This window comes from Somniosus microcephalus, chromosome 1 (assembly GCF_052327205.1).
Source record: "Somniosus microcephalus isolate GS21.2 chromosome 1, FLI_Smic_1.0, whole genome shotgun sequence".
In the NCBI taxonomy this organism is placed as follows: domain Eukaryota; kingdom Metazoa; phylum Chordata; class Chondrichthyes; order Squaliformes; family Somniosidae; genus Somniosus; species Somniosus microcephalus.
The window spans coordinates 260,084,580-260,372,937 of NC_140987.1; the positions used below are offsets into that span (position 1 = coordinate 260,084,580).

The following is a 288,358-nucleotide window of genomic DNA, read 5'->3' on the forward strand; positions in this document are numbered from 1 at the left end:
CAGACATGGACCCTTCAGTTGGCCTAATACATCCTTCTGGAGGCCAAACTTCTACCACCCTTTGTGTGTAGAAGTGTTTCCTAATTTCACTCCTGAAAGGTCTGGCTCTAATTTTTAGACTATGCCCCCTAGTCCTAGAATCCCCAACCAGCAGAAAAAGTTTCTCTCTATCTGCCCTATCAGTTCCCCATAATGTCTTGAAAACATCGATCAAATCACCCCTTAATCTTCTAAATTCCAGGGGATATAACCCTAGTTTGTATAATCTCTCCTCGTAATTTAACTCTTGAAGTCCAGGGATCAATCTGGTAAACCTACGCTGCACTCCCTCCAAGGCCAATATATCCTACCTAAGGTGTGGTGCCCAGAACTGCTCACAGTACTCCAGGTGTGGTCTAACCAGGGCTTTGTATAGCTGCAGCATAACTTCTACCCCCTTGTATTCTAGTCCTCTAGATATAAAGGCCAACATTCCATTAGCCTTTTTGTTTATATTCTGTACCTGTCCAAGACATTTTAATGATCTATGTACCTGGACCTCCAAGTCTCTTTGGACCTCCAAGTCTCTTTGGACCTCCACTGTTTCTAACTTTTCACACAACAGGAATCGAAAGGAAACGTATGCGTTGAGATGCCAACAGTTTGCTCTGTTCCCAATGCCCCTAGTTCACAACAGGAGTGAGCTCCATATTGCAGGCAAAGCAAAGCAAAGGCTCTCATTGTGCACATCAGCCAACAGATTAGCCTACGTGCGAAATGCAAACCAGCACTGATGGTGCAAATGCCTAGCATACGATATATGAGTCGCATTTACATTAGGCTAAAGCCAAGAGTGTGAAACGTGCCCCTTTTATATCACAGTTAAAGTAGGCCATTAGCTTCAGTTTATTTAGTACATCATCGATACATTATGGTGTTCACAGTTCTGATAGTGAATAGAGTAGGGGGTCAAAGAGCATGATGCCAGACTGGCATTATAATAGCTTAAAATACACTGGGGGAGAAATTCGGTGGGCTGCGCCACCAGTTAGCGCCTAAAGAGGGCACTCAGTGGCTTTAGCGCCACTGGCCACGCCTCCCCCGATATTTAGCTGGGGCGCTAATGGCGGCGTTAGCCTGTTGCGCTGCGCCACCACCGATGACGTCATCGGTGTGCGCAGCGCCCCGCTACCGCCCCGATCGCGATATTTGGCAGCGACCGCCTCTGTAGCGCCGCTCGCTAATCGCGCCCGGTTCATGGGGCCTACCTGTGGCGGCAGTGGCGCAAATTAAGGTGGAGGTGCGCGGTGGCCATTTTTTTCAGCGGCCGCCTGCCAGCACCTCCGTCCCTGGCCTCCTGTTCTCCCCCTGCGGCAGTGCTGGCTGTTTTCCGAGAGCCCGGCACTTCTCCTCGGTGCCGGGCTCTTTTGCCGGCACTCGCGATCGCTCATCGCGCTGGTGCAGGCCCCTCCCCCTTAAGAATGGGAGGAAGGCCTGCAGTACCGCAGCGCACCGTGTGGCGCTGCGGCACGTTGCGCTGCGATATTCCATTTCAGCGCCCTAAGAGGGACGCGGAGCGCCTTGAGCCTCGCCCCGTGTCCCTCTTGGGGCACTCAAGCTGAATTTCCGGCGATCGCTGCTGCTCCGATCGCAGAGCAAAATCTGGCGCCCAGGCGAGCTTGGCGCCCCGTTTGCAGCTCCACCCAATTTCTCCCCCACTCTTTTACCAGGTGGTAATACCTCTGCATATATTATAATTCGCAAGTGTGCATATTCACTCATATCTGCTCACAACAAAAATGCTTAATAATCTTCAAAACCTTATTAATTTTATGTTAACGCAGAGATAGCTGGAATCTGGGTTGATTTGCATTTTCTTTGCTTGGTGTTAATGGGACGTTAGCAGCCTCAAATTTGGGGTCCGTATCCTGACACTCCAGTGCGGTACTGAGGGAGTGCTGCACATTGCCATCTTTCGGATGAGACGTTAAACCGAGGCCCCGTCTGCGCTCTCAGGTGGACGTAAAAGATCTGATGTCACTATTTCAAAGAAGAGCAGGGGAGTTCTTCCCGATGTCCTGGCCAATATTTCTCCCCCAATCAACGTCACTAAAACAGATGATCTGGTCATTATTGTAGTGTATGTAACCTGTACCACCTTAAGAGACTACCTTAAGGTGATGAACTACTTTCTGATGGCTCCTGTATATTGTAGTACCGGTGGTGACCACACCGGTATATAAACCCTGTGGAGCAGTTTGTATTTCAGTTCAGCCCTGACCCTCAATTACTAAAGACCTGTTTAAGTATTCTGTTGTCTGTGTCCAGTTATTCAGCATAACTACATTTGGAAAACACAGACTCAACAGTGGCGACGAGTCTGATCGTACCTAGCGGCAGTTTTGCATCCAAGGAAGCTTCGTCCTCAGAACGGGCGTCGAAAAGGGGCATCCGCCCGCATCATCCTGCTGAGCACCGCATCGCACGGGAGGCATCGAGAACCCGGTTTGGATTTGCTGGCCACGAAGTCCACCATCAGCAACAGGCAGTGATCATCCCTTCTACGACAGCGGCGGGTAAGCCCGATCTAGCGACACGGAGAGAAAGTTGGCCGAGTTGTCAGTGGGAGAAGGGGAGGGAAACCGAAGAAAAGGGCGGAGAACACGACCGTAGCCGATGAAAAGGGCCGGACTGCAATCGGGCAGAGACGCGCAGCAGCCAGAAAAGCGTTAATGTCCACGAGGACCGCGGGAGCGGCGGGGAACAAGAGCAGCAGCGTCGGGGGAAATAAGGACCGCTGGGAGGCGAGAACGGCAACAGCGCGGTAATCGCCATTTTAGTCGGCGGGGGAAGAAGATAAGCGCGGGAAAAGCCGCCAAGCGCGGGAAGCCGCCATTTTGGAAAAATAAATAAAATAAAGGAAACTCAACAAGATGCCAAAAACAGGCAACATCACTGCTTTTGATAGCGATGTAGAAGATTGGGCCACTTATGTGGAACGCATTGAAGTTTACTGTACAGCGAATGAGGTACCGGCGGATAAGAAAGCACTAACCATATTAAACTCGATGGGTGCGAAGACGTACGGGTTATTAAGGCACCTTGTAACACCAGATAAACCGGTAGGAAAGAGTTTCGCTGAGATTGTTACTATCCTGCAAGAGCATTTAAACCCCATGCCGCTGCTGATAGCGGAACGATTTAAATTTTACAAAAGAATTCAGCTTAAAGAGGAAAGCAACGCTGAATTCTTAATCGAACTGCGCAAGTTATCAAAGTACTGTCAGTTCGGTACAGGACTAGCAGACGCTCTGAGAGATAAGTTCGTGTGTGGGCTACTAAAGGAAGGAACCCAGAAGCGACTGCTAGAGGAAAAGGATCTTACGCTGGACAAAGCTTTCAGCATTGCAGCATCGCACGAGGCAGCAGCACGAGGCACTGCGGAAATGCAGCAAAGGCCATCGGAATTCAGCACCAATGAAATGGCATTGGGTGCAGTAAAGTGTTATCGTTGCGGAAGGACAACGCATGATCAGAACCAGTGCTGGTTCAAAGATAAAGAATGCAGGAAATGTGGCAGACTTGGTCACATAGCGAAAGTATGCCGGTCAGGAAAGAAGACCAGCAACAAAAAGTCGCCGCAGGAGAAGTACAAAAAAGTACACAAGGTGACAGAGAACAGTTCGGATGAACAAAAGACGGATTCAGACTCCAGCAGTAAGGAACTGGGTTGTCTAAAAATACATAATGTGGGTAACACAGCAGACCACCAAACTATCTGGGTCATGCTTCGGATAGCAGGAGTCCAAGTGAAGATGGAATTGGACACTGGATCGGCATTGACGGTCATGAATAAGCAAGAGTACAAAAGGTTATTCTCACACATTCCCCTGAGGGATACGGAGATTGTATTGAAAACATACACGGGGCAAAGAGTATACCCCATCGGAAAGATAAAGGTAAAGGTGGTCTACAATGGTAAAGGAGGTCAGGGAATGGACTTGTATGTGTTACCTGAGGGAGGCCCACCACGACTGGGATGGGAATGGATCAGGAGAATAAATATGGACTGGCATTCCTTACAAACACTAACTGTAGATTCCTGTAAAGAGGACGATGTCAAACCTAAACGACTGTCCAAAATATTGGACGATGCTAAGGAGGTGTTCCAACAGGGACTGGGAACACTGAAAGGAATTACGGCAAACATCAAGGTTGAAGAACATGCAAACCCAAAATTTTTCAAAGCCAGACTGGTACCTTATGCGATACGACCTGCTGTGGAAGCAGAGCTGGAAGGGCTAGAACATTCAGGAGTACTGTCAAAGGTGGACTGGAGCAAATGGGCCACGCCCATTGTTCCCGTCATGAAGCGTTCGTTGAGCAACAAGCCGGGGGAACCTGGGAAGGTTCGCATCCGTGGCGATTTCAAGATCACTGTTAATCCGGTTCTTCACACGGTGCAATATCCGTTTCCGCGGATTGAGGATATCTTCGCTTCGCTGTCTGGCGGGAAACACTTCACCAAGATAGACCTGGCGCAGGCGTACTTACAGATGGAAGTTGATGAAGCGTCACGCCAGTATCTCACGATCAACACACATAAGGACTTATATCGGTATAATAGACTGGTTTTTGGAGTGGCATCGGCTCCAGCGATTTGGCAAAGGGCCATGGAGCAGGTATTACAGGGAATTCCAGGCACACAATGCTACCTGGACGACATTCTGATTACAGGAGATGATGATAAGGAACACCTCGCGAATTTGGAGCAGGTGCTCACCAGATTGAAAGAATATGGACTCAGAGTTAATCGCCAGAAATGTGAGTTCTTTCAGAAGCGAATCTCGTACTGCGGTCACGTCATTGACCAGGAGGGGCTTCATAAGTCACCTGACAAGATCGAAGCTGTTGTGAAAGCTCCCGCTCTGGAAAATGTATCCCAGTTGAGGTCGTTCCTTGGGTTGATTAACTATTACCACAAGTTTCTTCCAAATTTATCCACGGTGTTACACCCGCTGAACACTCTTTTGCAAATGGGAGTACCATGGAAGTGGAGCGAGGACTGTAAGCGGGCTTTTCAAAAAAGCAAGGCACTGATCACCTCTAAGGAAGTGTTGGCTCACTTTAACCCAACGCTGCCTATTCGTTTAGCTTGTGATGCTTCTCCATATGGTATCGGGGCAGTGCTCTCACATAAGTTGCCAAATGGCTTGGAAAGGCCAGTCGCGTTCGCATCCAGATCATTGACCTCCGCTGAGCGCAACTATGCTCAGATAGATAGGGAGGCTCTCAGCCTCGTGTGGGGAGTTAAGAAATTTAACCATTACCTGCAAGGCCAAAGGTTTACGCTGCTGACAGATCACCAGCCGTTGGTTTCCATCTTTAACCCTAAGAAGGGTGTTCCAGTTATGACGGCGCAGAGGCTTCAGAGATGGTCCCTTTTCCTAGGGGCACATCAATATGATATCGAATTCAAAGGTACAAAGCAACATGGTAATGCTGATGGGCTGTCGCGCCTGCCACTACCTACAGCGGAAGAGGCACCGGCAATTGACCCTGTCGAGATATTTCACTCGACCATCATCGAATGCTTACCAGTCACCAACGCGAGTATTGAGAGAGAGACCAGAAATGACCCGACACTGTCTCGGGTCTACGATTTGACAGTGAAGGGATGGCCAACACATGGCGAACCACTGTTACCGGCATTCTCAGCCAGACGAGAACAGCTGTCCGTCTGTCAAGGAACATTGATGTATGGAACAAGGGTGATTATTCCTCCTAAATTAAGGGAGAGAGTTCTGAAGGAACTGCATGAAGGTCATCTGGGGGGAGTCAAGATGAAAGGCCTTGCTAGGGCTTATGTGTGGTGGCCAGGTATCGACAAACAAATAGAGGATCTGACTAAAAGCTGCTCAGGGTGCCAAAAAGTTCAAAATGCACCTCCAATTGCACCGCTGCATCCGTGGGAATGGCCTTCAACCCCATGGCAACGTGTGCATATCGACTTTGCAGGTCCATTCATGGATTCCATGTTTTTGATTGCGGTAGACGCACATTCTAAATGGCCAGAAGTGATTAAGATGTCAACCACTACCTCTGAAAAGACAATCGCAGTTCTAAGAACCATATTTGCAAGGAATGGGCTGCCGGAACAAATATGTTCAGACAACGGACCACAGTTCGTGTCAGAAGAATTCCAGAAATTCATGAAGAAGAATGGGGTGAAACACTATGGGCTGGATTTTGCTACGGGGGCGGGTTGGAGGTGGGAAACCCACATTCGGGCTTGTTGTCCCGCCTCCATGGAGATGTGGCCAACCCACTGGATTTTCCTCTGATTGACCTTGTTGAGCCCGCCCTGTGGGCTCAGCAGGCCAATTAAGGGCCACCCGGCAACAGGCGACGTCAGAGATTGACATTTCATCTGTCAAAAGCTTTTGGCACATGAAATATCAGTGTTTAACAGCTGTTTGAAGCTGTCAAGCACTGAAAAACTGCTAATTCAGCCTCAGTCCTTTCTCAGGATAACTTTAAAATCATTTTGCTGTAGAAACAAAGAAGCAGATTTTTTTTTAAAAATCGGAGCTTCTGTGGTTCTTGCAGCCGACTCCCGACACTGGAATGCAGGACTCCTGTAAAGGTAAGTAAAAGTAAGTTAAACTTATTTAAACACTTGCAAAACACTTACCTTTGCACTCCTGCACCCCTCACTCACCTGAACACTGGGCATCTCGACCCCTCCAAGACCTCAGACCCACGTCCCGCCTCGAAAACTTTTTGTGGTTTGGAGCTGTCGGGAAGCCCACAAACCTGCAATAAAAATCGCGAATCGGCAAAAAACTACCTGTTAACTACCTGTTAACAGGCAGTTTAATTGCCTTTAATCCCTTCCCGCCTCTGGGAGTCGGGTTCCAGCACTTGTCGGGAACCCGACTCCTATGAAATTGACATGGAGGCGGGTTGGGGTCGGGACCCCCGGATCTCCGATTTTTATCGCCCGCACGCCTCCAACCCGACTCCAGGGGCTTAGGAAAATCCAGCCCTATACATCTGCCCCATATCATCCGGCTACAAATGGGTTGGCCGAGAGATTTGTACAAACGTTCAAAAAGGCGATAAAGGCCATGAGCGAAGACCATATTCCACTACAACACAAGGTGGACAATTTCCTGATGGCATATCGAAACGCCACGCATGCAGTGACAAATCAAAGCCCTGCCATAATGTTCTATAACAGGAGGTTGCGGTCCCGATTGGATTTGTTAAAACCCAATGTGCGTAGGGAAGTCGAAAACAAACTATTCCAGCATGTAAATAACAAGGGCACTCGGAGTTTCGAAATAGGACAACCAGTGTTGGCCAGGGACTATAGGAATGATAAATGGCAATCCGGAACAATTCGTGCCCGACAAGGACCCTTGATGTACACGGTAGACGTTGGTGAGAACGTAATACGACGTCATGCTGACCAACTTGTGGAATCGAGAACAAGGGTCGACCCCATGTCTACGGCAGAGACACCAGTTGAAGAAGTTATTGAGCCTGTAGCATCTACCTCAGACTTGTACGTACATGATGATGTTCAATCCATAAGAGATCAAATGGATTAGTCACCCCAGCAACGAGAACCAGAGACCCCTGAAAGGCGTTATCCGGCCCGGATCAGGAGGCCTCCTCAGAGACTGAATCTTTGAACAGTTTTGTATGAAAGTTGTATATATGTTATCCATGTTATGTTTAAATTGGGGTGTACACTGTTAAGCTAAAAGGGGAGGAATTGTAGTGTATGTAACCTGTACCACCTTAAGAGACTACCTTAAGGTGATGAACTACTTTCTGATGGCTCCTGTATATTGTAGTACCGGTGGTGACCACACCGGTATATAAACCCTGTGGCGCAGTTTGTATTTCAGTTCAGCCCTGACCCTCAATTACTAAAGACCTGTTTAAGTATTCTGTTGTCTGTGTCCAGTTATTCAGCATAACTACATTTGGAAAACACAGACTCAACAATTATCACATTGCTGTTTGTGGAATCTTGCTGTGCGCACATTGGCTGCCGCATTTCCTACATTACAACAGTGACCACACTTCAAAAGTACTTCATGGGCTGTAAAGCACTCTGGGTTTGCGAAAGGCTCTGTATAAATACAAGTCTTTCTTTTTTTAAACAAAAACCTCACTGGTTCAACTATTGCCTTTTCCTATCAAGAATAATTGTATTTTCAATTAAACCAACATCAAATCATTTATTGAGCTCCTGTCGAATGCTTTGTTCGTGTTTATTTTGGTTCAATGCATCACCTTCCGCGTTCAGCTAAAATGGCAAATGTTGATTTAACACGTGACGTACTCACGATCTTTCGCAGCTCTGTCAAAAAATATTCCCGGCACTGTCAGCTAATTCTCAGTAAAATAGATTAGTGGCCATTAAAATTTGGAAGCGACGAGATTGAACCTTTGATCTCTAAGAATGGATAACTAGTACAAAAACATAAACACGTAACTCAATAGCTGCAGAAGAATCCAAATTAGGTCTTTATGTCAACATTTTAATACTGTACAGCAAAATATAACTCGCTATTTAATGAACCACAGCAGTGACTAACATTCAATTGTGTTGGGAAACAAAGTTATCACCCCCTAGCAAGACTGGTAATCTAACATTCCCAACTTAAAATAAATCTATACACACCATTAATCAGGGAACAGGTGGAACTCCACACAAAGGCTCTTGGGTCCAGTGAAGAACATATTTCAAACTCAAGTCAAGGCTACAGTGACCAAACTCATTTAATGTTGTCACTTAACTCTTTTTGAACCGAATGTTGTTATTTGAAAATTGGAAGCTTGTAATTGCTGAAGGATGATGACTTAATTTATTGGCGATTTTAGCAAAAGACTATTGTTGTGCCTAATCCATAGCTGTCTATAAGAGAGATGCACTTACTCTTGTTACGAGAGGCAGTAAGCTTACATACCAGCAGATGGCTGGATAGGATAGAGACCATCTGCTCACGTCCATCAGTTCCCAGTTCCAGTCTTTTGAAAATTCCTATTTATACTTGGATCCACTAGGGCCTCTTTTGGGATCTGTGAGAGAGTCCTGAGAAGTTAACATCTATAAACTCTGGTTTTGACACAGAATTCAAGGGAATACCGGCCTATTTGGCTGAAAAAGTTTTGAACGCCACTCATCATGACCTTTAGCCCAGTCGACATTCCACTCCTGGCGATCTTCCTTATGACAACCGGGGGCTCAGTTGACGGGACACTTCCCAAAGGTTTGCTTCAATCGTTGAATTGTTTTGGTTAACGAATTGCTCTGTATTTGGAGCGGATTTCCGCGTATTGTTTCTCGACTAGCTTTTTGAAACCACCAGAAGTGGTCATGTAACTACTGATTAGTAACGAGTTTAATTTAAATGAAACAAAATGCAATGATTAGTTAAAATAGCTCTCGGCCGCCAACCAGCAAGGCAATCTGTGAAGCAGTATATCATATGGTCATATTTACAGCTCAGGTTTTGCTTTGATAGAAGTTTGTCGACATTCATTTATTAACGCCGTGTGTATGAATTATTTATGCGATGGGGTATCATGCCGTTTTTGTAAGTAACAATGATTGGCGATCCATATAATACTTTTGGTCAATTAATTAATTAAAAAATTACATTAAACTAAATATATTCGGTTTGGTTAAGCACTGGTTGGATCTGGAAATGCCAGGAGACCGGTGCCAGTAGAAATACCCATGGAACGATTCAAATAAAAAGCTGGCTGTTTACAGCTGCTGGTCTTGTGCGATTTGATGTAGTAGACTCAGTGAACACTGAGCTATTGCTGGGGTGATAAGGATGGGATCTAAAGGAGCCATGTGGACTCCTGGGCCTCAATATTAAACCCCCCCCCCCCCACCACCACAATGGGCGAGAGAGGGTCGAGGGTGGTTGGAGGAAGGGAGTTAAAAAGTGAAATATGCAGAAAGCGTTTTGAATCTGCCGCACATACACTGCCGTCATTTTTTCAGCGATGGATATCTGGAGCGTCAGAGTGGCTCGCTGTGGAGCGGCAAGATGCTTATTAACATATTTAAAATGGGCTCCGACAGTGCAATTGGGAGCCTGGTTTGAAATTCACTGTTGCTGCACTTGTTTTCTCAGGGGTCGGGAATACTTGGCAGTGATAGGGAGTCGGGAACTGCCAGCTCCACAAGGTAAGTGGCTGTTACAGCGCTCCTTATAGGCCAGGAGGAGCAGGAGTGCTCTACCCCACCTCCCTCCCCCGGGGCCCCATCAAGGAAGCCTTCGGCCTACCCCAGCCCTCCCGATCGCCAATCTGTCTCCAAGAGTCCTCGGCTGCAGCCTCCTGCTGCTGGTCTCCCCTCCCCCCTGCCCACCAGGCTGTCCATTCGGCCGGCTGGCAGGCGGGAGGCGGAGCTACAAGATGTTAACCAGGCCCTGCCATTAAGATCGGCAGAACTTCCGCGTCCCCGGCCTTTTTGTGTTCCTCTGCCTTTTTCAGCCTCACCCGCACCCTCCCCGCACCCCCACCATAGTTATTGGGGCCCTGGTGGAGTTAATGGCCTGGATTTTGCTCTCAGCGGCAAAGGAACAGCACTTGCCGTTCACCTCACTGACAGTTGATGACAGTTTTGCGGGCTTGTCACCGGAGATTTCCCCCAATCAGTGCGGCGCCCTCTACAGTGGCCTGTGGCGTCTGTGAGCAGGTGAAGCCACAGGCCGAGGCTCTTCAACCAATCACATCGAAGAATCATCACTGAGACACAGGGGGGGGTAGTTAAAGTGTTAAAAATCTGAACCCCAACCCGAACCCACCTGCAACCTGCCCACTTTCGGTTTCAACGGAGGCAGGACGGGGCAGCCAATCCATTGCCAGGAGGCCGTTGGTCTATTTAAATATCATAATGAGGCTGGAAGCCTCTGCTTTAACCTCCATTTTGAATTTAACATTGGCTGGTCAGGTTTTGCAGGCCTCGTGAAACCCGCCAGCTAATTCAAGGTGAGGACTGCTGGATCCAGGAGGTAAGTGCCATTATATTTACCTCCTGGATCCAGGGTCCCTGCCTAACCCACCTCCGCAATCGGAGACACCCCCAACGAGACCTCCGAACCCCCCCCCCCAGGCCTCGGATCCCCCCCCAGGCCTACGATCCACAAACCGCCGCCCGCCTCCCCACCGTGCTGCTCCCCCCGCTCCTCTGGACATGGCTGTGCTGCTCCCGGCCTCTGATCCTCCTCACACCCCCCCCCCCCACCGATCCTTAGCGACCCCCCCCCCCACCCCGTGCTGGTCTTTACCCACCCTGTGCTCCTCCAGCCGCACACCGGCCCCCAAGCAATCCCTTCCTCCCTCCTCTGTGTGGTCTACTGCCACCGGGCTACCCGCCCGGAGCCAGCCAGCCTCTCAATCTGGCTCCCCATTAAAATTCAGCCCACGCAGAGTCCAAACCGGGAAGTAAAAAGCAGGAAACATAAATTCGATTCAAATGATGTACAAATCAAAATAAAGATAGAGAAATGCAGTTGGGATTTAGAGAGACAGATAAAAGAGGCAGACAGACAAACTGAAAGAAAATTTTTTCAATTGTTTTTAAATCTCCAACATTGATTTTCTTTTGAGGGAATGAGACTCCACATTGGTAAGATTAATCTTTCAGAGCCAGAGAGGGTGTTAGCAGTAATTATCACTTATTACACTGTTAAAAACTCACTTGCTCCAGAATTAAACAGCCCTAACTTTTTCAGCCATTTTTAGTATTACAGCAAAATCTGGGTCATTGTTTTTAGACGTTGGCTCACGGGTAAGAGGTCCCACATTATGATGCCATTGAGGAAGGTTTGGAACTGTAGAGCACTGGGTGGCTCAACTGCGGTCAATGAGGGGAAACGTGCAGTGTTTGGGGCTCCCCATGTTTATGACCCAATTAAAAAAACTTATGGTGTACTTTGTAAGGCTTCGCTCCCACTGTGGGGCCTCACTAGCTGGGCGTGCAGGTCAGAGATAGAGCTATAACACTGTAGGGCTGATCGTGCGACCTGGACTTCCATCCAGCAAGGATACATGCTAGGGGTTGCCAACTCTGGTTGGACGTGTTCCTGGCAATTTCATCACATGAGCTCCCACCTCCAAACATCTGGAAAAATCTTCTGTCCAGCTGATGCGGATTCTGGTGTTGCGCTGCAAGTCGAAAGCACTCACGCTTGTGGAACCGCTCCGAATTCACAAACGAAATGCAGGGAAACTGTGTTCCTATTTATCTTGTTGTGTTAGCACACCTAACTGCTTATTGCAAGTTTGGCCCTTTTCTTTTTAAAACTGTGCTCTGTTGAAATCATTTTATTTGTGGTCTGAGGAGTGACTCCATTCAAGAGATGCTCCTATCAGAAGAAGATTTGACTTTACAGACTGCTTGCGAAATTGTGAAATTGTCCTAGTTATGGCAAATAATGAGACACAGGAACTGTCTGGAATCGCAAGCTCGCCAGCCAATTGCATAAGTAAAATAAACTGCTGTACAAGGAGACAAATGAGTACAAGGTGCAACTATCTTCAGCTGCTTCATCAATGGCCTTCCCTCCATCATTAGGTCAGAAGTCGGGATGTTCGCTGATGACTGTACAGTGTTCAGTTCCATTCACAATTCCTTAGAAAATGAAGCAATCCACGCCCACATACAGCAAGGCCTGGACAGCACCCAGGCTTGGGCTGATAAGTGACAATTAACATTTGTGCCACACAAGTGCCAGACAATGACCATATCCAACAAGAGTCTAACCACCTCTCTTTGACATTCAATGGTATTACCATCATCGAATCCCACACCATCAACATCCTGTGGGTCACCATTGACCAGAAACTCAATTGGACCAGCCACATAAATGCCGTGGCTACTAGAGCAGGTCAGAGGCTGGGTAGCGTTGAGTGTCTCATCTTATGACTCCCCAAAGCCTGTCTACCACCTACAAGGCACAAGTCAGGAGTGTGTTGGAATACTCTCCACTTGCCTGGATGGGTGCAGCTCCAACAGCACTCAAGAAGCTCGAGGACGAAGCAGCCCATCTGATCGGCAACCTATCCACTGTCTGAAACATCCACGCCCTCCACCATCGGTGCACCATGGCTGCAGTGTGTACTATCTGCAGGATGGACAGTAGCAACTCACCAAGGCTTCTTCGGTAGCACTTCCCAAACCTGTGACCTCGACCACATGGAAAGACGGGAAGCAATTTTTCACACAAAGAGTAGCAGAAATTTGGAACTCTCTCTCCCAAAAGGCTATGGATTCTGGGGGACAATTGGAGCTTTCAAGACTGAGATCGATAGATTTTTGTTAGGTGAGAGTATCAAGGGGTATGGAGCCAAGGTGGGAAAACGGAGTTGAGGTGCAGATCAGCCATCTAATTGAATGGTAGAGCAGACCTGAGGGGCTAAATGGCCTACTCCTGTTTCTAATGTTACTATGACAATGGCAGCATGGGAACACCACCACCTCCAAGTTTCCCTCCAAGCCACACACCATCCTGACTTGGAAATATATCGCCGCTTGATCATCGTCACTGGGTCAAAATCCTGGAACTCCCTCCCTAACAGCACTGTGGGCAAACCTTCACCACACGGACTGCAGCGGTTCAAGAAGGCGGCTCACCACCACCTTCTCAAGGGCAATAAATGCTGCCCTTGCCAGCGACGCCCCATCCTGAGAATAAATATAAAGAAAAGGTATCCTCAGATGCAACTTTCATTAAACAATCAGATTTGAAAAGTGCGCAAAGGGGAAGAACACGTGAATGAAATGGAACAAAACTGTTACTATTGTGGGGGGAAAAATACCTCCCTCATTTGGTGAGAATTTACAGACATAAAGGGGGGTCATTTTTATCTAACTCACCGGGTGAGAATCCCACGGGATCGGGTGGAACGCTGACTTCAATAGAGGATAAAAATCGGGCGGGGTGTAAAAAGAGCGTTGTACCCGATCTCGTCAGTTTCCCAACGAGCAGGTTAGTTAAAGTTGCCCCCCAAAGTGTCACACATCCTCAAAAGTTGGACATACGCGCACTGCAGAAACTGTAGTGTTTGGCACAGAATTGAGTGTCCAGCAGAGGAAGGTTTTCTACAAGTCCATAATGTACATCTGGCCGTGGGGGTCGAAGGGAGGTCATTAACAGCGAACGACATGGAATACTGCTAGAGCTGCTATTACACACGAGGACAACTGTATCTATTTTGACGGAATCCATTTATAGACATTGTTTATCATAAGTGTCATTTATCATACAGTTATCATTAGACGATACCACCAGAACGTATCTGCACTTCTCTCCTTTTGGCAGCATTGTGGCAGAGTAGGACACTGCCGCAGCCACGATCCATTTACTGTACCTGGTTATTTAACCTGTAGGGTAGGATTTTCACCACTAGAGGGAGACAGTCACTGGAGAGAAAGAAGAAAAAAAGAAAGAACTTGCCTTTCTGTAGCGCCTTTCACGACCTCAGGACGTCCCAAAGCCCTTTACAGCCAATGAAGTACTTTTGAAGTGTAGTCACTGTTGTAATGTAGGAAATGAAGCAGCCAATTTATACACAGCAAGCTCCCACAAACAGTTAATCTGTTTTTAGTGATGTTAGAATCAGAATCATAGAATGGTTACAGCACAGAAGGAGGCCATTCGGCCTGTCGAGCCCATGCGGGTAAAAGCAGGAATAAATGGTCACAAAACATATTTAAAAGTTCTTTATCTGAATGCATGCAGCATTCGTAACAAAATAGACGAGTTGACGGTACAAATAACTACACATAGGTATGATCTGGTGGCCATTACAGAAACATGGCTGCAAGGTGACCATGACTGGGAACTAAACATCCAGGGGTATTTGACTATTAGGAAGAACAGACAGGAAGGAAAGGGAGGTGGGGTGGCTATGTTAATAAAGGATGAAATCACTGCAATAGTGAGAAATGATATTGGGTCAAAGGATCAGGATAGTGAAACAGTTTGGGTGGAGATAAGGAATAATAAGGGGAAAAAGTCACTAGTGGGTGTAGTCTATAGGCCTCCTAACAGTTGCAACTCTATTGGTCGGAGTATAAATCAGGAAATAGTTGGGGCTTGTAATAAGGGAGCAGCTATAATCGTGGGAGATTTTAACTTTCATATTGACTGGACAAATCAAATTGGGCAGGGCAGCCTTGAGGAAGAGTTCATAGAGGGCATTAGGGACGGGTTCCTTGAGCAGTATGTTACTGAACCAAACAGGGGGCAGGCAAGCTTAGACCTGGTCCTGTGTAATGAGACAGGATAAATAAAAAATGTCCTAGTAAAGGATCCCCTTGGAATGAGTGACCATAACATGGTTGAATTCCAAATTCAGTTGGAGGGTGGGAGAGTTGGATCTCAAACTAGCATACTAAGCTTAAATAAAGGAGACTATGAAGGTATGAGAGCAGAGTTGACTAAAGTGGACTGGGAAAATAGATTAAGGTGTAAGACGGTACATGAGCAGTGGTGTACATTCAAGGAGATATTTCACAACCTTCAAGAAAAATATATTCCACTGAGGAAAAAGGGGCGTAAAAGAAAAGACAGCCATCCGTGGCTAAGTAAAGTAATAAAGGATAGTATCCGATTGAAAACAAGGGCATATAAAGTAGCCAAATCTAATGGGAGGATAGAAGATTGGGAAGCAATTAAAAGCCAGCAAAGAATAACTAAAAGATTAATTAAGAAAGGGAAGATAGATTATGAAAGTAAACTAGCAAAAAATATAAAAACAGATAGCAAGAGTTTCTGCAGTTATATAAAAAGAAAAAGGGTGGCTAAAGTGAATGTTGGTCCCTTAGAGGACGAGGCCGGGAAATTAGTAGTGGGGAACATGGAGATGGCAAAAACGCTGAACAAATATTTTGTATCAGTCTTTACAGTAGAGGACACTAAAAATATCCCAACACTGGACAAACAGGAGGTTATAGGGGGGAGGAGCTAAACACGATTAAAATCACTAAGGAGATGGTACTCGGTAAGATAATGGGACTTAAGGCGGATAAATCCCCTGGACCTGATGGCTTACATCCTAGGGTCTTGAGAGAAGTAACGGTAGGGATTGCGGATGCATTGGTGGTAATTTTCCAAAAAACCCTGGATTCAGGAAAGGTCCCAGCAGATTGGAAAACTGCTAATGTAACACCCTTATTTAAAAAGGGAGGTAGACAAAAGGCTGCAAACTATAGACCAGTTAGCCTAACATCTGTGGTTGGTAAAATGTTGGAGTCCATTATTAAGGAAGCAGTAACAGGACATTTGGATAAGCATAATTTAATCGGACAGAGTCAGCATGGTTTTATGAAGGGGAAGTCATGTTTGACAAATTTGCTCGAATTCTTTGAGGATGTAACAAACAGGGTGGATAAAGGGGAACCAGTGGATGTGGTGTATTTGGACTTCCAAAAGGCATTTGACAAGGTGCCACACAAAAGATTACTGCACAAGATAAAAAATCACGGGATTGGGGGTAACATACTGGCATGGGTGGAAGATTGGCTATCTAACAGAAAACAGAGAGTTGGGATAAATGGTTCATTCTCGGGTTGGCAATCAGTAACTAGTGGTGTTCCGCAGGGGTCAGTGCTGGGACCCCAACTCTTTACAATCTATATTAACGATTTGGAGGAAGGGACCGAGTGCAACATATCCAAGTTTGCCGACGATACAAAGATGGGAGGGAAAGCAGTGAGTGAGGAGGACATAAAAAACCTGCAAAAGGACATAGACAGGCTAAGTGAGTGGGCAGAGATTTGGCAGATGCAATATAATGTTGGAAAGTGTGAGGTTATGCACTTTGGCAGAAAAAATCAAAGAGCAAGTTATTATCTAAATGGAGAGAAACTACAAAGTGCTACAGTACAAAGGGATCTGGGGATCCTGGTGCATGAAACACAAAAAGTTAGTATGCAGGTGCAGCGGGTGATCAGGAAGGCCAATGGAATCTTGGCTTTTATTGCAAGGGGGATGGAGTATAAAAGCAGGGAAGTCTTGCTTCAGTTATACAGGGTACTGGTGAGGCCACACCTGGAATACTGCGTGCAGTTTTGGTTTCCATATTTAAGAAAAGATATACTTGCTCTCGAGGCAGTTCAGAGAAGGTTCACTCGGTTGATTCCGGAGATGAGGGGGTTGACTTATGAGGAAAGGTTGAGTAGGTTGGGCCTCTACTCATTGGAATTCAGAAGAATGAGAGCCGATCTTATCGAAACATATAAGATTGTGAGGGGGCTTGATCGGGTGGATGCGGTGAGGATGTTTCCACTGATGGGTGAGACTAGAACTAGGGGGCATAATCTTAGAATAAGGGGCTGCCCTTTCAAAACTGAGATGAGGAGAAACTTCTTCACTCAGAGGGTAGTAAATCTATGGAATTTGCTACCTCAGAGAGCTGTGGAAGCTGCGACATTAAATAAATTTAAAACGGAGATAAACAGTTTCCTAGCTGATAAGGGAATTAGGGGTTACGGGGAGAGGGCAGGGAAGTGGACGTGAGTCTAGGTTCGGATCAGCCATGATCCTATTGAATGGCGGAGCAGGCCCGAGGGGCCGTATGGCCTACTCCTGCTCCTACTTCTTATGTTCTGCAAGAGTACCTCAGCTAGTCCCACTCCCCCGCCCTTTCCCCGTAGCCCTGCAAATTATTTTCCTTCAGATACTTATCCAATTCCCTTTTGAAAGCCACGACTGAGTCTGCCTCCACCACCTTTTCAGGCAGTGCATTCCAGATCTTAACCACTCGCTGCGTAAATTTTTTTTTTCTTACTTCGCCTTTGGTTCTTCTGCCAATCACCTTAAATCTGTGTCCTCTGGTTCGCGACCCTTCCGCCAATGGGAACAGTTTCTCTCTACTCTGTCTAGACCCCTCATGATTTTGAACACCTCTCTCAAATCTCTTCTCAATCTTCTCTGCTCAAAGGAGAACAACCCTAGCTTCTCCAGTCTAGCCATGCTACTGAAGTCCCTCATCCCTGGAATCATTCTCGTAAATCTTTTCTGCACCCTCTCTAAGGCCTTCACATCTTTCCTAAAGTGCGGTGCCCAGAATTGGATACAATACTCCAGTTGAGGCTGAACCAGGTTCCTCATAACTTCCTTGCTTTTGTACTCTATGCCTCTATTTATAAAGCCCAGGATCCCGTATGCTTTTTTAACCGTTTTCTCAACGTGCCCTGCCACCTTCAGCAATTTGTGCACATGTACCCCAGGTGTCTCTGCTCCTGCATCCACTTTAGGATTGTACCCTTTAGTTTATATTGCCTCTCCTCGTTCTTCCTATCAAAATGTATCACTTCGCACCTTTCTGCGTTAAATTCCATCTGCCACCTGTCTGCCCATTCCACCAGCCTGTCTATGTCTTCTTGAAGCCTATCACTCTCCCCCTCACTGTTCACTATACTTCCAAGTTTTGTGTCATCTGCAAATTTTGAAATTGTGCCCTGTACTCCCAATTCCAAGTCATTAATATATATCAAGAAAAGCAGTGGTCCTCCAGTCTGAAAAACAACCGTTCACCACTACTGTCTGTTTCCTGTCACTTAACCAATTTCGTATCCATGATGCCACTGTCCCTTTTATTCCATGGGCTTCAACTTTGCTGGCAAGCCTATTACATGGCACTTTATCAAACGCCTTTTGGAAGTCCATGTACACCACATCAACCGCATTGCCCTCATCAATCCTCTCTGCTAACTCATCAGAAAAAACTTAACAAATCCATGCTGACTTTCCTTAATTAATCCACACTTGTCCAAATGACTGTTAATTTTGTCCAGATTATCGTTTCTAAAAGCTTCCCCACTACCGAGGTTAAACTGACTGGTCTATAGTTTCTGGGTTTATCCTTACACCCTTTTTTGAATAAGGGTGTAATATTTGCAAATCTCAAGTCCTCTGGCACCACCCCTGTATCTAAGGAAGATTGGAAGATTATGGCCAGTACCTCCGTAATTTCAACCCTTACCTCCCTCAGCATCCTAGGATGCATCCCATCCGCTCCTGGTGACTTGTCTACTTTAAGTACAGCCAGCATTTCTAGTCCCTCCTCTTTATCAATTTTTATCTCATCCAGTATCTCAACTAACTCGTTTTTCACTATGACTTTGGCAGCATCTTCTTCCTTGGTAAAGACAGAGGCAAAGTATTCATTTAGTACCTCAACCATGACCTCTGCCTTCATGCGTGGGTCTCCTTTTTGGTCCCTAATCGGCCCCACTACTCCTTTTTTTTATCGTTTATGGGATGTGGGTGTCGCTGGCAAGGCCAGCATTTATTGCCCATCCCTAATGGCCCTTGAGAACGTGGTGGTGAGCCGCCTTCTTGAACCGCTGCAGTCCATGTGGTGAAGATACACCCACAGTGCTGTTAGGGAGGGAGTGCCAAGATTTTGAAGGGTCGGCGATATACTTCTAAGTCAGGATGGTGTGTGTCTTGGAGGGGAACTTGGAGGTGGTGGCGTTCCCATGCGTCTGCTGCCCTTGTCCTAGGTGGAAGAGGTCGCGGGTTTGGGAGGTGCTGCTGAAGAAGCCTTGGCGAGTTGCTGCAGTGCATCTTGTAGATGGTACACACTGCAGCCTCGGTACACCGGGGGTGGAGGGAGTGAATGTTTAAGGTGGTGGATGGGGTGACAATCAAGCTGGCTGCTTTGTCCTGGATGGTGTCGAGCTTCTTGAGTGTTGTTCCAGCTGCAACCATCCAGGCAATGGAGTGTATTCCATCACACTACTGACTTGTGCCTTGTAGGTGGTGGAAAGGCCTTGGGGAGTCAGGAGGTGAGACACTCGTAGCAGAATACCTAGCCTCTGACCTGCTCTTGTTGCCACAGTATTTATGTGGCTGGTCCAGTTAAGTTTCTGGTCAATGGTGACCCCCAGGATGTTGATGGTGGGGGATTTGGTGATAGTAATGCCATTGAATGTCAAGGGGCGGTGGTTAGACTCTCACTTGTTGCAGATAGTCATTGCCTGGCACTTCTGTGGCACCAATGTTACCTGCCACTTATCAGCCCAAGCCTGAACATCATCCAGGTCTTGTTGCATGCGGGCATGGACTGCTTCATTATCTGAGGAGTTATGAATGGCACTGAACACTGTGTAGTCATCAGTGAACATCCCCATTTCTGACCTTATGTTGAAGGGAAGGTCATTGATGAAGCAGCTGAAGATGGTTGGGCCTAGGACACTGCCCTGAGGAACTCCTGCATAGAAACATAGAAGATAGGAGCAGGAGTAGGCCATTCGGCCCTTCGAGCCTGCTCCGCCATTCAATGAGATCATGGCTGATCATCCAAATTCAGTACCCTGTCCCTGCCTTCTCCCCATATCCCTTGATCCCTTTAGCCTTAAGAAATATATCCAACTCTTTCTTGAATATATTTAATGAACTGGCCTCCACTGCCCTCTGTGGCAGAGAATTCCACAGGTTCACCACTCTCTGGGTGAAGAAATTCCTCCTCATTTCAGTCCTAAATGGCTTACCCCTTATCCTTAGACTATGACCCCTGGTTCTGGACTCCCCGGCCATCAGAAACATCCTTCCTGCATCTAGTCTGTCCAGGCCTGACAGAATTTTATAGGTTTCGATGAGATCCCCTCTCAATCTTCTAAACTCCAGTGAGTATAAGCCCAGTCGACACAATCTCTCCTCATACGTCATTCCTGCCATCCCAGGTATCAGCCTGGTGAATCTTCGCTGCACTCCTTCCATGGCAAGAACGTCCTTCCTCAGGTAAGGCGACCAAAACTGCACACAATACTCAAGGTGTGGTCTCACCAAGGCCCTGTACAACTGTAGCAAGACATCCTTGTTCCTGTACTCAAACCCTCTTGCTACGAAGGCCAACATACCATTTGCCTTCTTAACCGCCTGCTGCACCTGCATGCTTACCTTCAGCGACTGGTGCACAAGAACACCCAGGCCTCTTTGCACTTCCCCTTCTCCCAATCTATTGCCATTCAAATAATAATCTGCCTTCCTGTTTCTGCCACCAAAGTGGATAACTTCACATTTATCCACATTATAGTGCATTTGCCATGTTTCTGCCCAGTCACCCAACCTGTCCAAATCGTACTGGAGTTTCACGACATCCTCCTCACAGCATACCCTCCCACCCAGCTTTGTGTCATCTGCAAATTTGGAGATATTACATCCAATTCCCTCATCCAGATCATTAATATATATTGTGAACAGCTGGGGTCCTAGGACCGATCCTTGCGGTACCCCACTAGTCACTGCCTGCCACTCGGAAAACGACCCGCGATGTCCTGGGGCTGTGATGATTGACCTTCAACCACCACAACCATCTTCCTTTGTGTTAGGTATGACTCCAGCCAGTTGACAGTTTTCCCCCCGATTTCCATTGACTTCAGTTTTACTAGGGCTCCTTAATGCCACACTCGGTCAAATGCTGCCCTGATGTCAAGAGCAGTCACTCTCACCTCACCTTACTATCTCTTACTACCCGTTTACTATTTATCTGCCTATAGAAGACTCTTGGATTCCCTTTTATGTTAGCTGCCAGTCTATTCTCATCCTCTCTCTTTGCCCCTCTTATTTCCTTTCTCACTTCCCCGCTGAACTTTCTATATTCAGCCTAGTTCTCACATGTATTCTCAACCTGACATCTGTCATACACCCCCTTTTTCTGCTTCATCTTACTCTCTATCTCTTTCGTCATCCAGGGAGTTCTGGCTTTAGTTGCCCTACCTTTCCCCCCTCATGGGAATGTACCTCGACTGCACCCGAACCACCTCCTCTTTAAAGACAGCCCATTGTTCTATTACAGTTTTGCCTGCCAATCTTTGATTCCAATTTACCCGAGCCAGATCCGTTCTCAACCCACTGAAATTAGCCCTCCTCCAATTAAGCTTTTTTACTCTACATTGCTCCTTGTCCCTTTCCATAGCTAATCTAAACCTCATATGATCACTGTTCCCTAAATGTTCCCCAGTGACACTTATTCTACTTGACCCACCTCATTCCCCAGAACCAGATCCAACAATGCCTCCTTCCCCGTTGGGCTGGAAACGTATAAATCAAGAAAGTTCTACTGAACACACTTCAGAAATTCTTCCCCCTCTCTGCCCTTTACACTATTACTATCCCAGTCTATATTACGATAATTGAAGTCCTCCATTATCACTACTCTGTAGTTCTTGCACCTGGTTGAGGGATAAATATTGGCCCAGGACACCGGGGAGAACTCCCTTGCTCTTCTTCAAAATAGTTCCATGGGATCTTTTATGTCCACCTGAGGGAAAATCTCAGTTTAACATCACATCTGAAAGATGGCACCTCAGACAGTGCAGCACTCCCTCAGTACTTCACTGGAGTGTTAGCCTAGATTATGTGCTCAAGTCCGCTGGAGTGCGACTTGAACCCACGACCTTCTGACTCGGAGGTGAGAGTGTTACCCACTGAGCCACGGCTGACACCCAATGGTGCTGAAGCTAGACCTGTGTGGCAGCACCAGAGCAGGCAGCCGGTGAATTAAAGGGGCGGAAAAGCCCTGGAGTTGAATAGGGAAAACTCATCTTAGGCCTCAGCTGAGATCAAAACCTAAAAAGTTAAGTCCCATTAGGCCTAAATGGAGGGAGACGAGGCCTCTCCTTGGACCTCTTCCTCCATCTGAGCTTTTACCATCAGTACTCCGGGCCTACCACCACCTTCCAGTAGACAGTCCTGGGGACTGGCAGTAAGAGGGGTGGACAGCAGGAACATCTGCTGAGACCCCAGGGCCCACCTCCCCACCCGCATTTAGCTGCAGCAGGCAGGGAGGGCACAGCAGATTCTTATTTGCTCTCCTCAGTGCAAATACTAGCTTTCCCGAATGTCAATGATATCTTCTCCCTTAGGACAAGGGAAAGTAGGACCTGTCTGTGCTTCCTTCAGTATCAGCTGTAAACTGATTCCTATCTACCATGGTCCCAACTTGTATCTACTTCAACTCCATAGCTCCCATCACTTCAGTCGCTCCACGCTATTCCATCACGTCTTCTTCAGGTCCGTGTCAGCCGTGGCTCAGTGGTAGCCCTCTAGAGAGAAAAACAGTCCACTGAAGTCCCCATGAGGGTTTCCCTCCCTTCCATCCCGAATGTGACCCCCCTCCCACAGTAAAAATCAAGGCCAATCAAAGACTCCCAGGTCAGATACACCATGGGATGCACGAAAAGAAAGAAGAAATAATGACTTGCATTTATATAGCGCCTTTCACAACGTCGGGATGTCCCAAAGCGATTTACAGCCAATGAAGTACTTTTTGAAGTGTTGTAATGTGGGAAACGCGGCAGCCAATTTGCAGTCAGCTCCCACAAACAGCAAAGTGATAATGACCAGATAATCTGTTTTTTTTTAGTGATGTTGGTTGAGGGATAAATATTGGCCAGGACACCGGGGAGAACTCCCCTGCTCTTCCCAGCTGTTGAAGCTGTAGTTCGATAGAAAAATTCCAAACTGAGTTTGATAGATTTTTGTTAGGCAAGGGTATTAAGGCGTATGGAACCAAGCTGGTTAGATTGTGTTAAGATACAGATCAGCAATGAGCTAATTGAATGGCGGAACAAACTCGAGGTGCTGAATGACCTATCGTGTTCCTATGAAATAAGATGCAAACAAGTACATGCCAGGTTAGCGTTAGGTTGCGGTGTCTCTGTCAGTTACCAGTTGCTGCGGGAATAAAAAGAAAGAAAGACGGATTTGCATTTCTATAGCGCCTTTCACGACCACCGGACGTCTCAAAGCGCTTTACAGCCAATGAAGCACTTTTGGAGTGGAGTCATTGTTGTAATGTGGGAAACGCGGCAGCCAATTTGAGCACAGCAAGCTCCCACAAACAGCAATGTGATAATGACCAGATCATCTGTTTTTGTTATGTTGGTTGAGGGATAAATATTGGCCAGGACACCGGGGATAACTCCCCTGTCAGAACTATGGTGTAACTCATGGCACATCTCTATTCTGTGCTCCCTGCAAACACAGATTAAGAAACTGCAATTTCTGAATACCCTGTTTATTCCACCAGTGAAGGAGACAGTATGAGTGATGATTGTAGGGGCAGAGAGGAAGGCAGATTGGATACACTTGAACAAATGTGATTTTCAATGTTGACCAGACACGGAACCTTGTATATGAAATAAGTAGGGTGTTTAAGATCAGATAAGAACTTTTCAGGGAATTGGGAAGTTGCAGTTGCAGTACACAAGTTCTTCATATCAGTTTTCATGAGCAAAGAATGTGAATAAATTCCACACCCATTCAAAGTGGCATATAGCATATAGAGAGGTTACTAGAACATAGCATAGATGCATTTAAGAGGAAGCTAGATAAACACATGAGGGAGAAAGGAATATGTTGATGGGGTTAGGTGAAGAGGGGTGCGGTGAGACTCGTGTGGAGCATGAACACTGGCACAGACCAGTTGGGCCGAATGGCCTGTTTCTGTGCTGTAAAATTCTATGTAATTCCATGTAACACAAGCTGTGAAAAACATTATATCCTGGAAACTAAGGTGTGCAATGTTATTGTACGAACATTTAACACACATTCTGGAATTTTCAAAGAAATGAGCAAGAAAATATTTTCGAGGGACTGGAGGATATGTTCTCCTGATATTTAAAAAGAAAAGTAAGACATCTACCAGAAACTGTGTCAATGGAAGCAGGAAGTTACAAAGGGAGATAGACTGAATAAGTGAGTGGACTAATCTTTAGGCAGATGGAGTTCAATGTGGGGAAGTGTGAGGTCATCTACTTTGTATCCAAGATAAACAAATTGGAATATTTTCTTAATGGCGAGAGTCTAGGAGCTGTGGAGGAGCAAAGTGTCCAGGTACACCAATCACTAAAATCTAGTGCACAAGCACAAAAAGTAATCAGAGAGGCTATTGTTCCAGGATTTCTGCATAACTTTAAAGGTTTAGGAGGGAGAAAAAAAACAGGGAACTACAGGCCAGTTAGCCTGACATCAGTCGTCGGGAAAATGCTGGAATCCATTGTTAAGGGAGTGGTATCAAGTCACTTAGTAAATCATAACATGATTAGGCAGAGTCAACATGGTTTTATGAAAGGGAAATCATGTTTGACCAATTTATTAGAATTTTTTGAGGATGTAACTAATGGGGTAGATAAAGGGGAACCAGTGGATGTAGTATATTTGGATTTCCAAAAGGCATTCGATAAGGTGCCACATAAAAGATTATTACACAAGATTAGGGCTCATGGGGTTGGGGATAATATAATAGCATGGATAGAGGATTGGTTAACGGACAGAAAACAGAGAGTCGGGATAAACGGGTCTTTTTCAGGTTGGCAGGCTGTAACTAGTGGGGTGCCACAAGGATCAGTGTTGGGGCCTCAGCTATTTACAATCTATACTAATGACCTAGATGAAGGGACCGAGTGTAATGTAGCCAAGTTTGCTGATGATACAAAGATAGGTGGGACAGTAAGCTGTGAGGAGAAGAGGCCGTAATTTTGCCGGTGCTCAGGGGGCGGGTTTGGAGGCAGGACATCTGGCAAAATCGCAAAGATTGACAGCGGGTCAGAAACCTGCTGTCAACCTGCCTCCAATCAATCTTCCCAAGAGTCGGGTCCCTGATTTGCGCATGGACCAGACACCTAGCAGCAGGAAGAGGATTATAGCCACTTAACTGCCTGTTAAAGGTTGTTAACAGGCAGTTAATAGGCTCTTTATCAATTTTGACACTTCTACTTCGGGCTTTCCGACATCCGGACTCCATGCCAGGTAAGTGTTGTGAGTCTGCTGTAATGTTCCTGCATTGATGACAGCTGCAGAAGTGGTGTGAAGGATCCAATGGTGCACTGGTGAGTTTCAGAGGTAAGAAAATGTTGGGAAATTCATTTTTAATGCATTTAGACTTTTCTGTAGGTAACAAGTTTTCAATTGTATGTGTAGTCCCACCTCATTGGGAAAACCTCTCTCACTAGTGACAGATCGCTTCTGTAACCTCACCTGCAACTGCCATCTGTTCTAGCCTAAGGAGGGAGTCACTGGAGAGCTTGGGTGCAAGAACTCACCTTTGTACAGTGATTGTCAGTGTTTGCAGCACCTCAATGCTGTCAAACACTGAGAAATCAGCTGTCAAAAAAAGATTGTGTGTGGTCCCTTTAGGAAAACCAGCAGATGACACGTCATCAAATGACGTCATCTGACCGGCTTCATCTTAATTGGCCAGCAAGCCCGCAGAGCGGGCTTAACAAGCCAGATGTAGTTGGGGGCGAGATGTGGAACCCGGAAGCCACCTGACCCGCTCCCAAGCCTCATCGGTTGAGAAAATCGTGGCCAAAGAGTGAGGAGAACACAAAGAGTCTGCAAAGGGATATAGATAGACTAAGTGAGTGGGCAGTAAGGTGGCAGATGGAGTATAATGTAGGGAAATATGAGGTTATTCACTTTGGTAGGAAGAATAGAAAAACTGAATATTTTTTAAATGGTGAGAAACTTTCAAATGTTGGTGTTCAAAGAGATTTGGGTGTCCTCGTGCAAGAAACACAAAGCTAGCATGCAGGTACAGCAAGCGATAAGGAAGGCAAATGGCATGTTGGCCTTTATTGCAAGGGGGTTGGAGTTTCAGAGTAAGGAAGTCTTATTACAATTGTACAGGGCCTTGGTGAGACCACACCTGGAGTACTGTGCACAGTTCTGGTCACCTTATCTAAGGAAGGATATACTTGCCTTGGAGGCAGTGCAACGAAGGTTCACTAGATTGATTCGTGGGATGAGAGGGCTATCCTATGATGAGAGATTGTGTACAATGGGCCTTTACTCTCTGGAGTTTAAGAATGAGAGGTGATCTCATTGAAACATACAAGATTCTGAGGGGGATTGACAGGGTAGATGCTGAGAGGTTGTTTCCCCTGGCTGGAATGTCTAGAACTAGGGGGCATAGTCTCAGGATAAGGGGTAGGCCATTTAAGACTGAGATGAGGAGGAATTTCTTCACTCAGAGGGTTGTGAATCCTTGGAATTCTCTGCCCCAGAGGGCTGTGAATGCTGAGTCTTTGAGTATATTCAAGGCTGAGATAGATAGATATTTGGACTCTAGGGGAATCAAGGGATATGGAGATCGGGCGGGAAAGTGGAGTTGAGGTCGATGATCAGCCATGATCTTATTGAATGGCGGAGCAGGCTCGAGGGGCCGTATGGCCTACTCCTGCTCTTACTTCTTATGTTCTTATGTACGTTAAAGGTGCTATGTAAATGTAAGTAGTTGTTGTTGTAATTGCCAAGCAGTCAGCACTAATTGCACTCCCTATAGAAAGAAAACGCAGAAAGAATTGCATTTATATAGTGCCCTTCAGGACCCCAGGACTTCACAAAGCATTTCACAGGCAATGAAGTACTTTAGAACTGTAGCCACTGTTGTAGGAAAAGTTGGCAGCAAAGTTGCACACAGCAATATCCCACAAAGAGCAATGTGATAATGATATTTTAGTGATAAATATTAACCAGGTCACAGGGGAGAACTCCTGTACTCTTCTCCAAAATAGTGACATGGGATCTTTAACATCCAGCTGAAAGGGCAGGTAGAGCCTTGGTTTAACGTCTTATCCGAAAGACGGCACCTCCGACAGTACAGCGCTCCCTCAGTTATACACTGGGAGTGTCGGCCTGGAATACATGCTGAAGTCTCTGGCGTGGGACTTGGACCCATGACTTTCTGACTGAGGGGTGAGAGTGGCTACCCACTGAGCCACAGCTGGCATAGGCAGCTTGCTGGTTGGAAGGGCTGGAAATCTGGCAGAACGGACTCTACTTAAAGGCAACCTGCAGCCCTTTAAAGGGGCAATGCGCTTTTCAATGGCCGTTAGGGGAAAGTGATTATCTGATGATGTCCAGGGACCCCCAGATTCCCTAATGCAGTCATGGATTTGCTCCTAGAGCAGGTTAAAGATAGCGAGGAGTTCTGCCTCCTCTTGCCAGAGTGAACTTGCAAGAAGGAACCCCATGCCTGAAGCCCATTGAGAGTTCAGTAGGAGTGGGGCAACGAAGGGAGAGGGCAGAGCGATGAAGGGAAATTGAGGGAGGTGCTAGCAGGGCCTCGGATGTGCTGGTAGGACTTTTGCTCAATTTCCCTTTGATTTTCTACCACTTTATTGCACAATTTCAAGGAGTATAGTGGAAGTTAAACCAGCCCCAAACCTTCCTTCTTTACTCAGAGAGAGTGTGAAAGTGTGAAGTCTGCTGCCACATGGAGTGGTTGAGGTGAATAGGTGCATTTAAAGGGGAAGCTAGATAAGTACATGAGGGAGAAAGGAATAGAAGGATTTGTTGATAGGGTGAGATGAAGCAGGGTGGGAGGAGGCTCGTGTGGAGCATAAACACCAACATGGACCAGTTGGGCCAAATGGCCTGTTTCTGTGCCATAAAATTCTATGTAATTGTATGTACCTCCTCCAGCCCTTAACCCTCCGAGATCTCTGCGCTCCTCCAATTCTGGCCTCTTGCGCATCCCCAATTTTCATCGCTCCACCATTGGTGGCCATGCCTTTAGCTGCCTGGGTCCTAAGCTCTAGAATTCACTCCCTAAACCTCTTCATCTCTCTACTCCCCTCGCCTTCTTTAAGATGCTCCTTAAAAACGACCTCACCTGTCCTAATATCTCTTTATGTAATTCTATGTAATTCCTGGGTCTTTGTTGGTCCCAAGTGGTGCAGTTACCAATCAATCCACTGGGGGAGCTCTGACCCTCTGAACCCAATGAAGGATCCAAAAATTCCTTTCGCAGTTTTGCTTCAGACTGCCTGTATTTCTTTCAAAACCAAACAGTTCATGGATTTACCTAAAACAATCTTTTAATAGGAAGCAAGAGGTCAGCCTAACAAAAAAACTTGTTTCATATATAGAGATATACATAACTATAGAGATTAACTGTCTCATTTTTGGCTGCTGTTGGAAGATTTTCTTGAATCACTAAAGCTACTCATCCCTACCCTGAATATATTTTACAGTAACGTTAAACCGATTTCAAAAGTAAAGAATTAGTTACATAACTGTTTCCCTCCCACTGTAACAGTGTAAAATCACTGCTTTTTTGAGCTGTCAAAATAACACACTATATGGTAATATAGAACTGGTTATCCCAAAACTGACAGACTCAGGAACAGACTGTGACTTGGTATTAACCTGTAATATATATATAGGGTATACTATTCCCTGTAATCCTAATGGGCTAGAATCACCGCTGTTTAAATAACACAATCCTACACCTCTTCAGTTTGAATCACTTGATTCAATTTCAGGAGCTTGGTACCCAATAGTGTTCAGCATGACACCAACTAGAGGCAGGAATAAAATGTAGTGAAAACCAAGCATCCTCTTCCCTCCACTACCTCATTCCCACTGGCTATAAAGGCATTAAGTGAAATAAGTCCGTCACCTCCTCCAGTCCTCCAACCCTCCGAGATCTCTGCGCTCCTCCAATTCTGGCTTCTTGCTTCCCGACTTCCTTCGCTCCACCATTGGTGGCCATGCCTTCAGCTACCTGGGTCCTAAGCTCTGGAATTCCCTCCCTAAACCTCTCTTCCGCTCTCTCCTCCTTCAAGACGCCCCTTAAAACCTACCTCTTTGACCAAGCTTTTGGTCACCTGTCCTAATAACTCTTTATGTGTCAATTTTTTTCTGATAACACTCCCGTGAAGTGCCTTGGGACGTCTTTCTACGTTGAAGGTGCTATATAAAATCAAGTTGTTGTTGTTGCCTGATAGACTTTGAATAACATGTATGCTATCAGAATTTTGATTGTATCGGACTCTTTCATACCATGAATTTAAGTGCAATCAATTGTCTGCTATCTGAAGAACAGCTTAGAAGAATGAAAGGTGATCTCATCGAAACATATAAAATTCTTCGAGGGCTTGAAAGAGTAGATGCTGAGAGGCTGCTTCCCCTGGCTGGGGAGTCTAGAACTAGGGGGGTCACAGTCTCAGGATAAGGGGTCGGCCATTTAGGACTGAGATGAGGAGAAATTTCTTCACTCAGATGATTGTGAATCTTTGGAATTCTCTACCCCAGAGTGCTCAGTCATTGAGTGTATTCAAGGCTGAGATCGATAGATTTTTCGGCACTAAGGGAATCAAGGGATATGAGGATAGGGCGGGAAAGTGGAGTTGATGTAGAAGATCAGCCATGATCTTATTGAATGGTGGAGCAGACTCGAAAGGCCGAAGGGCCAACTCCTGCTCCTATTTCTTATGTACTTATGGCGTCAGCGGGTCCAACCTACTTTGTGGTGTCTCCAAGATAATGTTACGAGTTATGGATGTAAGCGGATGCCATGTTGGGTTTTATAACATCAGTATTTGATGTTTGCTGTGCATGGTGTCCCATGATTAGATTCACTTAAGCCACATTTTTACTGAATGCTTTCCTCGACTTGCAGAAGAAAAAAAAATGTTTAAATGAAGAAATGCAGAATCGCGAATCACGAAGTTTGAGATTTGCTGTAGCTTTTGCCAAATGATTATTACTGTAATTCCTGAATCTGTATCGAATTTCCCAGCTCCTCAGATCACCAGTCCCTTGGAGACAGTGGATGCACTAGTCGAAGAAGAAGCTTCTTTCCTGTGTGCAGTGGATTCATATCCAGCAGCAGAGATAACCTGGACTCGTAATAACATTCCTATAAGGTGAGAACACACTGAAGTTGAAAGAAGCAGATTACGGCGTCAATCACAGGACAGAGTCAGAAATAGGACAAAGCGATACAGTATATCAGAGCCAATCTCTGGCTGGTAGGATTCTCACCTTGGATGAGATTGGGTTGTGAACCAGTAGTGTTCTGACAAAAGTACTCATAAGACCATAAGAACATAAGAAATAGGAGCAAAAGTAGGCCATACAGCCCCTCGAGCCTACTCCGCCATTCAATAAGATCATAGCTGAACTTCTACTCAACACTTTCCTGCCCCACCCCCATATCCCTTAGTGTCCAAAAATCTATCAATCTCTGTCTTGAATATACTCAACGACTGAGCCTCCACAGCCCTCTGGGGTAGAGAATTCCAAAGATTCACAACCCTCTGAGTGAACAAATTTCTCCTCATCTCAGTCCTAAATGGATGACCCCTTATCCTGAGATGATGACTCCTAGTTCTAGACTCTCCAACCAGGGGAAACAGCCTCTCAGCATCTACCCTGTCAAGCCCTCTACGAATTTTATGTTTCAATAACATCAGCTCTCATTTTTTTAAACTCCAGAGAGTATAGCCCCAAGCTACTCAACCTCTCCTCATAGGACAACCCTCTCATCCCAGTTCTGGTCATGCAATGACAAGACTATGGTGTTTTTAAAACCACAAATTTTCTCTTATGCATTTTCTTCCCCTTGTTAGGCCTCTCCAAGTTACTCACCTACTCCTCAGGAAAGGGGATGTTTACAGGCTGCAATTGCACACCAGTGATTCCCCAATAAGAAATGGAGGCAAGAAATAGGCAAATGAAGAAAGTGAGAAGCAAGCAAACAATTAGAAAGTGAGGAGCAAAGAAGAGATCGTAGAACCATAGAAACTTACAGCACAGAAGGAGGCCATTCGGCCCGTCGTGCCTGTGCCGGCTCTTTGAAAGAGCAGTCGTGTTTAGTCCCACATCCCCGCTTTTTGTCCGTAACCCTGTAAGTTCCTCATCTTCAAGTACCAGACAACCCCCCTTTAAAATTATTTAGGGAATCAGCTTCCACCACATTTTCAGGGAAAGCGTTCCAGATCCCGACAACTCTCTGAGTGGAAACACTTCTCCTCATCTCCCCTCTGGATCTTTTGCCAATGATTTTAAATCTATGACCGCTGGTTATTGACCCACTCACCAGAGGGAATAGTATTTCTCTATCTACTCTAGCAAAACCCCTCATCTTCTTGAAAACCTCTACGCTGGAGGAGGTAGGGAGGGGCGAGGCCATAGAAGGATTTGAAAAGTTTTGCTGGACCGGGAGCCAATGTAGGTCAGTGAGCACAGAGGTGATGGGTGATGACTATGATGAGAATTTTAAATTAAAGGTCTTGTTACACAATTTTCTCCCCTCCCATCCCAGAGGGGGTGACTCCTGGGTTGCAGCCTCCATCCAGTAGCTCACCTGAATGGATTCTAGCAGGCTATTCAACCGGAGGAAAGATTATCTACACTCGAAGTAACATTCCTCTAAGGTGAGAACATGCAATACTTCAGGTCACTGTATAACAATCAAGAGTGGGAATTCTAGCCAATTTTCCCTTTCTCAATCCAGAGGGGCGGCAATTAGATAACTCAGCACAGACTGGGTCAACACTTTCATTGTGATTTTTGCATTCGAGTATTACCCATGAATGAAAAACTCCTTGGGGAAAAATTGGGTGGCGCCCTCTTTGGAGCGATAACTTCGCTGGGGCGCTACTTTTAGCACCCCAAAAAAGTTAGCACCCTCACGCCGTAAATTGAATGGTAGCGCCCTAAGCAGGAGGCGGGGCACTACTGGAAGCGCTCCCCTTTGTTCTTGGGGTGTTACCATTCAATATCGCGGCACTACATGAAACAGTGTCATGCGCGTCGGCATGTAGCGCCGCAGTATTACATGTCGCCCTGCCCTGATTAAAGGGGAGGGGCCTAGCGCAGCACACACCGGGGTCCTGCTGGACCACCAGGGAGCGGGGTGCCGGTAAAAGAGCCCGGCACTCAAGAGGAGTGCCGGGCTGACCGATCACGGCCGGCACCCCGCAGGAGGAGGCGAAAGGGGGCAGGTGCTGGCAGGCGGCCCCCCAAAAGAATTACCGCCTGGCACCTGCGCCGCCGCGACTGCATACACGGCATCCTGACCCTTTCGGACATATCGTCCGGCGGTAGGTCAGGGGGCTCGAGCGAAGTTTGTGGCCGGAGCGCGAGCAGGGCGCTGTGCACGGTGATGACGTCATCGCCAGAGGCTCAGCGCCACGGGGCACTACCGCTGCCGCTAACCTCCCGCTGAATTTCGCAGAAGGCGTTAGCGGCGCCGTGCCCAGGCGCTAGGTGCATAGCAACCCAATTTTTCCCCCCTTTACTTTTATCGTTTTTAATTCTTTTTTTTCTAAATTCATTTTTAAGTGTCTTTTTTAAATTTTCTCTACTTCTTAGTGCCACACAAATCAGAAAAGTTTCAGGTTTTGATTCCTTGTTTGCACTGAATTAGCTGAGCAGTGCTGGGGCCTCTCCGATTGTCCTCAGCAGCTGGGGCTTAAGGACAGGATAAGTCAGCCAAAGATCTCACCACTGCTCGCCACCCAGAGAATCCAGCTGGAAAGTGCACATCCTGGGCATGTCAGTCATCAGGTGAAGACAGGATCAGGTCTGGCTGTAATGACCCCCAAGGTTAATTAGTCTGCCGGCATCCACTTGGGTGAGCTACTGGAAGGAGGCTGGTGGTGCCCATGAGTCAACCTCTTTGGGATAGAAAGGGAGAAAGTTGTGTAACAAAAGAGTGCTTAAGGGATACTTTTCCCTAATCACTTTAGAAGTGCCGTTCTCCTTTTGAAGTGCCATATTGTCTTGCGTTACTTATAATCCACAAACAAAAAAATCAGAAAGAAATGCTTATATCACACCTCTGGAAATAATTACCATTTATAATGTAACGTGTCAAACAAAACTGTCTGTCAAACAGGGTACATGTTCTGTAAAGTATGAGAAGGTGCAAAACAGATTTACAAGAATGATACCAGAACTGAGAGGTTATAACTATCAGGAAAGTCTGACCAGGCTGGGGCTCTTTTCTCTGGAGAGGTGACCTGATAGAGGTCTTTAAAATTATAAAAGCTTCTGATAGGGTAGACATAGAGAAGATGTATCCTCTTGAGGGAGGAGTCCGAAACTAGAGGCCACAAATATAAGATAGTCAGTAATAAATCCAATAGGGAATTCAGGAGAAACTTCTTTACCCAGAGAGTGGTGAGAATGTGGAACTCACTACCACAGGGAGTGGTTGAGGCGAACAGCATAGCTGCATTTAAGGGGAAGCTAGATAAACACATGAGGGAGAAAGGAGAAGGGTATGCTGATAGGGTGAGATGAAGTAAAGTGGGAGGAGGCTCGTGTGGAGCATAAACACTAGTTGGGCCGAATGGCCTGTTTCTGTGCTATAAATTCTAAGTAATATGTAACTCTACAGGCTTTCTTAAGCTCAATTTTAAGCTAAGGATTTCTGTTAACACGTTAATAATTTGACAAATAAATTGCCGTGGCTTTTCTTGTTATAATTTACAGACCATTTGACACCCGCTACAGTTCAAAAGAAAATGGTCAGATATTAACCATTCTCAGTGTTGAAGATACAGATAATGGTGTGTACTGTTGTACTGCTAACAACGGCGTGGGGAGCACTGTGCAAAGCTGTGGAGCTTTACAGGTTAAAATGAGTAAGTCTCACACTTTCTCATCTCAATAGAAGTTACTTGAAACACTAACTCAGTTTGCACAAAAAGACTTACATTTACATTTCTGTAGCGCCACTCATGACCTCAGGGTGTCCCAAAGCGCTTTACAGCCAATGAAGTACTTTTGAAGTGGAGTCACTGTTGTAATGTAGTGAAATATGGCAGCCAATTTGCGCACAGCAAGGCCCCACAAACAGCAACGTCATAATGACCAGATAATCTGTTTTTTAATGATGTTGATTGAGGGATAAATATTGGCCCAGGGCACGTGGGATAACTCCCCTGCTCTTCTTCAAAATAATGCCATGGTATCACTTATGTCCACCTGAGAGGGCAGACGGGGCCTCGGTTTAATGTCTCATCCAAAAGAGAGCATATCTGGATAGATGGATGGAAGGGAAGAAAGATAATACATTTATACAGTGCCTTTCACGAACTCAGGACATCCCAAAGCATTTTATAACCAATGAAATACTTTTGAAGTGTAGTCACTGTTGCAATGTAGGAAATGCAGCAGCCAATTTACACACAGCAAGATCCCACAAACAGCAATGAATTTTTATGACCAGATAATCTAATTCTTAAAGATGTTGGTTGAGGGATAAATATTGGCCCAGGACACCGGTGCCATGGGATCTTTTCATGTCCACCTGAGAGAGCAGACGGGGCCTCGGTTTAACAGCCCATCCAAAAGACGGCACCTCTGACAGTGCAGCACTCCCTCGGTACTGGCACTGGGAGTGTCAGCCTGGAATTTTGTGCGTAAGTCCCTGGAGGAGAGTGGAATGGTTTTGGGATGGTTGAGTTTGGGAATTCAGAATATAAGAAATGATGGGCTTGTTGGAATTCCAGTGATGCCAGAGCTTTGCTGAAATGTAATTAAAAATATGAGCTGTGAAATTACTGTATTCGATCTTAAAATGCCTAATGCATGGTTCAACGATGTCTGGAATTTTATCAGAGGCTTTAACCCACTTATTTTAAACTGGTCAACTGCTCCGTTAAAATAACACAAGAAGTGTCAATTGGACAAGTTAAAAAAACAACAACAACTTGTATTTATATAGCGCCTTTAACGTAGTAAAACATCCCAAGGCGCTTCACAGGAGTGTTATAAGACAAAAAATTTGACACTGAGCCACATAAGGATAAATTAGGGCAGGTGACCAAAAGCTTGGTCAAAGCGGTAGGTTTTAAGGAATGTCTTAAAGGAGGAAAGAGAGGTAGAGGGGTTCGCAGAATAGTTTTGCAAACAGTCTTCTCTAGGCTTCGATCCTTGGTCTGTGCTGAGGTAGCTGATCTCAGCTATGATGGATGGTCGAATTGGCAGTACAATTCCTTCAGCACTATAGGGTGCCAGGAATGGGGAAAAAGCAGCCAGAAGTCCCACTTCTGATTGCTATCCATTAATCCCAAAAGGAAAGCACACACATCTGGCTCTCAGATGAAACCAAACTGCGAGACTTCCACATTTGAATGAGCTGCCAAAATGCACTGTCTTGGTTTGCACATGAAGTATAACTAATTGGGCAAGGTATCGAATACTGCCTGATGCAAATGGAACCAATCCCCAGAAAGACTCAATACCTTCAGCAAAGGAGAGGAAATTGGAGGAATGAGTTTGTTATGGAATAGAATCATACAGCACAGAAGGAGGCCATTCAGCCCATTGTGCCTGTGCCAGCTCTTTGAAAGAGCTATCCAATTAGTCCCACTCCCCCCTGCTCTTTTCCCATAGCCCTGCAAAGTTTTCTTTTCAAGTATTTATCCAATTCCCTTTTGAAAGTTACTATTGAATCTGCTTCCACCGCCCTTTCAGGCAGCGCATTCCAGATCATAGCAACTCACTGTGTAAAAAAATTCTCCTCATCTCCCTCCTAGCATTTTTGCCAATTATCTTAACTCTGTATCCTCTGGTTACCGAACCTCCTGCCAGTGGAAACAGTTTTTCGCTATCTACTCTATCAAAACCCCTCATAATTTGAACACCTCTATTAAATCCCCTGGTTCCATTCTGGTAAATCTCCTCTGCACCAAGGCCTTGACATTCTTGAAAAAGGTTTTTTACTTTCCTGAAGATAGGTAAATGGTGTTTTACCTTCACTAAATTTAATAAGGCACAAACTATATTGACAAATAGATAGGTCACTTCTAACAAAAGATAAATATTTGTAGCAACTTTTGACTCTCTTGCCATTTTGTTTACTTCTTGTCCCTTCAGAACCAAAAATCACTCGACCACCCACTGATGTCAGAGTGTTGCTGGGATCAAAGGTCGTGCTACCTTGTAGTACGATGGGCAACCCAAAGCCAGCCATTTTGTGGATCAAAGATGAAACTGCGCTGAAAGTAAGCAAATGAACATTTTCTGGAGCTTTCAAAGTACGTAGTTACTCCACAGATTGGATTTTCTGCTCATTGATCGAGAATTGATGGAAAATCTAGCCAAAAGATTGTCTTGTTCAAAACCATTCTTGTATTGTTCCTGTTTCATAGTGGCTGTGACAGATTGGAGCACTATTCTGTTTAACATGGCTTTCTGGAATCTTCCGAAATTGGAAAAACTCCAGGAAGTTTTGAATTGAGTCACACTTGGGGATTCTGGAGCAGCTTGGATTGAGAAATGATTTTCAAGCTCACCACTTAAAAGAAAAAAAAGAAAGATTTGCATTTCTATAGCGCCTTTCATGACTTCAGGATGTCCCAAAGCGCTTTACAGCCGAATGAAGTGCTATTGAAGTGTAGTCACTGTTGTAATGTAGGAAACGCAGCAGCCAATTTGTGCACAGCAAGGTCCCACAAACAGCAATGTGATAATGGCCAGATAACTGTTTTAGTGATGTTGGTTGAGAGATAAATATTGTCCAGGATACCAGGGAGCACTCCAATGCTCTTCTTCAAAATAGTGCCATGGGATCTTTTACATCCACCTGAGAGAGCAGACAAGACCTCGGTTGAACGTCTCATCCGAAAGAGGGCACCTCTGACAGTGCAGCACTCCCTCAGTACTGGCACCGGGCGTGTCAACCTAGGTTCCCACTTAGCCATGGGAAACTTAAACTGAGAAAAAACAACCTGAATCGGAATTTTAGAAATGTTTCTTATTGAAACTGTTTGTTTTTGTGAGCAGAGACAAGCTAATAATGAAATGTATTCTGCCGTAGCAGGAGCACCCTCGAACTTCTGTCCTCGAGTCTGGGAACTTAAGAATCCGCAGTGTTCAAATTGAAGATGCAGGACAGTATCGCTGTCTGGCAAGAAATAGCCTGGGCTTGGAATATTCCAGATCTGTAACTTTGGAAGTGCAGGGTAAGTCTGGTACTTCAAGATTCAAACGACTGTACTTTGAGGAAGAAATATCCCCTGGAGTACACGCTTATTCCACATACTTCCGACTAATTTATAAATGTAATTTATTTGTTTCTATAAAATCACCTGTTAACAATTATGTAAGAAATTCGTCGGTCCCCTGTTTTAATGAAGATGCTAAACTATTTAAAATACTTGGGTTAACGCCTTTGTTAAAATGGATAGACAAAGGAATTTTAATGCACTTGTTACTAATGTGGTTCAGGGTCATTTCAGTGCGATTACGTTTGGATCATTAATACACACACACAGCTAGTTATCCTAACAAATTGTATCACTGCTCAAAGACTGTAACACACCGACAAGACCGTTTAAGTAGTCATCATTCACCCTTTAGAAAAAGAATGCACAGTTTGCCTCAAATAACTGGACTTCAATTCTAAATCCCATTAAATTCTAACAATCAAAATATAACACAAACATTAATATCTTTTCCTTTCAATTAAAATCTTCTGATCAGACATTCTCATGCAATCCAGTCTTGGTCTTAAAGTCCATCTGCAAGTGAATAGCCAACGAGGACTTCAACATTCATAAAACTTCCAAACCAATGCAGCACTTTTTTTCTGCTAATGTGGTTATTTTATTTGCATGACAAATCATTTTCCAACATTTATTTGCTTTTTTCCCCCGTTCATTGTGCAGATTTTAATATGACAAATGCAACTGAAAGAGGTATTTTGCCAATTAGATTAATGCACGTGTGCTGTGAGTGGTGCTGCTAATACAGTGATCACAACTTATTGGGAGACTTCTTAGTAGATATTTGTTTAAAGGGAACATTCATTCAAAGCTCCAGTTCATTCCTCTATGCAAATATGGTCAAAAGGATTGGATAAAAGAGGCATTTTTCTCACTATGTGGACGCCTCCCAATAAGAGGCTTTTGCTACACAACGAAGACTGCTACAGCTTCTATAAGCATTGTGTTTGCTGTCTCCTGCTGCTGTTGAATATTGTGTGATATTTGCAAGAAAGCTGTAAACATTGATGGGCTCTCGGTGGCTTCTGCATGCCCAGGTGTGTCTTGCTCATATTCTTGCGTATTCATTGTAAGCGGTGTCTTTATTTTAGACGTCCTTATCTTTCTTCCTCCGCCATCTTCTACATCCTCCGCCCATGAATTTCATGCGCCACTTCCCAAAAGTTAAAAAGCACAAAATAATTGTTCTAGCTGTGTAAGATCAGCTTAGTCATATCATATAGCTAGGAATGTCCAAAATCTTGTAATAGTTTTGTACCAACTACCTGACAGCACAAATTAAAGGAGTTACATAGAATTTAAGCACAGAAACAGGCCATTCGATCCAACCTCTCCATGTCGGTGTTTATGCTCCACACAAACCTCCTCCCACCCCTCTTCATCTCACCCTATCAGTATATCCTTCTATTTCATTTTACCTCATGTACTTAGCTAGCTTCCCCATAAATGCATCTATGCTATTCACCTCAACCACTGCATGTAGTAGTGAGTTCCATATTCTCACCACTCTCTGGGTAAAGAAGTTTCTCCTGAATTCTCTAGCTTATATTTATGGCACCTAGTTTTGGACTCCCCACAAGTGGAAACATCTTCTCTATGTCTACCCTATCAAACCCCTTCATAATTTTAAAGATCTCTCTTAGATGATGGGGGTGATTTTCTTAATGGGGAGCTTTTGGAGGCGGGACTCCCACCTGTCGGGTTTTAGTCCCGCCTCCATCAACTTCTGGCCAACCCACGCTATTTTCCCTTGATTGACCTTGTTAAGTCCGTCCAGCAGGCTTAGCAGGCCAATTAAGGGAAAGCCGGATGCACAGAATGTCAACGTATGACATTTCATCTGTCAAAAATTTTTGACAGATGAATTGTCATCGTTTGACAGCTCTGTGAAGCTGTCAAACACTGACATTCTCTGTTGTTTGATGAGGTCTTGAATTCAAGACCTCATCAAACCTCTTTCTTTTGCATAAATGAGATGGTTGTTGCATTGGAGAATACAATGGCCATCTGTCATCTCTGCCGCGGAGGTGCGAGACTCTCCGCATACCCACCGACTGAAGCCTGCAGGAAGAAACAAAGGTAAGTACACTTTTTCTAACACTTTGCACTTACCTCAGATACTCACCTCTCCACACTTGCACCCATCACTCACCTCCACAGCACACTTTTGGACCCCTCCAACCCCTACAGACCCCCTACTCGCCTTGGTGACCCTGGCGGGTTTTGGAGCCTTCGAGAAGCCCACACTTGTGTAGACAAAAAGGGGATAATCCTATTTTCTGGCTGTTAACTACCTGTTATCAGGCAGTTAAGTAGCTGTAATCCCTTCCCGCCTCCAAGGAGACGGAACCCGGTGCGGGACAGCTACCCGCCTCCTGGCAAGATGGCACAGAGGCGGGTTGGGCACCCGCCCCCAAATTCTGCCATTTCCTGGCAGTCCCGCCTCCAAACCCGCCTCCCCAGGGCTGGCAAGATCGCGCCCCAGCTCTCAGCCTTCTCTTTTCTGGAGAAACAGGACTCCGTAAAAGAGCACGGGGAGAATAGGTGAAGCCATGACTACCACAAGCATTTGACTGTTCCAATAACTGATTTACTCCAAACTGTTTAACACATGTTGCACCCCTTTAGAGTAACACCTTGTGATTATTGTGCACACCTCAAGGTTTTCTTAAATTTGTGTATGAAAAGAAAGCATTTAGGAAATGAATACTCAAAGTGGCTGAATACGCTAACCTGCTGCATTGAATCTGATGCATCTAACCATGTAACAGTGAATGGGTAATTAGCCCAGTGATGGAATAGCAGCCTTAATATGAAAAAGAACATTCTAAAGAAGGTAAAAATAGCAGAAAGGTGCATCAACGCACAGCATCATGGAATTGAAGGATACAGACTGAATATCAGGAAATACTTCCTCACATGAAGAGTGATCAATGTGGGAATAAACTTCCAGAAAGAATCGAGGCAAAAACCCTGGAATCATTTAAGAAACAATTGGATGCTACAATGGGGGAACGTTAGGATCTCTCTGGAGGGCTGAATTAAGATGGGCCAAATGGCCTTCCTCATCTGTAATTATCTTGTGATTGAAGTCCCCTATTAAAATAATCACTCTGTTTTGTTATTTGCTTCATAGAACAAATCCTTCTTACTCTGACATGGTTGGTTTAGCTTTGGGTTCTTTATGTTAAAATGACTAACCAGAATAGTTCATTGTATAAGTTCTCACCTCCCACAGGATGAACTTTAACCTCCCGATGTCCTTCACAACTCTGTTCCTTCCTATAGGAAAATAGGAACAGGAGTGGGCCATTTAGCCCCTCAAGCCTGTTCTGTCATTCAATGAGACCTAAATCCATGTACCCGCCTTTGGCCCATATCCCTTAATACCCTTTGTTAACAAAAATCTATCAATTTCAGATTTAAAATTAACAATTGACCCAGCATCAACTGCAGAAGAGAGTTCCAAACTTCTACCACCCTTTGCATGTAGAAGTGTTTCCTAATTTCACTCCTGAAAGGCCTGGCTCTAATTTTTAGACTATGCCCCCTAGTCCTAGACTCCCCAACCAGCAGAAATAGTTTATCTTAAGATCTTGTAGACTTCGATCAAATCACCCCTTATCGTTTTAAATTCCAAATCCTAATTTGTGTAATCTCTCCTCGTAATTTATCCCTTGGAGTCCAGGTATCATTCCGGCAAATCTATGCTGCACTCCCTCCAAGGCCAATGTATCCATCCTAAGGTCTGGTGCCCAGAATTGCTCACAGTACTCCAGGTGTGTTCTAACCAGGGTTTTGTATAGCTGCAGCATAACTTCTATCCCCTTGTATTCTAGTCCTCTAGATAAAAAAGCAAGGATTCCATTAGCCTTTTTGATTATTTTCTGTACTTGTCCATGACATTTTAAAGATCTATGTACATGGACCCCCAAGTTTCTTTCGACCTCCACTGTTTCTAGCATTCCTGAACACACATTACGAACATACGAACATACGAATTAGGAGCAGGAATAGGCTATTCAGCCCCTCGAGCCTGCTCCGCCATTCAATAAGATCATGGCTGATCTGATTACTCCACATTCCTGCCTACCCCGATAACCTTACACCCCCTTGCTTATCAAGAATCTATCTACCTCTGCCTTAAAAATATTCAAAGTCTCTGCTTCCACCGCCCTCTGAGGAAGAGAGTTCCAAAGACTTACGACCCTCTGTGAGAAAAAATTTCTCCTCATCTTTGTCTTAAATGGGTGACCCCTATTTTTAAACAGTGACCCCTAGTGCTAGATTCTCCCACAAGATAAAACATCCTCTCCACATCCACCCTGTCAAGACCCCTCAGGATCTTATATGTTTCAATCAAGCCACCTCTTACTCTTCTAAACTCCAGCGGATACAAGCCTAGCCTGTCCAACCTTTCCTCATTAAGACAACCCACCCATTCCAGGTATTGGTCTAGTAAACCTTCTCTGAACTGCTTCCAATGCATTTACATCCTTCCTTAAATAAGGAGACCAATACTGTACACAGTACTCCAGATGTGGTCTCACCAATGCCCTGTATAACTGAAGCATAATCTCCCTACTTTTGTATTCAATTCTCCTCGCAATAAACAATAACATTCTATTAGCTTTCCTAATTACTTGCTGTACCTGCATACTAACCTTTTGCGATTCATGCACGAGGACACCCAGATCCCTCTGCATCTGAGAGCTCTGCATTCTCTCACCATTTAGATAATATGCTTCTTTTTTATTCATCCTGCCAAAATGGACAATTTCACATTTTCCCACATTATACTCCATTTGCCAGATCATTGCCCATTCACTTAACCTATCTATATCCCTTTCCAGCCTCCTTATGTCCTCTTCACAATTTACTTTCCTACCTATCTTTGTGTCATCAGCAAATTTAGCAACCATACCTTCGGTCCCTTCATCCAAGTCATTTATATAAATTGTAAAAAGTTGAGGCCCCAGCACTGATCCCTGTGGCACACCACTCGTTATGTCTTGCCAAGCAGAAAATGACCCATTTATGCCTACTCTCTGTTTCCTATTAGCTAGCCAATCTTCTATCCATGCCAATATGTTAACCCCTACACCATGAGCTTTTATTTCCCTCAATAACCTTTGATGTGGCACCTTATCAAATGCCTTCTGGAAATCTAAGTACAGTACATCCACCGGTTCCCCTTTATCCACAGCACATGTTACATTACATCTGCATGTGTATTCATGGCCATCTCCTACAGTCAGCTATGCTTTTGATATTCCTACTACATCATAATTCCCTACTGCCACAGCAACCTCAAGTTCAGGCATTCTCATCTCTAAAGCTTCTACCACTCACATACATCTATCTTATTATACCAGCAGCTCAGTCTGTATGAAGGTGCCCACCCACCAGTGTCCTCACTTCCCTCTGCATCTGCAGACGGAAGTGAACATACCTCAGTTTGTCAGATGATTAGTGCATGTGGAAGCTCCTATTCCCAAAGGAAAAGATGGGACAGTAGACTCACTGGGGGTAATTTTAACCACAAAACACAGGTTGGTTTGGGTCGGCTGGGAAGTTAACATTTTAAAACTCTCAAACCCGACCCCAACCCGCCTACTTCCAGTTTTAATGGAGGCGGGACGGGGGGCGGGCAACCAACCCGCTCCCAGGAGGTGGATTGTCCATTTAAATATTGTAATGAGTGCCTTGGGAACCCCGACAGCTAAAGGGAGGGGAGGACTGCTTCGTGGAAGAGGTAAGTACATTGCTTGTGGGCCAGGAGGAGCAGGAGTGTTTCCTCCAGCCTACCTTCTTCCCTGCCCGCCATTGAACCCCTCCAATCCAAAGACCCAACTCTACCCCGGTAATGGATCCCTTGTGGGTTCAGGGATCCAACTTACCCTCCCCCCCCCCCAAGAGATCGGCGACCACACCTCCCCTGCCCCCCCCCCGGGATCCACCCCCGACCATGGATCGGCAAACCTCCCAAGCCCTGGGAAACCCTGCCGGCAACTGCTAAATTGAAATCAGGCTCCCAACCGCACTCTGGATGCCTGATTTAAGTATGTTAATGAAGTGTCCCGCCAAGACGGGACACAGACACACCACAAAACCCACCGCCGTAAAAATGGCAACGGGTGGCTAGGGATTGGGTAGGGGATGCATTCCCCGCTTTTTAGGGTTTAACCCCCCCACCTCCTCTCGCCCATCATCATGGGGGCGGGTGAAAGGGCGGGGCGGGTGAAGCCCGACGCCATTATTAATACACTGTCGCTAATATTGCCTTGTGAAAGTGATCATGAATAATTTGCTAGCTTGGCAAAGAGCTTGCTTGCTCTGCATCTGCTTTAAGCATCAGCATTGGCTGCTTGATTAAGTGCTAACTGGAGGTTACCTCACCATCAGCATCATAGCAGGTCTCCTTAAAACACTGAGTGGTCACCTATAATCGACTAGGCTGAGAATCATTATTGGTTATGTAGGTTCCTATGGATTATATCGACTTCCCCAACATCAGAGGCAGAAGGGTTTTAAGAGCTGTGCAACACACTAGCAGTCTCCCAGACGTCATTGACCCAGATCATCAGTCTCCCTCCCCCCCCGTACTGCACCTATCCCAAATCATCTGTGAGCATTGGCACTTTCAGGCATCAGCAGACTATAGACCGATCTTATTATTCTACAGTGCATTGTTGTTAAAGTGAATAAGTGTTAATATAGTAGATAAGAGTGTGAGAGCTAATGTTTCACTTACAGACTTGCATATTTTTCCTGTGGTTTGATTAACAACATTGATTCTGGTGTCCGCTGTTAACTTTATTTAGTCTGTCATACTGGGAGGTTTCCTCATTATAACGTGTTCTTGTTTCTTTATGGTGATAGAAGGAAATGAAACTCTGCAAGACATCAAAGGTATCCTCAACTCCTCCGCTACAAACGTGTTTTGTGGAACTAGAATGTTATGACGTGTGTAGCCCCTTTAATGAATTAGAATATTGTTCACCAGGGATGGTCATTCAAAGAAATTCCTAATTCTGTATCTAAACCAGAATTATCCAAAAACTAGGTGGTCCAAACAAATAAAAAAGGTAAAACAGGCAGGTGCTGGAGCAGAGAGACCCCTGTTGAGCTGAGTGATAGGAAACTATTACATACCTGGCACTGATACATTGAACATTTACCTATTATTGTATTTTGCACACACTTGCCAGCAAGGAAACTGATATATATGAATATAAGGAACAGGAGGAGGCCATTCAACCCCTCGAGCCTGTTATGCCATTCAATTAGATCATAGCTGATCTGTATCTTAACTCCATTTACCCGCCTTGGTTCTGTAACCCTTATTACCCTTGCCTAACCAAAATCTATCAATCTCGGTTTTGACATTTTCAATTGACCTCCAGCCTCAACAGCTTTTTGGGGGAGAGAGTTCCAGATTTCCACTACCCTTTGTGTGAAGAAGTGCTTCCTGACATCACCCCTAAACAGCCTAGCTCTAATTTTAAGGTTCTGCCCCCTTGTTGTTGACTCCCCCCCACAGAGGAAATAGTTTCTCTCTACCCTATCAACTCCTTTAATCATTTCAAACATCTCAATTAGATCACCCCTTAATCTTCAATACTCAAGGGAATTCAAGCCTAGTCTATGCAACCTGTCCCCTTTTAGCCCCAGTAACATTCTGGTGAATCTGCGCTGCACCCACTCCAAGGCCAATATATCCTTCCTGAGGTACGGTGCCCAGAACTGAACGCAGTGCTCCGGATATAGTCAACACTGGGTCATCAGACAATCAGACAGTCACTCACTATCACTGGACTGTCAGAGATCCTGATAATGGGGCAGAATCCGTAACAGCTTTTAATAGGAAAGTGGATAAATATTTGAAAAAGAATAATTAAAAGAAGGGTTTTGATAGTAAATGTTAAACACAGTTAATATCTATAGAGGATGCATGAGTGTGCACCAGGATGCTGGTTTATCGTAGAATCGTAGAATTGTAGAATCGTACAGCACAGAAGGAGGCCATTCGGTCCATTGTGCCTGTGCCGGCTCTTTGAAAGAGCTCTCCAATTAGTCCCACTCACCTGCTCTTTCCCCATAGCCCTGCAAATTTTTCCTTTTCAAGTATTTATCCAATTCCCTTTTGAAAGTTACTGTTGAATCTGCTTCCACCATCCTTTCAGACAGTGCATTCCAGCTCACAACAACTTGCTGCGTAAAAGAAATTCTCCTCATCTCCCCTCTGGTTACCGACCCTCCTGCCATTGGAAACAGTTTCTCCTTATTTACTCTATCAAAACCCTTCATGATTTTGAACACCTCTATTAAATCTCCCCTTACCTTCTCTGCTCTAAGGAGAACAACCCCAGCTTCTCCAGTCTCTCCACATAACTGAAGTCCCTCATCCCTGGTACCATTTTGGTAAATCTCCTCTGCACTCTCTCCAAGGCCTTGACATTCTTCCTAAAATGTGGTGCCCAGAATTAAACACACTACTCCAGCTGGGGCCTAACCAGTGATTTATAAAGGTTTAGCATAACGTCCTTGCTTTTTTACTCTGTGCCTCTGTTTAAAAAGCCAAGGATCTCGTGTGCTTTATTTAACAGCCTTCACAACCTGTCCTGCCACCTTCAAAGATCTGTGTGCATATAATCCCAGGTTTCTCTTTTCCTGAATCCCATTTAAAAATTATTCCACAGAACAATATTGTACCTCATTAATACTTGAAAAAGAAGCTGAATTAACTCCGATTATAGCTCCGATTTGCCACTACATGACTGGATATACACTTGAGAATTTTTAGGAGTGACGTGTGGGAGAGGATAATATCATATTTAAGACAATAGCTTGTTTCAGAGTTTAATCAGCTTCCATCTCAAAAGCTACAGGACACTGCGATAGAGTAACGCTTTATTGATATCGGCAGAATCTTTGCAGGAAAAGCAAACTCTAAATTGGCTGTTTTACATATAAGGAGCTGGGTAAACAGATTTGATAATGCAGGAATGGTCTTAGGGGGAGGCCAGAATTTAAATGCAGAACTAAGAAGAGTAGTTAAAGGCATTTAACTTGGGGCTCCTGCTACCGGAGGGTTTGACTTATTTTATGCATTTTGTCCCTGCCCCTATCGGACACACAGTGCAATTTTTTTAGTCTTCACAGAATCATATAGCACATAAGGAAGCTATTTGGCCCATTGTGCCTGTGCCGGCTCTTTGAAAAAGCTATCCAATTAGTCGCGCTCCCCTGCTCTTTCCCCATAACTATATATAATCTCACACCTGGAGTATTGTGTACAGTTTTGGTCTCCTTACCTAAGGAAGGATATATTTGCCTTAGAGGGAGTTCAACGAAGGTTCACTAGACTGATTTCTGGGATGGGGGGATTGCCCTATGAGGACAGATTGAGTAGACTAGGCCTATATTCTCTAGAGTTTAGAAGAATGAGAGGTGATCTCATTGAAACATAAAATTCTTAAGGGGCTTGACAGGGTAGATGCTGGGAGGATGTTTCCCCTGGTTGGAGAGTCTAGAACTAGGGATAATAGTCTCAGAATAAGGGGTCGGCCATTTAGGACTGAGCTGAAGAGAAATGTCTTCACCCAGAAGGTGAATCTTTGAAATTCTCTACCTCAGAGGGCTGTGGATGCTGAGTCGTTGAGTATATTCAAGACAGAGATCAATAGATTATTGGATGCTAAGGGAATCGAGGGATATGGGGATATTGCAGGAAGTTGGATTTGAGGTTGAAGATCAGCCATGATCTTATTGAATGGCAGAGCAGGCTCGAAGAAACAAAAGACCTCCTCCTGCTCCTATTTCTTATGTTCTTACGTTCAATATAAATTACTTTGGAAACTGAGAAACCGTTAAATTCGGCGTAGGGACAATTTAGTTACTGATTCCAAAGACACGCTTATTACTCGGGATATCTGGGTGTCCATCTTTGGAGTTACCTAAATATTTGCATCTGGTTAACAGCTCACCTCAGCTGCTTCTATCACTTCTGAAGATCCAGCAGTGAAACATTTGTCAGATTATTTTTGTTTACTTTACTTAAAAGTATGTCAACTATGAACGTTCCAAATTCTAGCCATGCAATGGATGTTTTTTCCCGTAGTATGGACAGACATATGAGGGTGTGTCGTGCTGCAACTCCCTAACCACCATTTCATCAGGACCTCAGTTTGGATCACTCGTATGAGCTTGGTTAGACATCACTGACATAGGGCAGGTCCCACCAAGTTACAGAGCTACACATGGATCGTGGCCAACTGAAATGATGCTTCTTTTTATAGCACAAAACAAATTACAAGTTCTACTGCTCAGACCGTAGCCTTGTGGAAATAATGGGCTTAGAGGGATCGTCAAAATTATGATGTTTTCGTTGACTTAATGATAGGTTGGGAACATTTAAAAGAGAAAAGGGTGCTAATTTTATCTTTCCAAGGAATAAAACATGCTAATCATGTCGAGTAGCTCCCACCTTCGCTATATCAGCTGCAGCACATATGTAGAGGGGGCAGCAGAAGAAACAACAACAACTTGCACTTGTGTAGAAAAATGTCCCGAGCTGCAGGAAAATGAATGCTGAGCCTAGGAGGAGGATTTAGGAGGGGTGACCACAAGCTTGGTCAAAGAGGTGGGTCTTAAAGGAAGGGGGGCAGGTGGAGGGGCGGTGGGGTTTGGGAGAGAATTCCAGAGAGTGGGACCTAGGCAATGGAAGACATGTCCACCAATGATGGAGCAAAGGGAGGAGGGGGTGGGCTACACAATAGACCGGAGTCGGGGAGGGGGGTTTGTAAGGCTGGAGGAGGCTAGAGAGATAGGGAGGGACATGGCCATGGAGGGGCTTAAATACAAGGATGAGAATTTTAAATTTGAGGTATTGGGGGGCCAATATAGGTCAGTGAGGATAGGAAGATGTGGGCAGCAGAGTTTTGGATCAAGTTTACAGAGGTTGATGGATGGGAGGCCAGCAGTAGAGCATTGGAGTAATCGAGTCTATCTGCGTCAAAGACAGGAATGAGGGTTTCAATGGCAGATGGACAGAGATAGCAACTGAAGCAGGCGATCTTAAGGAAATGGGAGTAAACCGTTTTTGTGATTGGAGAGGATATAGTTAGCAAGTTCAACTTAGGGTCAAACAAGATGCTGAGGTGGCAAACAGTTTGGTTCGGCCTGAGACAGTGGCCAAGGCAGGGGGATGGATTAGGTGACAAGAGTATGGAGTTTGTGGTGGGGAAGGGGGCCTACATAAATTAATGTTTTAAATGTATGAATAGTTCAGAAAGAACAGTTAAGGTTTGACGACAAGAACGTACACTGAACTGGATTCAAATCCGATATATTCCCGGTTGGGTTATTTTGGGTGTATTTCAATTTAAGCTCTTCCGTATTTTTGTTTTGCTTATGGGATGTGTGCGTCACTGGCAAGGCCAGCATTTATTGCCCATCCCTACTTGCCCTTGAGAAGGTGGTGGTGAGCCACCTTCTTGAACGGCTGCAGTCCGTGTGGTGAAGGTACTCCCACAGTGCTGTTAGGGAGGGAGTTCCAGGATTTTGACCCAGCGACTATGAAGGATCGGCGATATATTTCTAAGTCAGGATGTGTGACTTGGAGGGGAATGTGGAGGTGGTGGTGTTCCCATGCGCCTGCTGCCCTTGTCCTTCTAGGTGGAAGAGGTCGCGCGTTTGGGAGGTGCTGCCGAAGATGCCTTGGCGTGTTGCTGCAATGCATCTTGTAGATGGTACACACTGCAGCCATGGTACACCGGTGGTGGAGGGAGTGAATGTTTAAGGTAGTGGATGGGGTGCCAATCAAGCGGGCTGCTTTGTCCTGGATGGTGTCGAGCTTCTTGAGTGTTGTTGGAGCTGCACTCATCCAGGCAAATGGAGAGTATTCCATCACACTCCTTACTTGTGCCTTGTAGATGGTGGAAAGGCTTTGGGGAGTCAGGAGGTGAAACAGTCACCGCTGAATACCTAGCCTCTGACCTGCTCTTGTTGCCACAGTATTTATGTGGCTGGTCCAGTTAAGTTTCTGGTCAATGGTGACGCCCCAGGATGTTGATGGTAGGGGATTCGGTGATGGTAATACCGTTGAATGTCAAGGGGAGGTGGTTAGACTCTCGCTTGTTGGAGATAGTCATTGCCTGGCACTTCTGTGGCGCGAAAGTTACCTGCCACTTATCAGCCCAAGCCTGAAAGTCGTCCAGGTTTTGTTGCATGCGGGCATGGAATGCTTCATTATCTGAGGAGTTGTGAATGTCGCTGAACACTGTGCAGTCATCAGCGAACATCCCCATTTCTGACCTTATGTTGGAGGGAAGGTCATTGATGAAGCTGTTGAAGGTGGTTGGACCTAAGACACTGCCCTGAGGAATGCCTGCCGTGATGTTCTGGGGCTGTGATGATTGACCTTCAACCACCACAACCATCTTCCTTTGTGCTAGGTGATGTAAGAAAACTATTAGGCACTTGGTCTAAGCGTTTAACAAAGCTTTAATCAACTGTTCCACAACATGGAGGTCTAGTTGTGTCCTTCAGTAGTTCCTGTTAAGAATGTCCTGCGCAAGCTGGGTCCGTGCCCGAGTATTTATACTCTCCCTGGACAGCACCACCCGCAGGCCACTCAGTATTATTTCATAAATCTTTCTTTCATGAATGACTGATTCATGTCACTAGGTATTACTCCAGCCAGTGGAGAGTTTCCCCCCAGATTCCCATTGACTTCAGTTTTACTAGGGCTCCTTGATGCCACACTCGGTCAAATGCTACCTTGATGTCAAGGGTAGTCACTCTCACCTCACCCCTGGAATTCAGCTCTGTTGTCCATGTTTGAAACAAGGCTGTAATGAGGTCTGGAGCCGAGTGGTCTTGGCGGAACCCAAACTGGGCATCCATGAGCAGGTTTTTGGTGAGTAAGTGTCTCTTGATAGCACTGTTGATGACACCTTCCATCACTTTGCTGATGATTGAGAGTAGATGATTGAGGCGTGAGTTGGGTAGGATTGATTGGGGAATGTTACTCAAAGGGTTGACGGTGGATAGGCAATGGCAAACATTCAAAGACCGCATGGATGAACTACAGAATTTGTTCATCCCTGTTTGGCATAAAAATAAAACAAAAAAGGTGACTCAACCGTGGCTAACAAGGGAAATTAGGGATAGCATAAGATCCAAGGAGGGGACATATAAATTGGCCAGAAAAAGCAGTAAACCTGAGGATTGGGAGCAGTTTAGGATTCAGCAAAGGAGGACAAAGGGATTCATTAAGAGATAAAGAGGGGGGAAATAGAGTATGAGAGTAAGCTTGCAGGGAACATAAAAACTGACTGTAAAAGCCTTTATAGATATGTGAAGAGAAAAAGATTGATGAAGTCAAGCGTATGTCCCTTGCAGTCAGAATCAGGGGAATTTAGAACGGGGAACAAAAAAATGGCAGACCAATTAAATACATACTTTGGTTCTGTCTTCACAAAGGAGGACACAAATAACCTCCCACAGATGTCGGGGAACATAGGGTCTAATGAGAGGGAGGAACTGAATGTGTAGTGTATGTACCTTTAAGAGGAACTATGTTTTTGAAGCCCTTGTATACTGTAGTACCAGTAGTGACCACTCGGGTATATAAGCCTGTGTAGCGTCTTGTGTTGTTAGTTCACCTCCAGACTTTGTTCAGTAAACACTTGTTAAATCAACTCCTGCATTCCGTGTCTCCATTAACACACGGATCTAACAGTGGCGACGAGTTAGAAACGAACTTACCTGCAATTCGGCAGCACCTCAAGGGGATCGATTCCTCAGACGAAGGTCGAAGCCAGAAGCAAGAAAAAAAAATAACTCGAAGAAACTCGAAAACGAGGGCCAGGCTTGGTCTCCAGTCTGTGGTTTCCCCAGCTAAACGGGCTGGTGGCAGGTAGTGCACTGATCCTTCCTGGGCTGCGGCGGGCTAGAGCTCGATCGGGTGGCTCTGCAACGGAGCCGGGCAGCGAGTCGGGAAGCAGAAGCAAAGAGAGAGAGAGGGTGGAGCACTCGGGGCGCGGCCGGTGCTGCAAAGCAGGTCGGCGTTCAGACCGAGCAGAGGGAGGGGAAAGTCCCAGCGGGTCCGCTCCACGACGGGAACGGTTCTCCAAGTAACGGGGAAACTATTGAAGCGATATATAAAAAAAATAGAAATACCGCGAAAAGCTGCAGGTCGCAACGGGAACCGCGGAGAACAGCGTTGGCAGCAGCGGCAGCGGCGGGAAAGCGCGGGAGGCGCCATCTTACCTCGGCGGGGAAGAAAGAAAAGCGCGGGAAGCGCCATTTTAGATTTTCAAGATGCCGAAGACTGGCAATATTACTGCTTTCGATAGCGATATAGAAGATTGGACCACATATGTGGAAAGAGTGGAGGTATATTGCAAGGCGAATGAAGTAGCGGATGATAAAAAGGCATCGGTACTTCTAAATCTGATGGGCGCAAGGACATACGGGCTGTTACGAAACTTGATCACTCCAGCCAAACCGATGGACAAGAATTTTAAGGAGATTGTTGATACCTTACAGGAGCACTTAAACCCAACACCGCTGCTGATAGCGGAACGATTCAAATCCTTCAGGAGGAATCAGCACAAGAATGAAAGTAACGCTGATTACCTCACCGAATTACGAAAGCTGTCAAAGCACTGCCAATTCGGGGCAGGACTGGCAGATTCTCTACGAGACATTCGTCTGCGGTCTCCTAAGCGAAGGAACACAGAAAAGACTACTTTCTGAGAAAGATTTGACACTCGACAAGGCTTTCAGTGTGGCTGTATCATACGAAGCAGCAGCAAGAGGAGCTGCAGAGATACAGCAAAAGCCACAGGACTTCGGCACCCATAAAATGACACGGGGTTTCGAGAGATGTTATCGCTGTGGCAGATCCACCCATGACCAGAGGGACTGCTGGTTCAAGGACAAAGCATGCAGGCAATGTGGAAAGATGGGACACATTGCACGTGTATGCAGATCTGGAAAGAAATCCGTTGACAGTAAAAAGGTCAATAAGGAAAAGTACAGAAAGGTACAAATGACGACGGACAGTAGCTCCGAAGACCAGAAGAGCGATAGCGACTCCAGAAACAAGAGACTAAGCTGTCTCAAATTACATAATGTAATTGCCAAAGAAGATTACCAGACCATTTGGGTTACCCTCACGATAGCGGGGTCCCCAGTCAAAATGGAGCTAGATACAGGATCAGCTCTGACCGTCATGAGTCGACGGGATTACGAGCGGCTATTTCCGCATATACCTTTGAAAGACACATCCATTGTCTTGAAGACATATACGGGGCAGAAAGTATACCCCAGAGGGAAAATAAGGGTGCCTGTTGTATACAACGGCAAGGAAATACAGAAGTTGTATTTATACGTTCTGCAAGATGGTGGTCCACCGTTGTTGGGACGTGAATGGATCAGAAAGATACGTTTAGACTGGCACTCCATTCAGGCACTGACGGTGACCAGTAAGAAAAAAAAACGATGATGACGTCATACCTGGAGGATTAAAAGAAATCTTGGCTAACGCCAAAGAAGTGTTTCAACAGGAACTAGGAACTCTGAAAGGCGCCACCGCCTCAATAAAAGTGGAAGATGCGGCAATTCCCAAGTTTTTTAAGGCAAGGCCGGTGCCATACGCAATTCGTCCAGCCGTCGAGGCAGAGCTGGAGAATTTGGGAAAAGCAGGCGTATTATCCAAGGTAGGTTGGAGCGAGTGGGCAACCCCCATCATCCCGGTCATGAAGAAAACGTTGAATAATGATAAATCTGAAGAACAGAGAAAAGTTCGCATCTGTGGGGACTTCAAGGTGACTGTAAACCCGGTTCTTCACACGGTACAGTATCCTCTTCCGAGGATAGAAGATATTTTCGCCTCACTATCCGGAGGGAAACGTTTCACCAAAATTGACTTAGCACAGGCATATCTACAGATGGAGGTTGAGGAGGCCTCTAAAAAGTATCTCACGATAAACACACACAAAGGCCTGTACCAGTACAATCGACTGGTTTTCGGAGTGGCATCAGCTCCGGCTATCTGGCAAAGAGCTATAGAGCAAGTCCTGCAAGGGATTCCGGGGACTCAATGCTACCTAGACGACATCCTTGTAACAGGAGAAAACGACAACGAGCACCTTGCCAACTTGGAGCAGGTGCTCACGAGGCTGAGAGAACGGGGCCTACGAGCAAATCGCCCCAAATGCGAATTTTTCCAGAGACAAATATCATATTGTGGCCATGTCATTAACGAAGAAGGGTTGCATAAGTCACCTGAAAAAATTGAAGCGGTCGTAAAGGCCCCAGCGCCTGAAAATGTCTCACAATTAAGGTCGTTCCTGGGATTAGTAAATTACTATCATAAATTTTTACCAAACTTGTCGACGGTTCTGCACCCGCTTAACGTACTGCTACAAACGGGAGTGGTTTGGAAATGGAGCGAAGACTGTAAATGTGCCTTCCATAAATGCAAAGGCTTGATCACGTCCAGGGAAGTGTTGGCTCATTACAACCCATCACTGCCAATCAGACTGGCGTGCGATGCATCCCCTTACGGCGTGGGAGCGGTATTATCGCATAGATTCCCTGATGGCTCGGAGCGGCCGATAGCTTTTGCGTCACGCTCATTGAACTCAGCTGAGCGTAACTATGCCCAGATCGACAGGGAGGCACTCAGCCTGGTGTGGGGGGTGAAGAAATTCAACCATTACCTACACGGACAAAAGTTTACCTTGTTGACTGACCATCAACCCCTCGTCTCCATATTCAACCCTAAAAAGGGCGTTCCCATTATGACAGCGCAAAGGCTACAGAGGTGGTCCCTTTTCCTAGGGGCACACCAATATGACATAGAATACAAAGGAACAAAATAGCATGGGAATGCTGATGGGTTATCGCGCCTACCATTGCCAACGGTGGAAGAGGTGCCTACAGTGGACCCAGTGGAGATATTCCACTCGACCATAGTGGAATGTCTACCGGTGACAAATTCTACCATTGAAAGGGAAACGTGAAATGACCCGACTCTCTCACGAGTCTACGATTTAACGGTGAAGGGATGGCCAGCACATGGCGAACCACTGTTGCCAGCATTTTTGCAAAGAAGAGAACAGCTGTCAGTGTGCCGAGGAACCTTGATGTGTGGATCCAGAGTGGTGATTCCACCCAAACTCAAGGATAAAGTGTTAAAGGAGCTTCACGAGGGGCATCTGGGTGGAGTGAAAATGAAGAACTTAGCCAGAGCGTTTGTGTGGTGGCCAGGTATCGATGGAGACATCGAAGAAATGACCAAGAGCTGTCTAGGATGCCAGAAGGTCCAAAATGCCCCACCACAAGCCCCTCTACATCCATGGGAGTGGCCCTCATCTCCATGGCAAAGGGTACATATCGACTTTGCTGGTCCATTTATGGACTCAATGTTCTTAATCGCGGTGGATGCACACTCCAAGTGGCCGGAGGTAATAAAGATGTCCACCACCACGGAAAAAACCATCACAGTATTAAGGCCCATATTCGCCAGGAATGGGCTGCCTGAACAGATCTGTTCTGATAATGGACCGCAATTTGTATCCGAAGAATTCAGGAAGTTCTTAAAAAACAATGGGGTTAAGCACTACACGTCCGCCCCATACCATCCCGCCACCAATGGATTGGCTGAAAGGTTTGTCCAGACCTTCAAGAAGGCCATAAAGGCCATGGGTAATGAAGACATAAATCTACAACATAAAGTAGATAACTTCTTGTTTGCGTACAGGAATGCAACACATGTGGTTACAAACCAAACCCCCGCCATGATGATTTTCAATAGAAGACTAAGATGCCGGCTGGATTTGGTCAAGCCAAACGTCAGAAGGGACGTAGAGAACCGACAATTTCAAAGCATGAATGAAAGGCCAACTAGAACCTTCCAGATAGGTCAACCAGTTTTGGCCCGGGACTACCGTACCGAGAAATGGCAGCCTGGAACTATTTGCACACGACTAGGACCGCTGATGTATACTGTGGACATTGGAGAAAGCATAATAAGGCGCCATGCTGACCAGATCATAGAGTCATCCAAAAAAGGACAACCTACACCACAACTCTATACGCCTAGTGATGAAGCAGAGATACCCATAGTATCTACCTCCGATCCGGTGATACTGGAACCAGATGAACCCGACACTAGCATTGAAGCCGAATCGACCTTGCAAAAAGAACCTACTACACCACCGAGGCGTTATCCGGACCGAGTCAGGAAGCCTCCAGAGACACTGAATTTGTAATTGATTAACTTCAGCAAATGTGTATATTATTGATCTTGTAAAAATGTTATTTAATGATTACTTAAAATGTTATGTACTATTTATCTAAAAGGGGAGGAATTGTAGTGTATGTACCTTTAAGAGGAACTATGTTTTTGAAGCCCCTGTATACTGTAGTACCAGTAGTGACTACTCGGGTATATAAGCCTGTGTAGCGTCTTGTGTTGTTAGTTCACCTCCAGACTTTGTTCAGTAAACACTTGTTAAATCAATTCCTGCATTCCGTGTCTCCATTAACACACGGATCTAACAGAATGAAATCAGTAATTGTAGGGAAATGGCGTTAGGGAAATTGATGGGATTGAAGGCCGATAAATCCCCAGGGCCTGATAATCTACATCCCAGGGTACTTAAGGAAGTGGCCCTAGAAATAGTAGATGCATTGCTGGTCATCTTCCAGAATTCTATAGACTCTGGAACAGTTCCCATGGATTGGAGGGTAGCTAATGTTACCCCACTGTTCAAAAAAGGTGGTAGAGAGAAAACGGGGAATTATAGACCGGTAAGCCTGACATCGGTAGTGGGGAAAATGCTAGAGTCCATTATAAAAGATGTAATAGCAGAGCACTTGGAAAACAGTGACAGGATCGAACAAAGTCAACATGGATTTACAAAAGGTAAATCGTGCTTGACTAATCTACTCGAATTTTTTGAGGATGTAACTGGTAGACTAGATAAGGGAGAACCAGTGGCTGTGGTGTATTTGGACTTTCAGAAGGCTTTCGATAAGGTCCTGCATAAGAGATTAGCGTGTAAAGTTAAAACACATGGGATTGCGGGCAAGGTACTGATGTGGATAGAGACCTGGTTGGCAGACAGAAGCAAAGAGTTGGAATAAACGGGTCTTTTTCCGAGTGGCAGGCAGTAATTAGTGGGGTACCGCAGGGATCGGTCCTAGGACCCCAGCTATTCACAATATATATTAATCATCTAGATGAGGGAACTAGATGTAATATCTCCAAGTTTGCAGACGACATAAAGCTGGGTGGGCGTTTGTGCTGTGAGGAGGATGCCGAGAAACTCCAGTATGATTTGGACAGGTTGGGTGATTGGGCAGATGCATGGCAGATGCAGTATAATGTGGATAAATGCGAGGTTATCCACTTTGGTGGCAAAAACAGGAAGGCAGATTATTATCTGAACAGCAATAGATTGGGAGAAGGGGAAGTGCAACGAGACCTGGGTGTCCTTGTGCACCAGTCGCTGAAGGTAAGCATACACCTTTTGTAAATCCAGGTGCAGCAGGCGGTTAAGAAGGCAAATGGTATGTTGGCCTTTGTAGCGAGAGGGTTTGAGTACAGGAACAAGGATGTCTTGCTGCAGTTGTACAGGGCCTTGGTGAGACCACATCTTGAGTATTGTATACAGTTTTGGTCGCCTTATCTGATGAAGGATGTTCTTGCCATGGAGGGAGTGCAGTGAAGATTCACCAGACTGATACCTGGGATGGCAGGAATGACGTATGAGGAGAGATTGGGTCGATTGGGCTTACACTCGCTGGAGTTTAGAAGAATGAGAGGGGATCTCATTGAAACTTATAAAATTCTAACAGGACTAGACAGACTAGATGCAGGAAGGATGTTCCCGATGGCGTGGGAGTCCAGAACCAGGGGTCACAGTCTAAAGATAAGGGGTAAGCCATTTAGGACAGAGATGAGGAGGAATTTCTTCACCCAGAGAGTGGTGTACCTGTGGAATTCTCTACCACAGAAGGCAGTTGAGGCCAATTCATTAAATATATTCAAGAAGGAGTTAGATACATTTCTTAAGGTTAACGGGATCAAGGGTTATGGGGAGAAGGCAGGGACAGGGTACTGAGTTTGGATGATCAGCCATGATCTCATTGAATGGCGGAGCAGGCTTGAGGGGCCGAATGGCCTACTCCTGCTCCTATCTTCCATGTTTCTATGTTTCTATGTAGACTGATGGGGCAGTAATTGGCTGGGTTGGATTTGTCCTGTTTTTTGTGGACAGGACATACCTGGGCAGTTTTCCACATTGTCGGATCGATGCCAGTGTTGTAGCTATACTGAAACAGCTTGGCAAGGCACGGCTAGTTCTGGAGCAGAAGTCTTCAGCACGATAGCCGGGATGTTGTCGGGGCCCATAGCCTTTGCTGTATCCAGTGCGCTCAGCCATTTCTTGATATCACGTGGCGTGAATTGAATTTGCTGAAGACTGGCATCTGTGATGATGGGGACCTCAGGAGGAGGCCGAGATGGATCATCCACTCGACACTTCTGGTTGAAGATGTTTATGAACGCTTCAGCCTTGCCTTTTGCACTCACGTGCTGGGCTCCACCATCATTGAGGATGGGGATATTCATGGAGCCTCCTCCTCCCGTTAGTTGTTTAATGGCCCACCACCATTCACGACTGCATGTGGCAGGACTGCAGAGCTTTGATCTGATCCATCGATTGTGGGATCGTTGGCTCTGTCTATAGCATGCTGCATCTGCTTTTTAGCATGCATGTAGTCCTGTGTTGCAGCTTCCTCAGGTTGGCACCTCATTTTGAGCTATGCCTGGTGCTGCTCCTGGCATGCTCTTCGACACTCCTTATTGAACCAAGGTTGGTCCCCTGGCTTGATGGTAATGGTAGAGCGAGGGATATGCCAGGCCATGAGGTTACAGATTGTGGTGGAATACAATTCTGCTGCTACTGATGGCCCACAACGCCTCATGGATGCCAGGTTTGAGCTGTTAGATCTGTTCTGAATCTATTCCATTTAGCATGGTAGTAGTGCCACACAACACGATGGAGGGTGCCCTCAGTGTGAAGGTGGGACTTCGTCTCCACAATGACTGAGCGGTGGTCACTGCTACCAATACTGTCATGGACAGATGCATCTGTGACAGGTAGATTGGTGAGGATGAAGTCAAGTAGGTTTTTCCCTCGTGTTGGTTCTCTCACCACCTGTCGCAGGCCCAGACTGGCAGTTATGTCCTTCAGGACTTGGCCAGCTCGGTCAGTAGTGGTGCTACCAAGCCACTCTTGGTGATGGACATTGAAGTCCCCCACCCAGAGTACATTCTGCGCTCTTGCTACTCTCAGTGCTTCTTCCAAGTGGTGTTCAACATGGAGGAGTACTGATTCATCAGCTGAGGGAGGTAATCAGGAGATTTCCTTGCCCATGCTTGACCTGAAGCCATGAGACTTCATGGGGTCCGGAGTCAATGTTGAGGACTCCCAGGGCCACACCTTCCCGACTGTATACCACTGTGCTGCCAATTCTGTGATCAGCCCTGTACTAACAGAATGCAGGGTTGATCAATCGCGGCACAGGAAAAAGTTGAAAAAACAATCTAAGGGGTGAAAACAAATTTTTCATTAACACAAGCGGCCTTACCTTTCAATACCGCTCCCCAAGTGGCTGGCTTCCCTAACAATGCATCCTGCAGCCGTTGGTGTTATCGCCCGGCGATGCTGCAGGGGTTGGAACCGAAGTTCGGATCTGGGCGCTACCTCGGCGCTGTGCAGCTGGACGACGTCATGATCTCCGGGCGCAGGAGATCATGGCGCTAGTGGTTACCGCTGCGTGCAAACCTCCATGTCAATTTCGCGGGCATCGGTATTATTACCGCGCCCAGTCGCAAAGCCGGTAGCGCCCCGCTAATGCCCCCGGAGGCGCTAATGGGAGGCGCATAGGAGGCCAATTTCTCCTAAAAAAATTTAAAAAAAATGTTCAAAGGAAATGAAAAAAGTGCATAATATTTTGTTAATGCCCCACAATAGTGTCCAGGGGATTCATCTTTAATTGCTGGAGATCCCAGGACAATCCCAAAGTTTTGTCAACCCGAGTCTGCATCCAATACTTGGTACTACAAGTGGAATCTGCCAGTCCAAAGGCGAGTCCATATCAGCCGTGGCTCAGTGGGTAGCGCCCACTGAGTCAGAAGGTTGTGGGTTCACAGTCTCACTCCAGAGACTTGAGCCCAAAATCTAGGCCGGCACTCCAGTGCAGCACTAAGGGAGTGCTGCACTGTCGGAGGTGCCGTGGTTCGGATGAGATGTTAAACTGAGGCCCCGTCTGCTCTCTCAGGTGGACATTAAAGATCCCACGGCACTATTTGACAAATCTAATTAAATTTTTTGATGAAGTATCAGGGAGGATTGATGAAGGGAATGCAATGGATGTTGTCTACATGGAAGACGTTTGACAAAGTACCACATAAAAGGCTGGTTAACAAAATTGAGGCTCATGGAATAGGTGGGTCAGTGGCAGCTTGGATAAGGAATTGGCTTAAGGACAGAAAACTGCGAGTTGTGGTAAATGGCTGTTTTTCAGACTGGAGGATGGTAGACAGTGGTGTTCCCCAAGGGTCAGCGCTGGGGTCACTTTTTTTTATATATATATAAATGAGCTGGATATTGGAATACAGAGTAGAATTTCTAAATTTGCCGATGACATCAAACTTGGGGGTGTGGCAAACAGTGATGATGAAACCAATCGACTGCAACAGGACATAGAAAGGCTAGCAGAATGGGCAGACAAGTGGCAAATGGAATTTAATACAGAGAAGTGTGAGGTGATGCATTTTAGCAGAAAGAACAGGGAGAGGCAATATACACTTAAAGGCACAGTTTTAAAGAGTTTGCAGGAACAGTGGGACCTGAGAGTTAATGTGCATAGGTCCTTGAAGGTGGCAGGACATATTGAGAGAGTGGTTAGCAAAGCATATGGGATCTTGGGCATCATAAATAGAGGCATTGAGTACAAAAGTAGAGAGGTTATGCTGAACCTTTATAAAGCGCTGGTTAGGCCACAACTGGAGTATTGCATCCAGTTCTGGTCACCACACTTTAGGAAGGATGTGAAGGCTTTTGAGTGGATGCAGAGGAGATTTACCAGAATGGTTCCAGGGATGGGGGATCTTAGCTACAAGGACAGGTTGGAGAAGCTGGATTTGTTTTCATTAGAGCAAAGGAGGTTGAGGGGTGATTTGACAGAGGTGTACAAGATTATGATAGGTTTGGATAGGCTAGACAGGGAAAAGCTGTTCCCACTAGTTGATGGTACAAGGACTAGGGAACACAGATTTATGGTTTTGGGCAAGAGATACAGGGGGAATGTAAGGAAAAAATTTTTACGCAGCGAGTGGTGAGGACCTGGAACTCGCTGCCGACGGAAGTGGTGGAAGCGGAGTCACTCACTGTTTTCAAGGGGAGACTGGATAGGCACTTGAGGAAAATAAACTTGCAGGGCTACGGGGATAGAGCAGGGGAATGGGACTGTCTGGATTGCTCTACAGAGAGCCAGCATGGACTCGATGGGCCGAATGGCCTCTTTCTGTGCCGTTATGATTCTGACTCTATTTTGAAGAAGAGCAGGGGAGTTATCCCTGGAGTCCTGGCCAATATCCCTCAGTCAACATCACTAAAAAAAGCCAGATTATCTGGTCATTATCACATTGCTGCTTGTGGGATCTCGCTGTGCGTAAATTGGCTGCCACGTTTTCCTACCTAACAACAGTCACTAAACTTCAAAAGGTACTTCATTGGCTGTAAAGCACTTTGGGAGGGCTGCGGGACATGAAAACTAGCCTCAGTGCCCACAAACCAGGGACGGGACATAAATCTATCAGGGTTTTGCACTCTTGATCACTGCCAATGTGCATATGTTAACATCAGCTAAGAACAGGCTCAGGCTGTGATGCTCTCACCCATTGTTTAATAGGCTTACAGTATTGCCTGGGCTCACACAAGGACAATTTGAATAAAGAACCACAAAACAGCTGGAAATACATCCCAGCGTGAGTCAGTGCCTTCAGGAAATGGGTGGAGAAAATGGAATAGAAATCAACTGGATAAAGTTCATTCATTTAATTATAGAGGGCAACGGACAATCTTTTGGTATAATTCCCTCATGCTCTAATGCACTGTACCAGGGAATGGCCTGATTCTGGGATGCACAGCAGAAGCCAGTAAGTCCCCAAATTAAGGGCAAGTCCCTCAGTGCAGGATACCACCAAAGTTGGAAAGAGTAGGAGAGAAGATAGATAAATGAAGAAATCGAGGAAGAAATCAGCAGGAGAATCATCCAGGTCTCTCCTGGTGACTGGCCCCAAAGCAGCAATGGCAGGCGTCTGGGAGTGGGCTGGCTGCTTGTGCCCCTTCAGCTGGGGAATGGTGGAGGGGAAACGTTCAAGAGGGGAACGAAAAACAAAATAAACAAATAAATCTAGAGCGTGTCACTTATTTCCATGGCAGTGGTGCAGCAGTGTCATAGTATTTGGCCCATGGGATCGTGCAGTGAAGTTGTTGTAGATTGTTGGGACTGAAACAATGTTGTTGCTGTTCCAAAGTACAAAACAAAGGATGAACTTTAAAGAACTGTAACTTCAGCAGAAACAATATCTGATTTGTATGTAGAATGTTCATGATGTAATTCAAAGGGATGCCAAAAGATATTTTGTTTATTTCACTTTGATCGAATCTATTCCCCCGGCCCACCCACTCTCCCATTCCATCTTACTTATAGCAGCATCCACACCCTTGATAGCTGCTGGTTCAAAGTCAGTACCACAAGTTCAGGCCTTCGTGTCAGGTTGATCCCTGATTATTTGTGAAACCCAGATCTTTCAGTTGTTGGATTCTTTTTAATTTATTGAGAAACCCAGATTAAGGGCAAGTTCCTTAGCTCAGGATACCAGCAAAGCTGGAAAGAGCAGGAGAGAAGATAGATAAATGAAGAAATATTGGTTAGTTGATGTCAAACTTGGGATTTGAACCTGTGAAGATCGTAAGAGGAAGCAAAGACTGAGAGAAGTAATGAGTTGCACGGTTTGGAGACCCTGGGAAAGAATGAATGGTGTAGGAAACAGTGGAATGACTCTTGAGCCTTAATTTCCAGCAGCGAGTGACTTCTGACGTAATAAAGACTCACTATGCACTTGGTTGTACATAAAGCAAGGCTTTAATCGACTTGTAACAAAACATGGAGGTCTAGTTAGTAGTCACTAGCTTCCTGTTTCCAGACTGTCTCTGGCCAAGCTGGGCCCACGCCCGAGTATTTATACTCCTCGGGCGGCGCCCTCAGCTGGCCGTTCATTAGTACTTCCTTGTAGAAGTTTCGATTTATGACAACTTCTTAATGCAAATTTTAACAAAAATACAGAAAAACTTATCCCTCTGGCGAGTGGGTCAATAACCAGAGGTCATAGATTCAAAATCATTGGCAAAAGATCTAGAGGAGGGATGAGGAGAAATGTTTCCACTTGTCGGGATCTGGGACGCTCGACCTGAAAAGGTGGTGGAAGCTGATTCCATAAATAATTTTAAACGGGAGTTGTCCGGTACTTGAGGATGAGGAACTTACAGGGTTACGGACAAAAAGCGGGGATGTGGGACTAAACACGACTGCTCTTTCAAAGAGCCGGCACAGGCACAATGGGCCGAATGGCCTCCTTCTGTGCTGTAAGTTTCTATGATTTTATGAATATTAATATATTTAGCAAGTAAGAACATAAGAATTAGGAGCAGGAGTAGGCCATTTGGCCCCTCGAGCCTGCTCCACCATTCAATAAGATCATGGCTGATCTTCTACCTCATCTCCACTTTCCTGCACTATCCCCATATCCCTTGATTCCCTTAATATCCAAAAATCTAGCAATCTCTATCTTGAATATACTCAACGACTAATTGCTTGCTGTACCTGCATGTTAACTTTCAGTGATTCGTGTACAAGGACACCCAGGTCCCTCTGAACACCAACATTTCAACATTTAAAAAATACTCTGCTTTTCTATTTTTCCTACCAAAGTGGATAACCACATTTCTCCACATTATATTCCATTTGCCATGTTCTTGCCCACTCACTTAGCCTGTCTATATCCCCTTGAGGCCTCTTTGCATCCTCCTCACAACTTACATTCCCACACAGCTTTGTATCATCAGCAAACTTGGGTATATTGCATTTGGTCCCCTCATCCAAATCATTAATGTAGATTGTGAATAGCTGAGGCCCAAGCACTGGTCCTTGCGGTACCTCACTAGTTACAGCCTGCCAACCTGAAAATGACCTGACCTGCTTTTTCCCACTTTCTATTTTCTGTCCATTAACCAATCCTCAATCTACGCTAGTATATTACCCCCAATCCCATGAGCCCTAATTTTGTTTAATAACCTCTTGTGTGGCACCTTATCGAATGCCTTCTGAAAATCCAAATACACCACACCCACTGGTTCCCCCTTATCTATTCTACTGGTTACAACCTCAAAAAACTCTAACAGATTCGTCAAACACGATTTCCCTTTCATAAATCCATGTTGAATCTGCTCAATCATATTATTTTCTAAGTGCCCTGTTACCACATCCTTAATAATAGATTCTAGCATTTTCTCTAATACTGATGTCAGGCTAACTGGTCTGTAGTTCCCCGTTTTCGCTCTCCCTCCTTTCTTAAATAGTGGGATTACATTTGCTACCTTCCAATCCGCAGGAGCCGTTCTAGAATCTATGGAATTTTGGAAGATGACAACCAATGCATCCACTATCTCTATAGCCACCTTTTTCAAAACCCTAGGATGATTGAGTAAAGCGCCTTGGGATGTTTTACTATGTTAAAGCTGTTATATAAATGCAAGTTGTTGTTGTAAAGATCACTTTACACTACCTGGGCTCCAGCCTCATAATAAGCTCATCCACTGCAGCCTTTTTAGATGCTCAGCAAGGTGAGTGATGTTAGTGCATTTCAAACTCAGTTTTCACCTTCACCACTTTGATGGTAAACTAATGGAAGAGATCGTCCGTTACTGTTTGACCCGAGAGAGATTGTCAATCCGTGTTATATTAGGGACAGTATGGCGCTCTAGGCCCATGCCTCCTGGATTGAGACTGCCCAAATTCTTAACAAAGGGCCCTTTGAGCCAGCAGACAGGGGAGAGTTTCATCACATCAGTCTGACTGGATTTGAACTCAGAGGTGAAAAGTGTCTAGTCCACTGTGCCACCCAATCCCCCCCACTCCCACTCCCCTCAGTGTAGCATTATATTTTGTACTGCGCCCATTCATCTGACCTCTCTGAATGCCAGCCTAATTAATACCAATTAGCACCAACACTACCTGTTGTGCTCTATGCTTGTATATACCAGAAACTACCCAAGTTCACTACCACTCACTGTCATTAGGGATTCCCATTATCAAGTGGTTGGAGAACGGAAGAGCAGCGAGCGTGTTTCATGCATTTTTCGATTAGACGAGCATGCGATCGTTACACACTTGTGATTCTTAATCACATTAGCCCTTTAAAGAAGATAGTATCGTGTTCATACATCAGACATAATGAGAATGTTCCACTTTTTATTAATGCCGTACAGAAAGCCTTGGGCGTACACTTTTATTTTACACTGCCAGTCAAGGGTAAATATGCCTGCAGATCGAAGAGAAGAAAGGTCCATTTGTCCCAACTAATGAATCCCTTCTAATGTTTTCTGCAAGTGTTGGCACACAAGGGCAAACTTGCTATCAGCTGCAAGTGAAAAAATAGTTTAAAAAATAACTGTAATTTCAGAATGCTGGAGTTAAGGGATTGTTTGGAGTATGTTGACTCTAATACTCACTTACAAATGCCCGCCTACCCATGACACAAACTTGGGTTCCATATGATTAAAACCATTAATAAGCGATTAGACTGGGAAGCCTGATAGGTGGCTGAGAACCACTTTTGCTACTGCACCATAGAGGCCCCTAAAATATAACTGCACTTCCCAGAACAAAAAAAGTAGCCATGCAATGAAGGCTTGTGTTAGTAACGTCCAAACATTTAATTAGTGTCTTCATATGACATTACTCTGATCACTATTTTAATAAGCGAATCAATGTCTCCATTAAAAATGGAGAGAGGAATGTCATATGAATACATTACCCACTCATATCTCAAATAGTTACATCTGTAAGCAGTATGAGTTTACTGAAGGATATCAGCTGTGGCTCAGTTGGTAACACTGTCACGTCTAGGTCAGAAGATTATGGGTTCAAGTCTCGCTCCAGAGACTTAAGCACATAATCTAGGCTGACACTCCCAGTGCCAATACCAAGGGAGTGCTGCACTGTCAGAGGTGCCGTCTTTCAGATGAGACATTAAACTGAAGCCCCATCTGCTCTCTCAGGTAGACGTAAAAGATCCCACGGCACTATTACGATGAAGTGCGGAGGAGTGCTCCCTGGTACCCTGGCCAATAATTATCCCTCAAACAACATCACTTAAAAAAAAAAAAAAGCAGATATCCTGGTCATTATCACATTGCTGTTTGTGGGACCTTGCTGTGTGCAAATTAGCTGCCTTGTTTCCTACATTACAACAGTGACTACACTTCAAAAGTACTTCAAGACATCCTGAGGTCCTGAAAGGTGCTATATACATGCAAGTTCTTTCTAAATGTAATCAAATTAAGCACTCCCCAGGGGAATGAGGAGCTGAAAGTGACCAGTTGAGCTACAGATTTTTAATACCAGTGATATTCTTTATGTCTTTGTTGTTTATTCATAGTCCCTGCCAGAATTGTGAAGGCACCTACATCGCACAATGTCAGCTTTGGTTCTGAGGTGATTCTACAATGTAAAGCCACAGGATTCCCTATTCCCACTATCAAGTGGTTGGAGAACGGAAGAGCCGTGAGTGTGATTCATGCATTTTTCGATTAGACGAGCTGCGATTGTTAGACGTTTGAGATTCTTAATCGCGTTACCCCTTTAACGAAGATAGTATTATGTTCATGCATCAGACATAATGGGCTGGATATTAGCCCGGAGGCGGGGAGGGAGCGGGGGCTGCAGGGGAGGAGGGGGCGCTGTTTTGAGCTCAGGAAACCCGGAAGTATGGGTTTCCTGAACTGCAGGACGTCTTTAAATTCCTGGCCACAGCCAACCTTGATTGATAGGCTGACTACTTGTTGTGCAGGAAAGCCTGCAACCCAAGGCTGCAGCCAAGCTGTGCTGTGCAATGGAGCCTCAGTCGTTGAGCCTGCCCCACCATTCAGTAAGATCATGGCTGATCTTCTACCTCAGCTCCACTTTCCTGCCCTATCCCCATATCCCTTGATTCCCTTAATATCAAAATATCTATCGATCCCTGTCTTCAATATACTCAACGACAGAGCCTCCACAGCCTTCTGGGGTAGAGAATTCCAAAGCTTCACCACCCTCTGAGTGAAGAAATTTCTCCTCATCTCAGTCTTAAATGGCCGACCCCTTATTCTGAGACTGTGACCCCTGGTTCTAGACTCCCCAGCCAGGAGAAATGTCCTCCCTGCATCTACCCTGTCAAGCCCTGTAAGAATTTTGTATGATTCAATGAGATCACCTCTCATTCTTCTAAACTCTAGAGAATATAGGCCTAGTCTACTCAATCTCTCCTCATAGGACAATTCCCCCATCCCAGGAATCAGTCTGGTGAACCTACGTTGCACTTCCTCTCTGGCAAGTATATCCTTCCATAGTTAAGGCGACCAAAACTATACACAATATTCCAGGTGTGGTCTCACCAGGGCCCGATATAATTGCAGTAAGACATCTTTACTCTTGTACTCAAATCCTCTTGTAATAAAGGCCAACATACCATTTGCTTTCTTAATTGCTTGCTGTACCTGCATGTTAACTTTCAGTGATTCGAGTACAAGGACACCCAGGTCCCTCTGAACACCAACATTTCCCAATCTCTCAACATTTAAAAAATACTCTGCTTTTCTATTTTTCCTACCAAAGTGGATAACCACATTTCTCCACATTATATTCCATTTGCCATGTTCTTGCCCACTCACTTAGCCTGTCTATATCCCCTTGAGGCCTCTTTGCATCCTCCTCACAACTTACATTCCCACACAGCTTTGTATCATCAGCAAACTTGGGTATATTGCATTTGGTCCCCTCATCCAAATCATTGATATAGATTGTAAATAGCTGAGGCCCAAGCACTGATCCTTGTGGTACCCCACTAGTTACAACCTGAAAATGACCCGTTTATTCCTACTCTCTATTTTCTGTCCGTTAACCAATCCTCAATCCATGCTAGTATATTACCTCCAATCCCATGAGCCCTAATTTTGTTTAATAACCTCTTGTGTGGCAACTTATCGAATGCCTTCTGAAAATCCAAATACACTACATCCACTGGTTCCCCCTTATCTATTCTGCTAGCTACAACCTCAAAAAACTCCAACAGATTCGTCAAACACGATTTCCCTTTCATAAATCTGTGTTGAGTCTGCCCAATCCTATTATTATTTTCTAAGTGCCCTGTTACCACGTCATTAATAATAGATTCTAGCATTTTCCCTACTACTGATGTCAAGCCAACTTGTCTGTAGTTCCCTGTTTTCTCTCTCCCTCCTTTCTTAAATAGTGGGGTTACATTTGCTACCTTCCAATCCGTGGTAACCATTCTAGAATCTATGGAATTTTGGAAAATGACAACCAATGCATCCACTATTGAAGGGATAATTACTAGTCCTAGCCCTTTTCAGGCTACCCCAGATCAGGCGTATTCCCCAGACATTCAGCTTCAACTAAAGTTAAAGATAGCCGAATTCTATAAGATGCTTAATTGGGTCTAAAGGTTCAGACTATCTCTCCCTAAAGGAAAGGAACGACGTGAAGATGTTAACATCCTCCGGATAGCACTTTTAATAAGTTTAACTAGACTGAACCTTCCGGATATTATGAGGGTCCGGAATTTTGCAACTCCTTACAAAAGAGTGTACAGAAATTGAGTTTGCGAGTTTGATACAGAAATACTACTGTGAGATAATTCTAAAAATATATAGATTTATTTAAGAGCTGACATACAGTTAACAGCTTGTGAGTCAATCACAACTTTAACGGTTCAAAATACAAATAGCTTACATTTCTTTTTCTCAGAGATCCTTATTCTCAAATCTTAACTTTGTACATTTTTACATTTCTTATTCTTAATTCTAATCCAGAATATCCACCAAAATCAAATTAAAAGTACCTTTTTGATCCCCGAGACTCAAAGAATTAAAAACTTACAGAGATGCCTCTGAAGAGTGAGAGAATCGCTTTGCCCCTTTCCAGCGACTTCTGACTGTCTATCTGAAAAGCTCTATTTTTATACCTTTTTTTAGTGTTTTATCCTTTGAAGTTTTCTGCTGATGTAAGCTAATTATCTCTAGTCGTCATCTTGTTGACTTTTCTCTATACTTACTGCCAATTCAACTGTTAGCTTGCAGACTTCTGTCTGTTGTTTAGGTGTTTCAAAAACTTATCATAAAACACAATGGGGGAGAAATTCAGTTGTTAGCGCCAGCCGTTATCGCCTTAAGAGAGCGATAAGTGGGGCGCGAAGCGGCTAGCGCCCGGGCGCGGCGAGACCTGCGCTTCTCGCGAAATTGAGCGGACATTTAGCGACGGCGCAAAACTGCAATGCCCGCTCAGCTGCGCGCGCAGATCCATACGTCATTTCATGGTGCAACGCCCTTGGTGCGCCCCCAACCGGACCATCAGTGGCACCCCCCTTTTTTCCGCCTGGCGCTCCCAGCGACTGGTTGACTGGAACAGTTCCCAGTCGCTGTGGGGTTGGGGGGGTGCTATTTAAAGGGGGCTCTTCCTGGCTTCGTAGTGGTAGCCATTTTGGACCACTCCTTCTGTGTGAGAGAGAGAGAGATTTGCAGAGAGACAAAGGAGAGAGCTTTCTGCTTTGACTCAGCGCTCGCACAGGTACTTCTGGCTTCAGCCCAGAACTTTGCAGTTGGATTGATTTTTCAGTGCGATAGCCTTGAGTGGCCACATATTATGGGGGCTGCAATGGGTGGAAACGTTGGGTTTCTCCATTGCATTGAGAGGGCTCAGAGATGCCGAGAGAGAGTGCCAATCATGGCCAGACGGAGGAGGGCCAACAGGCGTCAGCACAGGAGACCTTACCCTCCCAGGGTATACCGCCAGCAGTTCTCCTACCTCAACATGTCTGCGGAGTAGTGTATTCGGAGGCTTCGATTCAGCAGGGAGGTGGTCACTGAGCTCTGCCACCTGCTTCAGACAGATCTGCAGCCTCAGCTGAGGAGCAGGACGTCTCTGTCGGTGGCAGTGAAGGTGACAGTGGCTCTCAACTTCTATGCCACTGGCTTCTTCCAATCCGCTACTGGGGACATTGCCAATGTCTCCCAGTTTGCGGTGCATTGCTGCATCCGCTAAGTCACGAATGCCCTCTTCAAAAGGAGACGTCAATACATTTCCTTCCCCATGACCCTGGACAAGCAGCAAGAGCGCGCAATGGGATTTGCAAGAATAGCGGACTTCCCCATGGTCCACGGCGCCATTGACTGTACGCATGTGGCTTTGCGGGCACCTCAAGAGAATGCCGAGGATTACCGCAACCGGAAGGGGTTCCATTCGTTGAACGTGCAGTTGGTGTGTGACCACAGACAGCTGATACTAGCTGTCAATGCCCGCTTTCCAGGCAGCAGCCACGACGCCTTCATCCTGCGCCAGACTTCTGTGGCAGACCTTTTCGAAGCCCCGGCTCACCCAGGAGGCTGGCTTCTCAGGGACAAGGGCTATCCTTTGTGCACCTGGCTGATGACCTCGCTCCATGCGCCCGGCACCCCTGCTGAAGAACGATACAATGACAGCCATCAAGCGACCAGGAACATCATTGAGCACACAATCGGCGTGCTAAAGCAATGGTTCCGCTGTCTGGACCATTCCGGGGGAGCCCTTCAGTACTCGCCTGAGCGAGTCTCCCATTTCGTTGTAGTGTGCTGCATGCTGCATAACCTGGCTATCCTCAGGACTCGGCCACTGCCAGCAGGTATTGGAGCACCAGCAGAGGAGGAGGAGGAGAAGGAGCACCAAGACGGGAGGGAGGCACAAAGTGCAAGGGCCGTCCGTCAGCGGCTTATTGCAAGTCGGTTCTAGGCCCCCTCTGAGGGAATGGCTTGTGCCATTGAAAGAACATGAATGGAACCGTTCCGCAACCCCTGAGCCAGTCAAGGCAACAAATAGTTCAAAGAGCAAACATGCACAATCCGAATAAAGACACTTCTATATTTAACAAACTGTGTGCCCTTCCCGCATGACAAAGTAATACAGAGAAACCCCAAAAAAACCAGTCAGACACATGACTGGCTCTCACAACCTGGAGACAATGAACAAAAGAGTTACCCAAAAATGACCATGATCCTCGGCCTTCACTAAAAAAATTTACAGCATTTTGCCAGACCTCCTACTTTTTGCCCTTCGAGGGTGATCTGCTTCGCTTGCGAAATTGGCCCCTTCCCACCCTGCAGCTCCTCCGCAATGGGACCCCAGTGGCTGCAGCAAGGCTGGGGGAAGACTGCTGAGTGTCAGAAACTGAGTTGGCAAATGCCCTTGAGGGATGGCCTGGACCAGCTCTGGGCCTGGAGGGCCCGGCTGCTGACTGCTCCAACTCTGCATGGGCGGCAGCAGTCTTTCCTACGGGTGGTGGCAGCTGCAGTGGAGGAGTGACAGTGTTGGCAGCAGGAATGCTGCCACCCTGACAGAGGACAGCCACTCCCTGGTCGGACGACACACTGGCACTCCCACGGGGCAGCACTGCAGCATGCGGAGCAATCTGCTGAAGCACAGACTGCTGGCCTTCTGCGGCGCAGCGAGGGCCCCGGCAATTTGTGCTCGATGCAGCGAGGGTGGCAGCAGTGAGTGCTCGTGTGGCCTTAATCTGTGTCTGCATCAGACCAGCCACTGACTGTATGGCACCACTAAGCACTTGCGTGGAAGCCACCTGTGCTGCCTGTGCTGCACCGAAGTCCTGCAGACTCCTTGCCTATGCTGCCCTGAAGTCCTGGACACTTCTTGCCAGTGACTCAATAGATTCGGGCATCCTTGCCACTGCAGCCATGAGCTCAGTGTGCCTCTGCTCCGCCTGGGCGCCCATTTCAGTGAGGAGCCGCACCTCTTCTGCGCTCACTGTAGCAGGACTGGAGGCCGCACTCACCCTCCGGGGAGAAGGCCACCGAGCTTCCCTACCCCTCCCGCGTTGCTGCAGCCCGCTGGGCCCTGGAGCTTCACCCTCCTCAGACCCTTCCCCCCTGCTCCCTTCCAGGGAAGACGTGTCCCCATTATGGCCATGGGCTGCCTCGGCTGAGGGTGGCACTGATGGTCCGGCTTCCTCTTCCTCCTCCTCGCCTTCAGAATCACTCACAGTGGCAGCTTGAGGGCCTGCCTCCTCACCTGGCGATTCACCATCTGAAAGCAGGGAGGTACAAGAGTTGCTTTAGAGTGAGGACAGGGTGGCAGCGAGGGAGGCATGAGTGCTGCAATGCACGGTATTGGTTCGATAGTGGCAAAGAATGCTGGTGTGAGGCACAAGTGGAAGGAGAGAGGTCAAAAAGGTGGTGACCTTACCATTGCTGTCCAGAACGGGGTCGGCATCTCCAGTGGTGACGGGGCCAATTACCCGGCCTGCCATAATGCGCTGGACTCACTGCTCCAGATCGCTGAGGTCTTTAAGGTGAGGCCGGCCTCCCCTGGTCCATAGCTGCTGCCTCCTATTGTGTGCCAGCTTGCCCTGCAAGAGAATGGACAGGCTCTGAGTACAGTGTGAAGCCCTGACCTTGGCTGCACTGCCTCCCATGATCGAGTAGCCCTTGCAGTGTGTAAAGTGGTGAATGTGCATGTGAGTTTCATGAAAGGCCCATAGGTGTTGGATGAGGGCTGGCCATTGGGGCTTTCAGGACCCTTTGCCCATAAAGTGAGGTGCACATGCAGAGATGAAGAGGATACTGAAAAGGGTACTCACCCTGACAACCCGAGTGAGGTCGTTGAACTTCTTCCTGCATTGCACAGGGGTCCTAGATACCATGCTGCTGGAGGTCACTCTGTGAGCCACCTCCCTCCAAGCTTTGCGTTAGTTGGTAGGTAGCAGCCTCCTGCCACTGTCCGGAAACAGGATAGATCACCTGCGCTCCACTGCGCCAACCAGAACCTGCAGGGCCCCCTCACTGAACCGCTGCGCTCGCTCCCTGGCCCCCTCCATGGTCCTAGGCATTAGAATGTGGCAGCAGGTCTGTCCAGGCCGAGAATCAGGGCTCCAATGTGCAGGGCGTGGCTGCAATCCAAATCGACCCTCTGTGGCGGTCCTACTGGTTGTCCTTTACATTGAGATATATACATAATTCCCTTTAACTTAACTTACTTATGTATGTATAACTTACCTAACTGTATGTATTTAATTTACTTATTTGTATAACTTACCAGTTAGGGCTGTTGCCCCTTTTAAGTTACCTGTTGGGCCGTTGCCCCTTTTAAGAGGCGACCTAACGCGCTAACGTCACGCATCACGTGACGCATGCGCACTGGCCGCCGGCCCGATTCGGGTTTCCAAGACGGCCGCCGGCATAGCCCGGCCTATCGCGACTTCGGCCGTATCGGCCAGCAGGCGGGAGCGAAGTGATTCTCCGCTACCGCGGCAAGTACTGGCACAGCCCGGCCTAGTAACCTCGGCCTTAAAGGCCAGCCTCCGTAACGGGGAGATGCACCAGTAGTAATGGCGCAGGTCACGTGACCGCCTAAGCGCACGCGAACGTGCTGACGTCACGACGCGGCCACGTGACGCCCAAAGTGCGGGAATATAGAGCGGAGCGTGATGAGGTCATCATCGCTCCCCACGGGACTGGGAACTCAGTCCTTGTGGAGTCCCCGCTGGGACAAGACCTACAACATGGTGCTCCTGCAGTTAGCCATCTTACTTGCTATCTTACCTGCCGTAAGACCTACAACATGGTGCTTCTGCAGTCAGCTATCTTACCTGCTACCTTACCTGCTGTAGGACCTACAACATGGTGCTCCTGCAGTCAGCCATCTTACCTGCTACCTTACCTGCTGTAATTATCCTGTTCTGGTAAATAAACAACTTATTTATAGTTCGTCGAAGTTAAACTCTTTCATTTAGTGGTGATTTACACGAACCGCTACATTGGTGACCCCACGACGTGAGTACGGGAGCTCATCAATTCCAACGCTACAATGGGTGAACCCGTATCCGTGAACGATATTCACGGTGGCAACGCACGCCTGAACTTTGTCTTCATTCAAGACGACCAACGCACAACCGACGAACAACACGGAACAGCAACCGCTTAACACCGATTCCACCAAAAGCGACCCTGTCTTTGCGAACGTCTTCGCACGGAAGCGCAGCTTGGAGGTGAGCCCGTTTTTCACGAACAATTTTATAGAAGTAGAGTACATCCAACAGCAACCGTCGTCCACCAGCGCTACAATTGGTGGGTTTGTGAACGTTTTTCACAAACGAAGCATGCAATGGAAGCATCAGCCGTTCTGCTGTCGCTACCGCAATACAGGGAGCCATAGTCTCCCTCGTGCTTTATGAAGGTAGAAGCCCTGTTCGCCGAGAACATCGATGCGGTACAGACCACGCAAGTGCACACGGTCTCCGTATTCGACTATTCTACCGCCTCACGGATCGTCCGCCTCTACGTCTATAGCAACAGCAAGTATACATCTCTCCAAGCGCGGGGTACAGCATGTTCGGGCCCACAAGATCGGATCGCACCCAGCGGGGATACCACGAGGACTCGCCCCCGCAAAATACGAGGACGTACACCTCGCCCATCGAGAACCCCTCCCTCGTGAACACCGATGACTCTTTTCCCGCCGCCAACGCACCAGCTTTTCAGCTTGCTGGTTGTGTTATTTACTACACGATTCGGCGTGAACAAAAGTGTGCCGCCCTTCCGGCTGTTTTTTTTTTCTTCTTAAATTTACAACCTGAACTGTTGCCGCCTTCCAGGTAGAGTTAACCTCTCCTGAATGCGACAACAATCTGGACTGTTGCCGCCCTTTCTCCAGTTTTCCCTTTAACAAACGCAAATGTCTATTGAAGCTGCACACATCGAGGACGGGTCCAACGGGCATCCTGCGGCCGCTATCAGCCACGTGAAAGTTGCTGGCCTTACTGATCACCGATCAACGCAGCAACTCTTCACCCTCCGTTCCGTTCACGTTGTAGCATTATGGCACGCACTGTTCCGTGCGTTCCAGCCTCCTGAAGGTTTCGCTCACCAGCCAACGGAGACATCGCCCGCGTCCGCCCAATCTGCCCGTCACTCTAACAAGGCCTGCTGTTTCGCACGTTTCTATGGTCCTTCGCCTGACGGATACGTTTTATTCGCCATGACGCGCGTAAGGATCCGCTTACGAGCAGTATCTTTATACCTCGTCTAGCAAGTCGAGACAGCATGACCGCTGTGACCATCAGCTCGTCAGACTATCTCATCCTTGGATTTTCGTTAAAGTGAATTCTGGGGGGGCCTGTGTGGCGGTCCTACTGGTTGTCCTTTACATTGAGATATATACATAATTCCCTTTAACTTAACTTACTTATGTATGTATAACTTACCTAACTGTATGTATTTAATTTACTTATTTGTATAACTTACCAGTTAGGGCTGTTGCCCCTTTAAGAGGCGACCTAACGCGCTGACGTCACGCATCACGTGACGCATGCGCACTGGCCGCCGGCCCGATTTGGGTTTCCAAGACGGCCGCCGGCATAGCCCGGCCTATCGCGACTTCGGCCGTATCGGCCAGCAGGCGGGAGCGAAGTGATTCTCCGCTACCGCGGCAAGTACTGGCACAGCCCGGCCTAGTAACCTCGGCCTTAAAGGCCAGCCTCCGTAACGGGGAGATGCACCAATAGTAATGGCGCAGGTCACGTGACCGCCTAAGCGCATGCGAACGTGCTGACGTCACGACGCGGCCACGTGACGCCCAAAGTGCGGGAATATAGAGCGGAGCGTGATGAGGTCATCATCGCTCCCCACGGGACTGGGAACTCAGTCCTTGTGGAGTCCCCGCTGGGACAAGACCTACAACATGGTGCTCCTGCAGTTAGCCATCTTACTTGCTATCTTACCTGCCGTAAGACCTACAACATGGTGCTTCTGCAGTCAGCTATCTTACCTGCTACCTTACCTGCTGTAGGACCTACAACATGGTGCTCCTGCAGTCAGCCATCTTACCTGCTACCTTACCTGCTGTAATTATCCTGTTCTGGTAAATAAACAACTTATTTATAGTTCGTCGAAGTTAAACTCTTTCATTTAGTGGCGATTTACACGAACCGCTACACCTCCCCCTTTAAGAGCTGACCAGCGCCAACGTGTCTCCCTGCAATCGCTAACTGGCCGCACATGCACTGCGCCCGCCCTCGGTGGTAGCGCCTCGCTTCTCTGGCTTAGTGCCTTAGGACAGTCGTGAAGCGCCTGCTTTAGCGCTCCAAGCACCTCTTGGGGTGAAGCAGGTCAATTTCGCTGAAGGTGGCGATAATTTGCGCCGGGCGCTAAATTTAGCGCCCGCTCGACTAACGCCCCAAACGTGCTGATACTGAATTTCTAGGCCAATATGACAGTAGTATTTATTTGATGCCATTCTTATCGAAGGACTTCCATTCAATTCTAAAACCACCTTAACTGGATACAACCACAGACTCCTGTATCTGTGGTGTTCCAAGTTCAATACAAACACCATGTGATTGCTTGGTGCATCTATTGAAGTCATATCTTCAAAGTTGGTATCATATTTACAACATGTAAATTAAAGACACGTCAACTAGGGTGTTTGTTTTCCTAGCCATCTTAGTTGGTTATATTATATCGTGTTTCCTGTTTCATTTGATGTTACTTTTACAAAGGCACATGGTTTTTAATATTCTGTGTTCCTGTTCGAAGTGTTAGTTTTTAACACTTTATTTGGGACATTCCATTGTGTTTCTCCTAAACTCCAGACCTTCTGGAAGCGCCAAACTGCTATTTCAATAGGGCCATTGTTTTAGTATTTTTAACCAATTCCCATTTCAAAAGCTTGTGGTGTTAACACTTCATCTTATCTCAGAAGCCTGTATTGACACAGCCTGTGTCGCTGAGACTTTAGATTTTTAAACGCAGTATATCATGTATTAATAAAATCAGAATGTTGTTCATATGATGGTGTATTTTTCTGAAATATGGCTTATTCCTTCACACCCCCTTCTTGACCAAAAGATGAGCTCATAACATCAGGGCAGAGTTTGGTCAATGATACTAATAAGATTACAATAGCATATTAATTTCACGAGATGCACAATCATGTGCTACATGAAAATTCCTTTTAAGTCATCCTAGGACAATGTTTTGTCTTATTTTAAATTGAACACAATTTAAAAGGATGATAAGTACATAGTCATGCAATGAGCGAAACAACGTGTACTTAGAATGTCCAATCGGCAGATGTACGTTCCGTAGAGATGAGCTATACATACGAGTCAAAGAGACGTCAGTTGAAACTAGTTGAAGCTTGACACGCTGTTCCTTCGATCCGGCGTGTGTACAGATGCATGTTGTCGTAAAGGCCTTGCCAGGCACTCAGTTGATTCCTTCTTTATCCGCGGTGTCTTCCTCCTTCGCTGAAGTAACTCGTTGATCTTTCCTTGTTTCGGTTGTTGTTTTTCGCAAATCCAATTCCTGATGCGTTGTCAAGCAACGTGTGGGAGAGCCGGCGACACCGTCTGACTGACCGTCATCAGTAATTCGATCGCATCCATTTCCTATGTCATGCTCCAAGCTGGGTCTTGAAAGACAGTGTACAACTGCACCTTGCATTGTTCCTCCTTTTCGGTATCCCACAGGACATCTTTTGACATTGTCTATGGAGACAGTTTTAAGAATATGTTTGCCATTCAGCTGGTTAATATGTATTTGAACTGTTCTTTCGTTAATAACAGAATGTATTTGAACAGGTTTTTTCCACTTCAGTCTTAAACCAGGTTTGTGCTCGAACTTCTTTTCCTGTACCCATTCTCCTACTATGGGTTGCCATACTTTATTTGTCAATTTTTTCTGTATATTTGCTTCCCTTATCCTCTGATCAATTCGATGAATCTCCTTTGTTACTTTAAAAAAAAAAATCTAACTGTCGCTGTCGGGTCAAGGACTCAGAGTGTGTAGAGGCAATAAAAGAACTATGGGTAAGCGGTGTATGCATCACAACCCCATACATCAGATAATAGGGAGTTTTAGGGGACATTGTCCCTGCTGCAGATGTGGGCACATTATTGAGTGATAGCTGTACTTCCAGAATGCTGGTGATCCACTTATTCCCCCTGATTCTCAACAGTTTGACCAATAGCTTTATTACTTCCCGATTTTTACATTCCACCAGCCCCGCTGATTGCGGATGACGTGGCATGCTGTGCTCTAACCCAATCCCCCTTTGTTCGCAGTAGTCTTTGAAGACCTTAGATACAAAGGCTCCGCCTTTATCGAAGTGTAAGATTTTGGGTGCACCAGCTACAGTAATTATCAGAAATAGCCCTGGCAAGTGCGTTTTCTGAAACAGTTTTTGTGGGAACCAGCCAGCAGAAGGAAGTGCATCCATCTACACAAATCTATATCCCAAAGACAGGGGAAGTGGTCCAATAAAGTCAATAAAGAATTTTCCCATTGGCTCATTAGCTTTCACAGGAGCCATTGGTGGTGGCTTAATTAGTGATGACTTATTGGTTAAATAGCATGGCTCACAATTTGCCATGTATGTTTTACAGGCTTTAAGCATGCCTGGCCACCAATATAAAGGGGTCAATTTGCAGAATGTTGTTCTGGTACCACAATGTGCTTGACTTATGCCCTCATGAGCTTTTTTTTTTTACAAGCTGTTCTCGTTTGTGCCTCAGGGGTACCTCTCGGTTTCCTTTGGGCAACTTAACTAGTACAATACCTGTAGGGATTTCCAAGTAAAAATACTTTGGTGGATATCCTGGTGGATTCTCTTTTGTTGGGTCTAATAGCTGAATCAGTTCCTCATCCTGATTAGCTGCCCGTTCTGCCCTAGTGATTACACTAACATTGGCAGGCCTCTCTCGAGGGGGTGTCATGCAGACCGAATGTTTCGCTTGTTCGTCTGCAAGGCTGTTTCCTTTTGAGGGTACTGTTCCAGTGGTATGCCCATTTACATGAATCACCTGACAATTCTTTTTCTCCATTCTCGAACGGTGAATATCTTCCCACAGTGTGGGTTTAATAAGGTCTGCTTTCTCTAAAGCATACCGTAATGCTGCGGCTTCAGCATATTGCGCTGTCTTATGGCCGAGGGGTATAAATAGTAATTCCTCTGGATAAAAAGAATAGGAATCTCAAGAAGTCCCTACTACTATCCCCATCCCAGCTGAGGATTGTTGGGATGTCTCTTTTTTAATCGTCTCAGGTGTTGAGCAATCCAATCTTGACAACAGGTTTCCAATTTATCAAGGTTAGTTAGAATCCAGCAGGTTTTTTCCTGGCTGGTGTTTCCCGGTTTACCACACATTGTGTAGATAGAGCTCAGGTTTACTTGACCTAGGGGCACATTTTGTGATTGCTGGGGTTGGTTTACTGGACCATTAATCATTGCGCCTCCAGCATTTAGATAAGAGTGAGCTAGTGTCTGTCGGCATTGATTATAATGGATTCTAAGCTGTCTATAGTTTTCTTGAAGATTGTTGTCATTTATTTCATCATGAGCTTGCCACCTTAACCGGAATCCATGGACCCCAGGAGCATAGGCTGCTCCGGGTCCTGCTATTCGGCCATGGTTGCCACCACCTTGTTGGGCACCATTCATTAGGCCTCCCAATTGTGCAGGTGTGCACCTTATCATTAAGGAATTTAATGGATTTGGAGTATATGTTTGATTATCCCACAGGATAGTCTGTATCCACTGGTTCTGGTGATCAACATTAATCATGCCATGAGTTCTAACAGCTCCTTCGGCATCAAAGCTTTCTATTTCAAAAATTATCACTTGGTTTTGTGGAGGTACAGGGATAGGATTATTTCCCCTAATAAAGCAATCGTTTGAATTTTCTAATAAAAAGACTTGGCCAATTCCGACAGGGTCTGCCATTTCTTCAGGACCTAACCTTGGTTAGGGTTTAATATTTCGTCAGGACCTAACCTTGGTTAGGGTTTAATATGAACTTTATAAGCAATTTCTAGACCTCAATGGTATATTGAGGGAGTTCTGATTTAAGTTCTACAAGGCCTGATCAGGGTCTTGTCATCTCTAGAGACTTAAATCTGGGTCTTAGAACCATTGTCAGTAAAACACTTAACAATCTACAAGATGGATATAGATATAAATATAAGTATAGGTTCTGTATCAACTCATTAACACACACGTTGGGTGCCAACTGAAGGGATAATTACTAGTCCTAGCCCTTTTCGGGCTACCCCAGATCAGGCGTATTCCCCAGACATTCACCTTCAACTAAAGTTAAAGATAGCCAAATTCTATAAGATGCTTAATTGGGTCTAAAGGTTCAGACTATCTCTCCCTAGAGGAAAGGAACAACGTGAAGATGTTACCGTCCTCCGGATAGCACTTTTAATAAGTTTAACTAGACTGTAACCTTCCGGATATTATGAGGGTCCAGAAACCCCCTCCCCCCCCCCCAGAATTCTGCAACTCCTTACAAAAGAGTGTACAGAAATTGAGTTCGCGAGTTTGATACAGAAATACTACTGTGAGACAATTCTAAAAATATATAGATTTATTTAAGAGCCGACATACAGTTAACAGCTTGTGAGTCAATCGCAACTTTAACAGTTCAAAATACAAATAGCTTACATTTCTTTTTCTCAGAGATCCTTATTCTCAAATCTTAACTTTGTACATTTTTACATTTCTTATTCTTAATTCTAATCCAGAATATCCACCAAAATCAAATTAAAAGTACCTTTTTGATCCCCGAGACTCAAAGAATTAAAAACTTACAGATGCCTCTGAAGAGTGAGAGAATCGCTTTGCCCCTTTCCAGCGACTTCTCACTGTCTATCTGAAAAGCTCTATTTATACCTTTTTTTAGTGTTTTATCCTTTGAAGCTTTCTGCTGATGTAAGCTGATTGGCCTAGAAATTCAGTCGCGTTTGCGCCCACTTATTGGCTACAGAGTGGTTTGCGCCGGAAGTTTTTTAGCGCCCGAAATTCAGTTGGTCCCTAACATCGGCGTTAGCCGGTAGCGCTGCGCCGGCACCGATGACGTCATCGGTGTGCGCAGCGCCCCGGTTCCAATGCTATTCCGTGCCGATGGCCAAATTCAGTTGCGGCCGCCTCGCCCGTAGCGGCCGCAAACAGCGTTTGAAAAACGGTGCCTTGCAGCTCCGAGAGGCCGGCGCATAAAGGTGGAGGGGCGGCCGGCCGCTTTCCCAGCGGCCGCCTGGCCACACCTCCCTCCCCGGACTCCTGCACCACCCCCCCCCCCCCGCGGCATTGGTGTCTGACTCCCGCGAGCCCGGCACTTCTCCGTGGTGCCGGGCTCATTTGCCGGGGGAATCCAGCGGCGATCTCACGGCTGCAGGCAGCTCCTCCTTAAGAGAAGGAGGAGGCCTGCAGTACCCCAGCCTGCCGCACCGCATCGGGTGCCGCAGCGGCAGCTGGACGCCTGAAACTGACTTTCATCGCCCCAAACGAGGTGGCCAAACCCTGCAATAGCGCCCGCCTCCGTCTTGGGGCGGCGCAACTGAATTTCAGGCGGGCGCTACGGGAATCCGGGCGAGCGCAAAATTTCAGGCACTAAAGACCTGGCGCGGCGATACCGAATTTTTAGCCCATTATCTCTAGTCATCTACCTGTTGACTTTTCTCTATACTTATTGCCAATTCAACTGTTAGCTTGCAGACTTCTGTCTGTTTAGGTGTTTCAAAAACTTATCATAAAACAGAATGGCCTAGAAATTGGGTATAGCCCCGCTTGAGGCATTAGAACTGGCGATGCGCAAAGTTTATAGCCAGACGAAACTTATCGCCACCTGGCGCGATATTGGGTTGCATCGCCCCCAAAGGGGATTGAGGCGCTAAATCAGCCGTTGCACGGTGCTCTTAAGGCGCAAAAGGTCAGGCGCTACTCAATATCGACGCGGACGGGCGCAGCGCAGGGGAACTCAATTACGGGAAAGCACGAGACCTACAGGCGCCAGCCAGCTCTTAAAGGGGCGGGTCAGTCAGACTGAGCTTAAACACCCAACGCCCTGAAGGCCTCAGATTCGGCGCTCGCCCTTGTCTGGCGTTAGAAACTTGTGCATTATGGAGAAGGTTAGGCAGAAAGCAGAGCGCTTCAGCACTGAGGCTCTGGACCACTTGGTGGCTGCAGTTGAACACCGTCGAGAGGTCCTGTATCCGGATAATGGCAAGAGGCCAAATCAGAAGGCTTACCGACGATCTTGGAGGGAGGTTGCTGTGAGGGTGAATTCCAGCAGCATGGCAACCAGGACCCCTGTTCAGTGCAGGAAGAAATTCAACGACCTCACACGGATCGTTAGGGTGAGTGATGGTTTACCAAACTTGTGCTTCCCTCCATCTGCAGCTGACTTCGGGCACCCTGCTATAATGGTGCGCCAATGGCCATCTGTCAGTATGCACCCATGGCCCTTTCTGGCCACACACATGGACAGATGTCTCAAGGCCTCATGTAAGGGCTCTTGCACCATGGGGGGCATGCGATGAGGTCTCAAGGCCTCATGTAACAGAACCTCCCCTTCTTTCCCCCGCAGTCCAAGATGGCACAGATTAGAAAGGAGCAGCGTCGAACCGGTGGCGGACCTGCACAAGTGGTCACTCTCACGGATCTGGAGGAGAGAGTGCACCAGATACTTGGAGGATGTCTGTCTGGTCCAGTGACCACTGCATCTGCCGACCCCATTACCAACAGCGAGGGTAAGACTCTCACCTTTTCCACCTGTTGCCTTCCACTTGGTCCCCCTGCCAGCATGCATCCTCAGTGTGCAGCCATGTCAGAGCCTTGCCACAATCTGGCATGCCTTTCAGCAAACCTGTCCTTTTGCTAAAGCCACTCTTCCACCTCCCACTTTCAGATGAAGCAGCACCAACTCGGGCTCAACGCGCTGAAGCTGCCAGTGCCAGTGCCACCGGAGGCGAGGACCAGGAGGAATCCGGACCAGCCGTTGCAGAATCCGGGGAGCGGAGACATCTGCAGACTGAGGATAGTAGTCCCCTGGAGGGGAGGGGGGTTGGCTCTGAGGATGAACCAGTTGCCGGACCAAGCGGCATGGAGCAACGCAGGGGGGATAGGCAAGTTCGGCCACCGTCTCCCCGCAGGGCAAGGCAGGTCATCATGACTGCTGCACAGAGTGCAGATGAGGTCTGTCGCCCTCCAAACAAGCTCCCATTCCAATGCCAGTTGGTCAAAAGGCTTTTAGGTGTAGTGGTGCAAGTGCTTCGGACAGGGTTGAAGGTACCAAGTACTGTAAAGCTCAAATCCCAGAACTCCGCTCCACATTAGCTCGCCAACTCTCTCTAGCAGCGAGCGCAATGAGCAGGCCAAGTGGCAGAAGATTCTGCAGTAGAGCTGTCCCCTTTAAATAGCGCCCCCCTACTCCGAGAAGGGCCTGTTAGCCCTCCCTCGAACTGTCACTAATAGCGCTGGGCGCTAAGGCTCCGGGCACCACCCAATATGCGCTCAGGCGCTCCTAAAAGGCGTTGCACACTGAAATGACGTCATGAGCTGCTTGCGCTCGCGGGCGCGCGCAAACACTTAGCGCAGGCACTAAATGTATAGTCAATATCTGAGTTGGCGCTATCTTCATAGCGTCCACCCCAACATAGCGCTTCGCCCCAATTCTAGGTCTCTTTAGGCGCTCAGCGCCGGCGCTACCAACCCAATTTCTAGGCCAATATGACAGTAGTATTTATTTGATGCCATTCTTATCGAAGGACTTCCATTCAATTCTAAAACCACCTTAACTGGATACAACCACAGACTCCTGTCTCCGTGGTGTTCCAAGTTCAATACAAACACCATGTGATTACTTGGTGCATCTATTGAAGTCATATCTTCAAAGTGTTCTGTTGGTATCATATTTACAACATGTAAATTAAAGACACTTCAACAAGGTGTTTGTTTTCCTAGCCATCATAGTTGGTTATATTATATCGTGTTTCCTGTTTCATTTGATGTTACTTTTACAAATGCACATGGTTTTTTAATATTCTGTGTTCCTGTTCGAAGTGTCAGTTTTTAACACTTTACTTGGGTCATTCCATTGTGTTTCTCCTAAACTCCAGACCTTCTGGAAGCGCCAAACTGCTATTTCAATAGGGCCATTGTTTTAGTATTTTTAACTAATTCCCATTTCAAAAGTGTAATGTATGTAATGTATATATACCTTAAGGGAGAGAACTACTTTTTACAGCTCCTGTATACTGTAGTACCGGCAGTGACCACACCTGTATATAAACCCTGAGTAGTGATCTGTACAGTTAGTTCTAGAATAACCCTCATTCAGTAAACACCTGTTGAATCGTTCCCTGCAGTCTGTTGTCTGATTATTGAAGGACACAACATTAAGATACATGGACATAACATTGACGACGAGGCAGATTCAAACCTACCTGTAACTCTGCATCACCTCCCAGGGATTCGCTCCTGGAGAACAGTGGAAGAAGGTCGAGTCCAGAAGCACGGGCATCAACCATGGGCCACCGCCCAGTCATCCAGCGGAGATTTGAGCATCGCAGGGGAGGCTGTCGAGAGCCAGGCTTGGTTTTCCAGTCATGGTGGTCCAGCGAAACGGGCTGGCAATAGGAACTGCGCGACGGGCTAGAGCCCGACCGAGCGGCACAGAAAAAGGCCGAGCAGCATCGACAGGGGAGAGAGAGAGGGCAGAGCGCACAGGGCGCAGCCGGTGTTCAGGACTGAGCGGCGTCAACGGGCGAGAGAGGTGAGAGAGAGCAGGGCGCAGCCAGTGTTCAAGGGCCGAGCAGCGTCAACGGGGGAGAGAGGCGCGCAGGAAAACGCGAGGCGCTGCCATTGCCATGAGGACTGCAGAGAGCGGCATTGGCAGCAGTGCAGGAGCAGCGCATGAAACCCACAGGGCGTCGCCATTTGCCACGAGGACCGCTGAGAGCGGCGTTGGCAGCAGCGCGGGAGACGCCATTTTAAGCCGCAGCGGGGAAGAAAGGAAAGCGCGGGAGACACCATTTTAAGCCAGTCTAACCACACCCAAAAATGCCGAAGAGTGGCAGTATCACAGCGTTCGACAATGAAGTCAAAGATTGGACGACATATGTCGAACGCATAGAAGTATACTGCAAGGCGAATGAAGTGCCAGATGACAAGAAAGCGCTGGTATTGTTGAATTCAATGGGTGCAAAAACGTATGGCTTACTACGAAACCTAGTAACCCCAGAGAAGCCAGTAGAAAAGAATTTTGAAAACATAGTGTCAATCCTACAGGACCACTTAAACCCCACACCGCTGCTGATAGCAGAAAGATTTAAGTTTCACAAAAGGAACCAGCATAAAGATGAAAGTAATGCTGAGTATTTAACGGAACTGCGCAAGCTATCGAAACACTGCCAGTTTGGAACGGGACTAGCAGATACTTTAAGGGACAAGTTTGTGTGTGGGCTTCAAAGTGAAGGAACCCAGAAACGGCTTCTATCAGAAAAGGATCTTACGCTGGACAAGGCTTTCAGCATTGCAGTATCACACGAAGCAGCAGCACGGGGCGCTGCAGAGATACAACGGAGACCGCAAGAATATGGCACAAATGAAATGTCATACGGAACAGTGAAGTGCTATCGCTGCGGCAGAACAACACACGACCATAATGATTGCTGGTTCAAGGACAAAGTGTGCAGACAGTGTGGAAAAGTCGGACACATAGCAAGAGTCTGCAGGTCGGGAAAGAAAACCAGCAGCAAGAAATCGCCACAGGAGAAGTACAAGAAGGTACATAAGGTGACGGAGAGTAGTTCAGACGAACAGAAGAGTGATACAGACTCCGGAAGCAAGTAGCTGGGTTGTCTGAAACTACATAATGTGATCAAAATGGAGGATCACCAAACTATCTGGGTCACGCTCAAGATAGCAGGAGTCCAAGTGAAAATGGAATTGGACACAGGATCAGCCCTGACAGTCATAAACCGAAGGGATTACAAGCGGCTATTCTCACATATACCCTTGAGAGATACAGAGATTGTCTTGAAGACATACACGGGGCAAAAAGTCTACCCCAAAGGAAAAATAAGGGTGAACGTTATATATAATGGCAAGGAAACACCAAAAATGGACCTATATGTATTGCCAAATGGAGGACCACCACTACTAGGATGTGAATGGATCCGGAAAATACAGCTAGATTGGCATTCCATACAAGCACTGACTGTAGATGCCAAAAAGGATGATGACGTCACACCTGGACGACTGTCAAAAATGCTAACTGACGCACAAGAAGTGTTCCAGCAGGGACTCAGAACACTAAAAGGCATAACAGCAATGATCAAAATAGAGGAAAATGCAAGCCCAAAGTTTTTAAGGCCAGACCGGTACCTTATGCGATCCGCCCAGCCGTCGAAGCAGAGCTGGAAGGCTTGGAACGTTCAGGAGTACTGTCCAAAGTGGACTGGAGCGAGTTGGCTACACCCATCATTCCTGTAATGAAGAGGTGGTTGAGTAATACGCCTGGGGAACCAAAGAAGGTTTGCATCTGTGGGGACTTTAAGGTGACAGTGAACCCAGTCCTTCACACTGTACAATATCCGCTTCCGCGGATTGAAGATATTTTTGCCTCGCTATCTGGAGGGAATCTCTTCACTAAGATTGATCTGGCCCAGGCGTACCTGCAAATGGAGGTAGAAGAAGCCTCGAAACAGTACCTCATGATCAACACTCATAAAGGTCTCTACCAATACAACCGTCTGGTGTTCGGGGTACCATCAGCTCCGGCTATTTGGCAAAGGGCAATGGAACAAGTCCTGCAAGGGATTCCAGGGACCCAGTGTTATTTGGACGACATCCTGGTCACGGGCGAAAATGACAGTGATCACCTCGCTAACCTAGAGCAGGTGCTCACTAGATTGAAGGAATATGGGCTCCGAGCTAATAGCCACAAATGCGAGTTTTTCCAGAAGCAGATCTCGTATTGTGGCCATGTTATTGATAAAGAGGGGTTACATAAGTCCCCTGAAAAGGTTGAGGCAGTAGTCAAGGCTCCAGCACCGGAAAATGTGTCACAACTGAGGTCGTTCCTCGGGCTGGTGAACTACTACCATAAGTTATTGCCGAATTTGTCTACCGTACTACACCCACTGAACACCCTACTACAAACAGGGGTACCACGGAAGTGGAGTGACGAATGTAAACGAGCTTTCCAGAAGAGCAAAGCATTGATCACATCAAAAGAGGTGTTGGCTTATTTCAACCCAGTACTACCAATTCGGTTGGCGTGTGATGCATCACCCTATGGCATTGGAGCGGTGCTGTCGTACAAATTCCCGGACGGCTCGGAGAGGCCAGTAGCCTTTGCGTCTCAGTCCTTAACCTCAGTCGAGCGTAACTATGCCCAGATTGACAGGGAGGCCCTCAACCTAGTGTGGGGAGTGAAAAAGTTCAATCGCTATCTGCACGGGCAGAAGTTCACCTTACTGACTGACCACCAACCACTTGTCTCCATCTTTAATCCAAAGAAGGGCGTTCCGGTTGTTAGATCCGTGATTCTGAGAGTATGATGTTTTCAAATAACTACACGGATGCTGTAACTTAACAATCAACAGGTGTTTATTGGAGTAGGGTAGTCTCAAGACTGGGGGTAGAGGCATGCTCAAGGCTTATATACAGGTGTGGTCACTGCCGGTACTACAGTATACAGGAGCTGTAAAAGTAGTTCTCTCTTAAAGGTACATACACAATTCCTCCCCTTTTAGATTAGCAGTACCCATAATATTCAAATAACAATTAACACTTTAACATGCACATTAAACAAAAATAGTCCATTTATAGATTCAGTCTTTGGGGCGGCTTCCTCATCCTTTCTGGATAGCGCCTTTCCTGAGGTTCTTGTTCTTGGTGCGGAGGCGATTCTGGCCCCTTTTCATCGGTTAGATCATCCGTTTCCACTGCTACTGGTTCTGAGGTAGATGCTACCGGTATGTCGGGTTCATCCCCAGGTACTTGAGACATGGGGTTGACTCGTTCCTGTGACGCTAAGATCTGATCGACGTGGCGTCTCACAATGTTCTCCCCGACATCCACTGTGTAAATTAATGGCCCCTGCCTTGTGCATATCGTTCCGGGTTGCCATTTCTCTGTTCGGTCGTCACAGGCCAAGACTGGTTCTCCTACATTGAAGCTCCTTGTCGGCTTCTCATTGATGTGCTGGAATTGTTTATCCTCAACATTTCTTCGCACATTTGGTCTGAGCAAATCCAGACGAGATCTCAACCTTCGGTTAAAGAACATCATGGCCGGGGTCTGGTTGGTAACTGCATGTGTCGCATTTCTGTAGGCCATTAGGAAATTGTCCACCTTATGCTGTCGTGGAATTTCATCATCGCACATGGCCTTTATCGCCTTTTTAAAGGTTTGTACGAACCTCTCAGCCAATCCATTTGTTGCTGGATGATACGGGGCGGATGTGTAATGCCTTACCCCATTCCTTCTCATAAATTTCCGAAACTCTTCGGACACAAACTGTGGTCCATTATCAGAGCAAATCTGCTCTGGCAAGCCGTTCCTGGCAAATATGGTCCGTAGGACTGCAATCGTTTTCTCTGTAGTGGTTGAGGACATTTTTATCACCTCAGGCCATTTCGACTGAGCATCCACTGCTATTAAGAACATTGAGTCCATGAATGGACCAGCAAAATCAATATGCACCCATTGCCATGGAGAGGAGTGCCACTCCCATGGGTGTAGACGGGCATGTGGTTGTGCATTTTGGACCTTCTGGCATCCTGAGCAGCTCTTGGTTAGGTCCTCGATTTGCTGATCGATCCCCGGCCACCACACAAGTCCTAGCAAGGCTTTTCATTTTCACCCCTCCCAGATGACGTTCATGAAGCTCATTGAGCACTCTCTCCCTTAACTTGGGTGGAATCACCACTCGGGATCCACACATCACTGTCCCCTGGCATACTGACAGCTGTTCTCTTCTGGATGAAAATGCTGGCAACAGTGAGTCGCCATGTGTTGGCCATCCCCTCACCGTCAAATCATATACCCGAGACAGTATCGGATCATTGCGGGTCTCCTTCTCTATATCCGTGTTAGTTACTGGCAATCGTTCAATTATTGACGAATAAAATATCTCGATAGGGTCCACTGCTGGTGCTTCCTCCACAGTAGCCTTTATATTCTATTTCGTATTGGTTCGCCCCTAGAAAAAGGGACCACCTTTGTAACCGTTGTGCAGTCATCACCGGAACGCCCTTCTTTGGATTAAAGATGGAGACAAGTGGTTGGTGGTCAGTCAGCAAGGTGAACTTCTGCCCATGCAGATAGTGGTTGAATTTTTTTACTCCCCATACTAGGCTGAGGGCCTCCCTGTCAATCTGGGCGTAGTTGCGCTCGGCTGAGGTTAGTGACCGAGACGCAAAGGCTACTGGCCTCTCCAACCCGTCTGGGAATTTGTGCGACAGCACCGCTCCAATACTGTAGGGGGATGCATCACATGCCAAACGAATTGGTAGTGCTGGGTTGAAATGGGCCAACACCTCTTTTGATGTGATCAATTCTTTGCACTTCTGGAAAGCTCGTTTACGTTCGTCATTCCACTTCCATGGTACCCCTGTTTGCAGTAGGGTGTTCAGTGGGTGTAATACCGTAGATAAATTTGGCAAGAACTTATGGTAGTAGTTTACCAGCCCGAGGAATGACCTCAGTTGTGACACATTTTCCGGTGCTGGAGCCTTGACTACTGCCTGAATCTTTTCAGGGGACTTATGTAACCCCTCTTCATCGATAACGTGGCCACAATACGAGCTCTGCTTCTGGAAAAACTCGCACTTGTAGCAATTAGCTCGTAGCCCATATTCCTTTAATCTAGTGAGCACCTTCTCCAGGTTGGTGAGGTGATCACTCTCATTTTCGCCTGTGACCAGGATATCGTCCAAATAACACTGGGTCCCTGGAATCCCTTGCAGGACTTGATCCATCGCCCTTTGCCAAATAGCCGGAGCTGATGCTACCCCGAACACCAGCCGGTTGTATTGGTAGAGACCTGTATGAGTGTTGATCGTGAGGTATTGTTTCGAGGCTTCTTCTACCTCCATTTGCAAGTACGCCTGGGCTAGATCAATTTTGGTGAAGCGTTTACCTCCAGATTGCGAGGCGAAAATATCCTCAATTTGTGGAAGCGGATATTGTACCGTGTGAAGGAGTGGGTTCACTGTCACCTTAAAATCCCCACAGATGCGGACCTTCTTTGGTTCCCCAGGCGTATTACTCAATGACCTCTTCATTACAGGAACGGTGGGTATAGCCCACTCGCTCCAGTCCACTTTGGACAGTACTCCTGAACGTTCCAACCCTTCCAGCTTTGCTTCGACGGCTGGTCTGGCCTTAAGAAACTTTGGGCTTGCATTTTCCTCTATTTTAATCGTTGCTGTTATGCCTTTTAGTGATCTGAGTCCCTCTTGGAACACTTCTTTTGCGTCAGTTAGCATTTTTGACAGTCGGGCAGGTGTGACGTCGTCATCCTTTTTGGCCTCAACCTTCAGTGCCTGTATGGAATGCCAATCTAATTGTATCTTCCGGATCCATTCACGTCCTAGTAGTGGTGGTCCTCCATCTGGCAATACATATAGGTCCATTTTAGGTATTTCCTGGCCTTTGTATATCACTTTCACCCTTATTTTTCCTTTGGGGTAGACTTTTTGCCCCGTGTACGTCTTCAAGACAATCTCTGTAGCTTTCAAGGGTATGTGTGAAAATAGCCGCTTGTAGTCCCTTTGGTTTATGACTGTTAGGGCTGATCCTGTGTCCAATTCCATTTTCACTTGGACTCCGTCTATCTTGAGTGTGACCCAGATAGTCTGGTGATCCTCCATTTTGGTTACCTTATGTAGTTTCAGACAACCCAGCTCCTTGCTTCCGGAGTCTGTATCACTTTTCTGTTCATCTGATCTACTGTCCATCACCTTATGTTCCTTTTTGGACTTCTCCTGTGGAGATTTCTTGCTGTTGGTTTTCTTCCCTGACCTGCAGACTCTTGCTATGTGTCCTGCTTTTCCACACTGTCTGCACACTTGGTCCTTGAACCAACAATCCTTCTGGTCGTGTGTTGTTCTGCCACAGCGATAACACTTCCCTGTTCCATATGATATTTCATTGGTGCCATATTCTTGTGGTCTCCGTTGTATCTCTGCAGCGCCCCTTGCGGCTGCTTCATGTGATACTGCCATGCTGAAAGCCTTGTCCAGCGTAAGATCCTTTTCTGATAGAAGCCGTTTCTGGGTTCCTTCACTTTGAAGCCCACACACAAACTTGTCCCTTAACGTATCTGCTAGTCCCACTCCAAACTGGCAGTGTTTCGATAGCTTGCGCAGTTCCGTTAAGTACTCAGCATTACTTTCGTCTTTATGCTGGTTCCTTTTATGGAACTTAAATCGTTCTGCTATCAGCAGCGGTGTGGGGTTTAAGTGGTCCTGTAGGATTTCTACTATGCTTTCGAAATTCTTATTCACGGGCATCTCTGGGGTTATTAGGTTTCGCAGTAAGCCATAAGTTTTTGCACCCATGGAATTTAACAAAACCAGTGCTTTCCTAGCATCTGGCACTTCATTCGCCCTGCAGTACACCTCAATACGTTCCACATATGTCGCCCATTCTTCGACTTCATTGTCGAACGTAGAGATACTGCCACTCTTCGGCATCCCTGGGTGTGATTTAACTGTCAAAAATGGCGTCTCCCGCGCTCTCCCTTCTTCTCCACTGGCACAAAATGGCGTCTCCCGCGCTTCCCTTTCCTCCCGCGCTCGCCCTTCTCCGCTGCGGCTTCTAAAAATGTCGTCTCCCGCGCTCGCCCTTCTCCGCTGCGGCTTCTAAAAATGGCGTCTCCCACGCTCTTCCTTCTTCTCCGCGGCTCAATGGCGTCTCCCGCGCTCTCCCTTCTTCTCCCCGCGGACACTGTTCAGCCCTTGAGCCCTGGCTGTGCTCTGCATGTTTTTTTTTGCGCGCCTTTCCCGTTTCCGCTGCTCGGTCCTGAACCCGGCTGCTGCTTTACCCTCTCTTTATCTCTGTTTTGTTTTTCCTCGACGCTGCTCGGTTTTCAACCCCCGGTTGCACCCTGTGCGCTTCACCCTCTCTCTTACCCCGTCGACGCTGCTCGGCTTTTTCTCTGCCGTCGGTCGGCTCCAGCCGCCGCTGTCCGGGAAGGGTCTGCGCTGTACCTGTTGTCAGTCTGTTGCTGGATCTTCGTGGATGGGGAACCAAGCCCGGCTCTCAACAGCCTCCCCTGCGATGTTCACTCTCTGCCGGACGACTGGGCGGTTGCTCGTGGTCGACGCCCGTGTTTCTGGCCTTGACTTTCTTCCACCGCCCTCCCGGAGCGAATCCTTGAAGGGAAATGCAGAGTTGCAGGTAGATTCGAATCGACACTTGTCGCCACTGTTAGATCCGTGATTCTGAGAGTATGCTGTTTTCAAATAACTACACGGATGCTGTAACTTAACAATCAACAGGTGTTTACTGGAGTAGGGTAGTCTCAAGACTGGGGGTACAGAGGCATGCTCAAGGCTTATATACAGGTGTGGTCACTGCCGGTACTACAGTATACAGGAGCTGTAAAAGTAGTTCTCTCTTAAAGGTACATACACTACACCGGTGATGACTGTGCAACGGCTACAAAGATTGTCCCTTTTTCTAGGAGCGCACCAATATGAAATTGAGTATAAGGGCATGAAACAGCATGGAAACGCTGATGGGCTATCACGCCTGCCACTGCCAACTGCGGAGGAAGCACCAGCAGTGGATCCTGTCGAAATATTTCTTTCGACTATAATTGAATGCTTGCCAGTAACTAACGCTGGTATAGAGAAGGAGACCCGAAATGACCCGACACTGTCTCGGGTATATGATTTGACGGTGAAGGGATGGCCAGCACATGGCGACTCACTGTTGCCAGCATTCTCGACAAGGAGAGAACAGCTGTCAGTATGCCAGGGGACAGTGATGTGTGGATCCCGAGTGGTAATTCCACCCAAGTTAAGGGAGAGAGTGCTCAATGAGCTTCACGAAGGTCATCTGGGAGGGGTGATAATGAAAAGTCTTGCTAGGGCTTATGTGTGGTGGCCGGGGATCGATCAGCAAATCGAGGACCTGACAAAGAGCTGCTCAGGATGCCAGAAGGTCCAAAATGCACCACCACATGCCCCTCTACACCCATGGGAGTGGCCCTCCTCTCCATGGCAACGGGTGCATATTGATTTTGCTGGTCCATTTATGGACTCAAAGTTTTTAATAGCCGTGGATGCGCACTCGAAATGGCCTGAGGTGATCAAAATGTCCTCCACCACCACGGAGAAAACTATTGCAGTCCTACGGACCATTTTTGCCAGGAACGGCTTGCCAGAGCAGATTTGCTCTGATAACGGACCACAGTTTGTGTCCGAAGATTTTCAAAGATTTATGAAAAGGAATGGGGTAAGGCATTACACATCCGCCCCGTATCATTCAGCCACAAATGGATTGGCTGAGAGGTTCGTACAAACCTTTAAAAAAGCAGTAAAGGCCATGTGCAATGACGACATTCCACTGCAGCATAAGGTGGACAATTTCCTGTTAGCCTACAGAAATGCGACACATGCAGTCACCAACCAGGCCCCGGCCATGATGTTCTTTAACCGAAGGTTGAGATCTCGTCTGGATTTGCTCAGACCAAATGTACGAAGAGATGTTGAGAGTAAGCAATTCCAGCACATCAATGAGAAGCCGACAAGGAGCTTCAATGTAGGGCAACCAGTCTTGGCCCACGACTACCGAACAGAGAAATGGCAACCAGGAACGATATGCACACGGCAGGGGCCACTAATGTACACAGTGGATGTTGGGGAGAACATTGTGAGACGCCATGCTGACCAGATCCTAGAGTCACAGGAACGAGTCAACCCCATGTCTCGGCCATACATACCTGGTGAGGAACCCGACGTACAGGTCGCATCTACCTCAGAAACAATAGCATTGGAAGCTGATGAATCAACTGACGACAGGATGCTAGAATCGCCTCCGCACCAAGAGCGAGACACTCGGGAAAGGCGTTATCCAGAAAGAATCAGGAAGCCTCCCCAGAGACTGAATATACGAATGGACTATTTTCATATAACATTGTATATTAAAAATGTTAATTGTTAAATGAGTATTATGGTACTGTTAATCTAAAAGGGGAGGAATTGTAATGTATGTAATGTGTATATATATATACCTTAAGGGAGAGAACTACTTTTTACAGCTCCTCTATTTTGTAGTACCGGCAGTGGCCACACCTGTATATTAACCCTGAGTAGTGATCTGTGTAGTTAGTTCTAGAGTAACCCTCATTCAGTAAACGCCTGTTGAATCGTTCCCTGCAGTCTGTTGTCTGATTATTGAAGGACACAACATTAAGATACACGGACATAACAAAAAGCTTGTGGTGTTAACACTTCATCTTATCTCAGAAGCCTGTATTGACACAGCCTGTGTCGCTGAGACTTTAGATTTTTAAACCCAGTATATCATACATTAATAAAATCAGAATGTTGTTCATATGATGGTGTATTTTTCTGAAATATGGCTTATTCCTTCATACTATCTCTATAGCCACCTCTTTCAAACCCTAGGATGTAGGCCATCAGATTCAGGGGATTTATTGGCTTGCAGTCCCATTAATTTCTTCAGTACTATTTTTTTACTAATACTATCAGTTCCCCTTAATATCTTGAAAACCGATCAAATCATCCCTTAATCTTCTAAATTCCAGGCAATACAACCCTAGTTTGTGTAATCTCTCTTCATAATTTTACACTTGGAGTCTGGGTATTGTTCTAGTAAATCTATGCTGTACTCCTTCCAAGGCCATATGTAACATAGTTGATCTCCCATGGTGTTGCATATGGTAAGTTGGAGAATTTGGTCATTCTCTTACCTTTCTCTGATGTCTGTGTGTTGCTGATTATTTTTGTCTCCTACTCTTCTGCCTCTCTATCACTGTCTTCCCTTAACTCTTTTTGCTTCTCTCTCTATCTTTTCCTTCTCTCCTTTCAGGTGGGAAGTGTTGGACCATATGCTCTGGTGGGCACAGGAGCCACCAACATAATTGGGTTGGGAGTTGTATGGGAAATGTGGCCTTCAGCATCTCCCTTCCCATTCCCGCCATCACTTGTACTTCCCCACCACCCGCTCGCTCCCCTTCCCCTCAGGCCATTGGTACCCCTACCTCTTCCCCTTTGAACAACCCCATATTCTCCTCTTCCTCTTGCTCCACTGTCGCTCAGCTCACTATTAACTGTCCATCTCCTCCCCGCAGTCCCACTGGCATCCCCCCAAGGTTGAGTACGGAGAGGCATCGTTATTCTCAACCAGTTTCCCCCTCCCCTCCCTCTCACTCTCTCACTCGCTCACACTCACTCTCTCACACTCACTCTCACTCTGCCACACTCACTCTCACTCTGCCACACTCACTCTCACTCGCTCACACTCACTTGCTCACACTCACTCTCACACTCACTTGCTCACACCCACTCTCTCACTCACACACTAACTCTCACTCGCTCACACTCACTTTCTCACTCGCTCACACTCACTTTCTCACTCGCTCACACTCACTCTCACTCGCTCACTCTCACTCTCGCTTTCTCACTCTCACATTAACTCTCTCTCTCACTCTCACTCACACACTAACTCTCTCACTCACTCTCTCACTCACACACTCTCTCTCTCTCTCTCTCTCTCACTCTCTCTCACTCTCTCACTCACCCTCACTCTCTCGCACTCACTCTCACTCGCTCACACTCACTTTCGCACTCTCTCACACTCGCTCTCTCACTCTCTCACTCTCTCATACTCTCTCATACTCACTCACTCTCACTCTCACTCTTTCACTCTCACTCTCACACTCGCTCTCTCTCTCATACTCTCTCTCACTCTCACTCTTTCACTCACTCGCACACTCTCACTCTCACTCACGCACTAACTCTCTCATGCACAATTTAATCCATTTTTAAAGTCTGTAGATCACAAAATAAAAGCTACAATAAGTAATCAGAGCAATGTAATTTTCTCTCTCCCGCACACACACACAAACACACTTTTGTTCTTTAAAAAAAAATCACTTAATATAAATTTTACTTTAGTTAAGTTTTTAAAATCTGTTGCCTTGTTTTTCAGGGAATGTCTCCATCAATAATTTTCATGCCTATTGCAAAACAGGTCTGCATCCAGTTTCTGAACCCAAAGGTTTTTGAACAAAATGTGGTGTATAAATCTAGATTTTATTTTGTGTTTTCTCCAGGTCCCCATGGTATCGATGCAGAATCGCATTAAGGGAGAAGTGATGGAGTCTAGACTGCGCGTGTATGTTACCAGGCCTTCTCTGTTCACTTGTCTGACCACTAACAAACACAGTGAAGGAAGTACTACAGCAAAAGCCACTGCTACACTTAGCATCACAGGTAGGTCAGGACGCAATAAACAGAGGAACAGTGGCCTTGCTGTTTTATTTTAACTATTTGCCTAGTACGATACATTGTGAGGGCCGATTTATAATGGGTTCCCCTGGCTGGGACCCTCACCCGGTGTGAGTGTATATTAGGAAATCGAAGCTGCACCCTCCATCATTTACCGTTCACAATAGAGAGCAAATCATGGGTCGTACGCTGGCCTGATCTGTCCTCCCGGTGGTGAGGGTCCATGACAGGAGCACGCAGTTGTAAACCGGCCCTTAGTATATGGTCCTTGAAGGGGGAAACACATTAAAGAATGAACAACAGAATAAGTGGAAGGTTTAAGCAGGGGCCTGGTGTAAGCACTGGCAAACATGGAAATCAGGTGGTTTCACTGCAAAGCACATTGGATAACACAGGAGGTGAGGCCCACCACTGCCCACATCGAGACCACATTGGGCTGCTCCGTCCCTGCCTGCCTCATAAGGATAGTATTCGACTAAAAACAAGGGCATATAAGGTAGCCAAATCTAGTGGGAGGATAGAGGATTGGGAAAACTTTAAAAGACAGCAAAAAATAACAAAAAGATTGATTAAGAAAGGGAAGATAGATTATGAAAGTAAATTAGCAAAAAATATAAAAACAGATAGTAAGAGTTTTTATAGTTATATAAAAAGAAAAAGGGTGGCTAAAGTAAATGTTGGTCCCTTAGAGGATGAGACCGGGAAATTAATGGTGGGAAATGTGGAGATGGCAAAAACACTGAATGAATATTTTGTATCAGTCTTTACAGTAGAAGACACTAAGAATATCCCAACACTGGACAAACAGGGGGTTATAGGGGGGAAGGAGCTAAACACGATCAAAATCACTAAGGAAGTGGTACTCGGTAAAATAATGGGACTCAAGGCGGATAAATCAACTGGACTTGATGGCTTACATCCTAGGGTCTTGAGGGAAGTGGCGGTAGGGATTGTGGATGCATTGGTAATAATTTTCCAAAACTCCCTGGAATCAGCAAAGGTCCCGGCAGACTGGAAAACTGCTAATGTAACGCCCTTATTTAAAAAGGGCAGTAGACAGAAGGCTGGAAACTAGACCGGTTAGCCTAACATCTGTGGTAGGTAAAATATTGGAGCCCATTATTAAGGAGACAGTAACAGGACATTTGGATAATCATAATTTAATAGGACAAAGTCAGCATGGTTTTATGAAGGGGAAGTCATGTTTGACAAATTTGCTGGAGTTCTTTGAGGAAGTAACCTATAGGGTGGATAAAGGGGAACCAGTGGACGTAGTGTATTTAGACTTCCAAAAGGCATTTGACAAGGTGCCACACAAAAGATTATTGCTTAAGATAAAAAATCACGGGATTGGGGGTAATATTCTGGCATGGATAGAGGATTGGCTATCTAACAGAAGGCAGAGAGTTGGGATAAATGGTTCATTCTCGGACTGGCAGTCAGTAACTAGTGGTGTTCCACAGGGGTCAGTGCTGGGTCCCCAACTCTTTACAATCTATATTAACAATTTGGAGGAGGGGACCGAGTGTAACATATCAAAGTTTGCAGATGATACTAAGATGGGAGGGAAAGTAGTGAGTGAGGAGGACATAAAAAACCTGCAAGGGGACATCGACAGGCTAAGTAAGTGGGCAGAGATTTGGCAGATGGAATACAATACTGGAAAGTGTGAGGTTATGCACTTTGGCAGGAAAAATCGTAGAGCAAGTTATTATCTTAATGGCAAGAAACTGGAAAGTACTGAAGTACAAAGGGATCTGGGGGTCCTGGTGCACGAAACTCAAAAGGTTAGTATGCAGGTGCAGCAAGTGATTAAGAAGGCCAATGGAATGTTGGCTTTCATTGCTAGGGGGATAGAATATAAAAATAGGGAGGTATTGCTTCAGTTGTACAAGGTATTGGTGAGACCACACCTGGAATACTGCATACAGTTTTGGTGTCCATACTTAAGAAAAGACATACTTGCTCTCGAGTCAGTACAAAGAAGGTTCACTCGGTTAATCCCGGGGATGGACATATGAGGAGAGGTTGAGTAGATTGGGACTCTACTCATTGGAGTTCAGAAGAATGAGAGGCGATCTTATTGAAACATATAAGATTGTGAAGGGGTTGGATCGGGTGGATGCGGGGAGGATGTTCCCGATGATGGGTGAAACTAGAACTAGGGGGCATAGTCTTAGAATAAGGGGCTGCTCTTTCAAAACTGAGATGAGGAGGAACTACTTCACTCAGAGGGTGGTAGGTCCATGGAATATGCTGCCCCAAAAAGCTGTAGAAGCTACATCATTACATAAATTTAAAACAGAAATAGACAGTTTCCTAGAAGTAAAGGGAATTAAGGGTTATGGGGAGCGGGCAGGAATTTGGACATGAGTCCAGGTTCGGATCGGTCATGGCCCTGTGGGTAGCGGAGCGGGCCCAGGGGCCATGTAGCCTGATCCTGCTCCTATTTCGTGTGTCTAATTCTGTTCGATTCTGGAGATGGTTCTGTGATAGTAGATTGGCGGTTAGGATCAGATCAGCCATGATCTTATTGAATGGCGGAGCAGGCTCGAGGGGCCGATTGGCCTACTCCTGCTCCTATTTCTTATGTTCTTATACAAATGACAGTTGGGGCGGGCAGGACGTCTTGGGGGCGGGGTGGGTGTGGACGCATGGGTGGTGAGCTACAACCCTGGCCGAATTTCTTTCTGCCCACCCAACATACCGGCACTTCCCAGGGCTATCACAGAGTCGGCGGAGGCACTCCCTCCGTTAGCAGCGTTGGGCTTTTGGCATCGGAAACAACAGCGAGCTCCCTCTCGGCAGCAGGAGTCCCACCAGGAACTCGCCATGCCTACTGAATGAACTCTGACCTAGCTCCCTGCCCGAACTCCACCACTGACTGGAGAGTCCTGGCACAGGTACTGTCCCATAGGGCTGGAAGGGTAGAGAGAGGAAGAGGTGTCAGTTGAAAAGCCGCATTGACAAAGACCTGCGAGGGGATTGCCCGAGTACCTTGTTGGCATTTAGCAATGGCTAAAACCTTAAGAATGATGTCAAAGAATAGGCTGCATATAATGACAACACCGGGGGAATTTTTACTTTCCGACCCACTGGGAGCATGGGTTCCAGTAATATGTAGGAACCCCCGCAGGACCAGGCCCATCCGAACCTGGGGGTTGGGGGGGGGGGGAGTCCAGTCCCTGACCCTGGCGGGGGGAGGTCCGATTATGAAGGGTTTGATAGGGTAGATGTAGGGAAGACGTTTCCACTTGTGGGGGAGACCAAAACTAGGGGCCATCAATATCAGATAGTCACTAATAAATCCAATAGGGAATTCAGGAGAAATGTCTTTAACTAGAGAGTGGTGAGAATGTAGAACTCACTACCACAGGGAGTGGTTGAGGCAAATAGCATGGATGCATTTAAGGGGAAGCTAGATAAACACATGAGGGAGAAAGGAATAGTAGGATATGCTGATTGGGTGAGATGAAGAGGGCTGGGAGGAGGCTCGTGTGGAGCATAAACACCGGCATAGACCAGTTGGGCCGAATGGCCTGTTTCTGTGCTTTAAATGCTATGTCGTTCTATGTAATGTTCTTGCCACGTAAATGCCAGATAATGACCATCTCAAACAAGAGAAACCTCCGCAATCTCCCACTAGCTTTCAACAGCACCAACATCACTAAGTCCCCCACCATCAACATCTTGTAGGGGTCATCATTGGCCAGAAGCTTAATGGTCCATGGATGCAAAAACATGGCATAGGCTGGATACTGCATGATGAGTGGTTCAACTCATGCACCCTCAAAGCCTCTCCGCCATATACAAGCCTCATCAAGGGTGTGATGGAATACTCACCACTCGCCTGGATGGGCGCAGCTGCGACTTCAGTCATCCAGGACAGAGCAGTTCACTTCATTTTGTGTTCCTGCTGCTAGCCTGAGTATCTATCTGCTCCATCACCGCTGCAGAATTTATGATCTACAAGATGCACTAAAGTTACTTCAAAAACACCTCGCTTACTTGCAACCTCTACCATTGAGAAGGATAAACACAACGATGTATTGGGAATGCCACCACTTCGGAGTTCCCCTCCAATGCACACGCCATCCTGACTTGGACATATATGGTTGTTCCTCCATCGCTACAGGTCAATATCTTGGAATTCCCTACCTAGCACCATTGTGGGAGCACCAACATGACCAAGGATTGAAGAGGGTCAAGGAGAAGGCCCACCACCACCTTTTCAGGGCAACTAGAGATGGGCAGTGCATGTGGCCTTCCCAATGGTGCCCACAACCTCAGGGGAGAAAAATCATGTGAAAGGAAATAGAATATGAAGTAATTTGGTCAGATTGAATGGATAGGTGAATGAAAATCCTGGCTTCCACAAGTGGGTCGAAGAGGAAATTTCCTGGTCACTATTGCTGGTAGTGCTGAAGCAGAATTGGCACTGGCAGGGTCGGAAAATTGAGTGGAGATCCATCTTGCTGAGTCTCCACCAATCTGCACCACATGCAAACTTCCAGTAAGGCCTTAAGACAGATGAGGCCTTCATGTTAATAGTACATTTGTATTGTAATGACATGCACAATATCAACACGAACAACTCGCATTTATATAACCCCTTTAACGTAGTAAAACGTCCCAAGGCGCTTCACAGGAGGTAGATTTTAAGCAGCATCTTTAAAGGAGGAGAGGGAGAGAGAGAGAGAGAGGCAGAGAGATTTAGGGAGGGAATTCCAGAGTTTAGGGACCAGGCAGCTGAAGGCACGGCCGCCAATGGTGGAGCGATGGAAATGGCGGATGCGCAAGAGGCCAGAATTGGAGGAGCACAGAGATTTCGGAGGGTTGTAGGGCTGGGAGGAGGTTACAGAGATAGAGAGGGGTCAGAATTAGAGCAGCTGCCATATTTCTTCAATGCCAAAGCGGGTAAACTCACCTTTGCTGCACTTTTTCTAAGGGAAACTCCAAATGTACATTCAGGGATGGAGCTGACCCGTTCCTTCCACCAGCCAGTTCTCCTTCACTGGTCAGAGCGTCAATTAATGTGTCCCTTTTAATAGCAGCTGCAGCTCTTAAAGGCTGGAGTTCCTTCCCATCCACAGCAAACCTCAACAGGCAGGCCCAGTCTGGGCCAGAACCATGCCAGGAATAGGCAATAAGAAAGAACTTGCATTGATATAGCACCTTTCACCACCTCAGGATGTCCCAAAGTGTTTCACAGTCAATAATGTATTCTTGAAATGTAGTCACTGTTGTAACGTAGGGAAAACACGGCAACCTATTGGCGCACAGAAAGCTCCCAGAAACAGCAAAGAGGTAATCTGTTTTTAATGATATTGGTGGAGGGGAAAATGTTGGGGCAGGACACCAGGGAGAATTCCCCTGCTCTACTTTGAATAGCACCATGGGATCCTTCAAATCCACCTGACAGGGCCTCAGTTTAACATCTCATCTGAAAGATGGCACCTCTGACAGTGTAGCACTCCATTGAAGAGTCAGCCGAGATTATGTGCTCAAGTCTCTGGAATGGGGCTTAAACCCTCCACCTTCTGCCTCAGAGGCGAGAGTGCTCCCCACTGAGCCATGGCTGACACCTAATGCAGATGATCTTGGAAAATCTTGCAAGGTTGGCCCAGAAGAATTTCGCTAAGCGCTGCCTCGTTGTTCCGAGGTTCCTTTTACTTCAGCACTGAGTCTGGAAAATTTCCCATCGGATGTGTCACATAACTCTGGAATTTCCTGGGTTAGAAGTTGGTCTTATCTCCATTATGATATCTGGAGTCACTTCCTCATCACACCCCTCGCCACGTACACTGCAAGCAAGTCTTGCAATCAGTATCAAAAGCTCTGCATTCTTGCACTTTGTGTAAAATTAAATAAATAAGCTGGCCCAATTTGCACCTGGGTGGGGAAGTAAAGGGGAAATTTGCAGGTAGGTAACATTTTTCCATTTAAAGGAAACAAATGAATACTTGCCTAAAACAAAGCTGCAAGCAGCTTAATTCTAACCACTCTCTGGGTAGCTCACTTGGTAGATATGTGGTCATGGTGTGGAGATATGTGGGGTCTGAAGTTCCTGGAGACCTGCTCTGCTGGTTAACAGTTGGCAGAGCAGATCATCCTGGGTTCCCATGGAGCCCACCATAGGTGCTAACCTAAACTGTGGGACGAGGTCATTAAATATTTGGGGTGAGCTACTATCATGTGTAAGGGTAAATCAACATTGCCCACCCTGCCCGAAGCCCGGAAATTCAGACTGGCACCATGCCACTTTGACGCAGTACAGGATGTCTGAGAAGGGCCTCCCAGGGCACAGAGTGGGCCGACCCCACAAATCCTACTGGAGCAGTTTGGGCCCTCCCTGGAAGGCAATCGTTCCCCTCCAGGGTCAATCACTGGCTCTCTCCTTCATTCTGGAGCTCTCAGCAGTTGTTAGTTCCATTGAGCCTGTCAGGAGGCAAAGACTGGGCCAAGATTCCTGAGCAAGTCCAAGAACTCCCCCAGCCACACGACCGCCCCCCCTCCCCCCCCGGACTTGATGTGTGGGGGAGGGGCAGAAGATCGCTCCAATGCCCACCCTAATGGAATTTCCCACTCCCCTGTGAACAGGGTTGCAGTGAAATTGGCAAGACACGAAAAAGTTTTGCAAAAATATTTTCCAAAAGTTTTTTTTTTGGTGAATTTCACCCGGAGTTGTGGCCTAAAGAGGGAGAACTTCAGTATCGCCCCGTTTGGGGCCAAACTTTTGAAATCTGGGAAACTTAGCGCCAGGTGCGAATGATGCTCAGCTTTTTCAACATTCGGTGTTTGCGCTCCAGGAAGAAAGTGGAGCGTTAAATCAAGCGTTCCACTTCCTTCCTGGGGCGCTAAAGAACGCAGGCGGGGCGGTAGTGGTGCAGCGCTGCACAATGTCCCGTGCAGTACTGTCGCGAGCTGAGGCTCCTTCCCTCCCTTAAAGGGAAAGGCCAGTGCTGCAGGCTCTGCATTGGGACCAGTTAGCTGGTTCCCGACGGCAGCCGCGACCCAGCCTGATCAGCCCCATGTACTCCAGCAGATTGCCAGGCTGATCGATCGCGGCCCAGGAGCAATCACAAAAAATCACTTACAACATTGTAACAATTTTTCTCCTACCCGCGCCAACATCCCCTTTTATTTGCGCCTCTGAAGCGCCCAGCCTCCCGAACAGTGACTCCTGTAATTGTCGGTGTTGTCACCCGGCGACGCTGCAGGGGACGGAACCGAAGTTCCTGTCCGGGGCGTAACTGGGGCTGTGCGCACAGCAATGATGTCACGATCTCCGGGTGCAGGAGATGGTGGCGCTAGTGGTCACCACCGCCGCAAACCTCCACGTCAATGTCACGGGCGTCGGTACTATCGCCGCGCCCGGTCGTAAAGCTGGTAGCTCCCAATTAATGCCCCAGGGAGGTGCTAACAGGAGGCACTAAGGTACCAAATTTCTCCCCCAATGTTTCTAGTTTCATTGTATTTTTTGGTGAAAACAAAGATTATTATTATTAATCGTATCACACCCCATTTTTCCTCCCCCCTCCCCCGCCCCTTCCTGGCACTTCCAGTGGAGATGAAACCAGTGCCAGATCTGAATATGGGACCTTTAAGTTTTTTTCTTGTGCTCGTATTTAAAATGAACTTGGGACAGTCCGAGATGTTTTCAGAGTCCAAATAAAAGCCACCTTTATCATTGTGTCTGCTGTGGCTCAGTTGGTAGCACACTCTCACCTCTGAGTCCACAGGTTGTGGTTACAAGCCCCACTGCAGAGACTTGAGCGCATGCTCCAAGTTGACACTCCAGCGCAGTGCTGAGGGAGCGCTACACTGTCGGAGTGCCATCTTTCAGATGAGATGTTAAACCGAGGCCCCGTCTGCCCTGTCAGGTGGACGTAAAAGACCCCATGGCACTATTTCAAAGAAGAGCAGGGGAGTTATCCCTGGTTTACTGGTCAATATTTATCCCCCAATCAACATCACTAAAACAGATTATTTGGTCATTATCACCTTGCTGTTTTTGGGTCCGTGCTGTGCGCAAAGTGACTGTCATTTTTTTAATTCATTCACGGGATGTGGGCAAGGCCAGCGTTTATTGCCCATCCCTAATTGCCCTTGAGAAGGTGGTGGTGAGCCGCCTTCTTGAACCGCTGCAGTCCATGTGGTAAAGGTATTCTCACAATGCTGTTAGGGACAGAGTTCCAGAATTTTGAACCAGCAACGATGAAGGAACTTGGATTCACTTCCAAGTCAGGATGGTGTGTGACTTGAAGATGTTCCCATGCGCCTGTGGCCTTGTCCTTCTAGGTGGAAGAGGTCACGGGTTTGGGAGGTGCTGCTGAAGAAGCCTTGGCGAGTTGCTGCAGTGCATCTTGTAGATGGTACACACTGCAGCCACAGTGCGCCGGTGGTGGAGGGAGTGAATGTTTAAGGTGGTGGATGGAGCACCAATCAAGCGGGCTGCTTTGTCCTGGATGGTGTTGAGCTTCTTCAGTGTTGTTGGAGCTGCTCTCATCTGGGCAAGTGGAGAGTATTCCATCACACTCCTGACTTGCGCCTTGTGGATGGTGGAAAGGCTTTGGGGAGTTAAGTGATAACATGATATTAGCGATTACACTTCAAAAGTACTTAATTGGCTGTAAAGTGCTTTGGATCATGAAAGGAGTTATAGAACTCCAAGTCTTTCTTTCTTCAATCACACTGCGCAGGGGCTCAACATTGACATAATTGCAACGTACTATTCAGTGTCAATTTTTTTTTAACTTGGTAGGCTGATAAACAGGTGGCATAGTTCAGTGGAAGCTGGTCAAACGATTCGTTTTCCAAAGTAAACAAGCTCGACTGGGTAGCAGAGATCCGCATGGAAATTCTGGAGGCTCTGGTATTGATTCTGCTCATGTTAAGGGGCCATCTGATGCCAGACATAACAAAGGTGTTTTTTTTTTCTTTCTCCGAATGTTTGATCTCTGTGCTTGTGCTAGTTCAGCCTTTGCAGCAGCTGAATCGCTCACAGCCCCATTGCAAACACATGCCGTGAAACATATTGCTCTGGCAGCTGTCAGCTCTGGTCAAGGGTTGTGTGCTTGAAAGATGGAGAACCAGAGGTGATTTTTGTTTCAATTTACCAACCCCCACAACGATCTTAACCAATGACATTGATATGGTCAGTTGGAAACATTGTAATGTTCCAATGCATTATGCTTTAAACTGTGCAGAGCTGTCTTAACCGCACAAAGATTTGTCTTAATTCCATTTTAAGTCATAACATGAGCATTAGTTAGTCGCGATAGCTCTGGCAATGAAAGTGCATTTATTGCTTTTTGTCCCAGTTCACAGAAACAGGCCATCCAACCCAACTGCTCCATGCCAGTTTTTATGCTCCACACTAGCCTCTCCCACCTTACTTCATCTCACTGTATCAGCGTATCGTCCTTACATGCATCTAGCTTCCCCTTAAATACATCTATGCTATTCACTTCAACCACTCCCTGTGGTAGCGAGTTCCACATTCTCACCACTCTCTGGGTAAAGAAGTTTCTCCTGAATTCCTTATTGGATTTATTAACAACTAACTTATACATGTGGCCTCTAGTTGTGGTCTCCCGCATAAGTGGAAACATCTCTACGTCTACCCTATCAAACCCTTTCATAATTATAAAGACCTCTATTAGGTCTTCCCTTCTCTTTTTTTAACATATATTTTACTTTCCCTCACTGTCTTTAAGTTTCGCTGCACACGGTGTTCTCCATCCAACAGGGCAGGAAGCCGAGCTGGACCCAAGAACTTCCTAATGCCTTTGATCTGCAGCAAACACATGGAGGGGTCTAACAGCAAGCTGTGCTGAACTTACAGCACGTGGTATTCTGTGATAGTTGTAGCGGAAACTAAGGAAGGAATTAAATACAGCTATAAATGGTGAATGAACAATGAAGGGAGGTTCAGTGTGGAACTGTTTGTGTGTGTGCTGGGTGTCAGGGTTTCTAGGGTAAATTAACATGTACATTGAAAGAACAAACAGCAATTCCAAGGCACCAGCAATGGGGATGACGTGCATATCCAACCTGAAAATGTTTGTACTCTGTCCAGAAATGTATAATGAAAACAGTCGCTCAGTGTTGCTGATACTCCAGCGTACTAACCAAGGCACAGAAGCATAGAGCACAGAAGGAGGCCATTCGGCCCATCGTGCCTATGCCAGCTCTTTGAAAGAGCTATCCAATTAGTCCCACTTACCTACTCTTTCCCCATAGCCCTGCAAATTCTTCCATTTCAAGTATTTATCCAACTCCCTTTTGAAAGTTACTATTGAATCTGCTTCCACCGTCCTTTCAGGCAGCGCATTCCAGATCACAACAACTGGCTGCGTAAAAAAATTCTCAACTTCCCCCCTGGCTTTTTTACCAATTATTTTAAATCTGTGTCTTTTGGTTACCGACTCTTCGACCTCAACTATACTTTCTCACCCTAGCCTCATATCCCTTTATTCCCCTAGAGTACAAAAATCTATCGATCTCGGCCTTGAATATACTCAAAGACTCAGCATCCACAGCCCTCTGGGACAGAGAATTCCAAAGATTCACAACCCTCTGAGTGAAGAAATTTCTCCTCATCTCAGTCTTAAATGGCCGACCCCTTATCCTGAGACTGTGACCACTTAGTTCTAGACTCTCCAGCCAGGGGAAACAGCCTCTCAGCATCTACCCTATCGATCCCCTTCAGAATTTTATATATTTCAATTACATTTAAGGAGAACAATGCCAGCGTCTCTGGGATAGGTTTGGTCAGCCAGTATAACTAGTGGGATGCGCACAACCTTGAGGTGAAAAAAAAACCTAACCACAATCTTATTCATGGCACTGTATCAGAAAGATGGAGTGATGTGTGGCTTGAGAGTTCAAAATTCCCAGCTGGGCAACAGATGCACTGTTGAACGAGGGGAGAGATCTGGGCAACAGATGCACTGTTGAGCGAGGGGAGAGATCTGGGCAACAGATGCACTGTTGAACGAGGGGAGAGATCTGGGCAACAGATGCACTGTTGAACGAGGGGAGAGATCTGGGCAACAGATGCACTGTTGAACGAGGGGAGAGATCTGGGCAACAGATGCACTGTTGAACGAGGGGAGAGATCTGGGCAACAGATGCACTGTTGAACGAGGGGAGAGATTAAAAAAACAGAAACTTTTAACAAAATCACAGAGGGCTGTGAGAACTGACTGAGAATCAGTTACACCTGGTTTTAAATCAGACCAGGATTCATACTTTGAATCAAAAACTGGAGCCAGATCCTTTGCGGTTAGTTGTAGCTGGAACTTCATTTTCACAGTTCCGTCTCCTCCCAGGACTGCAGTGCAATCACAGTGGGTGGGATCTCACTGACTTGAGTGTGATGTGTCAGGAATGACTGGACATATTAAAAAATAATCATAACTTGGCATTTCAACCAATGATTAATATTAACTTATCCTTTTTTCCAAAAGAAAAATGACAGCCTTCTCAATGATCCTATGGTCTGTACACATCCCGAAAAACTGCAAACTCCTTCTTAAATTATTGACCGTTCAAAGGCCATCCAGGGGGAGATATTGGAACTTTGAAAATTTAATTCAATCAGTATTTAACTTGTTTTCCTTTAAACATTCCCGAGCAGCTGGATGTTACTAAATCTGGTTTTCAGCTTTAACTGGGGCACTTGGCCTAGCATTTCTTAGACAAACAGAGGTGGGTAAATGATCTGTGGTCAGTAAGGTTTACCGATAACTATAATATACAGTGGTGCGGGGGAAGCCCCAGCTTCCGATTGCCTTGGCCAACGATAGGAAGAAAACCGCATAAAAATAAAGTTGCACAGTGACTGGTCAGAGACGTGAGCATTTAGTAAATCCTGTCGGAGATCGCCATTGAAAAATATATTCGATTAGTTTGCACTGAGGTGCGTGTTTTTAAAACTTTAATCTTGTGCCATCAAAATACTCTAATATCTATTTTTATTGAAGTCTTTATAGGAAAAACTTTCTGTCTGGCTTCAATATAACAACCAGCCTACAACGCGTTAAAATTCTGCAGCAGCTGATCAGAACTCTTAAACTTTAGTTCGCTGATTGCTGCTTTCCACCTTAAGCTTAAACTTATTCACCAAGCAGAGCCTTGCCTTGAGTTCTGTTTAAGCATTGCTTACAAGAACCCCCACCACCCTCAACCCCTCCACCCCCACTCCAAGTTTAAGGATTTGTTAAGATATTTCAAATCTGACACCCATTCCCCTCTTTCCAAGATCCCAGCAAATCTGACGCTTAGTTTCGGTGTCTGATTGCCTGCACACCTGTCAATCCAGAGCTAGGGCCCCTCAGACACGCGCACACACACACACATCTCAAAGGATCAGGGTGCAGTCTAACACAGCTCACACACACACGTACACACACACACAGATCTCAAAGGATCAGGGTGCAGTCTAACACAGCTCACACACGCGCGCACACACACACACAGATCTCAAAGGATCAGGGTGCAGTCTAATACAGCTCACACACACACACACACACACACACACACACACAGATCTCAAAGGATCAGGGTGCAGTCTAACAGCTCACACACACACACACACACACACACACACACACACACACAGATCTCAAAGGATCAGGGTGCAGTCTAATACAGCTCTCACACACACACACACACACACACACACACACAGATCTCAAAGGATCAGGGTGCAGTCTAACACAGCTCACACACACACTGCGTCTTACATTGATGGACAAAAGCCTAACTTTCCTCTTCTTTCTCTTTTTTTCTGCTTCACTACACCCGGTCTCCACTGGAACGTGCTACTTCCCCATAGAATGGAGGTAAGAGTTTTGATTTGCTCTTGGAGATCCCTGAGCCACTCTGCCCCCTTGTCTCTGCAGCAACATGGCTTGTGAAAGCTCTGCATTAATACAGATAATAACAAAAAGTCAAATGCCGTGTTTGCCAAAGGATTTTTTGGTAACAATTTAAATCTGTAAAGCGCTTGTGTTGCTTTTTTAAGTCACATGAACAAACTATAGGGAGATAAAAGTTTAACATGCCTGCATGCAGTCCAGAAAGGCCGAAGGTTTGCTATCTGTGGCTCTCACTGTCATCCACCCTAAAACCCCCACCCGATCAGATGGCTTCACTTTTGTGACAATTGCTTTTGTTGGCCACATGGGGCTTGTTGTGATCCAGGATTGGCCACAGTAAAATAAATAATACCTTGGGTTGAATTAAATCGGGGAGTTGAGCTATGAGCCAGCGGTCAGCTGTTTTTGTACATTATTTTTGATGTTGTTGCAGTTTTGTAATGAAGGTTACTGCCAGGGCAGGATGTAGCTGACACAATAAGAGAATGACGGCTTCAGCTTGTAATGATTGGCATGAATTCTTTATCTCCCATTTGCATAGCTGTGAGGTTACGAGCTCCTTAGTTTGCTCATTGGCGCTCAGGCCAAGATTGTTGACTATACGGGGGTAAACTTCAACTTGGGTGGGGTGGGGTGGGTGGAAAGTGGGCAGTAGTGGACCTACCATTCAATGGGAGGTGGGTGTATAAAGGAGACCCTACCACTTGTTTTTGTCCCACTCCGAACCAGGTTGAATTTTAACTCCCCACATCTTCAGTTAGAACACTATTTTATTTTTAAATGCCTTGAGGTGCATGAGGTCCTTCCACGGCCTCACCCCTCCCTATCTCTGTAACCTCCTCCAGTCCTACAACCCTCCGAGATCTCTGTGCTCCTCTAATTCTGGCCTCTTCCGCATCCCTGATTTTCTTTGCTCCACCATTGGCAGCCGTGTCTTCAGCTACCTAGGCCCAAAGCTCTGGAATTCACTCCCTAAACCTCTCCATCTCTCTCTCCTCAGTTAAGGCGCTCCTTAAGAAATCTACCTCTTTGGCCAATCTGTCCTAATATCTCCTTATGTGGCTCGGTGTCAAATTGTGTTTGATAACGCTCCTGTGAAGCTGCTTGGGATGTTTTACGACATTAAAGGCACTATATAAATACTAGTTGTTGTTTGTTTGTTATGGGGTAATTCTTAGGCTGCGATTTTTTCATTGGAGGCGGGTTGGGTGCGGGTCAGGTGGTTTCCGGCTTCCAGCCCCACCCCCAACTGCATCCGGCCCACAGACGTGATTTTACGTTGATTGACATTGTTAAGCCCACCCTGCAGGCTTGCCAGCCAATTAAGAGGAAGCCAGTCAGATGACTTCATTTGATGATGTGTCACCTGCCGGTTTTCTTAAAGGGACCACACACAATTTTTTTTTGACAGCTGATTTCTCAGTGTTTGACAGCATTGAGGTTCTACAAACACTGACAATCACTGTACAAAGGTGAGCACTTTCACCCGGGCTCTCTAGTGACTCCCACCACAGGCTGGAATAGATGGCAGCTGCAGGTGAGGTGACAGAAGCGATCTGCCACTGGTGAGAGAGGTTCTCCCAATGAAATGGCACTGGACATGGATTTCAAAACTTGTTACCTAAAGAAATGTGTAAATGTATTAAAAATGAATTTCCCAACATTTTCTTACCTCTGAGATTCACCAGTGCACTATTGGATCCTTCACACCACTTCTGCAGCTGTCATCTATCCAGAAACATTACAGCAGACTCACAACATGCCACACTTACCTGGCGTGGTGTCCAGACATCGGGAAACCCGAGGCAGAAGCGGCAAAATTAAAAAATAGCCTGTCAACTCTTATCAAATACCTGTTAACAGGCAGGTAATTGGCTTTAATCCTCTTCCCACCACTAGGTGTCGGGTCTATGCACAAATCGGGGACCTGACACTTGGGAAAATTGTTTGGAGGTGGGTTGACGGCGGGATCGCAACCCGCCATCAATCAAAACGATTTTACCCTTTGACCCGCCTCCAAACCCGCCCTCTGAGAGCCGGCAAAATCCAGCCCTTAGTGTTCATTGCCTGGGCAGTAACCCAACAGGTTTAAACGGAATGAAAATCGGGCAGGTTTCCGTAAAGGGTGGGTGATCCAAATTATACCCTCCACCCTGCCCAGATGGTAGAACCAGAAATCTATCTCCTTAAGTCATTCTTGATAAGATTACTTAAGCAGTTTAAGTAAAGGGGAAAAGTTAAGTATTTGGGATTCTGTTGGTTTAAGAAGAGTAAAACAAGGTTACACTGCAGTAGGAGTAAATTGGCACAGCAGGCAGTGAAAACCAGTTTTCTAACCAATCAGCAGGGGTGACTAATTTGGCTGTAAACAAACAAACAGTATAAAAAGACCATTGCTAGTGCGAGCAAGCACTGAGTGCGAGGTCAGCAGAGAGTGCTCTGAGTTTGGGTAAGTGTGAGAGTTCTTTAATTGTTATTTCTCCTTAAATCATTCTTGATAAGGTCTTTCTGGTGCAGAGTGACTGTTGGTAAACCATTTAACTGGTGTAATTAGAGGGATAGATTTAATTTAAATCCAATAAATTAAAGGGGATACTAGCATCTATAATCGGGCAGAGGGTGTCCATAACTAACAATAAAAAATTTAATTAATTACATAGAATGGAGCAGGTGATGTGTTACTGTTGCGAGATGTGGGAGCCAGTGAACCCCATTGAGGCTCACGGTGATTACGTCTGTGACAAGTGTCTGCTGCTACAGGAAGTCCAGCTCCGTGTTGATGAGCTGGAGTCTGAGCTTCAGACACAGCGACACATCAGGGAGGGGGAGAAGTTCCTGGACTCTGTGTTTCAGGAGATGGTCACACCTATGAAGTTAATTAATTCAGATATAGCCCATGGTCAGGGACAGGATGGTGTGACTACGAGTGAGGAGGTACGGGGATCCAGTAGGTAGTGTTGGAGGAGCCGCAGCCCTTGCTCTTGTCCAACAGGTTCGAGGTTCTTACTCCCTGTGGGGACAGGAGCAGGGACTACAGGGAGGATGAGCAACCTGGCCACAGCACCGTGGAACGGGGGGCCATTCAAGAGGGGGGAGTAAATAGAAATGTTGTAGTGGTAGGGGATAGTATTATTAGGGGGATAGATAGAGTTCTCTGCAGGCGAGAGCGAGAGTCCCGAAGGCTGTGTTGCCTACCCGGTGCCAGGGTTAAGGACATCTCCTCTGGGCTGGAAAGAAACTTGCAGTGGGAGGGGGTGGATCCAGTTGTCGTGGTCCATGTTGGTACAAACGACATAGATAGGACTAGGAAGCCGGTTCTGTTAAAGGAGTATGAGCAGCTAGGGGTCAAATTAAAAGACAGAACCTCAAGGGTAATAATCTCTGGATTATTAGCTGAGCCACGAGTGAATTTGGCTAGGACAAATAAAATTAGAGAGTTAAATGCGTGGCTCAAAGACTGGTGTGGGAGAAATGGGTTTTGCTTCCTGGGACACTGGCACCAGTACTGGGGCAGGAGGGAGCTGTTCCATTGGGACGGGCTTCACTTGGCCAGTGCTGGGGCTAGAGTCCTGGCGGATCATATAGCTAGGGCTGTAGAGAGGGCTTTAAACTAACTAGTGGGGGGGAGGTTCATAGAGAGCAAATAATAAAAATGACAACAGAGAAGGTCATAGACTTAGGTAGCAGTGGGGAAATTAAAAACCAGAGCGTGTCAGGAAGGGGCAGAAGGTATGGAGTAAAAGGTAAAGTAATAAAAAGGGCAAAAGCAGGAACTAAGTGTCACAAAACATATTTGAAAGTTCACTATCTGAATGCACGTAGCATTCGTAACAAAATAGACGAGTTAATGGCACAAATAACTACATATGGGTATGATCTTGTGGCCATTGCAGAAACATGGCTGCAGGGTGACAAGGCCTGGGAATTAAACATACCAGGTTATTTAACGATCAGGAAGGACAGGCAGGAAGGAAGGGGAGGTGGGGTGGCTATGTTAATAAAGGAAGGAATCACTAATACAGGGAAATGATATTGGGTCAAAAGATCAGGATAATGAAACAGTTTGGGTGGAGATAAGGAATAATAAGGGGAAAAAAACACTAGTGGGCGTAGTCTATAGGCCTCCGAACAGTTGCAACTCTGTTAGACGGAGTATCAATCAGGAAATAGTTGAGGCTTGTAATAAGGGAACATCTATAATTATGGGGGATTTTAACTATCATATTAATTGGACAAATCAAATTGGGCAGGGCTGCCTTGAGGATGAGTTCATTGAGTGTATTAGGGATGGTTTTCTTGAGCAGTATGTAACTGAACCGACCAGGGAGCAAGCAACCTTAGACCTGGTCCTGTGTAACGAGACAGGATTAATTTAAAATGTCCTAGTAAAGGATCCCCTTGGAATGAGTGACCATAACATGGTTGAATTCCATATTCAATTAGAGGATGAGAAGGTTGGATCTCAAACAAGCATGCTAATCTTGAATAAAGGAGACTATGAAGGTATGAGAGCAGAATTGAGTAGAGTGGATTGGGAAAATAGATTAATGGGTAAGACGATACATGATCAGTGGTGTACATTTAAGGAGTTATTTTACAACTTCCAAAAAAAATATATTCCACTGAGAAGAAAAGGGTGTAAAAGAAAAGACAGCCATCCGTGGCTAAGTAAAGAAATTAAGGATAGTATTCGACTAAAAACAAGGGCATATAAGGTAGCCAAATCTTGTGGGAGGATAGAGGATTGGGAAAACTTTAAAAGACAGTAAAAGATAACAAAAGGATTAATTAAGAAAGGGAAGATAGATTATGAAAGTAAATTAGCAAAAAATATAAAAACAGATAGTAAGAGTTTTTATAGTTATATAAAAAGAAAAAGGGTGGCTAAAGTAAATGTTGGTCCCTTAGAGGATGAGACCGGGAAATTAATGGTGGGAAATATGGAGATGGCAAAAACACTGAATGAATATTTTGTATCAGTCTTTACAGTAGAGGACACTAAGAATATCCTAACACTGGACAAACAGGGGGCTCTAGGGGGGGAGGAGCTAAACACGATCAAAATCACTAAGGAAGTGGTACTTGGTAAAATAATGGGACTCAAGGCGGATAAATCACCTGGACCTGATGGCTTACATCCTAGGGTCTTGAGGGAAGTGGCGGTAGGGATTGTGGATGCATTGGTAATAATTTTCCAAAACTCCCTGGACTCGGCAAAGGTCCCGGCAGACTGGAAAACTGCTAATGTAACACCCTTATTTAAAAAGGGCAGTAGACAGAAGGCTGGAAACTATAGACCGGTTAGCCTAACATCTGTGGTAGGTAAAATTTTGGAGTCCATTATTAAGGAGACAGTAACAGGACATTTAGATAATCATAATTTAATAGGACAAAGTCAGCATGGTTTTATGAAGGGGAAGTCATGTTTGACAAATTTGCTGGAGTTCTTTGAGGAAGTAACATATAGGGTGGATAAAGGGGAACCAGTGGACGTAGTGTATTTAGACTTCCAAAAGGCATTTGACAAGGTGCCACACAAAAGATTATTGCTTAAGATAAAAAATCACGGGATTGGGGGTAATATTCTGGCATGGATAGAGGATTGGCTATCTAACAGAAGGCAGAGAGTTGGGATAAATGGTTCATTCTCAGACTGGCAATCAGTAACTAGTGGTGTTCCGCAGGGGTCAGTGCTGGGTCCCCAACTCTTTACAATCTATATTAACGATTTGGAGGAGGGGACCGAGTGTAACATATCAAAGTTTGCAGATGATACTAAGATGGGAGGGAAAGTAGTGAGTGAGGAGGACATAAAAAACCTGCAAGGGGACATAGACAGGCTAAGTAAGTGGGCAGAGATTTGGCAGATGGAATACAATACTGGAAAGTGTGAGGTTATGCACTTTGGCAGGAAAAATCGTAGAGCAAGTTATTATCTTAATGGCAAGAAACTGGAAAGTACTGAAGTACAAAGGGATCTGGGGGTCCTGGTGCACGAAACTCAAAAGTTAGTATGCAGGTGCAGCAAGTGATTAAGAAGGCCAATGGAATGCTGGCTTTCATTGCTAGGGGGATAGAATATAAAAATAGGGAGGTATTGCTTCAGTTGTACAAGGTATTGGTGAGACCGCACCTGGAATACTGCGTGCAGTTTTGGTGTCCACACTTAAGAAAAGACATACTTGCTCTCGAGTCAGTACAAAGAAGGTTCACTCGGTTAATCCCGGGGATGAGGGGATGTACATATGAGGAAAGGTTGAGTAGATTGGGACTCTACTCATTGGAGTTCAGAAGAATGAGAGGCGATCTTATTGAAACATTTAAGATTGTGAAGGGGTTGGATCGGGTGGATGCGGGGAGGATGTTCCTGATGATGGGTGAAACTAGAACTAGGGGGCATAGTCTTAGAATAAGGGGCCGCTCTTTCAAAACTGAGAAGAGGAGGAACTATTTCACTCAGAGGGTGGTAGGCCCATGGAATATGCTGCCCCAAAAAGCTGTAGAAGCTACATCATTACATAAATTTAAAACAGAAATAGACAGTTTCTTAGAAGTAAAGGGAATTAAGGGTTACGGGGAGCGGGCAGGAATTTGGACATGAGTCTATGTTCGGATCGGTCATGGCCCTGTGGGTAGCGGAGCGGGCCCAGGGGCTGTGTAGCCTGATCCTGCTCCTATTTCGTGTGTCTAATTCTGTTAGATTCAGGAGATGGTTCTGTGATAGTAGATTGGCGGTTAGGATCAGATCAGCCATGATCTTATTGAATGGCGGAGCAGGCTCGAGGGGCCGATTGGCCTACTCCTGCTCCTATTTCTTATGTTCTTATGTATCTTACCGAATCTTACATAACAAACAAGCGTTAAATAAAAAGAGCGTTCCATCAGCATCTGAAAAGAGGGGGGAAAAACCTGGAATTTTCCGCTGGGATTTTTCCGTTAAGGAGATTGTTGGAACCCCTGGCGTAAATGGCAAAAATCAGCTGTTTACGGCACTTCTCCAGTGTTTCCTCTGATCTTCTGCCGACCTTACGGTGGAAAATTGCAAAAAACGCACAGGAATTCGGAGCCAGGTTGTTTATGTTTTTTTTTAACGAAGGGTCTACTCCCAAAATAGGGACATGCATAGAAACAGGAGGAGGCCATTCAGCCCCTCAAGCCTTTCCGCCATTCAATTAGATCCTGGCTGATCTGTATCTTAGCTCCATCTACCCGCCTTGGTTCCGTAACCTTTAATACCCTTGCTTTTTGGGGAGAGAGTTCCAGATTTCCACTAGCCTTTGTGTGAAGCAGTGCTTCCTGACATCACCCCTGAATGGCCCAGCTCTAATGTTAAGGTTCTGCCCCCTTGTTCTGGATTCCCCTCACCTGAGGGAATAGTTTCTCTCTCTGTACCCCATCAAATCCTTTAACCATCTCAAACACCTCAATTTGGACAATAAGGGAATCAAGGGATATGAGGATAGGGCGGGAAAGTGGAGTTGAGGTAGAAGATCAGACATGATCTTATTGAATGGCGGAGCAAGCTCGATGGGCTGAATACTCCTGCTTCTATTTCTTATGTTAATTAGATTAAATGTCAACCTCTCTTTTGTCTTTTCTGATGCTGAGCATTTCCTGTTGATATTTCAGAGTTGTATTAAATATTTTCCAGTCTTTCCTTTTACTAAAATCCACTTGACCCAACGCATCCAATGGTCATTCTGAGGCACACACAGAAAGCAGGCCCAAAAACGTGCAGGTGGGCACTCCTCACCCCCACCAAAGTTCAAAGGGTCAGAAAAGCTTGATCACAAAAAGCAGGCCTTTGGCACATGGGTGCATCTGGGACATGCCCCCCCTCCTCCCTCAGAAGAAGAGACTGTACTGGGCAGCCCAGGTGGCCAGCTGGGGGGTAGGGGCAGCTGGGCCTCATCTACCGCTTATCTGCTGTAACGTTATACCGAGTTACATCGGGTCTACAGCACAGAAACAGGCCATTCGGACCAATTGGTCCACGCCGGCGTTTATGTCCACACGAGCCTCCTCCCACACTACTACATCTCACCCTATCAGCACGTCCTTCTATTCCTTTCTCCCTCATGTGCTTATCTTGTGTCCCCTTTTTTTTCATTCGTTTATGGGATGTGGGCGTCGCTGGCAAGTCCAGCATTTATTGCCCCTCCCTAATTGCCCTTGAGAAGGTGGTGGTGAGCTGCCACCTTAAACTGCTCCAGTCCATGTGGTGAAGGTACTTCCCATAATGCTGTTAGGGAGGGAGTTCCAGGATTTTGACCCAGTGATGATGAAGGATCGGCAATATATTCCCAAGTCAGGATGGTGTGTGTGACTTGGGGGCGGGGGGGGGGGGAACTTGCAGGTGATGGTGTCCCCATGCGCCAGTTGCTCTTGTGCTTCTAGGTGGTAGAGGCCATGGATTTGGGAGGTGCTGCTGAAGAAGCCTTGGCGAGTTGCTGCAGTGCATCTTGTAGATGGTACACACTGCAGCCACGGTTCGCCGGTGGTGGAGGGAGTGAATGTTTAAGGTGGTGGATGAGGTGCCAATCAAGCGGGCTGCCAAATCCTGGATGGTGTCGAGCTTCTTGAGTGTTGTTGGAGCAGTACTCATCCAGGCAAGTGGAGAGTATTCCATCACACTCCTGGCTTGTACCTTGTAGATGGTGGAAAGGCTTTGGGGCGTCCTGCATCTATGCACCTTAAATACATCCATGCTATTCGCCTCAACCACTCCATGTGGTAGCAAGTTCCATATTCTAACCACTATCTGGGTAAAGAAGATTCTCCTTAATTGCCTACTAGATTTATTAGTGTCTATCTTATATTTATGGCCTCTAGTTTTGATCTCCCCCACAAGTGGAAACATTTTCCCCTTCTACGCTATCAAACCCTTTCATAATCTTAAAGCCCTCTAACAGGTCACCCCTCAGCCTTCTCTTTCTTGAGAAAAGAGCCCCAGCCTGTTCAGTCTTTCCTGAACCTTTCAGTTCTCAGATTAGAGAATCATAGAATCTTACCACACAAAAGGAGGCCATTCGGCCCATCGTGCCCATCTTTGAAAGAGCTATCCAATTAGTCCCACTCCTCTGCTCTTTCCCCATAGCCCTGCATATTTTTCTTTTTTAAGTATTCCAATGCTCTCTTGGCCGGCCTCCCACCTACTACCCTTCGTAAACTTGAGTACATCCAAAACCTCTGCTGACCAAATCCTAACTCGCACCCATCACCACTGTGATCGCTGACTTAAATTGGCTCCAGTCCAGCAACTCTTCAATTTAAAAATTCTCATCCTTGTGTTCTAATCCCTCCATCACCTCATCCCTCCCTATCTCTGTAAGCTCCTCCAGCCCTACAACCCTCCGCAATCTCTGCGTTCCTCCAATTCTGGCCTCTTGAGCATCCCCGATTTTCATTGCTCCACCATTGGCAGCCTAGGTCCTAAGCTCTGGAATTCCCTCTCTAAACCTCTCCACCTCTGTCTCCTCCTTTAAGACGCACCTTAAAACCCACCCCTTTGGCCAAGCTTTCGGTCACCTGTCCTAATATCTCCTTATGTGGCTTGGCGTTAAATTGTGTTTGATAATCACTCCTATGAAATGCCTTGGGACGTTTTACTACATTAAAGGCACTATATAAATATAAGTTGTTGCTCTTGTTGTTATATATCCAATTCCTTTTTGAAAGTTACTATTGAATCTACTTCCACCACCCTTTCAGGTAGTGCATTCCAGATCATAACAACTCTGGTTCTTTTGCTAATTCCCTTAAATCTGTGTCCTCTGGTTACTGACCAACCCTGGTTGTCTCTGCTTTATTAATCTTTTAGTCTGGATTTACATATTTACATTCACTGATGGTATTAAGGCAGATATATCTGTACATTATTAAAATCAGTATGTTCTGTCATCTTTCCATTCACAAGTCCTATCTGATCCTTTGGCTTTGATGCAGTGATAGTTGTGATGCTCTGTGCCAGCTGTAGTCGCAGGCTCTGGCCATCAGATGGCATCCTATCTGAAATACTTTCAGAAAGCATTTTTCATTGCCATTTAATTCTCGGGAACTAAAATATCTAGGCCTAGAAATTCAGTTGTTTGCACCAGCCGCTAGCGCCTTAGGAGGAGGAGAAGTGGGGCGCTAAGCGGCTAGCGCCCGGTCGCAGCGTGATCTGCGCCTCCCGCGAAATTCAGTTAAGATTTAGCGGCGGCGCAAAACCTTTGCGCGCGCTCAGCTGCACGCGCAGATCCTGACGTCATTTCATGGTGCAATGCCCTTTGTGCGCCCCGAACCGGAAATTCAGTGGTGCCGGCCTATTGTGCGCCTGGCGCCCCCCGCGACTGGTAGAGGGGAACGGTTCCCAGTTGCTGCGGGGCACGGGGGGGCACGAATTAAAGGGGACTCCTCCTGCAGTATAAATGGCAGCCATTTTGCACCACTCCTTCTTTGTGAGAGACGGATATTTGGAGAGAGACAAAGGTAGAGAGCTTTCTGGTTTGGCTGAACTCTCGCTCAGGTACTTGTGGCTTCAGGCCAGAGCTTTGCACTTGTATTTAACTTTCAGTGCCATAGCATTGATTCGAAACATATAATGGGGGCTGCAATGGGTGGAAACGTTGGCTTACTGCATTGCATTCAAAGGGCTCAGAGACGCCATGAGAGAGTGCCAGTCATGGCCAGACGGAGAAGGGCCAACAGGCGTCGGCACAGGAGGCCTTACCCACCCAGGGTATACCGCCAGCAGTTCTCATATCTGAACATGTCTGAGGAGCAGTGTGTTTGGAGGCTGCAATTCAGAAGGGAGGTGGTCACTGAGATCTGCCACCTGCTTCGCAGAGATCTGGAGCCACAGCTCAGGAGCAGGACGTCTCTGTCAGTGGCAGTGAAGGTGACGGTGGCGCTCAACTTCTATGCCACCGGCTCCTTCCAATCCGCTACTGGGGACATTTCCAACATCTCCCAGTTCGCGGTACATTGCTGCATCCGCCAGGTGACCAATGCCCTTTTCAGAAGGAGAGGTCAGTTCATCTCCTTCCCCATGACTGTGGACAAGCAGCAAGAGTGTGCAATGGGATTTGCAGCATTAGCGGGCTTCCCCATGGTGCAGGGCGCCATTGACTGCACGCATGTGGCTTTGCGGGCACCTCTAGAGAATGCCGAGGATTACCGCAACCGGAAGGGCTACCATTCGCTCAACGTGCAGTTGGTGTGTGACCACAGGCAGCTCATGCTAGCTGTCAATGCCCGCTTTCCAGGCAGCAGCCACGATGCCTTCATCCTGCGCCAGACTTCTGTGACAGACATTTTCGAGGCCCAGCCTCACCCACGAGGATGGCTTCTCGGGGACAAAGGCTATCCTTTGTGCACCTGGCTGATGACCCCGCTCCGTGCGCCCAGCACCCCTGCTGAAGAGCGATACAATGACAGCCATCAAGCAACCAGGAACATCATTGAGCACACAATCAGTGTGCTGAAGCAACGGTTCCGCTGTCTGGATCGTTCCGGGGGAGCCCTACAGTACTCACCTGAGCGAGTCTCCCATTTCGTTGTCGTGTGCTGCATGCTGCGCAACCTGGCTATCCGCAGGACTCAGCCACTGCCAGCAGACATTGGAGGACCACCGGAGGAGGAGGAGGAGGAGGAGGAGCACCAGCACGGGAGGGAGGCAGAAAGTGCAAGGGCCGCCCGTCGGCGGTTTATTGCAACTCGGTTCTAGGCCCCCTCTCAGGGAATGGCTTGTGCCAATGACAGAAGATAAATGTAGCCGCTCCACAAGCCCTCAGCCAATCAAGGCAACCAAGACTTCCAAAAGCAAACATGGACAGTGCGATTAAAGAAAATTTTTTACTGTGATACCTCCGTGCCCTTCCCGCATGACAAACTAATTCAGAGAAACCCCCCAAAAAAACACAAATACACCAGTCTCGGCCTTTATATATAAAACACAAATACACCAGTCTCGGCCTCTACATATAAAACACATAGGCCTAGGAATTCAGTTGCGTTCGCCAGCCGTTAGCGCCATAAGAGGAGTAGATCTCGAGCGCTAGGCACTTAGCGGCCGGGCGCAGAACGATCTGCGCCTACGCCCAACTTCAGTAGACATTTAGCGCCAGCGCAAAGTGTTTGCGCGCGCTCAGCTGCGCGCGCAACTTACGCCGTCATTTCGTCGTGCAACGCCGTTTGTGCGCCCCAAACCGGAACTTCAGTGGCGCCCGCCCAATGTGGGCGTGGCGCTGTTAAGAACTGTGAAGTGGAACGCAGCAGAGGCCCTGCGGGCCTCGGGGAGCGCTAATTAAAGGGCACTTAGACTGAACTATAAAGGCCAGCCATTTTGCTGCAATGACTTTAGTGCAACGGATTTCTGGACAGAGACCAAGGAAGAGACCTTACTGATTTGGGCCAACATAGGAGAGGTATTTTTGGCTTCTGGCCAGAGTTTGGAAATTTGACTCATTGTGATTTCACTGTTTGCAAGTATATTATGGGGGCTGCATGGGGTTCCAACCCTCAGTTCCAGCATTATGTGCGAAGGGCTCGCAGACGCTGTGTGAGAGGGGCAGCCATGCCGAGACGCAGAGGGGCCATCAGGCGTCGGCAACGTAGGCCTTACCCACTCAGGGAATACCGCCAGCAGGTGTCCTATCTCACCATGACTGCCGCGCAGTGTGTTAAGAGGCTGCGCTTCAGAAGGGAGGTGGTTGCAGAGATCTGCCAGCTGCTTCACAGAGATCTGCGTCCACAGCTGATGTCCAGGACGTCTCTGTCGGTGGAAGTGAAGGTCACGGTGGCTCTGAACTTTTATGCAAGCGGCTCCTTCCAAGCCGCTGCTGGGGACATAGCGAACATATCCCAGTTCGCCGTGCATCGCTGCATCCGGCAGGTCACCGATGCCCTTTTCACAAGGAGACACCAATTCATCTCCTTCCCCATGACCCTAGAGAGGCAGGAGCAGCGTGCAGTCGGATTTGCGAGAACAGCGGGCTCCCCCATGGTGCAGGGCGCCATTGACTGCACACATGTGGCTTTGCGGGCACCTATCGACAATGCCGAGGATTACCGCAACCGGAAGGGCTACCATTCCCTCAATGTACAGCTGGTGTGTGACCACAGGCAGCGCATCCTAGCTGTCAATGCCCGCTTTCCAGGCAGCAGCCACGATGCATTTATCCTGCGCCAGACTACTGTGGCTGACATGTTCCAGGCACAGCCTCCCCCAAGGGGATGGCTTATCGGGGACAAAGGCTATCCTTTGTGTACATGGCTCATGACCCCGCTCCGCGCGCCCAGGACCCCTGCTGAGGAGGCATACAACGAAAGCCATCAAGCCACAAGGAACATCATAGAGCAAACGATTGGCGTCCTCAAGCAACGGTTCCGCTGCCTGGATCGCTCCGGCGGATCTCTGCAGTATTCGCCGGATAGAGTCTCCCAGTTCGTCGTCGTTTGCTGCATGCTGCACAACCTGGCTATCCGCAGGACTCAGGCACTGCCACCTCACGTTGGACCACCACCTCAGGAGGATGAGCAGGAGGACCATGAGGAGGAGGAGGAGGAGGAGGAGGAGGAGTACCAGCCCAGGAGGGAGCCACAAGGTCCAAGGGCCGTCCGTCGGCGGCTTATTGAACGACACTTCTAGGCCCCCTGTCAGGGAATGGCTTGTGGCAATGAAGGCACATGAATGCAGCCGCTCCGCAAGCCCTCAGCCGGTTAACGCAACAACCACTTGAAACATCACACATGGACAAGCTGAATAAAGAAAAAGCTTTATTGAACAAACTCAGGGCCCTTCCCACATGAAACCCAAAAACACACAACACCCCCAAAAAACAGTCAAAAACATATCTCACTCCCACAACCTGGGGAGGAATAAGAAAACTTGTCCATCCAAATGGCCTTCATCCTCGGCCTTACCAAAAGAACCCCCCCCATAGACAGCACAAGCACCCCCATATAAAAAAACATTTGCCAACACACTCTACTTTGTGTGCCGAGAGGGCGAGTCCTTGTCCAGCCTTTTCCGGCCCCTGGACGACCTGCTGCTCCGCCTCAACCTGGGCCCTGTGGGTGTTGCAAGGCTGGGGGAAGGCTCCTGAGGGGCACATGGCGTGACGGCAGATGCCCTTGGGGGTCGGCCTAGACGAGCTCTGGCCCTCGAGGGGCTGGCTGCTGACTGCTGCAGCTGTGGCTGGGCAGCATCAGTCTCTCCAGCAGCTCGTCGCAGCTTTGCTGGGGGAGTGGCAGTGGCGGCTGCAGCAATGGGGGCAAGCTGGCTGATGCCAGGCGCTCGCTGGTCGCCAGAGACACTGGCACTCGGCCGGGCTGGCACTGCAGCAAGCGCAGCAATCTGGTGAAGGCCAGACCGCTGTGCTGCAGCAGCGCGGCGGGTGCCCTGGCGATGCATGCGTGACACAGCGAGTGTGGCAGCAGTGAGTGCCCGTACTGCCCTGGTCTGTGCCCGCATCAGACCAGCCAGTGACTGCACGGCACCACTGATCAACTGTCCACTCGCTGCCTGTGCTGCCCTGAAGTCGTCCCGACTCGCGTCCTGTGCTGCCCTGAATTCGGCCCGACTCGCGTCCTGTGATGCCCCGAATTCGGCCCGACTCGCGTCCTGTGATGCCCCGAATTCGGCCCGACTCGCGTCCTGTGATGCCCCGAATTGTGCCCGACTCGCGTCCTGTGATGCCCCGAATTGTTCGAGACCCCTGACCTGTGCTGCCGCGAGTTGTTCGAAACCCCTGGCCTGTGAGGTCCCGAAATCGGACACACTATGAGCCAGGGACTCAATGGCCTCAGGCAACCGTGCCACAACCCCCATGAACTCGGTGTGCCAACGATCCGAGTCCGCGGACATTTGATCAAGGAGGCGCACCTCCTGGGCGAGGACCGTCTCCGGACTGGAGGCCGGACTCGCCCTCTGGGGAGAAGGCCGCCGAGCTGCCCGACCCTTCCCGCGTGGCTGCACGCCACTGGGCCCAGCAACTACACTCCCCTGCAACACTTCCCCCCTCTGGGGAGAAGGCAGCCGAGCTGGCCGACCCTTCCCGCGTGGCTGGACGCCACTGGGCACAGGAGCTACACTCCCCTGCAACACTTCCCCCCTCTGGGGAGAAGGCAGCCGAGCTGGCCGACCCTTCTCGCTTGGCTGGACGCCACTGGGCACAGGAGCTACACTCCCCTGCAACACTTCCCCCTGGCTCTCCTCCAGGGAACACGTGTCCCCTCCATTGCCATCCCCTGGCGCGGATGAGGGTTCCCTCGATGTGCCGCCTTCCTCTTGCTCCTCCTCGTCCTCCTCTTCCGAGGGACTGACACTCGCAGCTTCAGGGACCTCCTCCTCACCAGCTGAAAGCAGGAAGGCACAAGAGTAGCTTTAGAGTGAGGACAGGGCGTCAGCGAGGGAGGCATGAGTGGTGGCATTCTGCGCATTGGTCGGACAGTGGCAAAGGATGTAGATCTGAAGCGCAAGGGGAACGAGAGAGGTCCAAACGGTCATGTCCTTACCATTGGGGCCCAGCACAGGGTCGGCATCTCCAATTGCAACGGGGCCAATCACCCGGGCACCCATGACTCGACCCACGCGCTCCTCCAGGCCACTGAGCTGCTGGAACTGGGCACGGCCTCCTCCGGTGACAGTCCGGCTCTTCAGATTCTGGGCCAGCTTGGCCTGCAAGAGAAAGGACGGCCTCTAAGTACAGTGTGGTGCCCTGTTGTTGTGTGCACTGCCTCCCATGGTCGAATACGTTGGCCAGTGTGGTGCCCTGTTGCTGTATGCACTGCCTCCCATGGTCGAATAGCTTGGCCAGTGTGTAAAGTGCAGAAAGTGCAATTGATGTTCATGCCAGTGCCATAGCTGCTGGATGAGGGCTGGCCATTAGGGCTTTGAGGTCCCTTTGCCCATAATGTGAGGTGCACATGCAAGGATGAGAAGGACACTGGAAAGGGTACTCACCCTGACAATCCGAGTGAGGTCGTTAAACTTTTTCCGGCATTGGACACCAGTCCTGGGGACATCGCTGTTGGCTGTGACCCTCTGGGCGATTTCCCTCCAGGCTCTCCTGTACACCCTCTTGGGAGGCTTCTTGCCACTGTCTGGGAACAAGATATGGCTTCTCTTCTCCAAAGCCCTAACCAGCACCTTTAAATCATGGGCAGAGAAGCGCTGCGCTCGCTCACGGGCCCTCTGCATCCTTCCTGGCGCTATTTCTCTCCAGCAGCAGTGTTTAGGCCTAGCTGGAGGGCTGCAGTATCCAGGGCGTGGCAGCAGACCAAGTCGACCCTTCCCCCTTTAAGAGCTGGCCGGCGCCAGGATGTCTGCTGTCAATCAAAACATGACCGCACCTGCGCTGCGCCCGGCCTCGGCGGTATCAGTCTGCACCGCCGGCTTAGCGCCTAAAGATAGCCGTGCAACGCCAGTTTTAGCGCTCGAGCGAACTCCTTGGCCAAAGCTACTGAATTTCGGCGAAGTGGACTCCACTTTCCGGCGGGCGCAAACTTTAGCGGCCGCCCGACTTTACCGCCCCAAAAGTGGCTATACTGAATTTCTAGGCCATACACCAGTCTCGGCCTTTATATATAAAACAGAAATACACCAGTCTCGGCCTCTATATATAAAACACATAGACCAGTCTCGGCCTTTGTATGTATAATAAAACACAAATACACCAGTCTCGGCCTTTATATATAAAACACAAATACACCAGTCTCGGCCTTTATATATAAAACACAAATACACCAGTCTCGGCCTTTGTATATATAAAACACAAATACACCAGTCTCGGCCTTTATATATAAAACACAAATACACCAGTCTCGGCCTCTATATATAAAACAGCACATTTGGCCACACCTTCTACTTTTTCCCCTGCAAGGGTGATCGGTCTCGTTTCCGTGCCTGGCCCCTACCCGCCCTGCAGCTCCTCCTCAATGGGACCCCAGTGGCTGCAGCAAGGCTGGGGGAAGGCTGCTGAGGGTCAGGTGGTGAGACGGCAGATGCCCTTGGGGGTCGGCCTGGACCAGCTCTGGGCCTGGAGGGGCCGGCTGCTGACTGCTCCAACTCTGCTTGGGCAGCAGCAGTCTGTCCTACGGGTGGTGGCAGCTGCAGTGGAGGAGTGACAGTGTTGGCTGCAGGAATGCTGCCAACCTGACAGAGCACAGGCACTCCCTGGTCGGCTGATACACTGGCACTCGCACGGGCCAGCACTGCAGCATGTGCAGCAATCTGCTGAAGCACAGACAGCTGGGCTGCTGCGGCGCAGCGAGTGCCCCGGCAATGCCTGGCCGATCCAGCGAGGGTGGCAGCAGTTAGTGCCCATGTGGCCCTGGTCTGTGTCTGCATGACACCAGCCAGTGAATGCACGGCACGACTGAGCAATTGGCTAGAAGCCGCCTGTGATGCAGTGAAGTCCTGCTGATTCCTAGCCTGTGCTGCCGCGATGTCCTGCAGACTCCTGGCCTGTGCTGCCCCGAATTCCTGCACACTCCTTGCCAGTGACTCTATGGAGTCAGGCATCCTTGCCACTGCAGCCATGAGCTCAGTGTGCCTGCGCTCAGCCTGGGCACCCATTTCCGCAAGGAGCCGCACCTCCTCTGCACTCACCGTCGCAGGACTGGAGGCCGCACTCACCCTCCGGGGAGAAGGCCGCCGAGCTTCCCCACCCCTCCCGCGTTGCTGCAGCCCGCTGGTCCCCGGAGCTTCACTATCCTCCGACCCTTCCCCCCTGCTCCCCTCCAGGGAAGACGTGTCACCATCATGGCCATGGGCTGCCTCGGCTGAGGGTGTCCCTGATGGGCCGGCTTCCTCTTCCTCCTCCTCTATTTCTGACTCCGAGACAGTGCCAGCTTGAGGGGTCGCCTCCTCACCTGGCGATTCACCATCTGAAAGCAGGGAGGCACAAGAGTTACTTTAGAGTGAGGACAGGGCGGCAGCGAGGGAGGCATGAGTGCTGCTGTGCACTGCATTGGTTCGATAGTGGCAAAGGATGCTGGTGTGAGGCGCAAGTGGAAAGAGAGAGGTCAGAAAGGTGATGACCTTACCATTGGTGCCCAGAACAGGGTCGGCATCTCCAGTGGCAACGGGGCCAATCAGCCGGCCTGCCATGATCCGCTCCACTCGCTGCTCTAGGTTGCTGAACTGTTTCAGGTCAGGACGGCCTCCCCCGGTCTGTCGCTGCTGTCTTCGGTTATGCGCCAGCTTGCCCTGCAAGAGAAAGGATGGCCTCTAAGTACAGTGTCAAGCCCTGATCTTGCCCACACTGCCTCCCATGGTTGATTAGACCTAACAGTGTCAAGCCCTGATCTTGCCCGCACTGCCTCCCATGGTCGAATAGCCCTGACAGTGGCAAGCCCTGATCTTGCCTGCACTGCCTCCCATGGTCGAATAGCCCTGATAGTGGCAAGCCCTGATCTTGCCTGCACTGCCTCCCATGGTTGAATAGCCCTGACAGTGTATAAAGTCCTGAATGTGCAAGTGCTTTTCATGACGGTCCCATAGCTGCTGGATGAGGGCTGGGCATTAGGGCTTTCAGGTCCCTTTGGCCATAAAGTGAGGTGCACATGCAGGAATGAGGAGGATACTGGAAAGCGTACTCACCCTGACAACCCGAGAGAGGTCGTTGAATTTTTTTCGGCATTGGGTTGGAGTCCTGCCAACCACGCTGTTGGAGGTGACCCTGTTTGCCACCTCCCTCCAGGCTTTCCGATAATCGGTGGGTAGCGGCCTCCTGCCACCCTCAGGGAAGAGGACATGGCGCCTGCGCCAACCAGCACCCTCAGGTCACCCTCGCCGAAGCGCTGCGCTCTCTCCCTGGCCTTCTCCATTCTCCTGGGCGTGGGGCAGTTCAAACAGCAGTGGTCAGGCATTGCTTTAGGGCAGCAGTGTGCAGGGCGTGGCAGCCAAACAATTCCACCCTCCCCCTTTAAGAGCTGACCGGCGCCTGACTGTCTGCCCTCAATGAGCAACTCGCCGCACCTGCGCTGCGCCTGCCCTCGGTGTAAGCGCCCCGGATCGTCGGCTTAGCGCCTAATGATAGTCATGCATCACCTGCTTTAGCGCAGCAGCAACCTCTTGGGGCGATGCAACTGAATATCGGCGAAGGTGGCGCTAAGTTGCGCCGGGCGCAAAATTTAGCGTACGCCTGGCTGTAGCGCCCCAAAAGTGGCTATACTGAATTTCTAGGCCCTAATGTCCAAAATAAGGGCTTAAACTTAATACGAAATTGGAAAAGTTCTATATTTCACAGTAACACAATTGGGTTATCTTTTAATGTCTTCATTAAAGCTTTTAATTGAAGACATCAGCCTCTCCCAAAAGCTTGGTTCGGACTTCATATTTTTGCCCAGAGCTGTGACACTGTCAGTTGAATTTGGGTCATGCAGGATCCCTGATTTCCCCAGACTACATCAGTACTGCGCAGTCAGCAGTACTGCTGGAATATTTTTATTTAGCTTCTAACAGTTTCTGCTTAGTCATTTCACAACATTATGTGACGATAAGCTAAAGGACAAATTTCAACGGCTTTATTCAGGGAAAGAATAAAGGAAGGGTACGTGTGTGTGTGTGTGTGTGTGTGTGTGTGTGTGTGTGTGTGTGTGTGTATGTGTGTGTATGTAAGTATGTGAGAGAGAGTGTGTGTGCACTGATAACACACTTGTTGAAGCTTTGGTTTCGTGTTTGATAAATTCAGAAAGGGTATTAAGCTGAGAGAGAGGAAGAGTCTTTCCTGAACATTTATGCTCTTTATTTCAATGAAAGTCTTTGTTTCTGATTTCAGATTATATAAAGGTGACTTGGGCTATTGCAGTACATATCGTGGTGAGGTATGCAAAGGCCTTCTGGGAAAGGGTGAACTCGTTTTCTTCAACTCTTCTTATGCCGATGCAGAGGGGACACAAGAGATGATGGCCCGGAGTGCTTGGACAGAGCTGGATGGCGTGAGCTTGCTGTGCAAACCAGCTGCTGAGTCATTACTGTGCCACTTCATTTACCAGGACTGTAACCCCTCAGGCTTGGGGCCTGCTCCTAAACCTGTGTGTCGGTAGGTCTGCCGCAGAGTTGTTAAAAGCCTAGAAAAGTGCAGGGCTTTGGGGAAAGAGCTGGGGATTGGGACTAATTGGAAAACTCTTTCAAAGAGCCAGTACAGGCACCATGAGCCGAATGGCCTCCTTCTGTGCTGTAAGATTCTATGCTACTGTTGTCGGTATTAGCAGATGAACACAACAGTCATTTCTTTGTCCGGTATTTTAGGGTAGGATTTAACCCATTTATTTTAAATGGGTTAATATTGCCATTAAAATAAATTAATCATTAAACCTCAGCATTCTTGAAGCAAGGGATCAGTTTGCCACATTTTCTATGTTTGCAAATTTTTATTTAAAGAAAAAGAACTTGCATTTATATAACACCTTTCATGAACTCAGGATGTCCCAAAGCACTTTACAGTCAATAAAGTACTTTTTGAAGTGTAGTTGTAATGTAAGGAAACACGGCAACCAATTTTCACACAGCAAGATCCCACAAACAACAATAGGATAAATGGCTAGATAATCTATTTCAGTGATGTTGCTTGAGGGATGAATATTGGCCAGGACACCAGGGAGAACACCCCTGCTCTTCTTCAAAATTTCACCATGAGATCTTTAACATGCACCTGAGAGGACAGAGGGGGCCCTGGTTTAATATCTCATCCGAAAGACAATACCTCCAACAGTGCAGCACTCCCTCAGTACTGTACTGTGAGTGTCTGCTTAGATTTTGCGTGCAGGTCTCAAAAGCAGGACTTGAACCCACAACCTTCTGATAGCAAGAGGTGAGAAAGCTACCCACTGGGCCGTGGCTGCCATCTGCACCTAGTGCAGCAAAGCACTGGGTTAATATAGTTGGATCCTCTCCAGGCCACACACCTTTGTTAGAACTCTCATCTCTGAGTCAGAGTATGAATTCAAGTCCCACTCCAGAACTAGGCTAACACAGCAATGCAGTACGAAGGGAACGCTATTGAAGGAAGAACAGAGGGCTCTCCTCGTCAACATAGCTTCCTCAATCAACGCCACAAAATGCACATTAGCTGGTCATTCGTCTCATGGCTGTTTGCAGGATGTTGCTGTGTGGAAAATATGTTTCCCATATAACAACAATCACTGCACTTCAAAGTGATTCATTGGATGTGAAAACCGTTTGAGACATTGCTGAGAATATGATAAGGGGTTATATAAATACAAGTTATTCCTATCTTTTCTTCTTCCTTACCTTGTTTCCATCTCATTTACATTTATTGATAAATACTTGAAGGGGACAAGATTGAAGGGCTATGGGGAAAGAGCAGGGGAAGTGGGACTAATTGAATAGCTCTTTCAAAGAGCCGGCATTTTGCACTGTATGATTCTATGAATTCGCCAACCTACATTCCGTTCAATCGCAACTCCCTAATAGAAGCACAGGATTAGTGAATTGGCCCTCAAGTTTTTTTATTCCCATGTAAACTTTAATGGCAGAGCACAATTTAAAGGAATGCTCGCCATTGAGATCACCATTCTCCGGATCAGAGCAGCATGTGAAGAGGCACAGGTGGCTCTTAATTCCACTCAGGTCCCATTCCCCCACCCCCTTATGATTACGTTGCTGTTTGAGATATGGATTGTCATGGCAAAAAATAGGATGGTTGAGAAGGCAATCGACACCAGCATTGTAAATAGCACAAGTTACATTTCCCTGGTGTAAAGAGACCTTTTGACCTGTGACCTGACTTACAGATCAGAGCAAAATATGAGAGCAAAATGCCAATTGTAACTATCAAAGTACTCCCACATTCCATTGGTGCTCCAGTGTTTTTTCTTTGGGAAAGGGGGGAATTTGTGAATTTTATGCTCAAGTTGAAGTACGTCAGTGCTGGTGAATAGAACATTTTTCCCCTTCTTACACCAAGTGTCAAGCACTCCCAGGCCTACTTTACTAGAACAGTGTGCCTTAGATGTCAGCCGTGGCTCAGTGGGTAGCACTCTCTCACCTCTGGATCAGAAGGTTGTGAGTCCAAACCCCACTCCAGAGACTTGAGCACATAATCTAGGCTGGCACTCGCAGTGCAGTACTGAGTGAGTGCTGCACTGTTGGAGGTGTCGTCATCTGGTCCCATCTGCCCTCTCAGGTGGATGTAAAAGATCCCATGCACTATTTGAAGAAGAGCAGGGGAGTTCTCCCCAGTGTACTGGCCAATATTTATCTCTCATCAACACCTAGAAACAGATGAGCTGGTCTTCACCATATTGCTATTCATGGGAGCTTGCTGTGCGCAAATTGGCTGCTGTGTTTCCCACATTACATCAGCGACTACACTTAAAAAGTACATCATTAGCTGTAAAATGCTTTGGGATGTCCTGACGTTGTGAAAGGCACTATGTAAATGCAGCTTCTTTCTTTCTTAACCAAACCTCGGAAGAGCATTTCCTCCCATTGCTCCAACAAGACAATGTTGATTTTCCACATCAGCCATTCTTCTGAGCGTTATCACCAATTTAGTGCCAATTAGTCCTAATTAGGAGTTGTTTTTTGCAATGGACCCAAATACATTGAGACAAGGTTGAAATTGCCCAATGTCTTACTTGAACTATGGTTCTTACAACCAGCAGAAAGAGAAAGAACAGAGACGCATCCCATCGGCCTGGATTGGATTCAAGCCCAGATCCCAGAGGAGGAAGCCACGTGCTTCAGCCCACTGTGCTTTCCAGGGCTATGCCCACATCTGTTTCCCATTACAGACACTCTACCAGAATAATTTTCTCTAATTTACAGTATTCAGTATATTAGACAGTAAATTTCTAGAACTACTGAATGGGGTGATCATTACTTTTCTAAATAAATACTGTAAAGTGTCTTTTGACTGTTGGTTGCAGCCTATTTTTCACCCAACAGTAGGGCATCTAATTAGAGGAATGGCTTTGCTTGGAGTGTTGTTGTTTTTCTATCTAGCTATCGAGATGTCAGCTGTGGCTCAGTGGGTAGCACTCTTTCCTCTGAGTTAGAAGGCTGTGAGTTCAGGTCCCTGGAGACTACGAACAGAAAATCTAGGCTGATACTCCAGTGCAGTATGAGGGAGTGCTGCACTGGCAGAGGTGCTGTCTTTTGGATGAGATATTAAACCAGTCTGCCCTCTCAGGTGCATGTAAAAGATCCCATGGCACTAGCCAGAGCAATTTTCCCCAGTGTCCTGGTCATTATTTATCACTCAACCAACATCTCAGCACGTTTTCCACAATTCAGAAATCTGGACATATTAGCCGCGATTTTGTCATCAGTGTCGGGATGGGTGCGGGACAGCTGGTTCCTGGCTTCCAGTCCTGCCCCCAGCTGCATCGGCTCCAGACATGATTTTCCCTTGATTGACCTTGTTAAGCCCACCCTGAGGGCTTGCCGGCCAATTAACATGAAGCGGGTCTGATGACGTCATTTGATGACGCGTCATCTGCCAGTTTCCTTAAAGGGACCACACACAATTTTATTTTGACTGTTGATTTCAGTGTTTGACAGCATTGAGGTGCTGAAAACACTGACAATCACTGCACAAAGGTGACCTCTTGCACCAGGATCTCGAATGACTCCCTCCATAGGCTGGAATAGATGGCAGCTGCAGGTGAGGTGACAGAAGTGATCTGTCACTGGAGAGAGATTCTCCCAATGAGATGGCACTGGACATATAGTTGGATTTAAAAACTTGTAAGCTAAAGAAATCTGTATATGTTTTAAAAATGCAGTAACCAACATTTTCTTTGCTCTGAAATTCACCATGTGCAACATTGGATCCTTGACACCACTTCTGCAGCTGTCATCATTCCACAAACATCAGACCAGACTCACAACATGCCACACTTACCTGGTGTGGTGTCCGGACGTCGGGAAAACCGACCCGGAAGCAGGAAAATCCAAAAACAGGCTGAAAACTACTGGCAAGTACCTGTTAATAGGCAGGTAATTGCCTTTAACCCGCTTCCCATCGCTAGGTGTTGGGTTCATTTGTAAATCGGGGACCCGACACTTCGGAAAGCTGTTTGGAGGCGAGTTGACGGCGAGATCGGAACCCGCTGCCAATCAAATCGAAGTTAACCTCTGACCAGCCTCCAAATCCGCCCTCTGAGCGCTGGCAAAATCGCGGCCGATTGCCTCTGAGCCAGAGGTTATGGGCTCAAGTCCCACACCAGAGACTTCAGCACAAAATCCAGGCTGACATCCATGCAGTACTGAGGGAGTGCTGTACTGTCAGAGGTGCCGTCTTTCAGATGAGGCGTTAAACCGAGGCCCCATCTGCCCTCTCGGGTGGACATAAAAGATCCCATGGCACTATTTTGAAGAAGAGCAGGGGAGTTCTTCTCAGTGCCCTGGGCCAATATTGATCCCTCAAACAACATCACTAAAATATCAGATTATCTGGTTGTTATCACATTGCTGTTTGTGGGATCTTGCTGTGTGCATTTCCCACATTGCAAAAGTACTTCATTGGATAAAAAACATTTTGGGATGTCCTGAGGTAATGAAAGGTGCTATAGAAATGCAAGTTCTTTCTTTATCTATGCATTTAGGGCTTTGCTTCAGACAAAATATGTTTTTTGGATTTTTTAAGGATCGCTTCTTTCTAAAAAAGGTACGTGTATTAAGTATTGGATCTTTCTTTGTTATTAGCGAGCACTGCCTGGCAGTGAAAGAGCTTTATTGCTACAAAGAATGGCTCTCGATGGAGGACAATTCACGCAAGGGAATTTACTCTGCGGGTCTGAGCCTACCAGACTGTCACAGACTTCCCAGCATGCACCAGGACCCAGATGCGTGCACCAAAATCTCATTTCTTGGTAACTATTAACTGTGTGAAATGAAATAGGTACCAAACGTGTCATCGTTAATGCGCAAAATTAATACCCAATATGAAAAATGGATTACAATATCTAACTGGCTAATTATTTTCTCTTTATGTTTGCAGCCATGAAGAAAGGACTCATTACCAGTAAGTAAATACACCTCGTCCTGTTTTATACCATATGGTAACCTTGGTTATATCAGTCGTTTCAAATGAGTTTATAAAATCCTATGTTATTGAATAATTAACACATAATATCACATTCTATGACTAGGTTTACTTCCACCTTACCTTCCAGGCAGTTTTTAAAGGTAAATAAGGGTAGATTTTGTGAATTTGAACTCCTGGCCCAAATCCTGCATGACCCGCTGACCTCTAATCCCAAATACCTAGCGGCTTGGAATCGCTCCCGCTCCCGCTCCCTGGCCGTAACTTTGCCAGAAGTGGTACTCTGCCTAAGGTTTAATGGGGGTTTTCCATCGTACATACGGCAAAGTTATGGCTTTAGAGTGGAAGGGAATTCATGGTCAATATGTGCTTCCAATGTGTAAAACTCTGCCTCAGGATGAGCGCAGACTAGTAACATCTAGCCTGATGGTTTACAACGATCGCTCAGTAAAAAGGAAAGTTTTACCACCAGTGCTGACTTGTTAAAAATCAAACCAGTGCATAAAACTATTGATAGGTTTGATCATTTTTGCTGTTTCTTTGATGTATTTAAAACATTTCTGTTTCAACAATGAGTGCTCACTGGAAGGAGGAAGGAGCTGAATTAATACCCGTAGACATACTTCGGTAAACTTTTGTCTTTAGTGTTCCCACCTAGCGTTCCCAGCTCAGAGCTTCAGATGCCTGGAATTTATACTGGGATTCGAGTGTGTGCCTGATTTGCAGGCCCAATGGATGGAAAATCGTGAGCCTGTGAATTGGGCATGTGCCTGAATTCCCAGAATGCACTCCCAGCACACGAAGCACTACGGCAGGGCACTAAGAACAAAGGTTTGTCCCATTGCCCTTTAACCCAAGTCACTTCACCAATCTGAGCTACCTTTTGCTGTAATGCCTGTGGCCAGATCTCCCTTTCGGTCTTCGGTGCTTATCTAGGTGTCAGCCTTGGCTCAGTGGGTAGCACTCTCGCCCCCCTCAGTTAGTGAAGGTTATGGGTTCGTAGTCCCACTCCAGAGAGTTGAGCACATAATCCAGGCTGACATTCCCAGTGCAGTACTGAGGGAGTGCTACACTGTCGGAGGTGCCACTTTCGGATGAGACAGTAAACCTAGGCCCCAACTGCTCTCTTAGGTGGATATAATAGATCCCATGACGCTATTTTGAAAAAGAACAGGGGCATGCTCCTTGATGTCCTGGCCAATATTTATTCCTCAAACAACATCACTAAAACAGATATCAACTTACTCTTTGTGGGAGCATGCTTTGTGCAAAAATGGGCTGCCACATTTCCTACATTACAACAGTGACTACACTTCAAAAGTACTTCATTGGCTGTAAAGAGCTTTGGGATGTCCTGAAGTTGTAAAAGGTGCTCTATAAATGCAAGTTCTTTCGTTCTTCTTTACCTGTAAATATATTTTCAATCTACAGAAATAGGAGGAAAGATTAATCAGAAATAGTTGTTATTGCGTTTGATAGGGTAATTGTCACTACAGAAGCCACATACTTGCTCAGCAGGGAGGTGAACAATTGCTCATTGGGGATTGGGGAATGGAGGGCAAAAACTTTGTTGGGAGAAGAAGGAGGACAAAAACCTGCTCAGCAGGAGAGGAAGCGTGAAAACTTGTTGGGAAGGGCACGGGGACGAAAGGGGCGGGAGGGGGAATCTTCTTCTGTCTGTGGTCTTCAAATTTCAATTCAGTTGGTTTCTTCTCCACTGAAAATGGGTATTCACCGACATTTTCTACCCTTCCACTTTCTCTGGTTTGTTTGAGGATCCACTCAAAGTACCATTTGAGCTGTCACATAACGTTAGGTGCTTCACCATTGTTTCTAATTTGTCATGTAACATTACATTGACAGCACCACCTACAAGTGCGGTACCACTGAAATTCTGAAACCACACACAATTTTTAATATATTATAGATGCAGCATTCCCAGTGCACTATTGATTGGATCTATACAGACATAAAAGCACTTGTGCAACATCCCATTACATTCATGAACAGATCATGCAATGAAAATCTCAAAGGCCTGCAACCCATCACAAAGGATTGTTTATATGAAGTTTCCATGGAATGTCCATACCACCCATATTTTAAGAGAATTGTGGTCCTTGCTTACTCCAGGTTGAAGACAAACTAAATGTTTTTCTCCTCAGTGATAGGTCTTTCCTGTTTGATAAATGGCTCCTGATACCGCTATGAAACTCCCATACTCCAATTCATCTAGAACCCGACTGGTTTAATCCTACCCTGCACTAAATCCTAGTTCACCCATCACCGAAGTCTCATTATACTCCTCTATTTTCCAGTGCATTGTCCTCAAAATCCTCATTCTCATTACCTTGATGGTCCTTAGTCCACCCTACCTCTGCTACCTCCTCATACCCCAACTCGCACCCTACCTATCTTCTGAGACTGGACTACTGTGCGTCCTTTCCCTTCCCCCTATTTCCCACCTTAAGCCATAATACCATGATGGCCCTGCACGCTGAAATTCTAAGCTCCTTTGTCATGCCAGCTCTCTCCTAACCTTCAAAAACTTTGACCCTTTTTCCAGTTCCTGCTCCCAGTTCCTACTCAGCATCTGTTAAGCCCCTCTGTGAAGTGGCGTGCAAAGTCTGACTACACTAAAGGCGCTATGTAAGTGTAAGTTGTCATTGTTACTTGAATACAAAATACCTTGCCTGCAGAAAGGTTGTGGGAATGCATTATAATTATCAGCCATGTGTGTGAACAACATCACACAGGGCTGGATTTTCATTGAGGAGGAAGGTAGGAGGCGGGACTAAAACTTTCGGGGTTGTAGTCCCGCCTCCATCGAGTTCTAGCCAACCCACGCGATGTTGACTTGATTGACCTTGTTGAGCCCGCCCAGCGGGCTCAGCAGGCCAATTAAGGGCCACCCGGCAACAGGTGACGTCACAGGTTGATATTTCATCTGTCAAGACCTTTTGACAGATGAAATATCAGCATTTGACAGCTGTTTGAAGCTGTCAAACACTGACGATCTGTACTCCAGGTTAATTCCTTCCTCTCAGGATGATTTAGAGATCTCCACAGAACAGAAAGCTGAATGTTGGAACTTTTGACAGCTCGCGGCCATTCTGCTTTCTGTGCCGGTGAGATGAGGGACTCCCGAGACCTGAAGGAAGGAAGGCTGTAAAGGTAAGTAAAACTTCTTTAAACACTTTAAACACACCAACCTCTGCACTCATGCACCCATCACTCACCTGAACACCAGACATCTCGACCCCCCTCCAAGCCCTTCATCCCGACAGCCCGCCTCGCTAACTTGGCGTGGTTTGGAGCCGTCGGGAATCCCACATTTCACCAATGAAAATAGGGATTAGGCTACAAACTGCCTGTTAACTACCTGTTAACCGACAGTTAATTGGCACTAATCCCCTTCCCGCCTCGGGGAGGCGGGTCCCAGTGCGGGTCGGGTACCCACCTCCTTTGAAACTGGCATGGAGGCGGGTTGGAGGCGGGGTGGATTCGTGCCCCCTGATTTCGGGATTTTAACGCCCCACACGCCTCCAATCCCGCCTCCACGGCCCAATGAAAATCCTGCCCACAGCCTTTAATTTCTCTCAGCTGCTTCATTCTACTTCTCCTTTTTGGGATCCTGCTGGGCTCGTTCCTGCTGACAACAGGGGCTCATTAAATTACCCCTGAATAGTAATTTCATATATATCTAATTAAAAAAAAAATTCTCATCCTTGTTTTCAAATCCCTCCTTGACCTCACCCACCCCCTCCCTATCTCTGTAACCTACAGACCTACAACACTCCGATATCTCTGCACACCTCCAATTCTGGCTTCTTGAGCATTCCTGATTTTCGTTGCTCCACCATTGGCGGCCGTGCCTTCAGCTGCCGAGGCCCTAAGCTCTGGAATTCCCTCCCTAAACCTCTCCGCCTCTCCCTCCTCCTTTAAGACACTCCATAAAACCTACCTTTTTGACCAAGCTTTTGGTCACCTGTCCTAATATCACCTTATATGGCTCGGTGTCAAATTTTTGTCTAATAATACTCCTGTGAACTGCCGTGGGATGTTTTACTACATTAAAGGTGCTATATAAATACAAGTTGTTGTTTACTATTTAGCCCATCTTACTGTTCATTACATAGTATGTACTAAATAGCAAAACAAGCAAAGGAGATAAATTCAAACTGCTGGGTTTTATTGCATAATGAAGCACTTATCTTGCCTATGAATTGAATAAATTACACCAATTAAAACCATTCCAGTTCAGCTACAGGAAATAATTGGACAAGTGAGACAAATCCTAAACTTCGCTAGTTAAATTCAGATTGAGGACTGCCATTTTTTAAGGGTTTTGGGGAGGAGGTGATTTTGTGTATGTGTGTGTTCATTAAGATGATGGGTGTCAGAGCCCAGGGATGGCTATCAAATGTTCACCGGTCAGGTATAACACAAGCTAGATGTGCAGTGAACTGGATAAAAAGGAATAGATTCTATCAAAAGAAAAACCCGTTTGGAAAATTAGGATTATTTTACACACGTGCACTTTATTATGGTCATATTTATGCTAATATACTGCAAGCCAAATGTATAAATGTATGTTGAATGTTTAAGTGTCCTAATCCAAATTGTACACTCTCGGGAGCCGCAAGCCTACATTTCGTTGTACTGCACTTGTGCACTAACAATGACAATAAAAGTTGATTTGATTTGATTTGATTTGATTTAAAATAAATCCCAACTGGAAGAGAGAGAAATTATTTACAGTGACAAGTAGGAAAAGGCATTGTGTGTGAAAAAAAGGTGCATCCTAACTATGAGTACAGTATTACTCTAAATATTCCTGGAAGTGATGTTTTGGTTTTCCAAATATTATCTTTCTGTAATTTCCATTTACAATTTTGGGGTATAGTTAGGGCGAACCATGGTCCACAATGTGATCATAATTATAGCAAGAACATTATTCTTCTTGTCTTCAATTCTGTAACCTGTCTCATTTCCTAAGTCTTTTCAATCCACTGTCTTCAGATCTTCTACTTCTGCTTAGAAGCAATAGTAATCAGGTCTCACCTCATTACAAGTTAAAGGTCTAAGCAAGTGAACTAAAATGTAACGGAACTAATGGAACCTTTCCGTCTGTGGATAGATTGCATGCATGCAATCAATTTTGGCTCCAGGTAGATCTTGATTAACCCCAGCAGCCAAATAAAGGAATCCCAAATTGACCTCAAGTCAGATAAATTGGACTGGTGGAGCCAAGATGCTTTTCAAGTCAGACAATGGGATTGTGCCAAACTCCCTGGAACCTCTGCCGTTCCTTTCAAGTTAAACAGTGATAGAAGAGTTGTGATGGACACTATGCTTAACAAGTCATGTAGCATTGATATTCATCATACCCACTGCAGTGTTATGGTCTGACAGTAAATGTGATTGGTTCAAGAGTACATGCCTAGTTAGGTTTGGAGTTAAAGCTTGATTCTGTCTTCCCACCACAGCACTGAACATGGGAAGATGTTCAACATGGTAGAAACACATATTACTATGCAGGGGTGACATTCTGGTTCTTAAACAACAATTGTTTTTAGACCCAACTTCTGTTTTTTTTACTTGTCCCATTATCATCTCCTTTCACCTTGCACCATCATCCCTTTTGTCTTTTAATCTCTCCTGCCTTCCACCCTATCACAGACCTCCCCTTTTGTTCTTTCCTCCCTCCCCCCTTTCCCTGCCCCTACACTTGCTTAAAACCTGTTACATCTCTAACTTTTTCCAGTTCTGACGAAGTATCATCGACCTGAAACATTAACTCGGTTTCTCTCTCCACAGATGCTGCCTGACCTGCTGAATATTTCCAGCGCTTTGTTATTATTTTTAATTGATGGCTGTAATTAATGATTCTGATATTTTTAATTTTTATTTTCATCCCCATTTCTACAGAAATGTGTTACAGCGATAATGGGAGGTTCTATCAGGGTTCGGTAAATGTCACAGCATCTGGTGTTCCCTGTCAGAAGTGGAGTGAACAGGTTAGTGTTTGCCGAGTTTGTGCCAAGGAATCTAGTCATTGATGTTCACAGATTGCCAATGAATTTCGACATTTAATACTCTTCTGTTTCTATCGTGTCCCTGACCCCTTCTCAGTGTTTTCTCTGCTCTTAACTTCTACACTTTGTCCGGACTGCAGCGTTCCTATTGTTTACCATTACACTGTATAGATTTAACCCTATAATAGACTGCAATATAACCGCACTAGTATTATGCAACCATCACATACACCCAAAAGGAAGTAATGTGTTTACAGAATCACCAGGTTGTACAGCACAGAAGGAGGCCATTCAGCCCTTCAGGCTTGTCTCAGCTCCCTGAAATAAATGACTTAATCTCATGCTCCTGACCTCTCCCCTTTAACTTTTTTTTCAAATATTTATCCACATGTAGGAATGTCTAGTTCCTATCCAAAAGACTGAGGTCCACTCAGGCAATCAAATAAACAAGGTTTAATGAAAAGTAACAGAGTTTAACGGATAACTACAGGAGAACATTGAATATAGGTCTAGTCAGTTCGGAGGCTCCACGAGGACTGCTAGGGCGGTCCCGTGGCTGACGTCATGACGTCATCACGTTTTTCCCGCCGGTGGGGATCACGTGATGAACGGCGTGACGTCATCGCGTTTGCCCGCGCTATTAAAGTGATCGTGCTCTGTACATGTAAACAGTGAAAACAAAGATACAGACTCAGGCTGCAGCCAACATATTATTAAAGGGAATTAGATACAATTGATTGGAGTCCCTTAGTGGCTCCGCCACATGCGCCCCCCCAGAATTGTCTTTAATAGCAAAAGTAAAATGGCGAGGAGGCCTGACAAGCCTGTCAGATCGACTTCTGTAGCCTTGAAGTGGAAGCTGATGGACGGCGGGCGAGCTGGCGGGCGGTTGCGTTTGATCTGGCACGGCGACTGTGGGCAGTCGGCCACGTTTCGGCGGTTGTGCGATCAACTGGGCGGTCAAGGTCCAAGTGAGCCGGCTTCAACCGGTCAACCGAAATGTGGTCCGGTTTACCTCCGACATCGACCGAAAAAGATTTGTCTCCCGGCTCTATCACACGGAAAGGACCAGTGTAAGGGGGTTTGAGCAGGTCCCGATGAGCGTCGTGGCGGATAAACACATAGTCGGCGTTCTGCAACTCAGCTGGGATGTGGGAGCTCTGCAAGCCGTGATGCGACATAGGCACTGGAGTGAAACTTCTGGCTGCCTCCTGGTGGCTCATGAGCTGCTGGAACGTGGACCATGGCTCTGTTGGAGACGGAAGGAAATCCCCTGGCATGCGTAGCGGCTGGCCATATACGAGCTCCGCCGAGGATGATTGAAGATCTTCTTTAGGTGCCGTACGAAGACCCAAAAGGACCCATGGAAGCCTGTCCACCCAACCTGCGCCTTGAAGGCTGGCTCGCAGTGCGGCTTTGAGCGACCTGTGGAATCGTTCACACAGGCCGTTCACCTGTGGATGGTAGGCAGTGGTGCGATGTAGCTTGACGCCGAGCCCCTGAGCCACAGCGTTCCAAAGCTCCGAAGAAAACTGCGTCCCACGATCGGACGAGATGTCCGCCGGTACCCCGAAGCGGGCGACCCAAGAGGAGATGAATGCCCTGGCGACGTCTGTGGAAGTGGTGGAAGACAGAGGAACCAACTCCGGCCATCGAGTGGTGCGGTCCACCATTGTAAGAAGATGAGTAAACCCGTGCGAAGGCGGAAGTGGCCCCACCAGGTCCACATGCACATGATCAAACCTACATTCCGGAATGGCGAAAGTGGCCAATGGAGCCTTGATGTGACGCTGCACCTTTGCCTTTTGGCAGACCACGCAGGTGGTGGCCCAGTCACGAACATCCATGTGCATGCCCTGCCACACGAATTTGGACGACATCAACCATCGCGAGGCCTTCATGCCAGGGTGTGACAACCCGTGGATGGCGTCAAAAACTTTTCGGCGCCAGGCGACCAGGACGATAGGGTGAGGATCTCCTACGGAGACGTCGCAGAGTAGCGTAGTGCCCGCAGCATGGAATTTGACGTCAGCCGCTTGGAGGCTAGAGGGGTTGGTTCTGTAAGATTGGACCTCCGGATCCGAGGCTTGATCCGCAGCCATGAGGGCATAGTCGATGCCGAGCTGGACTGCATGAACGGTCGCGCGGGAGAGGCAATCCGTCACCGGGTTGTCCTTACCGGACACATGCTGAATGTCAGTGGTTAATTCTGAGATAAACGTCAACTGACGTTGTTGCCGAGCTGACCACGGTTCAGCGGTCTTGGCCATAGCGAACGTTAGTGGCTTATGGTCCACAAAAGCCGTGAACGGACGTCCCTCTAGCAAGAACCGGAAATGGCGGATGGCCAGAAAAAGGGCCAGCAACTCCCGGTCGAACGTGCTGTACGTCCGTTTGTTTCGCCATAGTTGACGGCTGAAAAACACCAGCGGTTGCCACGTCCCATACACCCACTGTTCCTGCACTGCGCCGATGGCGTAGTCTGACACGTCGGTGGTAAGGGCGATGATGGCACCTGGCAGCGGGTGTGCCAGCATGGTTGCGTTGGCTAAAGCACCTTTTGTGTCGACGAACGCCCAGTCCATGTCGACGGTCCAGCTGATCGGATCCTTGCCGGACTTGCCCTTGAGGGCCTCGTACAGGGTCTGCATGAGCAGAGCTGCATTAGGGACGAACCGGTGATAAAAATTTACCATCCCGAGGAACTCCTGCAGGGCCTTGGCGGACTGCGGGTGCGGGAACAAAGTAACTGCCTCCACCTTCGTTTGCAGGGGAATTGCGCCGTCTGATGTGATGCGATGGCCTAAAAAATCAATCTGCTGCAGGCCGAAATGGCACTTGGCCGGGTTGATGATCAAGCCGTGTTGACTGAGGCGTCTAAAGAGGGTGTGCAAATGGCAGATGTGCTCCTCTTTATTAGGGCTGGCGATGAGGATGTCGACGAGGTAGACGAATAGAAACTTGAGGTCTCGAAGCACGGAGTCCATCAAGCGCTGGAAAGCCTGCGCAGTGTTCTTCAATCCAAACAGCATCCGCAGAAATTCAAACAGGCCGAATGGGGTGATGACTGCAGTTTTCGGAATGTCTTGCGGGTGTACGAGGAGCTGGTGGTAGCCACGGACAAGGTCGACTTTTGAAAAAATGGTATTTCCCGCCAAATGTGCAGAGAAATCCTGAATATGAAGGATCGGGTACCGATCAGGAGTAGTGGCGTCGGTAGTCGCCACCATCCACCGCCAGGTTTCGGAACAATGTGGAGAGGCGAAGACCAGGGACTATTCGACCGGCGAATAATCCCTAGCCACTCCATCATGTCGAACTCCGCTTTTGCAGCCGCGAGCTTGCCAGGTTCGAGGCGCCGGGCCCGTGCGTAGACCGGGGAGCCAGTACTGGTGATGTGATGTTCGACACCATGTTTCGTGGCCATGGAAGAGAAAGTGGGTCTGGTCAGGTCTGGGAAATCTCCGAGGAGGCGAGTGAAGTCATCCGGAGGTGGGGACACGCAGGAGACAGTGCACGCCACGGTGTTACCGCGGTAGCACGGGATGGAGTGAAAATTGGCCGCATTGATCAACCGGCGGTGCCATACATCCACCAGGAGGCTGTTGGCGCACAAAAAATCTGCCCCGAGGATGGCTTGAGAGACTTTGGCCGTGCTGAAATCCCAGTAAAACTGCTGGCCGCCGAAGCACACCTGGACCCGCCGGCTTCCGAAGGTCCAAATGGCCCCGCCATTAGCTGCCTGGAGGGAGGGGGCCGTGCCCCCCAACTTGTAGATCAAGATTTTACGCGGGTAGGATGCTACACTGCGCCCCGGTGTTGCAAAGGAAACGTCGACCAGATAGGGAATCGTTGAAGAGGACTTTTCCCGAATTACCGATTGCCATCGCAGCCGCGGGGCACTCGTTATAACCGGTCCTCTTTCGACAGGGTGGCTGCTGATTTTTTTTTTTGAGCGAAAAGCTGCAGGGAGGGCGGCAGCATCTTGCTTTCGCGCCAAAACGGGCGTGGTAGAAGCACAACCCCGCAGGTTGAGGGGCTGGAGCGGTGTCTGTGGGGGATCGGCGCCTCGTGACAACGCAGTACTGCTGTGTCACCACGAAGATCTTGTCCGCATCGGCAACCAGCTCTGCGCAGACGGTGACTTCCGACCTGGCTAGGGCAGCTTGAACTTGCTCTGGTAGCTGGCTGAGGACTAGCTCCCTGAAGAGGAAGCATTCCAGTTCGGAGCCCAGGAGCGTGAGCATTTGGCTCATGAGCTCGGACAGCTTGGAGTCTCCGAGGCCGGGCATATTGAGCAGCCAGCGGGCGCGCTCCGACTTCGTGAGCCCGAAGACCTGTAACAACCGCGCCTTTATCGTATCATACTTGCGATCTTCTGGTGGATTACCAAGCAGGCTGACGATCCGCAAGGCTGTGGCGCTGTCGAGGGCGGAGACCACGTGATAGTAACGGGTCTGATCTGCAACGATGTTCCTGATTGCGAACTGGGCTTCAGCCTGGATGAACCACGCGGCTGGCTGTTGCTCCCAGAACTGTGGTAGCTTCAAAGCAACGGCGTTCGATTCCATGTTCAGTAACTTCTGCTAAAACCGTTCGCAAAAGTCGGGGTCATCAATGTAGGAATGTCTAGTTCCTATCCAAAAGACTGAGGTCCACTCAGGCAATCAAATAAACGAGGTAAAATAAATAAAGTAACAGAGTTTAACGGATAACTACAGGAGAACATCGAATATAGGTCTAGTCAGTTCGGAGGCTCCACGAGGACTGCTAGGGCGGTCCTGTGGCTGACGTCATGACGTCATCACGTTTTTCCCGCCGGTGGGGGATCACATGATGAACGGCGTGACGTCATCGCGTTTGCCCGCGCTGTAAGGGGGGCTTCTTTTAACTGGTTTAAGGTAATTTCCCATGTCTTGCAGTCTTTGCCTGCAATCTGACCAATTCCAATCTTTTACCTGGATTATGGTAATTCACCTGGTCAGGCAGCCTGCTGCTACACTGTAAACCAATTTCCAATAAACCAGTTTTCAAACAGCGGTTTCGAATCGCTACCCCACCTTCCAGTTCTGACTGAAGGACTTATAATTAATGATATTAAAACGGACAAATGGTCTAGATGAGAGAAAAATCAAGCTTTATTAACTAAAAGAAACTATAATCAAAATATCAAACTATACCACACAAACACAGTAATCACAGTAAAATTGCTTAAATGGGGGAATGCAGACGGTAAAAACGAGGGATTAAATGGCTACAATGTTAATTAAACAATCTTAGTAATATCCCCTTAATTACCATCCCCCAAACTCCTGCTAGGTTGCTTTGCTGAGGAGTCAGAAACTCTGCTCACATGTGGCCCAGCGAAGTGAGAGAGAGAGAGAGAGGGGGGGAGAGAGAGAGGGAGAGAGAGGCTCACCTGTGGTCCCAGGAAGTAAAAACAGAGCGAAAGCTTCTCAGGAGCTATATATACCTGGTGAGGCCCGCCACCCCCCCCCCCCACCTGCTGTTTGCCTGTCTGGAAAATTCGTGCACAAAAAGTTCCAATTCACAAGAGAAAAGCTGTGATTGGCTAACTCAAGGTGGTTGGACTGGGTTAGTGTGTCTGCACGGTGGGGCCAAAATGTTCCCACCCACATCCGGAGCTCACCTGGGCTAAAACAAAACAGAATGCAACAGCCCTATTGTCCAGAATGATGGGTGATTTAACCACATTCAACGCTTAAACTGTTGCCTTTCAAAATCCGTTCCAGGGTTTCAATCTCTCATTGTGAATGCTTTGAATGGCTGTGTAAACAGAAGCAGTTTCAAATCGATTGTCCTGCGGTCAATTCTCACGTGGGTAATTGCTTAAGTCAATAAACAACTTCAAGTGCTTCGAAGGGAACCTCCCTTTGATTGGCAGGTCTGACTCACAGCCCCTGTATCCTCCCACTTTTTCACACAGACAACTCGCTGCGAGCTGTTTTGCTGCTTTGTCCTTTTGGCCAAGCTTTCTCTGGCCATTTTAAAACCTTTTGTGATTGCCCAAACTCCAGGGAACTATTTTATTACTAAAAGCACTGTCTTAAGGTGTGTGAATATTTTCCACAGAGCTCTACGACTCATCTCAGAGCCGTCTTTTGCGGTTCTCGGCACATTTTAAAACACTGTATACCAGTCACATCACCCAATTCTTTGTCCACGATGTGGACCAATATTTTTCAATCTTCAGGGAAATAGGGGATTTTGCGAAACCCCTACATTCCTCCCTTTTGATACTCCCAACTTGCTTGTAGTATCAACTCGAAGGAGTGAGCAACATTTTCAGACCCCCTCACAAACAAACAAACTCTAAAGCCTGCACATCTGCCAATGCACTTTATTATGGTTATGTTTATGTTAATGTATTACAAGCCAAATGTATGTTGAATGTTTAAATGTCTTAATCTAAATGTACACTGTCGGGAGCCGCAAGCCTACATTTCATTGTACTGCACTTGTGCACTAACAATGACTATAAAAGTTGATTTGATTTGATTTTGATTCGATTTGATTAACAGCTATCTGCCACTGATCCCCTGAACCGTCCTTTCCCCTAAAATTTGAGAAAAACCATGGTACGGTAGGCATCTTACAGATACATCAATTTACAGTAAAGGGTCGCATACCCCAGCATCACTTTGTAAATTGTAAAATTACAATGCAATCAAAATTTACAATCACTTTTTACATTATAACTTATTACAAAATGTTGCAATCTTAGTTACACAATGTAATCAAAATGATCCCAAGCACGGAGAGGGTCCTACGCCTCTGCTCAAATTGGGGCTGTAACATAAAATACAAAAAAACTTGAACAACATGCTTAAATAAACCCCGACCATCATGTGCCAATGATGGGTCGCAAAATTTGAGTGAGTATTGCTCTTCCCACCCAGGCAGTAAATGTACCTTCCACCCCCCTTTGATCGTCTTAAACTTTAAAACAGACAGAATGGATTTACAGACCAGCCTGCTCCGCCAGCCCCGAACTGTTCCCTTGTCCCTTTGTGGAGGCGGGGTACCTCTCATGTTTAAAATTACCTTGGCACAGACCGAGACCGGGGAGTATGGGACCGTGACTCCCAGTCCCTCCCCCTCCCGTCTTCCCTCGACTGGCTGCAGAAAAATGATGGGTGCTTGTGTAGCGGCTCTCCCTGGCCCCACACTTAAACTTGGATCCCAGATCCGGCCAGCCACACTTACCCTCTAACCTAGCCCGTGGGCCCCGGGTGAGTTCCTGTCTCCCCCGACCGCACCCACGCGACTCTTGGGTCTCCCCCCTCCCCTATACAATCTTTTCCGGGCCATCGCCACCCACCCCCGGGGAACGCGTCCCTATCAGACAAGGCGCCCGCGCTTCCCCATCATGACTCCTCAACAGCGAGGTCTCCCGCAAGTGAACTTCGGTCAGGATAGTGCTGGGTTGGGGGCCGTGCCCCACCCAGCTGGGGCCATCTCTTCCGCGTAGGAGGAGTAGGAAAGTTCCTCCGGACCCTGTCCAGTTTCTCCCAAAGGCCGCTGTGGGTTTTCCCTCTGGATTCGTCCGGTGGCGAGGTGATCCCCAACATTCCATATCCATATCTTCATTCGGTGCCCAGCTCGGGCTAAGCGAACAGGGCTGCTTCATTTTCCAATCTCCTGCACAAACTTAAAAGGACACACAGCCAGGTCTCACTGACCTGCTGCCTTAGGTGGAGACATGGTCGGGTCCCTTGACCTCGGACCAAAATGCAAACATTTGGCACACATGTAAACTTAAACGCTTTTAACTTAAACTTAAAACTAGTCATATCAACAAAACTTAAAATACACCTTAAAAGCACTCTATATTCACACATAGCTATAATACAAGTGCCGCCCGTCTCCGGACGGCCAGGCTAATCTCTGGCACTGTCGCAGATTGCTGCTGGCTGCAGCGAAGCTGGACTGCCTCCTGTCTCTGGTCCCCCACAACTTATGGCTGCTGGTATGGGACCTCTCTTCTTTGGCTTCTCCCTGGTTCAGGAGTCCGCCTTACTCCACTGTAAAGTGGGTGACCATCTTGTCTCGGGCATGCGGACCCGCTGAGACCTTCTGAGGGGCGTCTCTGTGGGGGAAACTTTGGCTGGCGGACCTTGAGCCAGGGTCGCAGCCCTAGCTGGCTGGGAACCTTCTCCCCCATGTCCAAAACCTGTTACCAGCTCCCCTGCAAGAGGAATTGCCATCCCTGCCTCCCCAGGGTCACACATCATGGGGGGGACCACTCTGGAAGCGGGCTGGGAAGCTGGTCCTTTTAAACAGGCGACTGCGCCTGCGCGAATCTCCTCTCCTGAGTCCCTCGGCAGAGGCTGTGAAGCCTCTGTATTCAAGCAGGCGAGTGCGCCTTCGCAAACCTCCTGGAAAAGAGCCGCGCCGGTCCAGCCGGCAACTGCGCTTGCGTGAACTTCCTCTTCGGAGTCCCACGACAGAGGCTGTGAAGCCTCTGGCTTCAAACAGGTGATTGCGCCTGCGCGGGAAAACTTGGAAAGAGCTGCTGGGGTCCCGCAGGCAACCGCGCCTGTGCGTTCAATTTCTTTAAAAAAGGCTGGAAGAACCGCTGGGTCTTCCAAGCAGGCCGCTGCGCCTGCGCGTAAAAACTGAGCAGCAGGGATCTTTAAATGGCCGACTGCGTCTGCGCGCTTGGCCTCAAACTGAGCGAGAGCCGCTTGGGGTTCCGGGTCCGCGACTGCGTGAGCCTGGTGTTGGGAAACCTCTTCCCTCAGGCGTGCTACTGCGCCTGTGCGAGAAGAGTAAAGAAGATCCGCTGGGGGTACGGGCTGGGGAACCGCGTCTGCGCAGGCAGTTTCTGTGAATGAATGGGCAGCAGCCTGCTGATTTCTAATCCCAGGCTGCTGTTGCTCCATTTCTAAGCTACCTAACTTGCTCAAATTCAAACTTTGGGCAAAACTAGGGTCTCACTGGGGTAGGGAAGTGTCCCAATTTGTGGGCTGCACAACTTTTCCCTGGGAACAAGCCACAGCGCCTGTTTTTACAAGCTGTGAACTTGAACTTGACTTGTACAATTTTTCTGTGCCCCATCCCTGCCTGTAATCACTGCCACTGGCCCGGACCCATATGGGTCCCAGAAAGTGCCTGCACGTGCACCCTCTTTGACCAGCATACCGGCCAGTCATTGTGGGGAGGCAGAGGTGGGCGAGGGGGTTGCAGCACCACTGATGGCTGCTACCTTTCCCTGGTTGGTCAGGAGAGACCGCATTGCTTCCAGTAGCGACTCGACTGAGGCGGGGAAGATTCCTGTCTCTACCCTTTGAGTTGGGGCTGTGGGATTCTTTCCCTTGCTATCCTTCCAGGGATTCTTACAGTCTTTTCTCCAGTGACCGTCTTTCCCACACCCATAGCAATTTAACCTAGCCTGGGAGGGACTGTTCCCCTCCTGGTGCCACTCTTTCTTATACTGAGCCCCAGGTTTAACCTCGTGGACTTTACCCTTTTGCTAGGGGCTCTCACTATTCCTCCCGTTCCTGAATGTCACTGTGAGCTACTGGATTACAGTCTCTTCAGTTACCAGGGGGTCTCGGGAGTCAAACCAGGTTTTAGCTTTTACCTTTATCTGGGGCAGGCAATTGTACACCAGGCAACGAAGCCATTGGGTCCACTGCTGCTGGTTCAGCTGTGCCCTATCTTGTCCCCCTGTACACGCATGGTTGTAGACTGGCCACAGCCTGTCTGCAAATGCCTGTGGAGTCTCCCCTTCCTGCTGCAGGGTTTTCCCTACGCGATCAAACGGATTGCCGTCGTTCGCACCCATGGCTTCCAGTATTTCCTCCTTCAGGTCCTCAAAACCCTTCTCTCTTGGCCTCATCTGAAAGGGTCTGATAGAGCTTGCTATCCACAGAGAAAAGCAACATTCTGGCTTTCTCTTCATCATCACAGCCGTTAACACCGGCTGCCTGGTCTACTTGTTGGAAGTGCAGTGAGGGGTCTCCCTTTTCAGAGAGCATGGGAATATGTTTCACCATACCCCTGAGCTGTGGGGTATCATAAGGTATGAGAAAGGTATTCTGAACAGCCCCTGGGTTATCATTCACGGGCTGACCGTACCTCCATTGTCTGAGGGGGTACACTGGTCCTGGTCCCCGCCTGCCTAGCGGGACCTGCTGGCATTCTCCTACCATCCCATTGTCCACCCCTCCTTGCTGCCAGAGCTCCTCAAAACCTGGAGCTGTGGGCTGCTGTCTTGGGATCTCTAATTCCCTAGCCAGCCTTTCCCTGGGTGTTGCCTGTGGGGCGGTTTGATTTGGGCTGCTGGTAAAATCCAGCTGACCTGCCTTTGGGCTGATCACACAAATCATCCCCTTTGCAGCTTTTAAAGCCACGTTAAGGCTTTCTATCTCTGCCCTACAGGGGCCATGATCTGCTTCACTAAACCGGGCATTCTCTTCCCGCAGTCTCATCTCACTTTCCCTGGCCTCAGTGATTCCCTGCACAAGGCGTTCTATAAATGCCTGGCATTTCGTGACCTCTAGTGTGAGGCGTGCATTTTCTTCCTGCACCCTCATACTACTAGCTCTGGCCTCAGTGACTTCTCTCATGAGGCGTTCTACCCCCACCTGGCATTTCTCAAACTGGGACTCCTGATTCTTGGCCTCTTTAACCTGGCCACCTATACTATAATAGGTCAGCTTACACACTGCCACTACCTTCCGCAGGACTGCCCACAGGCTAAAAACAAGAAAAGCAATAACTGATGCTTTCTCCAGATCCAGACCACTTATCAAATCAAAAACGGCCTGCAGTCCTGCCGTGGTCGCCATTTTGTAAGGGGGGCTTCTTTTAACTGGTTTAAGGTAATTTGCCTGGTCTTGTAGCCTTTGCCTGCACTCTGACCAATTCCAATCTTTTACCTGGATTACGGTAATTCACCTGGTAAGGCAGCCTGCTGCTACACTGTAAACCAATTTCCAATAAACCAATTTTCAAACAGCGGTTTTGAATCGCTACCCCACCTTCCTTAAAACGGACAAATGGTCTAGATGAGAGAAAAATCAAGCTTTATTAACTAAAAGAAACTATAATCAAAATATCAAACTATACCACACGAACACAGTAATTACAGTAAAATTGCTTAAATGGAGGAATGCAGACGGTAAAAACAAGGGATTAGATGGCTCCAATGTTGATTAAACAATCTTAGCAATATCCCCTTAATTACCATCCCCTAACTCCTTACTAGGTTGCTTTGCTGAGGAGTCAGAAACTCTGCTCACATGTGGTCCAGCGAAGTGAGAGAGAGAGAGAGAGAGAGGCTCACCTGTGGTCCCAGGAAGTAAAGAGAGCAATAGCTTCTCAGGAGCTATCATATATACCTGGTGAGGCCCCCCCACCCCCTGCTGTTTGCCTGTCTGGAAAATTCGCGCCAAAAGGTTCCAATTCACAAGAGAAAAGCTGTGATTGGCTAACTCAAAATGGTTGGACTGGGTTAGTGTGTCTGCACGGTGGGGCCGAAATGTTCCCGCCCACATCCGGAGCTCACCTGGGCTAAAACAAAAGAGAATGCAACAGCCCTATTGTCCAGAATGATGGGTGATTTAAACACCTTCAACACTTAAACTGTTTCCTTTCAAAATCCGTTCCAGGGTTTCAATCTCTCATTGTCTGTGAATGCTTTGAATGGCTGTGTAAACAGAAGCAGTTTCAAATCGATTGTCCTGCGGTCAATTCTCACATGGGTAATTGCTTAAGTCAATAAACAACTTCAAGTGCTTCGAAGGGAACCTCCCTTTGATTGGCAGGTCTGACTCACAGCCCCTGTATCCTCCCACTTTTTCACACAGACAACTCGCTGCGAGCTGTTTTGCTGCTTTGTCCTTTTGGCCAAGCTTTCTCTGGCCATTTTAAAACCTTTTGTGATTGCCCAAACTCCAGGGAACAATTTTATTACTAAAAGCACTGTCTTAAGGTGTGTGAATATTTTCCACAGAGCTCTACGACTCCGGTGTTGTCCACGTTCTGTCCATCTCAGAGCAGTCTTTTGCAGTTCTCAGCACATTTTAAAACACTGTAGACCAGTCACATCTCCCAATTCTTCGTCCACGATGTGGACCAATATTTTTCAATCTTCAGGGAAATAGGGGATTTTGCAAAACCCCTACAGCGCTATTAAAGTGATCGTGCTCTGTACATGTAAACAGTGAAAACAAAGATACAGACTCAGGCTGCAGCCAGCATATTATTAAAGGGAATTATATACAATTGATTGGAGTCCCTTAGTGGCTCCGCCACACACATCCCTTTTAATAGCTGGTATGGATTCTGCTTCCACCACTGTTTCTGGTTGAGCATCCCATGTCCTTGCAAACGTCCGTTTAAAAAAAACCTTATCTCTCCCTTTATTTTGAGATGACTCGCCAAACAGTGAAAATACATTTTCTCTATTTACCCTAAAACCATCATAATTTTAAATATTTCTATCAGCTATCAACAACAAAAACTTGCCGTTAAAAAGCATCTTTAACGTAGCAAAACGTCCTAAGGTGCTTCACAGGAGCGATTATCAAACAAAATTTGTCAACGAGCCACATAAGGAGATATTAGGACAGGTGACCAAAAGCTTGGTCGAAGAGCTAGGTTTTAAGGAGCGTCTTAAAGGAGGAGAGTGAAGAAGACAGGCAGAGAGGTTTAGGATGGGAATTCCAGAGCTTAGGGCTCAGGCAGCCGAAGGCATGGCCGCCAATGGTGGAGTGATAAAATCGGAGATGCGCAAGAGGCCAGAATTGGAGGAGCGCAGAGATCTCGGAGGGTTATAGGGCTGGAGGCGGTTACAGAGATCGGGAGAGATGAGGCCCATGGAGGGTTTTGAAAACAAGGATGAGAATTCACCTTCTTTCTTCTTTGGTCTCTCCTTATAATGAAAGCCTCTCATCCCGGATATCATCTTAAGGAACCTCTTTTGCTTCCTCTCCATGCCCTTGACTTCCTTCCTACAGTAAGCTGCCCAAAATTGAACACAATATTCTAAATGTGACCTAAGCAATCATTTGTGTAGGCTTTGTTGGAGTCAGCATGGTGGGCAGATGTCCAGACCCACCACTCTTCTGGTGACACTGCTGCCACACAGTAAAACGAGGGCTGCATGTCCCTGTCCGGTGGTCCTGTGGGAGAATAGATGGGTATCTGATCCTTAGCCTTCGAGTAGCAGTACATGCTGGAGGCCCTAGTGGTTTTATTTGTGTCTAATGCTCTGATGATAGTGGTGGAAGAATCTATCGATCCTTAGTCATGTATCTCAGTCTCAGGCCAGCTGGTCAGGAAGAAAATGTTCAATCGTCATTGACAGTCAATAAGGGGAAGAACTTATCCAGCCTATAGATGCATCCAAATCTGTAGCAGCTTAGAGAAGAGAGTCTGCTCACACACACCTTTGAACATTTTATTCATTGGGTCTAAATTAAATGTTAATCTGAAGTCTGATTGCCCCTGAATTGTCCTAGCTAATATGCACAACCATCTCAAAATAAGTTTTGTTGTGTGAGCTGTCCTCTACACTTAAGCAAAGTTAGGAAGCAACAATGCTGCCCGAGTCCTGAGTGTGGCATAAAAAGTGAAGCTTTGTCTGTAGTGTAACTAGTACACAGAGTAAGCATAGCCTATGGTGCAAACAGATCATTTTATTGTAACCCACATTATTCCAGTCATATCCATTGCCCTGCTCAATTCTGATTGGCAGACTACCAGTGCGGAGAAACCTTTCCCATTAGACATTGCACTTCACTTAGACTCAACAAAAAGCAATGATAGTTAAAGAAAGAAAGACTTGCATTTCTATAGCGCCTTTCACGACCTCAGGACATCCCAAAGTGCTTTACAGCCAATTAAGTACTTTTGAACTGTAGTCACTGTTGTAATGTAGGAAATGTGGCAGCCAATTTGCGCACAGCAAGGTCCCACAAACAGCAATGTGATAATGACCAGATAATCTGTTTTTTAGCCATGTTGGTGGAGGGATAAATATTGGGCCAGGACACCTGGGAGAACACACTTACTCTTCTTCGAAATAGTGGCACGGGAAATTTTACGTCCACCTGAGAGGGCAGACTAGGTCTCGGTTTAATGTCCAAACTGGAAGATGTTGTCAAAACGTTGCGTCTGGCTGATTTGCCGAGCACTCCTCCTGTTCTTGCACCAACCTGAAACAGAATGTAAGGAGAAACTCTGAAGAGGAAGAAAAATAAGGAAAATACAAGAAGTGGGAGTGGGCTGAAAAGGGTCTATTTTGCTTTTTAATTCCAGTTCAATTTCATCCATCCTTCAGTCAGTGTACGAGCAGCAGCATTGTCTTGCTGCAACATCTGTGGATTGCATGGCTGAGGATTCCTGGCATTGTTAATAACACATCTAGCATAGAAGCATTTATGGGGAAGCTAGATAAACATATAAGGGCGAAAGGAATAAACGGATATGTTGACAGGGTGAGATGAAGACAGGTGAGAGGAGGCTCGTGTGGAGCATAAACACTGGCACAGACCAGTTGGGCCGAATGGCCTGTTTCGGTGCTCGAGACTCTGTATAATTCTTTATGTAATTCATTGCTGCTTTGTACAATATTCAATTGAATTGGAGTCACAGTTCCTTCAGAAGTATTCCTCCAAGGAATTAAGAACAATGGCAGCTTCATAGACATATTTGTTTTCGCATTACAAAACTCCATGCCTGATCCCTTGAGATGTGCATTTTGAATTGACAGACAATGTTATTCTTTCCCCCTCAAAGGTTCCCCATTTCCACAGACGTTTGCCAGAATTATTCCCAGAACTGACCAACTCCAACAACTATTGCCGTAACCCAGGAGGTGAGAGTGAGCGCCCTTGGTGTTATACCATGGATCGAGCCATCAGATGGGAATTCTGCAATGTGCCTCTATGTACCAATGGTATGTATTTCAACATACATCAAAGCTGTGTGGGAACCACTATCATAATTGGAAACATGTCTAAATCTCAACCAAGAACTTGGGCGAATATCCCAATAGCCCTTCACAAGTGCATAAAAAACAAGCTTGTATATTTGTTAGAAATGAATAACCTTCATGCATATTACCAACGCATTTTCCACAATGCAGAAATCCAGACATATCGCCTCTGAGTCAGAAGGTTACGGGCTCAAGTCCCACTCCAGAGACTTGAGCACAAAATCCAGTCCGACACTCCATGCAGTGCTGAGGGAGCGCTGCACTGTCGGAGGTGCTGTCTTTCAGATGAGACACTAAACCGAGGCCCCGTCTGCCCTTTTGGGTGGACATAAAAGATGCTATGGCACTATTTTGAAGAAGATCAGGGGAGTTCTCACCGGGGTCCTAGCTAATATTTATCCCTCAATCAACATCACTAAAAAAATCAGATTATCTGGTCATTGTCACATTGCTGTTTGTGGGATCTTACTGTGTGCAAATTGGCTGCCACATTTCCTACATTACAACAGTGACTTCATTTAAAAAGTATTTCATTGGCTGTAAAGCACTTTGGGACCTCCTGAGTTCATGAAAGGCGCTATATAAATGCAAGTTCTTAAAAGTCATTTAAAAACAAATCACTGCAATAGAAATAAGCAAGCCTGCATTAGGCCCATACTGTCATTGTAAATGTGAGCTGGATGCTTCAGGATTCAAGTTGATAGCTTTGGGAATTTCTGTAGCGATGTATCTAAATTAAACCAGGTTAAGCTGAGCAGTTGCAGTGTTATTATCATAAAATGCATACGCCTCCACTAGCAGATAGAAACTCAGGTAATTGCACCGAGTGCAAAAAGAGAGAGAAATAACCAGGGGTCACAGTCTCAGGATAAGGGCTCAGCCATTTAGGACTGAGATGAGAAATTTCTTCACTCAAAGGGTGGTGAATCTTTGGAATTCTCTACCCCAGAGGGCTGTGGAGGCTCAGTCGTTGAGTATATTCAAGCCAGAGATCGATAGATTTTTGGATAATAAGGGAATCAAGGGATATGGGGATAGTGCAGGAAAGTGGAGTTGAGGTAGACGATCAGCCATGATCTTATTGAATGGCGGAGCAGGCTCGAAGGGCCAAATGGCCTACTCCTATTTATGTTCTTACGTTGAGCTTTGTTGGAACAGTGTAAGAGGCCGAGGACAGAGAGGTCAGAGAGGGAGTGGAGTGGAGAATTAAAGTGACAGGCAATTGGAAGCTCGGGGTCACGCTTAGGAGGTGTTCCGCAAAGCGGTCACCCAATCTGCGTTTGGTCTCCCCAATGTAGAGGAGACTGCATCATGAGCAGCGAATACAGTATACTAGATTGCAAGAAATACAAGTAGTTCGGAAGGGAGGAAAGAACAAAAGGGAAGGTCACCTCCGCCACCTCCAAACACATCTTCCCCTCCCCTCCCCTGTCAGCATTCTGAAGGGACCGCTCCCTCCGCAGACACCCTGGTCCACTCCTCAATCACCCCCAACACCCATTCCCCTTCCCACGGCACCTTCCCGTGCAAGCGCAGGAGATGCAACACCTGCCCTTTTACCTCCTCCCTTCCCACTGTCCAGGGCTCCAAACGCTCCTTCCAGGTGAAACAGCGATTTACTTATCCTTGCAATTTAGTATACTGTATTCGCTGCTCACGATGCGGTCTCCTCTACATTGGGGAGCCCAAACGCTGAGTATTTCCAGTAAATTTTAACAGTTGGCTACAGAGCAGAAATGGTTTATGGAACAGAAGCACTTCTTCACATAAAGGGTGGTGGAAATCTGGAACTCTCTCCCTCAAAAAGCTGTTGAGGCTGTGGGTCAATTGGAAAATATCAAAACTGAGATTGATAGATTTTTGTTAGGCAAGGGGTATTAAGGGTTACGGAACCAAGGCGGTTAGATGGAGTTAAGATACAGATTAGTCATGATCTAATGTAATGATGGAACAGGCTCAAAGGACTGAATGGCCTACTCCTGTTCCTATGTCCCTAAATGGCCAACTTGACCCAACATTAGTACCTAGCAGGAGATCATTAATAATGAACACATAGACTAGATACCAATGGCCATATCATTAAAGTTTCAATTGTTTCCCCCTTCTTCCCCCTCTTTCTTGAAGGCACTGACTTGTGCTAGGTTCCAGTGGTGCTGGTCTCCCTGTGGTAGCTCATTCTTCATGTGCAAGGCTCGACAAAGTGTTGGCAGGCTGTTTTACCACCGAGAACATCACAGCTTCGTCCGGTCCTGTCCTCACCAGATATCCAGACACACACTGGACAGCAATCAGGAGAGGGGCCTTCCGGTTTTGTACATTACACTAACCCATCAGGGGAGCTATAATCACTGATTAATTTATCTGTGCCCTTTTCCTGTACCTGCATGGCACCACTGTCTAGTATTTATGCAAAAAGTTTTGCTTTATTTCAAATGTGTGAATATGAACAGTGTTGAACACGGATTGTGTGGAGTTGTTTCTCCAATGTGTTTCTCCTTTCCAGCTACCTCAGTAACAGTTGCGGAGCCTTCAGCAGAAACAGTAAACACGCCCACCCTCACTTCTGCAACCTACTCCATGACCGTCATCATTTCTATCATCTCAAGCCTTGCAGCTTCCGTACTATTGCTAATTATAGTCCTTACTTGTCACCGTCGTCAGAAGGAATGGCAGACCAGAAAGAGGTGAAGAATGTCGTCTTACTTTATTTCCTACAAGATATGATGAGAATGGATAACTGACCAGTTTCATAACCCATAATTAAGGAAGATATGTTAATCTTTATAAATCGCTGGTCAGACCTCAGCTGGGGTATTGTGTCCAATTCTGGGCACCACATATTAGGAAGGATGTCAAGGTGTTTGAGAGGGTGCAGAGGAGATTTACCAGAATGGTACCAGGGATGAAGGATTGGTCTCCTTAGAGCAAAGAAGGTTAAGGGGAGATTTAATAGAGGTGTTCAAAATTATGAGGGATTTTGATAGAATAGATAGAGAGAAACTGTTTCCAGTGGCAGGTGGGTCGGTAACCAGAAGACACAGATTTAAGATAATTGGCAAAAAAGCCAGGGGTGAGATGAGAATTATTTTTTTACGCAGCGTGCTATTATGATGCACTGCCTAAAAGGATGGTGGAAGCAGATTCAATAGTAACTTTCAAAACTGAATTGGATGTGAACTTGAAAAGGAAAAATTTACAGGGCTATGGGGAAAGAGCAGGGGGAGTGGAAATAATTGGATAGCTCTTTCATTGAGCCATCACAGGCATGGTGGGCCAAATGGCCTCCTTCTGTGCTGTGTCATTCTATGATTCTATTTATCTTGAAAACCAAGTGATTTCTTTGAAGAAAACAACAATATTGGATAAATCAAATTACCGTGACGCAGGGTGGGGGTTCGAATCACGCCCAGGCTGGTGGGATTCTCTCTTTTTTCTCATTCTTTTTTCAGATAGCGCCAAGTATATTCTCACACATTCTTTGTTTCCCAGTTACAGAGGAACTGAAACACCTACTCTGACAGCACTTCCTTCCGAACTGCTGTTGGACAGACTTCACCCCAACCCAATGTACCAGCGGGTGCCCCTCCTTCTCAACCCTAAACTGCTCAGCCTCGAGTATCCAAGAAATAACATCGAGTATGTGCGGGATATTGGAGAGGGAGCCTTTGGAAGGGTGTTCCAGGCAAGGTAAGCAAATCTTCAATCTTCAGTATAGGGGAACTTGACCGAATCCCAATGACAACAGAAAGAAAGAAAGAACTTGCATTTCTATAGCACCTTTCACAACCTCAGGACATCCCAAAGCGCTTTACAGCCAATGAAGTACATTTGAAGTGTAGTCGCTGTTTTAATGTAGGAAACACGGCAGCCAATTTGCGCACAGCAAGGTCCCACAAACAGCAATGCGATAATGACCAGATCATCTGATTTTTTAGTGATGTTGATTGAGCAATAAATATTGGCCAGGGCACAGTGGAGAACTCCCCTGCTCTTCTTCAAAATAGTGCCTTGGGGTCTTATGTCCACTTAAGAGACCAGATGGGAGCCTTGGTTTAACGTCTCGTCCGAAAGATGGCTGCTCCCGACAGTGCAGCACTCCCTCAGTACTGCACTGCGAGTGTCAGCCTGGATTTTTGTGCACAAGTCTCTGGAGTGGGACTTGAACCCACAACCTTCTGGTTCAGAGGCGAGCGTGCTACCCACTGATTCCAACATCCAAAAATAAATGGGTACAAAAGATATTAACAAAATTGTCATTTGTTTGTCTCCTATTTAAGAGAACTTTGTCCCACTACACTGGGCTACTCAGACACCTGTGAATTAAACAGACATGAATCTCAGCACCAAAATAATTAGACTGGCTATCCGCTGCATCCAATCGATATAAGCCCATATGTACTTAGGCAATGTTCCATCTGCAGGAGGCAGGTTGCCAATTAAGTTCACCAAGCATGTCAGCCAACCTGCATTACAAATCAAGACATACTGCCCTCTGTCAAGTGTAAGCTATGCAGGAAAGGAATCTACTCTGGCTGCAGTGCCCTGCTTTCAGTTATAGTGTCACTGCAATACATAGTCATGTTCCACCGTCAGTGAAATTGATCACAATGTTGTTCGAAAGTTTGTAGAGAAATGATTCGCAAAGTGACCATGGTTTTATAATCAGTTGCAACGTCAGTGGAAAACCACCGCTAATAGCAAATCTATATGGCATACATTAATTGTGATAGCATGAATTATTAAATGAGCCAGTCATTTCACCATCTACAAGGCACAAGTCAGGAGTGTGATGAAATACTCTCCACTTGCCTGGATGAGTGCCGCTCCAACAACACTCAAGAAGCTCGACACCATCCAGGACAAAGCAGCCCGCTTGATTGGCACCCCATCCGCCACCTTAAACATTTAGTCCCTCCACCACCGGTGTACCATGGCTGCAGTGTGTACCATCTACAAGATGCACTGCAGCAACTCACCAAGGCTTCTTCGGCAGCACCTCCCAAACCCCCGACCTCTTCCACCTAGAAGGACAAGGGCAGCAGGTGCATGGGAACACCACCACCTCCAAGTTCCCCTCCAAGTCACACACCATCCTGACTTAGAAGTATATTGCTGATCCTTCATCGTCGCTGGGTCAGAATCTTGGAACTCCCTCCCTAACAGCACTGTGGGAGTACCTTCAGCACATGGACTGCAGCGGTTCAAGAAGGCGGCGCACCACCACCTTCTCAAGGGCAATTAGGGATGGGCAATAAATGCTGGCCTTGCCAGTGACACCTACATCACATAAACAAATTTTTAAAAAATTACTTTTTAACATAGAATTTTACAGCTCAGAAACAGGCCATTTAGCCCAACAGGTCCATGCCAGCTTCCTCCCACCTTCCTTCATCTCAACCTATCAGCATCTCACCCAACCAATTGCAGCATGGCATCATCCATCATGTTTATCTTTCACACTTTTTTGTATGAACATTCTGGTATGACTTTTTTCCATTAAAATAAGATAACGCCTTATATATAAATCAACAAAATCTCCACAACCCTAATGTTGTCTAAGGCAACCGGCAGTTTCTATGTCCTCATGTGCCAGTGCATCATGAACACAAATCTGTAATAAAAGTAGTTTGGGGTATTTGTAGTTCGGAATAAGCTCGGAAGCTGCCTCCAGATCCAAGATGCACAAGATTATTCTTCACAAATTAGTTGTTAGAATTTACAGCACAGAAATAGGCCATTTGGCCCAACTGGTCCATGCCAGTGTTTATGCTCCACATGAGCCTCCTCCCACCACTCTTCATCTCACCCCATCAATATATCCTTCTATTCCTTTCTCCCTCATGTGCTTAGCTAGCTACCAATTAAATGCATCTGCACTATTTGCCTCAACCACTCGCTATGATAGCGAGTTCCACATACTCACCACTCGGAGTGTTTCCTTGGTTCAGTTGGTAAATGTGCAACCAAGCCATACAGACCAGGACCAGCCCAAGTTAAAATCGAGACTGTTCTAATTTAGCTGCTTTTACCCAGAGTGACAATCCAAGCAACGGGTGCTACAACCGGCTACTTTGGGCTGCCAAGAGGGGAGAATCAGCTGAGGGTTTCTGTTCCTTATCATTATCTAGCTGGAAGCAGATTGTGACACACATACTTTACCCGTTTAAGTGGTACAAGGTACTGATGAGTAACCTACTCTTAGCTTGCTCCTTCGAGTACGCAAACTTTCTTCTCATTTGAAACCACCCCTTTTGGGTGGTGCAGACTGCATTGGCATTTTGCATCACCACTTGCCGGGCAATCTGTGGGGAAGTTACCTGGGAGTGCCTTTCCCCTTCCTCTTTCAGCAACAACAACAACAACTTGTATTTATATAGCACCTTTAACGTAGTAAAATGTCCCAAGGCACGTCACAGGAGTGTTATCAAACCAAATCTGACACCGAGCCATATAAGGAGAAATTAGAGCAAATGACCAAAAGCTTGGTCAAAGAGGTATGTTTTAAGGAGCGTCTTAAAGGAGGAAAGAGAGGTGGCGATGTAGAGAGGTTTAGGGAGGGAATTCCAGAGTTGAGGGCCAAGGCAGCTGAAAGCACGGCTGCCAATGGTGGAGCAATTGAATTAGAGGAGCGCAGATATCTCAGAGGGTTGTAGGACTGGAGGAGGTTACAGAGATAGGGAGGGGTGAGGCCATGGAGGGATTTGAAAACAAGGATGAGAATTTTAAAATTGATGCGTTGCTTAACCGGGAAGCAATGTAGGTCAGTGAGCACTTGGGTGATTGGTGATCGGGACTTAGTGCGACTTAGGACACAGGCAGCGAGTTTTGGATGACCTCAAGTTTACAAAGAGTAGAATGTGGGAGGCCAGCCAGGAGTGCATTGGAATAATCAAGTCTAGCGGTAACAAAGGCATGGATGAGGGTTTCAGCAGCAGATGAGCTGAGGCAGGGGTGGAGTCAGACGATATCCTGGATGTGAAAGTGATGGCGTGGATATGTGGTCGAAAGCTCATCTCAGGGTCAAATACAACACCAAGGTTGCGAACAGTCTGGTTCAGCCTCAGACATTTGGCAGGGAGAGGGATGGAGTCGGTGGCTCGGGAACGGAGTTTGTGGCAGGGACCGAAGCAGTGTCGGAAAATCTTAAGACTCTGCCTTGCTGATGTATTGCTCCATTTTAAGTCTGTGGAGTGCAAACAAGTAATGCAATTGTCTTCCCAAGGTTGGCGTGCAACGATTGACCCGCCCTTTAACTGGCTGCAACTGCTCCAGATATCTTGCCCTCTGTGAGCTTCCTGTGACTCATGAGCAGGATTGAATATTCAGCTCTGAAACCCTCACTTGAGCAACCCACTGAGATTCAGTAATTCATAATGAATCAGGCATAAAAACTGGAAATACTCAGGTCAGGTAGCATCTGTGGAGAGAGAAACAGTTAACGGGCTGGATTTTACCAGCCCCGAGGAGGCAGGTATGGAGGCGAGATTGCCGGGAAAGTGGCAGAATTTGGGGGCAGGTGCAAACCCGCCCCCAACCCGCCTCCATGCCTTCTTGCCAAGAGGCGGGAAGTCGTCCTGCCCCGGGTCCCGCCTCCTTGGAGACGGGAAGGGATTAAAGCCTATTAACTGCCTGTTAACAGGTAGTTAACAGGCAGAAAATAGGATTATCCCCATTTTTCATTCTGGCTTCCCGACCTGGGGGAACCCCGCCAGGGTGTAGGTGGTGAGTAGGGGGTCTGCGGGGGTCAGAGGGGTCTGAAAGTGCGATGTAGAGGTGAGTGATGGGTGCAACTGTGGAGTGGTAAGTATGTGAAGTGAGTATAACATGTTAGAAAATGTTCACTTACCTTTGTTTCTACCTAACAGCCTTCAGCCGCTGTGGAGCCAAAGTCCCGACATCTCCATCGTAGAGATCACAGACTGGCTGTTGCATCCTCCGATACAACAGCCAGCTGATTTCTGCAAAGTAGAAAGTTTTGATGAGTCCTGAACACACAGACTCATCAAACTACACAGAATGTCAGTGTTTTGGACAGGTTGCGTGATTGGGCAGATACATGGCAAATGCAGTATAATGTGGATAAATGCGAGGTTATCCACTTCGGTGGCAAAACCAGGAAGACAGATTATTATCTGAACGGCAATAGATTGGGAAAAGGGGAAGTGCAACGAGACCTGGGTGTCCTTGTGCACTAGTCACTGAAGGTAAGCATGCAGGTGCAGCAGGCAGTTAATAGCGTTCATAGCGAGAGGATTCGAGTACAGGAGCAAGGATGTCTTGCTGCAGTTGTACAGGACCTTGGTGAGACCACACCTTGAGTATTGTGTGCAGTTTTGGTTGCCTTATCTGAAGAAGGATGTTCTTGCCATGGAGAGAGTGCAGCGAAGATTCACCAGACTGATACCTGGGATGGCAGGAATGACGTATGAGGTGAGATTGGGTCGATCAGGCTTATATTCGCTAGAATTTAGAAGAATGAGAGGGGATCTCATTGAAACTTATAAAATTCTAACAGGACTGGACAGACTAGATGCAGGAAGGATGTCCCCAATGGCGGGGGAGTCCAGAACCAGGGGTCACAGTCTAAAGGTAAGGGGTAAGCCATTTAGGACTGAGATGAGGAGGAATTTCTTCACCCAGAGAGTGGTGAACCTGTGGAATTCTCTACCACACAAGGCAGTTGAGGCCAATTCATTAAATATATTCAAGAAGGAGTTAGATATATTTCTTAAGGCTAAAGGGATCAAGGGATATGGGGAGAAAGCAGGGACAGGGTACTGAATTTGGATGATCAGCCATGATCTCATTAAATGGCGGAACAGGCTCGAGGGGCCGAATGACCTACTCCTGCTCCTATCTTCTATGTTTCTATGTTTGACAGCTTCACAGAGCTGTCAAACGATGACATTTCTTCTTTCAAAAATTCTTGACAGATGGCACGTCATACGTAGACATGCTCTGTGTAATGAAATCTGTTTGTCTTGCCTGTATTCGTTTTGCACTCATGTATATTACCCTCCCCCACACGGTGTATAGTTTCACTTCCTCTTTCCTGACTAACCTGGAAGGTTCCAGGTCTTGGCTCTTGGCTCCGCCCCTGACTTCTCTTACTTAAAGATCTCAGGATCTGTATGACTCATTCCTGTGAGCCAGTCGGTGTGTTGAGATGTTAGCTCTGATCTTAGTGATTAAAAGCCAACTTGTTAAAGTCTATAACTTCTAGTTTTGTGGTTATTGAAGGCACATCACTCTGTCACTGACTTCCCTCTAATTGGCCTGCTGAGCTCGCCGGGCGGGCTTAACAAGGTCAATCAGGGGAAAATCCCGCTGGTTGGCCAGAAGCTGATGGAGGTGGGACTGAAGCCCGGCAAGCAGCAGTCCCGCCTCCATTCATAAAATCCAGCCCAACGTTTCAGGTCGATGACCCTTCGTCAGAACGGTCATTCGTCAGAGGGTATATGATGGCATTGAGTCACCAACTTCAGGAGCGGAGGCGACAAAATTGGAAGAAAAACAGGACTTTTCCAAATTTCCTTCCTTCAAATTGTCCCAGCTTCCAATGGTTATCGATCCATGCTAAGTGCAGCTTCAACAGTTGTAAGCATAGCTCAATAAATCTGAACTACAGGAAGCGAGTGTTAAAATCTGAAATTGGTGTCTAGAGCTTAGAATTATTTACATCAATCTGAATCTGAAGCAGGTTATGGAATTTGCAGGGCTGACTGCAGGTAAAACTGCATAACCTGGACAGCCCCTCTCCTGAGTAGACTGGCAAAAGAAGCAGCACACGACACTGATAAACTCTGGAATAAACAGAACCTTGACTATGGAAGGTATCTGAAATCCAGCTGTTCAGCTCTAATTCGTAAAGACTGTAATGTAACCCTGTAAGCCTTCCTCTTTAGATGGGCCAGTCGACGTGTGAATAGATATTTTCTGTTGTAGAAACTTCTTGAGCTAATATAACTGTGTAGGGAATCTTTGCAACAGAGCATTCCTACTCAGATTAAATTATTGCAATCTAAAAACCCAGAACACAATTGAGATGAAATAGGTGGGAGGAGGCTCGTTTGGAGCATAAACAATGGCCCAGAAATTCGGGTCCCAACGCGTGAGTACGCACGGGGTACTCACGCGTGGACCCGATGGAAGTACCGGTTTCTTGCATGCACTGCGCATGCGCGGGAAACCGGCACTTCCATTCCTCCGAACGAAGGGGTTCAGAGGTTGAACGCATGCGCGCGGGAGTCTGCGCGTGCGCTTTGAACTTACGTTTTTTTTTACAGGTTTTTCCGTGAGGGTAAGTCTTTAGATTTTAGAAATGTAAAAACCAGGCGTAAGGCCTGCATTTTAAAAGGTAAGTGGTCAATTAATTAAAATTTTAAAAAATTTTCCCACAGGTTTATTATTTTTAAATACTTTAAAGCAAGGTAAGTTTATTTTTAGCCCCGTTTTTTTATAAAATTATTTTTTTCAAAAATTTAAATTATTGTTTTAAATAGTTATTTAATGTAATTTATAGTTTATTTAAAAAGTGTGATTTTTTTTAAAATTTATTTGAAGGTTTACTGTTATTTTGGGGCTTGTATATTCATAAGTTTAGACAGGCCTTCCTGTCAATCTTATGAATGGGCTTTTCCCTCCTCTGATTGGCTGCCCATGGCTCACGTGATCCCAGGGGATGCATCGCACTAACTATGCCCCTGGGACACGCAAGCACAGCGCGCCGGTAGCTGGGCCAGGCCCCGGAGCGGAATTCCACGGGAGCCCAGAGCTCAACTGCCGGCGCGCAAGGTAAGTGCACGTCGGGGCCTTGCACCCGCGGGAAGCCCCCGACCCGAATTTCTGGGCCATTGTGTTTCTGTGCTGTAAATTCTATGTAATGACTAATTTGTAAAGAATCATCTTCTATCTGGAGGCAGCTTCGAAACTCATTCCAAACTACAAATGCCCCGAACTACTTTTATTACATAACTGCATTCATGATTCACTGACACAACAGGACAGAGAAACTGTCAGTTGCCTTAGACAACATGAAGGTCGTAGAGATTTTGTTGATTTATATATAAGGTGTTATCTTATTTTCATACAGAAACATCATACCAGGATGTTCATGTAAAAAAATGTGCAAGATAAACAGGATGTACCATAAAACAGCGAGATACAGCACTCTGATCTGTGGCGGATGGATGATGCCATGCTGCAGTTGGTTGCAATCACAACACTAACAGCTTGCATTTACAGCGCCTTTAACGTAGTAAAACACCCCAAGGCACTTCACAGAAACATTATCACACAAAATCTGAAACATAGCCGCATAGGGAGACATTAGGATGGGCGACCAAAAGCTTGGTCAAAGAGGTAAGTTTTATGGAGCGTCTTAAAGGATGAAGAGAGAGGCGGAGAGGTTTAGGGAGGGAATTCCAGAGCTTCGGGCCTAGGCAGCTGAAGGCACGGCCACCAATGGAGGGGGCGAAGAAAATCAGGGAAGCACAAGAGGCCACAATCAGGGAATTGGAGGCGTGCAAGATCTGGGAGGGTGGTAAGGCTGGAGGTGGTTACGGCTGGAGGAGTTTACAGAGATGCAAGAAGCCAGACTACAGTGTCAAGCACTGAAATGACCGCCGAACAGAAACAGGAACAACAGAAGGGCAAGAATCGGAAGGAACTGGAGAGAAGTATCTCTTAGAAGCTGAGGCGTAGCAGCTAATGAAAATAGGCGTAGAGCAGAACACACTGTTGCTGGCCTTGTGTATTTACCATAGGAGAGGAGCTACAGATAGAAATGAAGACTTGCATTTTTATAGCACCTTTCACAACTACCGGACATCCCAAAGCGCTTTATACCCAATGAAGTACTTTTTGAAGTGTAGTCACTGTTGTGATGTGGGAAATGTAGCAGTCAATTTGCGCACAGCAAGCTTCCACAAACAGCAATGTGACAATGACCAGACAATCTGTTTTTTTAGTGATGTTGATTGAGGGATAAATATTGGCCAGGGCACCAGGATAACTCCTGTGCTCTTCTGCGAAGCCGTGCCATAGGATCTTTTACGTCCACTTGAGAGAGCAGACAGGGCCTCGGTTTAAAGTCTCATCCGCAGGAGGGCACCTCCGATCAGTGCAGTACTCCCTCAGTACTGCACTGGAGTGTTAGCATTGATTTTCAACAACAACAACAACTTGCATTTATATAGTGCCTTTAACATAGTAAAATATCCCAAGGCACTTCACAGGAGCATTAGGGTAGATGCTGGGAGGATGTTTCCCCTGGCTAGGGAGTCTAGAACTAGGAGTCACAGACTGAGAATAAGGCATTGGCCATTTAGGACTGAGATGAGGAGAAACTTCTTCACTCAGAGGGTGGTGAATCTTTGGAACTCTCTACCCCAGAGGGCTGTGGATGCTCAGTCGTTGAGTATATTCAAGACAGAGATCGATAGATTTTGGATATTAGGGGAATCAAGGGATATGAGGATAGTGCAGGAAGGTGGAGTTGAGGTAGAAGATCAGCCATGATCTTATTGAATGGCGGAGCGGGCCCAAAGGGCCGAATGGCCCAATGACCTACTTCTGCTCCTATTTCTTATGTTCTTATCTTATCAAACAAAATTTGACACCGAGCCACATAAGGAGATATTAGGACAAGTGACCAAAAGCTTGTTCATAGAGGTAGGTTTTAAGGAGCGTTTTAAAGGAAGAGAGAGGTAGTGAGGCAGAGAGGTTTAGGGAGGGAATTCCAGAGCTCAGGGCCATGGCAGCTGATTGATGCTCAATATATAATGGAAGAACATCTGTTTAATTCTAGAAAGGCTGAAAGTTGGCATACTGCAACGGTAATAACATCAGCATCATTCTTTCCAAAGCAGAAGGCATAGCTATTAATGGCCCAGTGACCATTTCCACTTCTCCACAGACTCACTTTCCATTGATTCTGTGCTAATGCTCTCTCCCGATCTTCCCGTTTTCCAAAATAAAACTCCCTATTTGCGCGGCACTTTGAAATGAGCTCAATTCTATATGTGGATCAAAGCTGAGAATTAACATTCTATGCCTCGAGGATCATTAATTGTACTAATGAGGCAGCCAGCGCTCCTGACACTTTGCCTATACGATTCCCAGATTAAAATATTACATTGTATAATTAAGAAGAGGCAGTGTTATACGTCCAGTGCTTTGTTGGTGTAACAGATTTGTACTCATCAAGGACTGCGTCAAATAGCTGATTCAAACTTCTGCAAACACAGCAGTGTTTGATGTATACTGTTACAGTAGGAAATATCCCTCTAGACATATTCTTGTCAGCAGTAGGGAGCACTCCTGCCAATTCAATTATTTATAACTAAGTGTGGAAACCAGAATCGTTGACCTGACGATCACTTACCCCTGTGGAAGCTCTAGATCACGTTGCAAATACCGGAAATCCTTAACTGTGACATTTTCTGAGTGGATGCCTTTTCTTTTAACCCTGCCTCCTTCTCGGTGATTACGGGCTTGATTCCCAGTCCAATAGTGCGGCTAAACTACATCTCATAACAGTTTCTTACTGCAACATAAAACTCTTAGCTTGCAGGTCAAGCACAGCAATGGAAATGTGGGATGGATTGGTTCTGATAACACCATAAATGTCGTGTTATTTTATATATACTTCCCTGTTACTAACACTGTTCATGGCAGTGCCAAGATGATCACTTCAGGCATTTTTGGTAGTGTAATGATAACCGTGCAACAGGTCATTTTCTAACATTGCACTCCTAACGAGGAGTCTCACCTGCTGACGGCATGCACTGGAAATTCCAGGACATAATTTTCCATCCGTATAAAATCATACAGCACAGAAGGAGGCCATTCAGTCCATCGTGCCTGTGCCGGCTCTTTGGTAGAGCTATCCCATTAGTCCCACTCCCCTGCTCTTTCCCACCAATAGTCCTGTATTCAAGTATTTATCCAATTCCCTTTTGAAAGTTACTATTGAATCTGCTCCCACCACCCTTTAAAGCAGTGCATTTCAGACCACAACAACTCGCTGTGTAAAAAACACATCTCTGGCTGCGATTTCACCCACCGTGGCGAGTCCGGTGCAGCCGGAGCAGACAGCGGCCTCAAACTCCGCACCCGTCTTCATCCTGCCTCCTCAAAGTGATTTTACCCTGAATTGAAGGCGTGCAGAGATCTTGGAGGTTTGTAGGGCTGGAGGAGATTACAGAGATAGGGAGGTGGCAAGGCCACGGAGGGATTTGAAAACAAGGATGAGAATTTTAAATGAGGCGTTGCTGGACCGGGAGCCAATGTAGGTCAGTGAGCACAGAGTAGATGGATGAACGGAACTTGGTGCAAGTTAGGACACAGGCAGCAGGATTTGGGAGGAGCTCAAGTTTACAAAGGGTGGAAGATGGGAGGTCGGTTAGAAGAGCATTTGGAATAGTCGAGTCTCCAGATTGCAAAAGCTTAGATCAGAGTTTCAGCAACAGATGAGCTGAGGCAGGGGCGGAGACGGGCGATGTTACGGAGGTGGAGGGGAGGTAGGAGTTCTTGGTGATGGGGTTGGAAACTCAGCTCAGGGTCAAATAGGACACCAAGGTTGCAAACGGTCTGGGACAGCCTCAGATAGTGGCCAGAGAGTGGGATGGAATCAGTGGCTTGGTAATGGAAATTGTGGTGGGGATCGAAGACACTGCTTTGGTCTCCCCAATATTTAAATGTAGGAAAATTCTGCTCACCCAATACTGGATGTCAGACAAGCAGCATGACAAATCAGAGGCAGTAGAGGGGCCGTGAGAGGTGGTGGTGAGATAGAGCTGGTTGTTGTCAGCGTAGCTGTGGAACCAGACGTTGTGTTTTCAGATGATGTCACCAAGAGTTAGCATGTAAACATTTCACTGGCTTTCTGGCATTGGTAAACATAAAGGTTTACATTGGTCAAATACTCAATGGTGCAAGCTCGTTAGTATAACTCAGAGCTGCCAGTTTTCATTAGTCTAAAGTAGGCAGTGATGCAAAGCCAGTGCCTACAGTATAAAAGCAGGATTAAAAAAACATTTCTAATGTTATTCTTGGAAAAAGTGCCTTCAGTGAACTCTCCTGACTCCCTCCAGCAGCTCTGAATGGTTGAGCAGAGCAATGTCTTAGAGTGCTGATTAACATTACAGGGTGGTGTTTTCTAATTACAGTTTACACTGTATATCAGCGAGCCACCCTATCTTTTCACGTTAAGACAAAAAGAATAGAGTTTTACTTTTGTATAGAATTACACACAGAAACAGGCCATTCGGCCCAACTGGTCCATGCCGGTTTTTATGCTCCACACGAGCCTCCTCCCACCCTACTTTATCTCACCCCATCAGCATAACCTTCTATTCCTTTCTCCCTCATTTGTTTATCTAACTTCCTCTTAAATGCATCTATGCTCTTCGTTTCAACAACTCCATGTGGTAGCAAATTCCACATTCTCACCACTCTCTGGGTAAAGAGGTTTCCCCTGAATTCCCTATTGGATTTATTAGTGACTATCTTATATTTATGGCCCCTAGTTTTGGTCTCCCCTCACAAGTGGAAACATCTTCTCTACGTCTACTCTATCAAACCGCTTCATAATTTTAAAGATCTCCATCAGGTCACTTCTCAGCCTTCTCGAGAAAGGCCGAGAGGCGACCTGTTCTGAGATACAAGTACTCTTAGCTTGCACTGATTTAAAAGAGACTGATGATCACTGTTTTCCCTGTGTGGCTTTTACATCTCAAAATTGCTTAACCTCCTTCCCCTTTACATCATTGTCCACCCACTCCCCATTCAAATCTGGAGTTATTCCATATGGAAGCATAAAACAAGAGGAAAAAACACTGCACGCTCTCAGAAAAATAATTAGTCTTTCCTGGAAAAGCTGAGCCTACTCAATGGGTCAAACAGCATAATTAATGTTGAGATGGGTATCAGCAGGAAACATTGTCAGCTTAATGGTCACATCGATCAATATGCTGGGCTAGCTTAGGTCAATAGTTGGATGGCGTTATTGGCGTGATATTTTATCTCACAGCAGGGCTGGTTTGGAGAATCAATTCACAAATCAGAACATTATGAATGGGATATAAATAAAACATCCTTTAGCGTTATAAATGTTGTGCCATTTAAATTATCACGGCACTGCTGGTCAATCAGGAGTATGATTGAAGTTGTCAGTAGGCTAAGAATTCCTTGAAATGGACACTCTCAAATAGAGTTCACGCCATTCCCTGGACAAGTCTCAGACCCGTGCGTAATTTAATCTATTAATAAGTCATATCAATAGTAGTTTCTTTTGCGTGACGAAATGTTTGTCCTTTTCCTATCCTTGGGTAGGGTAAGAACATTTAGTCAGATGAACTTCAATGCTTCATCTTTATTTTCTCTTGTGCCTAATTTCAAATGGCAGTGGTTCATTAAGCATTGAAACTGGCCTGTAAATCTCAGTGAAATTCTGTTGATAACTTTAATGGAAAGTCAATGTAAGCACAAAACAGGATCTCGCTATCTCTACATGTGCCAACTTTTTCACTAAAATTACCAACAGGAGGAATTTCACTCCATGGGATGGAACAACACTGTAGCAACAGTTTAACGAAAGTGTTTAGGAAATCGCAAAGAGGGAATCTTCATAAATATATTTTTGCTCCGAAAATGGACCATCGGAATTTTTACCTCAGAGTGGGTTCAATTAGGTGATGAATCATGAATTTAAGGAGCAAGAAGAAGGAACTTGGGTGAAGGTCAATGCCGGTTTAGGCCGGGTCAGGTCAGATGGTGCTGACACGAAGATGAATCTCATCATTATGAAAATGTCCAATATACAGTATAAAACACAAATTAAATATTCTCTACGGGTAAACTTATTTGTTTTGCAAAATTGTAAATAAGGAGAAACTGTTTCCACTGGCAGGAGGGTCGGTAACCAGAGGACACAAACTTAAGGTGATTGGCAAAAGAAGCAGAGGGAAGATGAGGAGAAATGTTTTTACGCAGCGAGTTGTTGTGATCTGGAATGCACTACCTGAAAGGGTAGTGTAAGCAGATTCAATAGTAACTTTCAAAAGGGAATTGGATAAATACTTGAAAAGGAAAAATTTGCAGGGCTATGGGGGAAAGAGTGGGGGAGTGGGACTAGTTGGATAGCTCTTTCAAAGAGCCGGCACAGGCACGATGGGCTGAATGGCCTCCTTCTGTGCTGTATCATTCTATGAATTATGTAGTAAAAAAACATACCCAACCCAGGATTCAGAAAATTTATGAATACAAAATGCAGATTTAAGAATAAACTATAATCAAGGAATTTATGGCTTGCAACACTTACTGATTCCTTGTTTTAAATATATTGGCCCTAAAGTTCCCTAAGTGATCCCAGCACTTACAATGGGATCTTGCCCCACCCTATCTCTGTAAACTCTTCCAACCCTACAACCCTCCGCGATCTCTGCACGTGTCCAATTCTGGCCTCTTGCGCATTCCCGATTTTAATCACTCCACCATTGGTGGCCGTGCCTTCAGCGGCCTAGGCCCGAAGATCTGGAATTCCCTTCCTAAACCTCTGGAGGAATTTACAGAGATAGGGAGGGGCATGGCCAGGGAGGGATTTGAAAACAAGGATGAGAATTTTAAAATCACGGAGTTGCCAGACCAGGAGCCAATGTAGGTCAGTGAGCACAGGGGTGATGGGTGAACTGGACTTGGTGCGAGTTAGGATATGGGCAGCAGAGATTTGAAAGATTTTAAGTTTTTGGAGGGTGGAAGACGGGAGGCCTGCCAGAAGAGCATTGGAATAGTCAAGTCTAGAGGTGACAGTGGAGTTTGTGGCCGGGACCGAAGACAAAATGTTTTCGGTCTTCCCAATATTGAGTTGGAGGAAATTTCTGCTCATCCAGTACTGGTTGTCAGACCAGCAGCGTGACAAATCAGTGGCAATGGAGGGGTCGAGAGGGGAACTGGATAGCTAAGAATTGAGCCAGGCGAGGGCAGTCCCACCCAGCTGGACAATGGCGAAGAGGCAGATTGGATTGGATTTGTTTTGATTTTGTTTGTGAAATACAGAGAATATTTACGTTAAATGTGCATTACTGCTTTTAAAAGCTCTGCGTCATTCGCTGAACTACGGCAATATCTTTTGTGATTTAAAAAAAATTCTGCTAAGAGAGACATACACAGTTTGTAAACTGAAACTTAAGCACATTTTAATGACCATATCAGGGGATTTGGTAGAGTTTCTTACCCATTACTTCACACCTAGAAACATCTGTTTCTCTGGTTGTGATCCCAAACATGTTCAAATGTAGAAAAATGTGTTTACCACATAAGTCCCGTTCTCCAGTTCACTGAATGTAGTAGTACTTTTAAGACAGCTTCAAGGGCACCATATTAGGGAGTTTTTAGTCTGGTTCAGTTCCTGCAACAACCATGTTCAGTCAGTTCCAAACACTAACCTGTCATTTTAACTCAAACAAACAGGCTTTTGCTGCAACAGATATTGTATTTCCTGCACCTCTAACTCTTTTTTAAACGTGCTTTTCATATTTTGTAATGTTAGCATTATTGGGGGGAGGGGATTCCACTCTTAACCTAAAATGGGACTGTATAATTTCCCTCCGTAATTAGTGCCCACTAACAAAATCATAGGAACGCACAGCTCCAAAATGAGCAACTTGTGAGAGCATGTTTTCATTATCAGCCTATTGATTACAGACAGTACAACAAAAGTGTCTCTCATAATTCATTATAATCTCACCCCTTAGCAGTTCAAGTTATACAGGAACCCCCAAATGAAGACAGCAATGCAACTCATGTCATTGATTCACCCAAATTGATCCCTCTTCTATTTATAAGGTGCCATTGCCAGTCTTGTTACTATGGAAATGCTGTGCTTTAAACACAAACATTGCACGTATCTTACAAGCTGACAGCTGCGATCATTTGTTCAGCTGCAGAGTGAGCAGCCTGTGAGTGCGGCATTTCCAATTTATAACCTCCAACCACAAGGAGGGAGGCGGCAGCAAATTTATCCTTGAACAACGCTAATAAACCATCTCAGCTGCTAGTTGAGCCCCAGTTGCCAATTGTCTCCTAGATATTCTGCTGCTCTGTGATCACCAGCGTTAGACTTTAAGTGTTTCTGGTTTTTGCTGCTTATTTTTAGACATTTTTCTTATTCATTCTGGACTTTTACTGATGTCTTTTATTGTGGAAAAAAAAGAGTAAAATCATAGTAGGATCAGATAAAATAACCATTGACTCCCTAAACTTGGGGTCATCCAAAACTCTGTGTCCTAACTCGCACCAAGTCCCGGTCGCCCATCACCCCTGTGCTCGCTGACCTACATTGGCTCCCGGTTAAACAACCCCTCCATTTCAAAATTCTCCCTTGTCTTCAAATCCCTCCATGGCCTCGCCCCTCCCTATTGCCGTAACCTCTTCCAGCCCTACAACCCCCCCCCCACCCCCGAGATATCTGCACTCCTCCAATTCTGGCCTCTTGAGCATCCCCGATTTTAATCGCTCCACCATTGTCAGCCGTGCCTTCAGCTGCCTGGACCCTAAGCTCTGGAATTTCCTCCCTAAACCGCTCCGCCTCTCTCCTCTTTTAAGACGCTCCTTAAAACCTACCTCTTTGACCAAGCTTTTGGTCACCTGCCCTAATATCTCCTTATGTGGCTCGGTGTCAAATTTTGTTTTATAACGCTCCTGTGAAGCGCCTTGGGATGTTTTACTACGTTAAAGATGTTATATAAATACAAGTTGTTGTTGTTGACCAACCAAACCCCATCGACAAACAGCTTGATGTTTACTAACTTGTTTGTGCCACAGCAATTTAGGTCCTTAACTAGAAGACACGACTATAAGAGAGTCACTAATAAATCAATAGGGAATTCAGGAGAAACCTCTTTATCCAGAGAGTGGTGAGAATGTGGAACTCGTTACCACAGGGAGTGGTTGAGGTGAATAGTATAGATACATTTAAGGGGAAGCTAGATGAGAACATGAGGGAGAAAGGAATAGAAGGATATGCTGATAGGATGAGATAAAGTAGCATTGGAGGAGGCTCGTGTGGAGCATAAACGCCGGCATAGACCAGTTGGGTCAAATAGATGGCCTATTTCTCGGCTGTAAATTCGATGTAATTCGATGTAATTCTCAGGTCTGCAAGCTGCAAAATAGTTTCATTTCAGTTCAAGTGCATATTGAGCAAAGCATCTGAATCAGTGTTAAGGTCCATCAGAGTTGTGTTCCTACATTGGAGTAACTGAAAGCTGCCTTAAGAACACCATCATATCACAAATCAGAAAAAGCTTTGAAAAGTTTTTTTAAGTACTGAAACAATTTATTCAACATGTCACATGAACCCTGATTGTAATCCCATCAAAAATATGGTGTACTGGCCCAAAGCACAGGTACAGCTGCACCCGTAACCCATAGTGTGGGCTGCGCCATCCAGGCAAAACCTCGCCCAGAGCGCTTGGCCTGCAGCACACTGGGCTGGAGAATCACACAATCCAGGGAGGGAGCAGCTCAAAGAGTTGAAAGTCACCTTGAAAGGGGAAAGTTGTGTGGTACAAATGTGGATCAATGGTTTACAATTGCAGCTGCATGGAAGGAGGTCATGGCGCAGTCAATGCAGTCACCCAGCTCCCTCGTACCTGCCGCGTTTTCTCCAGAAGTGCGCTGGCATCAGGACCAAGACAGAGATGATATCATGACTCTTCTTCCTCAGATATATTTCTTGTGGGGCCCATGGCTTTGATGTCATTCCTACAAGTTGGCACCCAAAACTGCAGCACAGTACTCTTAACTGTCCTAACAACTTGTACATATTTATCATTACTGCTTTACTCTTGCATCTATTCCCCTATTTATAAAACCCAGAAGGCTATTGCCCTTTAGTTTTACATGAGCTACCTGCACTTGTGCTTTCAAAGGATTGTGGATTTGAACCCTCTAGGTCTCTGCTTCTGTTCTAAAAAGCTTAATTAATCCTGCTCTTCCTCACTAGTAGTTCTAAGCCTAGACATCCCAACCCCTGCCATGTTAAATCACCCGCACACTTCTCTGGTTACCCTCTTTGCACGGGATGTTTGGTTCTAGTGAAGGCCATCCTTTCGGTGTAGCTCGCCTTTGTCCCAGAACTGTCTCGAACGCCCCACGAATGTAAACACCTCCCTCATTCTCCCCCACCAGCCCTGCAGCACATTCTGACCCGCCTACCCATCCTCTCAACCTCTCCAGCGCGTGGGACAGGAAGTAATTGGGAGATTACACACCAGCCTTGTTTTTCAATCTAGTGCCTCACTCCTTAAACTCCCTCTGTCTCCGGTTGCAACATGGACCACGACTTCTGGCTGCTTTCTCTGCCTTCCCAGAAGTTTTTCTACCCATTCCGTCATGTCCTTCACTCTGGCACTCGGGAGTCAACCTACCATTTGGGACGCCCAGTCATGACTGCATCGACTTTTTCTTTCATATGTTAGGTGGAGTAACAACAGGATGCAGCTGGAGGCAATTATAAGGACAGATGTCTCCCAGATTTGACCCTGCGTGTTGCTAGGAACACAGAAAAGATTTGGGCAAATTAGGTCGCTGGAGGCAATCCAGCAAATTCCCAAAGGCTAATGTTGCTCCAGCAATCTTGATTCATCAACTGATGGTTAATTTAGCAGACGTGTTTACAAACATCCTTGAATTTAACCCACCTCCTTCGATGGGCGGGACAGGTTTGGGGGGTTGTTAAAATATCGAGCAACCCAACCTCAACCCAACCCCATTCCTGTCTGCCATAATATAGACCTCCTGCTGCTAAATTTCTGCTCCAGTCTTCTGGCCAGGCAGTCAATCTGGCCAGCTGTCGGGCAGGAGTGTACACCAAATGATTTCAACAAGGCCCTTTCGTTAAGACCGGCAGGGCCTCCACGCCGGCAGCCTTGCTCTCCGGTTCGCCCAAACCCTCCCCGACTTCCTGTTAACATCGGGGCAGATTTTTAAAATTCCTTTGCAAGCAAGAAATTGCTGACATCAATTCTGATAAAGAAAGTGTGATGTACTATTAACCTTCAAATTACTAAAGGGTACAATTCTAAAGGGGGTGCATGAACAAAGAGACCTGGGGGTATATGTGCACAGATCATTGAAAATGCCAGGGCAGGTTGAGAAAGCGGTTAAAAAAGCATACAGGATCCTGGGCTTTATAATTAAAGGTATAGGGCAGGATTTTCATTGGGCCGTGGAGGCGGGATTGGAGGCGTGTGGGGGGTTAAAATTCTGAAATCGGGGGGCACGAACCCATCCCGCCCCAACCCGCCTCCATGCCAATTTCAAAGGAGGCGGGTACCCGACCCGCACTGGGACCCGCCTCCCCGAGGCAGGAAGGGGATTAGTGCCAATTAACTGCCTCTTAATAGGTAGTTAACAGGCAGTTTTTAGCCTAATCCCTATTTTCATTCTTGAAGTGTGGGATTCCCAACAGCTCCAAACCACACCAAGTTAGCGAGGTGGGCCATCGGGCTGAAGGGCTTGGAGGGGTCGAGATGTCCAGTGTTCAGGTGAGTGATGGGTGCATGAGTGCAGAGGTAAGTGTGTTTGGCATGTTTAAAGAAGTTTTACTTACCTTTACAGCCTTCCTTCCTTCAGGTCTCGGGAGTCCCTCATCTCACCGACACAGAAAGCAGAATGGCCGCGATCTGTCAAAAATTGCAGCATTCAGCTTTCTGTTCTGGAGAGATCTCTAAATCATCCTGAGGGGAAGGAATTAACTTAGAATACAGATTGTTAGTGTTTGACAGCTTCAAACAGCTGTCAAACGCTGATATTTCATCTGTCAGAAGGTCTTAACAGATGAAATGTCAATCTGTGACGTCACCTGTTGCCGGGTGGCCCTTAATTGGCCTGCTGAGCCCGCTGGGCAGGCTCAACAAGGTCAATCAAGTCAAAATCGTGTGGGTTGGCTACAACTCGATGGAGGCGGGACTACAATCCTGAAAGTTGTAGTCCCGCCTCCTCAATGAAAATCCAGCCCATAGAGTACAAAAGCAAGGAAGTTATGATGAACCTTTATAAAAGCACTGCTTTGCCCTCAACTGGAGTATTGTGTCCAATTCTGGGCACCTCACTTTAGGAAGGATGTGAAGGCCTTAGAGAGGGTGCAGAAAAATTTACAAGAATGGTTCTAGGGATGAGGGACTTCAGTTACATGGATAGACTGGAGAAGCTGGAGTTGTTCTCCTTAGAACAGTGAAGGTTGAGAGGAGATTTGATAGACAGTAGATAGAGAGAAACGGTTCCCATTGGCGGAAGAGTCGAGAACCAGAGGACACAGATTTAAGGTGGCTGGCAGAAGAACCAAAGGCGACATGAGGAAAAACTTTTTTACATAGCGAGTGGTTAGGGTCTGAAATGCACTGCCTGAAAGGGTGGTGGAGGCAGATTCAATCATGTCTTTCAAAAGGGGATTGGATAAGTACCTGAAGGAAAAAAGTTTGCTGGGCTACGAGGGAAGGGCGGGGGAGTGGGACTAGCTGAAGTGCTCTTGCAGAGAGCCAGCACAGACGCGACAGACCGAATGGCCTCCTTCTGTGCTGTGACCATTCTATGATTCTATGGGAGAGAAATATGGTATAGCCCCGTTTGGGGCACTAGAACTTTAAAAGTTGAAGAATTAGCATCAGCCACTAATCATTGTCAACTCCCCCGAAATTCATTGTTAATGCTCCAAGAGGGAAGTGGAGCGCTAAATCAAGCGCTACACTCCTAACTTAGGGCGTTAACCTGAGAGCGGGCCGCTACCGGCAGAGCAATAAAGAAGGTCATGCATAGTCCAAACGGCACTCTTTAATCTCACAGGCTGCTTCCATCTCTTAAAGGGAAGGACCAAACATGCTGTATAACCTCAGTCATCAGTGGTGTTTTTCAACACGACCTGGGTGACTGCCATTGCCGCCCCCATCACTTTCAGAAAGTGCAGCATTTGGAGATGTTTGAGGAAAAGGTTTGAAAAATTTTGCTCAGGCAGCAGACTGGTGCAAGTAATAAATGGTGTGATCACTGCAAGTGCCTTTGTCACGATGTTCAAGCAACAAGGAAGCATTCCCTTTAATTACCGCTCCTGCAGCGCACTTCTGAGTGCACAACGCCTCCTCTTACTGGCGTTGTCGGCACAAGGCGCTAAAGCAGGGGGCAAAAAGTAATTTAGCATCGGGGCCGTTAACGGGGTGTTGCACACACGTTGACGTCACCATGTGAAAGGCGCTAGAGACCAAGCGCTAACAGTTAGCACCAGCGCTAATTCACCACTGAAGGTTGTGTGTGGCGTTGGATTTGCCGTGGCCGGGCGCTAACCCCTTAGTGCCCCGTTAGCACCCCTGCCAGGCACTAACGGGAGGTGCTAACCTACCGAATTTCATGGCCCATGATTCTACAAAAGGACCTAATTAGGTAGCTCTCAAATAAAAGCAGCCAATATTGGAAACATTCAGCAGGCCAGGCAGCATCTGTGGGGAGAGAAACACAGTGAACATTTCAGGTGAAACGTTAACTGTTTCTCTCTCCACAGATGCTGCCCGACCTGCTGAATGTTGCCAATATTGATTTTTTTTCAGATTCCCAGCATTCGCAGTGTTTAGCTGTTAGGTAGCCCACAGTTTACTTAATTATCACACAGGGAATATCTTCAGGATTTAGAGTTAAAATTTTGGTATTTGTGAAACCAAACCCAAAAATTGATCCTGATTATTTGATAATAATAATAATAATAATCAACTTTATTGTCATTGTTAGTGCACAAGTGCAGTACAACGAAATGTAGGCTTGCGGCTCCCGAGAGTGTACATTTAGATTAAGACATTTAAACATTCAACATTCATTTGGCTTGTAATACATTAACATAAACATAACCATAATAAAGTGCATTGGCAGATGTGCAGGCTTTAGAGTTTATTTGTGGAGTTCAGTAGGATGACAGCCCTGGGAAAGAAGCTGTTCCTAAATCTGGTCGTTCGGGTGCGAATGCATCTGTAGCGTCTCCCAGATGGCAGGAGGGCGAACAGACTGTGGCTGGGGTGGGTAGGGTCTTTGATGATGGTCCGTGACCTCCGTAAACAGCGTTTCTGGTATATGTGCTCTATGGTCGGTAGCCGGGTGCCGGTAATGCGTTGGGCAGTTTTGACTACCCGCTGCAGGGCTTTCCGGTCATAGTAGCTACAGCTGCCATACCATACTGTGATACAGTTCGTCAGGATGCTCTCTATTGTGCAGCGGTAAAAGTTAGAGAGGATCAGGGGGGACAGGTTACATCCCTTCAGCCTCCTTAGGAAATATAGGCGCTGCTGGGCCTTCTTCACCAGAGAGGAGGTATTGAGGGACCAGGAGAGGTCTTCCGTGATGTGGACTCCGAGGAACTTAAAGCTGTCCACCCTTTCCACCACAGCCCCATGAATGTGGATGGGGGTGTGACTTCCGCCTTTAGGCTACAGTGCAAGCCTGAGTCCTAGGGTTAAGAGCATATTCATTTTCCACTGAACCGTTGGAGGTCATACTCCCACCACCAGCATCACCACCACCAGCATCATCATCACCACCACCGTCAGATTTCTTTTTGTTCATTCGTAGAATGTGGTGTCACTGGGAAGGCCGGAATGTATTGCCCATCCCTAGTTGCCCTGAGAAGATGAAGGTGGTCCTTCTTGAACTGCTGGTAGCAGTTTGATACAACTGAATGGCCACTTCAGAGGGCAGTTAAGAGTCAACCATGTTGGTGTGGGACTGGAATCACATAGGCGCAGACCGGGTAAGTTTCCTCCCCTGGAGGACATCAGTGAACCAGTTGGGTTTTTAACGACAATCTGACCTTTTATTGGACTCTCCCAGAAGATAGTGTATGGTTCTTCTATTTATTCCTCTTCCATCTCTTCTATCTTCTGCACCTTTATAAATCTGCCTAGGTCATTGATTTGGTGCTAGAAGGTACAAGAGACTGCATTGGGGTGAAATGCCTACTGACTTCTTCTCTCTCCCTCTGGACACCTGCCTGGCAACTGCACACCACTTTCCCCCAATGACATGGCTGAGTTTGGGAATTTACCATGTAGGAAATCATCAGTGCAAATCAATAGCATCAAGCTTTGAACAACCAATGTTCTCTGCTACTACTTAATAACATTTAAAAAATATATACATCAAATTGTTCAACCAAAGATAAATCCTCACCTAAGAATGAGGGTAAATAGCGTGGCTGAATTCTATCGCGTCTCATTTCATATGGTTACCATCAGACGTCTAGGAAATAGTGTTGTTGGGAACTATGGACTTGTTAGCTTGACATTTATTGTAAGAAAAACATTTGAGTCTGTTTTAAAGGAAGTAATTCAAGGACATTTAACAAGAGGAAGGTCAATAATTTCAAACTAACAGTTTATGGAAGAGAGGTCACGGTGAACATATTTGCTAGAATTCCTTGAAGATGGAACAGAATTAATGTATAGGGGTAACATTAATGTATAAGGGTAACAACAGATATTATATATCAGGACATTCAAAAGGTATTTGATAAAGTCTCCCACAGGAGACTTGTGGTCAAGGTGAAAACTCTGAATAAAGAAGGATGTTGTGATTATTATGATAATAAATCAGCCTGTAATAAGAAACAAGCACAGATCCATGTTAGTATTCTAATTGGCCAGCTGCAAGAAAAGAAGGTCCCCATTGATCCCGGGATTGTTGCTTTTCACAATGTTTATAAACAAATTTAACCAAGATTTATTAAAACCAAGATTTATTAAATGTTTAGATAGCTTTCAGCCTCAGTGTTGTGCTTAAGGCTGAGCAGAGCTTCAAACCCTACCTACCATCCATCACTGAGGCAGCCTATTTACACCTCTGAGACATTGTCCACTTCTGGCTCCACCTCAAGTCCACTGGCCGCTGAAACCCTCATCCACACCCTTGTCCATCTCCATGCTCAATGGTTCCATTGCTGTGTTAGGCCGCCTCCCAAGTCCCACCATACACAAATTCCAACTCTTCCTGAGCCCCACCATCTGCATCCTATCTCATAAGAAGTACTATTCATCCATCGCCCTAATTTTCGACGAGCACAACTGGCTCTCCATCTCCCAATGCATTGACTTCAAAATCTTCGTCCTCGTCGAAAATCTCTTTGTGGCCTCATTCCAGCCTGTCCCTGCAACTTCTCCAGACCGGTGCTGCTGCTCACGCCCTCTTCTCAGTCTGGACTACTGAGCATCGGTCACTCCGTCATTGGTGGCAGCGTCTTCAGTCGTCATATGCCCACACTCTGGAATTCTCTTCCTAACTCTTCCACCTTGCTACATCTCTCCCCACTTTCCAAAAACGCCCTCAAAAACCATCTCATTGACTACGCCTTTGTTCATCTCCTCCAACAGTTTCCTCCCAGTTCCTGTTCATTGTCCATTCTTCTTGCCCTTTTATGAATTGCCTTGGAATATTTCACTGCGTTAAAGATGCTATACAAGTGTAAGTTTTTTTGTTGCTGGACACCTGGATGACTGGAAACAGTGGCTGTATTAGCAATTCAGGAATACGGAAAAATAGGCCTCTCTTACAACTTTTCAGGAAAAGAGGAATTTTGGTCCCATTATTACTAAAAATGGGATTACAAATCTCAAGGTCCATCACTAAATAAGGAAAGTAGGTGGTTGGTGGTCTGGAGCACAGTGAAGTCTTAGCTGGTGCAAAGCTTGGTTTGCTCTTGATGAATCCTTTAGAAGATGAGACATTCTACAAGCTCACAGAAGATTTGGAATAGTCTTGAGAGAAGAGTTTGCTGCTCATCAGCAGAGCTGAGAAGAGTCACATTTACATATATAAAAGTAGGTCGTACAGCTGACTTCTTTTTCCTGCAATAGATATAAGGAACTAGGTCTTGCCTGGGGCAGTGACTGACCACTAATCAGTCAAACTAGTTATGGAGCCTGATCCCTTAAAAACACTGAACTTTTAATAGCTAAACACACAGAATGATTTTGCTGTTATTAATGGCTTAAAGATCAAGTGGAATATTACCACTCAGGAGAACCTGACACAGTTATTAAAGGGCCAATGAGCAGTTTGAAGTCTAAATTATTATTTATAGATGACTTGAGGCAGGAAGGAATCCTACAGAGTGCGGAATTATTGACAACAGAAACTAGGAAGAAGCTTACAGCTGCAAGATAGGCCTCTTCAGGGAAAGTAATGTCAAACAGTAACATTCAAGAATGACAAAGCATGTTATCATAGAAGGAAACTATATAAGTTTTAAAAAACATTAGCTTGTGCAAGGAAGTCAGAAATAATTGGACCTTATAAAACCCTTCCTCGAGAAAATTAGATAACAATCGGGGTAAGCTAGAAAGTGCAATCTTGGTAAGAAACAGAAGGAAATATAACAGAATCAAGTATAAAATGTTAAGGTGCATCTTTTAGTATTTTTTTGGTTAAATAAACAACAACAACTTGCATTTATATAGTGCCTTTGACGCAGTGAGGTGTCCCAAGGTGCTTCACAGGAGTGTTATCAAACACAATTTTGGCACCGAGCCAGGTGACCAAAAGGACAGATGACCAAAAGCTTGGTCAAAGAGGCAGGTTTTAAGGGGCATCTTAAAGGGGGAAAGAGAGGCGGAGAGGTTTAGGGAGGGAATTCTAGAGCTTGGGGCCAAGACAGCTGCAGGCACGGCCACCAATGGTGGAGCGATTATAGTCAGGGATACGCAAAATTTGGTTTTGTTATATTTTATTCTGTTTCTTATCAATATTGCACTTTGTAGCATTCCCTGATTGCTTTCTAATCCTTCTCTTGTGGCATGGTCTTAGAAAATCATTACAAGAGAGGATGTTGTTCCAGACTAGGCTGAAGTCATCAAGGCTGAAGGAAGAGAAGGAAGATTGGAAAGCCGGAATCTCTGGCCTAGATATTTCTCTCTAGCCCTTTTTAAATGTTATTTTAAATTTCTCATGTTGCCTAGTACATACGATTGCACTCAGCAAAGCATCCCTTTCATTTCATAACAGGTCTGCCTCCTGAACAACACTGGATGCAACAGCATTTCACAGCCCAGTGTTGCTAAAGCGTTAATAATGGAAAATATGTTGAATGACATTTTCCCATTGTTTTGCTATACTATAGGAACAGGAGGAGGTCATTCAGCCCCTCGAGCCTGTTCTGCCATTCAGTTAGATCATGGCTGATCTGTATCCTAACTCCAAATATCTGCCTTGGTTCCATAACCCTTAATACCCTTGCCTAAACAAAAGCCTTAACAGCTTTTTTGGGGGAGAGTGTTCCAGATTTCCACTAGCCTTTGTGTGAAGAAGTGCTTCCTGACATCACCCCTGAACGGCCCAGCTCTAATTTTAAGGTTGTGCCCCCTTGTTCTGGACTCCCCCCACCTGAGGAAACATTTTCTCCCTATCTACCCTATCAAACCCTTTAATCACCTTAAACACCTCAATTAGATCACCCCTTCATCTTCTCTACTCAAAAGGTATATAAACCTAGTCCATGCAACCTGTTCTAATAATTAAACCCTTTTAGCCCCAGTATCATTCTAGTGAATCTGCACTGCACCCCCTCCAAGGCCAATATAACCTTCCCCAATCAACATCACAAACAGATTTTCTGGTCATTATCACATTAATGTTTGTGGGAGCTTGCTGTGCGCAAATTGGCTGCCGTGTTCCCAACATTGCAACAGTGACTACACTTCAAAAAAGTACTTCATTGGCTGTAAAGCGCTTTGGGCCGTCCGGTGGTCATGAAAGGTACTATAGAAATATAAGTGTTTCTTTCTTGAGGTAAGGTCCCCAGAACTGAACGTAGTGCTCTATAAATAGGGTCTAACCAGAGCTTTATGCAGCTGTAACATTCCAGCCCCTTGAGATAAAGGCCAACATTCCATTAACCTTTTTAATTATTATTTGTAGCTGTCGACTAGGTTTTAGTGACTTCTGTTCTTAGACCCTTAAATCTCTCTGCTCCTTCACAGTTCCTAGCTTCTCACCATTTAGAAAATACTCTGATCTATCTTTCTTAGGTCCAAAGTGGATGACCTCACACTTTCCCACTTCCCATCTGCCACAGTTTTGTCCACTCACTTAATCTATCAATGTCCCTTTGCAAATTTCTGCTCCCGTCTATACTATTTACTGTGCCTCCCAACTTGGTATCATCCTCCCAAAATATAACGGTTGCTGTCACTTCCAGCGGGAAATTCTTGGGAAGTGGCAACAGCTGCTGGGGAACCTGGCAGAATGTCTCCCTCCCAAACCACTGTTTGTATTCCACTGTGTACATGCCTGGACATGCCTCGGCTGACTCCTCCCACAAGTCCTAGTATAAAGGTGACTGCTCCCCAGCCCTTTGTATTTCTGGACCGGTCGACCATTCGAGGCAGACCTTCATTCTTTTGTTAATAAAAGCCTTTAGTTACTCTCTTAACTCTCAGTCTTTTATGAGTAATTGATAGCGCATCAATTCCCAGCTCCCTTCCACCCTGAAACCATCCCAAAATGGGCGGAGAGGCAAAGGAAAGTGATGCAGGCTGCCATTCAAGAATAGAGAGAGAAAAAAAACAAGTCAAATTAGCATCACAGCAAGGTTCACAGATCCAATCCTCAATGCTAGGTTAGAGTGTGAGTGAAATATTTAACTCCATGAATGATAACAACTTTCCGTGTACCTGGCTCACCACGACTTTGCCAAGTGAGTCTCGTGCTCTACACAGATGATGCAGCTATAACATGAAGTGGTGCTTTTCTGATTTGCCGCTGCCAATGCAGAGCTTAGGCTGCCAGCTTCACATATCAGAGATAAGGGCACACATAACTCCGCTTTGTTTGACTGTTGCCTCTGGGTCAGAAGGTTGTGGGTTCAAGTCCCATTCCAGAGACTTCAACAAAAAAAAGCTAGGCCGACCCAAAGGCGGTGGCCAATTTCCTATGGCCCCTGCTGCAATCACCAGTTATTGTAAGTGGTTTTGCCCCGCCCGTAGCGAGCACGCATACCCTCTTACAAGTTCTGGACAATGGGGATTACTTGTTAAATCCGTGAATCTTGATGTAAGGTGTCCTTCAACAAATAGACAGAGACTGCAGAGAAAGAATCAACAGGTGTTTACTGGGTGAGGGTTACTCTAAAACTAACAGTACAGATCCCGACTCAGGGTTATATACAGGTGTGGTCACTGCCGGTACTACAGTATACAGGAGCTGTAAAAAGTAGTACTCCGCTTAAAGGTACATACACTACAATTCCTCCCCTTTTAGATTAACAGTACCATAACATTCATTTAACAATTAACACTTTTAACATGCAACATTAACTGAAAATAGTCCATTTATAAATTCAGTCTTTGGGGCGGCTTCCTGATCCTTTCTGGATAGCGCCTTTCCTGAGTGTCTTGCTCTTGGTGCGGAGGCGATTCTGGCCCCCTGTCGTCGGTTGCTTCATCAGCTTCTGATGCTACTGTTTCTGGGGTAGATGCTACCTGTATGTCGGGTTCATTACCAGGTACGCGAGACATGCAGTTGACTCGTTCCTGTGACGCTAGGATCTGGTCGACATGGCGTCTTACAATGTTCTCCCCAACATCCACTGTGTACATTAGTGGCCCCTGCCATGTGCATATCGTTCCTGGTTGCCATTTCTCTGTTCGGTAGTCGCGGGCCAAGACTGATTGCCCTACATTGAAGCTCCTTGTCGGCTTCTCATTGATGTGCTGGAATTGCTTATTCTCAACATTCCTTCGTACATTTGGTCTGAGCAAATCCAGACGAGATCTCAACCTTCGGTTAAAGAACATCATGGCCGGGGTCTGGTTGGTAACTGCATGTGTCGCATTTCTGTAGGCTAACAGGAAATTGTCCACCTTATGCTGCAGTGGAATGTCGTCATCGCACATGGCTCTTACTGCCTTTTTAAAGGTTTGTACGAACCTCTCAGCCAATCCATTTGTGGCTGGATGATACGGGGCGGATGTGTAATGCCTTACCCCATTCCTTTTCATAAATTTCCGAAACTCTTCGGACACAAACTGTGGTCCGTTATCAGAGCAAATCTGCTCTGGCAAGCCGTTCCTGGCAAATATGGTCCGTAGGACTGCAATCGTTTTCTCCGTGGTGGTGGAGGACATTTTGATCACCTCAGGCCATTTCGAGTGTGCATCCACGGCTACTAAAAACATTGAGTCCTTGAATGGACCAGCAAAATCAATATGCACCCGTTGCCATGGAGAGGAGGGCCACTCCCATGGGTGTAGAGGGGCATGTGGTGGTGCATTTTGGACCTTCTGGCATCCTGAGCAGCTCTTTGTCAGGTCCTCGATTTGCTGATCGATCCCCGGCCACCACACATAAGCCCTAGCAAGGCTTTTCATTTTCACCCCTCCCAGATGGCCTTCGTGAAGCTCATTGAGCACTCTCTCCCTTAACTTGGGTGGAATTACCACTCGGGATCCACACATCAAGGTCCCCTGGCATACTGACAGCTGTTCTCTTCTGGATGAGAATGCTGGCAACAGTGAGTCGCCATGTGTTGGCCATCCCTTCACCGTCAAGTCATATACCCGAGACAGTGTCGGGTCATTTCGGGTCTCCTTCTCTATATCCGCATTCGTTACTGGCAAGCGTTCAATTTTAGTCGAATAAAATATTTCGACAGGGTCCACTGCTGGTGCTTCCTCCGCAGTAGGCAGTGGCAGGCATGATAGCCCATCAGCGTTTCCATGCTGTTTCGTGCCCTTATACTCCATTTCATATTGGTGCGCCCCTAGAAAAAGGGACCCTCTTTGTAGCCGTTGCGCAGTCATCACCAGAACTCCCTTCTTTGGATTAAAGATGGAGCCAAGTGGTTGGTGGTCGGTCAGCAAGGTGAACTTCTGCCCGTGCAGATAGTGGTTGAACTTTTTCACTCCCCACACTAGGCTGAGGGCCTCCCTGTCAATCTGGGCGTAGTTACGCTTGGCTGAGGTTAGTGACCGAGACGCAAAGGCTACTGGCCTCTCCGAGCCGTACGGGAATTTGTGCGACAGCACCGCTCCAATACCATATGGTGATGCATCACACGCCAACCGAATTGGTAGTGCTGGGTTGAAATGAGCCAACAGCTCTTTTGACGTGATCAATTCTTTGCACTTCTGGAAAGCTCGTTTACATTCGTCATTCCACTTCCATGGTACCCCCGTTTGCAGTAGGGTGTTCAGTGGGTGTAGTACTGTAGACAAATTCGGCAAGAACTTATGGTAGTCATTCACCAGCCCGAGGAACGACCTCAGTTGTGACACATTTTCCGGTGCTGGAGCCTTGACTACTGCCTCAATCTTTTCAGGGGACTTATGTAACCCCTCTTCATCAATAACGTGGCCACAATACGAGATCTGCTTCTGGAAAAACTCGCATTTGTGGCGATTAGCTCGGAGCCCATATTCCTTCAATCTAGTGAGCACCTGCTCCAGGTTGGCGAGGTGATCACTGTCATTTTCGTCCGTGACCAGGATGTCGTCCAAATAACACTGGGTCCCTGGAATCCCTTGCAGGACTTGATCCATTGCCCTTTGCCAAATAGCCAGAGCTGATGCTACCCCGAACACCAGCCGGTTGTATTGGTAGAGACCTTTATGAGTATTGATTGTGAGGTACTGTTGCGAGGCTTCTTCTACCTCCATTTGCAGGTACGCCTGGGCCAGATCAATCTTAGTGAAGCGTTTTCCTCCAGATAGCGAGGCGAAAATATCTTCAATCCGCGGAAGCGGATATTGTACCGTGTGAAGGATTGGGTTCACTGTCACCTTAAAGTCCCCACAGATGCGAACCTTCTTTGGTTTCCCAGGCGTATTACTCAACGACCTCTTCATTACAGGAACGATGGGTGTAGCCCACTCGCTCCAGTCCACTTTGGACAGTACTCCTGAACGTTCCAAACCTTCCAGCTCTGCTTTGATGGCTGGGCGGATCACATAAGGTACCGGTCTGGCCTTAAAAAACTTTGGGCTTGCATTTTCCTCTATTTTGATCGTCGCTGTTATGCCTTTTAGTGTTCCGAGTCCCTGCTGGAACACTTCTTGTGCGTCAGTTAGCATTTTTGACAGTCGTCCAGGTGTGACGTCGTCATCCTTTTTGGCATCTACAGTCAGTGCTTGTATGGAATGCCAATCTAGCTGTATCTTCCGGATCCATTCACATCCTAGTAGTGGTGGTCCTCCATCTGGCAATACATATAGGTCCATTTTTGGTGTTTCCTTGCCGTTATATATAACGTTCACCCTTATTTTTCCTTTGGGGTAGACTTTTTGCCCCGTGTACGTCTTCAAGACAATCTCTGTCTCTCTCAAGGGTATGTGTGAGAATAGCCGCTTGTAGTCCCTTTGGTTTATGACTGTTAGGGCTGATCCTGTGTCCAATTCCATTTTCACTTGGACTCCGTCTATCTTGAGCGTGACCCAGATAGTTTGGTGATCCTCCATTTTGATTACATTATGTAGTTTCAGACAACCCAGCTCCTTGCTTCCGGAGTCTATCACTTTTCTGTTCGTCTGAACTACTCTCCGTCACCTTATGTACCTTTTTGTACTTCTCCTGTGGAGATTTCTTGCTGCTGGTTTTCTTTCCCGACCTGCAGACTCTTGCTATGTGTCCTACTTCTCCACACTGTCTGCACACTTGGTCCTTGAACCAACAATCCTTATGGTCGTGTGTTGTTCTGCCGCAGCGATAACAATTCACTGCTCCATATGACATTTCATTTGTGCCATATTCTTGCGGTCTCCGTTGTATCTCTGCAGCGCCCTGTGCAGCTGCTTCGTGTGATACTGCCATGCTGAAAGCCTTGTCCAGCGTAAGATCCTTTTCTGATAGAAGCCGTTTCTGGGTTCCTTCACTTTGAAGCCCACACACAAACTTGTCCCTTAAAGTATCTGCTAGTCCCATTCCAAACTGGCAGTGTTTCGATAGCTTGCGCAGTTCCGTTAAATACTCAGCATTACTTTCGTCTTTATGCTGGTTCCTTTTGTGAAACTTAAATCTTTCTGCTATCAGCAGCGGTGTGGGGCTTAAGTGGTCCTGTAGGATTGCCACTATGCTTTCAAAATCCTTTTCCACTGGCTTCTCTGGGATTACTAGGTTTCGCAGTAAGCCATACGTTTTTGCACCCATGGAATTCAACAATACCAGTGCTTTCCTGGCATCTGGCACTTCATTCGCCTTGCAGTACACTTCTATGCGTTTTACATATGTCGCCCAATCTTCGACTTCATTGTCGAACGCTGTGACACTGCCACTCTTCGGCATCCCTGGGTGTGGTTAGACTGGCTTTAAATGGCGTCTCCCGCGCTCTCCCTTCTTCTCCACTGGCTCAAAATGACGTCTCCCGCGCTCTCCCTTCTTCTCCGCTGCGGCTAAAATGGCATCTCCCGCGCTCCCCCTTCTTCTCCGCTGCGGCCCAAATGGCGTCTCCCGCGTTTTCCTTTCTTCCCCTGCGGACGCTGCTCAGCCCTTGAACACCGGCCGCGCTCTGCGCGTTTTCCTGCGCGCCTCTCTCGTTGACGCCGGTCGTCCACTACCCCGGCTGTGCCCTGTGCGCTTTACCCTCTCTCGTTGACGCCGCTCGGTCTTCAACCCCAGCTGCACCCTGTGCGCTTTACCCTCTCTCTTACCCGTCGACGCTGCTCGGCCTTTTTCTGTGCCGTCGGTCGGCTCCCGCCGCCGCTGTCTGGGAAGGGTCTGCGCCGTGCCTGCTGCCAGCCCGCTGCGCTGGATCGTCGCGACTGGAGAACCAAGCCCAGCTCTCCACAGCCTCCTCTGCGATGAGTTGCAGGTAGGTTTGAATCCACTCGTCGCCACTGTTAAATCCGTGAATCTTGATGTATGGTGTCCTTCAACAAATAGACAGAGACTGCAGAGAAACAATCAACAGGTGTTTACTGGGTGAGGGTTGCTCTAAAACTAACAGTACAGATCCCTACTCAGGGTTATATACAGGTGTGGTCACTGCCGGTACTACAGTATACAGGAGCTGTAAAAAGTAGTTCTCCCCTTAAAGGTACATACACTACATTACGGAGGACAGATTTGAACATGGCAGCGTTTTCGGGCTCACCCATACAGTGTTTATTAAGGTTAACAAAAACCACTCCACTCGCATACAGTACGAGCACTGTGAACACAACAGTACAGTTTAAAACAGTACAACCCTGACTTGTCCAACAAGCCCCTGCCGTGCTGACTTACCACGGCCTAAAAACATCCTCCCGTGAACTAAACTATCACAGGACCCTCCCAACGCTAAACCCTCTCTGGTTTGGTAGGAACATACAGGCACCCCCTCACACAGCTACGTGATCTTGTAGGTGTGTAGGCTTGGCAATGCTCACCTAGATTGCCCTTTTGATCTTGCTTGCAGCTTACTCCCGTACGTCTCGGCTACCTGGTTCCGTACCAGCCTTGCGGCATGCGAGTCCCAGCCTTAGTCGAAGTCCGTCCCGGTTGGAAGAGCAAGGCTCCGCTCCTCTCGATGTTCCGTCGTGTGGAGGGCAGGAGAGCGAGAGAGCGAGCTATCCAAACTGCTCCCTTTTATACCCCTCCAATACACAGACCGCAGCCTGTGGTATTAATGGACACATGGCCTGGGGGGATGGTTTTCAATGTCTTGAATGGTTTGAATGGTTTTTGATCTCTTTTCAATCTTCCTGCCAATTAACTTAACAAGTTCATCTTGACTAGAACAATGAGTCGTCAGCCTTGTTAATCAAGACTTGGGAGTGGGCCTCATTGTACCCAAGGACAGTTTGTTTCCATACGAATGAGTCATCTCCAGCTTGGGTGGTTTTTCACTGCTCCCCCCCACCCCCCAAACAGCCTGTCCAGTTTTTAATAAGGGTTCAAATCTAAAAATCCATGAAGTCTGCGCCGACTGCTACAGACCCACCCAGTGCTGTACTGAGGGAGTGCTGCACTGTTGGAGGTGCCGTCTTTTGGATGAGATGTTAAACTGATCTCTCTCTCTCTGCTCTCTGCTCTCTCAGATGACATTATTTCAAAAGAGAGCAGGGGAGTTCTCCTCGGATCCTGGCCAATATTTATCACTCAATCAACACCAGTAAAACAGATTATCTGCTCGTTATCTCATTGCTGTTTGTGGGAGCTTGCTGTGCGCAAATTGGCTGCCCCGTTTCCTACATTACAACAGTGACTACACTTCAAAAAATATTTAATTGGCTGTAAAGCGATTCGGGATGCCTTGAGGTTGTGAACGGCGCTATATAGATGCAAGTCTTTCTTCTTTCTTTCTATTTTAATCAATGGCAGACTATTTCCAGTATGTGCTACTGTCAAGCAAGGTTCCTTAACTTTCCCCAATACTGAGCTACAACAGGGGTTAAGTAAATTATTGTTCGCGGTGTGACGGGTGGAGACCAGCGGGGCGGTCTTCTGACTTCGCCTCGGCTGCCAGAAATGCATTTCAGATATTCATTCATGTGCGGCACACACTTTTCTTACCATTTTCTCAGAAAATCACGTGCAGCAACAAAATGGTACAATTTTAAAGGGGTTGGAGGAATAGAGAGATTGAGGGTTTAATGTACAGAAATCTTTGAAGGTGGCAGGACACGTTGATAAGGCTGTTAAAAAAGCTACGTGTAAGGCACACCGTTTTCTGATCAGAAATTCACATGCAGCAAGCATCTGAATTTCCAATATGAACTCCTGCCACGTGAGGACCTGTCCCCTTATCCTCTCCCCCTCCCGCTCCCACCTGCCCCCATCCCAATGGTAGGGCAAAGTAAAAAATTTGCCCCCTTAGATGTAAATAAGAAGAAAAATATAATTTTGCAGTTAGGAACACAGGGATTGCTAGACGAGAAAAGAACAAGGTCCTTCTAAAATAAAAACAGAAAATGCTGGAAACACTCAGCAGGTCAGGCAACATCCGTGGCGAGAGAAACAGAGTTAACGGTTCAGGTCAGAACTGGAAGATGTTGGAGATGAATACCTTTTAAGCAAGTGCAGAGCCAGGGGAAAGGGGCTGGGAGCAGAAAAAGAACAAAAACAACATAGGTCTGTGATAGGCTGGAGGACGGGAGTAATTAAGTGACAAAATTGATGATGGTGCAAGGCAAAATGCGGTGATAATGAGACAAGCAAAGAAACCAAAGTTGGATCGAAAGGAAGTGTAAATGGTTACAGCAGAATAGCAGAGGGAGAGGTAAGCATAGACACTCTGGCAAAGAGAAAGAGATCAGGGAGGGGACCTGTGTAGAACTGGAACAAAGAATGTCCATCTAGTTTGCTTCCACAATCCTGGCACTTGCCTGATACATTCCTATGTTCCTTCCTACAAAATGGAGTTGCTGACTAATCACAGCAATCAATCTCTATCAATTAGTCTACAACAGACCCAGACGTGAGGCGAGGAAAACCCCCAGTGGTGGAGAGCCTTGGAAACCATAGGTCCAACGTCACCTGTTCCTCCCGAGCATGTTACATTTAACCACATGTCATGTCTCAAATTGCTCATATACCATATCACAAAATGTTATTTTCAAATAGGATCAATTAGAAGGGAATGAGATTTCTGTTTTAGAGGGTCACGCCCAATGCTGTCCGATCCTGGACCTGCAATAAAGATAAAATAAGGGAAAGGAGCTTTGCCACGTTAACTGGGGCCCTGAGGTTTAAGGGAAATATACATGAGGAAGAGGAGGAGAATTAGAAGAAGCTCTCTTTAACAGTGTCTACAAGTTTTATATGCGGCTTTAATGTGGGTTTATTCCGCTAACTTCCAACTTGAGAATGTCCAGAATATGTTTGCCTCTGTCCTTGGCTCATGTGTTGGAGCACAAACTGCATGACCTCAGTCAGCACTAAAGGGAAACTCCATCTCTTAAGTTATTAGCTGAGGGCGTGTGGGCTTGAAACTGTCAGGCTGTCAGACAGCTGTCTAATGAAGGTGATACAGTACAGAGAACTTTCCACGGTTCAACTTTGTTTAAAAACTCATTAGTGAGGCAGGGTTGGGGAATATATGGAAAAATCTTGATGTAGCAAGTATTTATTTTCTGAAACTATTAATCAAGCAAAGATTAGAAGATATTTATAATCAAGAGGATAGTGGAAGGAATTAAAACACAGAAATTTGCCCCAACTATTTAATTAAAATCTCAAATCATAAAGAGAATTCCATTCTATTTCGAGCTGTCAGAACTGGCTATGACTGAAGGAAGATCCACTCTATGAGGAATTAGCTTAATATACTGGAGTTCATCTATGTAATTACAATTCCTATGGGCGGTACATAACTGTAGCAATAACACCTCTCATATCGAAAAATTTCACATCTTAAAAGCCATCACATGACACAAAATTGTGACTAGCTTAAATAACTGCTATTTATTAAATTAACAAAGCTGATTAGCTCAACTTTAGGTGTCAGCCGTGGCTCCGTGAGTAGCACACTCGCCTCGGAGTCAAAAAGTTATAGGTTCAAGTCTCACTCCATAGACTTGGGCAGACACTGCAGTTGTTGCACTGTCAGAGGTGCCGTCTTTCGGATGAGACATTAAGCCGACGCCCCAGCTGCTCTCTCAGGTGGACGTAAAAGATCCCATGGCACTATTTCAAAGATGAGCAGGGGAATTCTCCCCGGTGTCCTGGCCAATATTTATCTCTCAATCAACATCACCATTATCACATTGCTGTTTGTGGGACCTTGCTGTGCGCAAATTGGCTGCACTGTTCCCTACATTACAACAGTGACTACATTTCAAAAGTACTTCATTGGCTGTAAAGTGCTTTGAGATGTTCTGAGGTTGTCAAGGACACTATATAAATGCAATTCTTTCTTATTTTAAATGACCAAACAAAGCATTTCACAGCACCAATCTCTGGACAAGTGATAAAGGCAGCCATTATAATTTACAACCTGTATGAAAGATATCTGTTTAACATCTAATCCGAAAGAAGGCCCCTCTGACAGTGCAGCACTTCCTCAGTACTGCACCGGAGTGTCAGCCTGGATTATGTGCTCAAGTCTCATGAAGTGGGGCATGAACCCACAACCTTCTGATGCAGAGGTAAGAGTGCTATCCACTGAGCCACGGCTAACACCCAAAATGGAGGGTTTACTTTTAATGTTAGCTGACACAAGAACAGATTGCAGTTGGAGATGACTAGGAAGAAGACTGATAGTAAGAAAATTGATCCTGATGATAGCACAAAAACCTTCCAAGAGCAATTTTCTAACTATCAGTCCTCTTCCTAGTTGTCTCCAACCTCAACCTGTTCTTATGTCAATGAATAGTATAAATGAAGGATTGCAGTGAAGTATCAAAATCCTTGCAATAGCCTGATGGATACTTCAACCATCATGGTTCAGTAAGGGGTAGAGTCCACACCACTTGTACCATCCACGCTTATTGTGGGATACAGCACAGCAGGAGGCCATTCGGCCCAATGCGCCTGTGCCAGACTACTATATCAGACAAACGGCGCCAACCATTGGCCATTACCACTGAAGTCAATTGCAAGGGCACCACCTACAGCACATTTAGCACGCCGGTTATTTCGGGCAGTGGTGGGTCTAACGCTGATTGTCACTTTTGTGATACTGGAGTGTGTGACCAGAGACAGGATACGAGAGGTGGAAGCTTTGCCATGTGAATGATCACCAGTTGCCACCAGTCATCAGGATGATGCTGTTAACTTTTATACTCTTGTACACTGCACCAAAGCTTTCTCTGCCATAAACGATTAATGGTATCTACTTTAACAATATTGTTTAATTTGCCCTTTTAAATGTTTTTGAATCGATTCGCTCAAAGTACTTTAAGAAAGAAACGCAACATCTCTGTTCTCTCACGACTTACCATCCATTGCGTGTAGTGAGCAAGTCGCGTTAACACTTGCATGCCCATTATAAGCGGTGGGGATTGTGGTTGAATCTGTATTCAAAGGACAGTAGTTTGGACAATGACACCATTGTTTGGGGTGAAGTTCATCAAGCTGGAGAAATGCTGTGTGAAGCTTCACGGTTAGTATCCCATAGAACGTCTTTGGATTGATACAGAATGTTGAGGTGCATTTACAGCAGCTCTTGTGTCCTTGGCATAAAGACAGAGGCCTGGCTTAAGTGCTAGCAACTTTTCCAATGGAGGGCATGATCTTGAAGCGGTAATACAAGCTGGTCAGATTTCCTTGATGTTGTAGTTGATTGACCCTGGCATGGAGTAGACCATCACCTACCAGTCCACTGGTCTTCGCAAGTACTAGACTCCTCGAGCCAGCGATGTGTTTGCTGTGCTGGTGGTCAGAAAAGGCTATAATTTATACATGTCCTGAATAAAGGAGATTGTTCTCCCATGAGAAACCTTGCAAGGCCCCTGCCATATAAACAATGACCAGTTTGGTTTCTGGTGATAACTAATTGGTGTGAAAAAGGTGAAACAAATGAATCAAAAAGTCCATACAGATGTTACAGCACAGAAACCGGCCATCCGGCCCAACAGATCTGTGCCGGTGTTTATGCTGCACACAGCCTCCTCCCGTCTTACTTCAGTTCACCCTATCAACGTATCCTTCTATGCCTTTCTCCCTTATGTACTTGTCTAGCTTCTCCTTAAATACATCTATGCTAGTCGCCTCAACCACTGCATGTGGTAGCGAGTTCCACATCCTCACCACTCTCTGAGTTTCTCCTGAATTCCCTGTTGGAGTTATTAGTGACTATCTTATATTGATGGTCTTTAGCTACGGACTTCCCACAAGTGGAAACATCCTCTCTACGTCTACCCTATCAAACCCCTTTGTAATTTTAACGTCCCCGATCGGGTCACCCCTCAGCCTTCTCTTTTCTAGAGAAAAGAGTCCCAGCCCATTCAGTCTTTCCTGATAGTTGTACCCTCTGAGTAAATTTTTAATTTGCACTTTCCCCAGTGCTTCTGTATCCTTTTTGTAATAATGGAAGCTGGAACTGTGCACAATCCATCATTAATTTAATAAACAGAGGAAGCAGGGCGCATGTCGGTAATGTTACTGAGATTGGACCAGAATCTCCCTGGCTGTAAGCACTGCCTGTTTATTAATGAGCTGCCGAGTCCCTTGTTACCGTGGTGTGTATTGTTTCCTTTAGAGCCCCTCAGCTGTTGCAGCAGGAGACTTCCACCATGGTGGCTGTGAAGATGCTGAAAGAAGAGGCTTCGCCTGACATGCAAGCAGATTTCCAGAGAGAGGCAGCCCTCATGGCGGAGTTTGACCACCCAAACATCGTCAAGCTATTAGGTAACTCCTGCTTTCTGATGCGAAAATAGAAGCTACAACAACAACTTGCATTTATGTAGCGCCTTTAACAAAATTTGACACCGAGCCACATAGAGATATTAGGACAGGTGACCAAAAGCTTGGGTAAAGAGGTAGGTTTTAAGGAGTGTCTTAAAGGAGGAGAGAGGAGCGGAGAGGTTTAGGGAGGGAATTCCAGAGCCTAGGGCCCAGGCAGCTGAAGGCACGGCCATCAATGGTGGAGCGGCGAAAATCGAGGATGCGCAAGAGGTCAGGTTGGGAGGAGTGCAGAGGTCACGGGGGGTTGTGCGGCTGGGTGAGATTATAGTGATGTGGAGGGGCGAGGCCATGGAGGGATTTGAAAACCAGGATGAGAATTTTAAAATTGAGGCGTTGCCAGACTGGGAGTCAATGTAGGTCAGCGAGCACAGGGGTGATGGGTGAACGGGACTTGGGGTAGGGGCAGCAGAATGAGCTGAAGTTTACGGAGGTGGCAAGGTGGGAGGCCGGCCAGGGGAGCGTTGAAATAGTTGAGTCTAGACTGACAAATGTATGGGTGAGGGTTTCAGCAGGAGAGGATGTTATTAGAAGGGAGCCTAATGGGTAAATGTTATTTCGCTCTGCTAATTGTGATAAAGCCTGTGACCCAGTACTTTGGAACCCAGCCCAGAGCAGCCCCGAACAGCATCTTATCAATTTCTATAGGTATTCAAAGTATTTGTAAGAGAAACTGAAGATTTCATGTGGAGTAGCAGCTGTTCCATTCATCTGCAGAATATACAGGGGGGCTAAAACCAGGGTCTGAACTGTTGCCATTTCAAAAGAAGTTGTTCCTTTGCTAGTAATACACAGAGGAAAAAAGCATCAGCAAAACTAATGTTTCTGCAATAGGAGTGAAGGCCAAGCCTTTGCTAGTGATGAGCGCTGTGTGTATATGGCTAATAAATCCATTTGAGAACCCAAAATAACAGATTTGAAAGGTCAAGTTTCGCAGGCTGTTACATTGCCTGAAATACTTCATTAATCCACACAGCTCTGCTGCATTAAATGATCTTCTGCGAGTGTGGTGTCGGAGCGGGAGTAAACCCCTCCCCTTATCTCCAAGTATTTTCTCAGCTCCCCGTCTGTCCTCTCAGGTGGACAGAAAAGATCCAATGGCCACTATTTCGAAGAAGAGCAGGGGAGTTCTCTCCCCTGGGCCAACATTTATCCCTCAACCAACATGACTAAAATCAGATAGTCTGGTCATTATCACGTTGCTGTTTGTGGGAGCTTGTTGTGCACAAATTTGGCTGCCGCGTTTTCCTACATCACAACAGCGACTACACGTCAAAAGTTGTGAAGTGCTTTGGGACGTCCTGAGGTCGTGAAAGGAACAAAAGAAGTCCAAGTTCTTTCCTTCTTTCTTTCTTTTCAATCAGACTGGACCTAAAAGGCACTTCATTTAGTTCAAAGCTGAATGCATTGGGTTTGTTCTTGCAAAATAAGGAAACTTAAGTTGGCAGCAAAATGGGGAAAAATTGTATAATAGTTTTGAAATCTTGGCTAAGAACAGCTTGAATTAACCACAGCCACCATTCCTTGATGACCCATTCACCCCTAGTGGTTTGATAAAGTGTGCAGTGCCAGGAGGAGATGGGCTCAGTGAATCTGACCCTACAGTGTAGGTCACATGAAACAATGACTTGACTGAAAGTGACACGCCTGGGACTAGTGTTGCCACTTGCCAACCCTCCAGGATTGCCCTGGCGTCTCCAGGAATTGAAGATTACTCTCCAGGGCACTGCTCTGAGCAAGACCCGGGAGAAAAAACAAAGGGGCGTTAAACAAAGTTGTGTTTTTTTCCCATTTTCCTTGAACGTTTATTAGTGAGAAAAATATTGGAGATGGGGGAGGGGGAAAGACTGTTTCATCTAATAGTTATGATTAATCCAACTGAGTAACAAAGCAGTCTGTTCCCTTTCCAATTGGCCGTGGGAAGGCAGCGTGCCTGGAGGATGGACCAATGGCGAGAGTGTGGGGGCAGGGCAGTTGGAGACATCTCCAGGAAAACATCCAACCAGAGTTGGCAACCAGACCAGGGACACACCAGCAAATCCTGAAGTCAGCTACTCGCAACTTCTGAAATGTAGTGCAGGGGTGGATGACAATCTAATATCAAGTGATAGGATGAATAAATATAAAACTGCTATCTTTATTTCTTTGTAAAGCCACTTGTTGTAGACACACTGGGAGCCACTTACAACTGCCCATCGCCCCTTTCTCTCTTGGAAAGAACAGGTGGCTGGTAGATGAAAATCAGAGGGCTGGGGGGGTGGGGGGGTGCAGATGGCACTTCGGCCCATGTCCTGCTTCATGTAGTTTTCAGGATGGTCTGTAAATGAGTGAGAAACCCGCTTGCCTGTTTTGGGCCATAGGCTGCTTACATATCCAAAAATAAAATAAAAAGAAAGAACTCATTTTTATATAACATCTTTCACAAACTCAGGACATCCAAAAGCGCTTTACAGCCAATGAAGTCATTTTTTTGAAGTGCAGTCACTGTTGTCAATGTAGGAAAACACGGCAGCCAATTTGCACACAGCAAGCTCCCACCAACAGCAATGAGACAAATGACCAGATAATCTGTTTTTAGTGATGTTGGTTGAGGAATAATTATTAGCCAGGACACCGGGGAGAACTCCCCTGTGTAATGTATGTACCTTTAAGGGGGAGAACTACTTTTTACAGCTCCTGTATCCTGTAGTACCGGCAGTGACCACACCTGTATATAAACCCTGAGTAGTGATCTGTACAGTCAGTTGCAGTTTGAACCCTCATTCAGTAAACACCTGTTGATCGTTCCCTGCAGTCTGTTGTCTGATTATTGAAGGACACAACATTAAGATACACGGATATAACATTGGCGACGACGCAGATTCGAACCTACCTGCAACTCTGCATCACCTCCCAGGGATTCGCTCCTGGAGAACAGTGGAAGGAGGTCGAGTCCAGAAGCACGGGCGTCGACCACGGGTAACCGCCCAGTCATCCAGCGGAGATTTGAGCATCACAGGGGAGGCTGTCGAGAGCCAGGCTTGGCTTTCCGGTCACGGTGGTCCAGCGAAACGGGCTGGCAACAGGTACTGCGCAAACCCTTCCCGGACAGCGGCGGCTAGAGCCGACCGAGCGGCACAGAAAAAGGCCGAGCAGCGTCGACGGAGGAGAGAGGGCAGAACGCACAGGGCGCAGCCGGTGTTCAGGACCGAGCGGCATCAACAGGGAGCGAGACGAGAGAGAGCAGAGCGCAGCCGGTGTTCAAGGGCCAAGCAGCGTCAACGGGGGAGAGAGGCGCGCAGGAAAATGCGAGGCGCTGCCATTGCCATGAGGACCGCAGAGAGCGGCATTGGCAGCAGCGCAGGAGCAGCGCACGAAACCCACAGGCGCTCGCCATTTGCCACGAAGACCGCTGAGAGCGGCGTTGGCAGCAGCGTGGGAGACGCCACTTTAAGCCGCAGCGGGGAAGAAAGGAAAGCGCGGGTGACGCCATTTTAATCCAGTCTAACCACACCCAAAAATGACAGAGTGGCAGTATCACAGCGTTCGACAATGAAGTCGAAGTTTGGACGACATATGTCGAACGCATAGAAGTATACTGCAAGGCGAATGAAGTGCCAGATGACAAGAAAGCGCTGGTATTGTTGAATTCAATGGGTGCAAAAACGTATGGCTTACTACGAAACCTAGTAACCCCAGAGAAGCTAGTAGGAAAGGATTTTGAAAACATAGTGTCAATCCTACAGGACCACTTAAACCCCACACCGCTGCTGATAGCAGAAAGATTTAAGTTTCACAAAAGGAACCAGCATAAAGATGAAAGTAATGCTGACTATTTAACGGAACTGCGCAAGCTATCGAAACACTGCCAGTTTGGAACGGGACTAGCAGATACTTTAAGGGACAAGTTTGTGTGTGGGCTTCAAAGTGAAGGAACCCAGAAACGGCTTCTATCAGAAAAGGATCTTACGCTGGACAAAGCTTTCAGCATTGCAGTATCACACGAAGCAGCAGCACGGGGCGCTGCAGAGATACAACGGAGACCGCAAGAATATGGCATAAATGAAATATCATACGGAACAGTGAAGTGCTATCGCTGCGGCAGAACAACACACGACCATAATGATTGCTGGTTCAAGGACAAAGTGGGCAGACAGTGTGGAAAAGTAGGACACATAGCAAGAGTCAGCAGGTCAGGAAAGAAAACCAGCAGCAAGAAATCTCCACAGGAGAAGTACAAGAAGCTCCATAAGGTGACGGAGAGTAGTTCAGACAAACAGAAAAGTGATACAGACTCCAGAAGCAAGGAGCTGGGTTGTCTGAAACTACATAATGTGATCAAAACGGAGGATCACCAAACTATCTGGGTCATGCTCAAGATAGCAGGAGTCCAAGTGAAAATGGAATTGGACACAGGATCAGCCCTAACAGTCATAAACCGAAGGGACTACAAGCGGCTATTCTCACATATACCCTTGAGAGATACAAAGATTGTCTTGAAGATGTACACGGGGCAAAAAGTCTACCCCAAAGGAAAAATAAGGGTGAACGTTATATATAACGGCAAGGAAACACCAAAAATGGACCTATATGTATTGCCAGATGCAGGACCACCACTAATAGGACGTGAATGGATCCGGAAGATACAGCTCGATTGGCATTCCATACAAGCACTGACTGTAGATGCCAAAAAGGATGACGACGTCACACCTGGACGACTGTCAAAAATGCTAACTGACGCACAAGAAGTGTTCCAGCAGGGACTCGGAACACTAAAAGGCATAACAGCGACGATCAAAATAGAGGAAAATGCAAGCCCAACGTTTTTTAAGGCCAGACCGGTACCTTATGCGATCCGCCCAGCCGTCGAAGCAGAGCTGGAAGGTTTGGAACATTCAGGAGTACTGTCCAAAGTGGACTGCAGCGAGTGGGCTACACCCATCGCTCCTGTAATGAAGAGGTCGTTGAGTAATACGCCTGGGGAACCAAAGAAGGTTCGCATCTGTGGGGACTTTAAGATAACAGTGAACCCAGTCCTTCACACTGTACAATATCCGCTTCCGCGGATTGAAGATATTTTCGCCTCGCTATCTGGAGGGAAACGCTTCACTAAGATTGATCTGGCCCAGGCGTACCTGCAAATGGAGGTAGAAGAAGCCTCGAAACAGTACCTCACGATCAACACTCATAAAGGTCTCTACCAATACAACCAGCTGGTGTTTGGGGTAGCATCAGCTCTCGCTATTTGGCAAAGGACAATGGAACAAGTCCTGCAAGGGATTCCAGGGACCCAGTTTTATTTGGACGGCATCCTGGTCACGGGCGAAAATGACAGTGATCACCTCGCCAACCTGGAGCAGGTGCTCACTAGATTGAAGGAATATGGGCTCCGAGCTAATCGCCACAAATGTGAGTTTTTCCAGAAGCAGATCTCGTATTGTGGCCACGTTATTGATAAAGAGGGGTTACATAAGTCCCCTGAAAAGATTGAGGCAGTAGTCAAGGCTCCAGCACCGGAAAATGTGTCACAACTGAGGTCGTTCCTCGGGCTGGTGAACTACTACCATAAGTTCTTGCCGAATTTGTCTACCATACTACACCCACTGAACACCCTACTGCAAACAGGGGTACCATGGAAGTGGAGCGGTGCTGTCGCACAAATTCCCAGACGGCTCGGAGAGGCCAGTCGCCTTTGTGTCTCGGTCACTAACCTCAGCCAAGCGTAACTACGCCCAGATTGACAGGGAGGCCCTCAGCCTAGTGTGGGGAGTGAAAAAGTTCAATCACTATCTGCATGGGCAGAAGTTCACCTTGCTGACTGACCACCAACCACTTGTCTCCATCTTTAATCCAAAGAAGGGCGTTCCGGTGATGACTGCGCAACGGCTACAAAGATGGTCCCTTTTTCGAGGGGCGCACCAATATGAAATCGAGTATAAGGGCACGAAACAGCATGGAAACGCTGATGGGCTATCACGCCTGCCACTGCCAACTGCGGAGGAAGCACCAGCAGTGGATCCTGTCGAAATATTTCATTTGAGTATAATTGAATGCTTGCCAGTAACTAACGCTGGTATAGAGAAGGAGACCCGAAATGACCCGACACTGTCTCAGGTATATGATTTGACGGTGCAGGGATGGCCAGCACATGGCGACTCACTGTTGCCAGCATTCTCATCCAGAAGAGAACAGCTGTCAGTATGCCAGGGGACCTTGATGTGTGGATCCCGAGTGGTAATTCCACCCAAGTTAAGGGAGAGAGTGCTCAATGAGCTTCACGAAGGTCATCTGGGAGGGGTGAAAATGAAAAGCCTTGCTAGGGCTTATGTGTGGTGGCCGGGGATCAATCAGCAAATCGAGGACCTGACAAAGAGCTGCTCAGGATGCCAGAAGGTCCAAAATGCACCACCACATGCCCCTCTACACCCATGGGAGTGGCCCTCATCTCCATGGCAACGGGTGTATATTGATTTTGCTGGTCCATTCATGGCCTCAATGTTTTTAATAGCCGTGGATGCGAACTCGAAAAGGCCTGAGGTGATCAAAATGTCCTCCACCACCACGGAGAAAACGATTGCAGTCCTACCGATCTTTTTTGCCAGGAACGGCTTGCCAGAGCAGATTTGCTCTGATAACGGACCACAGTTTGTGTCCGAAGAGTTTAGAAGATTTATGAAAAGGAATGGGGTAAGGCATTACACATCCGCCCCGTATCATCCAGCCACAAATGGATTGGCTGAGAGGTTCGTACAAACCTTTAAAAAAGCAGTAACGGCCATGTGCGATGATGACATTCCACTGCAGCATAAGGTGGACAATTTCCTGTTAGCCTACAGAAATGCGACACATGCAGTCACCAACCAGGCCCCGGCCATGATGTTCTTTAACTGAAGGTTCAGATCTCGTCTGGATTTGCTCAGACCAAATGTACGAAGAGATGTTGAGAGTAAGCAATTCCAGCACATCAATGAGAAGCCGACAAGGAGCTTCAATGTAGGGCAACCAGTCTTGGCCCTACTGAACAGAGAAATGGCAACCAGGAATGATATGCACACAGCAGGGGCCACTAATGTACACAGTGGATGTTGGGGAGAACATTGTGAGACGCCATGCTGACCAGATCCTAGAGTCACAGGAACGAGTCAACCCCATGTCTCGGCCATCCGTACCTGGTGAGGAACCCGACGTACAGGTCGCATCTACCTCAAACAATAGCATTGGAAGCTGATGAATCAACTGACGACAGGGTGTTAGAATCGCCTCCGCACCAAGAGCGAGACACTTGGGAAAGGCGTTATCCAGAAAGAATCAGGCAGCCTCCCAAAAGACTGAATTTATAAATAGACTATTTTCAGTTAATGTTGCATGTTAAAAGTGTTAATTGTAATTAGTTTGATATTTAATTGTTAAATGAGTGTTATGGTACTGTGGGCTAGATTTTCAGTTGCTTGCGCCAGCAGTTAGCACCTTAAGAGAAGTGATTTTCGGGCGCTATTCGTCTAGCGCCCGGGCGCAGCGCAGTTTGCGCCCCGCCCCAAATTAAGTTGCCCGTTAGCGCCGGCGCAAAGTTTAGCGGCCGCCCGGATGCGCGCGCAGAAAATGACGTCACATCCTCGTGCAACGCCCTTTGGCCGCCCCGAATCCAAACTTCAGTCGGACCGCCCCATTCTGCGGCTGGCGTCTAGAGCATTTGTAAAATGGAACGCAACACACCCTGGGGAGCGCAAATTTCCTCATCCTCATCCTCATCCTCATCAAGATACACGGATATAACACCCTGCTCTTCTTTGAAATAGTGCCATGGGGTCTTTTACATCCCCCTGATACAAAAGACGGGTTTTTTGGTAGACAACATAGATTGTCAAGGTTCTGTAGTGACCAGGCGACTGCACATGCTTTATTATAATTGCCTTTGTCATCATTTGAAACCCTTTTGCTACCACCTTTGTTTTAGTGAATCATAATTGCCCAACAAGATTGTATCAGTTACTTCAGCCACATACTGCACAGTTTAAATCCCACACAGTGATGATGGCCAGAGATTCTCACCAGTACTCGTGAAGATTATAAAATGGGATTTTTGAGGATCAAAAAGTGGAAAATATAAATCCAGCTCTTAACTTTTAAATTGCCAGCAGCTTCAGGAGAATTCCTGTCCTCACTGCCTAATTGGTTTTGTTTGTTTTCAGCCCCTCCACTGTTCACGCTCTAATAAAAAAAATCAAAACCACAACAATGAATCTATTTAAATGTAGTAGGAATAGTTTAATCAGTGTAATATTAACCATTAACATCACTCATATAACTGAGAAGGAGGCCATTGAGCCCAGCATGCCTGTGCCAGCCATGGGATCTTTTACATCCACCTGAGAGAGCAGACGGGGCCTCAGTTTAATGTCTCATCCAAAAGACGGCATCTCCAACAGCGCAGCACTCACTCAGTACTACACTGGGAGTGTCAGCCTGGATTACATACTCATAGGGCTGGAGTGGGACTTGAACCCACCCACTTCTGATTCAGAAGGCGAGAGTGCTACTCACTTTTTAAATTTTTTTTTAAATTACTTTATTGAACATTAAGAACATTTACAACATCGTGATCATTACATTGTATGATACAAATCAACTCCACCACCCTGCACAGCCATTCCGCCACCACATTTTAACATCAAAACCTGAAGTTTAATTTGTCACCTGTAACATATATTAATTGATTGTACTTTAAAAATTGGTTGTAAAATACTGTCCTTAAATTCCTTTCTGAATAAAACATCCACAGAGCCTTATAATGGTCTTTTAGTTTATATTTAAAATACTCTTTTAGATTGATTCTCCTCCCCTTAAAAAACAGAGCATTCCTTCTTTGCACAATCACGAATCTAGCCAAACTGAACATTAAATTAATTGCCGCTCTGGCAGACTCTCCTGCAATCCCCATCTCAAAATTGAGTCCCACGGGATTCCCATTCTCGCTGTTCGGTCCCCACCCAGCAAAAAAGCTTCACACAACTGTCGAACATAGTACTTAAAGTCATTTAACTGCGGACATAACACCAGTAAATGGGACAGAGTCTCCTCCTGTGTCCCACACATTGGGCAAGTTGCCGCTTCCACTCGTCCAATCTTGCACAAAACCGTCATGGTAAAAATCCGGTTATGAGCCAATTTGAAATCCAGTTCAATCCATTCTGGGCATTTAAAATTCGCCCACACTCCCTTCCAAATCCTGTTGAAGTCCAGCTGTGGGTATATACTCTGCCAAAACTCCTGACCAGCAGGTGTCTTGAATCTCCATTCTCTGAATACCTCATAGAAATCTCGAGTATTACAGTTGTCAAATTGGACTAACTCTCCCCCTTTCTCCAGTACAAAGCTTGGAAAAGCAGGACGCATTTTACTTCCTTTGGAGATTTCCGCATTTATTTCTTCCATCCAATCCTGTGGCATTGCCCTCACAATCTTCTCATACATGATTCCTATTGCTTTTCCTTCTACCTCCTGATCCTCCTCCCACACCATGTCCCTCACTATCGCTTCCGGCAACCAACCTGGAATCACCTCGTATAATACATCTTTCACCGATATAATCCCAGCTTTTATAAAAGCTTGATTAAATAAAACCTCTCCTTCGATGTTGACCCACCTGTTCAAAAATAAGGGCTGTTCTAAAAATTCCTCAGCCCCCTTGGGCATAAACTGCACACTTTTTAAAAATTGAGCCCAAGTCTCTACAACCCCCTTATAAAACCTAGGGAGAAGCTTAATCGATTTCAAAAACATACTATTGTATTCCATATACAATATCCCCTGCCCTCCTATCCCACTTTGTTTTAAAAAATGCTCAAAACAACTCTTCCAAAAACTTGAATTTGACTTCTGAAGAAATCTCTTCACCCATTTGATTCTAAAGGATTTTTTCTTCAAATCAATATCTGGGAAGTTGAGTCCTCCCTGATTTCTCCGTCCAATGATGGTATTGTAAGCCACCAAGGCTGGTTTCCCTTCCCATAAAAACCTCACACAAGCCTCTCGGATGGACTTTTCTGCCCACTCAGGAATATCCTCCACCGTCAATAAGTACCATAGCTTAGATAGCAGGAGAGCAGACACCACTGTCGCTCTTCCTTGCACTTTCAACCACCTTCTTTCCCATCTTCCCAAAATCTTTTTAATTTTCATAACCTTCGGTTCCCAATTTAATCGATCCACTTCTTCCCTGTCTTTCTTGCACCCCATATGCACCCCCAGAACTTCCAAAACCTCCACCACCTTAAAGGGACATTCCCCCAACCATTCCCCCCTACCCCTCCCTGCAACCAGGCATTGGGACTTACTATAATTCACTCTGGCACCTGAAGCTCTACAATATTCCTCCACTACCTCCATAGCTTTCCTCACTGACTCCCCATTTCTCAATGTTAAGGTTGTGTCATCTGCATATTGGTGTATCACCAATACTGGGTACCACAATCCCAACTACACCTTGTTTCTTTTGCATCATGTAACCTAATGGTTCTGCTACCAATGTGTACAGCAGTGGAGACAGCGGACAACCCTCTCTCGCTGATCTCTGTATCGGAAAATACTTAGATAAAAAACCATTACATTTAACACAGCTAAATATGTTTGAATAAAAAATCCTTATCCACTGAATGAAATTGTCCTTGAAACCAAATGCTTCCAAAACCTTCAATAAAAACTCATGAGAGACCCTATCAAAGGCTTTCTCTTGATCTATCTTTAATACATAAGCCTCCCTCCCACTCCCTTCCATGAGTTCTATCGCATCTCGGAGTGAGACCACAGAGTCTGCGATCTCCCGGCCTATGACTCCATAGGACTGAGAGGGCCAAACTATCTCCGGTAAACCTCCTTCAAACGATTTGCCATAACCCTCGCCAAGATCTTATAATCCACATTTAATAGTGTGATGGGCCTCCAATTCTTCAGATCCCGTCTATCCCCTTTATTTTTATATAAGCTAAGCTTATGATACCTCTTCTCATAGATGGGGCCAGGCTTCCCTCAATTTTAATTTCCTTAAAAACTTCTAAGAGCAATGGACTTAAAATCTCGAAAAATTCCTTATAAAATTCTGCACTTAGTCCATCGGACCCTAGGCTTTTCCCCCCCTTCATTCCACTTATTGCTATTTTTATTTCCGCTAATCCTACTTCTTTATCACACATGTTTCTCTCATCCTCCTTTAAACCCTTTTCAATAAAAGCAGTAACCTTCTCCATCTCCAAATTGGAAATGTCTTCTTTAGTATATAACTCTTGATAAAAGCTGCTAGCCACCTCTAAAATCTCGCCACTTTCATGAATGATCTTCTCCCCAACCTTCAACTCCTCAATTAACGATAATCTGTCGCAGCTTCTCTTGCTCTAGAAAATATCTAGTGCACCTTTCGCCCTCCAATGCATCTCTAGCCTTTGCACGGAGAATGGCCCCCTTGCATTTTTCAGCTTGCAATAATTCCCACTCTTCCTTTAACACCCAGAACTTAGTCTCAGCTCCCTTATCCCCTCCGTCAACTGCTTTACAGACATCCGTAAACCTTTTGTTTATATTCTCTTCTCGATGCTGGTTAGCTGCCGCCCTCTTTTTCCCATAACGTACCGAAAAAACTTTTACCTCATATTTGAAATTGTCCCACCAAACTCTTCTTTCTTTCAAGAACAAAAGTTCCTTCTGAGCATTCTTTATTATATTTATAATCCCTTCTTTATAAGCACTTTCCTTCAGGTATTGATTGTTTAAAATCCACACCCCTGAACCGATCTTAACTCTGCTGTTCCTAATTCTAAGAACCAAAGCCGAGTGATCACTAAAAAATACTGTTTTATAATAAATCTCCATCACCTCCGAACTTAACCCTTCCCGCATTAACATAAAATCTATTCGGCTCTGTTTTAAAACATCACCCACCCAACCTGCTCTGGAGAACTCCCTTTTTATGGGGTTCCGGTCCCTCCATAAGTCTCTCAAATTTAAATTTGCCATCATTTTTACAATCATCCCTCTGGAGTTATCCTCTTTAAAGGTCATCTGGGCTGAAATGTCCATCCAAGATAAAAATACATTAAAATCCCCCACTATACAAGGATTTTCCACCTCTGCCACTTCAGTGAATAACCCCCGAAAAAACTCGCGACGCTTGCAATGGTCGTTCGGTGCATAGATATTAAAAAGGTCACAATTAAATCCCTCCAATTTTACCCTTAGCCGTAAAAATCTCCCCTCAGTGTCCTTGTCCACCAAGGCAACATTCTCTTCTATGGACGGACTCACCAAAACAGCCACCCCTCTACGGTTATTGTTTGCACAACTTGCAAACACCTCTCCCTTCCAAACCTTCTGAACTCTTTCTAGAATATCCTCATCCCAAAAGGTTTCTTGCAGACACAACAAGTCCGTGCCTTTAAAACCCTGCAACAACTGCTGCAATTTCTTCTCACCCCTCAGTCCTTTCACATTGATCGCGACCAATGTAATCATGGCTCCAAAGAAGGGAAATATGCCCAATAATCTCCCCATCATTTAATCTCTGGCTCTTCCCTCCTCTCATGCTCCTTCTCAACTTTTCGGGCAGCTGTTGCTTTTTCCTGCCGCCTCTGGCTCTTTTTCCCCTCCTTTTTGATCCCTCCCTGCTGTTTCAGCCTCTTCCTTGCCTTAACTTTGGGCCCAGGAGCTGCCCTTTCTCCCTCCTTCTGCCCCTCGCTAACCTTTCCCTTTCCACATGATGCCACCCCATCCCCGACTTCCATGTCTCTGTCCCCCTCTAATTCCTCACACTCAAGCTCTTCTGCAACCCCTTGTGCCTGCTCCCCGTCAGATACATAATCCTGCTCCCCGTCAGATACTTCATCTCCCATAGAGAGACTTCCTGCTATTGCAGTTTCTCCCAATGTGCCGCCCCCTTCGACCACATCTCCACCTCTGACCCTTGCACCTTGTTCCCTCACTCCATGGGACAATGGCGCACCTAAATTGTTCCCTTCTGACGTCTCTATCTCGCCGGTCCCATTCTGCTGTCCCTTTAAGGCTCCTGGCTCTTGCACCCTCTCCCCGCCCTGCCCCCTCCCGCTCACCAAAATACCCGACTCCCCGCCTCTCCCCAGAGCACTCACTTCCACCACACACCCCGCGCCGGCCTCCTCTTCCCCCGCAGACACCAGACTCCCCAGGGGGAGCCAAACTGCACGAAGGCTCGAGTCTGCACTCGACCCTTGCTGCCCGCTGCTGTCTTTGTTCCCCTCCATAGCACTCGCCGTGTTTTCCGCCATCTCCATCTCGATCTCCGCTCCGCCAACCTCTGCCTCTTCCTGTGCTCCTTTTCCCTTCATTTTACCGGCTGTGACCTCCGACTGCACCGCACCTCCGGCCGTTCCACACTCCTCTCCTGCTCCTTCTCCCATCTCCTCATCACTCATTTCGCTCCCTTCTGCCACACACTCACAGCGGGCGGGGCCTTTACGACACACCCCACAGCTCTCCGCCTTGCAGCTCCGCGCAATATGTCCCGACTCACCGCAATTGTAACAATACAAATCAGGACAGTTTCTCACGAGATGGTCATGTCCCAGACAATAGTAACACACCTTTACTTGGTTATCGTGCAGCACACGAAAGTACTGTACTCCTTCCAGTGTCTCGCACTTCATACTGTAAGGCAAAGACCTCACCCCCTCTGGGAACCGCACCTTTACATACCGGGTTCCGTCTGCTACCCGTGTTCCCGGATAGTACCTCCTCTTTATTTCGGAACAGATTTTAATGTCCCACGACTCCAACTTTTTGCTCAGCACTTCGTCCTCGATGTACACAGGCAAGTTCAAAAATGAAACCACCACCTCCTCTGAATATAGCAGAGTCACCTCCAAAAATTTCTCCCCAACTTTCAGACTGAGCAGCAGTTTTTCCACCTCCTCACAGCCACTGACCGTCACCTCAAATCCCACATTTGGTTTTGGTCGGCAGGCAGAACAGCTTCCCTCACCACAGTCCTCATGAACTGCCTGGATTATATCCCAGGCTCGAATCTTCTTATTTTCACATTGCACCACCACCGTATTTTCTTTACCAAACCTCCTGAGGTCCCGGCCCAAATCTTTGGGCCTTTTTTTTCCCCTTCCCACCACAGTTTCTTCCCTAATAAAATTCCTCTCGGGAATATTGTCCTCTGAGGGGCCCGGCACTCCGGACCCCTCAGCAGCCATCTGGCTGTTTTTTGTGGGCCAAAAAGGCCCTAAAACCTGAAAACAACACCCCAAAACCCTCCACCAACTTTTTACAAAACTTCCTCCAACACCCAGCTGCAATTAGGCAACCAGTCACACCTGGCTCACTCCTAGCCCCTCCCACCTAGAGCGTGCTACCCACTGAGTGACAGCTGTCAGGTGTGCAATTATCCCCATGTGATTTATGTGCTCCAACCTGCTGACCCTTTACACCCACACACTAGAACAGGAAAATCTACCCTCCTGGCTCTTACGCATAACTTGATGAAGCTTGATGAAAATTGGACACAGACTTTCTCGCTCTTTTGTTCCCCGAGAGTTTAACCAACGCCCAAGGCTGTTTAAATTGGCTGACTACTGGCTCTGCAGTCTTGGGGGGATTGAAGTAGATTGCACATGCACAAGGCAATGAGAAGACAGAGGAGTGAAAGGATGGCGAAGGGTCATCAACCTGAAACATTGGGCTGGATTTTACCAGCCCTGAGGAGGTGGGTTTGGAGGCAGGACTGCTGGGAAAATGGGAAAAATTGGGAGCGGGTCCCAACCCACCTCCGAACCATCTTCCCGTGAGGCGGGTCCCCTTACTCGCGCAGGGACCCGTGTCCCAGCGGCGGGTGGGGGATTAGAGCCAATTAACTATCTGTTAACAGGTAGTTAACAGGCAGTTAAGAGGCTTTTCACCATTTTATGCCTGCTGATACGGGCTTCCCGACGGCGGGAAACCCCGCCAGGGTCAGCAAGGTGAGCTGTGGGTCTGCGGCAGTGTAAGTGTGCAAATGACAGCTACAGAGGTAGTGTGATGGGTGCAATGGTGCACAGGTAAGTATGGCAGGTGAGAGAATGTAGTGAGAAATATTTTTATTCTGTTTATATATATCTGCAGGAGACAAGATTTGATGTTTCTGTGAAGCCTCATCTGATCGGGAGAATTGACAGATGGCTTCTGCAATCTCACATGCAGCTGCCATCTGTTTTCTCCTAAGGAGAGAGTTATTGGCGAGCCTGGGTGCAAGGGTTCACCTTTGGACAGCGATTGTCAGTGTTTGACAGCACCTCAATGCTGTCGAACACTGACAAATCATCTGTCAAAAAATGATGGTGCCTGTCCCTTTAAGAAAACCAGCAGATGAAGTGTCATGCACTGACATCATCTGACACCAGCTTTCCCTTAATTGGCCGGCAAGGCCAATCAAGGGAAGATAGCGGCTGTTCGTCAGACGTCGCTGGGGGTGGGACTAGAACCCGTAAACCTGCATTCCCCCTCCCAACGCGCCTCCTCAGGTAAGATCGCAGCCGTTAACTCTGTTTCCCTCTCTACTGATGCTGCCTGACCTGCTGAGTGTTTCCAGCATCTTCTGTTTTTATTTCAGATTTCCAGCATCCGCAGCATTTTGCTTTTGCATTGAGTGAGAGAGGATGCTTGGCCTGAACTGGAATTGAGTGAACACTAAGGGGTAGAAAGAACCAATTTTGGGGATCAGCGTCCTGCGCCATAAGAATGCCTGAAAAATCATCCGACCCGATATTGCTCATCTTTACGCCTCTGCTGCCTAACCCAGGCGATAGACCCCTTTCATACACTAATGAGCCTGTTTTAGGACCCCTCGGGGTAATTGGGCTGTCCTGAGTGGGATAGGCATTAGGCCTTCTCTGCTCAGGTTTCCCAGGCGTGGACGGGGCCTAGCAAGTGACCGCCACCAAAAGTAGGTAAGGTTTTTTTTTAAGTTTGATGTGGAGACAGGAGGAGTGAGACGTAAGTAGAGAGAGTTTGACCTGAACTCGAGATTGGTTCTGAAGGGCCGTTCCTTTGCAAGGAGCAAGTACAGGGGCAGGGAAAGGAAGAGGGGAAGAAAGAACAAAAGGGAAGGTCTGTGATAGGGTGGAAGGCAGGAGAGATTAAATGACAAAAGGGATGATGGCGCAAGGCAAAAAGGGATGGTAATGGGACAAGTAAAGAAACAAAAGATGGGTCTAAAGGAGCTGAAAATAGAAACAGCAGAAACAATACCAGAACCTACTGCTCGAAAAAATAGGAACAGTGGTTATGGTCTGAAATTGTTGAACTCGATGTTGAGTCCGGAAGGCTGTAAAGTGCCTCATTGAAAAACGAGATGCTGTTCCTCGAGCTTCCGTCGAGCTTCATTAGAATAGTGTAAGAGGCTGAGGACGGAGAAGCTAGATTGGGAATCGGAGAATTAAAATGACAAGCGACCAGAGTGCCTGGATTCATTTGAGCCCTTGTATTATGGCAGGACATCGGAAACTAGTGGGCCAGATATTACGGTCCCTACGGGTGTGTACGCACTGTATACTCACCCGTAAGGACATCGGAAATGCTGGTTTCAGGCATGCATTGCGCATGCGCTGGAAACCGGCATTTCCGATCTGTCAAGAAAGCTCTCGAAAGATCCTCCGGCTGCCTTGGAGCAGGGCCTCTGCAGGTGGAGAGTTCCGTTTTTTGGAGACCCTCCGCCCGCAGAAAACACTTACAATTCTTGCGCCTGGTAAAAGCAGGCGCAAGGCCTGCTTTTACCAGGATAAGAGTTGAAAAGAGTAAAAAAAAAATTCCACTGATTTATCATTTAAAAATACTTTAAAGAAAGGTAAGTTTATTTTTAGCCCCGTTAAAAACTTTAATTATCTTTTTCAAAAATTTAAATTTTTGTTTAAAATAGTTAATTTATGTAATTTATAGTCATTTTAAAAATGTGGTTTTTTTTAAATTTATTTGAATTTTTACTATGTTTTGGGGGTGATCTCTATTCATACATTTGACAGGTCTTCCTGTCAAATCAATTAATGGAGATTCCCTTCTCTGAATGGCTCCCCATGGCCCACGTGATCCCAGGGATGCTGTGAACCGCCTGTGCCTCTGGGATACGTGGGCCCTGTGCACCGGCAGTTTGGAGAAGCCCAGCAACGGAACTCTGCGCCTCCAGGGAGCCCTCCGGTCCAAGCGCAGATTTTTCCAGATCGCAGCCCTCCGCCCGCGGGAGGTCAGCGAACGGAATTTCTGGCCCAGTATTGTTTGGAACTTACATAATGTGGGAATTTCTGAAAACTACGGGGGTCATTTTCACCTTCACCTCTTAGCTGTTAACTGACGGAGCGGATCGCCTGCACATTTTAGAACCATGCTAGAAATGAACATTGTGCGGGTTCTAAATCGAGTGGGTGGGCATTCCACTCTGCCAGTTACCGCACACGCCTCACTATATAAGAGGAGGGTTCCTGGGGCGCACAGGTAGAGGCAGCAGTGGAAACTCTGAGGTTGTCTGATCGGTATATAGCGCTGGATACTTACGCTGCAGGCAAGGATAACAATACAGTAGCGGGAAGTCACAAGCAGCACCACGGTACCTTGGAGACAGTGGTTACCTGGGTGGAAGTGATTAGGTCAAGAAATGGCAAGGGTCAATCATGGGGTATTCTACCATCAGCAGGATCCATAGCCTTTTCTGCAGCCACCACTAGGACTGATGAATGGTTTGTTGCCTCCCGGGTGTCATTAAGTGACGTAACTGAATGGGTGAAGATTTTGGAAAGGGATCATGAGCACTCTGAAGTCGTGATTCACTTTGGGACCAATGGTAAAGGGAAGACCAGGACTGAAGTTCTGTAAAGGGCGTTTGAGGATCTACCAATGTCCAGATAGAGAAAGTAAATAGAGCAGTAGAAGAGTATTCAAAGTAGTACAGCGGGGAGAGGGGCAAATATTAGAGCATATGGGGAAAGGGTTATGGATAAATATAAAGAAGGGGCAAAGCAGTCTAAAATGATAAGCTGAAGGAGATACAGAGAGAGACTTACCTTAGAGAAGATAGGAAAGAGGCTAAGGAGTGGGAAAGAATAAGAAAAATAGAGGGGGGGGAATGATACTGAGTATGAATGTGTCAGAGTTGCATTGTTTATATGCAAATGTATGAAGCATTAGGAATAAAGTTGGGGGACTAGGGGCAATCTTTGGCACCCTGCCAAAGTGACGCTACTCATGAGCTCAGATGTTCAGAGTCAGCAGAATATTCAACAGTGATGGGCAACAAAGCCAAACTAGTGAAGTCTAATCATGTCCTCACCTGACCTTTACACTGGTATCAGCCGTGGCTCACTGGGTAGCTCTCTTGCCTGAGTCAGAAGTTTGAGGGTTCAAGTCCCACTCCATGAAACTTGAGCACAAAAATCTAGGCTGATGCTCCAGTTGAGTCCTGCACTGTCGGAGATGATGTATTTCAGATGCGACATTAAACCGAGGCCCCGTCTGCTCTCTAAGATGGATGTAAAAGATCCCATGGCACTATTTCGAAGAAGAGCAGGAGTGTTATCCCCAATATTTATCCCTCAATCAACATCACAAAAACAGATTATTATCTGGTCATAATCACATTGCTGTTTGTGGGAACTTGCTGTGCGCAAATTGGCTGCTGCGTTTCCCACATTACAACAGTGACTACACTTCAAAAGTACTTCATTGGCTGTAAAGCACTTTGGGGCGTCCTGAGGTTGTGAAAGGCGCTATATAAATGCAAGTCTTCCTTTCGTTCTTTTGGATGGTTTCAGGAATTGGAACCCTAGCTGATTTATTTCCCCCTCCTTGGCAGGAGACACTGAGACCAATTGTAGAACGTCAAGATCTAGCCTGGTTGAGATCAGCTAGCTCGTACTGGGAGTCAAACTGGGACTTAAATAGTGTGTATGTTTTAGTAGCACAGTACGTGATACATTTACTGACAGGGCCTTGTGTTTCCTATAGAAAAGAAGAAAAGTTAATGGTGATTTTCACAAGGATTATAATCAGGCCATTACAAGGAACGGCCAGAAAAGACGTAGCTTTGAAAGTCTCCATTTCTGGACATTCTCATGTCATTTTTTTCCTCGGCTAGATTATCATAGAATCATACAGCACAGAAGGAGGCAATTCAGCCCATCGTGCCTGTGCCAGCTCTTTGAAAGAGCTCTCCAATTAGGCCCACCTCCTGCTGCTCTTTCCCCATAGCCCAGCAAAGTTGTTTTTTTCCTTTTCAAGTATTTATCCAATTCCCTTTTGAAAGTTACTATTGAATAAGCTTCCACCACCCTTTCAGGCAGAGCTTTCCCGATCGTAACAACTCGCTGCGTAAAAAAAAACAGATTCTCCTCATCTCCCCTTTGGTTCTTTTGCCAATTATTTGGCGATAAACACACAGAGCGGTGCCATTGTGAGGGTTGGCCATAAGAGGTTCAGGTTTAATAGGCTCCACTTCAGGACAGTTTCATTTTATATTCTCCTCGGCTAGATTAACATAGGTCCTCATATTCTGGAATTTAAACCTCTGTATTAATCAGCCCCAAAATAGATCTTTTAAACCAAGGACGACTTTATTTCCGTTAGAGTAGCCATGACATTTCCAGAGATAAAAAAAACATATTGGCGGAGCAGCTGCCAGGTGAAGGGGTGAATTACAGGAATACTTTTCAGATGTCAGCTCCAGTGCACCAGTCTCTCGCGCTCTCATATGTTCTCAGTCAGCCATAATTGAAAGGCAGAGTGCCTCACTCCTTCCAAAAGCTTTCCTTAATCAATCAAAACATCAAGCCAAGTAATCCATGGTCAGACCCACCTCCTGAAAAAAATGGCCACTTGAATGAGGCGGGACTGAGGCCTGTGGAACTGCACCTTGGCTAGAATCAGCCCTAGGGTTGCCAACTCTGGCTAAACATATTCCTGGAGGTTTTGTCTCATGACCTCATGCCTCCAACTGCCCTGCGCGCCCTCCACCCCCACCATCACCCCCCCACCGCCATTGGGTGCCCGACACGTCCGTTGTCGTGGCGCCCCGCCGTCCCACAGCTAATTGAAAAGCGAAAAGAATCCTCAATACCTGTTTGGATGATTCTTGACTGTCAGTCAAACAGCCTTTTTCTCGTCCCTGATATTTTGTAACTAATAAACAGAAGTGTTCAAAGAATATGAAAAAAAAACACAATATTTTTTTAACGCCCCCCCCCCTATGATTTTTCTCCAGCGTTGCTCGCAGCAGTGCCCTGGAGATTAATTCTTCAATTCCTGGAGACTCCAGGGCAATCCTGGAGGGGTTGGCGACCCTAGTCAGCCCCTCAGGAAAGGAGGGGAGGTAATTGAGCAAAAGAAAGCAGGCCCCAAATAGCTTTTAATTGTGAAGTATGTGCGACTACAGGAGATTAGATCTGCGTGTTGGCTTTAATCTGAAAATAGGCCATTTGTTTCCAAGGTTTCTGTCCTGTTCCAGTGGTGACAATGACTCGCTGCCAAGCAATGTTAAAACAACACATGGTGATCTGTCTGGCAATCGGGATAGATAATCCCTTAGCTATACACACAACTAAATACAATCACATTACTTTACATCCAGGAAACCGAGGGAGGCCTTTAAAAAGAACAGTACCTTCCATTTTCTTTAACGACTGATGGTTTGTCTTATCACCAAGCCACAAATATTTGTAATGAAAGCAAACAATGCCATACTGTTTGCCTTTATTTTTCCATTAAGTTGCACTGGGCTAAGACTCCAAGGCCCCATTCACAGTCCAGCAAAGATCATTTCCTCTGAGACTGACACTGTCGCCTCCCTTCGGTTTATGAGGTGAAAGTTGTTGAATCGCTTGCTGAGATAAATGTTTAAATGTTATATTAGCATCATTGCATGGTGTCAGCCCTGGCTCATTAGGCAGCACTCTCACCTCACAGGCAGAAGGTAGTGGCTTCGCAATCCCACTCCAGAGACCTGAGCCCCTCATCCAGGCTGAAACCTCTCCAGTGCAGTACTGAGGGAGTGCTGCACTGTCGGAGGTGCCGTCTTTCAGATGAGATGTTAAACCGAGGACCCGTCTGCCCTCTCGGATGGATGCAAAAGATCCCATGGCACTATTCGAAGAAGAGCAGGGAGTTCTCCTTGGTGCCCTGGCCAATATTGATCCCTCAACCAAGACCACTGAAACAGATGATCTGGTCCTTTATTTCATTGCTGTTTGTGGGATTTTGCTGTGTGCAAATTGGCTGCCGCATTTCTTACATTACAACAGTGGCTACCGTACTTCATTGGATGTAAAGTGCTTTGGGATATCCTGAGGTGGTGAAAGCTGGTGTATGAATGCAATTCCTTTCTTTCTTATTTATATGAGCCCAATGTTCATACCTTCCAGTTCCTCTGATTCCCAGGTCAAACCATGGGGGCCATCTGCAATTCGCCTTTTTCTGCAAAACCCTTTCACTAGCCTGGATTTTTCTCCGTGATCCCACCTCAAATCAGACTGGAGCATGATGGAAAATGCGGGGACGTTGGGTGTTAAGGCCTCCCGCAGCAATCCTACCCCAACCTTTATCTCCCTCCCCCACCTTCCAGTCCAGCCAGCCATAACAAGGGCTGCCCTTTCCATGCCTGCCATACGTAAACAACTTATCATTTTTTAAATTTGTTCCTGGGATGTGGGCTTCATTGGCAAGGCCAACATTTATTGCACTTCCCTAATTGCCCCTGAGAAGGTGGTGGTGAGCCGCCTTCTTGAACCGCTGCAGTCCTTGTGGTGAAGGTACTCCCACAGTACTGTTAGGGAGGGAGTTCCAGGATTTTGACCCAGTGACTATGAAGGATCGGCGATATATTTCCAAGTCAGGATGGTGTGTGACTTGGAGGGAAACTTGGAGGTGATGCGGTTCCCATGCACCTGCTGCCCTTGTCCTTCTAGGTGGTAGAGGTTGTGGGTTTGGGAGGTGCTGCCGAAGAAGCCTTAGCGGGTTGCTGCAGTGTATCTTGTAGATGGTACACACTGCAGCCACGGTACGCCAGTGGTGGAGGGAGTGAATGTTTAAGGTGGTGGATGGGGTGCCAATCAAGCGGGTTTCTTTGTACTGGATGGTGTTGAGCTTCTTGAATGTTGTTGGAGCTGCACTCACCCAGGCAAGTGGAGAGTATTCCATCACACTCCTGACCTGTGCCTTATAAATGGTGGAAAGGTTTTGAGGAGTCAGGAGGTGAGACATTCACTGCAGAATACCCAGCCTCTGACCTGCTCTTGTAGCCACAGTATTTATGTGGCTTGTCCAGTTACGTTTCTGGTCAACGGTGACCCCCAGAATGTTGATGGTGGGGGATTTGGCGATGGTAATACCATTGAATGTCAAGGGGTGGTGGTTAGACTCTCGCTTCTTGGAGATAGTCATTGCCTGGCACTTGTGTGGCGCGAATGTTACTTGCCACTTATCAGCCCAAGCCTGAATGTCGTTCAGGTCTTGCTGCATGCGGGCATGGACTGCTTCATTATCTGAAGAGTCGCAAATGGAACTGAACACTGTGCAGTCATCTGACCTTATGATGGAGGGAAGGTCATTGATGAAGCAGCTGAAGATGGTTGGGCCTAAGACACTGACCTGAGGAACTCCTGTAGCGATGTCCTGGAGCTGTGATGATTGACCTTCAATCACCACAACCATCTTCCTTTGTGCTAGGTATGACTCCAGCCAGTGGAGAGTCTTTCCCCTGATTCCCATTGATTTCAATTTTACTAGGGCTCCTTGATGCCACACTTGGTCAAATGCTGCCTTGATGTCAAGAGCAGTCACTCCCACCTCACCTCTGGAATTCAGCTCTTTTGTCCATGTTTGGACCAAGGCTGCAATGAGGTCTGGATCCAAGTGGTCCTGGCGGAACCTAAACTGAGCGTCAGTGAGCAGGTTATTGGTGAGTAAGTGCCGCTTGATGGCAATATCGACAACACCTTCCATCACTTTGCTGACGATTGAGAGTAGACTGATGGGGCAGTAATTGGCCGGATTTCGATTTGTCCTGTTTTTTTGTGGACAGTACATAACTGGGCAGTTTTCTACATTGTCGGATAGATGCCAGTGTTGTAGCTGTACTGGAACAGCTTGGCTAGAGGCGCGGCTAGTTCTGGAGCACAAGTCTTCAGCAGGATAGCCGGGATGTTGTCAGGGTCCATAGCCTTTGCTGTATTCAGTGCGCTCAGCCGTTTCTTGATATCACATGGAGTAAATCGAATTGGCTGAAGACTGGCTTCTGTGATGATAGGGACCTCAGGAGGAGGCCGAGATGGATCATCAACTCAGCACTTCTGGCTGAAGATGGTTGCAAACGCTTCAGCCTTGTCTTTTGCACTCGCATGCTGGGCTCCACCATCATCGAGGATGGGGATGTTCATGGAGTCTCCTCTTTCCGTCAGTTGTTTAATGGTCCACCACCATTCACGACTGGATGTGGCGGGGCTGCAGAGCTTTGATTTAATTCGCTGGTTGTGGGTTCGCTTACCTCTCTCTATAGCATGCTACTTCCGTTGTTTAGCATGCATGTAGTCCTGTGTTGCAGCTTCCCCAGATTGGCATCTCATTTTTAGGTACGCCTGGTGCTGCTCCTGGCATGCTCTTCTACAATCCTCATTGAACCAGGGTTGGTTGCCTGGCTTGATGTTAATGGTAGAGTGAGGGATATGCCGGGCCATGAGGTTACAGATTGTGATGGCTGATGGCCCACAGTGCCTCATGGATGCCCAGTTTTGAGCTGCTAGATCTGTTCCGAATCTATCCCATTTAGTACGGTGGTAGTTCCACACAACATGATGGAGGGTGTCCTCGGTGTAAAGACGGGACTTCGTCTCCACAAGGACTGTGCGGTGGTCACTGCTACCAATACTGTCATGGACAGATGCACCTGCGACAGGTAAATTGGTAAGGATGAGGTCAAGTAGGTTTTTCCTCGTGTTGGTTCTCTCACCACCTGTCACAGGCCCAGTCTGGCAGCTATGTCCTTCAGGACTCGGCCAGCTCGGTCAGTAGTGGTGCTACCGAGCCACTCTTGGTGATGGACATTGAAGTCCCCCCACCCAGAGTACATTCTGTGCCCTTGCTACCCTCAGTGCTTCTTCCAAGTGATGTTCAACATGGAGGAGTACTGATTCATCAGCTGAGGGAGGGCGGTAGGTGGTAATCAGCAGAAGGTTTCCTTGCCCATGTTTGACCTGATGCCATGAGAATTCATGGGGTCCAGAGTCAATGTTGAGGACTCCCAGGGCCATTCCTTCCCGACTGTATACCACTGTGCCGCCACCTCTGGTGGGTCTGTCCTACCGGTGAGACAGGACATACCCAGGGATGGTGATGGAGGAGTTTGGTACATTGGCTGAAAGGTCTGATTCTGTGAGTATGACTATGTCAGGCTGTTGCTTGACTAGTCTGTGGCAGATGTTAGTGAAGAGGACTTTGTGGGGTCAACTGGGCAGGGTGTGCCATTGTCATGTTCAAAGCCGGTGCCGAGTGGCCTGTCCAGTTTTATTATTATTATTGTTTCTTGTAGCGGTTTGTTACAATTGACTGGCTTGCTAGGCTATTTCAGAAGGCAGTTAAGAGTCAACCACATTGCTGTGGGTCTGGAGTCACTATAGGCCAGATCGGGTAAGGACGGCAGATTTCCTTCCCTAAAGAACTTTAGTGAACCAGATGGGTTTTTATGATAATCCAGTTGTTTCATAGTCACCATTTCTGATACTAGTTTTTTATTCCAGACTTATTTAATTAACTGAATTTAAATTCCACAGCTCCATGGTGGGATTTGAGCTCACGTCTCCGGATCATTAGTCCAGGCCATGGGACTATTAGTCCAGTAACATAACCACTCTGTTACCGTTCCCATCAGAATATATAATGCCTTTAACATAGTAAAAATGTCCCAAGGCGCTTCACGGGAGCGATTATCAAACAAAATTTGACACCGAGCCATACAAGGAGATATTAGGGCAGGTGATCAAATGCTTGTTCAAAGAGGTAAGTTTTAAGGAGTGTCTTAAAGAGGGACAGAGAGAGGTAGAGCGGAGAAGTTTAGGGAGGGAATTCCAGAGCTCATGGCCTAGGGAGCTGATGGCATGGTCGGCAATGTTGGAGCGATGAAAATCGGGGATGCACAAGAGGCCAGAATTGGAGGAACACAGATATTTCGCAGGGTTGTAGGGCTGGAGGATGTTACAGAGATAGAGAGGGACGAGGCCATGGAGGGATTTCAAAACAAGATTGAGAATTCAATGTAGGTCAGCGAGTACAAGGTGAACGGGTCTTAGTGCAAATTAGGATACGAGCAGCAGAGGTTTGGATGAGCTCAACTTTACATAGAGGGTGCACCTGCTGCCACTGTTATATTTGAGAGTCATTTTCTTTTCTTTCTCTACAGGAGTGTGTGCCGTTGGAAAGCCAATGTGCCTTCTCTTCGAATACATGGCCTACGGAGACCTGAACGAGTACTTACGCAGGAGGTCGTCCATCAACGTTCGCACCTTGAGCCAGGCCAGCTTTGTGCAGCGGAGCTTTGGCTCAGGCACAGACCTGTTGCCCCTCAGCTGCACCGACCAGCTCAACATCGCAAAGCAGATCTCAGCGGGCATGACCTACCTGTCTGAGCGCAAGTTTGTTCATCGGGACCTGGCCACGCGCAACTGCTTGGTCGGAGAAAACCTGGTGGTTAAAATTGCTGACTTTGGACTCTCCAGGAATATCTACTCTGCAGACTACTACAAAGCTAATGAGAATGACGCTATCCCAATCAGGTGGATGCCGCCTGAATCTATATTCTTCAACCGTTACACGACTGAATCTGACGTCTGGGCTTATGGTGTGGTCCTTTGGGAAATCTTCTCTTCCGGCATGCAGCCATACTACGGCATGGCCCATGAGGAGGTGATCTACTATGTCCGAGATGGGAACATCCTCTCTTGCCCTGAGAACTGCCCACCGGAGCTGTACAATTTGATGCGCCTCTGCTGGAGTAACATGCCATCCGACAGGCCGAGCTTCGCAAGCATCCATCGCATTCTGGAGCGCATGCACGAGAGAATGACGGCCGCAGTTCCAGTGTGATCCTCCTCCAGCCCCTGTAACTCTGTATAGCTCCACGTACTGGCGTCCTCGTGAGAGTGGCGAGCATCACGCTGACTGGCCTGGCAGCCTGAGCATGGTTGACATGGACAGCAGAAGTGGAGAGTCTTGAGGTCACACACTGAGCCATCAGAACACACAGAGACCAACAGTTACACTGACTTATAGATCTCCATTTCACAAACTTGGGTCCTATGCGCTATAGATCTAGACACCCAAGATCAAGTAGCATTTTAAAGATACCAGCTCTTTATTTATGAACCCGTTTGTGAATTATAATATGATTTTTTTTATTCATATATGATGACATACTATGAGGTGTTTTGATAGAGTAATTAAAGAGAAACTGTTACCACTGGCAGAAGGGTCGTTAACCAGAGGACACAGATTTAAGATATTTGGCAAAAAAATCCAGGGGGGAAAATGAGGAGAATTTTTTTACTTAGTGAGTTGCTATGATCTGGAATGCACTGCCTGAACGAGTGGTGGGAGCAGATTCAATAGTAACTGTCAAAAGGGAATTGGATAAATACTTGAAAAGGAAAAATTTGCAGGGCGATGGGGAAAGGGCAGGGGAGTGGGACTAATTGGAGAGCTCTTTCAAAAAGCTGGCACAGGCTCGATTGGCCGAATGGCCTCCTTCTGTGCTGTACGATTCTATCATTCTGTTACCAAGACAGACTTTATCACAAAGCAGAAATGTTGTCATTATTAACCATAGATAAGTTTTTAAATCATGCTCTGTTGGTAGTTTTTTTATTGTGAAGTAAGTATTGCAGTAACTGTGTAAGTGGATTTCAACTAGACTGTAGAAAACCTGGGTCAATCAACAAAGAAGAGATGGCCCGATCCATTTCTATAAGTGACTGTGGCGCAGTGGGCAGATGATTCACACTGCTGACATTTATGTTTTACTGGGTAAACGAGAGTGTTGGATAAACCATACTTAAAAGCTGGCTTAAAAATTACACAAAGTGTAAGACAGTTTGCCAATGTCATGAACTCCCAAAAAAAAATCAGATGAAGAAATCCCCACTGCATGTATAAAGGTTACCAGTGATGTTGTCCAGAGACTCAGAGAAACTCTGCAGATATCGTTGAGGTACTGCTGAACATTTCAACCAGACCTAATTGTCCTGAAGCTAATACTGAGGACACTCACCTGCCAATTTACTCAAGTGGAGTGTAACTGATTAAGACAAAAGCAAAATACTGCGGATACTGGAAATCTGAAATAAAAAAAAATACTGGAAATACTCAGCAGGTCAGGCAGCATCTGTGGAGCGAGAAACAGAGTTAACGTTTCAGGTCGACGACCCTTCGTCAGAACTGAGGGTTAAGAATTTGTTCTGAGGGGTCTGTTTTGAGGCTGAACCACTGCTGGTTTTTTATCTTCTACAATTTCTTTGCTGGTCATTGGCAGCAGAAGCAGTCCCTTCAGATCCGCTCGTGATTTCCAGATTCCAGCTGTATTGAGTCATATGTCACACGAGACCCTCGTGGATCACAAAAGTGAACCTCTTCATCCATAGCCAGTGTACTTTAAAAAGAATGAATGGGCATATGCCCGTGCAACGCACGACACTTAAGCTTTATTTTCTGTACAACAGCTCTGTGTTTAAGCAAAATGAAAAAGAAACTTATGGAAATTGCCTGTCGTTCACTTAACAATGAAGTGTTGTCAACATAAAGGAGAGCTGAGACTTTGAGAAAGGCATAAAAATCCCCACACAACTCAACAGCTCCTATTGATTCCACTCATGAATAGTTGTGCTTGTTTTTGTTGCGGCTGTGCGGTACAATTAGCATGAAAGCCCTTCTTACACCAAAATCCCACAGACTGTTAGAGAGCAGCATATTTGGGTAAATGCTGGAACATCCTCTAGAGATGGAGTCGTTCCAAGTGAACTTGGGTAGTACTGGCAGCGTCCTAACTCAACTTCTGTATGGAACGAGGTTCATAAATTAAGTTGGCAATTAATTAAGCGATGGACTTTTAACACTCTTTGTAGCATGGTGATCACACTATTGGTGCAGTAGGTATCTCTTTAGACAGATTCCTGTGCTTTTGGGTCTCTGCATTTGTGAGCGAGAGCGTGAGGCTCTATTTTAAATTTGTTTTGGGACACAGCAGATTTTGTGCATGTGCCAGGCTACTTTACATTTTTTATTGTGACACAATGATGAACTATGCCATATACGAATGGCATTTTCCACCATACTTCCTCTACATTATGGTGGCAATTATTTAAGGGTATCTTTTTGTCTCACCCACAATCCCTTGCTATAATGTCTATTTTTATTCATTCCCGGGTTGTGGGTGTCGCTGGCAAGGCCAGCATTTATTGCCCATCCCTAATTGTCCTTGAGAAGGTGGTGGTGAGCCGCCTTCTTGAACCACTTCAGTCCGTGTGGTGAGGGTACTCCCACAGTGCTGTTAGGGAGGGAGTTCCAGGATTTTGACCCAGCGACGTTGAAGGAACAGCGATATACTTCTAAGTCAGGATGGTGTGTGACCTGGAGGTGGCAGTGTTCCCATGCGCCTGCTGCCCTTGTCCTTCTAGGTGGAAGAGGTCGTGGGTTTGGGAGGTGCTGCCGAAGAAGCCTTGGCGAGTTGCTGCAGTGCATCTTGTAGATGGTACACACTGCAGCCACGGTACGCCAGTGGTGGAGGGAGTGAATATTTAAGACCTGTGACCTGAAGTCACCTGAGGGGAGTCATGAACATTATATTTATTTTCAAGGTTTTGTTTTGTTTTCCTTGAGTGTCTGCTGTGTGTTTTATATATATATATATAAAAGAAACACCTGCATATAATGACACCACTGTTCCCGGTCAGAATGGAAATGATTTGGTAATTTCCCCCGTCAATCACGTCTGGAGACCGCACTGCTGTAAGTAACGGATTGATTTTACATTCTGAGTTTGCATTATGTAACTATCCTCCACTCGCTGCACTTTGCTGGAGAAATTACCCTGCTTTTTTCGGGAGAGGTTGCTGCAGTTTCAGTCACGAGTTCTGTTTGCTGCAGACTCTAAGTAGACCGTGTTGGCTGTAAAATAGATTGTTTGCTGTGAGTCCAGCCGTAAGTCCGGCCCCACCTCCAACTCATTGGCTGACAGAGTGGTGTCAATAGACAATCTGTACAAAAAAACAATCTTCAATTGGGAGTTTCAGGCTACATTTATACTGCAAGTTTAGTGTTGGTGCAAAGTGACTTCTGCTGAACTGAACTGGCAGTGTAAGTCAGGAGTCAGGGCTTACGAATATACAAACAAACATATAAAGAGTGGCGGAAAGGAAAAGACCCTTTGGTCCCTCCAGCCTGTCCCACACAATTGTGATACCTTGTGTATCTCGTGCATGGCTTGGCTCTGGATCGAACCAGAGTGAGACTCGCAGAAGTGGGTAGCATTGCACCGCTTGTGTTTGACACTGTGTGGAGTGTAAATCCAGTGTGGTGATAATTCTAGGTTGAGGCCTGCTCAGACTGTTGCACCTCCTGGGCTCTTTGTAAGCATGTCTTACCTCAATTTAAATGTTTAATAAAAGAGTGAGGACTCCTTTATACTTTTTTATCAGTTACATTTATAACGGTTGAGAGGAAGCTCTGAGCGTGTCTCCTAAACAGATGTTCCAGCCAGGCAGGAGCCAGGCAATGTAAACAGGGTATTGTCTGGCTGGCACCCGACTTGCAACTATCAGTCTCAGACCAGTCTCTGCTACATTGTAAGTGCACCCTTAGTGTAAAATAATTCTACTGCATGGAACCGTGACTGCTAGCTCCACCTGACAATAGTTGTGGGGGGTGGTGGTGGGGGGAGGGGGGGTCACATAGCTACATCACTCAGGGGACGGGTGTATTTGAGGATATCCCCTGCTCAGTGTCGGCTATATACTGCCACTTGAAGCAGTAGATGAAGGCTAATGGCAGGACTATTATCGTGTGCCGGCTGACAAAGAGCTATCCAGCCTAATCCCACTTTCCAGCTCTTGGTCCGTAGCCCTGTAGGTTACAGCACTTAAAGTGCATATCCAAGGACTTTTTAAATGTGATGAGGGTTCCTGCCTCTACCACCCTTTCAGGCAGTGAGTTCCAGACCCCCACCACCCTCTGGGTGAAATTAGTTCTCCTCAACTCCCCTCTAATCCTAAGGTATGAAAACATCCTCCGCTTTTGTTGCATTTTTTTGTTGTTGCGTCTCAACAGAAATGGATTCCACACTTTTAATTTATTTCCAAGGAATACATTTCCTAAGTTTGAAATGCTTTTTGCTGCCACCTCTCCATGTTTAAGTGAGTGCACTGAAAGGTAAAAGGGCGGTGGTGGGTACTTTGTAACATCCATGTAACTTATTAAAATATACACCGCAGAGCATTTGATTTCTGGCAGTGTGCTTGAAGTTGACACAAATACCTTTTCAATAGTGCTAGCGCAAACCCTTGCTTGTAGTGGTGCTCCCACTAAATACAGTTTACACTGGCGCTAAACACGATAAAAAATAGGGCCCACGGATTGATCTCTACTGTAAACCATTATAGGTTGATGCAGCTGTTAGAATTCCCATGTACCTTTATGACTCAATCATCAATTCCTCTTTTCCACATCTTCCACTGTGACATCAAGGTATTTATTTAACGATTGTCCAGATTACTTTATTTCAGTTCTTTATAATAAATCCTCAATGTTATTCATATCGTATCAATATTCTTCAATCAAAGGTTTTGTAAAAATAAACATCATGATTTAAGCTACCAAACCTTTGGATGTTTTATTTCTTCTTAAAAATAAATTTCAATAAATTATTTTTTTTGAATACTTTCTGCCCCTTGCTTTGTATCCATGGTTCATGCCCCATTCCCATACAGGCGAACGGTTTCTGCCAATGGTGCTTTTCATGCAGCTTTTAAGAGGCAGGAGCTGGGATTCTGAAGTGGTTATTCACCATTCCTTCCTCCCAGTGGAGATGCTCTGGGCCTCTGCATATGATTATCAATGGGTAAACCATCTTGGGAATCGTAGAGGTGGACCTATAGCCTACCTTTCCATATCATAGATAGGATGATACCAGAACTGAGAGGGTACAAGTATCAGGAAAGATTGAACAGGCTGGGACTCTTCTCTAGAAAAGAGAAGACTGAGAGGTAACCTGATAGCGGTCTTTAAAATTATGAAGGAGTTTGATAGGGTAGATGTAGAGAAGATGTTTCCACTTGTGGGAGAGTACAAAACTAGGGACTATAAATATAAGATAGTCATTAATAAATCCAATAAGGAATTCAGGAGAAACATCTTTACCCAGAGAGTGGTGAGAATGTGGAACTCACTACCACAGGGCGTGGTTGAGGCGATTGGCATAGATGCATTCAAAGTGAAGCTAGATAAACACATGAAGGAGAAAGGAATAGAAGGATATGCTGATAGGGTGAGATGAAATAGGGTGGGAGGAGGTTTGTGTGGAGCATAGACACCAGCATGTTGGCAGAATGGCCAGTTTCTATGTTGTAAATACTATGTAATTCTATCTAAGCATAGTACATTGAAGAATCAGTGTGCTGTGGCAAAGTACTGTTCAGCTCCTCCCCGCCTCTATAATTGCTTATTGAATTTCCTGATCTATAGCTGAAGTTTATAGGAAAATCATCTTTTGGTTGAGCTTTATACCAATTTCTGTTTTTTTTTGTCCCCCAGCAGTATGCAATGAGCACTGGGGAATCTCACAATACCTTAATTTAAATACAATATGCTGCGTTAATCCCGAAAAGTTCTCCGACATTCTTGCATGACTATGTCAAGCAGCACATTATTATATTTTGTTGCAATTCAGGAACCAAGGGTCACAGCTCATAATAAGGACAGCAACAAGGTTGAAAAGAGTAGAAAAGAAGACTAGATAAATTAGGAGGTAGTGATTAGTTGATGCCATGTTTGGATTATTTAAAGCCTTAAGATTGTAGGAGGAAGTATCACAGGGGTCATTCCCACTGACTCCAGGCGGGGGTGGGAGGGGGGGAACTGACGGGATTGGGACTAAGTGGATAACAGGCCTCCCTCTGTGCTGTACAGTTCTGAGTCTATGGGAGTAATTTTAACCCCCAAAAATGGGTGGATTTGGGTTGGGTGGGAAGTTAAAAAATTTTAAATTTCAAACCCAAAAGCAACCCACCTCGAACCAGTTAAAACTTTTTATTGGTGTGTGGCTCTTCACTGTCATAAAAATTAATCAGCAATACTTTCATTTAAACAGTGCTTCAGCATACTTTGGCCTACATCAGATGACACTATTTATTAGATTTCCATTAAGCTGTTGTAACTAGTTTTCATTGCAATCCAGCATGAAGAAAGGTTTAAGCATAACAATGGTTATAAATATAATGGCTATTTCATCTCTCTGGACTATACTACCACAATGATGTACAGCCACAGCGTTTTGCTATAATTTAATTACATGGGAATTGGTAAGATTATTAATAATAATAATGGTTAGGCCTGTAGGGGGTGGCGTGTGTGCAGTCAGCTCGCCTCTGACTGGGTTCCCGAGCGGTTTGAATTGCTCCCACGCCCCTGGGTTCTAGACACAGGCGGCGATACAGAATTGGAGTAGACAACTGGTTTGGTACAAGAAAACTGTATTTTTATTAAAAGGCACAATAAAATTACAACACTGGAAATTACTGGAATAGTTACAGGCTTACAAGAATACACTTAATTAGGAATGGGGAACACACGACACATCGAGGGAAAAAAAATACAGTATTAATCCCCTTACCCTTGTCCCACAGATAAACAGTCTAAAAACACAACTGAGGAAAATCTTGATGGATGAAAACAAGGTAGTAGGCTCAGAGTTACATGAGGACCAGGCCATGATGGTCCATTTAAAAGAAATTATAGCTGTGCTGGAGAAGCACGCAAAGACCGTAAATGCCCTCATAAGAGAGGACAGAAATGCTTCAGATCAGGCTGCACAGAATGAGGTGTGTGTACTGTACAGGGCATGGTTGCTGGGCGAGGGCCGCAGTAACCTGGAGGATTTAAAACAGTGTTTAGTCCCCTCCTGGATCAGCAACAAGCACCTCGCAGCCCTCCATCCTTTTGAGAATGCATTAAGCCCGTGTCAACTCCGGCTAGCTTCTGAGGCCTACCTCGTCCCAGTAGATTGTGGATGGTCTAATCATACCATCATGGGTATAGTAGTAAGGATGCCGGTCATGGGTGGGACAGCCCAACCCGCACCGGTATACAGGGTAGAGAACATTGAAGTCATTCAAGGGGGTGCACACATCCGTTTCACAGCGGTCCCACCTTATGTCATAAAGTGGGAGCACGCTATGACAGGTACTGACCTCTCGGGGTGCCGGAGCCGGGGAGCACACATAATCCTGTGTCCCCAGCACTTGAACGCTTATTCAAAACTAAAGTGCGGGTTTAGAGCTGCTGACGCAAAACCTATAAATTGTACCATGGAGGTAATGGCACAAGACCATGTTCCCCCACAGGTAGCATATATAGGAGGTGGGACATAATTGTGTCACCACAGGAGCGCCCCACTACCAGCATGGACAGCATAGCTGGTGTCCGGTAAGTGACAGCAGTTTCTGCTTTAAACCCGAGGCAGAAGTTCAAGTGGCCCAGGAACGAATTGTCCCCATTCCTGAACCCTCCACTGTTCACCTCACTGTAAAAGAAAACTTCACTAATCTACAAAAGTATGTAGTGCATTTTGGCTACAAAATTCCCCCTCTCCCAGAACATCTTACCAAAATACTCAAAGCAGTAATAGTCTCACAGAAACATTTCTACACGTTAGAGCAGAAGACGGTAGGGATAGGGGCCAAGATATTGGATATTGTGGTTCCACCCTGGTGGGACATTTTTAAAAATATAGAGGTCCCTTTGTGGATTAGACTGGCTTCCCACATCCTCGTGGTTTGCCAGCTGGGGATAGTATTGTACCTAGTGTGCACTCAGTGCAAGGGAAAAGGCCAGCTACTAGAATTCTGAAACCAAAAGACCTGGAAGGAACATTATGTGAAGGTGGAGGGAGATACACCTGTTTGAGTTTTTTGTATTTCTGAATAAAGATTGTTGTTTTTTTGTGTTTTGTTGTTTTAATAAAGATTTTTGACGTATTGTTTTAATAAAGGTGAATGTGTACCAAGTGGTGTAGGGGTGTTAGACCCCCTCCATGCTTGGATGTGTGTAAACGACTGTAATTATCCTATGTATGCTTATGTACACTACATTTTTACAGAATGGGAAATGCATGTGTCGTGGGATCATAGATAGGTAATTACAGGGGAAGATTGACTATGGAGGGTCGGAAATTTTGCTCACCTTGTCAGGATGATATTAAAGCGAGTTTAGTATCAATAGGGGAGAGTGTAGGGTTCTCAAAATTCCCACATTCCCCAAAATTATGGATAAAGGGACCCTGTATGGACAAGTTATTAAAAAGGGTACCCAAAATGGCTTCTGAAACCTCGTGACCAAAACCGACAGGATTTTAAAAGCAAGGCCCTGCAAAAAGGCAGGCCCGGAAACGAAACCTAACATGCATGAAGCTGTGAAAAGACTTTGTGAAGCCAGACAGCTAGGTAAACACAGAATATGCATTCTTCACCTTGGAACAGATCAAGTCAGGATGGGCCTAATCTGAAGGCCATCAACTCTTCGCATAAATAATTGGTAACAGTGTAAGGGGTTTTCCTTGAGAGATGTCCCTGAGGTTTCTCTCTCTAGAGGCCTCTCTCTCTTGCACAGTAAAACCTTGAGTGGTTCGACCCACTCGCCCCTTAGATTCTATACTCTGGACTTTGGGGCAGGAACTACAATGTAGAGAAAACTCTTGTAGACCAAGTTTGATGAAACAAAATGAAATTTTATTGCATAAGGAAAATTATCAAATCAAATGCAAGCAGATAAGGGAGTACATGGGAGGGAAAAACACACAAACAAATCATAACGACACAGTACTAACTAAGGCAAATACAGGCATCTTATATTCTACAAAGATCATCATGAAATAAGGAAACACACGGAACATCGAGGGACAACAACTCATGTTAATTGTACCCTTAAATCCATCCCCTTATTAAACCTATCTAGATCTGATTGTGAAGGGCCAGAAACATGCTCACCAATCTCACTAGGAAGTGCAAGGTTTTGAAATCGAGTCTGTGTTTGGTCCTTTCAGGCGTTTCGTCTCCACGTGGATCGTGGAGCCCCTGCGAGCTGCGCCACACCTCTCTCCTGAGGTGGGGGTCGGGGCGGCTGGACACCGGCGGGCCTGGATGTTGGCGGGGTCGAGGATCGTCGGCTCGACTCTGGTTAGAGGAGCCTTGGGTTGGCTCCCATCGCTTCATCAGTTTTCTTTTATCTCTTCTCCCGAGCCGGGGTGGCCGGAAAGTTTCTTCTCTTGGGGTTTTATTTTTTTGTTTCTTCTCCCAAGTTGGGTCGATGGCCTCTCGTTCCGGCAACGGCCCGGGGATGGTCGATGATCTCCCGATGTGTTTCCCCGGGGCGGGACGTCGGCTTCGAGACGGCCTTCTCGATGTTGGCTTTCTTCATCCTCCTGAGAGTGCCTGCTTCTTCTTCTGAGTGTGTCTTCCGTCTGAGCTCAAGCTGCAAGCTTTTTTTCCAACTGCCGAAAAGTCTTCCAGATATACCTTTCTTCCAGAAGCTTCCATCTCCCGCCCAAAATCAGGTTAGTCTTTGTTTTACTTTTGGCGGGCTGGGAGCACAGTGGGGTAGTTATTATATTTTAAAATGTCTTAAACGGCCGGTAAAGGCCCATCTCTGGTCTGGAATTACCTTCATTGTTTTTAATGTCCTGCTGATCTCGTTATCTAGTCCTGGGTGCTGTTCTCATGAATATGAAATTGTCCCCTTTTGTCTGGGTCAACATTTAGATGGCCTCTGTCTCCAGGCCGATCTTGACTGGATCTGCATCTAATCCATATGCATATGTGTAGGTCTGGTTTCGTTCTCTCAGAAACGGCTTCCAGAACTTGCTGTAGGCTGAATCCACAAAGCTGTCTGAGGTTGTGCAGGAACCATTTTAAAGTGTCCCAATAAGCTGGTCACATGGTATGGCGGCCATTTTGTATGCCCCTTTTTCTGGGCTTCTTTTAAAACAGTCTTTAAAATCACGGCCTCTTCTGCCACTTGACCCTTATTAATACAAAGTCCAATTTTGCGAATCCTACACTAGCTCACAGGTAGCTGCCAAGCCAGGAAAGACGATTAAGTTTCATAAATAACAAACAGCCAGGATATCGAAGACATTAAACACAGAGACAACTACCCCAGAAGTCGTTAAAGTAAATGGCTGCAATCATTTTAAACGAGCCCGCCAAAAGTTAGACAAAGGACTGACCTGATTTGATGCGCAGATAAGGCGTGAAGAACCGGGTATAATTGTAGGCCCATTGGTAGTGATCGGTCTCTTATCTCTTGGCCTTTGCCTCCTGCCTCTCTCATTCTCGCTTCGTGCCTCGTTGCGGGCTCTCTTCTCCCTCCCCGCACCGCTCGACACCAAGGACGCCCATTACTACACTGGGGCCCAAACGCGGGAGGAGAACGAGACCCGATTCGAAAACGCACAGGACATACGGGGCCATGAACAGACGAGACGAGACGAGACGAGAAAAACGATAAACCCGGTAAAGGCAGAGAAGGGCAGCAAAAAGACGCATTGGGGACAAACGGCCTAGTTATAAGCTGGCGTTTGATGCATGGAGAGTGAAATCAGGACAAACGGCCTAGTTATAAGCTGGCATTCGATGAATAAACTGGCGTTCGAAGCATGGGTAGAAAAATCAGTTTAACGGTATAAACCGCCAACCAAGCCCCAACCGTGATAAACCCGTCAGCGACCAAACCGTCAGAAGAAGAAGACCCATCGCGACAAAGTACTCAACGAAGACGTTAGTGGAGGAAAGGGGAGGGTGCTTCGCACAAACAACTCCATCACCGCGCCCTGTGATCACGTGACGATGACGAACCCCAAAGGACAACAAGAGTAAACCCCAAGACCACAACCAGTTAAATCAACAGGTTTCGAATTGGTGAGCATGAATTCCTGGCCCCTCGTAGCTTAATCTAGTTAGGTATTGGGGGTGGGATAAGGATAAGGGGATTTTTAATGTATTTGTTTCCCTCGATGTGCCGTGTGTTCCCCATTCCCATATAAGTGTAATTGTTTATGCCTGTAATTATTTCAGTAATTCTCAGTAAGATTGTGTTTTATTCAGCCTTTTAATAAAATTCACGGTTTCTTGTACCAAACCACTTGTCTACTCGATTTTCTGTATCGCCGCCTGTACCTAAGTCCAGTGTCTAGAACCCAGGGGTGTGGGAGCGATTCAAACCGCTCAGAGACAGTCAGGGGTGAAGCTGACTGGGCACACGCCACCCCCTACACACCGAATATCTCCCCTGCACCGTCTTCACCCGCATCTTAACACAGGGCCTGCTCCCCTCATTGTTTTCAAGGGGACACAGGTCGACAGGCTGCACTGGTTCTAGTCAGGGCTGTGGGGCGGCTGGGGTCAGTGTACCTGTAGTGGCCGCTACCCTCCCAGGGCCAGTCAATAGGGTCCTCATCACGTCCAAAAATGACTCGACTGTGGCGGGAGGGATCCCTAACTCTGTCTTTTGGGCTGGGGCTGAGGAATTATTTCCCTTGTTATCCTTCCAAGGGTTTCTGCACTCCTTCCTCCAGTGTCCATCCTTCCCACACTCGTAACAATTAAGCTTTGTGCTGGAAAGGTTATTCCCTTCCTGATGCCACTCCTTCCTACCCTATCCGAGTTTTACTTCATGCACCTTCCTCTTAGGTGGGTGTGCATCGGTTCCCTGACCATTCCTGTAGGCTAATGTCAACTGTCTGATCACCGTGAGTTCGGTAGTCAGGGGATTCTTAGGGTCAAACCAGACTTCCGCCTTGGCCCTGACCTGTGGCAAGCTGTTTGCCACCAAGCAACGGAACCAGTGGGCCAGCTGATCCCGGTCCAGGAATGCCCAGTTAGGTGCCCCTGTGCAGGCACTCCTATACATCGGCCACAACCGGTCCGCGAAAGCCTGCGGGGTTTCCCCTGCGATCTGCACTGTCTTCTCCACTCGGGAGAAAGGACTTCCCTCATTCATCCCCATGGCCTCAAGAACTTCCTCCTTAAGTTCCCCATACTCACACTGTCCCTTCTTACACTGGTCAGAAAGGGACTGGAGGAGATTACCCTCCAGGGAGAACAGCGGCATTTTGGCCTGCTCGGCATCATCGCACTCGTTGATGTTAGCCACCTGCTCCACCTCCCTGAAGTGGACCGAGGGGTCCCCTTTCTCTGTGAGCTTTGGTATGTGGCTTATCATAGCTCTAAGCTGTTGGGTGCCGTAGGGAACTACGAACTGGTTTTGGAGGGGTCCCTCTTCCCCGTCACGAGCGGGTGGGCCGAACCTCCGCTGCCGGGCCAGGCACATCGGCTCCAGTTCCAGCCTCTCTTGCGGGGGTTGTTACACCTCTGCTTCTACCCCTAACTCCACCCCCCCTTGCTGCCAGACCTCGCTAAAACCTGGCGCTACGGGTGGTGGTCGTGGGACCTCCTGTTCCTCAACCGTGTCGTCTCTTGGCACTACCACTGGTGTCTGAACCGTTCTCCCCTCGTTCCCTGTGAAATCCGCCTGGGGTGCCTTCAGGCTTATGAGGCACACCATGCCCTTTGCCTTCCTTAGGGCAAGGCTCAGATTCTCTATCTGTTCCTTGCAAGGGCCATGATCTGCATCTTCAAACCCCTGCTCACTCGCTAACTATAAGCTGCCTTTATGTCTTTTACTTTCTCCTCCTGCTCTCTTACTTATCTCGCGAGGCGGGCATTCTTCTCCCGCAACCTCAGCTCATTGCTCTTGGCCTCGGTGACCTGGCACTGTAGCTATTCCATCCTGGCCTTATGCTCCCCCATTAACTGTACCCTTTCCTGATTCAGGGCCTGCAATGCTACCAGTAACTTCTCCCCTGCTAGAGTCCTGTCTTGGACTTCCAGGGCTGACTCCTGCATCTCGGCTGCCTGTGCTTCAACGAGCCTGTCCAGAAGCTGGATCTGTTTCTTGAAGCACATCAGCCAGACTGCCTTTTCTCTGGATTTCCTATGATCCTTCCCTTCTGTCCATTTAGCTGCAGCATCTACCGGATGCCCAGCCTTTAACAGGTTAGTGATCCACTTCTTAGTGATATTCACTTTACTGAATACATAATCAGAAATCCTCTCTTCCATTACAGTTTGCTCTCCTGAATCAGTGTCTACTGTATCGCACCCCTGTTGCCGGAGTCCTGCCGCAGTCGCCATTTCTGTAGGGGGTGGCGTGTGTGCAGTCAGCTCGCCTCTGACTGGGTTCCCGAGCAGTTCGAATCGCTCCCACGCCCCTGGGTTCTAGACACCAGACTTAGGTACAGGTGGCGATACAGAATTGGAGTAGACAACTGGTTTGGTATAAGAAAACCGTATTTTTATTAAAAGGCACAATAACATTACAACACTGGAAATTACTGGAATAGTTACAGGCTTACAAGAGTACACTTAATTAGGAATGGGGAACACATGGCACATCGAGGGAAAAATCACAGTATTAATCCCCTTACCCTTGTCCCACCCCCAATACCTAACTAATTGTGCTGAGAAGGGCCAGGGATCATGCTCACCAATAAGGGTTTCTGAACAGGTCAAATCCTGTCAATTGGGCCAGTCACGGTTTTTGGGGTTCGCTCTTGGTGTCCTTTGGGGCCTGCCGTCATCACGTGGTCCCAGGGCGCGGCGGTGGAGTCGTCTGAGTAAAGTACCCTCTTTTCCTCCATTAGAGATAGGGAGTAAAGTCTTTGTTGGGTACTTTACCTTGCAGATGGAAACTTCGGGTTTTGTTCTTCTGGTGGTGGTCTGGTCGTCGAAGTTTTGTTGCGGTTGGGGTTCGGTATTGGCTTGGTCGCGGTGGCCTAGATCATTACCTGTGCAGTGGTAATGATCCAAAGGTAGAGTTTACCTGGCCCTTTTGTTACCACGGTGCTCGTGGTCGTCGGCTTCTTCTTCTACCCCTGCTTCGAACGTCAGCTTATGCCTGGACCGGGGTGTGTGTCCACTCGCCCCCAATGCTTCTCTATGCTGCCCTTCTCTGCTTATCAGCCTTGCCTTTCGCCTCGTCTCGCCTGCCCGATTGCTGCCCCGTGTGTCCTGTGTGTTTCGAGTCCTGTCTCGAGTCCCGTCGTTTTTTGGTTACCGGTGGGCCTACAATTATACTATTTCGGAGGTTCGTTATCTGCGCGCCAAATCAGGGTTAGTTCTTTGTCTAGTTTTGGCGGGCTCGTTAAAGTGATTATAGTTGTTTACTTTAACTGCTTTTTGCGTGGTTGCCCCATTGTTAAATGTGCCTTAATGTCTCGGTGTTTGTTATTCATAATGTTAATCGGCATTTTCCTGGCTTGGTGGCTACTTCGAACAGTAGCCGATTATTTATGCAAAAGGTTTGATGGGTTGAAGATTAAGTCTTTCCTGAGTTGATTGGTTTCAAAATGAAGAATGCGTATTCTGCATTATCTAATGTCTGGCTTCAGAAATAACAAGTTCCTCACAGACCCAGGCATATCATCTGACCTGCCGTTTTTGCAGGGCCTTGCTCTTCTTCAATCTTGCAGGCTTCTGCCACGAGGTCCAGAAGCCATTTTGTTTAGGGCTCCCTTGTAACTTCGTCCTTCAGGGTCCCTTTATTAATAACTCTGGGGAATGTGGGAATTTTGAGAAACCTACAGGCCTCAGCTGGAGTATTGTGTCCCATTCTGAGCACCACCCTTTAGGAAGGATGTCAAGGCCTCAGAGAGGGTGCGGAGGAGATTTACTAGAATAGCACCAGGGAGGAGAGACTTCAGTTATATGGAGAGACTAGCGAAGCTGGGATGGTTCTCCTTAGGGCAAAGAAGGTTAAGAAAAGATTTAATAGAGGTGTTCAAAATGATGGGGGGTTTTGATAGAGTAAATAGGAGAAACTGTTGCACTGGCAGGAGGGTCGGTTATCAGAGGACACAGATTTAAGGCAAACAAACCGGAGGGGCGATGAGGAAACTTCTTTTTTATGCAGCGAGTTATTATGAGCTGATATGAAAGGGTGGTGGAAGCAGATTCAATAGTAACTTGCAAAAGGAATTTGTTTAATACTTGAACAGGAAAAATTTGCAGGGCTACGGGGAAAGAGCAGGGGATTGGGGCTAATTGGATAGCTCTTTCAAAGAGCCAGCACAGGCACGATGGGCCGAATGGCCTCCTTCTGTGCGGTATGATTCTATGATTCAATGATTTAGGAAATGCTCTGATACTAAAGCTATGACAGTTATTGCCAGGATCCTACAGATGTGAGATCAAATCAATGTTAATTAAACAGAGGACTCCCAGTGAACCTACTAGTCTACTAGCTAAGTCAATGTTTCTTCAAAGAGGAGAGTCAAGGTAGAGTGACTGCTTTCCAACGGTTATGTTTCATAGTCCATTTGCCACAGTTAATCCATTCTTTGCTAGAATGTTACACAGAGATTAGGAGATAAACTCTTACAAATTTGATTCCAAAACCAGGTCTCATTTCTTAATGGTCCAGAAATTCGGATCGGGGGCTTCCCGCAGGTGCAAGCCCCCGACCTGCACTTACCTTGCGCGCCGGCAGTTGAGCTGTAGGACCCCGTGGAATTCCGATCTGGGGCCTGGCCCAGCTGCCGGCGTGCAGTGCTTGCGTGTCCCAGGGGCGCAGTTAGTTCGATGCGTCCCCTGGGATCATGTGGGCCATAGGCAGCCAATCGGAGGAGGGAAAAGCCCATTCATAAGTCTTGACAGGAAGACCTGTCAAGACTTATAAATACTACGGCCCCAAAATAGCAGTAAACCTTCAAATAATTTTTTTTTTAAATCACACTTTTTAAATAAACTATAAATTACATTAAATAACTATTTTAAACAATAATTTAAATTTTTGAAAAAAATAATTTTATATTCTAACGGGGCTAAAAATAAACTACCATGCTTTAAAGTATTTAAAAATAATAAGCCTGTGGAAAAAATGTTTTAATTTTAATTAATTGACCACTTACCTTGTAAAAAGCTGGCCTTACGCCTGCTTTTTAAATTTCTGAATTCTAAAGACTTACCCTCCCGGGAAAACCTGTAAAAAAAACGTAAATTCAAAGCGCACGCGCAGACTCCCCCGCGCACGCGTTCGACCTCTGAACCCCTTCGTTCAGAGGAACGAAAGTGCCGGTTTCCCGCGCATGAGCAGTGTATGCAGGAAACCGGCACTTCCATCGGGCCCACGCGTGAGTACCCCGTGCGTACTCACCCGTGGAGCCCCAAATTTCTGGGCCAATATGTTTAATTTTATTTCTAGTGTACACAATGAAATAGAGCAATATTGCAATATTTATAGAAAGTCCAGATTAGGAAAACTGTATCCAAAGGGTTAATTGGTCCAAAGGCCTCACCACTTCCATGATTTATCAGCCATGATCTTATTGAATGGTGGAGCAGGCTCAAAGGGCCGAATGGCCTACTTCTGCTCCTATTTTTTTATGTTCTTCTGTGAGGGCAATGAATAGTTCAATCATTTTACACTTTCGGTACTTTTCATTGAAAGGACCTTTCAGCTCAGGGGGAAAGAAAAACTGGCAGCTCCGTCAACATCTTTCCATGCTGCTGGTGGGGGAGTGTTAGTAATACAAAAGAAATCCACAGTAACTTCTGACCCCAGGCAAGATGGTCCGATGCCACCAATTGTTCTTTTTGAGGGAGAAATAATGTGGGCCGATCTGGGAGGACAAAGTTAAACAGTATCCAGAAAGGTTTGTGTTTCTGCATGATTAAGGACAAGGGCCATCACAACCCTTGAGACATGGACCATTGTCCATTTTGTGCTAGGTAACACAAGAATCCAAGTGCTAAATAACGTGAGAATAGAGGGTAATGTTTCAGTCTTTGAAAACATATTTCAACATGCTGAGCCATTAACAATTATTTATGTTCTGTGAGCACATAGTTACTGAACTTTAGCCAGCATAATTATTGGCTGATTTCACCCATATCACTTCCACTAATAGATACACAGTGAACGGCAGCAGCCCTTCATAAGTTTCCATGGAAATATGCTAATTATTTATTCCATTGCACGATTGGATCTTTCCGCTTCCAAATAAATTGACACCATATATATGACAATTAGAACTGCCACAGTACTCACCACCTAACGGGATTTCAAACACTACTAGGCAAACCATGGGTCCTATTTTCTGACTTTTGCACGCAAAGTTCCTTAAGCTAGGTTTGCAGTAGTAACGACATACATTCATTACTAACTAAGCGTGTACTTTTTGAGCACCACTGGGATTAATTTTCTGCTGGTGGTAAGTTAAACCATCCAATCAGAGACAAGAGTCAAAATTACCACCTTAATGAGTGGAAATCCTTGTTTTTCAAATCCCTCCATGGCCTTGCCCCTCCCTATCTCTGTATAGATAATGAAGCAGACCATGCCCTCATGCAACAAGACCTGGATGACGTTCAGGCTTGGGCTGATAAGTGGCAGGTAACATTCGCGCCACGGAAGTGCCAGGCAATGACTATCTCCAACAAACGAGAGTCTAAACACCGACATTCAATGGCATTACCATCGCCGAATCACCCACCATCAACATCCTGGGAGTCACCATTGACCAGAAACTTAACTGGACCAGCCACATAAATACTGTAGCAACAAGAGCAGGTCAGAGGCTAGGTATTCTATGGCAAGTGTCTCACCTCCTGACTCCCCAAAGCCTTTCTACCATCTACAAGGCACAAGTAAGGAGTGTGATGGAATACTCTCCACTTGCCTGGATGAGTGCAGCTCCAACAACACTCAAGAAGCTTGAGACCATCCAGGACAAAACAGCCCGCTTGATTGGCACCCCCTCTACAACCTTAAACATCCACTCCCTCCCCCACCGGCGTACCGTGGCTGCAGTGTGTACCATCTACAAGATGCACTGCTGCAACTCGCCAAGGCTTCTTCGGCAGCACCTCCCAAACCCATGACCTCTTCCACCTAGAAGGACAAGGGCAGCAGATGCATGGGAACACCACCACCTCCAAGTTCCCCTCCAAGTCACACATCATCCTGACTTAGAAGTATATCGCCGATCCTTCATCGTCACTGGGTCAAAATCCTGGAACTCCCTAACTAACAGCACTATGGGAGTACCTTCACCTCACGGACTGCAGCGGTTCAAGAAGGCGGCTCACCACCACCTTCTCAAGGGCATTTATGGATGGGCAATAAATGCTAGCTTTGCCAGCAACGCCCACATCCCATAAAAACAAATAAAATAAAAAAAGAAGATGCTGCCATAGACATAGTGAAAGAGGAAGTAGTGGAGATACAGGATGGAATAAAAATTTGATAAGGAGGAGGTACTAGAAAGGCTGGCTGTACTTAAAGCAGACAAGTCACCAGGACCGGATGGAATGCATCCTAGGATGCTGAGGGGAGTTAATGTCAAAATCGCGGAGTTACTGGCCATAATCTTCCAATCCTCCTTAGCTATGGGGGTGGTGCCAGAGGACTGGAGAATTGCAAATGTTACACCCTTGTTCAAAAAAGGATGTAAGAATAAACTCAGCAACTATAGGCCAGTCAGTTTAACCTCAGTAGTGAGGAAGCATTTAGAAATGATAATCAGGGATAAAGTTAAGTCACTTGGACAAGTGTGGATTAATGAAGGAAAGCCAGCATGGATTTGTTAAAGGCAAATCGTGTTTAACTAACTTGATCGAGTTTTTTGATGAGGTAAAGAGAGGGCTGATGAGGGCAATGTGGTTGATGTGGTGTACATGGACGTGGTGTACAAGGCGTTTGATAAAGTGCCACATAATAGGCTTGCCAACAAAGTTGAAGCCCATGGAATAAAAGGGACAGTGGCAGCATGGATATGAAATTGGCTAAGTGACAGGAAACAGAGTGTAGCAGTGAACAGTTGTTTTTCGGACTGGAGGAAGGTATACAGTGGTGTTCCCCAGGGGTTGGCACTAGGACCACTGCTTTTCTTGATATATATTAATGACTTAGAATTAAGGAAAGCCAGCACAGATTTGTTAAAGGCATATATTAATGACTTCCACTTGGGTACACAGGGCACAATTTCAAAGTTTGCTGATGACACAAAACTTGGAAGTATAGTGAACAGTGAGGAGGATAGTGATAGACTTCAAGAAGACATAGACAGGCTGGTGAAATGGGCGGACACGTGGCAGATGAAATTTAATGCAAAAAAGTGCAAAGTGATACAGTTTGATTGGAAGAATGAGGAGAGGCAATATAAACTAAAGGGTACAATTCTAAAGGGGGTGCATGAACAGAGACACCTGGGTGTTAGATCCGTGATTCTTTAAATAGGATGTTTCCCCAAGAACTACACGGATGCTGTAACTTAACAATCAACAGGTGTTTACTGGAGTAGAGTAGTCTCAAGACTGAAGTACAGAAGCCTGCTCCGGCTTTATACACAGGTGTGGTCACTGCCGGTACTACAGTATACAGGAGCTGTAAAACAGTTCTCTCTTAAAAGGTACATACACAACAATTTCTCCCCTTTTAGATTAACAGTACCATAACATTCATTTAACAATTAACATTTTTAACATGCAACATTAACTGAAAATAGTCCATTTATAGATTCAGTCTTTGGGGCAGCTTCCTGATTCTTTCGGGATAGCGCCTTTCCTGAGGTTCTTGTTCTTGGTGCGGAGGCGATTCTGGCCCCTTTTCGTCGGTTAGTTCATCGGTTTCCACTGCTACTGGTTCAGAGGTAGATGCTACCGGTATGTCGGGTTCATCCCCAGGTACTCGAGACATGGGATTGACTCGTTCCTGTGACGCTAAGATCTGATCGACGTGGCGTCTCACAATGTTCTCCCCGACATCCACTGTGTACATTAATGGCCCCTGCCTTGTGCATATCATTCCGGGTTGCCATTTCTCTGTTCGGTAGTCATGGGCCAAGACTGGTTGTCCTACATTGAAGCTCCTTGTCGGCTTCTCATTGATGTGCTGGAATTGTTTATCCACAACATTTCTTCGCACATTGGGTCTGAGCAAATCCAGACGAGATCTCAACCTTCGGTTAAAGAACATCATGGCTGGGGTCTGGTTGGTAACTGCATGTGTCGCATTTCTGTAGGCTAATAGGAAATTGTCCACCTTATGCTGTAGTGGAATTTCATCGTCGCACATAGCCTTTATCACCTTTTTAAAGGTTTGTACGAACCTTTCAGCCAATCCATTTGTGGCTGGATGATACGGGGCGGATGTGTAATGCCTTACCCCATTCCTTCTCATAAATTTTCAAAACTCTTCGGACACAAACTGTGGTCCATTATCAGAGCAAATTTGCTCTGGCAAGCCGTTCCTGCCAAATATGGTCCGTAGGACTGCAATCGTTTTCTCTGTAGTGGTTGAGGACATTTTTATCACCTCAGGCCATTTCAAGTGAGCATCCACTGCTATTAAGAACATTGAGTCCATGAATGGACCAGCAAAATCAATATGCACCCGTTGCCATGGAGAGGAGGGCCACTCCCATGGGTGTAGAGGGGCATGTGGTGGTGTATTTTGGACCTTCTGGCATCCTGAGCAGCTCTTGGTTAGGTCCTCGATTTGTTGATCGGTCCCCGGCCACCATACATAAGCCCTAGCAAGGCTTTTCATTTTCACCCCTCCCAGATGTCCTTCATGAAGCTCATTTAGCACTCTCTCCCTTAACTTGGGTGTAATCACCACTCGGGATCCACACATCACTGTCCCCTGGCATACTGACAGCTGTTCTCTTCTGGATGAGAATGCTGGCAACAGTGAGTCGCCATGTGTTGGCCATCCCCTCACCGTCAAATCATATACCCGAGACAGTGTCGGATCATTGCGGGTCTCCTTCTCTATATCCGCGTTCGTTACTGGCAATCATTCAATTATTGACGAATAAAATATCTCGAAAGGGTCCACTGCTGGTGCTTCCCCACAGTAGGCAGTGGCAGGCGTGATAGACCATCAGCGTTTCCATGCTGTTTCGTGCCATTATATTCTATTTCATATTGATTTGCCCCTAGAAACAGGGACCATCTTTGTAACTGTTGTGCAGTCATCACTGGAACGCCCTTCTTAGGATTAAAGATGGAGACAAGTGGTTGGTGGTCCGTCAGCAAGGTGAACTTCTGCCCATGCAGATAGTGGTTGAATTTTTTTACTCCCCATACTAGGCTGAGGGCCTCCCTGTCAATCTGGGTGTAGTTGCGCTCGGCTGAGGTTAGTGACCGAGACGCAAAGGCTACTGGCCTCTCCAAGCCATCCGGGAATTTATGCGACAGCACCGCTCCAATACCATAGGGTGATGCATCACATGCTAACCGAATTGGTCGTGCTGGGTTGAAATGGGCCAACACCTCTTTTGATGTGATCAATTCTTTACATTCTGGAAAGCTCGTCTACGTTCGCCATTCCACTTCCATGGCACCCCTGTTTGCAGTAGGGTGTTCAGTGGGTGTAATACCGTGGACAAATTTGGTAAGAACTTATGGTAGTAGTTTACCAGCCCGAGGAACGACCTCAGTTGTGGCACATTTTCCGGTGCTGGAGCCTTGACTACTGCCTCAATCTTTTCAGGGGACTTATGTAACCCCTCTTCATCGATGACGTGGCCACAATATGAGATATGCTTCTGGAAAAACTCGCACTTGTGGCGATTAGCTCGTAGCCCATATTCCTTTAATCTGGTGAGCACCTTCTCCAAGTTGGCGAGGTGATCACTGTCATTTTCGCCCATGACCAGGATGTCGTCCAAATAACACTGGGTCCCTGGAATCCCTTGCAGGACTTGATCCATCGCCCTTTGCCAAATAGCCGGAGCCGATGCTACCCTGAACACCAGCTGGTTGTATTGATAGAGACCTTTATGAGTGTTGATCGTGAGGTATTGTTTCGAGGCTTCTTCTACCTCCATTTGCAAGTACGCCTGGGCTAGATCAATTTTGGTGAAGCGTTTACCTCCAGATAGCGAGGCGAAAATATCCTCAATTGGTGGAAGCGGATATTGTACCGTGTGAAGGACTGGGTTCACTGTCACCTTAAAATCCCCACAGATGCGGACCTTCTTTGGTTCCCCAGGCGTATTACTCAACGACCTCTTCATTACAGGAACAATGGGTGTAGCTCACTCGCTCCAGTCTACTTTGGACAGTACTCCTAAACGTTCCAACCCTTCCAGCTCTGCTTCGACGGCTGGTCTGATCACATAAGGCACTGGTCTGGCCTTAAGAAACTTTGGGCTTGCATTTTCCTCTATTTTAATCATTGCTGTTATGCCTTTTAGTGTTCCGAGTCCCTCCTGGAACACTTCTTTTGCGTCAGTTAGCATTTTTGACAGTCGTCCAGGTGTGACGTCATCATCCTTTTTGGCCTCAACCTTCAGTGCCTGTATGGAATGCCAATCTAATTGTATCTTCCGGATCCATTCACGTCCTAGCAGTGGTGGGCCTCCATCTGGCAATACATATAAGTCCATTTTAGGTATTTCCTGGCCTTTGTATATCACTTTCACCCTTATTTTTCCTTTGGGGTAGACTTTTTGCCCCGTGTACGTCTTCAAGACAATCTCTGTAGCTTTCAAGGGTATATGTGAAAATAGCTGCTTGTAGTCCCTTTGGTTTATGACTGTTAGGGCTGATCCTGTGTCCAATTCCATTTTCACTTGGACTCCGTCTATCTTGAGTGTAACCCAGATAGTCTGGTGATCCTCCATTTTGGTTACCTTATGTAGTTTCAGACAACCCAGCTCCCTGCTTCCGGAGTCTGTGTCACTTTTCTTTTCGTCTGAACTACTGTCCATCACCTTGTGTACCTTTTTGTACTTCTCTTGTGGAGATTTCTTGCTGTTGGTTTTCTTCCCAGACCTGCAGACTCTTGCTATGTGTCCTGCTTTTCCACAGTCTGCACACTTGGTCCTTGAACCAACAATCCTTCTGGTTGTGTGTTGTTCTGCCGCAGCGATAACACTTCCCTGTTCCATAGGACATTTCATTGGTGCCATATTCTTGCGGTCTCCGTTGTATCTTTGCAGAGCCCCTTGCGGCTGCTTCGTGTGATACTGCCATACTGAAAGCCTTGTGCAGCGTAAGATCCTTTTCTGATAGAAGCCGTTTCTGGGTTCCTTCACTTTGAAGCCCACACACAAACTTGTCCCTTAACGTATCTGCTAGTCCCACTCCAAACTGGCAGTGTTTTGATAGCTTGCGTAGTTCCGTTAAGTACTCAGCATTGCTTTCATCTTTGTGTTGGTTCCTTTTATGGAACTTAAATCGTTCTGCTATCAGCAGCGGTGTGGGGTTTAAGTGGTCCTGTAGGATTTCTACTATGCTTTCGAAATTCTTATTCGCAGGCTTCTCTGGGGTTGATAGGTTTTGCAGTAACCCATAAGTTTTTGCACCCATGGAATTTAACAAAACCAGTGCTTTACTAGCATCTGGCACTTCATTCGCCCTGCAGTACACTTCAATACGTTCCACATATGTCGCCCAATCTTCGACTTCATTGTCGAACGTAGAGATACTGCCACTCTTCGGCATCCCTGGGTGTGATTTAACTGTCACAAATCGCGTCTCCCGCACTTTCCCTTCTTCTCCGCTGGCACAAAATGGCGTCTCCCGCGCTTTCCTTTCTTCCCGTGCTCGCCCTTCTCCTCCGCTGCGGCTTCTAAAAATGGCGTCTCCCGCGCTCTTCCTTCTTCTCCGCGGCTCAATGGCGTCTCCCGCGCTCTCCCTTCTTCTCCCCACGGACACTGTTCAGCCCTTGAGCCCTGGCTGTGCTCTGCGCGTTTTTTTTTTCTGTGCGCCTTTCCCGTTTCCGCCGCTCGGTCCTGAACCCGGCTGCTGCTTTACCCTCTCTCTCTCCGTTTTGTTTTTCCTCAACGCCGCTCGGTTTTCATCCCCCCGCTGCGCCCTGTGCGCTTCACCCTCTATCTTACCCCGTCGACGCTACTCGTCTTTTTCTCTGCCGTCGGTCGGCTCCAGCCGCCGCTATCCGGGAAGGGTCTGCGCTGTACCTGTCGCCAGTCTGTTGCTGATCGTCGTGGCTGGGGAACCAAGCCCGGCTCTCCACAGCCTCCCCTGTGATGTTCACTCTCTGCCGGACGACTGGGCGGTTGCTCGTGGTCGACGCCCGTGTTTCTGGCCTCGACTTTCTTCCACTGCCCTCCCGGAGCGAATCCTCGAAGGGAAATGCAGAGTTGCAGGTAGATTCGAATCGACACTCGTCGCCACTGTTAGATGCATGATTCTTTAAATAGGATGTTTCCCCAAGAACTACACGGATGCTGTAACTTAACAATCAACAGGTATTTACTGGAATAGAGTAGTCTCAAAACTGAAGTACAGAAGCCTGCTCCGGCTTTATATACAGGTGTGGTCACTGCCGGTACTACAGTATACAGGAGCTGTAAAACAGTTCTCTCTTAAAGGTACATACACAACACTGGGGGTATATGTGCACAAATCGTTGAAGGTGGCAGGGAATGTTGAGATAGCTGTTAAAAAAGCATACGGGATCCTGGGCTTTATAAATAGAGGCTATGGGCTAGATTTTGTCAATGGGGACGTGATGTAGGCGGGACTCTCACTTTTTGGGTTGTAGTCCCGCCTCCATCGATTTGTGGCCAACCCACGCGATTTTCCTTGATTGACCTTGTTGAGCCCGCCCAACAGGCTCAGCAGGCCAATTAAGGGGCACCCGGTTACAGGTGACGTCAGGGATTGACATTTCATCTGTCAAGAGCTTTTGACAGATGAAATATCAGTGTTTGACAGCTCTGTGAAGCTGTCAAACACTGACAATCTGACTTCTAACTTGAGTCCTTCTCCACAGACTCAGTTAGAAATCTCTCCAGAACAGAAAGCTGAATGCTGCAACTTTTGACAGCTCGCGGCCATTCTGCTTTCTGTGCCAGTGAGATGAGGGACTCTCGAGACCTGAAGGAAGGAAGCCTGAATTAGTAAGTAAAGATAAGTAAAACTTATTTAGACACTTTACACACACCAAACACACTTACCTCTGCACTCATGCACCCATCACTCACCTGAAAACCGGACATCTCGAACCCTCCAAGCCCTTCAGCCCGACGGTCCGCCTTGCTAACTTGGCGTGGTTTGGAGCCGTCGGGCAGCCCACACTTCAGGGCTAAAAATAAGGATTAGGCCAAAAACTGCCTGTTAACTACCAGTTAACAGGCAGTTAATTGGCACTAATCCCCTTCCCGCCTCGGGGAGGCGGCTCCCAGCACAGGTCGGGTACTCGCCTCCTGGGAAACGGGCATGGAGGCGGGTTGGGGATGGGAAGGGTTCATGCACCCCGATTCTGCAATTTTCCCCCCACTCCTGCCTCCAAACCTGCCTCCACAGGGCTTGGAAATTCGAGCCCATAGAGTACAAAAGCAAGGAAGTTATGATGAACCTAAGAGGAACCTCGAGGTGAAGGTGTTTCCATGCGCCTGGATACTCCATGATACTGTGGCTCAGAACTCCCCTGAGTCTGAAGGCACGGCCGCCAATGGTGGAGTGATTGAAATTGGGGATGCTCAAGAGGCCAGAATTGGGGAAGAGCAGATATCTCAGAGGGCTGTAGGGCTGGAGGAGAATACAGTGATAGGGAAGTCTGAGGCCATGGAGGGATTTGAAAACAAGAATGAGAATTTAAAAATCGAGGTGTTGCTTAACTGGGAGCCAATGTAGGTCAGGGAGCACAGGGGTGATGGGTGTACAGGACTTGGCGCGAGTTAGGACATGGGCAGCAGAGTTTTGGATGACCTCAAGTTTACAGAGGGTAGAAGATGGGAGGCCAGCCAGGAGTGTGTTGGAATATTCAAGTCTAGAGGTTAAAAAGGCATGGATGAGAGTTTCAGAAGCAGATGTGCTGAGGCAGGGGCAGAGTCAGGCGATGTTACTGAGGTGGAAATAGGCAGTCTTAGTGATGGCACGGATATGTGGTTGGAAGCTCATCTCGGGATCAAATATGACACCAAGGTTGCCAACAGTCTGGTTCAGGGAGAGAGATGGAGTCGGTTGCTTGAGAACGGAGTTTGTGGTGGGGACCGAAGACAAGGGCTGCAGTCTTCCCAATATTTAGTTGGAGGAAATTTCTGCTCATCCAGTACCGGATGTCAGACAAATCAGAGACAGTGGGGTGGGGGGATCTTACTTTTGCTGGTGGGTTTAGCCAGATTTTGTCACTTTGCTTGTCCAGCTGGTGACAGTTGGTGGTTGACTCCCATTTTCTGTTCGGCAGCAGTCAGTCTCTCCCTTGGCAGGAGTGTATTGTGGGGTTGGTGAGCAGGAACTTGCGTGGACCTCCAGTAAGTGAGTCAGATGGCTTGGTACTTTGACTAGGCAGAGGTTGTACATCATGCTCTCTGGCTGGCATATAACCCACAGGTACTTAATGTATATTACAGGGTAGGGCTGCACTACAGCAGGAGGATACATCCCCTCCCAACCTGCAGCCAGAGTTGTGCCAGTCCTGAGCATCTCAGGTGGCCACTGCAGCCAGAAGAGTGGCTCTAAAATTATCTCATGACAACCATATACGGCAACCCGGGTAGAGGGGTGGTCTGTTCGTATCACCGCTGGAGCGGGCAAGCGCAATAAAGGTGAATATGGTGAGCTGACTCCTCTACCTGTCCCAAGTGACACCTCCGACAGTGCAGCACTCCCTCAGTACCGCACGGAAACGTCAGCCTGCATTTTATGCTCAAGTCTCTGGAGTGGAGTTTGAATCCACAACCTTCTGACTCAGAAGCGAGAGTGCTACCCACTGAGCCAAGCTGACACCTGTAAAGAAAAGAGCGTGGCACATTTAACCTGACTTGTCACGCACACATGCAGACAACACGCATGTGTGTGAGTGTACCCAGTAAAGGTTTATGTTATATGTATTCTTTTGCTCGAAGCTAGATTTGCTGTGGCACTGTCATAGTTAAATCACTGTCGACTAACACGATCTTTAATCCTTCACTTGGCAGAGCAAAATAAACTAACACCTGCATTAGTTCCATAACTTTTACTATCTGCTATGTAATTTTGTCTTAATATTCTGCCAGTAAAGATGTCCCAGGGGAGATAAAATAGAGAAAACTCCAAATGTTGCAAACCTGAAATGGAAAAATGAAAATTCTGATAATACACAGCTGGTCTAGGAACATAGGAACAGGAGGAGGCCATTCAGCCCCTCGAGCCTGTTCCACCATTCAGTTAGCTCATGACTGATCTGTACTTCAACTCTATTTACCCGCCCTTGCTCCATATCCCTTGCTATCCTTACTGAACAAAAATCCATCGATCTCAGTCTTGAAAATTTCATTTGGTCCAAGCTTGGGAAGGAGCGAATTCCAGATTTCCACTAACCTTTTTGTGAAGAAGTGCTTCCTGATTTCCCTCCTAAATGGCCTGGCTCTAATTTTAAGGTTCTGCCCCCTTGTTCTGAACTCCCCCACCAGAGGAAACAGTTTCTCTGTATCGACCCTATCGAATCCCTTTATCATTTTAAACACCTCGATTCGATCACCCCTCAACCCTCTAAACTCAAAGGAATACAAACAAAGTTTATGCAACTGGGCCTCATAATTTAACCCTTTCAGCTCTATTACCATTTTTTTAAACTTATGTCAAATCCACTAAATTCCTCCCTTTGATTTATTTTTAGGTTTCTTGTACAGCTGGTATTTTGAGTGAAAGCGGATACAAAGCATTAATTTAACAAGTCTGTTATTGCCTGTTTTAATCCCATCTGCATCTGCCTTTAATTGGCCCATATTTTCCACTGCCAGTCTCTTTCTCTTAATATATTTATAAAAACTTTTGTTTTTATCCTTCGCATTATTATTTTTCATAATCCCTCTTAGGACTTTCTCTGTATCCCTTTGAGGCTTTTCATAACCCTCCCAGTCCTCTCGATTTCCACTTTTCCTTGCAGTTTTGTAAGCTTGATACCGTCTCTTACCTCACTTGTTGACCTTGGTTGCTTAACTATACAAAAGTGGAGCCTTCAACCTGTCAGCACGCAGAAAGAGAAAAGACAGGTTAACATTTCTGATTGAAAAAGCAGCTTCATTGTTTCCATGCCCAACTACCACACACTTACGAGCTATTCATTGTGTTGTTTTCTTGTTTTCGTTTTCAGGGAGGAGATTGTGGTTAATTTGATACAATGGTTGGAGACTTGTGGCTGAATTGTTTGTCTTATTATAGACTTACAGGCTTCAGAATTCTTGCAAATTAGACAAAAGCAGTCTGGAAGAATACATATTTACATTCTGTTACAATATAACTACCATGTACGTAATTACAGCCGCACTATTAGAAATAACACCATGTCCTTTCTCACTCCTTGTAAACCAAAAGGTGTATGCCGGCAATACAAGGCTTGATACTGCCCAAACAGGTGAGTTTTGCGCGGGGCCTATAAGACTGTATAGTTGTGACCGCGGAAAGATATTTATACAACAGACCTTTCTCGACGTTTCTGTTGTTTGGACTGCTTTGGCGGTGCTTTGCAATATGAGCTGGAGCAATTTAGAAGAATGATTGTAATATCGGAACATAGGAACATGAGTAGGCCATTCAGCCCCTGGAGCCTGTTCCACCATTTAATTAGCTCATAGGTAATCTGTATCTTAACTCTATCTACCTGCCGCGATTCCATAACCCTTAATACCCTTGCCTAAGAATCTAATTTATTCCCCAACATTAGCATTCCTCACCTTGATGACAAAAAAAATCTATTAATGCTTTATCAAGTATAATTTGATTAGCACCTAGAAAAACATCTGCATCCTAGCTCATCTACAGATCGAAAAACCTCACGGCAACTTTCAGACAGCTTGGCTGCAACAATGACTTGGGCTGATATAAGGAAAGACAGCCTCCACCTCAACACCAGCTATTTCTGAAACACATCTATTCTGTATATCTACCATCATATAAAAAAATATAATGCAACCATCTTTGAAACTGTCACAAATACACAATGGCTCTGAATTTCTGATCGGAGGTTTCCTGTGTGCGAATGCCTCCGATCAGAAAAAATTCTACGAACCTACCGGCTAGTTCCGTAGATACCGAGGTTTCCGCTCCTGGGCCTCTCCTCTTTGAAATGCACAGAGGCCCAGGTAACCCAGGGGCGCATGCGGTTCGCAAGTGCCCCTGGGATCACATGAGCCAGCCCAACCAATGGAAGAAGGGGATCCCCTTCATACTTTTGACAGTTCCGTACACACAGAACTGTGAAAAGTATGAATGGGGATGACTGCAAAAATGCACCAACATACTGAAATAAATAAATAAAAACCATTACATATATAAAATTAATTAAAATGGCATTTAATTAAATGTTAAATAAAAATTTAAATTTTTGAAATTTTTTTAATATGTTGTAACAGGTTTAATACAACCTTACCTTATTGGACAGGGTTTTTAATTTATAAGTGAGTGATTAAAATCTTATTTTTCTATTTTTTTAAACTCTTATGCTGGTAAAAGCAGGCCTTATGCCTGCTTTTACCAGGCGTAAGAATTTTATGGCCTTTCAGCAGGCGGAAGTTGAGCAAATAGCGCAACTCTCCACCCGCAGAGGCACTTTTTTGGGGTATACGGATGATCTGTTAAGATCGCAAGTTCCGGGTTTCAGCGCATGCGCTTCGCAAGCCTAAACCCGGCACATGCGCAGCCCCTATGGGCGCGTACATACCTCGTACGCACCCGTGGGGGTTGGAAATTCAGGGCCAATAAGTATAAGATAGTCACTAATAAATCCAATAAAGACTTCAGGAGAAACTTCTTTACCCAGAGAGTGGTTAGAATGTGGAACTCGCTACAAGTAGTTGAGGGGAACAGCAGAGATGCGTTTAAGGGGAAGCTAGATAAACACAATAGTGAGGAAAGAATAGAAGGATATGCTGATAGGGTGAGATGAAGTAGGGTGGGAAGAGGCTCGTGTGGAGCATAAACACTGGCATAGGCCAATTGGGTCGAATGGCCTGTTTCTGTGCTGTAAAATTCTATCTAATTCTATATAACGTGGTCTTTCAAAAATGTGTTTACAATTTTGCTACACATAGTGACCAGAGCAATTCTATTTCCCCAAAACACAAAGGCTGTAACTTATTTGTAATTGTTTAACAGCTGTGGAAATACTTCTATCCTATGCCATCGTCATCCAAAGTCAAGTTCAACAAAATTAAACAGTTGTTCTTCAGAAAGCAAAGCTACTTCACACTGCTGTTATTGTGACTAGGAAAGTTATTGTAACAGAAATCATGATATGTGTTACACAGTTCAACATTAAACCTTCAACCAGGTTCAGCAAGATATGGGACCATGTGTCTCAGTGGAAATAATCTTACCCTTTGATTGAAGCAGTTCTGATCAAAACATTCTCTTGTTTCCTCATCCGCAGTAACTTGTAAACAAAGAAAATTCTTTATCCGTACATGTGTAGAATTCTTTATTATTATCACGTAAGTTGAGGCCAGTTCCCTTAACTGTGAATGATGTTTCCATAGTAACAACACAAAATCTAAATTGTTTTCGTCCCACAGAAACATTTCAAACATGTGGTTCAGATGTTTCTATATTTATGGAAACAATGAGAAACTGCGAGATAATTTAGTCCAGCAAGCTGGGTGTGCTATTGTTGTGTCGGTTTCTCTGTCCCATTTGACTCTTTGAGACAGGTTACATAGAATTACATAAAATGTTCAGCACAGAAACGGGCCATTCGGCCCAACTGGTCCATGTCGGTGTTTATGCTCCACATCTCCACACTTCATCTACCCTATCAGCATAACCTTCTATTCCTTTCTCCCTCATGTCTTTATCTGGCTTCACCATAAATGCATCTATGCTGTTCACCTCAACCACTCCCTGTGGTAGCGAGTTCCCCATTCTAACCACTCTCGCCTAGTTTTGGTCTCCCCCACAGGTTAAGCCTATTGGCCTAGAAATTCAGTGGGCCTTGCGCCCACTTAGCGCCTAAAGAGGTCTTTTGCGCCGGCGGGGTGGTAGCGCGGAAATTGAGTGCTGCGGTATTGGCGGCGGTAGCCGTTAGCGCTGCGCCGGGACCGATGACGTCATCGGTGTGCGCGGTGGCCCGTAACGCCCCGAAACCGCGCCGATCCCCATATTTATTTGCGCCTGCCTCCTCCGAAGCGGGCGCAAACAGTGAACAGAAAACGGGGCCGTCCTGCTGCCATAGTGGGGCGCTTTAAAGCTGAAGGTGCGGCCGGCCGCTTTTTCGGCGGCCGCCTGCCCGCACCTCCTTCCCCGGCCTCCTCCACCCCCCCCCCGCAGCATTGCCGGCTGGTTTCCGTGGAGCCCGGCACTTCTCTGTTGTGCCGGGCTCTTTTGCCGGCACTCGCGATCAGGGCTCCGGCCGTTGCAGGCACCTCCCCCTTAAGAGAAGGAGGAGGCCTGCAGTACCGCAGCCTGCCGCACCGTATCGGGTGGCGCTGCGGCAACTAGCGCGCCGATATTCAGTTGCAGCGCCCCAAATGGAGGCGGGCACACCCTGGTATAGCGCCCGCTTCCGAATTGGGGCGCAGAAGACGAATATACGGCGTGCGCTAATGCCTCCCCGCCCAGCGCTAACTTTTGGGCGCGAGCGAGCTGCCCGCGCCCAAGTGAATTTCTAGGCCAATGTTTCTAAATTGAATTTACTAAAGGGCTTCTTAAGGCAACACAGTATGGTAGTCTCACCTGCGTTCTAACTCTCTCCTGCTTTTGGATTTAGAGTCTGATTTCGATCTCCAGATATATAATGAAAGTCATGCTACAGTATACCTATAGTGACCAGAGCAAATCTTTTTCCCAAAAACACAAAACACAAAGGTCCCACAAACAGTAATGTGATAATGAGCAGATCATCTGCTTTAGTGATGTTGGTTGAGGGATAAATATTGGACACCGGGGATAACACCCCCGCTCTTTGAATGTTTTTTGAATGAGATGTAAAACTGAGCCCTATCCGCCTGTTACAGTGGTTCCAATGGCGTTAAAGATCTCATGGCATCGTTCAAAGAAAATCAGAGAATTCTCCCAGTGTTCTTCCCTCAATCAATGGGACCAAAATTGCATTGCCTCATTTTGTGTTTGTGGGATCTTGCTATGCACAAAAGAGCTGCCATTTTTGCCTTCATGGCTCAGTGGAAGCACTCTCACCTCTGAGCCAGAACACTCCATTGCTTTATTGAGGGAGCGCTGCACTGTCGGAGGTGCTTTCTTTGGGCTGAGATGTTAAACCGAGGCAATCGCAATCTCAGACTCTACTCATGCCTCCAGGTACCTTTCTTTCTGTATGTCAGGGTATTCCAAATTTCCTCTGGTAGACTGCCAGTAGAACAGGAGTGGGAGGGGACAGCCCTGGGCAAGAAATGGGATGGCGGCTGGTGATGCTGGATCTCCATTCAGAAGAAATGGTTGTGGGAATTTCCACTGTGGGGGGTGGGGGGGGGAGTCGATGAGTAATCAGCCCCACTCCCTTGCAGCCTGACATTGGTAAAGGAGGCCAAACTAATTGTGTCATCTGCTGAAACTCTTGCTGATCCCACATTCTGTGCCCCCAGCATACTGGATGCAAGGAAATAAATCAGCTTTCAGTACTTAAAGAAAGAACATGCATTTATATAGCGCCTTTCACGACCTCAGGACGTCCCAAAGTGCTTTAAAGCCAATGAAGTACTTTTGAAGTGTAGTCACTGTTGTAATGTGGGAAATGCAGCAGCCAATTTATGCACAGCAAGCTCCCACAAACAGCAATGTGATAATGATCAGATAATCTGTTTTTAGTGATGTTGGTTGAGGGATAAATATTGGCCCAGGACACCAGGGATAACTCCCCTGCTCTTCTTCATAATAGCGGCCATGGGATCTTTTATGTCCACCTGAGAGAGCAGATGGGGCCTCGGTTTAACGTCTCGCCCGAAAGACGGCACCTCCGACAGTGCAGCACTGGGAATGTCAGCTTAGTTTTTGTGCTCAAGTTTCTGGAGTGGGGGCTTGAACGCACAACCTTCTGACCCAGAAGTGAGCGCGCTACCCACTGAGCCACAGCTGACATTGCAGTGGTAGAAGTGGAGCCCACAAGTGTGTTTCAAGCCAAGGCCATGGTCCCAAATTCAGCCAATTTTCAGAAGAGCAGCTGACGCCAGAGAAGTTTTTTTCTCTCAGCATAGCATCGGCTGAGCTCTTTCCAGATGTACCTCACCAAGAGGGGTAGCTGAAGGGCCCACATGGGGCGGTGGGGTGGGGGGGCAGAGGGTGTCCAGGCCACTACTCTCTTCTGATGTGAATGCTTAATGCACTCATACCAAATTCCTCATCAAAACCTCAGGCCCACCCACCCACCCACCTACTCACCAGGCATTCTTTTGGCCTTCCTTCGTAATAACCAAGGGACCCATGGGCTTGATTTTAATTCCCAAGGCGGGTTGGAGTTGGGTTGCGTGGTGGGTGGGTTCGGGAGCCGTTTCTGGTGGGAACAGCTGCAGAGTTGCGATTTTTATTCAAGTACCTTGTTAATTTCATGGAGGTGCACTGGCCGGTCCAATGAGTGGGATCGGGTCGGCTGGCCACCTCTGATGATGTCATAATAGCAGCTCCTTTTAAAGCTGCCATTCAGCCTGAGCCTTTCCATTGCACTTCTTTTCACAGCTATGACTTCTTCCAGAGGCAAGGCAGCTCCTCATTTTAATGATGAGTCTCTCCAAGTTCTTGTGGATGCTGTCAGAGGGCGCAGGGAGATTCTCCTCCCTCCTGATGGCCGGAGGAAGCCTCCTCAGCAGATCAAGGCAGCCTGGCTGCACATTGCTCAGGAGGTCAGCGCAAGGTCCATTTATGCATGCTCATGGATCTAGTGCCGCAAAAGGTTTAATGATCTTGTGAGAACATCAAAAGTGAGTATCCCATCTCACTTACCTTCATTCTGCTTCCCTTCTCTTCTCATCACCTGCACTCTGCATTGTAAGCCTTCTCCTTCACATCCCACCTTACCCTTACTTCCCTTGCACCCTTTCCTATCCATCTCTGCCTCTGCACTGAATCACTTCAGCATCCTGCCTATGCACCCTTTAGACTCGCTCTCACTGTCATGCAGTGACAACAACTAACAACGCACATGGAGCTACCTTCCTCTTGGGACCTTACCCCATCTTCGTCTCACTCAAATCTTCTATGGTAGGGATTATTCACACTTACTCCATCACTGTGGCTGAAACACCGCTTGTGTCCCTCCTTGCAGGAAAAGATAGCCCACAATAAGAGGGAGAGAGCAATGACTGGAGGAGGAATACCCACCCTTGCAACATTGACCAGTGCTGAGGAGGCTGCAAACGAGATTGTTGGAGGTGGCGAGGACCTGGAAGTGGGCAATGGAGAGACGGGCACACTAGAGGAAGCTGGTGACATAATAGAGTTTCAGCCCTCTCAGAATGCAATTCTATATGATGTTCATAGAGAATCGCGTTTTATAATCTGCTCAAAAGGATGTATCTGCTACATCAATATCAGATGTCTAAATCAAGCCTTTACTCTCCCACAGGACCATCAAGCGCCCCCCTCTCCACAATCCAGGATGAAGAGCCGGACATCTCCTCAGAGGAACCTGAAGCCTCTGAGGGACCAGCGTCACCAGGACTCAGCGCACCCAGCACCAGCGCAGCAACGCACACCTCGGTGGGGCCCTCGCGAGTTAGAGTAGAGTTGCCACCTGGTCTATCACAGCGCACAAGTGAGCATCAGCAGATGGTGGAGACAGCGACAGCAGTGGAGAGTCCTCGGCGGAGGTCGCAGCAATCTCCCAGCTCTGCTGAGCTGCATGCAGAGGCTGTGCCTCTGGAGCCATCCAGAAAAAGAGTGGTTCGTAAAATACAAGAACAAGTGCAGGTCTCTATGGACGGGTTTGCCTCCAGTGTTAGTGCGAGTGTGGAGGGAATGGAGGAATCCATCTCTAACATCAGCACTGCTATGATGGAGGCAATGGCGCATGAACGCACCACCATGGATAAGATGGCAACCTCCGTGGATAGGATGGTAACCTCCGTGGAAAGGCTGGCTACCTCAGTGGAAAGGATGGCTACCGCCATGGAGAAAATAAGTCGTCAGAGTCAGGAAAACATGATGACTGTTCAGAATAGACTGACATCTCTGGAGGAGCGATGGGCAGCTATTGAGCAGAGAGACCAGAGCTTCATGGACGTCCTTTTGATGAGGACTGCCAGTGCAGATACGGGTCCTCAAAGTCCCCCTGAAGTGCAGCAAAGTGCTCTCCAGCCACTTGCCAGTACTGAAGTGTGGCTGACCCATGAGAGGGATGTTGTTGGCAGGACAGAAGGAAGTGTGGGCTCCTCTCAAAGCGCTCGCACGACCATGCCACTACGGAGCCCTCGGTCAGAGACCCACTTTGCAGAGACGACTGAGATGGTCGATTCAGCCCCTGCACAGCCACAGGAAGAGCAGACTGTTGAAGAGCCCGCCCAGGCTCCCAAACCCAGAGGACACCCGCCAAAGGCGTCTAAGCAGGAGTAGCATCCTAGTCAGCAAGGTGCCTCTACATCTGCTGAAGCCACAGGGGAAGTACCACGTAGAAGCACACGTAAGAGAAAGATTAAGCACCTATAGTCACAAGGGGACTCACTTGGGTGATGTTCCTTTTTTTTCTGACTGTTGTTGGTATATTTTGTCATGTTTTAAAGAGAAATTATGGCAAACATTTGATTGTGTGGCCTATGTGTTCTGGGAAATGGCAAAAGTGCATTGAGGGCTCAGGGCGACTTACATTTGCAATGCTAATGGTAACAGTGATAGGAAATAAGAGGGTATAACAGAGATGAAGTATGATGTTGGACAAGTGTTGCCTGCAATTACAGAGCCATATGGTGGCCAACTATGGTCAAAGAGCAAGCTTATGGTAGTGTGACATGGGAGTGTACATACCCTGGTTGATGGGCAGCAATGAACTGGAGGGATGCTGCATTCGTCACAACAGGGCATGCAAGACTCCTCTCGTTCTCCTCCTACTCCTCTTCCCAGGAAGATATGTGGTAAGCCACACGGCTGTTGCTCCTCCGATTATGAGGAGCAGGATGAGAGGGAATAAATGTTTCCCATCCCCTTGCTTTGGATTTCAATTGAGGTAACAATCTTGCAAGCACACAATCGAAGTGGCCTGAAATAATTCCATTCAGGTCACACTGCAGATGGGTGTCAGCTTGAACAAGGTCAGTAGATTTGCAAAATCTTATCCCAAATCTCCAACAACAAAGTTGTTGCATTTGAATGTCAGCCATGTTTCAGGGGCACTTTTAAAGTGCTCCACCAATGCATACAAATCATGTCCTCCAGCAACTCATCTCCTTGAACCTGGCCTGTTTCTGACAAGTCGGGAAACAGGAGCCAGAAGCAGGAAAATGGGAAACCACTATCAAAATAGGATTAGCAAGGCAGTTCACCGGCTGTTAACTGCCTTAACTAACTGTCCCACCGGTTGGAGACGGGTCAGTTTTGGAGCGACTAAACAGACACTCAGGAAAATCGGGTGGGGGCGGGATGGAGGTGGGTTGGGTGTCTGAAGCCATTTTTCCCAATTTTCCCAACAGACCCACCTCCAAACCCGCCTCCTCAGGGCTATTAAAATTGAGCCCTATGTGTCCCTGCTGTGGTTTATCAAGGCTCCCCTCCCATCCCTTCAACTTAAAACCTCTACAATAGTTATTGAGCAGTGAAGAAATAGTTAAACAAATAAACCGGGAGGCAGCAAAACAAAATATAACAAATGAGTTCAAATATTCTGTCATCTTAATGACAGAGGAAAGAAGTACTTTTCAAAATTAGGTTTATGACATAGAGAATGTCAGGATAATTCGCCTCATTAAACCAAATGGAAATGGTTTAGGGGTGAGATACACAGGAGGTCATCATTGTTCTGTGGTGACTAGCTTCTCGAACTGCAGCTTCTCACTGGTTTCAACAAGGCATTGTAAAGGACACTCTTCCCTGGATCACCCAATGTGAGGTAATGTTATTGCATATTTCCCACATATTGCAATGTTACCACTGCTGGTAATGCAACACTAATGGTAATTACTGCTACTCCACATCCTATTAAATCCAGCTGTAATAGAACACATTGACTAAAATGCCATTTAGTCCATTTATTAACAGACGGATGTTATTTAAATAAAAAGGATGGCATCCTCTGCATTACGTAACCTCAGACTGTGTGTGTGTGGTATTTAGTCACAATTGACGTAGGTTTGACAGAGACATGGTTGAGGGGTGATGACACATTTCCTCGTAATGAAGCTTCCTTGCCTGGCTATATTTTCCACCATATTCCAGGCCCAAGCCACCATGGTGGTGGCGTAGCCCTTATATCTAAATCACACCTCCAGCAACTTCTCCTCCGTTGAGCATATCACCTTATTCCACCCCTCATGTCTCTCTTTTAAAATCCGCCCACCCAAATACCATACCAGTTTTCTCAATGGGTTATCTTCTCTGCTTTCCTCCCTCTGCCTCTGCACCGAGCAACTTCTCATCTTCTGTGATTTCAACCTCCATCTCAACTCTTCTTGCTCCCTCTCCTCTGAGTTCACTGCCCTCCTTTCCTCCCTTAATCTCTCACTTCATGTCAACTCCCCCACCCATATACACGGCCACCCTCTGAATCTTAACATCTCATGTGACCTCACTATCCCCTCCATAACCATCACCAATAAGGCATCTCTGACCATTTCCTTATATAATTTGCTACCCATAGTTCCCGTCCCCCTCCTAAACCCACTTCTTTTCGCATCCGCCCCTGGAAACAACTCTCCCACAAGTCCTTTACCACTGCACTTTCTAATTCCCAACTACAGGAAACTTTGGTTTATCCGGAGGTTGTATGTCCGGAAACCTCGATCTACCGGCAGAAATCAGGAGCCGTTTTGTTAGGTTTTTTTTCTTCTCGTGGCTTTGTTTTCAACAGTCGGGCTCTGGAAAGTCTCTCTGAAGCTGTTGCTAAGCTACAGAGAAGCTTCCAAGGTACGGGCCAACTGTTTACAAGCTGTTGCTAAGCAACAGTGTTTGTTGTCAGATACGGAGATGAAAACCTCCGTATGCTTCAACATTAACTTTGTATGTCCGGCAGTTTTGATAGATCGGCAACAGCTCGGTCCCATCGGTGCCGGATATAACAAAGTTTCCTGTACCTAGCCTTTGGCCTACTATTCTCCATGACATCTCTGCAGCTACTGACTTACTAAATCAAACCATCGCACCACCTTTGGTGCCCTTGTCCCTAGTCGATCCTCCTGGTATACCCCTCCTCACCGCTCCCTTACATCCAAGGGACGCAGACTTCAACATCTGTGGTGGACAACTGACCTAATCATCCATCACCAGATTTGGCTAGATCATATAGAGCACGACCGAGTCCTGCTCTCCTTCACTAAAACTGCCCACTATTCTAAGATCATCCAGGATGGCAAAAATAACACCAGGCTTCTCTTCTCCACCACTAACCGACTTCTCAAACCACCCTCCCCACCTCCTCCAACAATAAATTAGAGGAGCTCATGTACTTCTTTGGTAAAAAGATCAACAACATCCGTTCAACTGCTTCTGCTTTCAATTCCCTCCCTTCCCCTAGCCCAATGGACATTACTTCCTCTCCGTTTTCCCCCTGCCTTAACCCTAAATTTGCATATTTCTCTAATTTCTCTCTGTGATAAATCCATGTAGTGAAGCAAGAACTTGAAGAGGCGAGATATTAGAATTAGTCTGTATACTTTATTAACAACTGCGTAGCAAACATACAGGCCTGCATCCTGCATCCTGGAATTCCACCTTTGCTGACCTTGACAGGAAGCAACCCCCCTGATCTTAACTAGTGGCAGCACTAGCTACAGCACCACCTGGTGGATAACCTTAATCATAACATCCCAGATTACTATATTCCTCCCCCCTTAAGATTTCAGTATGAATTTCGTAACAAACAACCATTCCTAAGGGTCACATAAGAAGTCTCCATTCACTATGTTCCATACTTGATGAATCTAACAGGTCAGTATCAATCTCTCTGGTGGCTTGCGAGGCCTTTGTGAATGTCTAACAGTAAAGTCCATGCTTGTTTGTGGTGAAGCCACCAGCTGCTCCTGAGCAGTGCTCAGAGTATCTGACTCTGCAACGATGGTTTCCTCTTGACGAATAGGTTCCTGTGGAATTGTCTCTGTCCATGGTGGTGGCACCACAGATGCACTTGGATAACTGGGGGCAACCCTGTCCTCAGCCATTGCATCTGGAACCTCAATTTCAATTTCCCCTTGTCTGGTAAGTATCTGATCTACATGTCTGCGTACTACCCTACCATCTCCCAACATGACCTTGTATGATACTGGACCTGTCATTGAGTCTATGAAGCCAGGAATCCACTTTGGTCCATAATTGAAATTCCTGGTAAGGACCGCATCTCCTTCTCCAAAACTTCAGTTCTTTGTTCTTTTGTCATGGTTCTCTTTTTGTTTGTTTTGTCTGTTTTCCATTTTCCTTTTTAGGTCTGGGTGGACAAGGTCAAGAGTGGAGCGTAGTCTATGACCTAATAACATCTCAGCAGGAGAGAGTCCTGTGGTGGATTGAGGTGTTATTCTGTAGCTGAACAGAACCCGTGACACTTTGGCTGCTAAACTCCCTTCTGCACTTTTTTTCATCATCTCTTTAAATGTTTGTACGGCTCTCTCCGCAAGTCCATTTGAGGACGGATGATATGGAGCCAAGGTCACCTGCACTATGCCATTTTTTTTCATGAACTCTTTTGTCTCTCACAAAACAAGTGGCATTGTCACTTACCACGATCTCCGGTAGCCCTTGATTACTGAAGCTCTGATGCAGGCAGTCTATAGTAGTAGTGGAGGAAGCAGAATTAACAGGATAAACCTCCATCCATTTGGAATGTGCATCAATGATTATGAGGAACATCTTCCCCATGAATGGACCCACATAATCTAAGTGCAATCTTCTCCATGGTTTATCCGGCCACTCCCAGGGGTGGAGAGGAGCCACTGCTGGTGCCTTCCTGTGTACCTGACAAGTGCTGCATGTCTTGACTAGATTTTCTATCTCCTCATCTAGCTTTGGCCACCACAAGTAACTCCTAGCCAAGGCTTTCATATGCGAGACCCCAGGATGACACTGATGTAGTTGCTGTAGGATAGACTGTTGTGCTAGCTGTGGAATAATCACTTGTGCTCCCCACAACACGCAACCATCCTGCACACTCAGCTCTGTTTTCCTGACACTGTAGGGTGTGAAGTCAGTCCCTTCCAGATGTTGTGGCCATCCCCTCACCACATATTCTCGAACTCTAGACAGTACTGGATCTTTACCTGTCCATGTTCTTACTTGCTCTGCAGTCACAAGTGCCGTGTCAGTGTCCTCCAACATCAAAACTCTGTCCTCTGGAGCTGCAAGGATAGGTGTGCCTGGCAGTGGAAGACGGCTCAAGGCATCTGCGTTCCCATGGTACTTGCCCGCCTTGTAGACGATGACATACTCATATGCTCTCAACGTCACTGCCCACCTCTGGATCCGGGGTGACACCATCTGTGGAACTGCTTTCATTTCATTGAAAAGAGCGATAAGAGGTTTATGATCGGTGCATATGGTGAACTTCCTGCCATACATGTACTTGTGGAACCTCTGTAACCCAAACATTACTGCTAACCCCTCTTTATCTAACTGGGAATAGTTTTTTTCCGCTGGTGTTAGAGTTCGGGACATAAACCCTATTGGTCTTTCAGTTCCACCTTCCATGCGGTGTGAAAGAACTGCCCCCACCCTGTAAGGTGAAGCATCACAAGAGAGAATGATGTCTTTCTCTGCATTGTAGTGAACCAGCACATCCGATGACAGCATCAGTTTCTTGGACTGTTCAAATGAAACCCCCTGCTCCTCTCCCCACAGCCACTGTTTCTCCTTGCGCAGTAGTTTGTGAAGCGGTGCTAACACTGTTGACAAGTTTGGTAAAAACCTGTTATAATAGTTCAGCAGTCCCAGGTAAGCTTTTAACTCAGCCACATTGGTAGGAGCAGGGGCGTCCTGCAGTGCTTGTACCTTCTCCTTGATTGGATGGAGCCCGGTGGTGTCCACTCTGTGTCCCAGGAACACTGCCTCATTCCCCAGGAAAGTGCACTTACTCCTCTTGAGCCGTAACCCTGCCCTCTCCGATCTCTGTAGTACCTCTCTCAGAGTGCTCAGATGCTCCTGGCTGGTTCTTCCCATCACCAGAATGTCATCCAGATAGATGGAAACATGCGGAATCCCTTGAAGTACACCTTCGATTGTCCTCTGGAAGATAGCTGGACTAGATGAGACACCAAACGGTAAGCGGTTATATGTAAACAAGCCCTTGTGTGTATTTATAGTAACATACTTCTTTGATTCGTCATCCAGTGTAATCTGCAAGTATGCATGACTCATATCCAACTTTGTGAATTTCTTTCCTCCAGCCAGGTTTGTAAAGAGATCCTCTGTTTTGGGAATAGGATACTGCTCTAGTTTGGACACCCGATTGACTGTCAATTTATAATCTCCACAGAGTCTTACCGAATTGTCCAGTTTTAAAACATGTACTATGGGAGCTGCCCATTCTGAACATTTCACTGGCTCCAGTATGTTCTCCCTCAATAGGCGGTCAAGCTCACCTTCTACCTTTGGTTTCATGGCATAAGGCACAGGTCGTTGTTTAAAAAACCTTGGCGGTGCCTCCTTGTCTACATAAATCTTAGCTGGGGGCCCATTAAATGTGCCAAGTTCCTCCTTGAACACATTCTCATGTTCACTCAACACTTCTTGCAAAGTCAACTGTTTGCCCTCATCTATTTGATTTACTGCTCCCCAGTCTAATTTAAGTTCTTTTATCGTTACGGGTTACGGGGCTCCGGGGATAGGGCTTGGGTGGGATGGCTGTTGGTGTAGGGACCGGGTGCTAGGGTTTGGATGATCAGCCATGATCTCGTTGAATGGCGGAGCAGGCTCAAAGGGCCAAATGGCCTACTCCTGCTCCTATCTTCTATGTTTCTATGTTTCTATCCAGCCCCGACCTAACAGGTTTGGTCCGATACCCGATACTATAACTACAGGTAGCTGTTCCACTGTGTCCCTGTGCTGCACAGTCACATTAGCTGCACCTAATGTCGCTACTCATTCACCTGTATATGTTTTAAGATGCAGAGAGCAAGACTTTAACTCTGGAACTTTTGCACGGTTCCACAATTTTGAGTACTCTGCCTTGTTCATTATGGTTACACCGCACCCTGTATCGACTTCAAAGTTCACCTTAGAGTCATTTACTGTCAGTTGCAATGTGATAGGAGCCACTTTTGGAATGTTCTCTAACATGCTATACATTATGAACATGTCCTCTTCTTCCTCAGCTCCCCCGCTGATGTGGTGTACTCCATGTTTTTTCACTTCTCTTCCTTGGTTTTGCTTTCCTCCCCCTTTTGGTTTGGATTCCTCCACAGGTGATTTTGCCCTGCATGCTCGTTTAATGTGTCCTTGTTTCCCACACTTGTGGCGCTTTTCCTCCAGAAACCGGCATTCACTCACCAGGTGATCGCCCTTGCATCTATAACATGCCTTCACATGCTCACGTTGTGGTTTCTGACGCATGTTTAACTTGTGCACAATAACCTGATCTGCAACTTGCTTAGCATTAGCCCTGTCTGAACCCTGTATTTCTTTTACATCTCGGTTCGCTGTCTCTATGGCTTGAGCAAGTTCCAAAGCTTTTTCATAAGTAAGCCCAGTCTCGGATAATAATCTACGCTGCATTCGGTCATCCATTATTCCGCAAACTAGTCTATCTCTCAGCATTTCCTTCAGGTTGTTCCCATAATTGCAATCTTGTGCCAATTTACACAACAACGCTACATATTCCATTACACTCTCTTCCTCTTTTCTGTTCCTTGAATTAAACTTGAACCGCTGTACAATCTCACTAGGCTTGGGGTTGAAATGTTCTTTGAGCAAGGCCACTAATTCAACAATTGATTTGTCTCCAGGCTTTTCAGGACTGAGCAGATTCTTCATCAAACTGTAGGTTTGGCTTCCTACCGAACTAAGCAGAATGGCTTTCCTTTTTCTGGCATCATTTATTTCATTTGCTTTGAAGAAATAACCCAACACTTCACAGTATTCCTCCCAGGTTTGTGCTTGAATATCAAAAGCGGAGACTGTTCCTACCGTGGCAGCCATGCTTCCGTCCAATTTGCAGCTAACTTTAGCTCGTGAGTTTGTTCTTTAAAAGTCCCGGCAGACTTCACTTTTTCATGCAGTGTCCTTTTACCTCATCGCCAAATGTGATAAATCCATGTAGTGAAGCAAGAACTCGAAGAGGTGAGATATTAGAATTAGTCTGTATACTTTATTAACAACTGTGTAGCAAACATACAGGCCTGCATCCTGCATCCTGGCATTCTTCCTTTGCTGACCTTGACAGGAAGCAACCCCCCTGACCTTAACTAGTGGCAGCACTAGCTACAGCACCACCTGGTGGATAACCTTAATCATAACATCCCAGATTACTATACTCTCCTATCTCCCCCTCCTGCCCTTTCAAAGCTCATCTTGTCAATGAGACCGGCCTCCCGCTCTCTCGACCCTATTCCTACTAAATTGCTGACAACCCACCTTTCCTTCCTGGCTCCCATGTTAGTGAATATTGCTAACAGTTCTCTCTCCTCTGGTATTGTCTCACTTACCTTCAAATCTGCTGTCATCACCCCTCTCCTAAAAAAAAAACCCTTAACCCCTCCGTCCTTGCAAACTATCGCCCCATCTCCAACCTCCCTTTCCTCTCCAAAGTCCTTGAGCATGTTGTCACCTCCCAAATCCAAGTCAATCTTTCCCTTGTTTGAATCCCTCCAATCAGGCTTCCACTCCTGCCACAGTACCAAAACTGCTCTTACCAAGGTCACAAATGAAATCCTAATTGACTGCGACAAAGGTAATTCTGGACCTGTCTGCAGCCTTTGACATGGTTGACCACAAAATTCTGCTCCAACGCCTCTCCACCATCGTCCAGCTGGATGGGACTGAACTTGCCTGGTTTAATTCCCATCTTTCCAGCCATAACCATAGAATCATCTGCAATGGCTTCTCTTCCCAATCCCGCACTGTCACCTCTGGTGTCCCCCAAGGATCTACCCTTGGCCCCCTCCTATTTCTCATCTACATGCTGCCCCTTGGCGACATCATCCAAAAACACGTGAGTTTTCACATGTACGCTGATGATACCCAGCTCTACCTCTCTTCCACCTCTCTCAAACCCTCCACCGTCTCTATACTATCAGACTGCTTGCCCAACATCCAGCACTGGATGAGTAGAAATTTCTTCCAATTAAATATCCGGAAGATTGAAGCCATTGTCTTCGGTTCACGCCACAAGCTCCGTTTCCTTTCCACTGATTCGATTTCTCTCCCTGGCAACTATCTAAGGCTGACCAATTCTGTTCGCAACCTTGGTGTCATATTTGCTTACAAATTGAGCTTCCTACCTCATATCCGTTCTATCACTAACACCGCCCATTTCCACCTTTGTAATATCGCCCGCCTCTGCACTTACCTCAACTTATCTACTGTGGAGACCCTCATCCATGCCTTTATCACCTCTAGACTTGACTATTCCAATGCACTCCTGGCCGGCCTCCCTAGTTCTCCCCTCCATAAACTTGAGGTCATCCAAAACTCTGCCGCCTGTGTGCTAACTCGCGCCAAGTCCCGCTCACCCATCTCCCCTGTGCTTGCTGACCTACGTTTGTTCCCAGTTAAGCAACGCCTCAATTTTAAAATTCTTATTCTTTTTTTCAAACCCCTCCATGGCCTCACCCCTCCTTAGCTCTCTAGTCTCCTCCAGCCCTACAATCCCCCTCGACCTCTGCGCTCCGCCTATTCTGGTCTTTTGAACATCCCCAATTTTAATCGTTCCACCATTGGCGGTCGTGCCTTCAGCTGCCTAGGTCCTAAGCTCTGGATTTCCCTCCTTAAATCTCTCCGCCTCTCCACTTCTCTTTCCTCCTTTAAGATGCTCCTTAAAACCTACCTCTTCGACCAAGGTTTTGGTCATCTGCCCTAACACCTCCTTATATAGCTCGGTGTCAAAAATTTTTTTACAACACTCCTGTGAAGTGCCTTGGGATGTTTTATTATGTTAAATGCACTTGTTAGTTGCTGTTGTTGTTTAATTGGTGCTATGAGAACCGCAATGCCCTTCCCATATTTTTGTGCTCAGAGATGGGCTTCTAAATGGTTTTCCTTTTGTTCTATGATGTTATATACTTAAAAAAGGAAAAATTTGCAAGGCTATGGGGAAAGAGCAGGGGGAGTGGGACTAACTGGATTGCTCTTTCAGAGAGCCGGCACAGGCACGATGGGCCAAATGGCCTCATTCTGTGCTGTATGATTCTATGGTTCTCTGCAATGCAGCAGCAGAGACAGAATAGAAGAGTAGAAAGAGAATCTAGAGGAGAGATTATCCTTTCCAGAGGATTTGGCTTTGACACAACAATAGTATTTGCGTCAGTTCCATCTCAGCCAAAATATGTTCATTAACATGTACCGCATGCTGAATGACTAGTTGGAGTCAACCTTTCTGACAATAACTTGCCAGATCATGAATGGTTTCATCGTGCCAAATATTTCCCCACATATAAAAATCAGCAGCTGGACATCCAACAGTTCCTCTTCAGCATGAATGTTAGCTTTCCATGATTTTGCGTGTTTTCATTCATAGCTTAAGATACAGGTGTCTAGAAAGAACGCAATACTGTACATAAACAGCGCAGGATGTTACTCCAAGAATATCCTGATGATATTTGTCACACAAATTGCTATCATATAAATGAAAGCAAATTTCCAAGCTCTCCACCTGATTCTTTGCACTGAAACCAATTTGTGTTGCTTTGCCATTTGAAAGAGGTAACCAACTATTTGGCTGCCTCAGATCCTGCCATTGGTGACAGGCCGGATGAGCACTTTTACAACAGAATATACAGGGCCATCTCATTAACCATCAAGCAACTTTGGTAGGTAATGGTTCAAGTGTCCTGCAATGTACAAAATAAAAAATATACACGCTTCATTAAATAGCCATACAAAAAGGTGAAAAGAAAGACTTGCATTTATATAGCACCTTGCACGACCTCAGGACGTCCCAAAGTGTGTACTGCACATTAGTGAATACCTGAAATGCTTTGCTGGCAGTTAAGACAAAGTCAGAAGACCGCGCCGCTGGTCTCCACCCATCACACTGAGAACGATAATTTACTTAATGCCTGTTAGTAAGGAGCGTCGCTTGCCAGTAGCACATATGAGAAGTTCAAACGTGCGGTGCACACGATAGTCTGTCATTAATTAAAATAGAAAGAAAGACTTGCATTTATATCGTGTCTTTCACGACCTCGGGATGCCCAAAGCCCTTTACAGCCAATGAAGTACTTTTGAAGTGTGGTCACTGCTGTAATGTTGGAAACGCGGCAGCCAATTTGTGCACAGCAAGCTCCCACAAACAGCAATGTGATAATGACCAGATTTTCTGTTTTGAAGTTGATTGAGGGATGAATATTGACCAGGACACCAGGGAGAACTCCCTTGCTCTTCTTTAAAACTGTACCATGTACGTCGACCTGAGATGGGGCCTCTGTTTAACATCTCATCTGAAAGACAATGCAGCGCTCCCTCAGTACTGCATTGGAAAGTCAGCCAGGAGTTTTGTGCCCAAGTCTCTGGAGTGGGACGAGTGAAATATTGGAGGACAAAATGCAAGCCTCACAATGGAGCCTCATAAGCTCCAGGGTCCTGGACGAGGAGGTGGGCCCTGGTAGTGATACAGGAATAGGTGTCACAAAATACAGAAACATTTCACATAAAATATATGAAACCTAAAAGTACTGATATAGTAATGTGCACAGCAGCAACAACAACTTGCACTTATATAGCGCCTTTAACATAGTAAAACGTCCCAAGGCACTTCACAGTAGTGTAATAAAACAAAATTTGACACCGAGCCACAAAAGAAGCTATTAGGGCAAATGCTTGGTCAAAGAGATAGGTGTTAAGGAGTGTCATAAAGGAGGAAAGAGAGGTAGAGAGGTGGAGAGGTTTAGGGAGGGAATTCCAGAGCTTAGGGCCTTGGCAGCTGAAGGCACGGCATCCAATGGTGGAGCGATTAAAATCGGGGATGCTCAAGAAACCAAATTAGAGGAATATAAGAACTTAAGAACATAAGAATTAGGAGCAGGAGTGGGGCAGATGGCTGTTCGAGCCTGTTCCGCCATTCAATAAGATCATGGTTGATCTTCGACCTCAACTCCACTTTCCCGCCCGAGCCCCATATCCCTTGTACCCCTAGGGGAAGAAATTGGGTATGTAGCGCCACCTATTAGCGCCTAAAGAGGGCAGTCAGTGGCTGTAGCGCCACTGGCCGCGCCTCCCGCGATATTCAGCAGGGGCACTAATGGTGGCGTTAGCCTGTTGCACTGTGCCACCACCGATGACGTCATTGGTGTGCGCAGCGCCCCATTAGCGCCCCGATCGTGATATTTGGTAGCGAACGCCGCTGTAGCGCCGTTTGCTACCCGCGCCCAGTTCACGGGGCCTTGTTGTGCCGGCAATGGCACAAGTTAAGGTGGAGGTGCGGGGCGGCCGCCTTTTTCGGCGGCCGCCTGCCAGCACCTCCATCCCCGGCCTCCTGACCCCCCCCCCCCCGCAGCATTGCCGGCTGTTTCCCGAGAGCCCGGCACTTCTTCTCGGTGCCGGGCTCTTTTGCCGGCACTCGCGATCGGGGATCGCGCTGTTGCAGGCCCCTCCCCCTTAACAATGGGAGGAAGGCCTGCAGTACCGCAGCGTGCCGTGCCGCAGCGTGTGGCGCTGCGGCACATTGCGCTGTGATATTCAGTTTCAGCGCCCTAAGAGGGACGGTGAGCGCCTCTAGCCTCGCCCCGTCTCCCTCTAGGGGCGCTGAAACTGAATTTCTGACGTTCATTAATGCTCCGAACGCTGCGCAAAAATCAGCGCCCAGGCGAACTTGGCGCCACTTTGGCGCCTCAACCCAATTTCTAGGCCCTAGAGTCCAAAAATCTATCAATCTCATGTTGAATATACTCAACGACTCAGCATTCACAGCCCTTTGGGGTAAAGAATTCCAAAGATTCACAACCCTCTGGGTGAAGACATTCCTCCTCATCTCAGTTTTAAATGGCCAACCCCTTATCCTGAGACTATGCCCCCTAGTTCTAGACTCTCCAGCCAGGGGAAACAACCTCTCAGCATCTACCCTGTCAAGCCCTTTCAGAATCTTATATGTTTTAATGAGATCACCTCTCATTCTTCTAAACTCCAGAGATGTTCAATCTACTCAATCTCTCCTCACAGGACAACCCTTTCGTTCCAGGGATCAATCTAGTGAACCTTCATTGCACCCCCTCTAAGGCATGTATGTCTTTTCTCAAATAAGGAGACCAAAACTGTGCACAGTACTCCAGGTGTGGTCTCACCAAAGCCCTATACAATTGTAGTAAGACTAATGGGGGAAAAATTCGGATGCTTTGCGCCTCCCGTTAGCACCCTAAGAGGCGTGGTGCTGCCAACGCTTCCCGCGAAATTCAGCGGGAGGTTAGCAGCGGCGGTAACCATTAGCGCCCTGCGGTGTTGAGCTGCCAATGATGATGTCATCACCGTGCACAGTGCCCCGCTCGCGCCCCGGCCGCGATCTTCGGTAGCGCCCCCGACTTACCGCCGGACGCTATGTCCAACGGGGTCAGGGGGACCTACCTGTGGCCGGGGTGGCGCTATTTAAAGGCAAGGTGCCAGGTGGCCATTTTTGTTGCTGGCCGCCTGCCAGCACCTGCCTCCGCTGCCGTCCCTGGCCTCCTGAGCAACCCCCCCCCACGGAGTGCCAGCTATGCTCCATGAGCCTGGCACTTCTCTTGAGTGCCGGGCTCTTTTGACGGCACTCCGATCCACGGTGGTCCAGCTGGGCCCCGGGTCGCGCTGCGCAAGGCCGCTCCCCTTTAAGAAGGGGAGGAAGACCTGCAATACCGCAGCGCGATGTGCCGCAGTGAACGTAGCACCGCAAAATTTCCTCGCAGCACCCCAGAAGGGAGGCAGGGCACTTCCAGTAGCGCCCCGTTTCCCTCTTGGGGCACTACCACTCAATTTCGGCCGCGAGGGTGTTAATTTTTTGGGGCGTTAAAATTAGTGCCCCAGTGAAGTTAGCGCCCCAAAGGGGGCGCAACTCAATTTTCCCCCCAATTACTCTTGTACTCCTACCCCCTTGCAATAAAGGCCAACATGCCATTTGCAATCCTAATTGCTTGCTATACCTGCATGCTAACTTTCAGTGTTTCCTGTACGAGGACACCTAAATCTCTCTGAATGCCAACATTTAATAGTTTCTCACCATTTAAAAAATATTCTGTTTTTCTATTCTTCCTACCAAAGTGAATAACCTCACATTTCCTCACATTATACTCCATCTGCCACCTAATTGCCCACTCACTTAACCTGTCTATATCCCTTTGTAGGCTCTTTGTGTCCTCCTCACAGCTTACTTTCCCATCTAGCTTTGTATCTTTACAGCTTACTTTCCCATCTAGCTTTGTATCTTTACAGCTTACTTTCCCACCTAGCTTTGTATCTTTACAGCTTACTTTCCCACCTAGCTTTGTAACGCAGATATCTCGGAGGGTTGTAGTGCTGGAGGAGGTTACAGAGATAGGGAGAGGCGAGGCCATGGAGGGATTTGAAATCAAGGATGAGAATTTTTAAATCAGACTGAAATGAAACACTCACATCACTTACACTAACCTGCAGGGACTGAATTCCTGCCAAATGATATTGCTTCAAACCTTCAAGGAAATAAAATGATGTCAACACATGAAAAGTGAAAAGGAAGAAATGGTAACAGCAGATAATTTCTGTATGACAATAATTTCTGAAAGAAAACTAACCCCAGTTTTTAATACGTACATCCTAAGCAGCTGTAAAAAATAATCCATGAATCAGATTACGTTCCAAAAATTACTTCACACTTATTGAACCTCATCCATGAGACCAAACTTCTGCTCCCTTGATGTGGACCCATTGGCAGAAGAAAAGAATGCTACTTAACAAAACAGAACAGAAATAAAACGTGGTGGGGGGGGGGAGGGGGCAAGAAAGATAATGTGGGGTTAATTTTAACTTAACTTGCCCAGCAAGAAACTGAGGGGATCGGATCAGCTGCTCGTTTCACACCTCCGCCAGTTGTAATCAATGGAAAGTAAGATCAGGCGTTGTATAAAACAGGAGGCTGCTCCAATCCCAGCAGTTCCCTACCAGGCGGGTTGAGTTCAAATAAAGTTCATATTAAATCCTAACTGAGGTTAGGTCATGACGAAATGGCAAACCCTGTCGGAAATGGCCAAGTCTTTTTATTAGGAAATTCAAACGATTGCTTTATTAGGGGAAATAATCCTATCCCTATACCTCCACAAGACCAAGTAATAATTTGTGATGGGTCGTCAATGGCGATTAAAAAAGGGGCATCCCAACAATCCTCAGCTGGGACTTTTCAAGATTCCTATTCTTTTTATCCAGAAGAATTACTGTCCAAACCCCTTGGCCATGAGACAGCGCAATATGCTGAAGCTGCAGCACTACAGTATGCTTTAGAAAAGGCAGACCCTATTAAACCCACTTTAATCTGTACAGATAGTGACTATTGTAAAAGAGGATATAACCAAGATCTAGTTTTCTGGGAACAAACAAACTTTACCAATCATAAGGGTAAACCCATAAAACATAAGTCACTGTGGGAAAACATTCTCCATTCGAGGATGGAGAAACAGAATTGTCAGGTGATTCATGTAAACGGGCATACCACTGGGACAGTACACTCAAAAGGCAACAGTCTTGCAGATGAACAAGCATACGAGAGCATGGGCCTTACACTAAACATCCATAAGACAAAGGTCCTCTACCAACCTGCCTCCGCCACACTGTAATGCTCCCCCGATTATCAAAATCCACGACAAGGCCTTGGACAACGTGGACCACTTTCCATACCTCGGGAGCCTACTGTCAACAAGGGCAGACGTCGACGACGAAGTCCAACACTGCCTTCAGTGTGACAGTGAAGCCTTCGGTCGCCGAGGAAGAGAGTGTTTGAAGACCAGGACCTCAAACCCGGCACTAAGCTCATGGTCTACAGAGCAGCAGTGATACCCACCCTACTGTATGCCTCAGAGACATGGACCATGTACAGCAGGCACTTCAAAGCACTGGAGAGGTACCACCAATGCTGCCTCCGCAAGATCCTGCAAATCCATTGGCAGAATAGGCACACCAACGTCAGTGTTCTTGCTCAGGCCAACATCCCCAGCATCGAAGCGTTGACCACGCTCGATCAGCTCCGATGGACGGGTCATATCATCTGCATGCCCGATACGAGACTCCCTAAACAAGCACTCTACTCAGAGCTCGGGCACGGCAAGAGAGCCACAGGTGGGCAGAGGAAACACTTCAAGGACACCCTCAAATCTCCTTGAAAAAGTGTAACATCCCCACCGACACCTGGGAATCCCTGGCCAAAGACCGCACAAAGTGGAGGGGAAGCATTCAGGAAGGCACCAAACACCTCGAGTCTCTTCACCGGGAGCAAGCGGAAGCCACGTGCAGGCAGCGCAAGGAGCGCACGTCAACCCAAGCACCCCACCCACCCGACCCTTCACCCACCATCTGCCCCACTTGTGACAGAGACTGTAGGTCCTGCATTGGACTCATCAGTCACCTGCAAACTTATTTTTAATGTGGAAGCAAGTCATCCTCGGTTCCAAGGGACTGCCTAAGAAGAAGAAGAAGAACTGACATAATTACTGTAGCTGGTGCACCCAAAATCTTACACTCCGAGCAAGGCGGAGCCATTGGCCTCAATTTTGCCAGGCCCGAGGAGGCGGGATTGGAGGCGTGTGAGGTGTTAAAATTGCAAAAAATGGCAGGCGGCTCCGATCCCACCTCCAGCCCGCCTCCGAGCAATTTTCCCAGAATTGGGGTTTCAGACCCCATTTCCATCCTGCCTCCAAGAGGCGGGATAGGCCCTTAAGGCCCTTAACAACCAGTTAATTGCCTCTATAATCCCATTTTGAGATGTCTCTCTGATTTTAACGTTTTTCCCATGTGCTGCACGTCTTCTCTTGAACACGCTAGTGAATCCTGGCAGCAGTACAAGTGGACTGCTTACCAACAGCTACAGCTCCACCATTAAAAAGGAGTTTTCACCAATGATCATTTGCAGGTGGCAGAACTTTGTTGTCTCAGGTCTGGGGGAACTTTTAGCAGGCCTACTCATTGTAGTGGAAGTTTGGAGCCTGACACCCATCTCCAGTGTGACCTCCTGGGAAACCCCTCTCCCCAGCTTGACTGAGCGCTTCCTCAACTGAGGTATATACCAGAAGCATGGGAATCATTTATTTCCTTTCCTCCTGGACATCAGATTCGGACGAAGACTAGCCGCGGCAGAAGCAGAACCATGAACAACAGTAGTAGTAACAGCAGCAGCAACAACAGGAGTGCCAAGCTGCTGCTCACCCACCTGAAGCTGCACAGGCCAGAAGGCGCCAGCACGTGACCACATTGCTGCCCAGGATGCAAGGGACGCACTCATGTTGGCCAGATTTGTTTAGCCTGCACAATCAAACACTTTTGCCTCGCACCTTCTTACCAGAGCATCGACAATGGACAAGAACCTGCAGATTCCTATCACTCTCACCACCATACTGACAATTGCAAGTTGCTCTAAGCCCTCAATGTGGAAGTCCCATTTGCGAAATGACACAGGCCACAACTTCAACAGTTTGCCATCAGAATTTTTTATCACAACAAGCAACTGATGGCATTTCAAAAATAAATGCAACATAACACCCAAGTGACTATCCTTGTGACTACTTGTGCATTATCTTCCTCTTACGCTTGCTCCTACGAGGTGCTTCCCCTGTGGCTTCAGCAGATGTGGAGGCCCCTTGCTCACTTTCTTGCTGCTCTTGTGTCGACACCTTTGGCAGCCGTCCTCTGGGGTTGCGAACCTGTGAGGGCTCAGCAACAGTCTGCTGCTTCTGCGGCTGTGCAGGGGATGAGACACCCATCTCAGTTGGGTGAGGACTCTGGTGGGGTTCTGACCAAGGGCTTTGCAGTGGCATGGTCATGTGAGCGCTTGGAGAGGAGCCCCCACTTCCTTGTTGTCTGCCACCAACATCCCTCTCATGGGACAGCCCACTTCAGAGCTAGCAAGTGGCTTGACAACACCTTGCTGCACTTCAGGGGGCCATGAAGGTCTGGTTTCTATGCTCATTAGCTGACCATCACTCCTCAAGAGATGCCAGTCTATTCTGAACAATGACCATGTTTTCAACACTCTGGTGACTTAGCTCCTCCATGGCCATAGCCATCTTCTCCTCTACCGTAGCCATCCTTTCCACGGAGGTTGCCATCCTTTCTGTGGTGATGCATTTATGCGCCTATGCCTCCACAAAGGCTCTGCTCATATTCGCGATGGACTTCTCCATTCGCTCCGCACTCGCAATGAGCCTGGATATAAAACCTGCCAGAGACTCCTGCACCTGTTCCTGGAGTTCCATCACCGCTGTTCTTCTGGATGGACCCAGAGGCACAGGGTCGACATGCAGCAGAGCTGAGCTGGCAGAGCCCTGCGCCCTCCGACGAGGGCTCTCCGCTGCTGTCCCTGTCTCCACCATCGGCTGATGCTCACTTGTGAGCTGTGATAAACCAGGTGACAACACTACTCTATGTCCCAAAGGTCCCACCAAGGTGTGAGTGTCTGTGCTGGTGCTGCGTGCGCTGAATTCTGCTGGCGCTGTGCCCTCAGAGGTTGCAGCTTCCTCTGAGGAGTCTTGAGGCTCAGGCTCTTCCTCCTGGACAGTGGGGACAGGTGCTGTCGATGGTCCAGTGGAGGAGTAAAGGAAACAGTTAGAGATGTGAGGTCAAGGTTACATGCACATTGAATTGTGCAGATGATCATAAGTCAATCTGTTAGTGCATCAGAATCATTATCAGTCACTCATGCAATGTCAATGAGAGAGATGCCAAACTATTCTGTCACCAGCTTGCTGTGATGCGCCCCTCTGTCCGTCCCCCACTTGCGAATCATCCTCGACACCGGCGATTTCCAGGGCCGCCTCCTCTGAGGTGGTGAGCTGGGCTACTGAGGGTGGCCCTCCTCCTGTACTTGCTCTTTCCCTCTTATTGTGGGCTCCCTTTTCCTGCAATGAGGGACACAAGCAGAGTTTGAGTGAGAATGAAGGAGTGAGTGTAGAGAATCCATAGCATAGATGCTTAGAAGGAGACCAAAGGCCCTCCCTGTGTTTTGTAAGTTGTTGTCATTGCATCACAGTGATAGGGAGTTTGAGGGCTGCATGGTCGAATAGTTAAGTGAATGTGATCATAGAGAGAGAGAGAGAATGGGTAAGGGTGCAGGGATGTAAGTGTCAAGTGGGATGTGGAGGAAGAGGTTGGCAAAGCAGAGAGCTGGTGAGGAGAGGCGATGGGGATCAGATTGAGGGTGATGGGAAAGTCATACTCACTTTTCCTGTGCGGAGAAGGTCATGAAACCTCTTCCTGCACGGCAGCCAGGTTCTGCGGCTCATAGAGATTGAGTTGACCTCCTGGGCCACTTGCGGCCACACAGCTTTAGTCTGCTGGGAAGGGAAGAGCATCTCCTTATTTGATCTTGCTCCCTCCACCAGAGCTTGGAGGGAGGCCTCATCGAACCTTGGAGCACACTTTGGCCTACTGCTGGACATAGTTGTTGAATGAAGCGATCACAACAATGGGCATAAAGTTTAAAGTCTCCAGGAGAAGCAAGGTTGCTTGCAGGCCTTAAATTCAGTAGCATTGATGATGTCATTGGAGCCGACTTGCTGTATGAAAAGACTCATTGGGCCAGGGGTTTCCACATGCTGGCAATCAAGTGCCCAATCGCACTTTTTTCCCACTTCACATCAGAGTCGGGGTCCTGACACGAAAACCACCTGACACGTCCCAGCCCGCCCCCAATGGCAAAATTGAGCCCAATCTCCAAGGTCTTCAAAGACTACTGTGAACAAAGGGGGATTGGGTTAGAGCACAGCACGCCACATCATCCGCAATCAGCGGGGCTGTGGAACGTAAAAACCAGGAAGTAAAAAAGCTATTGGTCAAACTGTTGAGAATCAGGGGAAATAAGTGGACCACCGTCATTCCAGAGGTGCAGCTATCACTCAATAATGTGCCCGCATCTGCATCAGGGACAGTGTCCCCTAAAACTCCATACTATCTAATGTATGGGGTTGAGATGCATACACCGCTTACCCATAGTTCTTTTATTGCCTCTACACTCTCTGATTCCTTGACCCGACAGCGACAGTTAGATTTAAAAAAAAGAAGTAACAGAGGAGAATACATCGAATTGATCAGAGGATAAGGGAGACAAATAGGCAGAAAAAATTGACAAACAAAGCATAGCAACCCCTAGCAGGAGAATGGGTACAGGAAAAGAAGTTCGAGCAAAAACCTGGTTTAAGATCTAAGTGGAAAAAACTTGTTCAAATACGTTCCGTTATTAACGAAAGAACTGTTGAAATACATATTAATCAACTGAATGACAAGCATATTCTTAAAACTGTCTCCATAGATAATCTCAAAAGATGTCCTGTGGGATGCCGAAATGGAGGAACAATACAAGGTGCAGTCGTACACTGTCTTTCAAGACCCAGCTTGGAGCACGACACAGGAAGTAGATGCGATTGAACTACTGACGACGGTCAGCCAGACAGTGTCGCCGACTCCTCCACATGATGCTTGGCAACGTCTCAGGAATTGGATTCGCAAAAAGCCACAACCAAAACAAGTAAAGACCAACAAGTTACTTCAACGAAGGAGGAAAACACTGTGGATGGAGAAGGAATCAACTGAGCACCTGGCAAGGCCTTTACGAAAACAAGAATCTGTCCTCACGCTGGATCAATGGAACAGTGTGTCAAGCTTCAGCCAGTTCCAAATGACTTCTCCTTGACTCGTATGAATAACTCACCTCTACAGAACATACATCTGCCAATTGAGCATTCTAATTACATGTTGCTTCGCTAATTGCATGACAATGTACCTATCATCCTTTTAATTTCTGTTCAATTTAAAATAAGGCAAAACATTGTCCTGGGATGACTTAAAGGTATTTTCATGTAGCGCATGATTGGGCTCTTGTGAATCTCGTGAAGTTAATGTACTATTGTAACCTTACTTGTAACATTGACCAAACTCTGCCCTTGATGTTCGAGCTCATTTTTTGGTCAAGAGGGGGGTGTGAAGGAATAAGCCATAAAACCTATTCAGAAAAATACACTATCTTATGAAAGAATTCTGGCCTTATTAAAACATGACAAACTGGGTTTGGAAATTTAGAAACCTAACGATGAAATAGCTATGAAAGCATTCTGGCTATTAAGATAAGATAGTTGTTGACCCTGAATAAATAACCTTATTGAAACAGAAGGTGCATGGCTCCGACAGGCTGACCTTTGGGAACAAAAACAATGGTTTACCCTGGATAAGGTGTTCTAATTTACACTTCGTAAAGATGGCAGATAAGATAAGGAACATCTGCCCTCGTAAAATGACATAAAATAAGGAACACCTGCCTTTCACACTGTTCTATATGGTAAATTCAGAACACCTGGAGATGAGACAAGATTCTGGAATATTACAAGCTGATGTAGCAGTAAGAATTGCAGAGGTCAGCAGAAAGATGAATAGGAATAATTGACTTGCATCAGCAGAAACTTTAAAGGAAATACCACTGAAAAAGGGGATAAATATTGATCTCTCAAAAGGGATATCAGACTCACTTTAATCGGGCAAAGCGATTCTCGGCTACAGAGGCGGCTCTGTGGTCTCCAACTCTTTGTGCCTCGAGGATCAAAAGTATTTGATATTGATGGATACCCTGTATAGAAAACTTTAAGAACTGTAATACTATAGCGAAGTTAAGATTTAAAAGTAAGATTCTCTGTTAATAATAAGATAGTATTTTTTCTCTTTTTAGAACTGTTAACATTGCGATTGACTGATTCACCAACTGTAAATTGCATGTCAATTCTTTTAATAAATCTCTATATATTTTTAGAATTGTCTCGCATAAGTCTTCTGTATCAAAAACTTGTGAACTCAATCTCTGTACACTCTTTGGTGAAGAGTTACAGAATTCTGAGGGAGTTTTCCGGACCCTCATAATATCCAGGATGCTACAGTCTAGCTAAACTTATTAAAAGCGCTATCTGGAGGATGGTAACATTCTCGGGTTGTTCCTTTCCTTTAGGGAGAGATAGCCCGGACCTTTAGACCCAGTTAAGCACCTTTAGGATTCGGCTACCTCAAACTTTAGTTGAAAGTGAACATCTGAGAAATACTCCTAATTCGGGGTAGCCCTAAAGGGGCTAGGACTAGTAAATATCCCTGCACGGTGTCAAATTTTGTTTGATAATCGCTCCTGTGAAGCGCCTTGGAACGTTTTACTACATTAAAGGTGCTGCATAAGTGCAAGTTGTTGTTGTTGTTTTGCTCAGTTCCATTACACACCATGAATATCTTCTTGTTTCCAGTTCTGCCGAATGGTTCCTACCTCAAAACATTAACTTGCCTTTTCTCTGTTTAGATGCAGACGGATCAGTTGTGTATTTCTGACACTTTCTTTTCTACATCATACACATTTTGCAAATCACTTATTCTTCTCAGTCTGTGAATCTGGGATCCCAGGAAGTCAAGGAAACTAGAAGTCTATTCAGACCCACAGGTCCACTTTTCAGGAGTCCACTCTTGGATGCGATCTGGAGAAGAAAGCTGTTGTAGTAATAGTGCTCTAACACTTTGTGTCTTCAGCATGGTTTGTGAGTGTAATCTGATCCAGTCTTGACTTAATGTAATTGTGACATCTCCCAACAGAGCATCAGCAATGCATTCATCTTTGCTTTATTTTCTTTTCTTGCAATGATAGCCTATTTGGATTAATTTGATGCTTTTTATGGTGTTGAATTGGGATCTCAACCAGCTACTTGCAAAAGTGGTCTGATCAAATAAATATTCTAAGTAATTTTACAAACCATTAACTTACAACATGGCGAAGAACACGCTCCAGTTTCATAAATGATGATGGCGTTCTATCAACTTAGATGAATGAATGGTTGAAATAAGCATTGCATGGATTGCCTTTTTTTTAATCAGCTGTTCCACCACGCTATCATCTTGGTGTAGTAAATTTCATCAAATCTCACTCATGGCAGACACGCGACAGTGATCTGATCTGAGCACATACTGAGGCAGGGAAGGTCAGATTTTACTGACAGGTCCATTAATCATACAGAGAAAAAAATAAATCCTGGGAAACAGCTGCTGTGCTTCTTGTAGCTTACCATGCAGCCAGGCCCTCTCTGCTGTGGGCTCATTTCATTTTCTCTATCAATGGGCTTCAGTGCGTGGGACCAGATAGCAGGAATGCTGCTGCTGTTGCTGGGAATGACAGAGAACGAATTACCATATGGCGTTGGGGTAGATGAAGTGTGGAAATGTGAATCGTGGTGGGCCGGGTGGTAAGTGGAAGAAGATCAGTTGATGTGGGGGAGAGACTGACCTGTACTGCCCATCCCCGTCCCTCACTGCAAACTTTTCAAAAGCTGAATTCCTCATTTAATATATTGGCCCGGATTTTACGGTGCTTCCGACAGCGTACGCACAGCGTAGCCTTCAGAATGGCCCCGTAAGTTCTGGGTTTCCCCATGCGCTGTGTTTTCGCTTGGACAGCTCCACCGCATCAGCTGTAAATTCACTTTCGCTGGCACAGGGTTGGGCTATTTGCCCAACTACTGCCCAGCGAATGCCCACGAAACCCTTATGCCTGGTAAAAGCATGCATAAGGCCTTTTTTTTTTTTACCAGCGTAAGGGTTAAAATAAACGTTAACATAATTTTTTTTAAATGATTTAAACATTTAAAATTAGTTTAGGTAAATTATCTCCCGTTTAAAAAAGTTTAAATTCATTTTCTCAAAAAATTACATTTTTATTTTAAATGATTAATTAAAGCTTAATTTAATTAATTTTGAACCTGTGATCATTTAATTTTATTTAAGTGCTGTGGAATTTTATTTATTTGGTAATTTCTATTCATGCTTATGGGGATTCCGTACGCTAATAGAATCCCCATAAGCATCATAGGAATCCTTGTTTTTGATTGGTTGGCCTGGCCCACATGATCCCTGGGTGTTTGCGAATGGCAAGTGCCCCTGGGATATGTGGGCCTCTACACAGGCCTGCAGGCCCAGGACCACAAGAGTCCGAAGCTCCAGAGACAGCAGGTAAGGGCAGCACGGTGGCATAGTGGTTAGCACTGTTGCCTCACAGCGCCAGGGACCCGGGTTCGAATCCGGCCTCGGGCGACTGTCTGTGTGGAGTTTGCACATTCTCCCCATGTTTGCGTGGGTTTCCTCCGGGTGCTCCGGTTTCCTCCCACAGTCCAAAGATGTGCGGGTTAGGTTGATTGGCTATGATAAATTGACCCTTAGTGTTAGGGGGATTAAATACGTGGGGTTACGGGGATCGGGTGGGACATGTGTCGGTGCAGGCTCGGTGGGCCGAAATGGCCTCTATCTGCACTGTGGGGTTTCTGTGATTTCTGTGAAGTTTGTAGTTTTCTTTGGTGGCAAACCTCTGACCACAACTTGCCGGCTAATACTTTCAGATGTTCTACTGCAGGTGATGTTTCTAACTTCCTGCTTTTTTATCGCTGGCCTCGCTGTCTTAAAATTTAATGTGATGATTTTTGCTCTGGGAAGAATATTTAAGTGATGTACCAGAGCAGACACATATTAAGTATCTTAAACTGAGGAAGAGTGCGAGACAAGTTAGAGATAGAGAGAGATGAGGGAGAGTGAACGTGTCTGCCTTCATTTAATGTTATTTCAATTTTCTAAAATAAAACAGATGAATTATGGAACCAACAAATCATTTCACTTGCAGTTTGTTGACAGTGAGAAAAGGTCAATGATAATCACTTACAACTGTGAGACAGATTCTAATTTCTAACACCTATGAAGCATTGGCAGGGAAGGAAGGAGAAAGACACAGACAGCAAGAAAGACACAAAGAGAGAGAAAAGAAGAAAGGCAGTTTCTTTCCTCATTCTGATTTGATTTCCTTTTTAAAATTAATTCTGTAAGTAAACAAAGCCTCTTTGAGGGAAACAGATAGCAAGGGTAGAGAGGGAAACTGATTGAGGGTGAGGGGCCTCTGGTCTCTCACCACCTGCCCTTGGGGTGGAGTGACTGGGATTGGGATAGTGGATGAAGGACTAAGGGTGAGATGAATGACAGTAGAGCAAGGGGGAGGGAAGCATTACAGGCATTGATCAGGTAGCCGAAGTGGAAGAGCTGGGGCAGTGATAGGAGTGAGGGGATAGTAGGAAGGGGAATGGTTATGAGACACATTGAGGATGAGAAGGTAGGGAAAAGCATGATGATTGGGGGAGGAGATGGGTCAGGAACCACGGAGGGACACATTTGCCCCACAAACCCAACTCAATTTAAGAGAAGAGGAGCAGATTAGAGAGAGAGACAGAAACTGAAGAGGAGACGGAGCAAAGCAGCAATACAAAAACATCAGAGATGGATAAGAAATTGGCCATCTTCACCAAATTACCATGTGCAAGGCCACGGGAGATCGACGAGTAAATAAATGTTTACAAAACTTTTGGTGGAAAGCTGAAGGAATCAAATATGACTTCAATTTTACTTCCCTGTCACTCTAAACAGTAACAGCTCTAAAATCTAAGTCAGCAATGATCATACAAAAGATGGGGGGGAAAAAAGAATTTACATTTATATTGCATGTTTCATGACCTTGGGACATCCCAAAGCGCTTTACAGCCAATTAAGTACTTTTGAAGTGTAGTCACTGTTGTAATGTAGGAAACAGACAGCCAATTTGCACACAGCAAGGTCCCAAAAACAGCAATGTGATAATGACCAGATAATCATCTTTTAGTGATGTTGGTTGAGGGACAAATATTGGCCAGGACACCGGGGAGAACTCCCCTGCTCTTCTTCAAAATAGTGCCATGAAATCCACTGCCCATTATATACCTGAAGACCACCTACATGTAGTAGCATTTTTTTTATTTTTACTTACACATACTGAAAGATTTAACTTTCCATCTCTCTGAAAAGTTGCCAGACAAATTATAATTTTGTTTTTAAATTACACTGACACTTTTTTTTATTGAAAACAAACAGAGTAAAAGAGCTGTGCTACTGACGCAGGGAGCAGGAAGGGTTTGCAAACTTAGGCTGGTGTCAGCTCTATTTTTTTTTGCCTCCCACTTTCACCGCACTGTATAAACAGAATGGCTCTACCAGCCGAAGGGTGAAACCCCAAATGTACAAAAAGAGACTATGTACTGTAAATCATGCATATAATACATCATCTCTAAAATGTTGGAAAGTAGTCAAGGCCGGGGAATATACAGGGTACATTCCCAATAAGAACCTCTTGCCAAGACTTCTTAGTGAAATGATACGAGTAAAGCAATCACATGCATAGGATGAAATAACAGGAACTTGCAGATGTACAAACTTACAGATGAGGAAAAATTCTAAAAAATAAACTTGTCCAATGTTTGTTATCTTCTAAGAGTGCTAACTCCTCAGCCTCTATTAATACCTCAAGCCCTGTAATGATTGCATACTGCGCGTATGAAGATGACCTGAACTGAATGCGGTCTTTTGGGATTTCTAAATGAGCACTCCCATCAGCTTAATTCATGAAGCCACGGAGATATTAAATTAGCAGCCTGCAGCGTGTGCTCAGTTCTCATTCCCCATATAACCAGGACCAGAGAACCTTATGCCATCTGTGGGATTAAATAACACATTAAAACTGTTGGGTCTTAGTGTTAGCAACTTTTACTGACTCACGCACTGAGACCTAAGATACAGAGAGGGACATTCCAGAATATGCATTCAGCTGCATACTTACACTGCATTTATATGGGCTTTCACACGACATTTATCTATCCTTCAACGGACACAATCATCATGGATAATCTTTAGAAAACCATTTTTGTTTGGGAAGGGAGAAAAACTGTCATTTTTATTATACACGCATGACTACATGATAATCTTTCTTGAAATGGCGCAAACATTCAATAAAAGTTTTTTGTTTAATGAAGGTGGTAAAGTAAACGACCGTAATAAAATCTTTAAGATCCTCCAGTGGGACTCCTCAGAGTCTGCTAGACGTTATTTAGAAATCCCGATCGGTGGTCTTTTGTAGTGCAGAGGTCGTTCACCAACTGTGTCCACCAGTTCCTGAGTGTGCTCAACTGAAAGAGGCTTCTGTTGCATTAGCTGATCTGGATCTGGTTCATTGGTTGTGGTTTAACCAGAGCTGTGATGCCCTTAAGCAATTTGTATGGACCACACACATTCGCCTTGATGAATGATTAATTTAGACAACTTCTTGTAAGATATGACTAGCATTTTATCCCAGCACAGCCCCAGAATCTCTGACATCTATATCAAAGAAAAGCTGCTAAAGGCTTGTATTCCAATGCTGTCCTGGCCGGCTTCCTACCCTGCACCTTTTGTAAACTTGAGCTCATCCAAAACTTTGCTGCCCGTGTCCTAACTCGTACCAAGTCCCGTTCACCCATCACTCCTGTGCTCACTGGCCTACATTGGCTCTCAGGCCAGCAACGCCTCAATTTTAAAATTCTCATCCTTGTTTTCAATTCCCTTCATGGCCTCCCCACTCCCTATCTCTGTAACCTCCTCCAGCCCTACAATCCTCCGAGATCTCTGCACTCCTCCAATTCTGGCCTCTTGCACGTCCCCAATTTTCATTGCTCCACCACTGGCGGCCATGCCTTCAGCTGCCTAGGCCCCAAGCTCTGGAATTCCTACCCTAAACCTCTCCACCTCCCTCCCTATCTCTCTCTCCTACTTTAAGACGCTTCTTAAAACTTAACTCTTTGACCAAGTTTTTGGTCACCTGTCCTAATATCTCCTTATGTGACTCGGTGTCAAATTCTGTTTGGTAATTGCTCCTATGAAGTGCCTTGGAACGTTTTACTACGTTAAAAGCACTACATAATTGCAAGTTGTTGTTGGTGAATTCCAGGACATTTACATCTGTGACATTTTCAGTGACGGCTTGCAGTACTCACTCCAGTGGAAGGGTGCCAGATTTTATTTCGGTTGAAGGTATTATGCAGTTGTACTGAATACGGCAATCTAGATCTAGAAATTTGATTGCACCCCAAAATGGATGGGGTGCATGCTGCCCTGGTTTTATGGGGTCATGGGGAACTTGTGAAATTGATGCTGCCAGCTCATTATCATGACTCAGTCGTGCAGTCATGCTATTCATTGGCAGCCCGCCTATTTTGGGGGGGGGGGTGGGTTGGAAATTAAGCTCAACTGATGCCACTAAAAGGCAACCAGTAGCTCTTAAAGGGGAGGTGTACCCTGACTGCAACAGCAGGGAAACTTCACAAGTGGGAAAATGGCTCCGGGAGGCCCAGACAGACCACTCAGGTTCTCTGACACTGCATTGGAGGTCCTGATCCAGGCAGTGGATGGGAGGAGGGAGATCCTTTTTGCCCCCCACACCCCGGGAGCAGAAATGCCTCCTAACACCTCCACTGCCAGTGGGAAGAGGTCACTGAGAAGATTAATGCCAGGAGCTCAGCTCCCAAGACATATCAGATTGGATTTGATTTTGGTGTTAATATTTGTACTGATGTGAAGACAAGATCCATAAGGCTGGACTAAAGGAAGGCAATCAGCTGGTGGTAGTAAGGGCGGCGGTGATAAGGATTGCGGCACTGTTGGTGTATTGGGAATGAGGGGGATGGTTCACATGAAATGCTCTTGGATGAGCTGCTCTCTGAGAGCTCTGGCAGCCAGGGGCACTGGTGATCGATGTTGCTGCTGCTCTTCCTCCGCCTCCTCCTCCTCTTGCTGTCCAGCTGATGATGAGGGCTTGTCCCTCATTATCACAAAGTGGAGCACCATGGTGTGGATGACCACAAATCTGCATACATGGTCAGGGTTGTGTATTGATTTGTATGTGGGTTCAATGACGACACATTCATGAAAGAGAATGACTTTTTATCTAAAGTATGTTCAACTCAGTTAACAGCATTACATAGAAACATAGAAACATAGAAACATAGAAGATAGGAGCAGGAGTAGGCCATTCGGCCCTTCGAGCCTGCTCCGC

General features: G+C 46.6%; 1 protein-coding gene across 1 annotated transcript; it reads left to right on the forward strand.

The window, feature by feature from the left end:
* The first annotated feature begins 8,961 nt into the window (after window positions 1-8,961).
* Window positions 8,962-225,822, forward strand: musk (muscle, skeletal, receptor tyrosine kinase). The gene is made up of 17 exons (XM_085992850.1): window positions 8,962-9,269; window positions 30,565-30,691; window positions 34,269-34,420; window positions 36,660-36,787; window positions 37,603-37,747; window positions 66,609-66,733; window positions 96,369-96,528; window positions 109,388-109,394; window positions 129,197-129,460; window positions 134,092-134,258; window positions 134,387-134,410; window positions 140,360-140,448; window positions 155,239-155,398; window positions 157,941-158,121; window positions 158,927-159,124; window positions 197,577-197,725; window positions 223,188-225,822. The coding sequence occupies exons 1-17, from the start codon at window positions 9,185-9,187 to the stop codon at window positions 223,868-223,870; spliced, it is 2,844 nt and encodes a 947-aa protein (XP_085848976.1). The 5' UTR covers window positions 8,962-9,184; the 3' UTR covers window positions 223,871-225,822.
* The last annotated feature ends 62,536 nt before the right edge of the window (window positions 225,823-288,358 follow it).

Bases quoted from the DNA above. Each gene is read 5' to 3' on its own strand.
- musk (XM_085992850.1), top strand. From the start codon at position 9,185: ATGACCTTTAGCCCAGTCGACATTCCACTCCTGGCGATCTTCCTTATG. The intron at 36,788-37,602 runs GTAAGCAAATGA...ATTCTGCCGTAG, and splicing joins AAGATGAAACTGCGCTGAAA to CAGGAGCACCCTCGAACTTC. The intron at 140,449-155,238 runs GTTAGTGTTTGC...TCCCCCTCAAAG, and splicing joins GTCAGAAGTGGAGTGAACAG to GTTCCCCATTTCCACAGACG.